The sequence below is a fragment of the Ursus arctos genome, unplaced genomic scaffold, assembly GCF_023065955.2.
Source record: "Ursus arctos isolate Adak ecotype North America unplaced genomic scaffold, UrsArc2.0 scaffold_18, whole genome shotgun sequence".
In the NCBI taxonomy this organism is placed as follows: Eukaryota; Metazoa; Chordata; class Mammalia; order Carnivora; family Ursidae; genus Ursus; species Ursus arctos.
In genome coordinates, this window is record NW_026622852.1 from 21,134,196 (window position 1) to 21,422,553 (window position 288,358).

The window sequence follows — 288,358 nt, forward strand, 5'->3', positions numbered from 1 at the left end:
ATTTCCACTCAGGTCATGATCTCAGGATCGTGATCTCTGGGTCATAGAATCAAGCCCCGAGTCAGGCTCTGTGCTCAGCAAGGAGCGGGCTTGTCCCTCTCCTTCTACCCCTCCCCCTGCTTGAGTTAGTTCTCTCTCTCACTCAAATAAATACATAAAATCTTTAAAATAAATAAATAAATAGATGCCCCAAAAGCTTAGACTGCAGACTGAAGTGATGGAATTTTATAAGTCTACCAGATGATGGCACTGTCCAGTTCTAACATTAAATCATATGTACATAAAATAAGTCACACTCTACAAACATTGCAAAAAAACATCTGGTGCTCAGAAATGTATAGTTTAAATTGCCAGCATTCTCTTGAAAACAGAAACTTAAAACTGTATAATTATCAGCCATACAATAACCCAGCCTTGACTAGAGTATGAAAATGTTCCTTTCTTAATCTACCCCAAATCTCACTACTCAAACTCATCAGCTGTTAATTAGATCATCTCCAAAGAGAAGAGACAACAGTCCAAAAATATTTTGTATTAAAATTTCTACTTCTCTTCCATCAATTTGGGTTAGATCTTTAAAGTGTGATAATATATTTGTCACATAAAAGACTGTCAATCAGAAGATAACGAGAATAATAATAATAGATAAAATAACACTTATAAAGTTATAATGGTACTTATACACTAGAATTGTTGCTTATTTGAGGTCTGCTAACTAAAATAATTAATGTTTCATTTCAGGGTAGCAAAATGCAGCATCTCCTTTCATGGTTTCGTTAAGTTTAAAATTTTATAGTGAGCACTGGATGTTATTAATGTATAATATGCATTATGCATTTGTAGAGTCCCACAGTCTCTCCCTCCTCAAACTCAAGAGTGTTTCATATTACTTATAACATAAGTAATCAGTCTGAAAGATTGATTCACTAACTGTTCTAGCCAGAACAATCTTTTGGAATAAATGGGGAGTGACTGACAGCAGAAGTTTTAGTACAGGCACTCCTAAAATGGCAAGAATAAATACATTTTGCTTAAGTCTCTTCAGTAAACTCCACTTAGCAACACTTTCAGAAACACCAATAGCTTTAATGACCAGTGAGTGAACTTACACTATTTATGCATAGCATCATATCGATTTTAACAACAAAAAAATAACTTGCCAGAGCTTCCCATAAATCATTTTGTGATTCAGGGATGCCATGACTCTGCAGCTGTAGGCAAATGTATTTTTAATTCAGTTTATGAATGGTTTAAAAATACTGAATAACACATATCATATTCTAACAATCCTCTGGAATATACCCTGTGGGTTTCAGTCAAGACCCAAAAGCCAAAATACAAATAATAGCTGACAAGTACCTCCATGTTTTTAATGGAAGTGTTAGGTCATCTATGTTAAACTTGTAAAGGAAACTCTCAAAAGCCAATTTTGTGGGTCAATGTCCTTTGAAGTTTAAGTGGTCAAAAAGCTTGGAAACCAAGTAGAAGATTTTTTTTTTTTTAGTTGTTGATGTGCTATAAATACCACCACCATCTCCTCACCTCACACCTTGAGGAAGCTTTAAGGAAACAACTTCAAAAGCTTGAAATATATACATTGATGCATGAGGGACACAATAGTTAATGTCTGATACGTATCTTAGAATACTGTTCTAAGACCACTGTTGTGAGGTATGTTCCAGAGGATTATTAGAGCATAATTTGTGTCATCTCATATTTTTTAAGCCATTCATAAATTGAATGAAAAATGAAAGGCCATGCTCCCAAACTGGCAAACTACAGAGAGGTGCTAGCTATACTTTCCAAGGAGATACAAGATTATGTAAATGCTTCCAGAAGACCAGAGGTGGGCAACTTTGAAGAAAAAGCTTCTGCAGAGACATTCCAAATCCAGTCCAAGAAGACTGCACAGGTGGATGGAGTCATCCCAACAGACAAAATGGGTTTCCAGATTTCCAGGAACTAGGAGAGAAATATTATGCATCTGGACAGGAGGAAATGCATTTCTTGTGTCATAGAAAATGTAGCCAAATAGTCCCATTCCCTCTGAGAAAGCCACTTATCTTTCTGTCTTCATAATCTATGCTATGGTGACAAACAACCCAGTAATTTTAGTAGTTTAAAATCACAAAAATTAGTTTCTTGCTCACACACAATGGTTGTCGTGTGTCAGTGGTAGGCAGACACTGGTTCTTTTCATTGAAGTCTTAGTAGTTCAGGCTGACAGAACAGCCACCATCTCTAAAGTTCTTGACTGCAGTGTCAGAAGGAAAAACTCTCTGGAGACTCTCACACCGGCTCAGCCTATCAATGACACTTGTCACTTCTGCTCACAACTCCTTGGTCAGACGGTGTCACCCAACCACAGAAAGCCAGGAAGTTCAATCCTACCATGTGCTCAGGAGGTGCAGGAATTTTTGAGGAGTAAATTAATGTCTACCACACCATCCCAAGGTAAAACAAGGATCCACCAACCCCTGAGGAAACTTACTAAAAGTTACATTGACATCAAATAAATCAGACCTCACGTTCACCTCTTCTACTTTTCGGAAATTCAACCCTATAGGACCCAGAGTCAGCCCACTTAAACAGGACAGAAAATGTGGGAGTCAGCTAGGGAAACACTCCCCTTTTCCCCATGACAAATGCCCAGCAGAAAGCTAGCTGCAGCTGAAGTAGGGAAAAACTTTATCTCTAAAAGAATTAAGAACTTCCTTTTTTTTTTTAAACCAACTTTTTTTTCAGCTTTATTGAGGTGTGATTGACAAATATTATATATATTTACATTGTACAACATGCTTATTTTATGGTGTGCATTGTGATGATTTTTGAAGTATAATTAGCATACAATGTTATATTAGTTTCAGGTGTATAACATATTGATTTGGCCAATTTTTACATTACTCAATGCTGACCATAATAAGTGTAGTCACCATCTGTCACCATACAATGTTATTATAATAATATTGATTATATTCCCTATGCTGTACTTTTCTTCTCTGAGACTTATTTCTTTTATAACTGTAAGTCTGTACCTCTTATTCCCCTTTTTCTATTTTGCCCATCCCCCTATTCACATCTCCTCTGACAACCAGTACTTTGTTCTCTGTATTTAAGAGTCTGGGTTTTCAACCCTTCAGAGTGTAGGAATAGAAGGTACATTTCTCAATCTCATAAAAGCCATCTATGAAAAGCCTACTGCAAATATTATTCTCAATGGGGAAAAGCTGGAAGCCTTTCCCTTAAGATCAGGAACACGACAAGGATGCCCACTCTCGCCACTATTATTCAACATAGTACTAGAAGTCCTTGCAACAGCAGACAACAAAAAGGGATCAAAGGTATTCAAATCGGCAAAGAAGAAGTCAAAATGTCTCTCTTCGCAGATGACATGATACTCTATATGGAAAACCCAAAAGAAGCCACTCCCAAACTATTAGAAGTTATAGAGCAATTCAGTAACGTGGCGGGATACAAAATCAATGCTCAGAAATCAGTTGCATTTCTGTACACGAATAACGAGAACGAAGAAAGAGAAATTAGGGAATCCATCCCATTTACAATAGCACCAAAAACCATACGTTACCTTGGAATTAACTTAACCAGAGACGTAAAGGACCTTTATTCTAGAAACTATAAAGCACTCTTAAAAGACATTGAGGAAGACATAAAAAGATGGAAAGATATTCCATGCTCATGGATCGGAAGAATTAACATAGTTAAAATGTCCATGCTACCCAGAGCAATCTACACTTTCAATGCTATCCCGATCAAAATACTGAGGACATTTTTCAAAGAACTGGAACAAATAGTCCTTAAATTTGTATGGGACCAGAAAAGACCCCGAATCTCCAAGGAACTGTTGAAAAGGAAAAACAAAGCTGGGGGCATCACAATGCCGGATTTCGAGCTGTACTACAAAGCTGTGATCACAAAGACAGCATGGTACTGGCACAAAAACAGACACATAGACCAATGGAACAGAATAGAGAGCCCAGAAATGGACCCTCAGCTCTTTGGGCAACTAATATTTGATAAAGCAGGAAAAAACATCCGGTGGGAAAAAGACAGTCTCTTCAATAAATGGTGCTGGGAAAATTGGACAGCTACATGCAAAAGAATGAAACTTGACCACTATCTCACACCATACACAAAAATAAACTCCAAATGGATGAAAGACCTCGATGTGAGACAGGAATCCATCAAAATTCTAGAGGAGAACATAGGCAGCAACCTCTACGACATCGGCCAAAGCAACCTTTTTCATGATACATACCCAAAGGCAAGAGAAACAAAAGATAAAATGAATTTATGGGACTTCATCAAGATTAAAAGTTTCTGCACAGCCAAGGAAACAGTCAGAAAAACTAAGAGGCAGCCCACGGAATGGGAGAATATATTTGCAAATGACACTACAGATAAAGGACTGGTATCCAAGATCTACAAAGAACTTCTCAAACTCAATACGTGAGAAACAAATAAACAAATCAAAAAATGGGCAGAAGATATGAACAGACACTTTTCCAATGAAGACATACAAATGGCTAACAGACACATGAAAAAATGTTCAAAATCACTAGCCATCAAGGAAATTCAAATCAAAACCACACTGAGATACCACCTTACGCCAGTTAGAATGGCAAAAACAGACAAGGCAAGAAACAACAATTGTTGGAGAGGATGTGGAGAAAGGGGATCCCTCCTACATTGTTGGTGGGAATGCAAGTTGGTACAGCCACTCTGGAAAACAGTGTGGAGGTCCCTTAAAAAGTTAAAAATTGAGCTACCCTATGATCCAGCCATTGCACTACTGGGTGTTTACCCCAAAGATACAGACGTAGTGAAGAGAAGGGCCATATGCACCCCAATGTTCATAGCAGCAATGTCCACAATAGCTAAATCGTGGAAGGAGCCGAGATGCCCTTCAACAGATGACTGGATTAAGAAACTGTGGTCCATATATACAATGGAATATTACTCAGCTATCAGAAAGAACGAGTTCTCAACATTTGCTACAACATGGACGGCACTGGAGGAGATAATGCTAAGTGAAATAAGTCAAGCAGAGAAAGACAACTATCATATGATTTCTCTCATCTATGGAACATAAGAACTAGAATGATCAGTAGGGGAAGAAAGGGATAAAGAAAGGGGGGGTAATCAGAAGGGGGAATGAAACATGAGAGACTATGAACTATGAGAAACAAACTGAGGGCTACAGAGGGGAGGGGGGTGGGGGAATGGGATAGGCTGGTGATGGGTAGTAAGGAGGGCACATATTGCATGGTGCACTGGGTGTTATACACAACTAATGAATCATCGAGCCTTACATCGAAAACCGGGGATGTACTGTATAGTGACTAACATAATATAATAAAAAATCATTATAAAAAAAAAAAAAGAGTCTGGGTTTTCAGAAATGGACCCTAGGCTCTTTGGGCAACTAATCTTTGACAAAGCAGGAAAAAACATCCGGTGGAAAAAAAGACAGTCTCTTCAATAAATGGTGCTGGGAAAATTGGACAGCTACATGCAAAAGAATGAAACTTGACCACTCTCTCACACCATACACAAAGATAAACTCCAAATGGATGAAAGACCTCGATGTGAGACAGGAATCCATCAAAATCCTGGAGGAGAACATAGGCAGCAACCTCTATGACATCGGCCAAAGCAACCTTTTTCATGACACATCTCCAAAGGCAGAGAAACAAAAGATAAAATGAACTTGTGGGACTTCATCAAGATAAAAAGCTTCTGCACAGCCAAGGAAACAGTCAAAAAAACTAAGAGGCAGCCCACGGAATGGGAGAATATATTTGCAAATGATGCTACAGATAAAAGACTGGTATCCAAGATCTACAAAGAACTTCTCAAACTCAATACGCGAGAAACAAACAAATCATAAAATGGGCAGAAGATATGAACAGACACTTTTCCAATGATGACATACAAATGGCTAACAGACACATGAGAAAATGTTCAAAATCATTAGCCATCAGGGAAATTCAAATCAAAACCACACTAAGATACCACCTTACGCCAGTTAGAATGGCAAAAATTGACAAGGCAAGAAACAACAATTGCTGGAGAGGATATGGAGAAAGGGGATCCCTCCTACATTGTTGGTGGGAATGCAAGTTGGTACAGCCACTCTGGAAAACAGTGTGGAGGTCCCTTAAAAAGTGAAAAATTGAGCTACCTTATGACCCAGCCATTGTACTACTGGGTATTTACCCCAAAGATACAGACGTAGTGAAGAGAAGGGCCATATGTACCCCAATGTTCATAGCAGCATTGTCCACAATAGCTAAATCGTGGAAGGAACCGAGATGCCCTTCAACAGATGACTGGATTAAGAAATTGTGGTCCATATATACAATGGAATATTACTCAGCTATCAGAAAGAACGAGTTCTCAACATTTGCTACAACATGGACAGCACTGGAGGAGATAATGCTAAGTGAAATAAGTCAAGCAGAGAAAGACAATTATCATATGATTTCTCTCATCTATGGAACATAAGAACTAGGAAAATCAGTAGGGGAAGAAAGGTATAAAGAAAGGGGGGGTAATCAGAAGGGGGAATGAAGCATGAGAGACTATGGACTCTGAGAAACAAACTGAGGGCTTCAGAGGGGAGGGGCGTGGGGGAATGGGATAGACTGGTAATGGGTAGTAAGGAGGGCACGTATTGCATGGTGCACTGGGTGTTATACGCAACTAATGAATCATCGAACTTTACATCAGAAACCAGGGATGTACTGTATGGTAACTAACATAATATAATTAAAAAAATTAAAATTTAAAAAAAAGACAACTCTTGATAAAAAAAAGAGTCTGGGTTTTTTTGCTTGTTTGTTTGTTTGTTCAGGATTTCCTTATTAAATGAATAGGTTATAATAGAAATGACACCATTCACATAATTAGAAGTTATCACAGAACATTTTACTTTCTAATAGTAAATAAATATGAGACCTGAGATTTTATTCATGAGCAAGAAAGGATTAGCCCCATTGAGCAGGTTTAAATGGAGAGTAGTTTAGGCAAAAGGGATAAACACTCATTTGCTTAAATAAGGAACATGCATTAAAAAAACAAACAACGTTTGTGCTAGGTGAATGCATTTTCAGTGAATGGTAAGGTCAAAAAGAATACAAGTGAGAAAAAAAGAAACACTTCAAAGTGAATCCAAATAAAAACAGAACTTATCAAAATACCTTTAGAAAATCAGAGAGAGAGAAAAAAAAACACATATAGCTAAGACAATCTCAGAAGCATTAAGATAAAAAGCTATTACAGAAATAGGAAAAAAGTTTAGAAATCACACTAATCTACCCTAGAGTTGTTCTCAGAAACATGAAACCAAAATTAAAGCTAAAAATGCTATGAGAATCTGAGTTAAGTCAAAAATACCTAGGAAAATGCTCCATCACAGCAAAATGAATGGCAGAAAATCTGATTAGACTCTGTATCATTGGCCAAATAGGAATGCTGGGCACAGACGAAACACATAATTTATTTCCAACAAACTAGATTTAGGCATAGAGCGATAACCCCTTATACTATCAGAACACATTAATAGTGGATCTCCCAGAAGCAAACTGCTATTAAATCAGTAACTATTTGCTCTTTGAATTTTTCTGTCAGTGATCCAGAAAGTATCAAATAAGAAAATAGGAGAAGATAGGATACAAGTGTTTGAAAAAGTCAAATGTTCAAAATTAAAAAGTAAAATACAGATTATTTTATGTAAATTGGTTGTGATTTGAAGAGAAGGTAAACACTCGTGCTTACTCGGTGCCAAAAGAGTTTTTCAAGTCTTCCATCCAAGTGTAAATGACTACATGAAAGTTATCAAGTGATCCATCTATATAACCAGTGTCTAAACTGCAATTGTCTGATCTGTATTGGTACCTCTGCTTCATAATCTATTAGATAAAACTGATATGATATGAAAAATTGATAAAAATTTGAAAATACAAAAAATGAAAATGAAAATATGAAAAACTGCCTATGTTACAAAAGGGCAATAAAAATCCAGTAGAAAGAAATGCATTTCACGTTGATTCACTTTGGTTTTGTTTTTCTGTATAAATCCTCCATTTTGTTTCTAAAAGTGATAAACATTATTGCATTTGAGATTATTTTACCAGTGGCTTTTATATATATATTTAATTCAAGAACAATTTCATTTGTATAGGTACTGAGTATACAAGTTTATTTTCACTCATTATTTATTCTATTACCATAACTTCCACATAAGGTGTATAGGGCAGAAAAGTGTTATTACACCTATTTTACATTAGCAAATTAATACTTGGTGAGATTAAGAGATTTCTTGAGGTCTAACAATTAGCAGGCAATGGCAGAATCAGGATTTGAAACCAAATCTTTAAACTTTTAATCACTATACACTATCTCCTTTACCAATTGGGAATAGTATTATGATGGTTTGGGATATAATTTAAAACTGTCTATAATGTTCTAAAAATCACATTTCAATTCATTCTAAAAATTTTTTAATAAAAAAATGACTGTATTCTAAATTATTTTAAAAAAACAGCAACAGAGGCGCCTGGGTGGCGCAGTCCTTAAGCGTCTGCCTTCGGCTCACGGCGTGATCCCAGCGTTCTAGGATTGAGCCCCACATCAGGCTCCTCCGCTAGGAGCCTGCTTCTTCCTCTCCCACTCCCCCTGCTTGTGTTCCCTCTCTCGCTGGCTGTCTCTGTCAAATAAATAAAATCTTTTAAAAAATTAAAATTAAAAAAAATTTAAAAAACAGCAACAAATAAGATATAATTTTTACCTTCAAGGACCACATGGTTTGGAAAGATACACAGAACAGCGAAAAAAGAAATAATGTATGTTTAAAAACACATAAAATAACAAAAGCTTGTAAAAGTAGAAAGACTGAATTTGGTCTGGGGCTTCTGGAATAGTTTATTGAGAATATGACATTAGGCTAATTTTCCAAGGATGAATAGGAGCCTGCCTGGATATTCCAGAAAAGGCTATCTCAGGTGGGAGGTTCCCAACGTGCAAAGCCATGCATATATGAAAAACTGAACAGTTTTATCAGTAAGTACTAGATTATTTTACATTTAAATACTGTTTCCAACATCTCAAAACTTAGTATGAATTATTAATTAAATTCATTAGCACTTTATTCTTATAAAGCAATTAGTTCACTTGATATCTCTATATTCTTTCTTCTCCCACAAAGACCGCTAAATGGTAAGATGGGTGAATATCCCCCCCAAATGCAAATAACTTCTCCATGTTTTTCTACCTCTACTAGTGATAAAACATCTGATTATCATCCATATTCTAAAGCTATAATTTTAAATCATTAATTTCTATTGAATCAAACTGCACACCCTCCCTTGAACTTTACAGTAACATAATCATTGAACCTTCTTTCCTGAGCTTTGTTCCCCGCATCCCTCTCTCTATAAAATCCACAGGAGGTGCTCCTATAGATGGACAAACAGAAGAAGCACCAGGTCCAACAGTACAGTTGTCCAATGTACCTCTACTCAATTGTCACTCAGACCAAAGTATTTTGCTAAGCTACACATGCACCTATAATAACATGCAGAATTCATTTCATTTCATATTTCACATTAATTTTATCAGCCTCATTCACACATATTTTCAAGTATAATGAATGACAAAATAATTCATTTTTATGTTGATTTTAGTTTCTCTGCCAAAGACATACTACATTTTTGTTGATAGTTTATGTAGTACCCTGCAAGATTCCTGAACAGTGAACCAACCATAAATGCTTTCTTCATAACTTTGCCATCTACAAAATAAGATCATTACTATACGAATATGTTCTAGAATGCTCTTATGTAATCTCAGTCAAAAGTTCTTTAGCAAAAAAAGGACAGAAAGAGTGCCATTAATCTAGGTTAGTTATGTACAATGAGTTTTTATGGAAAACAATAAAAAAAATGTCAATTCAAGCCATCTACAGAAACACAAAACAATATGCTACAGGCTCTACTGTTTAAAGATATATTAGACAATTACTTGGAGGAGATATGTTGGAAAGCAGGTTTCCAAGACACGGGTAAATGGATTTGATCATTAAGTCCCCTCACAGGAAAAATGCAAGGGAGGAGCATCTGTGATGTGTATATTTGCTAGTACCCTTTTAACCCACACAGGCTGGCTCTTGGACGTTCACTGCTGTCCCAACTCTGATGCAAAAATAAGCTTTGTTATTCCCCTGTACTAGGGATCCAACTGCATCAATGTTACTAAGACTTGCGTGACTTTGCTGAAGATTTTGAGATCACAGGAAGCAGTGCCATTGCACGAGGTGTAACACTGTCTTTTTAAAATTCCCATTTGATATCTATCTTTGCAAATCTTTTCTGGTCCCTCACTACTTAATCCTCTTGCCTCTTAACCCACACAGTACTGAGTCTCACTCTTCTCTCATTTCTTGGGCAACATAGTTTCCTACTTTGTGAAAGGGAACCCCAGGAAGCATTTTCATTTTGTAAATTACGTTATTTCTGCAACACTGAATCTTCTTATGATGTGAATATTTTACTTTACTAATCAGAAAAAAAATATTTAAAATTACATATGAAGAAAGAGGCATCAATCAGATTAACTAAAAGAATAGCATATGCTTTAAGGAACTGTGAATCCCTAGCATTTAAGATGACGCATTTATTTACGGTAGGTGCTCAATGAATATTGATGATGATATGAAAATTATTCCAAGTGAGAGATTCATGTAACAACACAGGGGAGGAAGTTCGTGTGACAGGAAAATAGAGTATTTATGCTCTTTCTTAAACAGTGGATCTGCAAGTTACTGGATATAAAATGAAATAAAGTGAGGTAGGAAAGAAGAACGGTTTGAATTAGTTCATTACAAAGTTCTCTACTGAGTATCTGAGGTACCAGATACCCTTAGAAAAATCTTCCCATCCCTCCCCTAACCCTCATAGGTAAATCCATGCCATTCTAGTTTCTTTTATGGATATAACACAATTTCTCATTACATATTCCATTTGTTTCATTTCATATTAGTTCTTTCCCATATTAGCCTGTAAATTTCTCAAAGAGAAGGATTATAATCTGCCCCTTCCCACAGATAATATCCCAGTGCTTAATACATAGGAGGTATATAATAAATACCTGTTGAATCTATCAATCAATCTACTACAGACTAAGTATTGTTCTACAACTACGTTGTTCTTCTTAATCTCTACTGGAGATTTTACGATGATGGTATTTAAAGAACCACAATACTCCATTTACCTTCTTACAAAATCAGCAACATAGAATTCATTGTATGAATATTCCAAAGTTTATTTACTGATATTCCCATGGAATGTCTCCAGTTTTTTTTTTTTTTCAGTTCTTCAGTAAATAAGCGTTTAAGCATGGCTTGCTTCTTCCTTTGCAATCTGTCTGCCTTTTTGAGTCTTTTCTTGCCTTGATTGGTTAGAAATTCCAGTATAACATTGAGTAGAAGTGATGAGAACAGACATTCTTGCCTTGCTTCTCAGATCAGAAGAAAAGCAGTTGGTCTTTCACCATTTTTTTAAAAATATTTATTATAGAAGGGGGAGATCAGAGGGAGAGGGGAGAGAGAATCCTAAGCAGACCTCAAACTGAGCACAGAGCCCCAGGCAGGGCTCTATCCCCTCACCCTGAGATCAGGACCTGAGCCAAAACCAAGAGTCAGACACTTAACCAACTGTGCCACCAGGTGCCCAGGTCTTTCACCATTAAATATCGTATCGCTGTAGTTCATTGCAGATGTTCTAGATCAAGCTGAGGAAGCTCTCTTATATACCTAGAATATTTGCTAACAATTTTTATCAAGAATAAATGTTGAATTTTCTCAAATACTTTCATTGCATCTAATGAGATGATCATATAATTTTTCTTTTTTACTCTGTTAATATGGTGAACTATACAGATTGATTTTCTAATGTTTAACCACCATTGCATTTTTGGGATGAACCCAACTTGGTCATGACATATTACCTTTTTATGTATTGTGGATTTATATTTGCTAAACTTTTATTAATACTGTTTACATTATGTTCATGAAGAATATTGGTCTGTATTTTCATTTTTTTATAATGCCTTTTCATGGTATTGGTATCAGGGCAATGCTGGTGTCATAGGATAAGATGGGAAGTGTTCCCTACTCTACAATTTCCTGGAAGAGATTGTGTAGATTTAGTATTATTTCTTCCTTCCTTCAGAGATTTTATTAGTGAGGTCATCTCACTAATAAATCCCAGTGTACCTGGGGTTTACTTTGTGGGAAGACTTTGGGGTAATGTTTTGAATTGTGGGTATTTGTACAGCTATATTGAGATATAATTTATTTATCATAAAATGTACTCATTTTATATAAACAATGACGTTTAGTAAATATACAAATTTGTGCAACCATAACCACAATTCAATTATGGAACAGTTGGCTCACCCCAAAAGATTTCTTGTGCCTATTTGCAGTCACTTATCATCCCCACTCTCAGTGCCTGACAAACACTAATCTATTTTTAATTGTATAAATTTGCTTTTCTGGACATTTTGTATCAATGGAAGCACACAATATGTCGTCTTTTGTGTATGGCTTCTTTCATTTAGCATAATGTTTTTGAGTTTTTACTCATGTTACAGCATACATAAGTATTTTATCCCATTTTACTGAATATTATTCTGTGGTATGGATATACCTTATTTTTGTTTATCCACTCATCAGCTGATTTGGTATAGGACAGTCTTAACTACAAATACAATTCTTTAAAAGATATAGCTATTTAGGTTATATATTTTTCTTGTGTATACATAATAGATCTTTATAGATTTGTGAGAGCGTTCTCCTGAAGATAAATTCCTAGAAGAGGACCCATGAAGTCAATTATTATGAACATCTGCAATATAATAGGTATTAAATAATAATTACTTAATTTCACTCCAAAGGGGTTGAACCAGTTTACAATATCTCCAATGATACACATGAGTGTCTATTCTCTCAGTCCATTTCCAACATAGGAAATCTATCATAATTTACATCTTTGTCCCAACTCATCACCAAGACTATCTCACTATTGCGTAAATTTGCACTGCGTCGATTATTACTTGTTATATATTTATTGCTCATTTAAATTCTACTGACACTCAGATCAAGTTCCTCCCCTCTTTATGAGTTCTCCCCAGGCCACTCTCACTGTACCCTATCCTGAATTGCTTTGGTATACAACTCTTGTTTGTTATTCTGTGTATTCTTGTGAACAACAGACACTTAACAAGAATTTTCTGAATCAGTTGATAGACTATTCTTTGTTAGCTCATCAGCCACTTTTTGCCTTCTCTCTTTAACAAGATCACAAGATTCTTAAGAACAAAGGACAATTTACATACATCATTAAACCCTGAATATCATACAGAAAATCACTTTAATATCAATGAATATTTGAGTGTTAATGAATGTGAATTTAACTAACTGAGGCCAAAGGTAGGGTTTTTCATTACCTGCAGTGAAATTAAAGGCAAACCATAAAGAAAAACCATTTGCAATCCATAATCACAGGCTTAACCAATGACTGACAGTCAAGGACATACCTACACAAGAACCAAGAACTGCTTTTAGCAAGAGATCTATCTATAATACATATATATAATACATATCAGAATAGATATAATATAGACTATATAATCTAATATATCTAAAATACTGGCCGCTTGGGTGACTCAATAGGTTAAGCGTCTGCCTTTGGCTCAGGTCATGATTCCAGCGTCCTGACCACACATGCCAAGAGCTTTCACAATGTTCTTGAACAGTCAGGCGAGGCAGGGGAGCAAAGCTGGAGGCAAAAATGTGTCAGGTGGCCCCACCACCAGCAGAACCTGCTCTCCCTGCCTTCTGAACCCAGAGAAGAACAAAGGAACTGTTCTCCTTGGGGATTTAAGTTAGAGGTCTGGAGAGCACTTTCCATGAAGAGCACTGAACACTGGGACTGGGGCCTTACTGGTTCTTCTGCTTTGGACATTTGGAGGGGTAAAGAGTGCTCAGGTACATGGACAGGATGACAGGAGGAGCCTTGGCCTTAGCATATTGACTTGAAGTACATGGCAGTACCACTGGGGAAAGTGCCAGCAAGATGAGGTGGTTGGGGGCACCTGGGTGGCTAAGTGGGTTGGGCATCTGCCTTGGGCTCTGGTCATGTTCCTGGGGTCCTGGGATTGAGCCCTGCGTTGAGCTCCCTGCTCAGAGAGGAGCCTGCTTCTCCTTCTCTCTCTGCCTGCTGTTCTCCCCGCTTGTGCTCTCTCTCTCTCTCTAATAAATAAATAAAGTCTTAAAAAAATAAAATAAAACACTAATACAGAATATATTAAAATATATAGCCGAGATGCCCTTCAACAGATGACTGGATTAAGAAGTTGTGGTCCATATATACAATGGAATATTACTCAGCTATCAGAAAGAACGAGTTCTCAACATTTGCTGCAACATGGACGGCACTGGAGGAGATAATGCTAAGTGAAATAAGTCAAGCAGAGAAAGACAATTATCATATGATTTCTCTCATCTATGGAACATAAGAACTAGGATGATCAGTAGGGGAAGAAAGGGATAAAGAAACGGGGGGTAATCAGAAGGGGGAATGAAACATGAGAGACTATGGACTATGAGAAACAAACTGAGGGCCTCAGAGGGGAGGGGGGTGGGGGAATGGGATAGAACGGTGATGGGTAGTAAGGAGGGCACGTATTGCATGGTGCACTGGGTGTTATACGCAACTAATGAATCATCGAACTTTACATCGGAAACCGGGGATGTACTGTATGGTGACTAACATAATAAAAAAACAGTAAAAAATAATAATAAATTAAAATAAATAAATAAATAAATAAAATATATATACTCTGCATATGCTATATTACATATAATAAACTATATAAAAGCAGAGTATATGTGTAGTATATAAAGTATATTTATAGAGAGAGACAGAAAGAGAGAGGGGAAAAAGAGAAAATATGGAAAGCCCAATAAAAAATAGTTGCGAAGATAAAGGCTCCTTACCTTTGACAAATGAAGCCCACCGTTTCAAAATCAACATTTATCACAAGGCACTGTTGTTGGCTCCCCTGGTACACCAGGAGCAATACAGTTTTTATGCTAATTATTTCCCTTCATGCTGGCTACTAGATAGATATCTTGCAGCTAACCATAGTTACATTATAATAGAATGAGATTGTATGAAGACACAAAATCCTCTTATGCAGTCCAATTTAGAATCCATTTCAAAAACTCTCTAGTGCTATACCTAGAAACTGAAATGTGCTGGGAATCTTAGATTCTTGCATGTATTTCTGTTACACTGAAATTTGGTTAAGAGCTTGTAAAAACAATAATTCTTTTTTATTGATATTTTGATATTATGTTCTATTATATCTGCAACAAAAATATATTTTTTTAGGCTAGCTTCCCAGGTTTTCATTTAGTTTTACTAATATTATTTGAGAAAATATACTTGTATTTTTCATTAACAATGAAACTAAAATTCTAGAGAAGGAAATGGTATCTGTCTTATCCTTGAAACCAGTAAAGATAGGCTGTTCTTAATATTAACCAGTGAATACATTCAAAAAAGCAACAAAATTTACTCAAGTCTCAAATCCTAGCAGGCCTCATATTTTATCAAAAGAGCACATAATTATTTCAATGGGGCTTTTAAAATTTTATTTGAATCAATGAGTCATTTAATATCTATCATTTTCTTTCTTACTAATTCACCTGTTGAAAATAACCTATAAATAATATAATTAGCTTTTAATAAAATAGGACAAATGGACTACAGCATTCCTGAGAAAATTCCATTGTGAAAACTAAGATATTGTATTGGTTTTGTGTCCAACTTCACAAATTAAGCCACTGAATCAACATTTCAAAGCCAAATATTATTAAAGTGTTCATACAAAATGGGTAACTGACCTGACAATAATGAAATCAATGACAATTGCTACTTGTATTCCATTTAGTATACACAAAAAGAAAAATGTAGAATGCTTTTAAAGGGGGGATAAGGGGGGAAGTCCCTTTAAGCTTTATTATTCAAAAATAGTTTATTCTTCTTTTTTCTTTTTTTTTTTTTTTAAGATTTTATTTATTTATTCGACAGAGAGCGATAGCCAGTGAGAGAGGGAACACAAGCAGGGGGAGTGGGAGAGGAAGAAGCAAGCTCATAGCAGAGGAGCCTGATGTGGGGCTCGATCCCAGAATGCCGGGATCACGCCCTGAGCTGAAGGCAGACGATTAACCGCTGTGCCACCCAGGCGCCCCTCTTTTTTCTTTTTTCATTGTCATAGTGCTTTAAAAGCAGCTCAAATGCTCAGATCGACTTTAATGTCTCTAACAGTAAGCACCACATAATTTCTGCCATATTAATAACTTTGAGAAAATCATCTCATATACATATTAATTTAAATTTCTCATTCATTACACTTGTTATAGCCACCCCCCCCAACCTGGGGAAAAACAACAACTCTCATCAAAGGCATTTCAAAATCCATGCTTCATTATGGAAGTTTTACAGATATTCTTTAAATGTATTTCATGTACTTTTCTATCAAGTGTTTCAATGCCTGATATTTACTTGGCACCTGAAAGGTTTTTTTGTTCTTTTTTATTTTTTCAAAGCTTAAAGCTAGGTGTGGTCAAGTTTTAAATACAAGAAGAAAGTGTGTAGATATTAATTTTCCCCATTTTACAGAATTCCACACTGAGCCTTAGAAAAGGAAGAGAGCTTTTCAAAAGTGACACCATTAGTGGTAAGAGAGAAGTAGAATTCAGTCTTCTAAAACCAAATCCAGTGACTTTTCTACTTCTTCATGCTGCCTCCTGGTGGTACTGAATTAGTTTCTCCTGGGAGATTTTTGGACAATTTTCTCTTTGAGGACATTTAAAAATCAGTTAGCAACTTTAAAAAATAGTTACTTTTACTAAAGACTTAGATGGAGTTAAGGGTTTCCTAAAATGGATTACTAATTTCTTAACATGTATACTTTGACAAGTGTAACTCAACTATTTGCTTCATATGAACATTTCAGATTTGATTACATTGGCCATTATGCACATAAAGTATTAACTATGTGGAAATAAGTCACTCAAAGCACAATGCACCGTCTTGCAAGGCAGTTCATCTCCCTCCAGTGACTACTATCCATGCTTGTGGAGAAACAAGGAGCTGCAACCAGACACAAGAAGCCCCCACAAGTAAGAGATAACCATCAGCTGATGACTTGTATTCCCTAAAGAATCAACCCCCACATTCTAGCAGGCTTCTTCTCTATAAAAATTGAACAGTCAATATTTAAAATTACCTCCCATTTAAAAATAAATTATGGACTGATAACTGTAATATTACTATAAATTGGCATGGATGTCTTTCTGAAGGAAATATTTAACCAAAAGAGAGAGAAAATGACAAATGAAAGAAAGAAGGGAGGGAGGGAGGGAGGGAGGGAGGGAGGAAAATACATAATAGAAAAAGATTTTTTTTTTTAATTTTTAAAAGGTTGCTGAAAGAAAAAAGAGATAAATGTAGTTAGATTGAGTAAACCTTTTGCCTCCTATTTAATCTGTCTCTCCTATCTTCCTTTCATTTCCTCATAAAACTTCTTTTAAGCTCAATTGATTTTCTTTCAGGAAATATGATCTTTTATGATTAGAAACTTCTTAAAGTTTTTTACACTGAAGTAGCCCCTTAACCATAAAGGGAAAGGGATTGGTGACACAGTTCCTCATCAAAATTATAAATGGTGTACCCATAGGTTGAGGGTTATGACAAAGACAGAAACAGTCATGTAAATTCAGAAAACTCTTTTTTAAGCTTGCATCCTGCCTTTTAGATAAAATACAACCAAATTGGAGAAACAGTAACTAGCAAGCCTTTTTTTTTTTTTTTTTTTTTTGCCTATAGTGACCTCCTCTCTTTGTACTACAGGAAAACATTTCCACCTAGAGTCCTTTCACAGAATATCTAGAAACCAAATGAAATCAACCATAATGACTACCAGTGCCAGATAGTAATGTTTTTAATTGAAGCATCAAGCCAATTAATTTGTGACAACATCCTATCACTTCCTATTCTTGACATGAAGTTTCAGAGGACTCAAAACGGTTGTCAGGTCCATGGCATCCAGGAAACATTTCAATGTTTGGTCTCTTTAAATCACATTTATCAAGAGAGAGAGAGAAAAAAAATCTTTAGGGTCCTAAACCTGAATTTGAGGTTACGAACCAGCCTCACTAGTTTGATTCAATTGTCAAGAGATACAACATTTTTTACGCATCTTACACGCAGATTCCTAATACAAGTTGATCTTCCTGTGGCTTCAGAGGTGTCTTTCAGAATGAAAACTGAGCCCTTACTATGTATTTGTCTTGGTTAATTCAATTCAACAAATAAATAATTTGTGTCTCTGCATACAGATAACTATATTTAGATTAGTAACTATTATGTTGTCACAAAATAAAATTTCTACAACAGTTTATTTTAAGACCATAAGCCATCCTTTTTGAGATTTCAACAAGATATTAATCTTGTCTCCTACACAGAGCTCTAGCCAACGTAATACATTTAATGACAAACTTTATATAAATCTTCCTTGAGATCGTGCTATGTGTTATTCTGGAATGAAAACATCAGTAAATTGGCTTGCTTCCATTTCCACTAAATTACACTTATTATATAAGATTAACTCACATATTTACTTTTATCAAAAATAATAGATGTCCTACACATAGATGATAGTCAAACCACTTCAGTCGTCATCAATAGGCAACCCATTCCATTTAAATTCTGAGGGTGAAATACCTGACAGTATCTCACAAAACATTTTAGTTTTCAGCAGGAAGTGCTTCATTTTTTTCCTGCCTCACACTCCAACTGTATTGGAAGTAATGCAAGCTACAGGATGATGATGGTAGTAACTAAAGAACATCCCCTTCTTTTAAAATGCTAACCACTGCTTCACCTCTGAAAAAAAATATTTTGCACTTTCAGTGTGTGGCCCAGTATTTCACAAATGCTGGATCTCAGCTTTTATTCAGTATTCCTAGGATATACCATGCTCCATCATATTTTCTGCCTTTCTTCACTATTATTCTGCAGGAGGTTTAATATCACAAGTCATGTTTGTTAAGAGCCACCTTTAGAAGACTGAAATTGCATTACCGAGTGTAAAATGACCACATATGGTATGCACAAACACAGCACAGCACAATGAAAATTACATACATTTCCTGCTGCCTGACAGACACGGTGTAATCACGCCAAGTACACACAATACCCACTTTTTTTTCTTGTGGCCTAGACACAATCTTCAAACATTTTCTGTGCCCACCGTGCCCAAGGCAGTATCTAGCAGAAATGATTTTTGTTGGTGGCCTGAGCAAGGATTATGTCAAAGACAGTGTGAAATGTGAAATGAATCAGACTTCATCAAAAAATCTTGAACTCCAAGGCTATTTCCCAGCAACCCCCCCCCCCCACACAGAAGCTTAACTTCACCCTCCTTTCTCCCCTGATGTTCTGGCCACGACTTCCCTCTCATTCTTCTCTCTCTCCCTCCAAGTCTTTCAGCAGGTTTGCTCTGTTCTCAGAGCCAATCCCCTGGGGAAAGAAATCAGTAAAATGCTAGATGGTGAGACCTCATCATCAGGTGAAAAGGACAGGGGAGTAAAAGAAGAGGGTGTGGTACTCTCTTCTTCACCACACTCCACCCCTAGAGTCGCGCACTCTAGTCCACTGCGGCTCAGGGGAGCACAGCGGGTCCCCTCGCTCACCTCGGAGCAGCCCGGCCCCAAAACCAGCCACCCGGCACTCTCTGCAGAAAACTTCCCTTAAAGCAGGCAAATATTCAGGGGAGGAGGCTGAAATTAGAGATTAGTTCGAATACACATTACACGGAGCTCCACGAAACAAGACTGAAAGGCACCTTTACATATGGACCCTACAGACCCGCACCCTCCATTCCCTCCCACCTTGGGTGTTTGGCTGAGGAGGTACGGAGAACCACGGGCCGAGAGTGGAGAAAGAGGACATTACCTCCCGGGACTGCCCTCAGGGTGCGGGCCAGGATCGCATTCCCGAAGTGGCTCCGACTCTGGGCACAGCTTTACCGAGCTCAGTCCGGATTCGGACCCGCGTCCCCTGCAGCTCTGCGCTCAGCCAGGAGGCGCACCGGACTCCGGCTCACATCCCCCGCCCTAGCCGAGCTCGCCTCCCACTGCCGCGCCCGCTCCACCACCCCGCGGGCACGCTCGCTCCCCGCGCTCGCCCCTCCGCCTCCCGGCGCCCCCACACCCACCCGCTTCGCGGCGCCCGCTGGGAGCCTCTAGCGGAGGCGAAGGGAACCGCAGCAGACCCGCGGCGCCCGGGGTTCCGACGCCCGCTGCACGAAGCCAGCCGGGCGGCGGCGTGGGCTTCGCGTGCCCGGCAATCCGCCGGCCGGATGCCGCCGCCCCCATGCCTACCTGCGCCAGGCTCACCTGCCACGCGTCCTAGCGGCGTTCGCAGATGCCCACAGCGCTCTATGGCAACGAGGGGAAGGGTCTGCGGTGCTAGCGAGGTTAAAAAAAAAAAAAATCTCCCCAGAAACACACACACGAATCTACGCTATAAATCAGCCCGGACAGACGACCCAGCTCGATACCTATTTCCAATAGGTTCCAAAAAGTGTTAGGTCAGGATATCAGAACACTCCCTTTGGTTGCTGCCTCCCACCTGGGCACCGTGGCACCGGCTACTCCCTGACTTGTCCTCTCCAAGCCATTCGCGCGGACTGAGCAATCTCGTGGTGACGCCCGGAGAGATCATCCTAACTTAGCTTAACCCCATACCCCAGCCCCAACATCTTTTTTAAGTTATTCTTCTTCCTGGCAGCGGTTTTACTGCCTCTTACCTTGAGACGCTGTTAATTCTCGTCCATGTCCTTAAAATCCAAAGCCAAGGATGCGTTACACACAAGTCCAAGCTTTTCCTTGACACCCCCTGCCTCAGCTCCGCCGGCTTTTCCTTCCAAGGGGATCAGGAGGTGATGGCGGTTTAAAAGCCCTCGCACTGGAGGTGCCTCTAAATGTTCATGCCCGTGCAAACGGAGACGGGGACAACCTTCCAGGCATCCGGAAGCTTCCCTGCCCCTCCTCGGTCAACTTGGCTTTCTATTTAATTTTCTTCTTTAAGCCTACAGGCCCATCAGTCAGTCAGCGCCCGGCATGAGGCAGGGAAAAAGGTCCTATTCTCAGTTGTGGCCGCTCCTCTCTTCCTCTTGATAAAAACCCCTCCCCCTCCCCTCCCCAGAATTTGGAAAATCTTCTACCTTCTGCTCGTATTTAGGTAGTGACAAGCCTGAGAGGTCCTGGAAGAAGAGCCACTTCAAGGCACAGCTTCAGAAATCCATCTCCCTGGGCAGCCCTTGGCGAAGGTGTCTGCTCTGAGGAAACTTTGAGGGGAGGCAGTGGCGGCCGAGCAGGGCTGGACGGGCGGCAAGCGGCCGGCGGCGAGCGCCAGGTGAGGAGGCTGCGAGGAGGCGGCTGCAAGGAGGAGGGACGCCAGGCAGGCGGCGGGCGGCTGGGTCCCGGCGGCCGGGCTCGGCGCGCGGGCTGCGCACACACACCCCCGCGCGCGCGCACAGCAACACGCGCACGCCCAGCCCCGCGCCGGCAGCCCCAGGCCACTGGCGAGCGAGAAGTCCAGAGGTGCGAAGAGGGGCCCGGGCTCCCAGGATGCAGAAGACGGGAAGATTCAATCACTCCTCACTAGTTAGCAGATTGCTGCTGGCAGGCAGTTCCTCACTGCTAGCCCTCAAGTCCTTTCGGCCGCCTCTCGGGTCCCTGCCCTTCCTGGCATCTCGGCCCCCTGCCTCTTTCCTGGAGGCCACTTACTCTCCAGGGACGCTGCGTGAGGTCGCCCGACTAAAGATTAACCCAGTCCCCATCTCCACCCTCCAGAGTCACCTCCGCCCCTACTACGGTAGAGCTTTGAAGTGGCTGCAGCAGCAAGCTAGGGAGCTGAGGGGCTCCCCGAGGTCCTTCGAATAGAGGAGCCTATACATCTTTTCCTGGAATACACAATCCCTTCTCATCCCCCTTTTCCTGCCCACTCGCTCACGTAACATTTCGCCCTGAAACTCAAGTAGGTTTTTTAAAAAGGAACTGCCTAGGGATTTGTGACGCCAAGTTTTTGGAACTGGACCAATTTACTATTTACGCTTATATTGTAAACTGGACGGTAGCAGGTGAACTGCCTGAGAAAGGGGAGGGATTAGGAGTCTGGAGACTCTGCCCCTTTAGCAGCCATTTCCAAGGTTTTGTACCTTGAGTAGCTGTTCAGGTCTGTGTCTAGCTCCTGTCCCAACTTCTTCCTCTCCCATGAGAACCAGGAGGGATCCCTGGGTGCTGCCCAGCTGGGTAGCCCCAAGCCGGAGAGAATCCTCTCTCCGAAGCGCCTCAGGCTCATTCGCTCCTCCAGGCGAAGGAGACTCCTAGCGGGAGTTTGTCTTACCCGGACTGGGCTTCTGGAATTGCTCACCGAAAGTAAACTTTTACCCTCTGGTTTTTTAAACCACGGTTCGCCTTTGTGCTCTAGAAGGTCGCTACACCAGCAGAGCGTAACTCTGCCTTCCCAAGGGCTGGCGAGGCTGAGAACTGCTGTGGGTTTTTTCATTCCGGGCTTCGAGAATCTCTGCAGCTTGGGACCAGCCGGAAGAAAACGCAAAGTTGCGCAGCGTGAAGACCGTTTGAGGTTCTTTTGCTCCCGCACCGGGCCGGTGGCTCAGCCAAGGACTCCATTCAGATAGCTCTGTGGAACCAGGGCTCTTGACTGGCTCTGGGAGTCCAACTCAAGTTGAAAGGCGGCGGACTTTGCTGGGAAGACAGTGCGTGAACGCCGAACGTGCAGTTGCGGAGCCGCAAAAGTGGAACAAGTGGATGATGCTGTACAAAAAAAAAAGAAAGAAAAGAAAAGAAATTTGTGTTGATAGGAGCCCTAGCAGCGCTACTCAAAGCTCGGAAATCGATCCAGAGCATTCAAAGGTGAGCCTTGCCGCGCCCACGATCTGTGGACCAATAGCTACCAATTTCAGGAATGAACCTGCTTTGGATTCGGTGTGAGCCGACTGTGGAGGAAGCAGGCACCAAGAGGGATTGTCAGTTTTGGAGGGTGATGGATCGAGGCTGTCCCTTGGAACCAGGGAACCGCCGGCAACACCCTCCCGCTAACTTGAGACTGTGCAAATACTCACAGATCCACGCTTGGGAAATCTGAGCGCGCGGGTCCGATGCGCCGGCTTTTCTTCTGATGCAGTTAAGAGAAGAGCTTGAAGCTAAACCCGGGAGCCTGCATGAAGGAGAAGTGAATAATGAATTTGGTGGTGAGATACCAAAGGATAAAGAGGCATTTCATTTCTGCGTGAATTAGTTTGCCAGGAACGACTTTTTAGGTTTAATATTTCAAGACATATCATGGACACCGACTTTTTGCAGAATTTCAAGCAGAGGTTGTTCCCAGTGTTTTTGAATCTGGTATAAATCTATAAATTGTTTGCTTGCCACAAGGTTTGATGCTTCTTTGAATTTTGATTCTTATTCCTAATTAAGTAATAAATGACTGTTCCTGGTAACGAAGTGAAGTGGCAATAATAGTTACAATAAACTATTAACAACAAAAGGCTATCTAACTTATGGTTTCTGTTTACATAAGCCTATGGATTAATAATAAAATATTGTGGCCGACTATTCGATAAGAATTACAGAACTGTAATGCAGAGACTCACTTGGTGAAGGAGAATTCAGAATTCAGAGTTGACTTCTCTTCAAAAAGATACTGTCTCGTAATTTCTTTTTCCTGGTTGGTGTTGATGTGCAGACCACTATCAGCTACTCATGGCTCTCTTAATAAGTAAACGTAGACCATTCACACATTTAATACTGAAAAGGTGTCTTATAGTTCTGGAAAATGTTGTGGAAAGTCATGTGCCAGCCACAGAGAAGTCTTTTTCACTCACCTTGAGCCTTTGCCTTACAAGATGTGTAGGCAGCAGTGTAGTCATGGGGATTATATTCTTGACATTTAAGCACCTTCATTGAAGTAAAAAAGCCTGGGAATTTATGGACCCTCTTCAAGAAGCATTTACTTCTCCTCAAAAAAATGCAGTTTCTTCAATGACTTGATTGTTGAAAACCAAAGTCACATTTGTTATTTGTTATTCAAAAATAAGGGAGTGCTGGGATATGATTCATTCTTCCTCTCCCACTTTTCACACTTTGCTTTTATGAGGAAAAATAGTTGACCATCAACAGAAGAAGCAAATTTTCGGGTCAGAGGATTCACTCAATTCCCTATATCCATTTTATTTTATTTTATTTATTTATTTGACCGAAAGAGACAGCCAGTGAGAGAGGGGAAAAAAAAAAAAAAAAAAAACCTCCTCTCTGTACAACTTTTTTTTGCTTATTTTCCTAAATTGTCTCGCAGTCTGTCAGTCAGTGGATTCATAAAGCCATCACAAAATTTCAAAATGGCATTCTCCATTGCACATCAGAAAAAGGAAATGACGAATAGAAAGCTTTGATTTCTACCCTAATTCAAATTTGTCTTTTCCCTAAATCCTATACATAAAGCAGGGCTTAGAATGGGAGTTGACAGACAAGCCAGAGTTGCTATCTAGGGGCCGGCTATTGGTGGGGCTCTTGGACGAGGAGTTTGAAATTCACCTCGACAGTAATGGCCATCTCATAAACAATTTGTCTCTCAGTTCATGCATTTCTATGTAATGGTTAAATCTACACAGTCTGGAGGTAGACCCCTTGGATTTGAATTCTGGCTCTGAGACTTGCTAGTTGTTCGAATTCTTCCAAGGATAATCAAAGGTGCCACGGGGGCACATAGAAGGACCCTGCAAATCACTTTAGGGGACACAAGAACAGGAGAAAGGGGCAGGAAGGGAAATTCTGGGACTGCTACAGAGAGAAATATCTCCTAAGCAGAATCACAAAGGACAAGTTGGCAGTAGCCTAAATATAAACTGAGAGGCACAAACCTATGCAAAGTTTTCAAAAATTGGTTGGGGGCTGGAAGACGGTGGGAACAGAGAGAGGAAGGAGAGAGGGAGAAATAGTTTGTTACCTTTGGGGTTACTGCAGACAGACATTTAAACTTAAGTTTAAGCAAGAACTCCCCCCCCCCCCCCCCGTACCTCAGAATGTTACTATATTTGAAGATAAGAGTAATTAAGTTAACATGAAGCTGTTAGGGCAGAACCAAATCCAATCTGACTGATACCCATATGAGAAGAAGAGACTATGAAGCAGAGAGAGACATCAGGGGCTCATACGTATGAAATCACAAATTTGCAACCATCTGCAAGCCAAGGAACAAGGTCTCAGAAAAAAATTTGGTCTTGGATTTTTAGCCTGAAGAAGAAGGAGAAAATATATTTCTACAGTTTAAGATACCCAGTCTGTGGTATTTTGTTATGGAAGCCCTAGCAAGCTAACACAGAAGAGATCAGCAAAGAGATAGGACTGGAAAAGTCAGCCTGAAGCCGGCTATTGATAAAGACTTGCCAGCTACAAAATTTGGTTACAAAAGCAAAAATTTTGGATAAATTATTTTCAAAATCTTGGGATAACATTAATAACTCATTCTCATAAAATCACTTCAGAGAAAGAAGAAGGGAAGGGGACAGACTGGACCAGTTAGCAATTAAAGATGCTAAAGCCTAACTAAGGCAATGAAAATAGATACGGAAAAGAGTGTAGAGATTCCAGAGGGATGAAGGGGAAAATGATAGGATTTACAGATTGATGTCATGTGTGGCAGTGGGGAGGGAGAAATACAGAATCAAATGATAGTTTGTCAACATAATAAACAAGGAAGCAATGTGTTTGTTCCTTTGTTTGTTTTTGCTACTAGATAAGTTACAAATGATGATTCAAGCATAGATAGGGTGACAAATACAAATGAATACACAAAAAGGTCAAAAACAAACATTAAATAGTCATTTAACAAAACAATGTGAGATGTGCTTTAAGATAGTGTGCAATTAAGTACAAATGTTTATTTAAAAAAAATAGGTGCTATGAATATGGAGAAGTGAGATTCCAGAAATGGATTCCTAAAGATTGGAACTGGTTTCTCAAGGACGTAGAATTCGAGAGTATAAAGGTGAATGGAGAGCTAGAGAAAATGAGCAAAAATTAGATGAACCAAGGTATGTATGGTAAGACTGTGAAAGGGATACTCATACACAGGAAGTAAAATGGAGGTTGGACAAAACAATTAGTGAAAGAATATAATTGGAAGTGGTTTTGGAACTAACTTTGAATGATATTGTAAGGAGTTTTGAATACTGAGGTGAATATGGGGATTACATTATCCTGATTATATTGGGGATGCATAAGTTACTGTCTTTAGTAATGACTGAAGTTCAGTTATGAATAACATTGTCACTTAAACAATATAATATTTTATTTCTCTTGTAGGAAAGAAGTCTGTGTGCAGTCATGGTTGGCGTGGTGGTTCCATCATGTGCCCTATGGTGGTTGTTCTGCTACATGTAGCTTCCACCCTCGAGGTCATTTTGTGATCCAAGAGGTCAGCCGAAACCCCAGTTATCAAATAGAGTAGGATGGAGGAAGGCAAAAAGGCAACTTCAAGGATGTCCCCACACAGTTCTTTGGCTAATGAATCTTCACGGGGACTTAGCCACTTGGTCACCAAAACGATAAGGCAGAGTAGGGGAAATGTTCTCTTGCAACCATGTGGCAATATGTCATGCTGATAATTGAAGATCACTTACCGAAAAACTAAAGAGAAAAGGAATTTTCAAGTTAGAGGCTGTCCATTCTGGGCCACTGGTTATTTTGGGCTTAAGTTCATTTTCACAGAATGATTAAAGAGGTGTCTTCCTGTGATTGTCTTTAAATTTCTCTAGATTTTATTTTTTTTTACTTTTTATGTTGTTCTGTCTCAAATTATAAACATTTTTTTGTCCTTCCTAAATTTTACCTCATCTAACTGGTATCAAATATTAATATATTAGAATATTTTGGTTTTGCATACATGTAACTGCAAAAAATAGATTTTGAAATGTTTTCATTAATAAAGTATGATTGTATGAATAATATAATCCGAAGTCTAAAATAATGAAATCTTCATGTGACAATGCCACATAGAGCAGTTGATATTACAAAGTGGCGCAAAAGTGAGTTTTTGTTACCTTGAAAATGGGCAGCTTCTAAAATATTCTAATTTCTTTTTTCATATTCCTGTGTCCACAGAATTATGTCTCTTAACAGAATATAATTCTGAAGAAATTGTTGCTAAAATTTTATCCTAAAGTTGTTGCTGACATTTTATCCTCAAGCTAGTAACTTAGTATAAAGTATCAATAAAAAATTTCACCATTAAATTGAATGTTGTGTAACATACCTCAACCCTCTGCCAGTGGACGTTGGGTTTTCTAAAGCTTTGCAAACATCAAGAAGACAAAGTATAGCGTCTATTCCAAGAAATGTACTGACAGTAAGATGAATGTGAGTCTTTCTGAAGGAGTGCCAACTTGCAGGTGTTCTTAGTGGGGAGATAAAGCAACATAGTAATAGACTCAGTTGCTGACTGTGTTGACAAATATCAAGAAAGCAATGACCCACTTGCCCAATACAGCGATTTGTTGGAAGAAAAAAGAACATATGGTAAAATTTTAGTAAATGTTTTTTATTTGTTTTTCTGGAATACAAGTTCCTTTTTTTTTTTTCTTTAAAGCGTTTCAAATGAATGCTGAGTAGGTTTCTATTGTATAAACAATAGATATAGAGAGGGTAGGTCTTGTTTTAGCTTCATGGTCAAGTTGATCAACAGTATCTTAGAGACCATTTATTTTCCTTTGTTTCTCACTATACTTTAAACTGTTGAATGACAACATAATCCACAAAGTTTTAAGTGGTAGGTGACCTTATTACTAAAGACATTAAGATTTGCTCTTTTGACCTTATTACCAAAGACATTATGATTTGCTCCATCGAAATAATAATAATAAGACAACCTGATCTCTCTAACAGTACTCAGATAATTTTCATCAAGAATTGATTATGAGAGGGATGCCTGGGTGGCTCAGTTCCTAAAGCAACAGACTTGATTTCAGCTCAGGCCATGATCTCAGGGTCATGAAATCAAGCCCGATTTTCTCTCTGCCTCCGCCCCCCACTGGCTCATGCTCTTTCTCTCTAAAAAAAGAAAAAAACAAACAAACCTGGTTATGAGATGTGAGAGAGAGGTTAACGGTTGGCTATGTGAAACACAGAACAATCTAAGTTATCCAGAAATGAGTTAACTGTAATTCTTAACCAAAAGTATACTGTACTCTCCCTATCCAAAGGGATTATCAAAAGAGAAAAATCAGGCAGACAGCAGAAATTTAGCAGATAAATTTATTTGCTTGGTCTAGGATATTCAGCACAGTTTCACATATTTTCATTATTGTATATTTGTACCTACACAAGACCACAGTTTCATATAATTTTTAAAATATTATTAATATTTTTAATTTTATTAATATTAATCCTTGGCTCATGACATACCCTTATCATTGTTCTAAAAAAGGCCTACTTTTAAAACAATGTAATTACATAGTTTTTCCCTTAAGAATATAATGGACAACTGTAAATTCATTACCTGAAAAATGTTGGGATCTTAAAAATAATTTACCTCTAACCTGTAACTAACCTATCCTCCTACCTTCCATCCTGTAACTAACCTATCCTCCTACCTTCCCCAAATATCATATTAAATCTTATATTCATCATTCACTTTCCTTCTTGTTTTCCTATATCCATATTTATTCTAAACATAATTTAATCTATGTGTCTAATTTTACAGAAAGCATACAATGCTGTGTTTAAACTTTGGGGACTTATATTTTTCGTGTATTGTTATATTGTATATAATTGCAGTCTGGCTGTATGTAGTTCATTTCTTTTGATTGCTGTTTTAGACGAATGTGCCACAATTTATGTACTTTCCCATGATAGGCATTTAGGTGATTTCTACATTTTTGCTATTGTGAATAATTCCACTATGAACGCTCTTGTATGTATCCCCTGCTGTACTTATACAAGTGGGTTGCTGAATCATAGAGGATAGGCTTGTTCAACAATAGAAGGGGATACTGAATTCCTTTCTAAAATGTTTACACAAATTTACGCTTGTAACAGCAATATACAAGATATCATGTGGATATACAGCATCTCTAACATGAGGTATTGTCAGACTTACGTTTTTGTCAATCAAAATGATATATAATGATACTTTTGTATGGAATTTATTTCATTTCTTTGATCAGTTATGATTCTCATCATCTCTGTATGTTTGTTAGCATTAGTATTGCCTTTTCCGTGAGATGCCTGCTTGTCTGTTGCTCATTTTTTAGTGGGTTATTTGTACTTTTCTTACTGGTTTGTAGTTCTTTATATATTCTTAGATCTGTTTTGTTGTTGTTGTTGTTTTGTCAGCTCCCCAAAAATCTCCTCCTTTGTAGGTTTCACCCGTGACTTTACTCTTCTTCACCTTCAATCTTTTGTTACCCTGAAATGTCCTTGATAAAAGCATGAAAGCTTTGTTTAAAGGGAACTAAACCACTAAATTCATTGTACCTCTTATGTAAGGAACAGCAACACTTCCTAATCTGTTTTATCGGTCTTTAAAAAAAAAAAGCCACATCAAATATTGTGAACTGCATGTTTTATTTATCTGAGAGATGATCAAAGGAAGATCAGTGCTATAATAAACAGAAACCAATCCTTGCCAGCTGCCAACTCAAGCAGGAAACATGTATAAATGCTAAAAATTTCTACGATCGGACCCATAGTTTAAGAATGTTACTACTGTTACATTAACCTGTACAAAGATAATTTTGCCCCAAATAAAACATCTTTGGAGAGGATACATGTTTATCACTTCTATGATAGAACATTGCTTCCATTACTGCTTTTTATGGATAATTATGTCCCCTGAGAGATAGCAGCTGCATACAGTAATATTTGAAAACAGCATTGATGATTTTGTGCCATTTGCCTTAGCCATAGCATTAGAAAGGAAATCTTTCGGATTTACATTTGGACTTGGAAATGTAACTTCTATTTAAAATATTTCTCCCTGGGCCATTAAATCTTTAGGTTTTTTGAGAACTAATTTGAAAAATAGCATACCAGAATTCTACTCAAAAAATTTTCAGTCCTTTGTACATTTCAGGACAATTTCCTTCCTGTCACCCACATCTCCACTTTCTTCCAAGCCTAAGATTTCTTTCCCCATCTTCACATCTTCACTGCTGGTTTCCTACTTACCTAGATAATCAGAAAGCCCAACTTCTCATAAAATTTCTAGCTTCCTCATCCAGACAGTATTATGATTTGTATTCATTTTCTTTATTTGATATCTTAAATTTTCATGAAAAGAATTTATAATAGATATCAATAAGAGCAAATATTTTAAAAAACATTAAGTAGGAAAGAGAAATCTGTAACAATTTCAATGTTTTTACATGAAAATTCATGATTAGCAAACATTAATTTATCTGGCTTTATGACTTGTGGTTCATTTATCTTAAGGATCACTTCCTAATTTGTTAAGGAATTAATTTTTGCCCATTCTCCTTTTATTTTAACTATAATCAATAGTTATATTGTAATATCATTTTTCTATTTTAAAAACCACCCAGCAAAAAGGAAGTTCTTGCTTCATTTTGTTTGAAAGAATATACATTCCTATAGAAATGCAAATACAGCATATTCTTTCTTACAATATTCCTGCCTTTCTTGATAGAGTTCATCATGTTCCATCAATGCTGCCTCTATATCTTTTACATGCATCTCTTGCTATCCTTACTATTTACGATTATAATGTACTTGCTTAGGTTTCTGAATCCTAGACAAGATTGCCTGTTGAATTCTGTGAGGGTGGAGATAAAACTACATTTGTATTTGTCCGTTTCCCAGAAAAATCCTTGGGACTTAGTAGGTTCTTGGTGAATATTTAAATAACTCCCTGACTTACCAAATGGATGTTTACCTGGTATTTTTTATTAGATTTGTCTTCAGCATTCTAGCATTCTAATATATAAATTGCTGACATCTTTTTATTTATTCATATTAATGGAAATACTTTCTCATGATCAAAACTCTCTCTATTGTATCTAATCATATCACTAACCATACCACTAATAGGAAGGATCAAAGTCCCACATGATTAGAAGAGCCTTATATGCCATGATTTGGGTCACTAACGTTCATTTATATACAGTGATATATGAATTGGTAAATCTTCTAATGGTTTCTAATACCATTCAGACTGGGAAGACCTTTTGAATGCCATACTTTATAACTTCTTACTCTTTCATTATTTATTGTGCATGTATTAGATCAAGAAAATGGCAGGGCCTAAAAAGAATATAGTTAATGCGCTGCTCGTGATCTTACAGCTTAGGTGAGACAGAAAAATATTTTGTATGCAGAGTTTTCTCAAACCTTAGTGGGGTTTGTATGAGATATGCCTATTTTGCTCATAATTGATGCTGTGAAAATCTGAACAGTGAATCAGTTTCTTCTTTCTTTTAAAGTGTCCGTCTTTTGTTCTCATCTTGCAATCATTTAATTATGACTCACTTCTAATTGCCTTTTCACTTCTGCTTAGCTACACATATTCCTTCCATCACCAGTACAGCAACATGCAGAATACCAGCTTCAGTTGTAAAGGGATTTCAATTGTAAGTTCATAGAATTACATTATCAAAGCACTTTTTAATGTGACTTCAGGGCTATCCTTGGAAAACTCTGAGAAATCATAGAGGACCTGAGACAGATTAAAAAGGAAAATTGGCCAGTGTTTTGCTTTGCTAAAAGGCAGCAAGGGTAAATCCTAAAAAGTACTAGTTGGTTAAGAGAGGTCACAGTCATAAAAAAAAAAAAAAAGGAACATTTTTTTAACCTAACGATTTATAAGAAAATTTAGAAAAGTATAGGAAACATTAAAATCCACGTATGTTGTCTCTTGAGCATTTTAAATAAGAGAGAGGCTGATAAATCAGGTTACAACATAATAAAGTTATATTTTATTTTGAAAAAAGCAATCCCAATTACCTCATTTGGGATAAAATAGCTAAATTCTGTCTGGATTCAAACCTGGTAGTGTAACCATGCTCCGTGTTTTTGTTAATAATCTAGTATCAGGCTCGGGAGAGGGCTGTCGTGAACTGACTTACATTTCTGTGTTTAGGTTTTTTTTTGTTTGTTTGTTTGTTTTAGCTCAAATTCCTTTCATTTCCTGGGATCAAAATATATACAGCACGTAGATGACATAAAACGTGTAAAGGAGATAGATGGCACAAAGACATTGCCAATAAAAGCTAGAATCAAGAATGAGAGAGATTTGGTCACATCTGCATTTCTGTTGAAATCCAACAAGAATTCTAGGTCCAGCCCGTATGCTAAAAACATTGGCTACATAGGGAAGAAATGCTTTGGCAACTTTTCGCTGGAGGAGACATCTGTGTTTATCCTGACTGATGATGCGATGTGGTTACAACACATTTAACAAAGTCTTCAGTTGCTTCAAAAGGAACACGGTTTCAGGTTTCAGGTTTACAGGAAGTAAAAGCCACAGAGAGAAAGTTACTAGGGGCTCCAGGGTGGCGCAGTCAGTTAAGCCTAGGACTCTTGATTTGGCTCAGGTCATGACAGGGATCCAGCCCTGCAACACGTGGGGAAATCCCTACTCAGCAGGGAGTCCACTTTTCCCTCTGTCCCTTTCCCTCCCCCGCGTGTGCTCTCTCTCTCTCAAATAAATAAATAAAAATATTTTTGAAAAAAAAGCTGCTACGGAGACTACATCAGAATTGTTTTGTTAAATAGTCTGCCATATTCTTAGATGTGTATTGTCAATTACAAAGAATATGACACATACACTAATTTCCTGAAATATGAATGAGTCTCATGTTAAAAAAAAAAAAAAAGAAAAAGAAGAAGAACCTAAGTGTTCCATGGTAGAAAACGTTTTAGGAGGCAGTGTTAATCAAAACAGAAAAGGTTTCTTTATCGAAGGACATCTCAAATTTTTGCTAAGGTGACTGGTGACTTTTTTAGGAGAAGTTTATAAAATGCAGCATCTTCCCAAATTTTATGACCATAGTATTCCACAGAATACCTTTTTAAAAACCCCGGCCAAAAGATGTAACACTGTAAGAAGAAATAATGGTTTTAAAGAAGTGGTGAATTTGTTCCATTCCCTATTTCCAAGGGAGAACCAGGTAGCCAATTTTAGGCTTAATGTAAGAAAAATAAAAGATATCCTTACAATTGTATTCAAAAAGACTGAATAACTACCTGCGGGTAGGATGCTGAGAAAACGGGCTATATGACATTTGAAGTCAATGTCAACAATCAAATTGATATTTGCTCCTGGAAGCACTACCCACTGCCATTTGTAAAGGAGACCAAAGATCCCATGCTCCTAGATTTAAGGACAGTCTCAAGACCTATGAACTCTTCTTCCAAAATATACCTTGAAAAAGGCCGATGAGTATAACTTTTGTTATGACCTTGGATTATGTTGCCAACATTTTTCTTTAGATTCCCGAGGTTTCTTCCAAAATGCTCTCAAGTGTTCACACTTGCCTTTCCTTCCTTCACTGCTCCCACCCCGCTTCACCCTTTCTGCACACAATTAGAGCAAATTTTGGAAACTACAACAGTTTATGGCATATCTAGTCAGCTTATACGAGCCTCTAGTTACCCTGCCTTCATTCTGTTCCTGATCTTGTAAGGTTTTTATTCTCTTTCTGGGGTAATTTCCCCCAGGATGTTCTCATGACTTGTTCACCTCGCTCAAACCTAGCTCAAATATTACCTCTACAGAGAGGCCTTTCCAATCCACTCTCTAAATAAACCTCCTGTTTTCCCCTTGTAAATCTTCTTGTAAACTTTCCTGTATACCCCACTTCCAAACCCAGGCCATTCTCTGTAATTTTATCTTGCTTTATTTTTTTAATATGTATTTGGCATATTTTTGATTTATATCCCCCAATGGAATCTAAGCTCAAGAAGACAAGGATTTGTTACCACTTTGTTCATTTTTCTTGGGCAGTGCCTTTGCAGAGCAGAATGCTAAGCATTATTTTTTCAACAAATGAATATATAATAGTTTACTTTTAAAAAGTAATTGAGTTAGGAACATTATTTTTAGATAAGGTAACTATAGAATTACCATAATTACAGAATGTTACAGCTAAATTAATATTGCTGTAATGAAGCTAAAATACCCAAACATGGGCTCTTCAAGTCATTTTAAAGCAGCCTATATGGCATGATCATTTTTTAAAAATTTATTCAGAATATGAAAGAGGCAGTTATTTACAACCCACATTGCAACAAGTTGCTAAGGTAACTACAGTACGGCTAAAGTATTTCATCACTTTAATAATTGTATAGATTTTCAGTAAGCAGCGCATAAGACATATTAAGTAAGATGTATCATTGTGTAAATTACTTTAGTCTAGAAACCAAGCTTCCTAGCACATATTTACAGGAGGTACTTTTCAAGGACATTACCTCGTAAGGAGAAAAAACTAAACATGCCTAAATATTAATAAATATGCCATTCATAGTACAAAGTAATTTTCTAAACCTTGTCTTCACAATTTCATAAATTGAAAAATGTACAAATTAACAATTTGATCTGAAATTTTGCCTAGTATGCTATGTCAAATCTAAAGGCTTCAAAATGACATTGTAGAGCATTGTTTAGATGTTCTTACTTTATAATAAGAGCTTTGCATGCATTATTACCTAATGTGATAGGAACTATTCTTAACCATACTTTACACATGAGGAAACCAACACAAGGCGAGGTTAAATCACCACTTTTCTCAGAGACCCCCTTCCGCACCAGCTACCTCAAAGTAGAGTAGCAAAGTTTAAGGGGTCTTTTTTTTTTTTTTTTTAAGATTCTATTTATTTATTTGAGAGTGAGAGAGAGAGTGTGGGTGCATGCTCTCACACATGAGCTGGGGGGAGGCGCAGAGAGAGGGGGCGGGGCATAGGAAGAGGGAGAAGTAGGCTCCCCAAGGGGCTAAATCCCAGGACCCAGGGATCATGACCTGAGCCTGAGTGGAAGGCAGGTGCTTAACCAACTAAGTCACCCAGGCAACCCAGGTTAAGGGGTCTTAACTCCCAGGTCTGTGCTCTTAATCCTTGTGCTATCCTGTCTTTTCTTTAAATATTGTCTTTTTCTAGATACTAAGGATACAAACTGCATTCTCCTTAGAAAATTAGTTGCTACAGAAACCAGAACTTTGCCGGATATATATGCAATGTAACAATACAGTGAAATAAATCAGCATGTGAACAAAAGAGGAATGGGAGAGGTCACCTTGAATAATTGACAAAGGGTGTGTTATGATCTTAGCATCCATTGGAAGACACGGTATTTGCATGGCCTGAGAGCTGGCCCTCCTTGCCTTTTGCCTTTTGCCTTGCCACACGAGAGTTAGCTGGTTGGGCTCTTCAGGATCCGTGCACCAGCGATGTCAGAACTCAGTCAGATGGAAATATTGAAAGCATATGTCCCTGACAGGTCTCACATCATCAAACAGGAACGGAAAGAAAACAGTGCTGCATGTGTCTCTGACCAAGAAATCCTAGGCCCCAGTGTGAGTTATTCAAATTCTAAATAGAATAGGAACAATCACCGGGGAAGCTCCAATTGGGGACCTAGATTATCCATATCTTCCTTTACAAGTTTCTCTCAAAAAATTGATTAAAACAGCAGCAGCAGGGGCAGCATTTATTGTATAAATGTTAACTAAATGCAGGATTTAGATCAACGTGATATTTGGGTATCTATATACTAGAGACAAAAGTTCTAAAATAAATTACTGGTTAGTCTCCTGCTCATCAGCTCATCTGGACTGATATTTGATTTCCCAATAATAATTCATTGCTTGTCTAAAAATCAAAAAGGAGAGTAAAGTACATGCTTCCCACTCCTAATGAAAAGCTTCTAGAGCCCACTTCTAGCAAGCATTTTTGTAGGGTTAATGTTTATTCAATCTCTAACATTTTAAAGTAATCATATCAGCAATAATACTTTGTCTAGGTAACACTTAACAGTTTTCCAACATAATATCCATTTTCTTATTGGATTTTCACAATCCTCAAAGCTAGTATTGTTCAAAGGACGCAGAGCCTAGCTTATGAGTAGGAAGCCTAAGACCAAATTCAGATTTTCTGATTAGCAGGCCTATGTGTCTCTAAAATTTCATTATAGTTCAAAAAAATATATTCACTTGAGCAGTCTCCTCTTAACTAGAGAAATTATCTGACTTAAATGACAACTGAGTAATCAATTTATCTGTATTTCTTATATCAGATACATGAATATGACAGACCTGTCACATTTGGTAATGAAGAAGGAGCACTGAATTAAGGAAGAATGGAGCCCCACTTAAGTAACTAAGCTTTGTGACTTTCAGCCACCCCTGACCTCAGTATTCTTACCTGTAAATGTGGATGAAGGACTAAGTGATTTCTAAAGTCGTTAATGGTCTAGTTTTAAATTAGGGTGTAAATCATCATAATAGATCATTGGGAATATTATACATATTAAAATATCCTAATGTCTTTTACTGTCAGATATGTTGAAAATTTTCTGAATGCTGGAGGTTTTTATTTTCCCAAGGATTCTTTTTCATGTTCTAAGAATTTCCAGGGTCATAATACTGGTTTAAATTGTTTTGCATAACTGTACAGTGGCAAGAATTATTCTCTATTATAGAGACTATAGATTCACAGCTGTTTTTATTGTGAGAAATTTTATATTTTTCTTAAATTTAATAACATTATTTGATTCACCTTTCTCTCTTTTCTTTCTTTCTTTCTTTCTTTCTTTCTTTCTTTCTTTCTTCTTTCTTTCTTTCTTTCTTCTCTCTCTCTTTTTTTTTTTTTTGTGAATTCCCAAGGAATGCAAACCTTCGATCACATAAGTTAGTCTGTGAAAAAACATATAAGAGTCAGTTACAAGAAGGAGTATAAGAGGCATATATCTTTCATATTATGCCTTATGACAGAACACAGAGGGTCAGTTGAGTTTTGAAATTTGTCTCAAAACGGATTAAAAATCTGAAATATTTTACCAGTTGAGAAATGAAGAAAAAACTGAGTCCTATTTCTAACATGTCCAAGTAACGCCTATATGCCAGTCCCTACACACACACACACACACACACACACACACACACACACGTTTCAGCTATGCTCTGACAATGCCAATACTTTATGAAAATTAAGGAACAGCAAATTTTACTCTGCTGCAGACTCTTGGGGAAGGTCTGCTTATTTTATGTATTTTGTTTTACTCTGGCACAATATTATTGATTGGGAAAGATAATGCCAGTGACTAGTAAGCATTTGACTCACCTTTTTGTATATCCAGAATAACATAGTTTACATCATGTATGTAATCAGTGCTTGGGTTGTATTGGAAAAACACTGGACATGGAGATAGAAATTCTGAATTTGCTGGGGCACCTGGGTGACTCAGTCAGTTGAGCTTCTGGCTCTTGATTTTGGCTTGGGTCATGATCTCAGAGTCCTGGGATCAAGCCCCACATCAGTCTCCATGCTCATTGGGGAGCCTGCTTGAGGACCCTTTCTCTCTCCCTCTCTCTCTGCCCCTATCCCTCAATCTCAAACAAATAATTACATCTTTAAAAAAATGAATTATGAATTTGATGTTGTATATCATTCTATGATTCTCTGTATATTCATATATGAAATGGGAACAGTACTATCTGGCTCACAAGGCTGCTCTGAGTATTAAACAGGGAAAGTTTATCTTATATATTGTAGAGAACAAAGCTGCTTAAAAATATTGGGTATTATTCTTATTATGGATATAACAGGTATAAATAGGACTTATGAACCTCCTTAAAAATCTCTTCTTTAAATAAAAGAAAAGCAAAATTCAAACTCTCTTTTATCCTCCTCAGTCATCCTTTTATTCCCAGCATGGATGACTACAGAAGGTGGAGTAAGAATCTTGGTACTGTTTGCTAAGTCTCAGAGCAAAGTCACCACAACTCTGGTTTCTATCATAGCATTATAAATAGATGAAACATTTCATTTTTACGTATTTAACACACAGGTTGTGTTAAGTGACAGAATTCTGAGCCCATTATCAAGTTGAGACAGAATATGTGCAGTATTGTACCAGGTACTATGGATTGGGGGCAGTGGTGTGCTGGTAAACCAGCTCTCCAAAAATTTAAAATAATAATAATAATAATAATAATAATAATAATAATAATAATAATACAATCCTGATTTGTAGCAACTACAGATGTCCATCGTCTAAGTACTCCCACTACAGCCAATCTCAAGCTGCCACTGTGCCATCAGCAAAAGCACAGTTGGGAAGAGAGGTGTTGGGAGGAGATGATAAACAATCAACTCTTCAAAGCCAGTGAGAGTCACTGGTTCCTGCAAACTCCTGATGGGCCACTGATATTTGTTCTGACATCTGGTAAGCTTAAGCAATTTAAAATATATAAATAATAGAAGTGCTTACGCCCTGCTTTAATTTCCATAAGCTTGTATAATATTTGATTTAAATCATGAATTTCACCTATTTTTTTTCATTTATATTTGGCAGGAAAAATGAAAAATTGGATGTTGCCCGGTTAAAATGGTTTTGAGTTCAAAATGTAAATGTCTCTACCTCTTTCCTTTGTCTCCAAAGGGAAAAGAGATGAGTTGACTATAATTCTAGCTTCAGAATTGCTCAAGAAAGAAGGCCATAAATGACAGAAGACTGCCTCAGTGGATTCTTTATTGGGAACACTAATTCCCAATGGGTTGTGTCAACAACTGTAGGAACTACATAAAGCATAGCTTGATTTTATTCCCATGATAGGTGAAAACATGAAGCAGCATATTTTGTTAGTTCCCAATGCCTATAAATATGACCCATATTAATGTCAGTGTTACCAGTAGAGAAAACCCAATATCTCCCTTTATAAGAGAGATGTAGAATCCTCTGATAATGACGTTAAAAGAAATAATGAAATCAACATCATAATGATTATATTTGGTTTTTAAAACATTCAAGCCGCAGATGAAATGATGTTGAAAGAGTATTTAAAACAAATATTTTAGGTAGTCTTTGAAATGCTTGATTAGCAGGAAATAGCAATTTCATATCAAAATACCCATATTTCACCTAGAGCTTCATGACATGTGCTGGCCAGAATGCTGGACTAGGAGAAAAGGAATTCTGGTTCTAGGGCTGGTTCTAATGCTGCCATCGACTATGTGATTAGACCATGACCTAATGTCTCTGTGCTTCCCTTCCTCCTCTGGTAAAATGGTAGACAATACTAATTTAAATGAACACATCCAATCGTCCTTTCCAATTCAAAATGCCTGAAATTTATGAATCATGGCATTTACTCACAAATTCTTTCTTTGCAGCGACCTTAAAAATTTTTCGAATTTGTAAGGAAGCATTTTAAGATCTCATTCTTTGCAATGTCCCAATTGTACAAGATGATAAGTTGTATAATTTTTCACTTAACATAATTGAACTCATGCAAGTGAATAAACTGTGTGGACAAAATATTAAGTTACATAACTCAAATTTGATTCCAGGATGAAGTTTCCATCCAATCGCACTCTCTTTCCCTAAATATTAACTACTAAAAAAAAACTTTAAGTTTAAAAAGGTAATTCAGCCAACCCTTCTGCTTTGGACTGAATTGTGTCTCCACAAAATTTATATGTTGAAGCCCTAAATTCTAATGTCACTGTTTTTGGGAAAAGGGCCTGTGAGGAGGTGATAAAAGTTAGATGAGGTCATAAAGTGGGTCTCTAACCTGATGGGGCTGGTGCTCTTACAAGAAGAGACACCAGAGCTCCCTCTCTCTCTGCCAAGTGAGAACACACTGAGACAGCAGCCAGCCATCAGCCAGGAGTGCTCTCAGCAGAAACCAAATTGGCCAGAACTTTGATCTTGGACTTTTCAGCCTCCAGAACTGTGAGTAAATAAGTTTCTGTTGTTAGGAAACTTGGCGGTGGTATTCTGTTACAGCAGCCTGTGCAGACTAATATGCCTTCTTTTAAATATTTTTTTTGAAGCTTTATGAGTCAGAGTTCCATCCTTTCTCATTATTATATCAATAATTAAAATTTCATCCCATTGTTTATAGTCCTAATTTTCTACTTATACCTTTAAAATAAATGTAGGCAGAAAATAAATATGTATTTCCTATATTCTTCTTTTTTCTTTACCTGTAATTCTGAAGAGTCATCATGTTTAGTTTATTCCACCTACAAAATCTCCTTTTACCTTCCTTAATTTTTCATCATTACTCCCTTACTTCAGACCCTTGTGCTATCACAACAGATTCCAAATTGGTCTCTCTGCCTGAAATCTTAACATCCCCCAATTTTTGCTTCAAAATGGTCCCAGGATAAGCTTCTTAACATGCCAGAAAATTGTTCAGTGATTCCTGGACACCTATACCCTTAGGATAAAATCCTTAAACTACTCCATGAATTAAAGATCCTTCATGGATTAAGAAGCCTCTTAACTCCTTACCTTTGTTGGTACTGTTGACTTTGTTTGGGGTATTCTCCCCATGTTTATCCCCACAACAAGCTAGTCCTCATCCTTCGAATATTATTATTAAGTACTTAAATAACACTATGTGTCAATCACGGTCCTAAGTATTTTATGTGTTTAGATGCATTTAATCCTACAAAACCCATGAGAAAGGTGCTATTACTATCATCTGAGTTCCCGAGTGACAGAAAGATTGTTACTTGTTACTTGGCTACTTACAGCTTGTAAGTAACAAAGCTGGGAATCTAACCTAGGTGGCCAAGAGCCATAATCCAGGCTTATAACCATAAAGTATACTACCTTTCTAAACAGAAATGCTATTCATTTCCTTTCTGAAGCATTCTCTTAATTTACCAGAAAATCTCTAATGGTTCTTGCTTCTCTATGTCATTGTTTATAATTTTCTTTCATTCATTAACTTGTTTCATTTTAAGTCTATCTTATTCTTTTTTACTAAACTGAAAACTCCTTGAAAGTAGAGACCATGAATTTTATCCCTGTATCAGTCCTTGGTACATCATCAATATTTAATACATGGCTGTTAAGTATGATTTTTTAAAGATTTTGCAAAGATATGGAAATATTTTACATGTTTCTCAGAAAGAAATAGAATCACAATCCTTCAAACAATTGTATGATTTATTTATCATCTTTAACTATTTGGTTTTAATAATTTCCAAGGAAATAAATAACACAATGATAGGGAATAATATATGTCAATGATACCTGCTTCTATCAATCATAACTTGCCCTTAGAATTAAATAAAATATATACATCTATTTATAAAATTATAGTCTTTTCAGAAGGATGATACATTTGTTATCTCAAAAATATTTAAATAGTTCCTAAAATAACAAAGTTATGAGCTACATTATAGAGTCATCAGATTCACAATTAGTTATTTTGGGCATTACATATGGCTTGAAAATTAACATTCTAAATAGTAGTTTAGAATTTTAGACAAATTTAAAAAAAGAAGTACTTTCTTTCTTTGAACAAGCTCATAATGTTCCATTTTATTAACTGTGAGTCTGAAAGATAGACATTATTGAATAGTATTGATAGATATTATGTCATATTCAATATGATACTATTGAAGTTCCTCTAAATAAACTGGACCCATTACGTAAAGGAGCATCATCGCAGCTGGGCTTATTGAAAGAATAACAATGTGACCAACTAGTAGCAGGTCAACGTCTGGTTTGACTCCATCAGACTCCCATTTTCCTTGATATAAACAATTGTTCAATAATCTGTATAGGATCCTATCTAAAAAGTTATTGTGTTTTCAAGTTTGTGGTGAGAATTCTGCTTATTATACTTGCAAATTCCAGGAGAAGTAAACTACTTGAGGGGTCTTTCATGCACTTGGGAGATTTCCTAAATCTACTTCTATAAGCACCCATTGGAGACAAGAGGTAATAAAAAGTCTTTGTCACATTACCTTATATAACAACACATCAAAAATGAAATTAAGCAAAATTAAACTAGTTTCCAAATTTGGAGAGTAGATTTTTCCACCCTTGGTGAAATTCAGAGTAGACTGATTGCATGCCATGAGGTAATAATGTCTCACTACCTCCTGCCCAGCCCAGAGATCTTATTCCTTGAACCCATTCTAAAAAAGGGACAATTCATGTTTTTCTGCATTGTGCTTATGAACAGTCATGATGAACATAAAAATATATTTTCACTGAACCAATAAGCTGAAGCATCAAAATATTTCCCAAAGCAACTAGAACTAAGTTGACATTTTAAATTACTTCCTCATACTTCTCATAGTTTAATCCTGTTTCTTCTTGAGTAAAGCCTATAGAGTAGCACATCATAATCTGTCAGAAATTTATACAGGAACTAAATTTAGAATTTAATTCAATTAAATAAACCCTGGCTCCTTCAAACCAGCCTCTGAAAGACAAAATAAAGTAGCAAAATAAGGTAACAACTCCAGCATTGTTTAGACTTGTACTTAATACCTAAAGAGTTGGATACAGTAAAGATTAAAAGTCACACCCTTGTGTTTATGCACTTTGTTGGGAGACACTGAGGTTTTCACAAACTTTCTGAAATGTGAAAAAAGACTTATTTTTGTCAATTAATATTTTATCAAATATTTACTTTTGTTTTGTAAACTACTCCATGACACCCTATCATCACTCCTGCAAATCCTAAGTTACGGATCTTTATAATGTGGATGTGGGCATATTCAACTATTACAGGATATCATATTCACTATACAAATGGAGTATGTAATCACAAATTACTTTTAAGCAAGAGCAAGAATCCTGCTGATGGTTAAGACATAAAAACTTGCTAAATGTCACAAGTAGTGAAATTGTTCTCATTTATATAGCAGGTTGTTCAGAGGGTTTGTCTCTTTGCTACCTGATTAGAGCCTTCAAATGTCATAGAATGTCTGGGTCTTCCAATCCTGGCAAAGGCTTAGGAATGATGGAAACAAAATTATATGTAGTCAAGCTCTGAATTGTACCAATACATTGGTACCAAGGCCCTTTTGTCTGGTAGCAAGCATATCTTAGTGATTTCGGTGGATTTCTTAGAGTGGAATGAGAACCTGTGCTTTCCCGCAGGGGAAGTGGTTTTCAGCTTTGAAAGTTCTGCGACCAAATATATATGAATTAAAATGGAGATTAACTGGTGCTATGCTCTTTTCTAAATGTTTGTCCCGAGGAAAGTTTATAGTAAGTTGCGAAAAGTTAAAACTACCAAACAACCAAACAGAAACACATGAATGTTGCAGGGTTTTACCCTTTTGTTTTATAGGTTTCGATAATTTCCCCATGCTCCATATGAGCCCAGGTCATATTTCTGCTGCTTGGTGCCTCTCCTTAACATAAGGCAGTAATTTCTAAGAGTTCTTGCCATGTGAGGAGTGGGAGATTTGCTATCGTAGCCACCACATTCTGGGAGTGGACACGGAGCCTCAGGTAGTCATGTAAGAAGGAAAAAGGAATAGTGAGCTGCCTTTTGAGGTTTCTAAACTCATGTTGCACTTACTATACGTGATACTGACAACCAAGAAAATAATGGAAAATGGTTCTGGTCTTCTGGATACATACACAACGTGCGTGCATGCACACACACACACGTTTTGCCCTCTATTTTATATCTAGATTTTTTTTAAATGAAGAGAATCGACATAAGGCAACACTTTACAAGAAGAAGCTATGAGGTCCAGTTTCTGGTATAAACCAACTTTATATAGTGGTTCCCAGTCTGAATCTCAGAGAGACTTGGAGAAATCATAAGAGTCAGTCCTTCCGAAATACGTTTACACAAGCAATGAGGGACTCCTGTGAAAACACAACCTGGATGAAAAAGAGAGAGTCCAAAAAGCACAACCCAGGAAGGAAGCCTGAGTTGTTAGAGGAAAGAAGAATTTTGAGAACAGTACCGTGACTTTTCTATGTTCTCGCGTTGATTGAGCTCCGAGTTTGAGGAAAAGGGAGCTGACATTCATTTCTGCAAGAACAGTTTCAATAAACTCTGCGAAATGTGGAGTCACCTAGAACAGCACTTTGTGATCCTTCTAACAGGGTTAACACAAATGGGAGAGAGGCTTTCACTCCTATCTCTCCTTCCCATACTTTTCTTTAAGCTTCACATCCCTTAGCAACTACGGATGCTTCAGTGCACTGGTGCTGATGCCCGCTGAGCAAGAGTCACAGAAGCAATTCCAGGAAGAATTGTGAAGCTAAAGAAACGTTGGCTATTACTGTTAATGTGACTTCATGTGTACAAAGAGCCCACGTACGCTCCATGAATTGAAGTGGCACATTTTTTTCCAGGTCCCAATCCTGCTTTCCATTATGTGTACGTACGTACATATGCAAAAGGACGTTGTTTTAAAGTCTCATAGGTCTAATGCAGCCTAGATTATTTTTTAGGTCCAGTTCCTTAGAGGTAGAGCCTGAGATAGGGCTTCTTATGCAAATGAATCATTGAGAAAGTGCTCTCAGGAGAAAACAAGAGAGTAAGTGAAGCAGGTTAGAGACAACGGAAGGAAGTAGATAAAGATATGGGTCCAGCTCAGCGGTTTTCAAAATGTGGTTCCCAGATCGACAGCATCAGCGTTTGTGTGAGAACCTGCTAAAATGCAGATTCTCAGGCCCAGAGCTACTGAATCGGAAACTCTGGGTGTGGGATCCAGTACTCAGTGCTTTCACAAGCCCTGCAGGGGCTTCTGTTACACACGACAACGTGACCATCACTGGTCCAACTGAAGTCTAGCTTGTGCCTGATCTTACAGAGAACCCTGGAGCCTGAAAGGCACTGCAGACTCATCCCTCTTTCAGGTGGTGGGGGCAGTGTTTGCGCTCTCTGTGAGCTAGTATTGATTGCAGACCTCCCTGTGGGAGAAACACAAAGCTTCCCAGGCCCTTCTCCAGGAGGTGACTATGCACCGACCATTCTCAAGGGAAGTATGTGGTTGCAGAAATTTGGCAGCCAACATTTTTAGCAACTGGAGATGGACACATCAGTGTGGTGAAGAGCATTTAACTGGACACCAACAGCATCTACTACAATCATATGTTTTACCAAATGGGGTTTTGTGTGGATAGAAGAGGTTTTGTCACAATTCGAGGTCCAGAGTTCTAAGAGGTCCTCCAGGCATCAAAAACTCTAACTTTGGTGCCCATTACTTCTTCATTTCATCCTTCTTTCCAACCAGCATTCTTATCCCTAATTCAAAGTAACATTTTTTTTTAAAGATTTTATTTATTTGACAGAGATAGAGACAGCCAGCGAGAGAGGGAACACAAGCAGGGGGAGTGGGAGAAGAAGAAGCAGGCTCATAGCGGAGAAGCCTGATGTGGGGCTCGGTCCCAGAATGCCAGGATCACGCCCTGAGCCAGAGGCAGGTGCTTAACGACTGCACCACCCAGGCACCGCTCAAAGTAACATTTTTAAGCCTAGACCATGGTGGACCCCCAAGGGAAGATCATAGAGTAAAAACTTCATTAGAATAATAGAGACTCATCACTCCTTTAAAACACCTTATTCAGTAAATATTTATTAGGCCCCATTTGAGTGCCGGGGGTGGGTGGGGGAATTCTTTATTTAGAGTTTTTGAGGAGAAGACAGAGAAGAGGGATTGAAAATAGACAATAACAATTCCTGGCAATCCGAAGGAGGCCTTCTGAGGAAGTATACGGTTAGAAGAACTTCCAGGGATTGGTCCCATGCCTGAAGGGAAAAGACTGGTGATCTAAGAGGACACGAATCCAGCACAGCACTCAAAGTTGGGGGTGGTCGTGAAAAAAGAAAGCCATAGCAGTGAAAGTGACTATGCCCTGACCTCATGTTCTGTCCTGTTGCTGGGGCGTTCTCATGATTGCTTCCTCATCTGCTTTGCTCATGCTTGATACCAGTGGCATAGCAACTCCAAAAGGGAATTAACATGTGGATCTCAGTCATCCTTTATCTGACCTTGCAGCTGCTAGGTCAGGATATATTTCAAGGTCTGTGTCCTAATGGAAACCTCCCCTGAGAAAAGCATGTTTCTTCTCAGAACCATATATTTTGGTCTTTTATTGTTTTTAACTCTGCACTTTGATGTTTATTAACCTTGAATGTCTACCAAGTTCGTAGGCTTTTTGGGATCCAGGAAGATTCTTACACGTACACTGTGATTATATTCCCTTTAGAATCTATCACAGTGTTGGAAAAATGGTATATAACCTAAAAAACTTGCTAAATTGATTTCTTTGATTCTATCAGGAGTTTTTCCACTTCTCTGCTTATGGTTATTTCTATAACCACACTGAAGTAACACATAAATATAAATCAACTTCAACCAGTACATATAATAAAAATCTGAAGGATACTACCTGCTATCCTCCAAGAACACACAAAAATGTCTTAACACTTCCCTGAGTTTTGGGGCCTCTTATCTCTGACACCATCCTTACATTTTAACACAATGCGTTTTTCTTTCTCAGTTTCCCACTGCTGCTGTATTGTACAATGCTTAGGAAATTCATTGGTCACACATAAATTGTTACACTAGAAGTTTGTATTCAACACTCATTTGGTTCAGTTACCAGAAACATAAACGCACCAGAAATTATTATCTGTCCAAAGAATGAGAGTGTGCATCTAACGCTAAACTGTGCTGAAAATTTGCTGAGTAGAAGTGCTGAGCTTGGTCCGAGCACCAAGAGGTCTACAAGCCAGCTGAAGCTTTGCATCATCTCAGGCCTCATCAGGCAGAGCTGATAAATGGCTTTTCATGTTTAAGAGGAGGATGCTGGAGGATAGTGTTGGTTTCAGACAATTGAAATGCAATGACTGTCACAAATCACCAAAGGCCAGTGGTGTCACTTTGTTAACGCTGAGATCGAAGAGGCCAAGTCTTGATATGCTGCTCTGAGATAGAGCTATTTATACAGGAAACCATTTTTTTTTTTTTAATATTGAAGTCCTTCCATCTTTTTAAGGAAAAAGAAAATATTTTTTTAAAATACAGGGTCAAGTATATGGTGTTTTCACAAAGTTGGTTCCTCGCTTTTTTATTTCTAAGAGCAAACGAAACTAAGACTCTGTTCTGACATAGCATAAAACAGATGTCTTCTCTTCAGTGAAAATTACATCAGCTCGAAAGCAGAAAAGGGAATCATCCAGCTAGCAGACAAAGTGGGATCTTCAAGAAAGGAGTGCATTGTAAAGTGTATTTTATTGCTGCATTCAACTTATTACTTCCTATGTGGATTGGAGACAGTTTGAAGGCAGGAACTATGTCCAGGACTTTTGTAAATTCTCACACAATACCATGTATTAATAATTTCAGTGCTAAGTTAATAATTGAGTTGTTTGATTTATTAATTAATTCTGTGGGTTTGAACTTACTGGCTAATTTCTTGGGTTATTTTTTTCTCCTTTAGTAGGTAGATGCTTCAAAAATGACCTTAATCATAGTAATTTATTATATGTTATATCACATCTACAATTCCATTCAATGATAAGTCTAGCATTCAGCTGGTGCCCAGACCCCTTATGATGAATTTTTTGTGTAGAAGTTTTAACATCTTTACTTTCGGAACCGTTATAGACCACCAGATTACTTAAAATCCTGTGAAGATAAGCTTTACTAGTTTATTTATACATCTAGAAGCCCCTTTTTCTTTCAAGCTAATACCTGTGCTCTATAACTAGTGAAAAAGATAAAATTATTATTTTTTACGTTGGAAGAAACAGGCAGCATTTTCCCACAAGCATGTTCTAGTTTATATTCCTTTGGCATTCAGCATGTAAATACTAGAATCTCAAAACATGATCCAAACCAATGCAAGGTTCTGTTTTCTTAGCAAATGTTAGAAAAGGCAGATAGGCTATTTGATTTTGGATTTGAAACAAAGACAGAAAACTTCAGTGAAAATAAGATGGTTTAAGAGCTTAGACTCTTTGCTATTTATGCCATCATCCTCTGAGAGCAATTCTCTAGAGAAAAACAACAGGAATAGAAGGGAAGAACGGAGGGAGAGCACAATTCAGTTCCTGCCTGGATTCCTTCCTGCAGCTTCCCTGAACCCTGGACCCAGCTTGAATGTAGTTCTGTGGCAAAAGCTTCTTTTGCAGATCACCTGTGTTTTGGGGTTGGAGCTGGTGAGAGACAGACACAAGTGTCAGTTTGTCATCATGGGTTCTACTCTGTCTTTACTCTCCTTCCTACTTCCTGTCTAGGTTTGCTTCTGAGAACTGGTCCTCTAGACATTTAGTGATTTTAGGGCCACAACTGGGCACAGAAAGAAAAGCATTCTGTAGAATTCTTCATCAGTTTGCACAACTACGTAAAATCTAATCTCTATAATAAATGGTTTATTCCATACTATTCTAATGATTGTGCTTCCCCGATCAAAGTTTAGCCAGTACAGAAATTGGTAAGCAAAGTGGTTCCAGGAGAACAAAAATTTTGGGGTGGGTTATGTGAATTAATTCTGGGTTATCTGGAATGGATTTTTAAAAATCTGATTAGATTTAAAGGCATTAGTGGCCCTGTTGTCACTGAAAAAGGGGACACTAAGAATTTATGATATACAGTGACAAAAATTACTTAAATTGTAACCTGTAGATACCTTTAATCAAGTGCCTATATAAAGAAAGTCTTTGGGCGACCAAATATTTGTTGCCACAGTAAAAAACAGAACAATAATGGTATTGGTTGGTTACTTCTAAATGTGCTGGAGCACTTGGGGAAAGAAAATGGTCAGCTCAGTGCTTTTGATTCCCAGAACAAGGTCCAGGTAAAGGAGTAGAAACCTCCTACCACTGCCCTTAAGAAAAGCAAAACAAAACAAAACCAAACCAGAAATCAACCTCTTATCTCTTGTAGCTGCAGGGCCAAAATTTGAAATAAAATGAAAACCAAACTCAAAGTCTGGGAGTAAATGGATTTGAGTCAAGCAAATTGAATTCACAGCTTCCCGGTTGCTCTTGTGTTAGAATTAAGCACTGATTGAAAGGCGTTTCACCAAGAAAAGGGGTGTGTGTGACTTTGCTAGAAGAGAAACAAACAACCCCAGAATCTGCTATAATGACACAAGGAATTTAATTTCTTACTATGGAGAATCATATCTTTAATTGTACAAGAACGGTTGGGTCAAGCTGGGCAGAAGCAAGATTTTTGTTAATGTCACTCCTTGGAATTAAATATAGATAAAAGGTGTTTGCGTGGACGTCGATTTAATAAGATTGGGCTCCAGTTGTTTTACAGTGTATCAACCTGGCTAAGCCAAAACTGTTTCGCCAATCCCCTTCTCTGGATGGTCTCAGGTTAGGGTTGGCCAAAAGAAAAATTTACATGAGTTTGGAAGGTAGAAGTGATGACATACTGAACGTTTGATGTAGGACACCAGACAGCTCTGCAACACATGTGAATTGTCACGGAGGTACGGACTACCCTTTTTCAGGTGGGGCTCTGCTTCCCCCAGATCTCCTTTAGCATCTTTCTCCTCAGGGCCAGGTCCCAGTGTAGCTCCGGGGTGAGGCTTCCAACTTTTCTGCAGGTTACCGTGTCCTTGAGATTGAAGGTAGTTTCGGTTTGCCCCTGTGGCTGCCACTTTGCTATTACTTTCTGCTGCCTCGCGCTCATTGTCTCTTCCTAATTGCTTTTGCTCAGAATCTACAGGCACCTCACGTGTATCACCACATGCAGAGGCAAGCAACTTCCATGAATTGTGTAAGATCTGATTCCTGTAATAACTCCTTTATTTCATACCACTCGTGGTGGTTCTGCTTCTTTGATATCGAACTACTCCTAACTGAAAAGTCCACAAAAGATAATTTCTGTTAAGAATATGAAAGGAATTTCCCAAGTGTCATTGCTAATGTCCTCCATGTAGTCATATCATGCTGGGAGTTGACCAATTGCTGAACTTTCTCAATTTCTAATATTTAGAAGTATATATTTAACATGCCATATCAGCTGACAGAGCTGTTGCAGACTATAGAAGAGGTATGGGGTCAGGATTTTGTGCCTTCACCGAGACAACATTTGCTGACTTGGTAAGTCCGGAAATCCAGGATGTGTCTGGCAGAGAGCATATCCCTTCACATTTGCTGTTTTCTGCTTCAGAGAACCCCCTAGTCCCATGCTGTTTAGTTGGTTAAAAATATCTTACCTTGGAAAAATATGGTGACGAGGTGACTATTTTGTACTCTTTGACTGCTGTACCCCAAATAAATTGATTTCTATTTTAAGAGCCTAGGAATTGAGAGTGTACTTTGAATAGTTTATTGGTTGGTTTAGAGAATTATTCCCATAGGAGAAGCAGTGGGGCCCTTCTGGTGAGTGAAATAAAAACCTTGGGAGAAGTTATGTTTAGACAGGAAAACTCTGATCAAAATCAGATCACAAGGAAGATTCAATTTTCCTCAGGTGACAAATATTAATGCATAAAACTTGGTATCTCATCTATGACTCCATATTCTGTGTTGATGGTAGGGAAGAAAATATCATGAATATCTTCTGTGATTTTAGTATACTATTTTTGAATCTACTTTATAGCACCTCAAATTGGTTTGAAACTTATGGTCATTATGTTTAGGAATGCCGATCCATATCTTCAGTGACATAACTGAATTTTCATTCTAGAATACTTAAGTTGCAGTAAACACATATTTACTTCCATAATAAAAAAAAATGTCTTTTATCAAAGATACCTTCCAAATGTAGCGAGAGAGAGAGAAAGAGAGAGAGTAAAGGAAGGGAGGATGAAAGGAAGGAAAGACAAAAAAGAAAAAAGCTAAGAAGGGAGGAAGGAAAGAAAAATGAAGGAAGGGAGGAAAGAAGGAAAAGAAGAGGGGGCCTGGGTGGCTTAGCCCTTTCACTCTCCAACTCTTGAATTCAACTCAGGTCTTGATCTCAGGGTTGTGAGTTCAAGCCCCTGTTCAAAAAAAAAAAAAAAAAAAAGAAAGAAAGAGTCCACAATGCTTTGTTATACCTAGAAATAATCGAAGAAATTGCTGGTATTAATGTCCTCAATTTATTTACTTGTGTTTATTTTTTATTGTTTTAGAGAGAGAACGAGATAGAGCATGGGCAGGGGGAAGGGACAGAGGGAGAGGGAAGGAATCTTTTGGGTTTTTTTAGGATTTATTTATTTATTTGAGAGAGAGAGGGAGCGCGTGCGGGAGGAGGGTGGGGGCAGAAGTAAAGGGAGTGAGAGTCTCAAGCAGACTTGGTGCTAAACTCTTGGAGCCAGACTCATGGCCTCTATCTCAGACCCTGAGATCATGACCTGAGCCGAGATCATGACCTGAGCTGAAATCAAGAGTAGGCTGCTCAACAGACTGTGCCACCCAGGAGCCCCATTAATGGCCTCAATTTAGTAACTGTATTTCTTTTCTTTTTTTTTTTTTTTAAAGATTTTATTTATTTATGTGACAGAGACACAGCCAGCGAGAGAGGGAACACAGCAGGGGGAGTGGGAGAGGAAGAAGCAGGCTCCCAGCGGAGGAGCCTGATGTGGGACTCGATCCCAGATCGCCAGGATCATGCCCTGAGCCGAAGGCAGACGCTTTAACGACTGCGCCACCCAGGCGCCCCTAGTAACTGTATTTCATCCTGTGTCTTTGAACTTTGTGAATTGAACGCAGGAAGGGAGAAGGGACAGCTATCCTTTCCCCTTGCTTGTTTAACCACCCAAATTTATATTTCTAGAGTTAGTTGCCTATAGTACAAACTTCACTGCAGGTAGCATGACATCTCATCTGGACTCCACTGTATTGCCCTAGGAGGAGGGAACTGATGCATTAGGAACCGGAGGGTTTACCATTAGTAAATAATTACCTGCTGTGCTCCAGAAACTTTATGTTTGCATTCAAAATAATATTTAAAAATACAGATATTTATAATTTAACAAATACAATGAGGACTATTTTCCTACATTATTATAGAAATAAGGAAATATTTTTAAAATATCAAAACTAATAGAAATTCATTAACATTCCTTAGTCTTGAGTTTCTCTGAACCAGTCATTTTCCCAAAAGGCCTTGAAGGCTATATAACCCATTGCCCATGGAATTAACGAAACTAATCATAGTCCCTCCCTGGAAAATAATTCCAAGGCCCATGTAAGTCATAGAGATTTGTGCTATTTTCCTTACACTCCCCTTCTTTCCAGAGTCAAGAATCAGAGATATTGGTATTTGTAGAATTTGGTCAAGCTCATGAAGACAAACCTACTTAAACAGAGTACAAATTGAGTATATATATATTTATATATATATATATATATATATATACACACACATATATATATACACACAAAAATAACATGTAGTAAATGATGTCTTAAGTGTTAAACCTACAAAAATTATTTTTTCTCTCCCACATAATCTCAATTTTGTGGTTATTTGGTACATTAACAGAAATAAGCTGACTTAATGGAAATTCCCTTATATAGGATGATTTTCATATATTTCAAAGATTATTATCATTATTATGAGATATCGATGCAAGTACCATTCAAAAAACCTCTAACAGTTATGTTCAACTGAATGTATTTCCGTGGTACCCCTACACACACTCCCACATTAAAAGCCGTTTAGAATGAGAGGCATTTGTAACTAAGGTAACTCAATTCTCAATTGAAAATCTAAGTAAATAGAGCTTACATTGTAGAATGGTGAAAGATATATATAATAATTGTACTTAATTTCTAATGAAACTAGGTTTCTCTCTCTCTCTCTCTCTCTGGTTTACAAAGTAAAGCAAAGGCATCAATAATGCCAAATATTTAAAGCTGAGTTCTGAAATATATACTAATTTATGACCCATGGAAGAAAAGTTAGAATGTCTGGTCTTATCTGAGTTCAGTTTTAAGTTTCTCTATCAGCTGACTGTGTCCCCTTATGAAAGTTTATGAAATTTACAGTTTTTCACCATCTGTAATACAGAATAAAGTATTTGATACTTAAAGTTCAATGACCTGCGAAGCAAAACCAGGTCGTATTTGTGGCATGTCATCAAATCTTATGAGAAGAAAGCACTCTAAATTATAAGGTTTTATTGTATCTTTTCTTTCAAGATGAAGCAGCAAGATGAAGCAACATTCTCTAGGCTAAAACAATTAAGGTGTATCAAGCACAAAATGAAGCAACATTCTCTAGGCTAAAACAATTAAGGTGTATCTATAAAAGCTTGCCCTGTTGCCAAGATATACTTCTAGGCATTCATCCTCATGTCCCCGCAAGGACTGGTAGCATGTGGATTATATCCATCGACAGATATATTTTTCCAGGATAACACATGCAAATTGATTACCTTAGATAAAGTCTAAGATCATGATTTATCACTGGAGCCACTTCAGTAAAACCCTTTGCACTTCAGTCAGGAATATGGAAAAGAAAATTCACATTCTTTCCCCATTGGTAGGGACATAGTTCTTGGTACCTAGAAAGGCAAGAGAAAAATATGGCCATCTCATATCTAAGAATACAAAGAAAAAAAATAATTTTTTCTATGCTCTCTTAGTTAAAAAGAAGTAATATTAAAAAAATTATTTTGTTTTCACATGAAATGCTTTACAAAATATTGTGTAGGAGAACTCAGTAGAAGGAAATTGCTTTCAGATTCCATGAAAAGGCTTCTGCATTTTTGAAGTGTGGCTGGTAGTTGGAACTTCTTTTTTAAAAAAGATTTACTTATTTGTTTATTTGAGAGAGAGAGCACATGCATGAGAGCTGGGGAAGGGGCAGAGGGAGAGAGTCTTAAGCAGACTCACTGCTGAGCATGGAGCCTGACATGGGGCTCAATCCCAGGACCCTGACATCATGACCTGAGCTGAAACCAAGAGTCGGAAGCTTAACTGAAAGAGCCACCAAGGTGCCCCAGCCCATAGTTGGAATCTATAAATAAAAAGTACCTTCCTGTATTTCTATCTCTGATGACCACGTTGCCTTTAGTGTCATAGCATCGACACAGAGTCAGTATGACCAACATTCAGCTTGAAAAATGACATCTGCAATCCCGGCACATTTAATTTTATGCCCTCTTTTCACTTAAGCTATTTTGAAAATTTCACAAGTGATAAGCATCTGATCTATGCTGTTTTCTATCATGGAAGTACTGTTATAAAATCTTACTGTTCAATATTTGCATCACCACCTCTTTTGATAGTAAGCTCAAAAATTCAATGCTTCAGCTTGCTATCTCATATTGATGCTATGCCCATATAAACTCATTGCTGAGCTGTCTGTTGTTGCCAGGTAATTTAAGATAGTTCCATGTCTATGAAGGAGACCATGTTACTTATTGCCTCAAAAACAGATTCCTCAGTGGCACCTGGGTGGTTCAGTTAGTTAGGCAGCTGCCTTCAGCTTGGGTCGTTATTCCGGGGTCCTGGGATCGAGCCCCGAGTCTGGCTCCCTGCTCAACAGGGAGCCTGCTTCTCCCCCACCTGCTCCCCATACTTGTACTCTCTCTCTTTCTCTCTCTTTCTTTGGGACAACTAAATAAATAAAATCTTAAAAAAAAAAATAGATTGCTCAAAATCAGAGCAATGGTGTGACCACTGTGGCTGTCTCTGTGGATACATGGATTAAAGAGTAGCTGAGAGAAACACATGTTCATTGAACACCTCTCTTATGCAGAATACAGCTCTAGTCGATATAAATAATAATGAAAATGACACTGTCTTTTCCTTTATGGAAAACTGCTTTTTATAGAGGGACTTACATAATGAATTTCTTATCTGATTTTGTCCTCACAGTGACTCATTGGACTGTGTATCTATTCTTATGACCAAATTTTAGATAAACCAACTCATGTTTAGAGGTTATATAAACTCAGCAAGTTTACACATCCTAATGTGGCAGTGCTTAACCCTTAATCCAGTTCTGTTTGGCACTAGGGTCCACACCTCAGCTGATGTGTCAATACAAGCTAGGTACATCTATCTCCCTACTAAGATTACAGGTGGGCCCCAATTTACAAATAAGTAAATTTTCCAAAAGCTCCCCTTTGTTTATTGGTGAGATCTCAGATTGTTGGAAAAGTGGGACATGAAAGCTATTACACCAATTCCGTGGTCAAATTATTGTATTGATCAGATTAACTACAGTAGCCAAACATCATTTCAATATCATGTGCCAGACAGGATATGGCACGTAACTGGCCTTCTCTTCCCACATCAGACCCTCCCATTCACCCCTCAGTGGCTTAATCCTGGTAGTGGGACAACATATTCCAAGCAAAAGCCAAAACCTTGCCAAGCTACAATATGAATTCCTTTGGAAGAAACCATTCTATTTTTTGGAAAAATCAACCCTTCAAGAGAGAAATAATAAAAGATAATTTTAAAACAAATTTTAAAAATAAATATGAAAATATTATAAATTTTATTTAATAAATTTCCACTATTAAATAAAATAAATAAGTAAAATTTATTAATTTAAAAATAAGTTTTATTATCTAAGTAAGTAAAATTTATTAATTTAAAAATAAAGTAAATTTTATTATCTCCATACTTTTTGAGAATGTCATATAGTTGGAATCAAGTAGTACATAGCCTTTTCAGATTGGCTTCTTGCAGTTAGTGATATGTATTTAAGGTTCTTTACATAGCTTGATGGCTCATTACTTTTTAGTGCAAAATGATATTCCATTATCTGAAGGTACCACAGTTTACTTACCCATTTATCTACCGAAGGGCAACTTGGTTGCTTCCGAGTTTTGGCAATAATGCATAAAGCTGCTACGAACATCCTTGTGCAGGTTTTGTGTGGGCATAAGTTTTCAACTCCAATACCAAGAAGCATGATTGCTGGATTGTATGGTAAGAGTATGTTCCGTTTTGTAAGAAATTGCCAGGCCGTCTCTCAAAGTGGCTGCACCATTTTGCATTCCCCCCAGCAATGAATGAGAGTTTGTGTTTCTCCACATCCTCACTGGCATTTGGTGTTGTCAGTGTTCCAGATTGTGGCCCTTCTAGAAGCTGTGTAGTGGTATCTTGTTGCTTTAATTCGCATTTCCCTGATGACATATGTTGGGGAACATCTTTTCTATGAATATTCACTATGGATATATCTTCTTTGGTGAAGTGTCTGTTAAAGCCTTTGTCTCATTTTTTAACTAGGTCTTCTGTTTCCTTATTGTTGAGTTTTAAGATTTATTTGTATATTTTGGGTAACAGCTCTTCTTCAGATATGAGTTTTACAAATAATTTCTCCTAGTCTATGACTTGTCTTCAAATTCTCTCAATATTATCCTTTATAGAGCAGGAGTTTTTAATTTGAATGAAGGCCCAATCAATTATTTCTCTCATGGAACATGTCTTTGGTAGTATATCTAAAATTGCATCAACATACAAAAATTATCTAGTTTTTTTCCTGTGTTACTGTAGAGGAGGAAAACTTTTCCCTTTTTCTCATTCGTGTGCTTTGGCTGGTCTAATTATTAAGTTGATATAAGATAAATTAGCAAGAGAAAAATTTAATTTTATATGTACAGAAGCCCCCAAAATATGAGGCTCAAACAAGTGACCAAAGCAGGAAGCTTTTTTACTTTTTAGACAAAGAAACAATAAATTTATGAAGAATTGGCAAAACAAAGGAGTTTGGGTTTGGGGTGGCAAATCAATGAAGAAGTAACAAGGTTTGTTCATACAGCCTTCCTGACCTTGAATTCCCCATTTCCAGTGATAAGAATGCCCTTTACCCTCTTGGTACAGGCTGTATCTTTCACTTGACAGATTTACTTACTGCTTTCAGGGGAACCAAGAAAGGTCAGAGTGTCCTTCTTGCACCAGCTGTTTGTCAGGTAACTTTAAATTAAAATAATCAATATGCCAAAATGGCAGATTTTGTGACCGCATATTCTGCTCTCCATTATTATCTTCTAGGAGTCTTATAGTTTTTCATTTTATATATATTTTTAAAGATTTATTTATTTATTTGAGAGAGAGAGAGAGAGAGAGAGTACGAGTGGGGGAGGGGCAAAGAGAGAGGGAGAAGGAGAAGCAGACTCGCAGCTGAGCTTGGAGCCGGAGGTGGGGCTCTCCATCCCAGGATCCTCAGATCATGATCTGAATAGAAATCAGGAGTTGGGTGCTGAACCAACTGAGCTACCCGGAGCCCCTGCACTTTACGTTTAGATCCATGACCCATTTCAAGTTAATTTTGGGAAGAGTATAAGGTCTGTGCCTAGATTTTTTTTTTTTTTTTTTGCATATCAGTATCCAGTTTTTCTATCATCATTTGTTGAAGAAATGGGACCTTTCTCAGCTCAGACTCCATGCAGTAAGTGGCAGCATCTCTGATGATGGTGACTCATTCCAATGTTTCCTTCCTAACCATGTTGGTAAGATGAGATTGTATTAATTTTCATAGACTAAAGAACATACCCTCAATAACATGTGCAGTGAACAAAGTATCTGTTTTGACTTTCGCGGGACAATCTCCTAGTGTAAGGCTGACTAGCCCACAAGTAAAGTAGCACTGTGAATAACTTTCCAAAGGAGAAAGGGGAATCAAAAAACTTTGTATGATTTATATTACTATGATCACAAAACTACCAGCATCCCTTTCCATTTCCCCCCTCCCCTTTTTTTTTTTTTTTTTTGAAAATGTGAAACCATCACAGAGAAATACTTATAACCCCTTAAGGTACACAATAAATAGACGATCCCTGGAATTTATCTTAAGAGACTTATGACTTTTGGTTTTCTCTGTCACAGTGAGCTGCTTGAGTTATAAAACTCTCATAACAGAGATAAACTCAATTAACCCATTGTTTCAAAAGTAAGATCGCCTCTTCAGGGTCATAGAGGTGAGCCCTACAACTATCAATTCATTAAGTAGGCAAATAAAGCACTCTATCACTTCTTTAATATTCATTTTTGGGGGATCAATTTATTTTGTCTTCTAATTTATCATATTTATGAGCACAAAATTTCTGGATTCTACTTCCAGCACCATTTCTATTTGAAACAAATAAGTAGAACATTTTGTCATGTCCTTTGCTGGCTTTTTATAAGCTCCTCATCATACATTCAAAAAGGATGAGAAGAGCTGCTACCTAGGGGTTTTTCCTTTGGAAATGGCAGTTTCTTTAATTCAGTTTCAAAATGTAATAGGCTATTCTCTAATTTTATGGAAAGAATTGCATTATATTCTTCATTTTTTTCCTCAACAGTTTCTCCCTTAGCAGGGCACTTAATTTCAACAATTCATAGTTTATTATGAATTTCTACGTCAGGCAATTTCTTGGATTTACTGTTCTTAAAGTTCAGTCTAATGTCTTCCTAAGGATAACTATATGCCTATGGTTTCATATACTCCATCATAAAAAATATTATGGAAGAATTCAGATGATTAAAAGGACAGTAGAGTAACAGTTTTCTTTTGTCTCATCCATTTGGGCAACTTAGTTGTCCTTCGTTCGGCCCTGTCTCTTTTTTCTGAAAATGATGCCTTTTGGGGGGGATGGGGGGTGGGTAACCTCAAATGAAAAGGAAGAAAAGAATTAGAACAAGTGACATAGCAGACACAAACAAGATAATAATCCAAAAAACACTCATAACTCGACGGCATCAGAAAAGCAATGAAATTGTTTTCAGTCCACAAATTAATGGTCAGGCTTTTGTAGACCTGGCCCACGCATACTTTGCTCAAGAAAATAAGCTCAGTGGTATTGTGTAAAACTCCTCTTACTCTTCAGATAACGTTAGCTCCAAGAGGGATGATAGCATGCCTTCAGGTTCCAACCTTTTTAAACTAAGGAAAACTAATGATAAGAGAATATTTTTCCCATTCTAAAATATCCTAAATCACCTCACCTAAAATGACAACAAAACACCATCTTTAAACAAAAGAAGACATGTGTGTTGCACAGTACCTAAAAGCTTGTGGGACTTCACTGAATATTCCTTGAATTGATGAATAGATGACCCATGGCAGTTTTCTATAATAACTCTGTTCAACAAAAATATAGTGTGAGTCACGTATTTATTTTTTAATTTTCTAGTTGTCACTTTAAACATCAAAAAGATTCCGGTAAACTTAATTTTAATAATCCATTTTGTTTAATTCGATATATCCAAAATATTATCATTTGAGTAATCAATATAAAAATTTTGGTAAGATATTTGACATTTTTTGGTGCTAAGCCTTCATGTTTAACATCTTACACTTAGGGTGCATCTTCATTTGAATTAGCCACATCTGGAGAAAGTAAAAGCCATGTGTGGCTAGTGACTGACATAGGCGGTGAAGGCCTGTCACAGGTAACTGCTTATTGGAAATCTTATTAAATGAATGCATCAATGAAGAATAAATGTATTAGAATGATGAGGTAATAGTATTCAAAACTCATAAACTTGAGAAAGATAACTAAAATGATAAAGGAATTACCATAACGTCCATACCAGAAAGAGTATTAAACCAGGAAATAGGAGTTATAAGTTTCAGTGACACTTCTATCCCCAACTCATTGTATGACTGGTTAAATAAGCAAACTCTCTGGGTGTCTCCCCTCCAACTAGGCCAGGGTCAATGAGATCTTTGGCTTTTTCTGAAGTTAATACATTGATTCTATGGTCAGTCTCTGGAGTATAAATATTCTAACAAGAAAAGCAAGGAAGCCTCACAATTGGTCAATATCACAGCAAAGATCTGTACCATGAACAGGTCATCAGAATCTCTCTTCCAGGAGGCCTCAAAGGGAGCAATCCTGGTAAATTCTGATAAATCATTATCTAGAATCTATTCCTTAGCTTTTCACATCCAGCTATAATATTTTGTCAAAGTACAGCTAGGATGGATCTTTTAAAAGCACACATTTTGGGACACCTGGGTGGCTCAGTGGTTAAACGTCTGCCCTCGACTCAGGTCATGATTCCAGGGTCCTGGGATGGAGTCCCACATTGGGCTCCTTGCTCAGCAGGGAGCCTGCTTCTCCCTCTGCCTGTTGCTCTCCCTGCTTTTTTTTCTCTCTCTCTGACAAATAAATAAATAAAATATTTAAAAGCACACATTTTAACAAGCTCATATGACATATATAAAATCAGTTTAATTAATTAATGTTAATAATATAAGAAAAATCAGATTACTGAAGAATACATGGCTAACTCATTCTCTTCTTTTATATTAACTTAAGAATGCCAATATGTTGGGGCGCCTGGGTGACTTAGTCAGTTAAGCTTCTGTCTTTGGCTTGGGTCATGATCCCAGGATCCTGTGATCAGGCCCCGTGTCGGGCTCCCTGCTGGTGGGCAGCCTGCTTCTCCCACTCCTCTCATCCCAGTGTGTGTTCTCTCTCTCTAATAAATAAATAAAATCTTCAGAAAAAAAAGAATGCTAATATGTTTATTTAAATTGTAAATCAAACATCACATATATACTTAAAGTCCACATGTTTTGGCATGGTGGCCGTAAAATGTATCTTTGAGATCTCCTATTTAGGGGACTGTAATTGACTGATGACCCTAGCTGTAACAGTGATTGCCATCACCTTGTTTACACCAATCCACTCTGAGGAGTCATTGAATCAGTTTGATGGGTACCAGAGCAGGTCCCATGAGACGAAGAACTCCTCTGGCAGATTCTTCATTTGCCTGGACAAAAATTTCTTAGAACTATACGACCATTAAAATATTTTCCTATTAATTTGCCCTCTCTCTTGCATGGTCTAATCTTCATGTGATCATCACATTGTCTGCAAATATACTTAATCACGTTTCAGTTTACTACTACAGATATGTGTTAAGTGAATTTGCATATTTTTGTTCTAATCAAATATGAATTGTAGACCATAACATTTCCAAGTTCGTAAGAAGCACTTTACTAGATTCTCCATGTAGCAACAAAAAAAAAAGACACCAAAAGTTGTGATGTGAAATGACTAGAAGTTTTATTATTCTTTAAAATTAAAAATTCCCAAGAATCTTTGACTAAAATATTATATTATAAGTCTATTAAACAAATTTATTTAAATTATGAAAACTATTTCGCTTTCAGATTTAAATATGTATCCACATAAGTATATAACCTGCAATGCCACAACATTAAAATAAAATTGAAAATACACTGTCTTGATTCTGAGAGAAACGGTCTCTTTAATTATTAGAAATAATAATTAACAACCAGAAAAATTCTCCATATTACCTTTAATTCTGCTTAGAGTTTAAGAAGAATCCTGTGAAAATAGAATTTGTCCAAAGACAGCACATAAGATAGTGAAGTAATTGTGTATGTTTAGCCTTAAAAATAGATCAAGGACAAATGTGATAAATATTTTCAAAAAGTTGAAGAGTTGTCATGTAGAAAACTGCCAAGGTTTTTTCAATGTACCTTCAGAGGACAGAACAGGAAATAGTGGCTGACAGTTGTTAGTAGATAAGATTTTACTTAATATGAAGAAAAATACTCTCATAATAAATGTCAGTCTCTTTAGAGATTTAATTATCTGAATTTAATATGATATTTTAAGTGCAAGGGAATTCTAATTTGGGGAAAATAGAATATATATTTTTATTCCCTGTACTCTTTTAAACTGGAATATGAATATGCATTTTATTAGGTTGCTTGCAAAAATGAATGACACATTAGCGCAGAAATGTCCAGTGAAGGAAATCTTCACCCAGATGTTTCTTCAGATCTAATAATTTCTGCTGAAGTCTGTAGCTTGTTCTCCATGAATTTTCCAGAATTCTCCACTACTACATCAGCTAACGCCTTCACAGAGACTTAATGACTTCTGCCCCCACTCCTTTGTCAAGATCCCACCTTTCCTTCAGGGCCTAGGTCAACTATTTCTGTGTCTCACTAACCCCGTCTGCCTTTGAAATTTTGCAGCATACTTGTTCTGTGTGCCTGTCACCATCTCAGAAATGAAGAGTGAGGAAAGAATGTGAAATTACATCAATGCAGGAGAAAGATAAGGATATTTATTAGTAACTGGATGGCTGTACATATACTGGACATATAATAACTTTATGGAATACACACTGCTTCCTCAAATGATCTATATCCCATAGAGAACAAAGGAAACCCCTCATTAATTTATGCATCTGTAAAATACCTCTGTATGCTAGGGACAAGAGATACAAAGTTGATGGTGTTTACTTTCAAGGGACTCCCATTTTAGATGGAGTACACCGGTTAAGAAATACGATACTATGCCGTCCTGTACGTTTGCACAATGTACTCCTGCACATAGGTGGCCAATAAGTATTGGCTGATGAAAGCGTGGAGAATTTCTTCTTCATGGCTCTGCACACTTTCGACTGGATCTTTCCTGACTCTGAATATGGCTACCATTCTCTGCTTATTTTCAAAGGTGAAGTTGTGAAGAGATAAAAACAATACAAAAAACAAGAAACTAGATTCAGTACTGCTATTTCTAATGATAGTAATTAGCTGAACACACTATATAGTAATTCAAAAATTACTTACACATGAGGACACACACACACACACACACACGCACACACGTCCCTCCAGGTGTGATGCAACCAGAAGAACTTATTGGAGACCATGGGTTTAGATCAAGAGCCCTTCAAAGAATTGCTGATGGAGGGGAATCTTGATTTAGCTACAAAGTCTTCTTTATTAATGGTAACACAGCATGCTCTGATCATCGTAGAGATGCCACAGGCCACCTCAGAGTGTGTTTGAAGCATACAGACTCATAGAGAACATTTTTGTCTTACCACAATAGCTGGATGTGTAAGAATTATCTCCAAGGCCCCCGTGGACATCATGATGATTTTGGAGAGGTTTATTTTGAAGATCTCATTTGCTCCTTTACAAAGCTAATTGCAGTCATAGAACTACTGAAGTGATTCCAGTAGGGTTTTGTTTTTTGTTTTTTGTTTTAGTTTAGTTTAGTTTTTTTTTTATTTTTTTAAAGATTTTATTTATTTATTCAACAGAGATAGAGACAGCCAGCAAGAGAAGGAACACAAGCAGGGGGAGTGGGAGAGGAAGAAGCAGGCTCCCAGCGAGGAGCCTGATGTGGGGCTCGATCCCACAATGCTGGGATCACGCCCTGAGCCGAAGGCAGACGCTTAACCGCTGTGCCACCCAGGCGCCCCGTTGTTGTTGTTTTTAAACTCAGGCTTTTAGATTCATGTTGGACTCCATGATTGCTATGGTTCTGCAGTCTACCTACTCTTCAAGGAGCATTGCCAAATCATAACAGTAGAATCTATTTCCTGTATTTTTAGTGGGGATAAATTGAGACTATTTTCTCCTCAGTAAATTTTGGATTACTTCTGTATTAATGCATTACCTTGAACTAACTCTACTGTAATGTCTCTGGCTACCCATACAGTCTCTTGAGAGCTTTCACCAGGCAGTCTGACATTTCATTACTCAAAGAAGATACAGCCATTTACTAACTGAAGATTTCAACATCCACACTCTTCGTTCAGGTCCACTATAAAGAGGCTAGGTTAAATGTATTCTAGGGCAATGTTAAGTCACATTCTTCCATTTGGAGAAGTAAATTTTATACATACCCCTTTTTTCCCTCTTTTATCATGCCTTTTCCTTTCTAGAAAATGCTCTTGAATTAGAATGAAGAGCCGAAGTTCATAAATGGGATGCAGAATTGTGTTAGAAAGCCAGGGTCAAGTAGGGCTGGTGTAACTGACCACCTTGAAATCCCTATTCTGTTATCATCTTCAAGGAACAATCAGCAGGTTCCAATCATGCACAATTTGTCAAGACACTAGCTCAGAAGCTGGGCCAGTCATACCTTAACTCTTACAAATATAAATAGATATAAAGCAAAACAATAGCACACTTTAGGATCTTACCAGAGACTTCTTAAAATGATAAATATCCTAAATTTGTTCTCCTTATCTATCTCTATCTATCATCTATTATCTATCTATCTATCTATCTATCTATCAGCATCTCTTTTTTTTTGTAAGGGGAAGAACAACAAAAGTTCACTTATTTAAGTTGGTTGCTTATGAAAGCTGTACTTTTTAACCATTAATTTATGTAGTATGTTTATTTCATGGTTCAATATATCTTTTATAATGGAATATATCAGTTTTTATACTGGAAATAAACTGGTTTTTTATTATTATGATTTTTTTTCTAGAAGAATTAGAAACCTCCTATAAGCAAGGATGCTGCCCACTTCATGTAACTGAAAACCTCAATGCAAACAGTCTTAATAAGTTTCATCTCACATAAGAGGAAGTCTAGAGGCAAGATGGAATCAAGGTATGACGTATGGAGGCTGTGGCAGCTTCTTTTGGCTCTACCCATCATGTCTTGAATTTATACTCATACTAGTTAGTAGAAAGACAACTCCAGAACTTCCAGGCATTGCATATGCAGTTGGAAGTATCCACTGGAAGGAAGTGTCCATCTTCTCTTGTGAGTTCTAAGAAGCAAGGACCTATTTCACAGAAGTTTCACAGAAAACTTCTCTCATATCTCATCATCCTGCATTTGGTTGCATGTCCTTTTCTAAATGTAGAGTGGCAAGGGGGATGTGATTGGTTTAGACTAACCGTTTAGTCAACCCAAGACTATTTTGGTAGAAAAATGTATATAAAGAGCTACATTTTTTAAATGAAAACTTCTACCTGTAAGTTCTTCCAAAGCTACAGGAAAGATCAATTTCACTTAAGCAAAAAAATAATATACATGAATTATCTTATCTCCATAATTTTTAAAGAGTGTATGCAAAGTAATAATCTTCCACTGAAAAATTATTGTTACTTATATTCTCAAACAAGATGTGATTTTAAAAGCTTTGATTAAATTAGATTTGATGGAATATCTCACACATCTTTTATTTTATTTTATTTTTAAAGATTTTATTTATTTATTTGATAGAGATAGAGACAGCCAGCGAGAGAGGGAACACAAGCAGGGGGAGTGGGAGAGGAAGAAGCAGGCTCATAGCTGAAGAGCCTGATGTGGGGCTCGATCCCGTAATGCCAGGATCACGCCCTGAGCCGAAGGCAGACGCTTAACCGCTGTGCCACCCAGGCGCCCCTACACATCTTTTAAAAGAAATTATCTAATAATATTAATGACAATAGATGAGATTAAAAATTACTAAAAACTAAACATTTAAGTATCCTTCAAGCATCCTTTATGCTCATTGATTCTCTCTGTTCAGTTTCTAAAAGGTAAGAATCACAGCTGCCATAAAGTAGCCTTATAACTCTTGTTACAAATGGTGTTTTTAATTTTAAGTTTGATGATTTATGGTACTTATGAAGCCTTATTTCTGCTCCTGGAAAAATATATGAAAAAGGTCACCACATGACTACTTATTTTCCAGAGATTTTATTACTGGCAATGGGTAGGAGATTAATGTCTTTAAGATTCATAAGATGGAATTTTTTTTTTTTTTTTTTTTTTTGTGACAAGTTCCTTTGTAGGTTAAACAGTCTGGTCATGCAGTAAGAAAACATATAATTTAGTATTAGCCATTGATCATGGATTTTTACTATGATAGAATAAAAGTTAACATCTTGATAAGATGTTGTTTCCTAGGAATATATTTGGGAAATGCTGCTTTAAGAAACGGAAGAATGAAAATATTAGTAATCAGAAATGGGGGAATTGGGTTGGGAATTTTGAAGATTGAATCTTGGTAAGCAGAAGCTGAGACTGTTTAGGGTGCTAGATATGTATTAGGTTATCATTGCCTGTGAAAGAAGGGGGAGGAAGAAAGAATTGACAAAGGTGAGCAGTTGAATTGTGAACCAGGCCTGACAAAGCCCTGGTCAAACAGATGGAGAAATTTGAGCAGTGTGTTAGAATTGTACTACATTGAGTCAGAACTGCTGGGTCTTAATATAGTCACCTAGATTACTCACCAAAGGGCTACTCATGAAAATGGTGTGATCTCAAATGGGCTCTCTGTAGCAGAGACAGACCTTGAAGGAGATAACAGCTGGAGTCTGTCTACTGACTCCCTCCCTACTGCTGGGCAACAAGCCCTTCCTTGAAAGGGAATTTGGGGGTGGGGGGGAAGAAAGAAAAGAAAAGGAATTTGGGTCCTTCATCCCTGTATCTGTCATGCTCCTCTCTGGTGCTAAGTTCCACTTCTCCGTATACATCCGGAGAGCAGCTCCTCCAGGGTTTCTGTGAGCTTCTCTTCCTGAGGAGAAAGTGATGGTCCTTGGAAACAGAGTTCCGCGTGTATGCTTATTTTCAGACTGGGACAGAAACGAATGTATTGACAGAATTAAAGCACCTCGTTTATAATCAGTGGGGCTCTTGCTGTATTTGTTGGTGAAAGTGTACTCCCCTTTGTAGTACAGGATCTTTAACCCTTCAGAGTGCAAATTACAGTTAAAGGAACATGAAGTCCACCAGGGGGTTATCAGGAGTGAAGGTAAGTGAGACCACTCCTACTTCTAGCTCTTGATTTCTGAACTTACATATTCATTCTGTTTGGTGACACCATGCCATACACAGTTCTTTCTTTCAGTGCATTGTGGAGGAAGGTACTCTATCCTTACAAAATAATGCCTCCGAGCTGGTGCTTTATCTGTACCTTCATAGCCATTCTAATGCTCTGTCAGGCCAGCAGCTTCTGGGTGGTGGAGTAAGTGATGCATCCAGTGGATCACGTGGTTGTGAGCTACTCTCATACCTTGTTTGCTGTAATGTTTCCATGGTTTGATGAGATACTGTGGGATTCCATGCCAATAGGCAAACACTTTGTAAGACCTCATGCAGGTGTGCTAAGTTCTGGGACAAATGAGTGAAATCCAGAATACGTGTCAATTCCCTTGGGATCAAATATCTGGACCTTCTAGTATAGGAGTCCAAATGGTGTCCTTGAAAAATAGTGCCATAATGGGAGCTAAGAGTTGTTTTCTATTGCCAGTAGGTTGACCATTAGGCTGTTGCAATAGCTAGATAAGCCTTGATAAATGGAAGCCCATATTGTTGGGTCTATGCATACCTTTTGAATGTTTATGTCCCCTCAAAATCCGTATGTTAAAAATCTAACACCCAATGTGATAGTATTAGGAGGTGGGGGTCTTTGGAAGATGGTCAGATAATGAGGGTGGAGATCTCATGAATGGGATTAGTGCCCTTATCAAAGGGCTCCAGAGAGTTAGCTTGCCCTGTGAAAACACAGTAAGTCTGTGACCTGAAAGAGAGCTCTTAACTGTCAATGTTGGCACCCTGATCTCAGACTTCCAGTCTCTGGGACAGTGAGAAGTAAATTTCTGTTGTTTGTAAGTCACCCAATCTATGGTATTTTGTTATATCAGCCAGAATGGAGCCTCTATATGTGCCACTATGGCCGCTTCATTTATATGACCATCATATCTACTTTGAGGTGGCTGTTGAGAGAATCACTGACAATGTCAGGTGTTTAGTTTTTCCGTGGTGAATATTTTCTGGTGGCATCAATATGTAATATAAAGATTGTCATGCTTCATGCCCACTCCCCTATATTCAATCACATCCTTCTACACAAAATGTGTCCATCCCTAATGTTGCATTTTTCCCCTTTCTGGATGCTAATCAGCTGTCCAGGCCATTTACTATTACCCCACAGTCCTTATATATTCTAATTCAGGTCATTTATTTTCGACACAAACTAGATGACCAGCGGCACCGTCCAAAACTCTGCCCATTGGAAGGCTTTTTCCTCATTGCAGTCTTGCAAGGCCATCCCTAAGTGAGGCTATAATGCAGCTAATATACAATTTGGGCTTGGACCCATATATTGAGCCAACATACTCATAATCCAAGTTTGAGCTTTGTTCTCCTTCTTCAGCAGGTCATATGGGAAACCTGGTATGACCATAATTGTAAGTTTAGGGGTAGACACTAGTCCAACAGTGATGCATGCCACCGTGGTCTAGGTTTCCTATCTATGCAGCTTTCTTGTGCCCTGTGGTCCTTCTCATGATCAGTAGGAGGTATGTCAAATTGCTTCTGGGCCTACCTAAGCTTGTGATCTGTTGGCTGACAAATCGAGATCTGAATGGGCAATTCCGGATACATGGTCACTTAATGACTGTGGCTGGATGTTCTGTCTCTACTAAACCATAAGAATTCCCATGCTATTTTTTTTAAGGTATAGAATTATCTGCTTTATTTAACATGATCTTGCTCTAGAACCCTTGGGGTTTTTCTGAAATCATATGATTTTTTTCTGGTGAATGGCATGGCCCTGCTCCAGAATCCCAGGGTCCTGAATTGTGATTTCCCCACTGGGGTTTGCCACAAACTGTGCAATGCATTTTTTCTATCCATGATATCTCCAACACTGTAGGGTCTGCAAAATCATGTGGCTTAAGTATCAAGCTTCTTGTACCATAACTTGGATCAGCTGCAGAGCCCTTTCCTGTTCTGGGATCTTCAAAGCTGGAAGCATTTCTTTAATCAGTAGATGAGCCTGAGAAGTATTAGGTGTGGAATATGATGCTGCCAGAATCTGAAAAAATGAACTGTACTTTTTTTTAATGGTAGGATATGAAAAATGCAATTATTCATCTCCTGCTTGTGAAGGAGATAATCCAGCATGAACCTGACCACTGGGTCTTTAAAAGTTGCATAGGTATTGTTGGGCTTTCACTCTTTAGAGGATTATCTTCCACTCTTTAGAATATCAATGTGGGACTTGTACCAGTGGCCTTCTGGTGCTTAAGCGGCACCATTTGGCCTCTACTTTTTCAGGGTTCTAGCACTTTCATTGATATTAGTGAGACAAATTCTCTAACAGCCTTTTCCACCATCAACACTGGCCCAGAGAGGAAGCCACCACTAAAGCTTTTAGTAATGCTGATACCCCCCTCACCATTGTGTTCCTTATGGCTGAGTAGGTGGTGTGTTCTATGGGGGCTTTCCTGTGGAATATAATCATCTGAAGGATGGTTAGGGCACACATTGTTTACCCATTCCCAAATGCCCACTTCCCTAAACCTTTATCCCTTCCTTCACCATTTACCATGACAATTCTCTCCTTTCTTTCTACAATGCAAGTACCACTGTTTATAAGTTTCTGAGTACCGTCCCAGTAGCAAGTTTGCAGCCCTACTCTTTGCCAGAGTGTTAAGTCTGGTGTCATGTGAGTGCACTCCCAAATTCTTTCCTATCCAGTTATATATTCTAATAACTTTTATCAAGCACCTTCAGAATATGGCCATGTCTTTACTCTCTTGGCTCTTGCCATTATGTGCTAGCTAGGTCTTACAGCTACTTTGAGATACAATCTCCTTTCTTCATATCAGACCTAGCAATGTCCCAGGAAAATTACGTTATAACTTCATCCCAGTTATTGGCGTAGTGGCCAAGACAAGAGGTGAGGTCAAATTCTGAGGTGACCTATCATCTGTAAGATAGAAGCCTCAGCATTTTCTTCCACCATGGGAGTAGGAAATATTGTTTTGTGTGTCAATGTCTGTGGAGGGTCATGTATGATGATACAGGGCACTTCCTCAGGCTCAGAAGTTTGAGCGCAGGATGGCAAATCAATCAATATATAGGAATATCCGCCCAGATACAGGGCCATCTACCTAGATGTCAAAGTCTCAAATTTTCCCAGCTAAGGCCTTGACTCTGGCATAACAGACTTGCTTTGGCCTGGCATTTAATTTTCTTTGCAGGTATGTCACTCAGACAATTAAATCACGGGCCTGCTCCTCAACTTCCTCCACCCTTCTGCTCTAGAAGATGAGAGCTTTTTGATCGACCAAGTAAATCGTCTGGCTTTCACACTTGTTTTTCAATTGCCTGTACTCATCTTCAGCTGTTCTTTATCCTTCCATACTGCATCAGTGACCTTTAAAAATAATCATCCAATACTCAAACTCATTAGTGTGTCCCTTCTACCAGTATACCAGCCTACTTCATGTATTAACAACTGGACTTCCACCTTGTGTCGAGGGCAATTTGTGTCCTCTTGCCATCCCCACCACACCCACCCCCAACAGTGATGGAGTCCTCAGCTAACAGGATAGTAAGTAACCCACAACTCTATTTTATTGCCCACATCTTAGACCAGCCTTGATCTGTACTGCCTAAGTTTGGATTCCTCTGAAGTGGGTTCTAAGACAATGCAAGGTGTAAGTTTATTGCTGATTAATACCTGTGAAAGGAAGGAGGAAAGAAGTGTGTTGGACAGAGGGAAGAATTGTGATGGGGGTGCCCATAAAGTCTTGGCTAACCCAGTGAGGAGTTTGGGAGTGAGTAGAGCCCACGTTACCCCACATCAAGCTGAAGTGGCTCACTGCGGTTGAAGTAGACCTGCAGGAGTGGACAGCTGGAAGCCATCTGCTGACTGTAATTTGTGTCTGGACAATGTTACCTTGAAAGGAGATCTGGGTGGTGCAGTTTCATTTCTACCACAGGGATAGAAAAAATCTTTAAGGAAATATTACCTTTATTCTTTAATCTTTATGTAAAGCCAGACAGATGAGAAACTATCATAACTCTAAAGGACCTTAATAAAGGAAATTCTAAAGCCTCCCTTTTATTTCAAAACTGTGCTGGTTAAAATGATGCTAGGTGAAAGAAAGCAACTTTTTGAAAAGCTATTCCAGAAACACTTATTTTTCCTCTCTGGTGATGCAGAGAATTATATGGCTGAATACACCACGAACGTAATTCACAAGACTCTTATTATTAGGTTAACCATCTTGGCAAGCCAAGCACTAGGAATGCTTACATATAATCTTTCTTTTAAAAACACCATGAAGTTCTTGACTTAAAGATAGGTAACAGTCCTACCAAATGGAACACAGATTTTGCAGAGAAAATGTCATGGAACCAAAAATAAATTGATTTAAAATGGTGGACTCTATGAATTTCCATGTGGTTTCCTATCTTTCTATTTTAGACTTCAGTCTCAGATACTGTGTATTATTGTTTCACACCTGATATTTACTTCCAAGTATCTCAAAAGTCCTAACCCATCCTGCCCTTACGGAGGATACAGGCATTAAGAATTTTTAACATTGAGTTTTATAAATATAATTTCATTGATTGGATAGCATTTTGTAAAATAAAAATATTTGTGATTTTTAACTCTCCACAATTCAATAGCGAGTGAGACAGCCTCTGTTTTGTTCAGTTCAGCCCATATTTTAATGTCATTTCTGTGTGGCAGGCATTATATTAGGGGCTGAAGATACACAGATAAATAAGACATGTGGACAACACATTATTAGCTGCTCATGGGGATGTGATGTTTGAAATTAAACTGGGCTTTTAGCATCAAGTGAATGTAAATGAGAATGAGACTCTCTCTTTAGGACACTTATGTGGAAGCAACAACACCTCATTATCTGACTTCTTTATGTCCTATACTGATCTGGGTATGTTTTCTTTGTGTACGTAATCAAACACGAATTCCCGTTGTCATTAAGAGTGAAGACTGGTTCATGTAAGCCTCGAGCTATGATATATTAAAGAGTCTGACCAGAAGAGGACAGGGGAGTGTTTGTAGTCAAATCGCCTCCACTCCCCAATCTCCTTAGTCCTTCATAGAAAGAGCAGGTGTACGCAGTGTGCTCTGAACCAGAACCTCTCTCAAAACCAAACATAAATGTTAATAGTACCACACAAATTCAATTATGCCTTTTACTTTTTTTATGTATTATGACTTAAGCACATCGATTTGTAGGAGGTTTTGAGTCATTGATGATACTGTTTTCTATTTGGACATACCCACAGATATGAAGAAATGGAAAGGAAGTCATTCATGCACTTTTTTTCTGGGATCAATAATCTCAGAGTCTGACTGATTAGCGTCTTCAAATGCTGTCACAGTTGATTACAGGACCCTGAGAATAGAGGTGTAGGTGGTGCAGGAAAGATTATTGCTCTCACTCTGAACTCTGATTTTTTCTTTCTGGTTACAGAAGGAAGAGCCTAAAGGAAAATGTAGGTCAAGTGCTTTTATCCCCTGCAACTTTCAGAAGAGCAATCACAAAATTACAGTGACTGGTCCTGATTTCTAATGATGGCAAGAGAAGGGTAATAGGTGAAAAAGAACAGGGCAAGTGTTTTTAACTCATATTTTAAAATACAAAACAGTATAAATCAGGTTTTTAAAAAAAATCATGGATATATTTGGTTGATTTAGCCTGATTTGATTTCTGTTATCAGAGTCAGATTTTTTATGTGACTACTTCCAGTGATTATCATATTAACGTGACAAAGTGAGAAAAGGAGATTAAACATAAATTAAAATATATGTTTATAAGGCACCATGTTTAATGTGCTCTCTAATTCTCTCATTAATGCACAGCCCTTCACAAAACAATTATTTCCTAAACATGTGGATGTTTAAGAGGGTAGAGATGCTTTGTTCATTAGTGTAATTATTGTAAAATCAGATCCACTTAATTTCTTGTTTATAGATATCATATTAATTAAAAAAACAATTTATAAGCATTTGGAGTACTTTCTATTATCTCAAAATCAGACAGATTTGTTTTCTAAATGAACTTTCTCATATTTCGTGAATAATATTATTTTAATTGGGGCAGTATCAATTTAATTAATATAATTAAATATATAATGACACTTCCTATTTTATTGGAATTGGCTATGCTGAATCCGTGGTGCTAATGTATCCTGTTAGAAAAGTGAGTACAATTAGAAAACAAATGCAAAAATCTCTGCTTCAGTAAATATTTTTGCACTGCCTTAAATTTTGAGCCAGGCCTGGATACTTAATGTGAATTTTTAGGGTACAGGGTGTTGACAAAAGTATTCTAGTTCGAGGAAATGGTAATACAAGACCGAATTAATCCTAGGGTGAAGATTTGAAGGCAATCTGATGGGAAATGTCGTCAGAGGTTGAGGGCATAGGTCACTGGTAGAGAGGGACAAGTAGAGAGGGTAGAGAGGGAGCTTATGGAGTGGGAAGACTAGTCGTATTTACATTTTCTTTTATCTGTCTTGTTATTTTCTCTAACTGGCCCAGAGACATATCTGGACACACACACCTCTTAGGAAACTGGAATTCAGTAGAGGTGAGGATAGACAATAATCAATGAAGCAATCTTGGGAAAATCACTCCCTTTGAGGCTCCTAATTAACTCATTAGAAAATGAAGGTGTTGGATTTTAGTGATTTTCAGCAAGTTTTCTGCGTAGAGCATATCATAAGCTATTATGATATGTATCGCAAGAAATGTACTTCCTCGGTAGTGGAGTAACCTTTTGAAATATTGTAAGAGTTTTCCTGTATCAATACTTTTTTTCTGCCACGATGATGGGTCTTTGAACCTACGACTTATTGCCTCAGCAATGAGAAGACCAAATACTACCAAAATAACCTACGGAATTAGACTTAAGGGCAATTCGTACTGGATAAAAATGGGAAATAGAACTCTCTTTTTGTGCTGGGAGAAGAAATTGGAGGAGAGAGAATGAGAGAGAGACCCAAATGGTTAGATCCAGTGTCTTAGCCAATTGATCTTTCATCCTTCCTTGGGGTTAGATTTTGGGGAAAAAGGAAAGAAATAACCTGGTAAGTTTGGGGGTAATACCTTGCTTCTCAAGTATAGTCTGGTAACACTGCAGTGAGGCGCAGGATTCACCTGTGCCTGTTCCTACATCTTAAACGTTTGAATTTATTACAGGAGAAAAAAAGATGAGAAAAAGGGAGGTAGAAATCCAGAGTTAATTTACATTAAAATAAATTGCTGTAGATCAGGGTTTTTATATCAGTGGCTTTTCAGTTGCTGGTCATAATGTATTAGTGTATCTTGCAATCAGTTTGTGGATAAAATAGCATAAAATAGAAAAAATGCAAGTGTATCCCGAATCATGTTAAGTATTATTTGGTGATATCAAGTTTCAATTTTATTATCAATAGCTAAATCTCTCTATCTCTGAATACATCTCTATCCATCTGTATCTATATTATATCTGTATCTATCTATATATGCACCCACCCACGGACATATTCACGCTTCAGTTGTACTATATCACAATAAGAAAAAAAAAGGATTTCTTACTGTGGGTGGATTAAAGCGAAAACATGTTTAAATACAAGTGTGATGTGTTTTAAACTGGAAGAAGTTAAGTTAGCTCAAATGGAAATTTAAGTTCTGTTTTTCACGACCAAATGAGAAGGTGAGCTCCAGAATGCAGATGAAACCAGGTAGTGAAAATAAAAAATTTTTCTCACGTCTGAATTTCTGTGTGTAAATTATTACCCGATCACACTAAAAATAATTAAAGTGCTTGAGTTTGCGTGTGATTTACTCTTTAGGAATACAGTGGAGTCAAGATTATCTCTTAAATATCTTTATTTTTTCTTGTATTCTGATAAGCCTTGATTGAGAGGAAATAGGAGTGCTGCAGATAAGTTATTGGGGATTGTTCCTACTCCAGAAAGTCCCCATAATTTTGTGTATTGCACTCTACATCATTTGCCTTTAGAGACATAGTGAAAAATGTTTATTCCTCCTGCATTAAGAATCTCTTAAATGCCCGTCTGCTGTAGCCTATTTGTCTTTCAAACCTTGGGGAGGGAAGGAAGCATGGACAAGATAAAATAAGGAAAGGGTCCTTAGAATTCTGCTGGTGCTTCTCCCATTAGCTGTGTTGAGACAATCAATGCCTACTCCCTCACCTGGTGACACATTTGCTGGTTTAGAGGCCTTCAGGAGTAAACAAAGAGCTGAGAAAAATAGGTAGAGATTAATTAGCATCAGAAAGTCCCTTTCCTATTTTCCCCCAACTAAATCTCCCTGGCTGGTGAATTACAACCTAAGAAGTAATTCCTCCTAAGGCTGTTTCTCCAGGGTGGTGAGGGTAAAGCCTTGAACTGAATTTTTTGTTGTTGTTTGTTTGTTTTGTGGGAACTCTGGTGTTTCGGGCTCTTCAGCCTGGGGTACATCCATCTCTGTGATCCTTGAACTTATAAAGTTTTACACACACTAGGATCTGGCCCTATTAGCCAGATCATTTTTTCCTAACAAAGTAGTACGTCTCCCTGGGGGAATATGAGCGCTCAGGCTATGCAGGGCACATTACTTTTCCAAATTAAATGTTGGAATAAAAATTGTCAAGTTCTCTGAAAACAGATTTTTATTGAAGTTGCTTTGACTCTTACAAATCAATTTGTCTTCCTATAGTGAATATGGTGTAACTCCTTTTTGTAGGCTCTTTTTTGATATTTCTTAAGAAAGTTGTATATTTTTCACAGTAAAAAGGCTGCCTGGTTTTTCAAAAATTATCTCTAAGTTATTAGATATTTTTAATACTATTGTAAAAAGCCTTAATTATACCTCCCACCTATCCGTTGAAGGTGTATGGAAATGCAGTTGTCTTGTACATACTAACCATCATCCGGTTATCCTGACAAGACTTTCCTGCCTTCTAGTAATTGTAGATTATTTTGAGTTTTCTGTGTAACAGTAACATCATCTGTAAAGAAACAGAGTGTTATCCTCCTCTCTTATCCCACATCTCTAATTATTCATCTTATTGCACGGACTATGATGTAGAGTAAAAGTGAATAAAGGACGACAGCAGGCCATCCTTTTTTTTAAGAGTCCAGTCATAAAACTTTTATTCCACTTACATCATCTTAATATACATGATCCTAACAATTATGCCTGGACTGGTATTGAAAGTTTCATGAAAAATTAAACAAACCTATCCATCCTTTTAAGTTATTTCTCTGTTAACTAGTTTTACAGTCATGCATGTAGAGCACAAAAATGAAAAAACCTAAAATAACACATCGTTTGTCTGTTTTACTAGTGATTGACGTATATGAAATGATGGCTATTAGGAAATTTGATTTTACAGCATCTTTTCTTATACATTTGCTCTTGGGTTGACTTAAACATTTAGATAAAAATAAGTGTAACAAAAATAATGAAAATACACAGCAGGGAACTTTACAAGGTATGAAATATGAACCATTTCTGCCCTTATCCAGAGCGAAGTGGGTCACAACTTTCCGTAGAGGAATACTTGTGTAGCTGTAGTCAGAAGTGTGCACATTAGAAAAAGGTACAGCATGGTGAATATAGTCAATGATATCGTGATAGAGTTGTATGGTGACAGATGGTAGCGATGTTTGTGATTAACACAGCATAATGTCTAGAGCCGTCCGATCACTATGTTGCATACCTGACACAGATGTAATATTGCGTGTCAACTATACTCAAAAAAAGTGTGCACATTGAGATTGTGTATCTGACAATTACACTTCATTTAACATCGAGATATCCATTGAGATATAGCCACAATATACCAAAAGTACTGTGCCAAACGTTTATAAGCTGTATAAAAATTCCATATTCTTATATTGGGCACCTCGAAAACAGACACCTCTCAAGGAGTGTTCTTGTCATGATGAGAACAGGGTGATGTATGGAAATTTTGAATCAGTGTATGGTACACCTGAAGCTAATATAACACTCTAATACGTGAACTATACTGGAATTAAAATAAAAATTTAATTAACAATGAATAAATAAATGAATGCCAAAAAAGAAAGACAACTCCCTACTGTTAAGCAGCTCTACTCCTCTAATATTAAGCATAAAAACCACTTAAGAAAGATAAAAATTCAAATAGAAGTAACATAAACCTATCACAAATCATAAACAAAAGCCTATCTGTGGGATATCTTAGATAACAAATGGTCTACTGTGTAAATCTTAGAATGAGGCAGACAAAATTTGGAAGGCTAATTAATTTTCCCTTCTTTTTCCTGCTTCAGCTTTGTTTCATTGGGTATCCAACGTCTGCAAGGTCAAGTTGCCTCTCAGTCCTTTCATTTTTGCCGGCTATATAGGACTCCTCACTCAGTGTATCAAGTTCAGCAATGGTCTCATCAAAAGTTGTCTATGCAAGAGAGCAGGTTTGCTCAGAGGAGTTCAACCCTCATAATAGAACACAGAAAAGTTAAGGAGGAGACCCAGTCTGATAGGATGTGTCCGCTGGCACTTCTTTTCTGCTGACCTCAAAGTTTGTTGGTATGCTTGTGGTGACTGATCCACAACCCCTTTCCTTCAGCACCAGAAGCAACCCCACACACGTAACAGAGTCTCCTCTCACTTTCAAATAGAAGATTTCACTCTCTGCTCGTGAAGCATTGTGATCAAGGACTTCTCCAAAAGAGATAGTATATCACTGCAGATGTACTCAAAGCGTCGTCACAATTTTCTCTCTGTACTCATGAATAATCTTTTTCCTCAGCATCTTCTGTCTTTAGCTCAGTACTTGAGAAGACTCTCCAAAGTGACCAATGGATTTTTACAATTTTTTTTTTACAAGTAACTGAGAAAAAGATACTTTCCTCATTGGAGTTAATTCACCTTGCTTGGTGATGCAGGCTGCCGTGTCATCATATGGCTTAGCCGACTTGGTCAGTTTTACTTCTATTCCAGCTTAACTTTTCCTTTTGTGTCTGAAGTGGTTGGTAGAAGATGGATGGGACTCAGTAATCTCTGCCTTTTTGTTTTCAAAGATATTTTTATCAGATTAATGGTGTTCTCATCTATTTCTGAATTACTAAGAGGTTTTTTTTTTTTTAATTATGAATTTAGGTTGAATTTTATCAAATGCTTTCCCTGAACCTATTTGAAATAGTCCTATTGCTCTTCTCTTTTGATACCTTAATGTGGTGAATTATGTTTACAGATTTTCTAATATAAGCCTGAAGAAGAGCAGTCTTACACATTTTCTTTTTGTATAATTTCTTTTCTTTTGTTTACCCATAAAAAGGCATATTTTTCAGTTGTTTTTAACTTTATTAAAAAGTATATGATGCTATATGTAATGATTTAGGGCTTTTTTCCTACAAATACTATATTGTTAATGTTCATATTTATTATTGTATTTAGCTCAAATTCATTTTGACTATTGTTTCATATTTCATTCTGAAAGTAAACAATTTATTATATGCTTATTCATATTAATTATGGGAATTTTTTATAAGCTGTAATAATAAAGACAGTATGTAACTGTCACAGGGATAGAAAGTTGGCCAATGGGATCGAACAGAGAACTAAGAACCAGACTCAGGCATCCACTGAAATTGAGATATGTCAGAGGAGGCCTGTCTCAACAGTAAGGAAAGGTGAGAGAATTCAGTAAATGAAACCGGATAACTGATTCCCCACAAAAATAAAATCATCACCAGATAAAGGATTTTAATATTTCAAAAACCTGTGAATGTCTTAGTAGAACATATTGGTGAACATATTTTAGGCACAAAAATTATTAGCAGTATTTGACAATATAAAAATTAAAAAATTTGGTTCATCAAAAAATAATCCTAAGTGAAAACATGAGTTATAAATGGGAAAACATCACTAGCAACAAACTCAGCCAAAAAGGAAATTTTATCAAGACGAGTTAACAAACCCCTATGAATTAGTATGTAAAGCACCAACAACTAAGAGAAAACAAGGGGCAAAGCACATGAAAAAGCATTTCACAACAGAACAAATACATATGGCTAGTAAATAGATGTTTGACTTCATTCATTGTCAGGGCAATGTGAAGCAAAACTGACAAAACTTTTAAAAAGTTTGATTGCACCCAGTGTGGGAAGTGATATATACCTTATATCTCTTAAACATTGTGTGTGTGGGGGGTAGGGATGTGAAACCTGGAAACACTGATACCTGCAACAGTCTGATTGGATCTCGAAAAAATTGGGGTGAAAGAAATAAGTAAGAAAAAACACCTTCTGTATGATTCCATTTACACGAAAGTCCTACAGAGTCTAAACTACAGCAAGAGAAGCAGAGAAGTGGGAGTCCAGGGTGGAGGTGAGGGAAACATATTAACTTGCGAAGGAGCTCTAAGGAACTTTTTGGGATTATGTTTGTGTTCTATTTCTAGATTGTACAGGTAGTTACCCAAGACCACGTATTTGTCAAAATTCATTGAACTGTATTTTTAGAATAGATATGCTTTTTTTTTTTTTAAATTATACCTCAATACAATTGACAAAAATTAAAAAAAAAGAATAAGGTTTTCATTTTGGCTGGTATATTCACAAATATATTACATTAAACATATGATCCAGTCACATAAATTTAGACAATACACAAAAGAAGGCCACCAGTGGAACAGTTGGATGATGAACAATTCAAGTCTGAGCCTTTGATATCATGTAAAATTTCAAAAGTAACATGCCTGCCCATGCTATTTCTCTATGCCTCCTAGAAAATCTAAATGAAAATTTATTGGCATGTCCTAATACTGGTATGTGTTTATAATATTTTCAATAGGGACACACATTATTGCCTTGATATTTGAAAGTTTATCAGACATATGTAGAGATTCGCATGACTCTTCATCTGCTATTTTTGTTAATATGTACTGAGAAAATAACAGATAATCTGGAATTTTCAGAGTGTCCATGGGATGCTTGCAGACAGGAATAATGTCTGATTCTAGTTCCCTGGGGTTCTAAGGCAGACTCAAGGATGGAGGAAGAGAGACGTGCAGGGTAGGAACAGACACTCTTGTAGGGGTCAAGGGCAGGCTACCCAAAATGAGACACTTTGGCTTGAAGATTATTTTGAGTTAAAAAGCAATAAAACTCCAGGACAATGAGAAAAAGCTCTTTACCTCCTCCACAACTGCCAAAAAAAGAGTTCAAATGAAGGATCTGCTCCAGAAAGAGAACGATCACCATAGATAACTACATTGTGGTATGAACTAGGCATAGTAGACAGAGAGGGACCTAGCAAGGCCTGTTTAATCAAAGTCCTCTGTCCCATTGTTTCTGAGCAGCCCAGCAAACATTTGTTTACCAAACAGTTACTCTTTTTCGTCTTCCTGAGAATTGCATTACCTCCCTTTGAAGTTCTAGACCTCTACCCCCTTCTTCTTAGTTCAGGATGCCATATATACCTCATTTTGCCTGTCTGTCTTTGGAATTTCCATGTCTGTGTGGATTCTCTTGTTACTCTGTCTCATGTCAATCTGATGCTTAGTCCAGATTAGAAGGACTTGGAAAGGATATTCTTGCTCCTGACCCCCACTTTGCTGGAATCCAGGGTACAAGCAAAAGCATGATATACCGAAGGACTAAAGCAGAAGAAAGTCAGAATGCCAACTAATGTAACCATCTTTCATTGCTTTAGATTCCATGATTTATCTAAAAATTTAGATAGATAATCCTTGATTCCAGCTTTGGCTACAACGTTTTATAATAGATAAATTTGTGTACATAAAACACCGAACATAGTTTTTACTCGAAATTACTCACTTCTCTGGGGCACCTGGCTGGCTCAGTTGGTAGAGTATGCGACTCTTGATTTCAGGGTTGTAGGTTCAAGCCCCACGTTGAGCGTAGAGATTACTTAAAAATAAAACCTTAAAAAAAATAGAAATCCCCTGCTTCTCTGAAAATGACTGAACTTTATATAACTATAGAGACATCATTTCCTAAAAATTCCACATAGCAATTGCTATAATTTTTTTGATAGAACTGATTAATAAAGATACCTGTACTACTGCTCCAACACATTAATTAGCTGTCAGATATCATCCAGACAATTTTCTTGTACTGAAATCCACTGCTTGAGAAGTAGTAGAAAGCGAACATTGAGGGTGTAAATTTAGGAATCAGGTAAGCCTGGGTTCACATTCTAACTCCGTAACTTAGTGGCTATTTGGTGTTGAATGAGCAACCTAAATTTTCCATATCCTGGCTTCCTCTTCTGTAATATCAAGATAATAACAATAACAGTACATATTTGATAGGCTTTAAAATGTTTGTAGTATTAAATGAAATAATATACACAAGGCACTTAGCACAGAGTAAGAACTCAACATAGGGCAATTTTAAAGAGTCTATTTAGAAATAATTTTGTCCCAATTAAGTGTTTCTATAATGACGTTTTTGTCCTGAGCTTTGGAAGATGAATTTTCTACCTAAGAGAGGCTGGATTCCAGATCCTTCTCACCCTAGAAAATAACCTGTAGAAACAGATTCTCAGGGGACTTGTATGTGTTTGGAAACCTATATATCACACAGAAAATGATTAACTGAGGAAAGAAGGAACAAGTTGATTTTTATTTCTTGAAGAGGTATCAACAACCCTGAGTGTAACTGTGTGATCCTTTTCACTAATACTCTGTCTATTCCTGTCAAAGCACAAGAAAATCTGCTAGGCTGCGTCTGTGGCGGTTGATTCCCTGGGGCGTTTCACACCTCCATTGACAGGCTCTTCTTACTATCTCTCTGTATTTTTTCCCCTAAGCTATTTTGGAATAACATCTATATATTTTCTTTCTCCTCAGTTGAAAACAACCAAAAGTAAACTAAGCTTACTAAAGAGAACAATACAAACACTCCTTTCTGAAACAATCCCTCCTTGGAATATATATACTTTGTATCATGATAGAACCAGAAGTTTTCCTCCATACCAGTATCTGTAATGCTAAAGAAAAATAGCATTGACCAAAAGTTAGGAAACATTATAAAATGTTATGAAGATGTTGGAACTTTCCAGGAAATGTTAATTTGTTCCCATCACTAAACTGGATTAATTTATTATCCAGATCTGAAGTGTCCTACCCTTCTAAACTGCCCACTTAGTAAATTATACTCTTTTTCAGCATTTTTTTTTTGCATGAGAACTAATTTATGAAAAATAAAGATATTTAGTGATGTTTAAATTTTTGACCTTTAGGAAAAAGTTTTAAAAATATATGTCTTTAAAAAGATAAGTGATCATTCTAAAACACCAAACAGTAAAATAACATAAAATATGACTAACATCCAAAAAAGAGTGTTGTTTAACAGGTAACAAAGCACATTTATTCTATTTTACTTTACTGAACCTCAAGGGGAGAGGGTATATTTATACTAATTAGACCACCTATTTATTGTACCAAATAATTCCAATGAGAAGATAATTTTGCTTTATTTTCCGTATTAGAGAAATAGTAAGATGAAGGCAACTTTCTAAAAAGCTCTTATCCTGGGGTGCTTGGGTGGCTTAGTTGGTTAAGGGTCCGACTCTTGATTTTGGCTTGGGTCATGGTCTCAGGGTGGTGAGATCAAGCCCCGCCTAGGGCTCTGTATTGAGCCTGCTTAAGGTTCTCTCTCTTCTTCTCCCTCTGCCCATCCCCCTCCTCTGCTTGCACTTCACTTCCGCCATAAAAAGTAGTAAACAGCTCTCATCCTGAAATTAAATTGGAGGCTACATTCTGAATCTGTATGATCTCTATTTGATCACGAGTTGTCACTGCAGCTACGTAGGTGTAGATTACAGCAATGCCCTTCTGAATCCTTGTTCTTACTTTTACCTGTTTGTTTAATTAGTTGAATCTCACTGCCAGTCAGGAGTAGAAGCCTCAAGGTTTATCCTGCTTTTTAGATCCTTTTAGATGTTATCTTCTTAGATCTTTACGTGTTCTTACCACACACACACACAAGGGTAACTAAGCAGGGGGATGAATATATTAATTAGCTTGATTGTGGTAGTCATTTCACAATGTACACATATTAAAATGTCACATTATACACCTTAAATAAATATGATTTTTATTTGTAATCATACCTCAATAAAGTTGGAAAAAATACGGGCCGCAAACCGTAGCTCACAATTATGGAAGGATCCAGCTATAGCCTTTACTCCAGAAGTTTCTGTTTAAAGGAGACTGCGTGAAGCCTTTAAATATTTAAGACGTCTCCAAAAGGAGGAAGTGGAGAGACACAAATCATAACTATAACACCCTCCAACTGATTAGGTCAGAGCTGAGGAAGCATTTTATTTTCTTTCTGAAGTCCTAATCTTTTTCTCTTAATTTTATTTTCTTACAGTGATGTCCCTTGGAAGCCGAATCACCTAAATTCTGGTTCACTGATCTTGTATGCCATGTTTCAATCTCTGTTTCTTCTCTCACACCTCGTCTGTGATATCCTGGCTGCCTACGCTGTCCTCCAGTCTTAGAATTGTGATAGAAACCCAGTATTCTACTACAGAAGGAGAGGCATACAGGTTAAACCAACCAAACATAGATATGATGTAGTTTGTACCGCTCTAAATATAGTGATTAACAAATATAATGTGTTATATGTTTAAAACAAAAAATTATGAACAAGGCTGCAGGTTTATTATGATCTGCCATCTACTGAATTCATAACTGAACAATTCTTTGACGTTTCTGAACTGGAGTTGCTATGTCAGTAAAATGAGAAAAAATAGAAATGTATCTACTCAGAAGGTTATGTATAGTCATTTTGCATGTAATATATGCAAAAACATCTCTACATGGTAGGTCTTCAAAAAGCCTCCACTTCCAGTATTTTCTATGATGAAACTAATTTATATTTTCATAAATTGCTATTTTAGCTTTTGACTAAAAATGATGGAATTCTAATTTCAGGGAAAGTATCTTGAATCCAATTCCGGCACCTTGATTACCAAAGCGAAAAGCGAGTGCTAAAACTGTCAAGCAACAGCAAGTGATTCAACTTTCTTTTTACTAGATTGTTTTCTGGTCAAGTTAACACACATTTCAAAACTCACCCAGAATTGTTGCCTTTGGCTTTGACTCTGAACTTAAAGTGATGATATTTCAAGGAAAACTGAAATGCAAAGGGATGTTATGTTGCATTTACTTTAAGGTTCATTCGCTATGACTTTTACATGACTTGTTAGACATTAGCCTCCCTGTTTTGAAAAGGCCAGGTCCATCAGGGTCTGCGCAGAGTGTGAACACCATTAGTTTGCACTTTATCGCTGCCATCCAGCTGCAGAATGGCCGCGTTTTACATTCCACAGGTAATGGAGGATGTCAGAGCTGTTTCAACTCTTACACAAGTCCAAACTTCACAAAGACTCAGGGTTTCTGATTTGAGGCAAGAAACACTTTCTCTGCCCAAGGTCTCCAAGTAGCCCCCACCTGCTCTGCAAGGAGACTAGTAATTATTGTCTGCGAGTGTGTTTTGTAACCTATTAATGAACTCGGGTAGAATTGGTTCAGAACTTATTATTTAAATATCTAAGTCATTAGAAGGCAGAGCCAAACTTTGCTTCAACTCATTTCTTCGAACTGGATTTTAACCAAGATTGAGTATCATAACAACACTGTGTCGCCATTCATTCTTCACATCAACTCATAGACGTGTGGGATTTCAGAGACTCAAATGACAGCATGTTCAGTCAACACAGTGCTGATCTCACATGTGCCCACCTGAGCACAGCCCAGCGGGCTGCAGCACCCCAACAGTGACAGTCTTCTTTGGGCATTGAGCAGAGATTCTATTTCACTTCATTACATCTTATCACACTTTTCATTTTTTATTCCATTATGGCAGGCTCATCTTCCCCTCACACTGCCAGAGGCTACCGACTGGTAATAAATCTCAGCTTCAAACCTACTCAAAAGGGGAGAAATCAAATGAGCAAAGAAGGAAGTAGACCATAGCTGCTGCTTCTTTTCATACTCACCGATTTGCTGCAACTTTAGGGGATTTGTTAAAATCCTCAGTGTAATATTCTGGGATGAACATAAATTGTATGTTAGGAGATTGGATTCTAATTCTAACTCTGGAATTCATTAACTGAAAATATGAGCATTTCTGGCATCAGTGTTTTCATATTTACAAATGGAGGATTGGACTAGATACTTTCTAGGTCACTTTCAGCTTGGAAAATATATACTTCAGACAATGAGAAGAAACATTTAATTTTTGTGTAAATAATTGTTTACATGCTCTTGACTCTCAATGAGAAGACTGGCATTAGACGTTTTAGTTTTCCGTCTTTTTGGTAGTAGTATCACTGTTAAAATGAATATGTGCTTTTTAGGATGGTTAATTTTATGTGTCATTTTGAATTATGAGGTGCTCAGATGTTTGGATAAACATTTCTAGATGTGTCTGCGATGGTATTTCTGGAAGTGATTAGCACTTGAATTTGTGAACAGAGTGAATTAGATTGTCCTCACCAATGTAGATGGGCATCATTTAATCTGTTGAGGAATGAATAGAACAAAGAGGTGGAGGAAGGGAGAATTCTCTCTGCCTGACTATTGAGGTGACATATTGATCTTTTCTTGCCCTGGAGTGGGGACTTACACCGTTGGTTCTCTTGGTTCTCAGGCCTTCAGACTTGGACTAGAATTACCGCACTGGCTTTCATGGGTATCCAGCTTGAAGAAGACAGATTGTGGGAATCCTCAGCCTCCCTAACCATGTGAGCCAATCACTTCTTTTATGTATTTATCTCATGGGTTCTGTTCTTCTGGAGAACCCTGAGTAATATACTTTTCTTTGCAAAAACTGGAGTTTTCAAAATTACTGACAAATTAATAATTCTTATTTTAATTGTACATGTTCACATGGCCTTCAAAACACTTTTGTACATATTACCTTCCCCCCCCCTTTTCCTTTTGTTAGAAAATGTGAATTGCTTCGTATAGCTAGACAGGTATTACCATCTCCATTTTAAGGACAATGGATTCAAGATGAGGAAAAATTAGGTGGTTTAGCAAAGAATTTGTGGTTAGTTAGCAGCAGGAGATATAGTACAATTTAAGTTAGCTAAATGCTAATCATATATATGCTTATTTGATTTTTAAAATCAACATCTTATTATGAAATATACAGAAGCGCGCACAATACTCAGTTTAACAATAGCTGTAATGAGAACACCTGTGTAATTATCACAGCCGTGAAGTATTAGAACATTACTGGCATCACAGAAGGCTCTCTATCTCCTCTGTGCCTGTTAACAGTTGATTGCCTCTCGCCTTGAAACCCACCTTTTTTTTTTAACCTGCTCCGCAATAAGAGAGCTTTAAGCGCTTTTTTTCTTTGCTGCCTATGCGATATTAAGCGTTATCGGTAGAGGGAGCTAGAGGGACTTTGCAAGCGGAAGGGGTTTCTCTTATTCCGGTGTGTGTTGCCTTTGGCGCGTATGGTCTCTTAAGCATGTGCTGCATTGCTGATACAGCATTCGCAACGAGGAGGTGTCCCAACTCCCTCTGTGTCTGTCAGCCGACCTTGGCCCGTCTGTACCCCAGAGGGATGTTTCCTGCTTGCCCAGTGATTGCGAACCACCTTCGGCCTGGATAACTCCGTGAACTTGGCCGTGCTGGGAGCTTCAACTACCACCCTTTCTTTACAAGGTATGAACCCCAATATTGAGGAAGGACACCCCTTCCAAGATTGTCCTTCCGTGTGTACCTCCCTCAGCCATAAGGTATTTTTCAGAATTGTAGTTACATGTTCGTAATTTCTCCTCTGTTAGTTGTTTGGGACCCTGACTGATACACCTTACAAATCACCGATCCCTCATTTCTCCCCAGAGGCAGCTACTCTCCTAACTCATTTTAAAAGATTTCCTTGAGTTCTTTTATAAGTTTGTTGCTCATGTATACATTTTTTTTTAATGATGAACAAGTTTAAAAAATTCCCTGCCAGTGCAAGTGGGTGCGAGGGGTGTGTATGTGCAATGCTGGCAATGAATGTGCGTATTACCCATGAGTAGATGCCCGCAGAACCAGAGGGCAGCTGAGCACGCCTGTTCTTGTACATTTAGGGGTGCACATGCACTGTGACCGTGGAGGTAAGAGTAGTACGTGTTTCCTTGTTGTACCTGTGCGTGCGCGCTCGCGTGTGTGTGTGCGCGCAGGTGTGTGACTGAGTGGAAACAAGGAGGGGCTCTCTGCCCAGGGAGCTCCAGCTCCTAACCTGTAAAGACCCCCACTTTTGACTCCAACTGAGATCTGATGAGGTGAGGAGTTTCCTTTCTCTTGGTGGGGAGGGCTGGGTGTTGGGTTTCATCACATTTTTAAACAGTTTCATTTTGTCTTTTTTAGAACTTCAGGTAAACACAGTGTCTATAATCTTTTGTTACTTGCTCTCTTTTGTTCAAAAAACTGTCTTTTGGAGACACTAATGTTGCTGTACCTGTGGTCTGCTTTATTTATGTATCCATAATGTGTTTCCCATTCTAAAGTGGTGTGGCATTTGGATTGCTTCCAATATTTGACAATTATGAACAACTGTGCTCTCAACATTCGTGTATCAATTGCAAATAAGTATGTTTATCTCTATGGACTATACACAGGGGTGAAATTTTTGAATGAAAGGGACTACCTCTTTAACATTTCTAGATTATGGTATATTGTTTACCAAAGAGGTAAACAAAGAGCTTTATCAAAGAGGTACCAATTTACAGTCCTTCCAGCCATGTAGGAGAATTCTGGTAGTTTATATACTTGTTAACATACGTTAACATGTATACATGTATAACATGAAGTAAAATATTATTTAGCATTTTCTTGACTTCTGAAGTTTAGTGCCTTTAGCGTATGTTTATTAGTAATTTGGTTTCCTCTTTGTGAAATGTTCTTTTAAGTCTCTCACCGGTTTTACTCTCTGGTTATCTGACTTTTTAGTTTTCTTCCTTATCATAAATAATCTGGATAAAATCCCTTTGTCAGCTATCTGTGTTGCAAATACCTTTTTCCATTCTGTGATGCTTCACTTTTTAAAAATGATATCTTTTGAAGAAGGCAAAATTATGATCGTAATTTTAACATAGTTGAATTTATTAATCTTTTTCTTCATGGCTACTGCTTTTTGGATTTTGTTTAAGATACCAAAGATATTAATATATTCTTCCATAGTATCTTCTAAAGGCTTTATGGCTTTGCCTTTCACATTTAGGTTTTTAATCTACCTGGAATTGATTTTTTTATATGGCATGAATGCTCTTGCTATTATGCCATAATTTCTAAAAACCAAATGTGCATGAGGTCACCGTGACTATTTAGTTAATGTATGTATAACTTTGGGAGAGGTAGCCTTGTAGAGAAGGCTGCTGAATTGGATGGGTGGGGGTGAGAGCGGAGAATTTTCTTTTTAAGAAACCTGTAATTAAGCTCTTACTGATGGGAAATACTTTACTTCCATAACTTCAAAAAAGTTAATTTTATAGATAAACCAGTTAAGGGTTAGAGATTTGAAAGAGGTTGGCCAAGATCACACAGTAGTATCAATTTGAGCAAGGATTCAAATGTTTACCATTGAACTCAAAAGCTTCCGCTATTCTGTCTCTCTAGGAAAGGGGTGTGTGTGTGTGTGTGTGTGTGTGTGTGTGTGTGTGTTTCTGTTCCCTTCTTATTTGCTTTGCTTTTCCATGCTTTTAATTTGACATTTGGATTTTCCAGGGTTAATAGACTATCTCTGATTCCCATTCTGAGTTTTGCCTATGTTCAAAGTTACCCCACTTTCCTAGTAAGTGTTTTCTTATGTTTTTAAAATAGTCCCGTATGCAGTTACGCTTCTCTTTCTCTGTTCATGTTACAATGTCTTTCAATACAAAAATTTTCATTCAATATTTATAGAAATTTGACTATTTCCTAAAGTTGAAATTCTTAATATATATGCAAGGCCCCCAGAACCTGCTCTGGTTTGCTAGCTACGTTCTGTGGAGCCCTTGGGGGCTCAGACAAACTCCCACATAATACACATTGGTGGTTGCTGGGCTAAGCCGGCCCGGTTTTGCTTCCCTCATCTCACACAAACTTCAGTTTGAGAAACTTCAGCCAGAGAAACTCTGATTTATCTGTTTATTTGTTTGGGCTACCAGTTAAAATTTCATTTGAATAAAGGGTTTTGCCACTGAAAATGTCTGAAAACAACTGGACAATCAGAGTGAGTAATTTTAGGATGCAACAGTGTGCTTTCAGTTATCCAGTTGTAAGATTATTAAAAAATAGATACTGGAGAAAATTAAATTTTCAAGGTTTTTAATTCTATAACTAATAAGTGAATTTAGTAAGGTCAATACAAAAAGTCAATTTTATTGATATGTTAATAACAAACAATTGAAAGATGAAAAAAATATTTATAAGAGCATCATAAAACCCAAAATACTTAGGAAGATATTTTTAAAAAGACGTGAAAGACTTCTGTATTGAAAACCACAAATAACTGCTGATAGAGATTTTAAAAAACATAAATAATTTAGAGCTGTATCACGTTCATAGGGTGAAAAACTCGGTATTATTAAGGTATATGTTCTCACCAAATTTGCTTCAACAGTATCATAATAAAAACCTTACCCTCTTTGGTTTTCCTTCTGCCACTGGATCTTACTCTAATAATTCCTTATTCCTTTGTTATTTCTTCAATGCCGTCAAGCTATGTCTATGTATAAGTATATGCATACTTACATCCTTTGGCTGAACTAAAACAAAGTACCTATTTATGGTTCCTCCACTTTGGTACCATTGACCCCGGAGGCTGGATAATTTTTGTTCTTGGAGGCTGTTCTGTGTGTTGAATATGTAGCAGCCTCCTTGTCCTCTACCCATACGGTAGCATCCTCCCTTTGTGACAAAGAGAATATCTAGTCATTGCTAGATGTCCCTTGGGAGGTAAAATTGCCCCGAGTTTAGAACCACTGACTTGACATATCATTTGCTGAGGCAAAAATCCCAACTTTTCAAATATTTTTTTTTCTTCCTGTCATTCCGTATATCGCTTTCCAACGTTGTTTCTTATCCCAGTTCTTGCCAACTGTTTTATTACATATTGAAGCATTTGCAATGAATACATCCCTTTAAATCATTCATTTATTTCCCATTAATTATAGAATTAATTCCAAGTTTCTTAGCATGGTATGAAAGCCCCATCTACTTCTCCAGTTTCTTGTCTCACCATACCTGGTTTTAGAGGACTATTCTTGCTGCATTACTTTTTTTTTTTTTAAATCATTCTTGGCTCACACCACTGTATTGTTTTTCATTATGTCTTTGCTACCTTTCTTCCCTTGATCTGTGAATCAGATATTTTTAATGTGTCTCTTCAAACCCTCTGGAGCCCACTGCTGACTTGAGACACTATGTGTCAATAGTTTTGTGGTGGCTTCAAGGAGTTTGTTGCAAGTGTGGACCTGTATGTGTACATTTCATATCCTGCCAAGGATTTCTCTGATGTTGCCACGTGAGATGATAAATGGAAATCTGCCTAATAGTCATGAATGGGTGCAGGAGAAATCAATGCCTGTGGGGCCATTCCTTTTTTTTTTCTTTCTTTCACTTTTTAAGTTTTTATTTTAATTCCAGTTAGTTAACATACAGTTAGCTTCAGGGGTAACATAGGGTGATTCATCAATTCCATATATCACTCGGTTCTCATCAAGACAAGTGCACTCATTAATCCCCATCATCTGTTTAATACATATTCTCACATCCTCCCCTCTGGTAACCATCAGTTCTCTATAATTAAGAGTCCGTTTCTTGGTTTTGTCTTTCTGTTTCTCTCTCTCACTCTTTTTTTTCTCGTTTGTCTTGCATCTTAAATTCCACATATGACTGAAATCATATGGTATTTGTTTTTCTCTGACTGACTTACTTCGCTTAGCATTATGCTCTCTAGCTCCATCCATATCATTGCAAATGGCAAGATTTCATTCTTCTTTATGGCTGAATAATATTCCATTATATATATATATATATATATATATATATATATATATATATATATAAACACATACACACTATATATATATATATATATGTATATACACTATTTACACACACACACACACACACACACACGCTACATCTTCTTTATCCACTCATCAATTGTTGGATGCTTGGGTGGCTTGCATATCTTGGCTCTTGTAAATAATGCTGCTATAAACATAGGGGTGCATGTATCCCTTTAAATAAGCATTTTTGTATTCTTTGGATAAATACCTTTCTTGACCAATAGAAGATATAAATAAATGTTTCCTCCTTCACCCTCTGGGTGGATAGTTTTGAGAATATTATAAAAAGTTCTTGAGAAAGTTCCACATAATCAAGCACCAGTCACTCATCTTGGTATCCAACCCCATAACGTATGGTTACACTGGTTTGCCCACCTTCTCTGTTTTGCTCCTGCTGTCCCTCACTTGTGCTGCTTAGGATCAGTTCCCAAACAAACTACCCGCATATAAGCCTTAGTCTCAGGCTCTGCTTTTCGTGAGTCTAAAACTAAGGCAACCTGGCTAACGTTTGCTCATCCTTTAAGGTAACTTCTTCATCTTCATCCTGTTAATTCTCTATTTGTTTTCTCAATCATCTTTTTTGTTCAGTCTAAGGCTGAGAACTAATTCACGCGAGGATATATGTTTAAAGAAAACACATTTCCTCTGGGGCTAGAGAAAGCCCTGAAAAATACATGGAATCACGTGTCAGAATTTGTACAAATTAAATTTCAATATCATATTAAATAGCCTTATTCTCTGTGAGTCAGTAAGCAAGATAGGACTTGAGAAGACTAAGGCTTGAAGAGAAAGGAGAAGCTGAGTAGATCTTCCATGAGGAATGATACAGAATTCATTAGAATTGAATGAAATAATCATAAGATAGTGGAAGGCATCCACAGAGGAACAGATGTATATATATATATATACATATACATATATGTATATATATATACATATACATATATGTATATATATGTATATATATGTATGTACATATATATATATAAATTAGTAAACATGAGGTCCCCTCAATGCCCATCTTGGGTTCTAAGTTTAAAAAGTTTTGTTTCCTGGATCAGCCATCTACAGTCACTTTTTCTTTTTTTTTTTTAAAGATTTATTTATTTATTTATTCGACAGCGATAGAGACAGCCAGCGAGAGAGGGAACACAAGCAGGGGGAGTGGGAGAGGAAGAAGCAGGCTCATAGCAGAGGAGCCTGATGTGGGGCTCGATCCCATAACGCCGGGATCACGCCCTGAGCCAAAGGCAGACGCTTAACCGCTGTGCCACCCAGGCGCCCCTACAGTCACTTTTGTTACATAGAATCAAGGTTATTTGTGGAGAGAAAACTAAATGGACAACAAAGGAGAATGTGTTGATATTTGTCACAAACAGCTGGTAAGAAAGGAAAGGAGAACCTGGGATGATATTGTCTCCAATTTGAGGGAGCAGCTGCCATTCATGAAAATCTTGCAGAGATCACTGGGAAGAAATTTTTTTTCATTAAAAGAAAATACCCCAACAGCTATGCAGCTGAAACTCAGAGCAGATAGAGAGAAAATGGAAGAGGAAATTCTACCGGCCTGGGAACTGGTACTGCAGACAAGAGAAAGAGGTACAATGATGTGGGAGTCTAAGAGAGAATCCTTGAGAATGCCAAGTATGCCATAGAGTTGGCAAAAACACTGCTCTGGTTAGCAGTTTAGATGGGCGCTGCTAAGGCGTTGTTAAGGTTAGGTCCATGAGTAAGGCAACTTTTAAGTAAACAATACCATATCATTAGCCTCAGGCATTCTGCTGTGTAAAATTCTCCAGATTATTGTAACAGTGTACCCTCTGATCATTATCTCCCTTACCTCCCCACCTCGCCCAAGCCTTGAGAGCCACGTTTTACTGTTTCTTTTGGTTTGACTATTTCAGATTCACAAAGAAGTGAGATCGTATAGTATGTGTCTTTCTATGTCCGGCTTATTTCATTTAGCATAATGTCTTTCGGGTCCATCCATGTTGCCACAAATGGCAGGATTTCCTGAGCTTTTAGTGTCATAGCCCCCAAATTAGATATATGCATTATACTTTTTAAACTGAATTTCAATGAGAAGAGTTAAATTGAGTATTAAAATGTGGCAAGATTTGTGCTAAATGCTTTATCAACATTGTCTAAACAAATATTTAGAATAACCACTTAGAGACTGTTATTACGGATAGAGAATGTAAATCGAGACAGGGTAAGTAACTTATCTATGGGCACAATACATATGACAACTCTAGGAATAGATACTCCCAGTATGCCTGACACAAAGTCCATGGTTGTAACTAGTATAAAATATACAAAAGTCACCAAATGGCCAACTATGATCTAAAATAAGAAAGTCTAGGGAAAGTGAAGGAATACTGTCAAGATAGGTGCTTTTATATAATTTGACATTATTAATGACAGCATTTAGAAAGCAAACAGATCATCTGCATTAAAGGGCAGTGGGAGAGTATCAGGTGACAGGTCTCTAAATAGTGATATGTGCCTACTGGTTGAAATGGACAGCTGAGTCCCTGGTTATACTTCTATTTTTGTTTATAAGATATCATCTCAGAAAGGCTTGTTGAATGGCAGTTGTTGTCATGATCAATGCTAATAACAAATGAAATAAGTTAATATCATTTCTGGTTGAAAAATACCATTCATTTGGATTGAAATAAACATTTAAAACCATGAAAAGTGTAGAAAGAAACTGAGCATCATTGCAACATTTATCAGTAAGATCTGAATCTGTGTCTAGGGGCTGTCATTATACCCTTGAAAAGAGTATGAAGGGCAAAAGTTAATTACTTCTGTAATTCATTCAAAAAACTTTCATGGAAGATATTCTGAATAAAAAATACTTTATTACTTTAATTAATCTTCACAGACATGCTCTATGGTAGATATTAGTATCCTCTTCTTATAAATAAAGAAACAAAGGTTTGAAGACTTTAGCCAACACACCTGTGGTCATACAGCTGGTGAGTGGCAGATTTGGCTTTATCGCTGGGCTTGTCTGGTCCCAAAGTCTGTGCCGTATTTCCTAATAAGGCAGATTTCACATAGTCTTGCAAAAATAGGCAAAACAATCCCTGGGTGCAATCAGCACATTATCCTTCCTCCTCCTCCTAACAAGAACCTATGGGGGAAACCTCACGGATCATAGGCTTGGGCAGAATGTCACACTGTCTGGCAGAACATTGGCTTAAAAGGTCAACAAGCTTCACAGTAAAGCATTCTAATCATCCACGGAAAATAAGCTGCTCATATTTCTGCTTACTAAACAAAGTGAAGGCTAACTCATTATGTTCATATTTTGGGTAAATTTTCTCGGGGCCAAAAAGTTACTAGTGTGTAAATCATAGTCCGACCAGCTATTACGTTTCCTAAAAAGTTATTTTTAATTATCTTCACCACGAATGAAAACTTTAAGCACGATGGAAAACCACATACACTTGAACCCAACTGGAAGACATACAGAGAAGTCACACTAAGGTGATGAGGGCACGAATGAGTTCGACTACAGAGGAAATATCTGAGAATACAGGTTGCTGCCATAAACACCTACAGGATGAGTCAGGCTGCAGAAGTTAGAAACAATCAATAATTACTAAGATGCAAGGAAGACTGAGCAGGAGGAAATTGAAGGAGAACCTTTAGAATGGATTCTCAGGAAAGAGTCCTCTGACTATAAACACTGTGAGTTTTTCGAATAATCTATCTACCACAGGAAGTGGTGAAAGTGCCATCATTTAGGACACCCAGGGATTAGACAGACTCCCAGAACCACTAAAAGCAAGTGTTAGCAGATACATTAGTGGGAAATGAAGACAGTAGCTTTTCCATTGTTTACTCCCGTCAGTACAACTTAGAGGAAGTCTTCTTTGTCCTTGAGTAACATTTCGGATGTCTATTAAAAGATGCAGATTTTCACCCCATTGACTGAGTTATGGCTTTTTTGACCTTCATGTTTCTGTCGGATTTGTTCAGTTCTTATGTATCACGAAGAGTCACATGTGTGGAGCTTGTGATTGTGACAAAGAGATCGTTTGTTTTAACATACTCACCATGGAAAAATTAGAACATACAGACATGCAATTAAATATCACCGATATCCTAATACTCAGGATGAACATGTTAACATTTCTATGAAGAAACCTCACAATATCTCAGGTGTGTGTATGTGTGTGTATGTATGTGTTTAGGTAGATTTGTGTTCATAGAGATTATAATTATACTATATAGACTTTTCTGCAGTTTCCTTACTAATTAAACATAATATAATCATCCTCCATGAAATTAAATAATCTTCTAAGTATTATAACATAGATTGCATCCACAGTATTGATTTATAACTATTAAATATTCTCAATTGCTGGACCCTGGGTTGTTTCTCATTTCTTACTATTATATAAAATGTGACACTGTCTATTCTCATACATCAATTTTTATCAAAGCTTTAATCATTTCTTTAAGAGAAATTCTTGCATCTCTGAGGTAAAGGGTTTGTACATTTAACTAATTATTTAGGTACCCTTCAGTTAGAATGGAGTTTTCGCGAGAGTAGAATGCGGGTGCGGGCTCTGGAGTCAATCTGCTTGTGTGACCACAGACTGATTCCATGTGGATGAGTTTCCTTATCTGTACAAGGGGGTTCATAGAACTACTCCACAAGATGACTGTGGAGATGGAATAGATAAAATAAGTAAAATAATCATTAGAGAACCTGCCAGAGAGGAAACTCTTAGAAGTGTTTAGTATTATTGTCATGATTATTTCCAGTTAACATTTCCACCAAAAGCTGTTTTTCCTTACCCTAGATGACAATATTATCACAAATATATTTGCAAATTTAGTCAATAGTGTTATTGTTTTAGTTCTCCTTTCTTTGATTAATAATAGGTAGGGTGTTCACCATATGCCTATTGGTTATTTGTGTTCTTTCTTTTATGCCTTGCTTGGTCAGAGGACTTTTTTGGCCTATTTTGCTGCTGCAGTTTTTAATTTACTTACTGATTTGTGTAAGAGCTGCTTCTTTCCTGTCTAATAGGACAACAACCTCTTGCATGCTTTTAGGCAAAATGTGTATAACATTAAACAATTTCCCAAACAAAAACAGCCATACATTTCCTCCCACATTTTCCGGAGTGCTATTCTCAGGATGTGAGTCTAGCACGACATTTTTTACACCTTTATGCACCATTCCCCAAAGATGTGGTTTTCACCCTTTTAAATTCTCATTTCAATTCTAATGTCTTACATTTCTTTGACTTAATGAGTTCTTTTTAATAACTTATCTGTTTTGACTTCAATCTAACTCCAAAATATTGATATTTTTTTGCCTTCTATAAAAAAAAGCAATTTTCCAATTTCCATATATAAGAAAGCTTCATGCTATTAACATGCCTTTACTTCTCTGGTTTAAATAATGCCAGATGTTTTGCTTTTTCCTCATTAAACTCATTTTCCAAATCTATTGTAGTTTATAAAATTTCCAAATTTACGTATGATACATAATATAGCATATCATTTACAGACATAATCTTTAAAATCAGACATGTACTCAAATTCTTAGTTCGGTAAATTTGGACAAGTCAGTAGGTCTGAGCCTCACTTTTCTTACATGTAAAATGTAAAAAAATGACATCCATCTCAAAGAAGCAGTATGAAGGTTAAATAAGATAAAGCATGTGGCAGTTTAGGTGCTTAATAAATGGCAGTTATGTTTTAACACTTAATTATTATCATTGTTTTCCAATAAACCTTCATCCAGTTATATGGTCATATAAATTATTCCTTATCTTAGTGAATATCACGGCAGTCATTCACCTAGTTTTAAAATTAGAAATCTTGGAGCCACCTTCAGGTCCTTCTGCTCTTGCACTCCTTACACCTAATCTCTTGTCAAGTCCTACCAAGAAAGCGCCTAAATTGGCTTCACCTCCATCTACTTTGTTCCATCTCCAATGCCAGTGCCTCCATCCAGAACCCTCATCATGTCTTGTCTGGACCTCTATGAGGATAGGCACCCTCAAAGGCTAACTTTAAACTCTTGTCCACGGACTGTTTCTAAATCATAAATAAAAGTTTGGCACTGGTCAACTACAATACTTTCCCATTTCTTAGAAGGAAAAGTTGAAATTATTGAGTAAGTAATTTGAAGTCTTTAATAGCATGGTCTCACTCTATTCATGTTGTTTTGTCCTCAGCCTATTTCCCTACATCAATGACCCTTTTAAGTTATTTTGCACTGTAATCACAAACGTTTTTGCTATTTCCAGTATATTCTGTGCACACTAATAGATTAAGGCCTTTGCTCAAAAAAAAAAAAAAAAAAAAATCCTACCTAAAATAGCAAATATTCTTTAATTCATTCAAGATTAATGGAAGGGAAATTAACATTTACAGAGCATTAAACAAATGCCAAGCACATTTAAAAGTTAAAATAATCCTGTGAAGCAACTATTATTACTACCGTGTTACAAGGGATACAATTAAGTATTTTGCCCAATTTCACACATGTAAACAGCAGAGCTGGGATTCCATATTCTTTTCACTTTTCCAAAATACTAATTAGGTACCTACTCTGCGTCCTGTAATGGAATATTGTGGACATAAGGATGAATTAAAAGCAGATTCTTACTCAAGGAGATCACGGTCTAGTGGAACAACAGCTCAGAAATCTCTTATTTATGAGGACATCCATGTTTCCACCAGCTGTGTTGGGGGCATAGCCACATTCTGCAGTTTGGTAATCCATGGCTGCTGCATTTGCTGCCATGACTTTTCTCTCTAGTTCCTTATCTGGTTGTGAACTTTCAAAAAAGGTAAAAACCTTAATTTACATAATAAATTAGCATCTTTACTGCTTTGAGCAGCTTAAGAAAGGCTTGAAAAAAAAGTAGAGGATTGAAATGAATGGCCAAATAGGACTTGGGGCTTGCTCTAATTTTCTTTTATATATGTATGTATCATCATGGAGAATTCCTTGAGTGGCTGCTATTTTCTGTTCTACACATGGGAAATTTGATGTAGATAAAAGGCAGACTATCTAAGTAGGAGGAAGAACAGAGATAGGAATTCAAATTGCTTGGATGCTTGGTCTGTTCTTTTCTTTCAAACTACAGTGTGTCACCTGTCATAAATTATAAAGCCAATGTCAGTGGTAGGTATATAGATGAATAGATAGGTAGGTCTTTCTTATGATTGAAAAAAGCCAAAGTGTTAAAACAAATTCCTATATGCACAACTGCAAAGATTGATCCTACTAAGGCTTATAAAATGTAAAATTTAGAGTCCTGAGACTTCCAAGGGGTCCCGAGCCCACTGGTCGGAGACTCCTAGCATAGCAGAAGGAAAGCAGAAGACCTAATTTTAACTAGCTATCGGATGTGCCTGTATCATTTGGGTATTATCATTGGTTTTCTCATCTTAAAAGATCATAGTAACAACTTGCTCATCTCACAAAGCCATTAGAATAAAATAGATAGAGCATATAAAATTTTTAAAATCAATGAAGCACTGTCAGAGTTTCTGGTATCATTATTACAGTACTACTTTTATAACCAGAGTTCTATAGATTATGGAATTAAAGATCAGAATGAGAATTTAGAACTGAAAAGAACTCCACTACTACTTTCTCATTCTATAAATTAGGACACTGAAGTTCAGAATAGCTAAATGACTTGCCTAATGTCATAGGTATTGCTTAAAATGCCACATAAGCACACGTTCTATTTAGTTGTGAACACTGCCGGTTATTTAACCCAGCCATTCTTATTAATGTCTGCACCTTAATCAAGAAAAGTAGACAATGTTGAGGGCGGACATGGATATAATCATACATGGGTACTGGTATGCATTTTATAAGGTTCCTCGAATCAACTGTATGTACGTTATCTACATATCAGAATCTCTGCCTTTAAATAAAATGCATTGATCAAAGATATATTACAGCAGTAAATGGGTTTGTAGAGCTAGAGACATAAATTTAGGTATCTAGATTAAGATATATAACTAGACCCATTAAGCCTTTTTCATATACCAAGAAAGAGAAGTACAGACAGCTTAAGTAATTTTCCTAGAATAAATCACACAGATAATAGATGACAGAGTCAGGAGTTGACACTGAATTTTACTAACTCCAAAGACCTTCTTTTTGTCCCCGTAATACATAGTACTGTATGTTAAGGTAATATTACATATTAGTTTCTGTATAATATCAAATAATTTAGTTAATTAACAGGCAGTTTGGAGAACATTGTACTGGAACTTAAGTAGGAGAAATTACTTATAACTTGAAGAAAGATGCTGCAATTTCAGTTACCCTAAGGATGAGTAGGACACTGTGAGATGGCCGGAGGACACAAGGACAATACGTGAAAATTTCAGGGGCAAAGGCATGATGTCCGAAAGATCAAGACATTCTTAGAGGTAGAACAGTCCATGTGGGTACAGTGGAAGTGGGTAAGTTTAGAAGATCCATGGGGGAAAGCACTGTGTGTATTATTTCTGACCTCATAATCTTAGTGCCTAATAGATTTACAGATATAACTAAACTGATGAATGAATAAGTGAATGGATGCAACTGAGAGAAGGAAAAGGAGAGCTTCATTATGAAAAGTCTTGAATTCCATGCGAAAGATTTCAGAAATCATTATATTTTGATGACCAACTGAAATATTTTAAGCAGATGTGTGACAAGGTTAGATTTGTATTCTAGAAAAATCCCTCAGGTTGCAGAGAATAATGTTGTCTGGGAGGATTAGAGATACAGACAACATGTAAAAATTTTTTGGTAATGAACTAGAAAAAGAGGTAAGGAAAACCTGCTGGATGCTTGATAATGTCTTTAAACAATACTCAGAAAGAAGGGCTGCTGAGAAGGACAAATAATGTGGCAAGTTGGGGTTCTATTGAGTTACAAGTGCCTATAATATATTCAGGTAGTATATTCTAAAAAATGTGTTCCTATAACTTAAAATTGCCAGCATTTATTATTTAAGGCCTAAAGCAGAAAAACAGAGAAAATATAATTCAATAGGGATATCGGGAAGAAGATGATAATAGAGGAAACTGAGAAAGAACATTCAAAGAAGAAAAAGGAATAGAAGAGAGTAACATCCTGGAAGCTAAAAGAGTTTACAGAAAGAAGGGGTGATCAAAAGTTCCAGAGCCTTCAGAGAGGCTAAGAAAGGAAATCAATAAGAAGTCACTAGATTTAGCCACTAAAATATTGTTCTCAATTTTGAGAAGGCAGTTACTTTGAAAACATTTATTACTTTTTTAAAATTCCAGTTAGTTAACATACAATGTTATATTAGTTCAGGTGTACACTTGAGTGATTCAGCATTTCCATACATCTCCTGATGCTCAACACAAGTGCACTCCTTAATCCCCATCACCTATTTAACCCTCCCCTCCCCATCTCCTCTGGTAACCATCAGCTTGTTCTCTATAGTTTAGAGTCTGTTTCTTGGTTTGCCTCTCTCTTTTTCCTTTGCTTGTTTGTTTTGTTTCTTAAATTCCACATGAGTGAAATCATACGGTATTTGTCTTTCTCTGATGACTTATTTCACTTAGCATAATACTCTCTAGCTCCACCCATGTCATTGCAAATGGCAAGATTTCATTCTTTTTTATGGCTGAGTAATATTCTATTGTATATATATACCACATCTGTTTTTAAAGATTAATTTGTTTATTTTAGAGAGAGAGGGAAGGGGAGCACAACCAAGGGGCAGGGCACATGGAAAGGGAGAGAGAGAATCTCCAGCAGACTCCCTGCTGAGCTCAGAGCCCAGTGTGGGGCTCGATCCCAGGACCCTGAGATCATGACCTGAGCTGAAATCAGTAGTCAGCTGCTTAACCAATTGAGCCACACAGGTGCCTCTACACCACATCTTCTTTATCCATTTATCTACCGATGGACACTTTGGCTGCTTTCCAAAATTTGGCTATTTTAAATAATGCTGCTACAAAGCAATCTTGAAAGAAGAATGAAACAAACGAACAAACAAAGGACAATTCCAGAGTTCAAGTTATACTACAAAGCTGCAGTAATCAAAACAGTATGGTACTGATAAAAAAATAGACACATAGATCAGTGGAACAGAATAGAAAATTCAGAGAAGGCAGATACATTTGAGAGATGAAATTTGTGTTTTAAAACATGGACAAAACTTAGTAAGCTCTTAGATTCTCAGAACTGTGGGAGGGTGTGGTTTGTGATCATGTGTCTGGTGTTAAGTGCCGTAAATATTTCTGTATGGGGATTGAATTCCAAGATTATGTTATAAATTATACAGCCTACAATGTCCACCTTCATTAATAATTACTGGTGATATACTATACTTACAGGCATCAAAGTTGGCTGGTTCAAATGCCTACATCATCAAGAATGGATATTTAACCTATTTATGGCTAAAATTTCCTTGACTTTGGAAAAGACTTACTTTAGCACCAAGCAATCTTCTAGTCCTCAAGGAGCGTTGCTCCCTCAATTGTACTTCAAGATACCGTAGTCGGAAGAGACAAAGATCAGTAGGACTAAATGGAAGGACAATTTTAGTATTGTTTGGAACTAGATAGAGAACATACCTAAAATTTTGGGAAAAATATAATGATCCAAGGGCAAGATCAATTTTATATTAAGACCATAGAAGAACATTTAAAAACTCAGCATTTAAATACCTATTCTCCTGGGTAGAAGGTACTTCTCCTCCTTCCTTTCCATAACCTCATTAGGGGCAGTCCTAGCCTCACATGATGTGAGCCTTTGCTACTGTGGATCTGAATTTTTAAAAAAATCTAACAATTCTGCTGGGAATGGCCAGCAATCCCTGTACTGACGGATGAAAGATTACTCCAGACTTTGCTGTGAAAGAGAGGAGAAGGCAAGGGGATCAACGCTCAGAGGCGAAAATCTTTTGCTCTTCTTTGCTCTCACCTTTATTCATGCTTCAGGATAATCATAAATCTTTATTACTCTGTTTCTCAAGCAAGTGATGTGTGGCAAGGGGTCTTACAGAAGATAGAAGACTCTGATTATGGGAAAGATACAATGTGCTGATCAGCGTTTTCTGCTAAACATAGCTTTAGGGGACAATGCTTACATCTCTTAGCTCACAGGGCAGCTGTTTGGGCTATGAAAGCTTCGGGGAAGGCAACCCCCTATGGCATTCCAAGGGCAGAGTGGTCACACAGGCCTCCGCATTCCAAAGGCCTATGCCCTCCTCCGAGACCTTCCCTGCCCCCAGCGGCCAACCTGTTACCTTTTAACAAGCCAGGTATTATGGCTGATTTCATGCTCTACGTTAACCCCAAGACAATTCAAATGCTCAAGAATTTGAGATTTGCTTATAAGATAATTTTTCATAGATATACTTATTCATATCCACATCCTTACCCATACGTTTATAATATGTTTAAATATTCCATTTAAAAGGGAAATTTAGGTAAAAGAGGACTATTGAGTTCAGTACTATTCAGAACTATTGAGTTCGTAGACTAACAGTTCATCTCCCTGGAAAATGGAACATACAACAGTGAGTATAGTCCATGAACTGGGTAATTATAAATTCAGTTGAATTAATGAAGTTATGAATAAGCTTTATTCATTTTCCACTAAAAACTGCTGCTTATACTTTATTGTGTTTACTTCTCCACTAGAAAAAGTAGGGCATTCAAGAGCTTTTTCATAACAGAATTTAAGATTTCCAGCTGTACGCTTTGAAGAATAGACTATAGCAATCAAAACACATATTATTGCTTCTACAATGCTCAATATTTTAAAGGAATTTTTATTTAGTATGTTTACAGTATTTTATTACTACAAGCTAATGAATAAACAATGGCTTTTGAGTCCATAATTATGTAGAAGGTAAAATATTTTTTTTGTAGCTTTTTAAAAAAATGAAATTTGAAGTGGAATACACTAGGAAGGCTCACAGCTTACTCTGGGTCTTTAGCTGTTTGTCCAGATATGGCTTATCATATCTTATCACTGTACCTAATAATAATACCTACCTTTATCCTTTAAAAAATGTCTTTGCACCACAAATTTGTGCTCTTTTTAAAGATTTGAGTGTTTATATTTTAGTCATGGCACATTTTGTGGAAAATCTTTGATGGGAACTGTGAAAACTTGGTGAAAGTCACAGTTTAATATTAACATAAGCACCTACAAAAATACAATTCATAGTGGTTCCTGTATTTGTTCCTATAAAATAAAAGTGATATTAAGACATACTATACTCTTTTTTTGACAAGTGAGGTTTACTTTTAATTATCTCTGATATCATTTAGATAAGTACATGTCACAAATAACTTGGTAAAAGTAATGAGGTCTTGGTTGCATGAGACCTCATTCTAGCTATGTGTAAATGAAATCTTCCTACTGGATTATTATATTGCTACATTACCGTAACTTATCTGAAAAATTTCACATCAAATACGAATGCTAATATTAATATCTAAGTTTATTCTAAGAAGTATCATATTTATGGCTTTATAGAAACAAAACCCAGTCAAACCTTATAATTCATTTTTTTTCCTTTTTCTTTTTTTTTTCTTGACAACTCGACAACTATCAGTTACTAGAAAAAACAAGTTTCATGCAAGTTAGGGGTTTTATTCTCATGGATAATGCCAGAGAAGTTCTGGCATTAAAGTAAAAATATATAAAGTATATATATAAAGTATAAATATATAAAGTATATATATAAAATATAAATATATAAATATAAATATATTTATACTTTACAGAGTCATTGCCATGTAGCATGTGCCTATATGACAGTAAACATGCAAAAAGTGAAATCTGGCTTTTGTTCAATTCCTAAGATTTCTCACTCCTAGAATAATCAATTTTTGGAAACCTGAAAAATGTAAGTAAATATTTCCATTTTTTTTCTGGAATATTTTATATTGTTACTCTGTGCTTTTCTAAAAGCTTCAAGTAATTATCAGCACACTTGAGGAAGGATATGTAAGAATATACCCAGCATAATAGCTGCTAGAAAGCTGATCAGAAAGAGCGATGTAATCTGTGGGTTGTCCAAACCCTTGGGACACACAGAAAACTTTATGTGGCTATCTTTTAATGATAGGTAACCATTTTATGCAAGGACAGTTTATTTCTATTCTTAAACCATGGCAAAAACGCAATGGCTCATTCCACATGGACTTCAATCTTTTTTCCAAGTATATAAACCCAGAATTTTATTTATTTACTTTTTTCAAAAATATTTTATTTATTTTTTTGTTTGAGAGAGAGAGAGAGCACAAGGCACAAGCAGGTTAGGGTTAGAGGGGGAAGCAGACTCCCTGCTGAGCATGGAGCCCGATGTGGGACTTGATCCCAGGACTCTGGGATCATGACCTGAGCAGAAGGCAGACGCTTAACTACTGAGCCACCCAGGGGCCCTTAAACGCAGGACTTTAGAGAGTAAAAGGGATCATAGATTTTACGTAGACTAGTGGTTCTCAGACATTTGGGTTATAAAGACTAAAATTACAAAACAAAATAGCAAAAACGTTGAGGTGGAAGAGAACAAAGACTGGTCTGTTTTTCATGGAATCCAGCACTTTAAACAGAGAAGAATGAATAAAGAAAATGTGGTGTATACATGCAACGGAAGACTATTTAGCCTTTAAGAAGACAAAAATATTCTGCAATATGTCCCAAGATGGATTAACCTTGAGGATGCTATGCCAAGTGAAATAAGTCAGCAACAGGAAGGCAAATACTGTATGATTCCACTTATACGAGTATTGAAAGTGGTCAAATTCGTAGAATCAAAGAGTGGAATAGTGGTGGCCAGGGGCTGAAGGAAGTGGGAAATAGGGAGTTACTAATCAATGTGCATCGAGTTTCAGTTAAGGAAGATGAATAGGGTCTAGAGAGCTGCTGTACAACTTTACACGTGCAGTCGGCAATAATGTGCTGTACGCGTAAACATTTGTTAACATGTTAACAGGTGGACCTCATGTTATGCGTGCTTACCCCACTAAAATAAAATTAAAAAGAAGGTACCATTATTATAACTGACCCCAAAAATTTAACCCCAAATGCTAATATTAATACTAATAATACAAACAGGATAAAGGACAACCGGGTAGATACATTTTAATTTTCTAAAAATTTCATGAAACGCAGTAGTAGATTGTCACTCCTGTTGTTCGTGAGGTCATCCTTGCCGTGCCCCACCAGGGCACACGCTGCCCTGCCGCCCTGCCTTCTTAACCAGCAACGTCTCTCAGTCCTTTGCCTTTGCCCTCCAACTTCCCAGACTTTCTTTGGGTTCCTCCAGAGCAGTGGTCTACAAAGTGAGATAAAGAAAGACACTGGAGATCACAAGATAATATTACATTGAGGTGATGGTGAAAATATTAGGATTTATTTTGACATTTATCTGCAAAACTGTTAAAGTAGACTTCACTGACATTTTCGGTGAGGATTAACGCCTTCATACCTCGGTTGGGGGGCATCCCATCACTGAGTGGAGAAGCTCCCTGGGGACAAGGGGTTGCTTGCAAACCTGCTAGATGACTTCACTCTTACTCTTCTGTCCATTTCCAGAATATTTTAAATCACTGAAGCTCATGCAACACAAGCTTTCTTTAAAAAAAATAGGTTTACCCTTTTAGTAAGGTTTTACTGAGGTTGGTTTTTGAAAACATTGCTTTTTAGAGTAGAGTGTTTATAGATCTTTGGAAATAAGACAGGCAGTGACTATCAAAATCTTCTGTGATGTCCAAAGTTTGCTAGTTAACTTGGCAAAATTCTTAGAAGAATTAATTCTACATAAAGATGAATCCCTAAGCTCTCTGTTTCAAAAAAATGTGCTCATTTCTGTCAAATGGTTCTCTTCAATTTCAAACCTACTAATCATTTTTTAAAGCTAAAATTGCGTAGCCTATTTGAAGTAACTTTGATGTTTTAATGAGTGAAACGGCTAATAATACTCTCTTTTAAGGAAACTCTTGTTATGGATAGAGCTCTTTTGAAGACAGGTGTTTGGAAGTGTTTCCATCATTATTATATAGATGCTGGAAGTTCCACGATTGCACCACCTATAAATGTTCTCATCTCTGCACACTTTATGTCTCTGGAGGCAAAGTGTTCTAATCTCTTAGAATTTTTTAAATACAGAATTTCTGTGGATTTTAGATTTGTTTGTTAACAATAGAATATTCAACACGCTCTGATTAGTTTTCTGGACAACTGTCTGATGCCGGGAAATCACAAATTGCTAGGCAATTTTTAATAAAATCTTTTGCTTACTGGGCAAATGAATTGTAAAATCAAAGTCATAATTTTGTAAGTTTAGCTAATCATGTAATTTTCCTATTTAGATGTGCTCCTTTGTGGACTATTATGTTTTAAAGCTATAATGGCCATTACAATTAGTCATCAAAATAAACTGGCCATAGAAAGACTTTTAATCACTGTATCACAAAGTGCTAAACCAAGATCTTAAAAAATAAAAATGTATAATTTGTTCACAACAGTGCTCTTTTTTTTTTTTTGTTAGAATGGAAAGGTTTCTGTACCCTTCATGTAATATTGAAACACTTATATTTTTGTTATTTTTGTATTATATGCACCATATACATACAATAGTTTGTGTATCCTACTTACGGATAAAGAAACAAGCAAACTAATAGTGTGGTCAGTTTTTTTAACCACCTGTTGTACATAAGCGAAATAAAATTGGGAGACCGCTGCTTTCCTAAGCTGTGCTCCCTGTCACCTCAGACGTTACTCGTGCTTTGCCACTTGCCTGAAAGGCTCTCAGCCTTTACCTCCTGTTCATCCATATCTCAGCTTAAATGACACTTTCTTAGAGAAGCTTTATCTGATCTCCTTCAGAAAAGTTAATTATTGTACTCTCCTGTGGCTGTTTCTACTCTATCTTCCTTGTACTTACACACAGTAGGTAATTTTGTATGCATTTCTGTGGTTATTTGTTTAATGTTTCTGCCCCCACCCCGCTCCCCAAAACACTAGGCTCTCAGCAGCAGGAAAACAGAGTCCCTGCATCCCTAGGCCCGAGCAGCCTCAGACATATAGTAGATATTCAGTGAACATTCCAGTTGTGTGTGAATGAGTGAATTGTCCTTAAAAACCCTGTTAGAAGATCAGTTCATGGACCAGTGTTGGGCAGTCATAAGTTGGATTAACCTTTTCATTTGTACAGATAAGACAACTGAAGCCCAAAGAGATGAAGTTATGCCTATTATATTAAATTATTATGCCTACACTTCTGAGACAAGAAATCAGGTCTCTTCATTCCCAACCCAGAGATATTAATACTCTCATGTTGTATCAGTTTTTATACCACATTGATTTCTTGGGATCTGTTCTTTCCCTCTAAGTCACTTATCAACTTCTCCATTTCAGAAATTATGTTTCATCCAGGGTTTTGTGGGTCATGAAGTTTATACAATTCTGAGGATCCTCGTTAAGTAAAATAAAATAAAAACAAAATTGGACACAAAACTGAGTTGGTACAATAGGCGGTTGAATATACTGGCTGTAATTGGATTTTTAAAAATTATTACACCATGGTGGCTAGAAATAAATTAACTAATTACAAAGAAGTTACTGAGAACAATGGGCACTATGCTTCTAAAATAAAACATCTGCAGCTAAACCTCCCTCTAGTTAGGTCCCAATAATGAGGCTACTCCAAAGCTGATTGACTTGACAGGAAGGAACCCTGTGACAGTGAAAGTTGGAGAGGAAAGAGACAGTGATATTAACTAACTTTGGTTACAATGACTTAATTTTGCATATTTTTTGAGACATAAAATTAGAGCCCATCCCAGAGCCCTGGAAGGGGACAGTAGAAATGAAGCACCTTTAAATCTAAGCTCCATTAGCTTTAGGGGCGTCTGGGTGGCTTAGTCTGTTAAGCATCTGCTTTCGGCTCAGGTCGTGCAGGGTCCTGGGATTGAGTCCCACATATGGGGGGGGGGTTTACTCAGCAGGGAGCCTGCTTCTCCCTCTTCCTCTGCCTGCCTCTCCCCCTGCTTGTGCTCTGTCTCTGTCAAATAAATAAAATCTTTAAAAAATAAATAAAATAAAGCTCCATTAACTTTATAATAATCACTCCTCTGCTGATATCTTTTGTGTAAGAGCTGTTGAAGTTTGCTCTCCTTGACCTGCTCCATTTCTTCCTAGTCTGTATTGTGTATGCTCAACAAATTGAATTTATCAAATTGCCAAGTTCCTAACACCATCCTACTAGCTGGTCCACTATTTTTCCCACCCTTCTATTGATTTATTTATTTTTGTTTCTCTCCTTTGGGATTTTATTCACTTCTGGAGATAGAAAAACCATGTCCTGAATTTGAACATTTAAAAGCTTCTCTGGAGAGCCTTTTCACCTCTGAGTCAAGTTCAAAACATTTATTGCTCTAACAGCATAAAATGGCACACTAGGGTATAATTCCTAGTCCTCAAATGCTACATATATGTATACTCAAGGTGTAACATTTAATCTTCTAAATTGTGTACATTCTCTGTCATGGGGAAGGAAGTTGTAAGTTAGCAACAGGCAAAAGATCAACCAGATTGCCCTGCAGTCAGCAGGTGTCCCTTCATTCTCTAATGTTCTTCGGGTTCCTCCCTTGGTTTCTTCACTCAGCCTATTTCTCTCCCACCTCTGTGTCCTGCATCTCTGCCTAGTGCATTTGGATCATTTTCCGTGAATCTTTGACTTCCCTATGTTCACCTCAATAAAGTAGACAGAGAACATCAGATTTGGAAGTAAATATACGTTTAGTATTTGTTAATTCCTCTTTTTAAAAAATATATATTTGTATATTCAGCTCTCTGACTCTGACTGTAGACTCCATACACACAAAAGCTATTTCCTTTCCTCTTTCTGTTCTTCATATAGTCTAGCACAATGGCTCGGATGTATGCAGCATTAAATAGATTTATGTAAATTCAAGCTAATTTGGACTGTCATGTTGATTACTTACCAGAATTTGAAAGGATAATGTTTTAATACTAAAAGAAGTTATTAAAGCTCCTTATTAAAGAACTGTTCTTTGCCTGGTAAATCCTCCCTTGGTGTCCATGTCCACCATTCAACTTAATGATCAAATATCTGTATTTTATCTTTTGGAGATTTAACTGCTAAAGTATATCCTTATATATATGCATTCTGTTTCTGAAAAAAAATCCCACAGGTTATCTTTGGCAGGATGGGTAAATTTCATACAATTTAGGAATCTACCACAGAGGGTCTTCTCTGTGAAGTATTGTCATTTTGCTTGCCAACTCCGAAAGACTTCTCTTTCAAGGGCTGAGAATAATTGAAATTACAACTATACTCCTCAATGAAGAAACCAGACAGATATATGTCACCTAAATTAGAATATACTGGGTGTCATATGCAAATGATGTATCACTAAATTCTACTCCTGAGATCAATATTACATACTATGTCAACTAACAAGAATTTATTTAAAATATTTTATTTATTTATTTAAGGGAGAGACAGAGAGAGGGAAAGAGAGAGACCACACGAGCACAGAGAGGAGCAGAGGGAGAGGGACCAGCAGACTCCATGTTGAGCAGGGAGCACAATGAATGTGGGGCTCAACCCCATGACCCTGAGATCATGACTTGAGCCAAAATCAAGTGTCAGAGGCCCAACCAACTGAGCCGCCCAGGTGCCCCCAACTAACTAGAATTTAATAAAAATTTGAAAAAAATAAAAAAATAGAAAAAAGAATATAAATTGAGATTTTAGGTCACCGTGATAGAGTAATATCACCCAATTATCTCCCTCCTTCATCCCAAATTTCCACAAAAATTAAAGAAAATAAAGGCAAAAAGCAATAAATCTACAAAAGTGGTAAGTACTAGCAAAGAATGCCAAGGGTGGATTAGAAATTCTAAGGAAATTATATAAACCATAATAGAAATTAAACTGTTTTAATGAAGAAAAATCATTCAAAGATCTAATAATACAAGCATATGAAAATTCAAGCACCAGTTTCTCAAGTTCAGACACTAAATTTCTTTCCCTCCTTAGACATTCATGTAGAGAGCATTTACTATTTACAATGTTTTGAGCTAAGTGTCAGAAGAAACGAGAGCAGTTGACCCTGTGAGTGTTATCAGATTAATTGAAAGACTTTATTTTATCTTTACAGCATCCTTATGGATTTGATGTTGCGTTCCCATTTTAGAACTGAAAAAAAAAAAAAGGTTTAGAGTTTACCCAACATTATACTTTAAGTTAATGGTAAAGCTTTCATTTGAATTCAGGTTTACTTGACTTCAAAGTACTTAGAGTACTTGAAGGAACTGATGGGACTGATTCTTCGGCAGACAGAGCAGGCTGTGTCTTATACTCTGAGACTGTTCCAGTGCTCATTCAGGATAGCTTCATTATGCATTCTGAATTCATGTTGAGAGTTTTAAAAATCTTAACGAAAGAATGAGACTCCAAAACAAACAGAAAACCACTTCTTTTCTTTAACTCAAGAATGATGATTGTTAACTTCTGCAATGTGAAAGTTAACTACTAACCCCGCCCCCCCCCCAAATATTATAACCTTTGTCAAGTAGGGTTTTTTTCCCTTCTCCATTCAGAAAATGTCAATGGATTATATGTGAAGTAATCAGAACATTAATCCAACAATTTCATAAGGAGCTGATGGACTAGTAATGGGCAAAAAATGGGTTCTAAGGTAAAGGAAGAACAAAAGTATAGAATTTGATGTGCCATTTGGAGCTGGCCAAATGGGATCATTGAAAATGTCCTGAACTAGAAAATGAGAGGTTTATCCACTATCTCAATCCCCAGATGTTTCACTAGGTTTTAGTTTAGATCCTGGATGGAGACTTTTCTGAGGAATACGCAATGGGACTTCCGTCACATATTTAGGGGTGAAAATAAAGGCTGTGCAAAGTCTCAAGCCAATGGATTTAGGAGAGAATGGATATGCATAATTCATGTGAAATGAATTAACAATAGTTGATGGCATCCTGTCCCTCTTCACACACACACACACACACACACACGCAGGCATGCACACATGCACACACCACACATTGGTCCCAGAGTCCCAGCAAGAGCAACCTCGAGCTGCTTTTGTAGGGACAGAAAGAGAAAGAAGAAATTATGCTTCCAATCATAGGTAATCTTATAATGTGAGTGTTCTTAATGTATCTGTCACACACAGATTCTAGGAAAATATATTATCCTATTTTGTTATTCAGTATTCATTGACTATTCACTATTTCAGTTTCCAATTGCTTTGTGCAGTTTAAGAAGAGTCCACTTTGGGTAGAAAATGGAGAATTTGTGTTATTTCTCACCCCAGTTGTTCCTTAGTGGGCCTGACAGATTTACATTCACCACTGTTGCGGCCGCCCCTCAAATCACCCTCTTTTCAATTCCTTCTTTCTTCCCAGACTGCCCTAGCCATCTTGGTCTGGAATCTACCTCCTACCCTCTAAGGCTTTTGAGACTGTCAGGCATTTATGTTATGTTAGGTGCTTGTTTTGTTTCATTTCTTATTTTTGAATGTTTCTCAGTAGAGTTTAGAACCTCCATTAATGGAGGAGGATGATAAAAGACCAGTGTGGTTATAAGGTTAAATATCCCCAAACAATGAGATTTTCATACTGTTTGATGACATTTGTTGGCATGGCTTATGCATTCTTATGCTAAAAAAAAGTATCACTTTACCCTGCCTACTTTTAATTTATTACAAAAACTCACATCTATTATTACAACATGGGTGAACCTGGATTATGGAAAAAAAAGCTGTCTTCATTTTCAAGCTTCATAGACAGTACTCCTATCCCCATGCAAATCCCCTGCAAATGCAGAAAAAAGAGAAAGCAAGTGAGGGAGTCTTTTTTCTTCCATATATATGATCATTTGATTTTTGACTTTCTGTCTTAATGAGGACATTTTCAGGAATAGTTACTGTTCAAGAAGACTACTATATAATGTTAAGGAGAAATTGATTCCACACGTGTTGGAGGGCTCATATTGTTACATGTGGAGGGCTGCTTTATTATTTAACATTAACCAAGAGGGATGCTTTTTCTTCTGATGTTATGATGTATGATCACTACAGTACAACTTCATAGTTTGTGTAGAGTTTTATGCTAACACAAGTCTTGTAGAGTAATCCTTTATTATACAATTGAGTATAAGTCCAAGTCATGTATAATGATATCTTTTTGCCAGCTCCATTTTCCAGTTATTATTGATTGCCCACATCTTGTACATATTGCTCATAACAAAGAATGCTTGGTCAGATAATTATTGTGCTGGATGCTGGTAAATGTGGCAACACAATTAGCTTCAAAGAAAGTTAGTGTAATATCCCACCTCAATTCATCACGAGCCCTATTGGGTTCCCTATGGAAACATAAAGGGTCAGACTCAGCAGGTGTAAGAATAATTCTAACACTGTAATTGCTTTTCTGTTAGTTGTCATCACTATAGAAAGGTGGTTAAGAATTAAGACTGTTCTTTGTCAAAGTGATTAGGCTATTAACTGTACAATCTCCTTTTGGAGCTTGTTTTTATGATTATCTGATAATTCAACTCTTTTTTTCTATTTCTGGGGACACTTAATTCCACACACTGAGCAAGTGAAGTAATTTCAAACTTCAGTGTAATTAATTAAAAATAAAAAGCTTTGTTGATTTTTTTTTCTTTGCTTCTCAGATGCATTGGGGAATAATGAATTTCTCCATAAAAAGAAAGCATGTTTTTCAGCAATCATTATATTTTTAATTTTCTTAAACATTGTAGTATTAATCATATTGTTTTTCTTGTCATAAGTCAATGATCTTAAAAAATAATTGAATATTAAAATCTCTGACTGCACTATTCCCAGGAGACACACACTATTTTAAAAGCAGCTAATATCTAAAAAGCATATCTAGTTTGAAAAATTGAAGATGACTTAATTTCTATTTTAATTGTCAGTTTCTTATTAATGATTTGTTAAATTTCATTTAGTTTCTCTATTCAGACAAAATACAACATATATATATGTGTATATATATATATATACACATATATATATATTTACATTATTTCAACATTGGAATGAGCTCCACTTAAGAGAAAGTCTATTTTATCTGTATAAATGGAAAACAATTTTGCATTGGTTTTATCTGTGCATATAATCAAAATGGAATTACATATAATCTGTGAGTTTCAGTGCTGCTAGTATTGAGTGGATAAGCTCAAATTCAGTTGCTGTATTTGATAAGAGTGCACATTTGCTTTCAATGTCTTCTATCTGATGTGGATTTAAAACAAAGCTTATTAAATCGTGGTTTCCACCTGTTCAATAGCTCTCATTAAAGATAAAATCCATGGGTATCTGTCTAACGTACTACATCTGTAGGAGTGCTTTTTCTCCTTTCCTTTCTTTTGTGTGCGTGCATGTGTGCGTGTGTGTGTGTGTGTGTGCGTGTGTGTGTAGGATTATTTCTGCTTTGCGCAGTATTAAATACAGGCTCTTGATTTATTTCCTGTGATGAAAAAGTTTTTGAGTTTTTAGAATCTCGCTAAGCACAGGCTTAAATATTAAAATAAGAATATAATTCTATATTCTTCAGAAAGACCTATTTTTAGATAAAAGGGACTCGCACGTGCTCTACAGTGCCATCACAGAGTGTGGTTAACCTTTCATAAACCAGGAGTCTTGGATCTCAGGAGGTAGGATAATAGAAGCAGTTATATATTTAGTACCCCATTCCTTTTAGTCCTTCTCTCTCCTCTGTCCACAGTTTTTTCTCTGCCAATAGAAAAATGGGCATAATAGGAAAAAGAGTGTTAAGCGCTCTGGCTTGGCTGCTGCGGTGCTAAGTGAGCAACAGAATGAATCAGAAAAAAGGGATTGCTAATTTCACTGTTACGTCGTAATGTCCTGTCGTTTCAGAGCTTAGCCTGAAACTCTTAGGCTGAGAGTGTAGCATGAATGCCTACTTTTCTAAAAAAAGATTTTATTTATTTATTTAAGAGAGAGAGAGACTGAGAGAGTGGAGGAGGAGCAGAAGGAGAGGGATAGGCAGACGCCTTGCTAAGCGCAGAGCCCGATGCTGGGCTCGATCTCATGACCCTGAGATCATCACTTGAGCCAAAATCAAGACTCAGTGCCCCAAATGTCTGCATTCTCAACTTCTACAACCAGTTTAGGCATTATCACTACTTAATTCCAAACAAAATTTGGGGTAGACTGGAGAGTCACTGAGAAAAATTTCTACGGAAGAAACTCATAAGTTTAAGAAGTTGTGGGATTTTTCCCTTCCTTCAAGGTAGGGAAGGGGAAATCTCCTCTCTCTCTTCCCCCATCTAAAGCTGAGTGAAGGGAACCCAAGAGAATCACTTCACAAACTTGGGCTGTCTTCAAGAAGAGGGCAAGCATCCTATTTCTGGACTGGAGGCTATTGATCAGCAAATCCTAGTCCTTACCATGGTGCTACTGGAGAGTAACGCAAGAGTTCTTAATCCCTAGCAACTTGAGTTTTAAGCTATCTAAGAAGTTGGTGGCTATCTCTTGCATGCAAAATTTTGAAGGCAGAAGATTGGCTGGAATTGTCTGATTTGGCCAGCATAAGGCAGGAAAAGTTAGCAAGGACTAAGTATTATCCGGAGCCCCAGAAATCTTAAAAGTAACTCACCCAAGATGACTGGCCAATGAGGTGAGAGCTTTAGCAGAAAGATGCTGGAAGTATTCTACTAAGGACAAGATATGGAAGAAGGGATGCATCAAAAGAGGACAGTGTGAATGTCCTTGCAGGGGAGCAGAGAAAGAGGACATTCCAAAGAACACACAAGTGGGCTTTGAAATAGAAAGTCAACTTTTGGATGGTGTCCATGTTGGAGGGTACCAGGAGCCACCTTAAAAACAAACAGACAAAAAAACAAACAAACAGTCTCTATAATGTTTTCTAGAGTGACTGCACCAGTTTGCATTCCCATCAGTGGTGAACAAGGGCTCCTTTTTCTCCACATCCTTCCAACATTTGTTGTGTCTTGTGTTTTTAAGTTTAGCCATTCTGGACAGGTGTGAGGTGATATTGCATTGTTGTTTTGATTTGCATTTCTTGGAATTTAAGAAACAAAACAAATGAACAAAGACAAAAGGAGACCAACCCCCCCCCCCCCCCCGACTCTTAAATATAGAGAACAATGTGGTGGTTACCAGAAGGGTGGGGGGTGGGGGATGGGTGAAATAGGTGATGGGGATTAAGAGTACACTAATCATGATGAGAAATGAGTAATATATAGAATTGTTAAATCACTACACTGTACACCTGAAACTAATATAACACAATATATTAATTATACTGGAATTAAAAACAAACTAAAAAAAAACCCCACAAACAAACAAATAAAACCACTTGACACATAAAGAACTTTGCCCTTATTCCTCCAAGTCCTTCTTCCCATGCTCCCAGCACTGAACGTGTCAGAAGCAGAAGAGGGGTGAAGGAAGGAGTAGAAAAGTTCATTGAGTAAAAAAGAAAATCAAGTTAATGCCTCTCTCCCATGCAAGTCTGTAAACTCTCAGGGAGGCCTGAACAGATTGAGAGGGGAAGAATACAAAATCAGATTGAGGTGGAATTTTAGACTATGAGTGTCCTGGATTCGGTGACAAAGTAGCAGGAGATCCGATGGAGATGCTCCCCAGAGGTCAGTAAACTAGGTAGTACAGGGGGTGTTTGCAGGCAATGGTGGTAGAAAAATAAAACTTTTGATTATACCCGACATGATTACGCTCAGTCATAAACCAGTTCCCCAGATAATCTGAGAACACCATCAGCTCAACTTTATAGAGCTAGCTTATTAAGTTGTCAGGAATTGCTTGGGGTTTTTTTGTTTTGTTTTGTTTTATAGATTTATTTATTCGAGAGAGAAAGAGAGAGAGAGGATGCAAGTGGGGGGAGGGATAGATGGGGGGAGAGAGAGAGAAAGATTCTCAAGCATACTCCCCGCAGAGTGTGGAGCCCAGAGTGGGGCTTGATCTCATGACCCTGAGTCTGTGACCTGAGCCTGATCAAGCGTCTGAGCTTAACCGATCAAGCCAAACAGGCGCCCCAAGAATTGCTTGCTTTTTAAGGATGAAAATGGTGAAGATGCAAACATTGTACATGTTTTTTTACAGTCAAGGTGGTAAGATCTAGAAGAGACACAAGAAAATAACCACAGCTCAGAGTGTGACTAAATAAAAGGAGAGCTTCAGGAAGACCCTGCAACCAGCCAGAATGTTCAGTACTTTTTGGATTATTTGTTGGATTTCATTTAGAATGTTACTCGATTTGCTACTTTATTGTCTGGTGGCAAAAGCAAAATAATTCCAGCTCTTCAAAATGAAGAGGTTTTAATCCAGATTGCAAGATAGATGAAATTATGGAAGTGATTTTGAAACTGCTATTACATTACCTCTCCTGAAATAGAACTTGAGCCAAATGTAAGATCACCAGAGCACCTAATACAAAAGGTTTATGTATTACCCATCTGTGTCACAGGGGGTCTGAACTTTTCAGGAATGCATGAAACTCTATGCTAACAACAGATAGTTTACCCTTCCTTTCAAGTTCATGTCATGACACTTACGAGCGATTGTGGAAATGCTGTTTCTCTGAGGAAAATTCAATCTATAGCTACAGGTATTTAACCACACCCTGGCCTCCAGTGGTGATATCTGGAAAAGCACTCTGGCTGATTTGGGTTATAGATGGCCTGTATAACATCTTGTACACTATTTCAAGGAGAACGAAAGCTATATCTCCTTGAATGTTATGGGACAGTTATATTCACCTATATAAGACTTCCCGGTGTATAACACAGCTGCCTGGAAGCGTGACAGCAGTAACCCTGGGGCTCGTGATAGGGGTGGGCCAGGAAAACAGCCAAAACGCATAAAAAAGTATTCTGCAGTGGATGCAGATATCTAGGACACTGGAAACACCAAATGTGGTTTTTGTATTACAAGTTTGGAAGGAGTGGTGTTCATTCTTGGCACCAAATATTTTATATCTCATCTTAATACTTAATTACTCTGGGTAAGCATAGACTGTAAAATCGATCTGTGCTTCATCCTTAAAAACTGTAGTGATACTTACTTTACTCTTACATTTTTGCACTTAATTTAACTTAGTTTTCAACAGTAGTGGTTTTAAGGTTTTTGTCCAATTAATGGTAAACTCCAGAGGCAAAGAAATCTTTGAATTTCTACAGGAAACTGCAGCTTATTTTATGCTTTTCGTTTAGGTCTGTTAGAAATACTTCCTCAATAATGCTGATTAGCTACTTCGCGACCTTTTTGTTACTTAAAGATCTTCCATATTTTATTTAGTAATGACAGCTGTTACCAGCCAGTCTCTGTTTACCAGTGAATGACTACAAATACTGCAGAAAACAATTGCCTCATGAGGGTACAACCACTCACTTTTCAGCATCAACTGGCATTGTCTTAGCTCTTCTGTTTATATAATATTTTAAAATTTTCTTGCAAAAGATTGTGACATCCAGTTCTCTGTAGAAAGGAATTTTCTCTGAATGTACTTGTGATTCATGTCAGAGGAAAATTTTATATTTGTTGTAAAACATAAGAAGCAGCTGCTAAAATTGAGGGCAAAGTAATAGTTCCCAATATAGCTGATTTCAGAATTACCGGGGGAATTTTGAGAAACAGCTTTCCTGTATTCTGCCCCAGACTGTATTGAACCAGAATCTCTAGGGCTGGAGATTAGGGATCTCAAGCAAAAACACAAACCAAACCAAACCAAACCAAACCAAACCAAACCAAAAACAAAAACAAAAACAAAGTGGTTTAGGGAACCACTGTTTTAAAGTGAACAGTGATAGCAAATTAGCTAAAGTAACAGAGAGAGCTGTAGGTTTTCATTTTCATGTGTTAAAAGGTCAAACTTTGAAACTCTGGGAGAAACTAAGTATTAGGCCCTATGCAATTAGATGATAAAGCAGAAAGTTAGAAATGAAACAAAATGACTGCAGAATTGTCAGTTAATTAATGGTTTTGAACCATAAAGCGACACATCCTCTAAAATAAGACATATTTTGTGTACTATCCAAGTATTTTCATTAGAAAAAAGTAAAAATTGTTCCTCACAAAAAATAATTGTTTTCATTAGATATACTTTATACATGGTATATGTATCCATATGTATGTGCATATACAAAATATCTGTATATACTTTGTTACATGGTATTCCTTTTGGTGTTCAAAACAGTGAGAGAGAAAGGGAAGGTTCACGTGTCCTCATTCCGAAACTCTGACTTCTTCCCATGGTTGCAGAGAATGGGAGCCAAGGCCCAGAATTCTGTGCTGATCCAGTCCAACAGGTGGCAAGTTTGAGAGGCAGGACTAAGTTAGGAGATTGTGTTAGCAGTCATTGCTCATATATTTTTTTTTAATTTTATTTATTTATTTGACAGAGATAGTGACAGCCAGCGAGAGAGGGAACACAAGCAGGGGGAGTGGGAGAGGAAGAAGCAGGCTTGAGGAGCCTGATGTGAGGCTCGATCCCAGAACGCCGGGATCACGCCCTGAGCCGAAGGCAGACGCTCAACGACTGAGCCACCCAGGCGCCCCTGCTCATATTTTTTTTTAGGGTGATAGGGAAACAATGCATTTATTGTAAATACTCAAAGTAAAGCTTTGCAGCTTAAAGGGGAGCTTTACATATCTAGAAGACACTTTGAGGTTAACCCCTCATTCCTTAAATGATTACTAAAGATAACAACACTATATAAATTTGTAGGTTGGGAGAGATGTTTGAGTACATTTAGTTTACTTCTCTCATTTTATAGATGAAGACCCTACGTCTCAGGGAGTTGTATGACTTGCCTAGTGATTCAAAGCTACTCTGACCAATGTGAGGGAAAAGGACATCTTTCCCAACCCATTTTTCTGTAATTATGAATTTGTTAAAAAGAGTAAAGTACATTGATGAGTGATTTATGTTAGTTCAATTTGCTAATATTTTTAACTTTAATTTTACTTTTTGTGTAACAATGAAATATTTTGTAATACTTTTTTCTTTTTTTAAAGATTTTATTTATTTATTTGAGAGAGAGAGAGCACATGAGCATGAATAGGAGGAGGGGCAGAGGGAAAAGGAGAAGCAGACTCCATGCTGAATAGGGAGCCTGATGTGGGACTCGATCCCAGGACTCCGGGATCATGACCTGAGCTGAAGGCAGACACTTAACCAACTGAGCTACCCAGGTGTCCCTATAATACTTTCAATCAAAGTAATGTTTTTCTTTCTTCAATTATTTATTGTAAATTGAGATAAAGTTGATTTTTGCTTAAAAAGGATTCCACCCTTGCCCCCCAGATTAAAATTTTGCCCTTTTTAACTGATCACTAATAATGGTATTTTCAAGGGAACAGTGGGAGTGAAACATTTTCCTTTAGTTTCTTTATAAAGTTGAACTATTTTTACTTTGCCATTATGGTAATGGGCAGAAAATTACCTAAAACAATATTTTGAGGGAGTTTTTCCTGGTTGATTTTAAATCATTGCGCTGCCTGAAAAGTTTTAATCTTTAAATTCTCCAGAAATTATTACATTCATCAGTATCTGATTACTGCATTGTGGATATAAAAATGTATTGAAGGATAAGAAATGGATTCTATGTGCTCTTTATAACCCAGGAAGTTAATGAATGTGGCAACATTTTAAAGGTGATAACAAAAATGTTCTGTCCTATAGTCAAAATATGGTCTTCATACTTAAAGGTCATCATTTTCTGGCACTGTGAAATTCTTACATGAAGATGTTAAAATGGAAATATACCACAATAGTTTATAAAATATTTTCAGTATGACAATAATCTGAAAATATGAAAAAAAAAAAACCACCATGTCATCCTGACTCAATTAATTTTAAGAAGTCTGGGTAAAAGTTTTGTTATGGTCAGGAAATATGTTTCTTCTGTCTGTCTCATCAGGAATTTTTCTGAGTCTCTCTCCTTCCACTGATGAAAAAGAAGTGTATATAGCCCTTGAAATTGTCCCCGATAGGAGTGGCAGTTTTGGGATGAAGTTAACACTGCTGAAAGTAAAGTAGAAGAATGGAGAAAAGTTGTCTTGTTGACATTGTGTTGCCCTGAATCAAATTAAGTCTAAAGCTTGGTCTCTTTTTGTTTCTACTTATTACAGCCAATTAGTGCCCTTTATTTTTTAAGCCACTTTGAGGTGAGTTTTCTGTTGCTTATAAATGAACCTCTTAATTTATAGATTATTTCAAAATATCAAATTGTTCTATATGTTGCTGTCATTGGTGCCACATTTTTCTATGGATTTTTGTCCAATTATGTAATGTTATGAAGGCTGAGCTATGTAAGCGTATCCATTTAGGAGTCAAACAAATAAATAAACTCTAGGTATCAAAACAACAATTATTACAAAATTTCCCTAGGAGTGTCATGGGGAATAAATATTAATGCCTTTTAATTGTTTTATGGTTTATACCAATGACATGCAGCCTCATGACCAGTTTTAAAGATGAGAGCAGATAAATATGACTCAAGAGAATAAATTCACATCCATATCTACTCCAAAGTGATTTTCTAAAAATTATGTTTGCATGTAAATTTTAGTTGCTTTCTCCAGGAATGGATCTTTTATTTGGAGACGTAGTAGTACGGAAAGATTTGTCTAACTTTACTTCTTTGTGGAAAGCTTGCCTACCCATATATGACCTTCATGAGATAGTTGGAAAAGTTAGTGGAGATGGACAGTCTAGGTCACTGGCACAAAGCCATCTTTTGAGGGGTCATTTACATTTGTCTTTTAGAGAGTGACAGGTTTGGTTAACAGTTGGTGTAGGGAATTTATGGGTCAAGATGCAGCTTAGAACACATAGTCTTCCTGAGATTTCAATGTGATCTCACCACTTGGGTGATAACCACTCTTTTCCCTGAAATGCTAGTGATTTGTGTGTTATGAACATCGGGTCTATTCTCAGGACAGAATAGTGAGTAGTACCAGCCATCCATGGAAAACAGATCCTTATTATTTTCTCACTTCTCTTGATGTTATAGGCTCTGATATGACTCCTAAAAGTTTCTAACAAGCACTTGTGAGTTCTTCCGGGCTTCTTCCTCCTCTCTCCACTTTTTTCAGTCCCTGGCCCCCTTCAGCTACTCTGTGGCACTGACTTATCCTGTTTTGATCCATTATTGAGACTAATCTGAGCCTACGCTAGAGTTTCGGTACATTTTACTACACCTGGAGAACTGGTGATAGTTGTGGGGTCTTCGAAGTGGTTATTTACATGAGTTATTGGGCAGAGCTCTGGGAAGTGTGGAGATAGGGGAACACTTCCTAAGGGAAGAAAGGATTGAAGCATAAATTTGATTTAAGATCAGTGGATGATATCCCACCAATGGGACAGCTATAAGCATAGAATGATGTCCTGTTCTCAAAAGTCCTCTGATCCTGAAGCATGCATTTGTGTTTGAACTCTAAGATGAAGGACTAGAAGGGAGAACAAGAACATCAAATGTCTTATATTTGTATTTTCTTGGGAGAAAACAAATGTAATATAATAAAAGCATTAATGCTTATGGCTTCTGTGAAAGGGAGCTATGCTAGACCTTTGTCCAATGAGTAGGAGAATGTTTAGGCTTCATAAAAAAAGGTCATTAGCACCCTTACTCTTGGCATAAGCAGACACCAGGCATTGGCAATCTTGGTGCACACGTTAACAGTCATGTGTGGTATTTCTTTAGACACCACCAAAGGCATTAGGGAAGTAATGAAATCCTAAACAGTAATTTAAGCTAGGTATACAAAAGGAATGGAGGAAAGGGTAGAGTTCATTTTGCATTTGTGAGAATCGTGTTTTTTGCAAACATGTGAAACAACATGTAGGGGTTCTATAGAGGGTAAACTGAAATAATACTTATAGATAATACATATGGAATACCTAACGTGTACGGGGCACTGGGTTAAATTCTTAACATTTCATCTTGCAATAATCCTGTGAAGCAGGTGCTAAAATTATTTTTCCATTTTACAAATGAGAATGACAGATACATGTTTAGTACCTTGTACAAGATCATTTAATATGTGACAGAGCTGGGATTAGAAACAACACAGTTCGACTGTATTTTTTAGACTTGTGCTTTTTATGACTACTAGAATTCCTGTACTTTGTGAGAGTATTACTGGGATGCTAGTTTTTCCCCTTAGGCAAAGATGGATTTTGAAGTTTAGGCTTATTTAATGGGTATACAATACAAGCTTGGGGAAATAAAAGAATTAATATACCTTTGGCCTGTGAGTGAGATTTAACTTGTTCCATCTGGCGGTACTACTGTAGCCCTATCATAGAGACCTGAGTGCAACTTCCTTCCTTCCCAGCAGGTCGAAGGGCACATTTATTCATTTATCAGTTCAAAACAGTTGTTTTAAATGTCTGCTTGCATTGCAGTGGGCACAAGGATGCAGTGACAAACAAAAGAAGGTTGGGATCTCTTCTGGAAAAATTACTGTTTAGCAGGAAACTAGCAGCTAAAGCTCGTGGGTCAACTGGTGGTCATATTCTCTTGATAACTTCCTTCGGCAGTTATAACATTAAGTTGTGTTTAAGTTTCTAAAGTACTTTCAGTTTTTCAAAGTAGTTGGACATTTTATGTACTCACTCACAATGTATGAGAGTTCCAGTTGCTTCACATCTCCACATTTTGTGTTCTCAGTCATTTGAAGTTTAGCGTTTTTTGTGGATGTGGAGTCATAGCTCATTGTGATATGATCATTTTCCTGTTGACTAATGCTGAGCTTTTTTTTTTTTTTTTTGCTGAGCCTTTTCATGTGCCTGTTGGACATGTGTATATTGTCCTTTACAAAGTGTCTACGTCTTTTATTTATTTTTCCTATTGGGTTGTTTGATTTTTATTATTTATTTATTGATTTGTTTATTAAGATTTTATTTGAGAGAGAGAGAGAATAAGAGAGAGCACGACGGGGGGAGGGAGGAGAAGAGGGAGAGGGAGAGGGAGAAGCAGGCTCCCCGCAAAACAGGAAGCCCAATGCAATGTGGGGCTCAATCCCAGGACGCCAGGATCATGACCTGAGCCGAAGACAGACGCTCAATTGACTGAGCCACCCAGGCGCCCCAGAGTTTTAATATTTCTTTTTATCAGATTTTTATATGATCTGAACACAAGTCCTTGTCATGTATATGTATTGTTAATATTTCATCCCCTTCTGTGGTTGCCTCATCATTTTTCTAATTATATCTTTTAAACCACAGAAGTTCAATATTTTGAAGTAGTTCAAGTTGCCAGTTTTTTTCTTTTAGTGACTTTTATGACCTCTCTCTGCCGAATAAAATCTTTGCCTGCTCAAATCTGTGAATCCGTTCTTCCATGTTTTCTTGTACGTACTTTTAGATTTCACATTTCATTGTACATCCCAGTTTGAATTGTATTTATTTATTTTATTCTGAAAACAAAGCGTCAGGATTCATTCCTGCCCGTATATTTATCTAGCAATGCCAGGAACATTTGTGATAGACTGTCCTTTCCATCTTGGCACCTTTGAGTTTTTAAAACTGAATGGTACATATTTGGCTCAGCTCTTGGGCTTCTGTTTTGTTCCATGGCTATATACATCTATCTACAAGAACAAATGTGTTAGCTATGATTTAAGACAGCTTTACTTCTACATTCCAAACTTTGGGCATATTATTCTTTTTCTTGCTTTATTCAAAGTTTGGGCCCTCCAGTCTGGCATTGACTAGAATTGCTGAAAGCAAACATCCTTGCCTTTTTTGCAATCTTTGGGGAAAATGTCCATTTTTTACCATAAGGAGCGAATGCTGTTAGCTGTAGGCTTTATATAAATGCCCAGTAACATTGTTTTCTTCTATTCTGAATTTTCTGGAAATTATTATCATGAATGGGCATTGTCATGAATTTTTTTCCTGTTTTTTCTCCTTTACTTTCTCATTTAATATGTTAAGAGTGCAGATTGCTTTGGGTGATTTTCAAATGTTAAATCATCCTTTTACTCCTGGGGTAGCCCCACTTTATTATGACACATTACTTGATTTATAAATTATGAGATTCTATTGCTAATATTTATTAAAAATATCTGTGTTTCTGGTCTTGGGGTTATCTACTTGTAAATTTTTATATGATTTCTTTTTATGTTTTGTTTTCAGTGCTCTGTTGGCCCCATAAAATGAGTTGTGTGATCCTTCCTTTTATATTTTCTGAAAGAATTTATATACGGTTGGGATTATTTCTTCCGTGAAACAGTTTTGTACTGTGATTTTCTTTATGAGAAATTTGTTGATTATGTATTTAATTTCTTTAAATATTTTCTATTTCTCTGGGTATCCATTTTGGTAAATTGTTACTTCCAAGGAATTTGTCCATTTTATCTAATTTGTTGGATTGGTTGGCCATAAATTATTTAAATTATACCTCATTATTCTTCTTAAATTCCACAGGATCTGCAATATCTCTTTTATTCCTGATACTTATTTGTATCTTCCTCAGACTTGCTAAGGATTTATCAATTTTCACTCTTTTTATAGAATCAATTTTTTTCCTTTTTGATTTTTTCTGTTGTTTTCCTCTTTGCTGCTTGATTTCTTTTTTATTTTATTTTCTTCCTTATACTTTGAGTTTATTTTGCTCTTCTTTTTTTATCTTCTTGAGGTGGAAATGCGGATAATTAACACTTTCATTTTACCTAAGCATTTAATGCTAAAAATCTCTTTTTAACCAGTGTTTAAGCTGCATCCTACAAATTTTGACGTGCTGTATTTTCATTATCATTCATTTTCAACTATGCTATATAATCTCTTGTGATTTGACCTACGCATAGGATTTTATGGATTTCTCATTTAATTCTGCTATGTTCAGAAAATGTACACTGTGGAATTTAAGAATTTCAAAGGTTTTTGAGAATGATTGCCCCTCACTATGGTCCGTGTTGTTAGAATCCTATGTGCCCTTGAAGAGAATGTGTTGCCACTGTCGAGTATAGTGTTCTATAAAGAGCAATTAGGTCAATGTAATTGGTAGTTTAAATTATCTAAATACTCCCCGATTTTTTAAAATCCTATCTTAAGTAATAGGTAAACCAAATTTTGCTTACAATTTCAAGAGTCTGGAGTGCACCTGGGTGGTTTAGTCAGTTGGGGGTCTGCCTTCGGCTCAGATCATGATCCCGGGGTCCTGGGATCGAGTCCTGCATCGGGCTTCCTGCTCAGCAGGGAGTCTGCTTTTCCCTCTGATCCTTCCCCCTCTTGTACTCTCTCTTCTCTCTCTCCCTCTCTCTCTCAAATGAATAAATAAAATCTTTAAAATAATTAATAATAATAATAATAAAAATTTCAAGAGTCTGGTCTCGTGAAAACACACACCTGAGTGGTGATTAGGAGATGACGTGCCAACTAATCCACTGCTGTACAGGTGAGTTGCTGGCTGCTAGCTGTTGTATGCACCTAGCTGCGACGAGAGAAGTCCTGACTCTGTCAAGGTTGCTTTCCCTGAGAAGGCAGGTGGTTCATCTGTGGTGCTCGGTAGCGCTGTGACTACCCGTTCATCATTGAATGGACTCCGGAGAGATGATTTTCATAATAGCCTCAGAAGGTAGTTTCAGGAGGATCCCCTGCTGAGAAAACAAGTCACTGGGAGCAGAACAAGTTTTAATTTGCTCTCAGTGAGTGGCAAGGTAGAACAGTGAAGCAGTTTCGCGAAGGTGAGGAGCCAGTCAGCAAACCTGTATGACTGCTGTGTTGCCTGTATCATCACTTGTGCTGGAAACAGATTTGTTTACTCTTTAACCCTTGAATAATGAGGGAAAATGTACCATATTTTGCCTCGTGGTCTGTCATTTTATTAATTTGATTTAGAAGTTTTCTTTACTTCTGTGAGTACATATGGGGAGGACAGCTGGGGGTAGAGAAAGGCAGACGAATGTTCAGTCTTCCATTGAAAACCAGATGCTGCCTGACTGGAAGTAAAAAATATATAAACTGTTTGGCTAGTCCTTGCCAACAACCTAATGTCCACTAGTGAGAAGCAAATTGTTACTTTGTGTCAGTACTGACACTTTTGTTTCCAGCTTTACATTTTGTATATCCATCTCAGGGATTTTTCAATATGTTTTTCAACAGGAAAAAATGTCCTGGCAAACCCGAGCAGCTTCACAAAATTCCCTGCAAGAAAGTGTGGTAATTCGTTACCGGTCAAGCCTGTGTGCTTGAGGGTCTCTGAGAGATCTCTAGATGTTGAAGACGTTGATGGAATAGGATTCTTCCCGTAACTTAGCCACTTTCAAGAGAAGTCATTCAGATATACTGTGCAACTCCCTGTGACCTTAATCAAAATATATTGAATATAATGAAATAGAATAAGGGAGGGAAGAACGTAATTAATAGCTACTGACAAATTAATACACTTTTTAACATCAAGGCAGAGAGCAGAGTCTGTGCCGAGCAGTGTGTCCCAAGCTCAAGTTAGCCCAGTTTAGAGAAAATGAAAGTGAATTTCGTATAAAGTCAATACCCCCTTGACGAATCTCAGCTCATAAATGCAAAATCAAAGATTCCAATCAAACTTTACAGTTCCAAAGACTGTAAGAACTCTTCCTCTGTAACATTTTACGTCCTGACTTTGCCTTCATAGATCCAGGGACATTATTGGGCATTGTACTGTGTTAGGCAGTGTTAACATTTAATTTATTTAATTGTAATGCAACAAAAATCTAGAGTGAAACTTTTGAAACTCAAATAACTTCTCTGAAAGAAATATTCTTCCTAAGAGTGTCTATAATGTTAAAATATAATAAAAACTATTAACGTAACAGTGACATACTTTGTTTTAAATTGAAATAAAGCTGACACACAAGGTTACGTTAGTGTCAGGTCTACAACATAGTGATTTGGCAAACTCTATATGTTATGCTATGCTCACCGCAAGTGTAGCTACCACCTGCTAATGACATATTTTTAAACTGCATGATGGAATTTTAATCAGGGACAATGATAAATTATCTCTTTCCTGTGAAAGATGGTGGCCTTAACCTTTTAAACCCCTTATTGCCTACTTATTACTTCCAAATTTTGTTTTTCATATTTTCACATTATGTCAGTTAATAATCTGGGATCACAGATCTCATAGTTATTTAATGTGTTCTACTTTTAATGGATTCGGTACTCATCACTGGTCATTTATATAATTCCTAAACATTTATTTTAATTGGCTGAATTCCATTTTTAATTGAATTTTAAATTTTGAGATAGTTGTGGGTTCACATGCAGTTTTAAGATAGAATTCAGAGTGATCCCATGTACCCTTTACCCAGTTTCCCTCAATGGTAACATCTTAGAGGACTATGCATTGATATCATAACCAGGGTATTGATGTTAATGTAGTCAAGATACAGAAAATTTCCGTCACCACAAGAATGCCTTATGCTGCCTTTCTAGAGCCACGACCACTTCCCTCCTGCCCCCTCCTCTCTCTAACCTCTGGTGACAGAATCTACTCTCCATTTCTATCATAATGTCATTTCAAGAATATAAGAAACATCAAGTACTCCCCCTCCCAACTTCCTTATAGGTTCTTTAGACTGCAAGATAATAACAGAAGAGAGCACAGCTAACCTGAGAATGGATTGCAAAAACCATTTTTAGTTACAATTTCTATTGAGATGTTTGTAACCTCACATACAGTTGTAAAGACAATACAGAGAAATATCTTGTATGCTTTTCCTAGTTCCTCAGCGGGGACATTTTACAGAACTATAGTATAATATAATAACCAGGATATTCACACTAACACAATCCACCAATATTCTGCCGATTCCCCAAATTTACATTGTACTCACTTGTGTGCATGTGTGCATGCGTGTGTGTGTGTCTGTGTGAATGTGTCAAGTTCTGTACAATTTTACCCCAGTGTTTGGGGCTTGTTCAGCTTTTTGAATAAGTAGGTGTATGTTTTTTGCAAATTTGGGAAGTTTTCAGCAATTATTTCTTTGAATACTTTCTAAGCTCTATTCTCTTTCTCTTCCCTCTGAGCCTCTGATAACATGAATTTTCAGTCTTTTGTTATTGTCACAGAGGTCCCTGAGGCTCTGTTATTTCTTGTTAATCAGTCCATTTTGCCTGTTATTCAAATTGGGTATTTTTTATTGTTCTTTGTTCTAGTTAATTGATTTGTTTTTGTTCCCTCCATTCTGGTGTTTAGTCCACCAATTGAGGGCTTCCCCCCCCCCCCCCCGCCCCCCAGCTTCTGTATTTAAAGGCCTACAATTTCCATTTGTTTCTTCTTTATGCCCATATTTCCTTCCTGAAACTTCGTATTTCTTTATTGAGACTGTCTAGTTTTTCATTTGTTCCAAGCATGTTCATAACTGTTTATTTAAGCATTTTATGTTTCCTGCTTTAAAGTGTTTGTCAGATAATTTTAACATTTCTGCCATCTTGGTGATGGTGTCTGTTGATTCCTTATTCATTCCATTTACGATTTTTCCAGGTCTTGGTATGGTAACTAATTTTTTATCAAAGCATGAGCATTTGCATATTATATTATGAAGCTCTGGGTCTTACTTCAAATCTTGTATTTTAGCTGGCTTCCTCCAAAGTTGCTCTTGCAAGGGAAGGGCAGGCTTTTACCGCTGGAGGGAGGTAGAAGTTCAGATTTCCCGCTTGGCCGCCATTGTTGCAGAAGGAGGGTGACCCTTGTTGCCGATCCTTGTGGGAGGACTTCCGGCTTCCATTAGGCCTCCACTAATACTTCTGTTGCTGGGAGTGCTAGGGGTCCCTCATTACTGTTCCCCCATGTTCTCTTCTTACCTGGGGGCCAGTGAGAGGTGATAAGAATCGTGAATCTCCCCCCGGCCTCCTCTGACACTATCACCATGTCCCGGGCCATGACTGCCCTGTTACTGCCCTCTAATTGTTTTCAAGTGTAAAGTTTTAAGGCCCCAAAGAACTTTTTTTCATCTAAAAGTTTAATAGAACAAATCTCTGGGTGACTCATTCTAAGAGATTTTCCCCAGGCACATAAATTGAAATGTCAATATGTAGTTTTTAGGAGTATTTTGGGCAGGAGTGGAATGCCATGGTTTTTATTATTATTTTTTTGTTCCGTTGCTCATTTCCACCCCCCACTAGTCCTTTGTGCTACTCTTATCTGTCTGCCTTCTGTGTCTACCACTTTGTTTAATAGCCTTTGGATCAGTTTCTTCATTTCTTTCTTTCTTTTTTTGAAAGACATTTTTTTTTAAAGATTTTATTTATTTATTCGACAGAGATAGAGACAGCCATCGAGAGAGGGAACACAAGCAGGGGGAGTGGGAGAGGAAGAAGCAGGCTCCTAGTGGAGGAGCCTGATGTGGGGCTCGATCCCAGACTGCCGGGATCACGCCCTGAGCCGAAGGCAGACGCTTAACCGCTGTGCCACCCAGGCGCCCCTGAAAGACATTTTTTATTTTTAAGAGCACTTTTAGCTTCATAGCACAACTGAGAGGAAGATACGGAGATTTCCCCCATCCATATATAGCCTCCCCCTGATCAATGTCCCCCACCAAGTAGTACATTTGTGATGACTGATGAAACTACAATGACACATTATAATCACCCAAACTCTATAGTAGGGTTACTCTGGTGTTGTGCATTCTTCTTCTTCTTCTTCTTCTTTTTTTTTTTTAAAGATTTATATATTTATTCCGGGGGGGGGCTGGGATAGGGGTGCGGAGGTGGGCAGAGGGAGAGGGAGAGGGGAAGCAGATTCCTTGCTGAGTGCAGAGCTGCCATGGGGCTCAATCCCAGGACCCTGAGAGTGTGACCTGAGCAGAAACCTAGAGTTGGTATCTCAACCAACTGAGCCACCCAGGAGCCTCAGGTGTTGTGCATTCCACATGTTTGGACACATGTATAATGACTGGAACCTATTGTACAGTATCACACAGAGTGGTTTCACTGCCCTAAAAATCACTGTGCCTTGCCTGTTCATCCCTCCCCAGATACCCCAGCAACTACTTAACTTTTTACTGTCTCCATAGTTCTGCATTGTTCAGAATGCCATGTAGTGGGAATCATACCGTATATATAGCATATTCAGATTAGCTTCCTTTGTTTACTAATATGCATTTAAGGCTTCTCCATGTCTTTTCATGCTTTGATATCTCATTTCTTCTTCAGCATTGAATAATAGTCCATTGTTTGAAAGCACCACATTGTATTTGTACATTCATGTACCTAAGGACATCTTGGGTCCCCCACATTTTGGCAGTTATGAATAGAGCTGCCATAAACATCCATGTGCAGGTTTTTGTGTGGACATAAGTTTCCAACTCGTTTGGGCACATACCAAGGGGGACTATTGCTGAATCATATGGTAGGAGTGGATTTCGTTTTGTAAGAAATCTCCATTTCCAATTTTGTATTCCCATTGTCCATGAATGAAAGTTCTTGTTGTTCCATAACCTCACCAGTATTTGGTGTTGCCAATGTTCTGGATTTTGGCCATTTTAATAGGTGTGTAATGGTATTTTGTTGTTGTCTTCATTGCTTTTTGGCTTTTAACATTTTCTTCCCTATATCTCCTATTTCCTTTATGGTCTATTCATTTTAGTTCTTGTGTTCTGTGTTGTTTAATCCTCATGATGAAACGATTTTTATGTTTTTAAATAAACTTAGTATTCTAGAATAGTTTTAGACTTATAGAAAAATTGAGAAGGGAGTAACGAGAGTTACGCATGTTCCAAATTAGTTTTCCCTATTATTAGTGTCTTGCCTTAGTGTGGTGCATTTGTTACACTTAATGGACCAATATTGATACATTATTATTGTTATTAACTAAAGTCTGTGCTTTGTTCTAATGTCCTTTTTTCTGTTTCGGGATCTCTTCTGGGACAACATTTAATCATCGTGTTTCTCAGACTTGCCTTTTTTTGGAGGTGACCTTGATGGTTTACATGGGTACTGGTCAGGTCTTTTGTAGAATATCTCTTCTTTAGGGTTTGTCTTATATTTTTCTTCTTATTAGACAGGATTATAAATTTTAGGAGAGGGGAAGACTGCAAAGGTTTAGTGCCATTTTCTTCATAACAAATCAAGAGTACATACACTAAGCATGACATTATTATAGATGTCAACCTGGATCACCTAGCTGAGATAGTGTTTTCCCATTTTCTCAAATAATGTTAGTTACTCTTTCCCTGCCTCTCTGCCCTCTCCTTACTATACTCTTTGGAAGGAAATTACTATGCACAGCTCACACTTAAAGAGTGGGGAGTTATGCTTAACCCCTATTAGAGCTGATTATCTACTTAAATCATTTGACATTCTGCTTAGGAGATTTGTTTACTTGCCTTATTTATTTATTAAATCATTCATTTATATCAGTATGAACTCATGGATATTTAGTTAATACTTTGGGTTCTAAAAGTATTATACTTTCGGGGCGCCTGGGTGGCTCAGTCGTTAAGCGTCTGCCTTCGGCTCAGGGCGTGATCCTGGAGTTCTGGGATCGAGCCCCACGTCGGGCTCTTCCATTGGGAGCCTGCTTCTTCCTCTCCCACTCCCCCTGCTTGTGTTGCCCCTCTCACTGGCTGTCTCTCTCTGTCAAATAAATAAACACAATCTTAAAAAAAAAAAAATAAAAGTATTATACTTTCAAATATTATTCTTCACCAATTATTGTATTTTTTTAAAAGATTTTATTTATTTATTGGACAGAGAGAGACAGCCAGCAAGAGAGGGAACACAAGCAGAGGGAGTAAGAGAGGAAGAAGCAGGCTCCCAGTGGAGCAGGGAGCCCGATGTGGGGCTCGATCCCAGGACCCTAGGATCACACCCTGAGCCAAAGGCAGACGCTTAACGACTGAGCCACCCAGGCGCCCCAATTATTGTATTTTTAAAAATTATTTTTCTCTTTCTGATTTGTCATTATTTTAAATTTCTATCACTTAAATTTTTTCTTTTACTTTGCTGGTGTATTTTATTAGTATTATTTTATTTTTTTAAACTTCTATTTTTTATGTTTCAACTTATTTTGAAATACTGTTACAATTTTTATCTGCTCTGTGGTTAAGTGTTAATGACATGCTTTCATTATATATAGGGATGTTCTTTTCCCTATTTTCTTTTTTATCATAACGACATTGCACTAGAGTGTGCCGCAGACCTTTTCTGTTACACATTTATAGGTAAAATAACCATATTGTACTTTAGGAATGAGGGATGAGCAAGGGTATTTATTACAGATTCACCACCGTAGATCCCCCTCCTCCATCGTTTCACCGACAAATTACAAGTATGGTCTCCACTTTCTGAGAACTTCCTCCACAATTCCCCACCCAGCTCAGTTCCCTCTAGCCCTTATCCAAATCTTCACTTTCCCTTGCACCAGTTCACCCTGACCTGCTTAAGTTGGATTCCATCCAAACAATATCTCCTCAGTGCTGAACACTGACCTGAAAAGGCACTTTATTTGTTGGTTTCTAGATTTCATAGAGCCCAGACTCCCAGAGAACTTTACCACTTGCAGACATTCCCAAAGTTCCTTCAACTCTCACCCAAATTGGTGGTTACCATGTGCCCTTCCAGCTTTTGCTGCTGTTTCGGAGAATGGACTGAGAAGCTTTGCAGTGAATACATTATAATGATTTGGAATTTTCTGTGTCTAAGCTCATTTACAAGACCCTTTGCTTTTCCTCTGCTTTCTCTAGTATGGTTTCTGATGAGCAGGTAGTTTAGTTGCTACTAGTTTGTCTTTACCTATTTTTATTTTCCTTTTTTTAAAAATTGAAATATAATTGACATATAATACTGTGTAAGTTTAAGGCATATAACCTGTTGATTTGATATATTTATAATTTGCAGTATTATTACTTCACTATAGCATTAACTAAAACCTCTATGACATTACATAATTGTCATTTCTTTTTTATGGTGGGAACAAGTAGATCTAGTCTCTTAGCAACTTTGAAGTTTATAACACAATATCGTTGATGACAATCTCTATGCTGTCTATTAGCTCCCCAGGACACATTTATCTACTAATTCCAAGTTCGTACCTTTAAAAAATATATTTTGGGTTTTTTTTTTAAAGGTTTTATTTATTTCACAGAGAAAGAGACAGCGAGAGAGGGAACACAAGCAAGGGGAGTGTGAGAGCGAGAAGTGGGCTTCCCACCGAGCAGGGAGCTGGATGTGGGGCTTGATCCCAGGACCCTGGGATCATGACCTGAGCCAAAGGCAGACGCTTAACGGCTGAGCCACCCAGGCACCCCTACTTTGGGGGTTTTTGAAGATGTCTTCTCACTTCAGTTATGTTTCTGAAAGAATTTCAAAAGGTTCAAGTACCATTGTGTCAGCAACCCTGCTTGTTCAGATTTGACTCCAGTCTTTCTCACTCTCTTCTGCTTATCTCTAGGTAGCCCTACGGTGAGCAGAGTTTTATATGGTATTTTAGCTATAATTATAACCCTTGTCATCTTTCTGTCTATCTCATTATTGTCATTTTTAATAAAACAGAATACCAGGATCTAGCCCAATATGATTTAAAAAAAAAATACCTGGGGGCGCCTGGGTGGCTCAGTCAGTTAAGGGTCTAACTCTTGATTTCAAATCAGGTCATGATCTCAGGGTTGTAAGAACAAGCCCCACGTCGGGCTCCACACTGGGTATGGAGCCTGCTTAAGATACTGTCTCCCCCACCCTGTTCCCTACCCTCCAGTCGCATGTGCTCTCTCTAAGAAAATAAAATAAAAATAAATGAATAAATAAATAATATTTAAACTATCAAACTTTAGACTAAAGTGCAGAAAAATCTTTGTGACCTAGGGCTAGGTGAAAAGTTCTTGGAATTGAAACTAGAAGCACAGTCCCTAAAAGTAAAAGTTGACAAATTGAACCCCATCAAAATTGAAAACTTTGGGGGTGCCTGGGTGGCTCAGTTGGTTAAGCATCCAACTCTTGATATCAACTCAGGTCTTGATCTCAGGGTTGTGAGTTCAAGCCCTGCATTGGGTTCCATGCTGGCTGTGGAGACTACTTAAAAAAAAAAAAAAAAAGAGAAGAAAAGAAGAAAAAAGAAAAAAAAAACCATTTATAGAAACTGTTGCTTCCTTCAAGTATGCATGCGTGTGCGAGGATAATTAATAAGATGTGTGATAAGCACCTTTAGCAATTTGAGGAAGTAAGCAAAGTAAATACAGAGGCAACAGCATACTTATGTATTTGTTTATTTATACTCATAGCTCCCTCCAAAATGAATGTGAGGAGGCAGGATTATAATTGTTCTAATTAGATTGCACCTTTCTCCTTTTGAAGTTTGCTAAATCTCATGAATTTGGGTTACATAAAAAAAGGATGAATTATATAGTCCCCTTATGCTTAACATGCTAGCTATTTTGGTTTCTTCTACTTTTTCTTTTTTTCTCCTTTCCCCTTACTTGCCTTTGCTCTTTCTATGTTCTTCTCTTTTTCCTCCGTTTTTATATCTCCTTTTGTTATTAGGAATTTGACTGATATATGATTAGAGATGCTTCCAATATAGTGTAACATAAAGTTTGGGAGAATAAAAAACGCACTGGATGACAAAATAGGGCTCCAAATCTATCCTGGCGGATTGTATCTGCTAAAAATGAAATTCAACAGTATTGAATGTGAGAAAGCAAACTAGAGCATGCAGCCAACTGCATAAAATTAAAGAAGAGGGTAAAAGGTTCTCTGCAGCAGTGTTTTAGTAAGCAGTGACTATAATTTTGGTCAATAATCTGAAATGACCACTAAAGTAATAAACACCCTGAGCCTGCAATGATTAAGGAAAAATTAAGGTCAGAATGTCACACTTTCATCAAGAGTGAGACTGTGATTTTTTTTTTAGCTGATGCGATGTTCAAGTATTGTGTTTATATTTAAGACTCTACTTAAACGGGGTTATTCCTGCTAGATGTGCTCGACTTGGTGACAGTAGAATGAGGTTGGTACTCAGACACTTTTGATATAAGTTAATGCCCTGCTTGAGGAAGACAAGCGTGTTTCCCTCAAATATTTTTTTTAAAGATTTTATTTATTTATTCGACAGAGATAGAGACAGCCAGAGAGAGAGGGAACACAAGCAGGGGGAGTGGGAAAGGAAGAAGCAGGCTCCCAGCGGAGGAGCCTGATGTGGGGCTCGATCCCATAACGCCAGGATCACGCCCTGAGCCGAAGGCAGATGCTTAACCGCTGTGCCACCCAGGCGCCCCTCCCTCAGATACTGATAGTGTTATCATATAAAGCCCCTAGTGGAGGAATTACAAAGCTTGGGTTGGTATGAGAAAGAGTTCAGATGAATATATAAGACTTACACAAAAATCAGACAAAAAACAGTATGGTCTGCCCCAGGTGGTGATGAGGTATCTAAACCACATTCAGATGGCCATTTGGTAAAAATTCTAGAATATTCTATATTCTCAAAGATGACTGGATTGTATGCCTTTTAGAATCTCCTCAGATTATGAATGCTGATAATTTTATGAAAGATCCATCTCACCCCGGGTCTCGATCCCAGGAGCTTGAGATCATGACCTGAGCCAAAATCAAGATTCGGAAGCTTAATGGGCTGAGCCACCCAGGAGCCCCCAAAATGGCCAGAATAACTTAAAAAACAGTAGCGATCATTAAAAATACTCCAAAACAACAAGAAGTGTGGCAACACATGGTAAATAGCATAATCCAATGTAATAAACTATAAAAACTGTTGCTCTTGCATTAAAGCAAAAATTAAGAAAAATCTGAAACAGGGGGAAGGTGCTGAAGGGATTGATTCCTGCTCCTCCTTCCCCATAGTAGCTGTAATGAAAAGTCAATAAAACCCTGCAAGTTGTCACTGAGAGAGAAAAACTGAGTAGATCTCTTTTATTGTTTTCTTTCCTGGAGGAGTAGTAAAGACGATGGCTGCTGGGAGAAAAGTGTGAAAGGGGGAAATGAACCTGGAGCCGAGGTTCCGCGGTGGAAATAAAGCTTCCAAAAACAGACAGTAAATTAGGAACCAGGAGCGTACCTCATTTTGAGAATGGGGTTTCTCCCGTTAACGTAATGAGCGCTGGTAAGGACATTTAGCAAAATAGCAGGACCCCTGATTTTCAAACTGTCAGCTTGGTTTACTGCTATATCTTCCCTCACAATTCCCTGTGTTATAGAATTGTGGATAGAGCAGAAATCATCTAGCTTTCTCAAACTGTGTCTGTGAACAAAACCCCCCAAAATCCAGGTAAAAAGAGAGCAGGCAAATAGTATGTGGACAGAAGGCTATGCTTTCAAAAAAATAAAGCAACAGTATCATCCAGAGGGAAAAAAGGACAACACTATGCAATGACCAATATTGTCATACGGAAAAAAAATCACTCAATTTAGAGAGGAAACTTCCCCAGTCACTTAATGATATGCAAATGAGTAAAAATGTGAAATCTGTTAAAGAAGAGCTCAAAAATAAAGAGATAAAACAGTTACATGCTGTGCAAGACAGAATAATGGCCCCTGAATGCTGTCCATGTCCTAATGGCTGGATTTTGTGAATATGTTACCTTGCATGCCCAGAGAGATTTTGTAGGTGTGCTGGAAGTTAAGGAGTTTGAGGAAGGGAAGTTATCCTGGATTATTTGAGTGGGTCCTATGTCATCACAAATGCCATTACAAGGGAAGGAGGGAGGAAGGGGAATCAGAGTTGAAGGAATAGAAGGATTTAGAGACGTTATGCCTCCAGCTTTGAGGATGGAGGAAGGTACCACAAGCAAAGGGATGTGGGTGGTCTCTAGAAGTGGAAAAATGTAAGCAAACATTGCCCGCTATTGCCTCCAGAAGGAAGACAACCCTGCTGACCATTTAAACAAACGGACTGAACTGTAAGACATTTGCATTTTTTGAAGCCACTAAGCTTGTCGGAATTTGTTAGAGCAGAAAGGGAAAACTAATGCAAAGAACATGAGGGAAAAATTGTGCACCTTAAAACAAAATTGAGGACCAAGTAAACATTGTTAAAATTTTTTAAAATGTCAGGGAAATGAACAGATACTACTGAAAGTTGATTTACTAAAAAGAAGGTGAGGTAAGTGATAATTATCAATACATATGAGCACAGACCAAAAGATTGAACAGATTAAGAAAGAAACAAGGCAAAGAGAAACCAGCATAGGGATAACAGGGTTCCTGGAAGAAAACATCCTATAAATACATACAAAATTTTGAAATTATGACATAATTTTCTTTCAAAGTCCATGGGCGTTGGTAAGCATTCTCAAACACAGAACATAAACTCATTTGAAAAATAATGAAGTTTAAGTGAATTTTATGGTTCAGTTTTCAGGAAGATGGAAATATACTTCTCCATATTCTTTCTGTTAAGTACAACTAAAACCCCTGGATATTATATAGAAAGAACTAAGAAGATTTTGAAAGGTAGAGAAAAAAAGGCAGACTGGCTGGGACCTTAGGATCAAAAGAATAACATGGTGGTGGGTTCTCAGAGTTTTCTTCTTGCTGCAAATATCCTTGACTTGGAGCTAAAGAAACCAGTAACCTAGAAATGACAACAGATGTGTAGATGTGTACAAGAAAGCCCCAACAAATGCCTTCTCTCCTTAGTGAACAGATTAGGAAAAGGACAGCCTAGCAAGATCAAAAACTTTGAATATCTACTCTATCCAGTAATATGCTGTAGAAAATTATATGCCCCCACCTCCCCATACTAATACCAGCCAAGAAAATTATATGACCCCACCTCTCCATACTAATACCAGCCACGATCAAGTGTGATTTCGCCTCATCATGTGGGAACTAGCCATCCAAGCTCCAAAACTTACGAGTTGGTATCATGGACAGTTAAGTAGGGAGCAGGATTTCATCTCTGTCAGCACTGAAGGGTATCCCTCTCAACCCCCCAAAACAGTGGAAACCCTGTGATTAACCTCTAACTCCAGGAAAAAAAAAAGTGAGTCCTATCTAAGATATTCAAGGAAAGAGAATGCACTGAAAGATTTCATATCCAGCACATTTAATTTTCAGATATAAGGGCCACAGACAAACTATCATGAACACACAAGACCTCAGGGTATACTTTTCCCATTAGCATTTTCTGATTGTATTAAATAGAGAATGCTCTTGAGATGACAATAAAAATTAGCAAAAATATATATATATATATATGTATATATTGCCATAAAGTCATAGAACCTCTAGAAGTGGCCATTAAATGTGTTTTCACCCATAAAACTAAAATTTAATGGTAATGATAAAAGAGACAATATAGGACATGATGCCAGTAGTAAGGTGGTAAATGTTGATAGCTGGTTTCTGGGAAGAAAAGCTGATTTGTGTTTGCTGATTTCTCTGGTGTAAATGCTCTCATTATAACCAATTTCAGGCTACCAACTTCAAGAATCTCCTGCTGGTAAGAGATGGGACAATTTGAGCATCTATAGAAATAATAACAGCAATAAAACCAAAGCACATCAAATGTGTTAATTCCATGAATTCATTATGATACTAAAAAATGAAACTCCTCTCCCCCCAACTTAATTGACCACGATTAGAAGATTATTATAAAGAATGAACTCATTTTGAAAACTTGTTTAAAAGAAGAAACAAGCATTTATTCTGCCTTTCTTATAAAGTCAGTACCTTGGGGAAAACAAAATAGCAGATGAGGAGAGGTGGATCTTTATAAAAAACATCCCATCTTATACATGAAAAAGGAATAATTTAAAATGTTAACCTTTTGTGATCCCTGAAAAATAGGGATCTAATACTGACCACTAATCACCGCCGACGTTACAAGGGGAGGCAACATTGATATCAGGTATCTCCTAAAGGAAGTACAGCATACCTCCTGTGAAATAGTCCTGCAAATGCTAGATCTAACTCCGAACTTAGAATAAATTTAGGAGAGAGGGGAATATGTTGACTGATGCCGTGGGAGTGCAAACAGCATGTCCAGACTACAGGGAACATATGGGACACAAAAAGACAAAAGAACAAAATAAAACAAATTTATGTCTTCAGAATAAATTGTAAGAAGGAAAAAAAAAACAGAGTGATAACTGTAAATCACAGGAAAACTTAAGAGACAAATTAACCAATCAAGATGTATACCTCTTGTTTGGATTTCAATTTGATCAAATTTACTATAAAAATAAAAAGAAGCATTGTAGGACAATCAATTAAATGTGTATATATTGTCTACATATTTGGCGATATTAGAAAATATTTTTTTAAATTTTGGGGGAGGGTGTGAAGATATTTCAGTTGTAAAGGTAGTGTTTTACACATATAAACTAAGATGGTATAGGTGAAGTAATGTTGTCTGAGATTTCTTTCAAAATAATTGGATGGTGTGTGAATTGTGTGAGATGAAGGAGAAAGTAAGAACTGGTCATGCTTTGATAATTGTTACACTTGGGTGATGTGTAGATGTGGATTCAAAATGCTATTTCCTTCACTATTGTGCGAGTTTGAAATTTTCTATAATAAAAAATTTTAAAAGATGACCTTCTGGCTATAAACTATAAAATTCTAGAACATCAAATTAGATAAGGTATTGTCTATATCTAATAATTCAGAAGAAACTGAAGCTAAGTGTTTTGGTGGCATTAGGCTATATGCTTGTTTGACCTCTCAAACTTTTTTCCAGTCTTGGCTGTACTTCATTTCTTTAGAAAGCAACATTATTTTTGTCTACAGTTCTACAATGCTTTTAAGATTGTAGTGCCAAGGAGCATTTTATTATGGTAACTCTAAGTGTGTCTTTGTTTTCAATATATCACTGCACTAGAGATAACTACACTTAAGACTACCCATTTTAGGTCACTTAATATACTACTTTCCCTCATTTAATGGCTAGAGATCAATATTATTATAGTAGACAAAAATCATAGATAACTCTGGCTTCTAGGTATTATTAAGGAGAATTACTGAACTCAAAATATTTTTTGGTAGTTGCTTTTGCTTTTTTTGTGGGAAACAAACTTGTTATCATATTGAAAAGAAATAATTCTTTTTTTTTATTATGATATGTTAGTCACCATACAGTACATCATTAGTTTTTGAAAACAAATAATTCTTGACCTCAAGGCTGTATGCTGCCATATCATTGATTTCAAAGCACTTAAAATTATTCTAAAATGTATGTTTTTAAAGGTAAGACAAATTTATTCCTTATATTTAATGAAGGAAGAAATACTGCCATTACCTTGGCTATATTTTTTAATGTTTTAATAAATACTGAAATAAAAATAACATTCATAACATACAAGTAAGGTAACAGAAAACAAAGGAACATTGGCATACCAGTTTTAAGAAACAGACTCTTACTACTTCCATTGAAGCCCGTTGAGATAATCTTTGCCCATCACAGTCCCCATCTTTGTAGAAGTGACCACTATCCTGAATTTTGCATTTATTCACTTTCTAAAAATTGTTTATTATGATATACCTTCATCAATATACTGTTTAGTTTTTTTAGGTTTTTAAGCATATATTAATGGAACCACATTTATATATTCTTCTAGACATTCTTTTTTATAAAAATTGTATTTCTGAAATTTACCCATGTTGATTAATTTTGCTGAAGTTGATTCATTGACATATCATAAAGTATTTCAATTTATAAATACACTACATTTTATTGATCTACTATTCAATAAATTTTGAATTTATTCAAAATAGGTGTGAATTTGATGTTTTTAAATTCTCCTAATATAAGTGTTTGTGTGAGCATTCTTTTTTTTTAAAGTTTTTATTTAAATTCCAGTTAGTTAACATACAGCATAATATTAGTTTCAGGTATATAATATAATGATTTAACACTTCCATACAAAACCAGGTATTCATCATGACAAGTGCACTCCTTAATCCCCATCACCTATTTCACCCAACCCTCCACCTCCCCTCTGGTAACCATCAGTTTGTTCTCTAATAGTTAAGAGTCTGTTTCTTGGTTTGCTTCTCTCTCTCTCTCTTTTTTCCCCTTTGTTAATTTTTTTTTTGTTTTGTAAATTCCACATATGAGTGAAATCCTATGGTGTTTGTCTTATTTCGCCTAGCATAATACTCTCTAGCTCCATCAATTTCTTTACAAATGGCAAGATTTCATTCATTTTTATGGCTGAATAATATTCCATTGTGTATATATGTATATATCTCTTCTTTCTCCATTAATCAGTTAATGGACATTTGGGCCATAATTTGGCTATTTTGATAATGCTGCTATAAACATCAAGGTATATGTAGCCCTTTGAATTAGTATTTTTGTATTCCTTGGGTAAATTTGTGCGATTACTGGATCTTAGGGTAGTTCTATTTTTTTTTTTTTTTAACTTTTTGAGGAATCTCCATACTGTTTTCCACAGTGGCTGCACCACTTTGCATTCCCACTAACACTGCAAGAGCATTCCCCTTTCTCCACATCCTCACTAGCACCTGTTGTTTCTTGTACTGTTGATTTTAGCCATTCTGACAGGTGTGAGATGATCTCTCACTGTCATTTTGATTTGTACTTTCCTGATTATCAGTGATGTTGAGCATCTTTTCATGTGTTTGTTGGCCACCTGTATGTCTTCTTTGGAAAAATGTCCATTCATGTCTTCCACCATTTTTGGTTTGGATTATTCACTTTTTGCGTGTTGAATTGTGTAAATTCTTTATAGATTTTCGATACTAATCCTTTATCAGCTATGTCATTTGCAAATATCTTCTTCCATTCTATAGGTTGCCTTTTAGTTTTGTTGATTGTTTCTTTTGCTGTGCAAGAGCTTTTTATTTTGATGAAGTACCAATAGTTTATGTTTGCTTGTGTTTTTCTTGCCTCAGGAGACCTATCTAGAAAGAAGTTGCTACAGCTGATGTCAAAGGAGTAACTGTGTTCTCCTGTAGGGTTTTCATTGTTTCATGTCTCACATTTGGGTCTTTAATACATTTTTGAATTTATTTTTGTGTATGATATAAGAAAGTCGTCTAGTTTCATTCTTTTGCATGTTGCCATCCAGTGTTCCCATCGCCATTTGTTGAAGAGACTTTTTCCCATTGGACGTTCTTTCCTGCTTTGTCAAAGATTAATTGACCGTGTAGTTGTGCATTCATTTCTGGGTTTCTATTCTGTTCCATTGATCTGTGTGTCTATTTTTGTGCCAGTACCATACTGTTTTGGTTCAAAGTTCGCCTTACTTTTCTTTTTCAAGATTGCTTTAGCTCTTTGGAGTCTTTTGTGGTTCCATACAAATTTTAGGATTTTTGTTCTAGTTATGTGAAAAATGCTGGTGGTAATTTGATAAAGATTGCACTAAGTGTGTAGATTGCTTTGGGTAGTATAAACATTTTAACAATATTTTTCTTCCAATCCATGAGCATGAAGTACAATTATAAGAGAATATTATGAAAAACTATATGCCAATGAATTGGACAACCTAGAAGAAATGTATAAATTCCTAGAAACATATGAAGTACGAAAACTGGAACAAGAAGAAATGGAAAACTTGAACAGACCAATAACCAGCAAAGAAACTGAATCAGTAATCAAAAACAACCAACAAACAAAAGTCCAGGGCCAGATGGCTCCACAGGTGAATTCTACCAAAAACTTAAGGAAGAATTAATACCTATTTTTCTCAAACTATTCCAAAAAATAGAAGAAGAAGGAAAACTTCCACATTTATTTTATGAGGCTAGCATTACCCTGATACCAAAACCAGATAAAGATTCCACTGAAAAAGCAAACTATGAACCGATATCCTTGATGAACATGGAAGCAAATTTTCTCAATAAAATACTAGTAAACAGAATGCAACAGTACATTTAAAAAATCATTCACCATGATCAGTGGATTTATCTTGGATTGCAGGGTGGTTCAATATTTGTAAATTAATCAACATGATACACCACGTTAATAAAAGAAAGGATAGGAACCATGTGATCATTTCAGTAGATGCAGAAAAATCATTTGACAATGTACAACATTCAACATCCATAGAAACCCTCAACAAAGTAGGTTTGGAGGGAACATACCTCAACATAATAAGGCCATCTGTGAAAAACCTAGAGCTAAGAACTTTTCCTGTATGATCAGGAACAGGATAAGGACGTCCAGTCTCACCACTGGTATTTACCATAGTCCTGGAAGTCCTGGCTACAGCAATCATACAACAACAACAACAACAAAAATAAAAGGCATCCAAATTGGCAAGGAAGAAGTGAAACTTACAGTATTTGCAGACGACATGATTGTCTATATAGAAAACCTGAAAAATGCCACCAAAAAGCTGCTAGAACTGATAAATGAATTCAGTAAAGTCACATGACACAAAATCAATGTACAGAAATCTGTTGCATTTCTATACACCAATAATGAAGCGGCAGAAAGAGAAATTAAAGAATCAATCCCATTTACAGTTGCACCCAAAACAATAAGATACCTAGCAATAAACCTAACCAAAGAGGTGAAAGACCTGTATTCTGAAAATTATAAAGATGAAAGAAATTGAAGAAGCACAAGAAATGGAAAGACATTACATGCTCATGAGCATTCTTGGTGCACCTGTAAAAGAATATATTTATCCAGAAATATGTCTGATTTATATGTACAATAGTTTATCTAGGATATAGGTCCAGATGTAGAATGACTGGAACACAAGGTAAGCACATTTTCAGCTTTATTAGAAAGTACAAAACTTTTTAACCAAGTGGTGGTAACTGATTTACACTTCCATCACAATACAAAGTTATTCCAAATCTGTACACCGACTTTAGCAACTGATATAGTCCAATCCATGCCAATTTAGTAGGTGTAAAATAGTTGCCATTGTGATTTTCATTTGTATTTCCCCAATTATTAGTGTCACTGAGTATCCCTTAATGTTATTTGTGTAGTTGTGTTCATATGGACTTGTTTATATTTTCCCCAGTTTTCTAACCTGGTTGTTTATCTTTTTCTTATTTATTTCTTAATTTTTAAAAATATTCTGTGTACTATTTTAATCTCAGTTAATGAGTTGTGAGTATTTTATTTTAGTCCATGACCTGTATGTAGGGGAGTTCACTATCCCAATTTAAACAATGGATCAATCATTCAGACAGATAATCAATGAGAAACACTGGACTCGAATACACATTAGATCAGATGAACCTAACAGACATATACAGAACTTTCCAACCAACAGCAGTAGAAAACACATGGAACATTCTCCAGACTAGATAATATCTTATGCTGTAAACCAAGTGATAAGAAATTTAAGATTGGGGCGCCTGGGTAGCGCAGTCGTTAGGCGGCTGCCTTCGGCTCAGGGCGTGATCCTGGCGTTCCGGATCGAGTCTCACATCGGGCTCCTCCACTGGGAGCCTGCTTCTTCCTCTCCCACTCCCCCTGCTGTGTTCCCTCTCTCGCTGGCTGTCTCTCTGTCACATAAATAAATAAAATCTTTAAAAAAGAAAAAAAAAAAAGAAATTTAAGATTGAAGTCGTATGAAGCATGTTTCCCAACAACAATGGTACAGAGCCAGAAATCAATTACAAGAGGAAAATTAGAAAATCCACAAATATATGGAGGCTAATTAACACACTGTAAAACAACTAATGGGTTAAAGAAGAAATAAAAAAGGAAACAAACAAAAAAAAATCTCGAAGAAAATGAAAACGAAAACACAAAGAGCAAAACTTTTGAGATGCCACAAAAACAGTTATTAGAGGGAAATTTATACTGAAAAATAGCTACATTATGAAAAAAAAAAGGTATCAAGTAAACAACCAAATTTTTTACATCAAGAAAATACAAAAAGAAAAAAGAAAGATCAAAATTAGTAGAAGAAAGAAAACAATAAAGATCAGAGCAGAAACAAATGGAATAGAAACTAGAAAGACAATAAAAAAGATCAAAGAAACTAAAAGCTATTTTCTGAAAAGATAAAACTGACAAACCTTGAGCTAGATTAACCAAGAAAAAAGAAGACTCAAATAAGTAAAATCAGAAATAAGGAGGACTTTTACAATCGAAAACCCAGAAATACAATCATAAAAAATAGTACTATGAACTATTATATACCAACAAATTAGATAAACTAGAAGAAATGGATAAATTTCTAGCAACATACAACCTAGCAAAAGCAAATCATGAAGAAATAGAGAATCTGAACAGATCAATAATGAGTAGAGAATCAATAATCAAAAGTTTCCTAACAAAGAGAAGTCCACAACTAGATGGCTTCACTGGTAAATTCTACCATATTTTCAAAGAATTAATACCAATCCTTTCCCAAACTCTCCCAAAATATTGAGGAAGAGGGAACATTTCCAAGCTCATTTTATGAGGCAAGCATTACCCTGATACCGATGTTAGACGAAGACACTATAAGAAAAAGAAATTACAAGTCAGTATCCCTGATGAACATAGATGCTTAGCAAAATATTCACAAACCAAGTTTAACAGCATATTAAAATGATCGTACGTCATGATCAAATAGGATTTACTCTGAAATGCAAGGATGGTTAAATATGTGCAAATGACAAATGTGAAATACCACATTAATTGAATAGAGGATAAAAATTATATGATCATCTTAATAAATGCTAAGAAGGTATTTGACAAAATTCAACATCCTTCCATGCTAAAACTCTCAACATATTGGCTATAGAAGGAATGTGCCTCAACATAATAAAGGCCACATGCAACAAGCCCACAGCTAACATGATACTCAACAGTGAAAAGCTAAAGATTTTCCTTTAAGATCAGAAACAAGACAAGGATGATCACTCTTACCACTTTTATTCAACACAATACTGGAAGTCCTAGCCAGAGAAATTAGGAAAGAAAGAGAAATAAAAAGCATCCAAATTGGAAAGGAAGATGTGAAATTGCAGATGACATAATTTTTCATGGAGAGAAAAAACTAAAAATTCAACCAAAAAATGCTAGAATTAGTAAATAAATTCAGTAAGTTGCAGGATACAAAATCATCATACTTTCTATACACTAAGAACAAACTATCAGAAAAAATATGAAAATAATCTCATTTACAACAGCTTCAAAAAAATAAGATATTTAGGAATAAATTTTACTGAGGAGTGAAGGACCATACACTTAAACCTATAAATATTGATGAAAGGAATTGTGGAAGTCACAACTAAACGAATAGATATTCCATTGACATGGATTAGAAAAATTAATATTGGTAACATGCCCATGCCACCCAAAACAATCTACAGATTTAATGTAATCCATACCAAAATTCCAATGGAATTTTTTACAGAAATAGAACAAACAATCCTAAAATTTGTGTTGAGCTGCAAAAGACCTCAAAAAGCCAAAGAAATCTTGAGAAAAAATAAAGTTGGGAGCATCACACTCCTGATTTCAAACTATATTACAAAACTATAGTAATCAAAACAGTGTGGTATTAGCATAAAAACAGACACACAGATCAGTGGAACACAACAGAAAACACAGAGATAAATCCACACATATATGGTCAATTAATTTTTGACAAGGCACAAAAAGTATTTAATGGAGAAAGGATGTTCTTTTCAAAAATGGTGTTGGGAAAATTGTACAGCTGCATGCAAAGTGGAATTAAACTGGACCTTTACCTAACAACATATACAAAAATCAAGCCACAACAAATTAATATGTAAATGAATTCAATAGTACACTGAATATATGACCTGAAGTTATAAAACTCCTAGAAGAAGATGAAAGTTCCTGGACATTGGTCTTGGCAATGATTTTTTGTATTTGGCACCAAAGCAAAGGCAATATATGGGACTAAATCAAACAAAAAAGCTGCACAGCAAAGGAAACCATCCACAAATGAAAAGCAACCTATGGAACGAGAGAAAATATGTACAAACCACATATCTAATAAGGGGATGATATCCAAAACATAAAAGAAACTACTACAACTCACAGGAAACAAACAGTCTGATTAAAAAAATTCACAAAAAGACTTGCATAGGCATTTTTCCAAAGGAAGATAAATGGCCAACAGGTACATGAAAACGTGCTAAACATTACTAATCATCGGGGAAATGCGAATCAAAACCATATTGAGATGTCCCCTCACATGTGTTAGGATGTCTATTATTCAATAGACAAGAGCTAATAAATGCTGGCAAGGATGTGGAAAAAAGAAATTCCTTATGTACCGTTGGCAGGAAAGTGAGAGGGTACAGCCATTATGAAATACAGTATGGAGGTTCCTCAAAAAATTAAGAATAGGACTACCGTATGATCCAGTAATGGCACTTCTGGGTATATATCCAGTGAAAATAGAGTCATAATCTCGAAGAGATATGTGTACTTCTCATTGTTTATTGCAGCATTATTCGCAGCCCAGGTATGAAAACAACCTTTGTGTCTCTCATTGGCTGGTTGATAAAGAAAATATGGCGATGGAATATTGATCAGCTTTAAAAAAGAAGACAATCCTGTCATTTGTGGCATAGATAAACGTGGAAGGCATTAGGCAAAGTGAAAAAAGCCAGACAGTGAAATACAAATACTGTATGGAATCACATATGTGGAATCCCCTCCACCCTGAAAAAAAAGTCAAGCTCATAGAAACAGAGTTGAATGGTAGTTGTCAGATTCTAGGGACTGGGGGAAATGGGAGGTTAATAAAGGATAGAAATTTTAGTTATAAATGATTAAGGTCTGAGGAGCTAATGTGTAACATGATGATTATAGTTGATATTACTGTAATGTATAATTGAGATTTGTTAAGAGGACATAACTCAAGTGTTCTAACTGAAAAAAAGAAAGTAAATATGTAGGTGTTAGGTGTTTTAATGAAATATTTGTGGAATCCTTTCACAATGTATGTGTGTGTGTATATATATTACCTATCATATATCTATCAAATTATCATGTTGTACACTTTAAATATATTATAATTTTTTTGTCAATTATACTTCATCAAGCTGAAAAAATTTCCTTATCTGAAGGTCATACAGATATTCTCCTATTTTGTCTTCTAAAAAATTTGTAAACATTTCTTATCATATTTTGCTTTTCAAATTTTTGGAATTAACTTTCGTTAAGGTGTCAAGTTTCCATACATAGTTTTGCTGTTTTATTTTTCTATCTCCACTTTTCCTATGTCCCATTGTATTACTTACAATAGCTTTAAAATAAGACTTTTTAACCTCATCGGAAGTAGTGTTTTTCTTAATTTATTTTTTATTCTTCAGACATGTTCTGGCTCTTCCTTTGTCTTAGTCTTTCACATGAAAACTAAAACAAAGCAAAACACCAAGTCTAAAACAAACATAACTGTGCTGGCATTTTGATCAGAATTTTATTGTACTTATTGAATAATATGCAGAGTATTGGTATCTAAACAATATTAACATTTTTATGAGCATGGTATATTTTCCATATATTTAAGTGTTTTTAAAGTGTCTTTCAATATAGTTTTATTTTTTCCACAAATTTTATGCATTTCTTCAGTTATATTTATTCCTGTGTACTTAAAATTTTGTTGTGATTTTAGATGGCTTCTTGCATTTTAATAACATGTAGTATATATATTCATTGCTGGTGCATCGAAATGGAATAATTCAAAATATTTTTTGAAAATAAAAACTTGGTAAATTATCTTATAAGTCCTAATCCTTATCTATAGATCCTTTTCAATTTTCTACGTAGACCATAGTTTTCTCTGCAAATACTGTTTTTTTTCCCTCTTATTTCTAGTCCTTCTACGTTTCATTTTCTTTCCTTATTTTTATTCCCTAACCAGAACTTTCAGCACAGTGTTTAAAAGTATCAGTGAAAGTATCTTTGTCTTACTTCTTTTCTTAAAGGGAATATAAACTTTTCACGTTGAGTAAGATGACTGCTGTGGGTTTTATATCCATTCCCTTTTTCAGATTAAAATATTCCCTTCCATTGCTAGTTTGTTGAGAATGATGCCTAAATGCCATATTTTAGCTAAATATTATCTGGCATCTTTTGGGATAATTTTATGATATATGTTGTTTTCTAATATCTTGTTTAGAGTTTTTTTCATCCTCAGTCATAGGGTACATTTTGCAGATACACTGGGCTATTTTTTCCTTATCTTTCTCCATCTGCTTCTGCCTTTTTAAGGTTAGGATGGCAGCATCATAAAATACGTTGGAGTGTTTTTCCGCCTTTTAAATATTCTGGAAAATTGTGTGTAAGTCTGAATATTTTTGTTCTTAGATCACATAAATAAAATTAACTGATTTTAGCATTTTGTTTGTAGGAAGATTTTAATTACTTTTTCAATTATTTTAGTGATTAAAACATTCAGCTTACCTATTGCTTCTTAATACATAGCGTACTTGTTTTAAATGTGGTCTGGAGACCAGAGACAATGTTTGACTCATATACAGTACCAGTGTTCGCATAGTTTTCTTGCTAATGAAGTTCCCGCATTTCATATTCCTTCACATTTAACTTGCTAACGAAGTGCTCTAATTGCAACGTATGCCTCTTTCTATATATTTCTTTTTGTCTCTCCCACGAGACATCATGTAATCAAAATTCACGCTAGATTCCGTGAAACACTTCATAGAAGAGTATAATGAAAAATAAAAACATATTTTCTATAAAACCTATGTATGTCAGTGAGCAGGATGCTGACTGTGCTGCTGCTGAATTTATGATTCAGGATATTAAGTCACACTACTATTTAAGATGAAGTTTAGAGGGTTTAGGGTATGTAACTCTGGGTAAGGAAATCTAGAAATTGAGACAGCTGAAGGGAAAACCTGCCGGGAGATAACTTGGAAGCTATAGCACGCTAGAGCAGGTTTTACTGGTGCCCTTTCTGTATGAGTGCACAGAAGCCTGATTTCCAACTGCTAGCACCTGCTTTTTTTTTTTTTTTCTCTTCCCCTCTTTTTCCTAAAGAGTTTGTCTGGCTGTTGGAGCCTTCTTAGCCCACCTGGCCTTTGGCTGTATCAGCAGATTCATGCCACTTCTCCTTCCTGGGGTCCTCAGCTAATGGGAATTGGTATATAAAAATATCTGAATTTTCTCTCCTTCTCGATGACATAATTCTGAAGTGAATGCTGTATAGTGGTTCCCAGAATTCCCCAGTTGTTGGAGGAGGTGATGGAGAGGACATGTTGACTCACAAGTGGGCAATAGGAGCCTCCTCACTTTCTTTCCTATCCTTGGAATGTGCATTCTCCTCACCCCTCCCACAGTGGGAGCCATTTTCAAGGATGTAGCCTTGAGAGAACAATGTGTTTCTGAGATCATACGGATGGTATATGTGAGTGAACCCGGTTAAGACCTCTGTATAAACTTTTTAAGACTTGGGTGACCTGGCGCAGAGATCTGCTCGTCTTGTGGCTGCCCACGACATGCCTTGTAAGTAAGTTCCCTATCCTATTACCATGTCCACCTACTAATCTGGAGTGGTCCACCTCTCTTCCATCTGTCCTTGCCCTCAGTGTTTTGGGGCCCAGTTAGTAAATCAACACCAGTGAGATTAAGCTACTGTTTCCCTAAGTGGTAACTTGATTTATACACTTTTTTTTTTCTTTTTGGCTGTCTTCTCCTTCATCTCATTTCCCTCATTCCCATCCATTTCCTATCTATGTTCCCTGGAATTATATTCCAAATAAACTAATTGTACTTGAATACCTTTCTCAGGACCAGCTTATCTGGAAACCCCACAAAGGCAGAAGTTTTCCTAGAAAACGGGTCCTCAGGATGGTTTTGTGTAATTGGACAACTTGCTAGACAAATGATCACAGAACTTCCATTTTTGATCCTGGGTGATGATAATCTCTGGCATGTTTTGTTTTTGTTTTTGTTTTTTTAAAAGCTTTATTTTTTAAAGACGGGGGTGGGGAGGGACAAATGAAGAGAAAGAGAATCTCAAGCAGACTCCCCCCTGAGAGTGAACCCTGACAAGGGGCTTCATCCCAGGACCCTGAGATCACAACCTGAGCTGAAACCGAGAGTCTGATGCTTAACTGACTGAGCCACCCAGATGCTCCTCTGGTCCTTTTTTACATCGCAGTTACTAAGAATTTTCTCTGGAGTGAATCGAAGTGGGATGCGGGTTTAAGAGGGTAGACTATGCCATATTTCTAGCATCTGAGTGTTATCGAAACAATGTTTATTAGAAGGCCCATGGAATTGGTTTGTTTTGGTCAAGTGTCATCAATAACCAAGAAAGCAAATATGCAACTCATGTCACCCAGTTCCCAACTCAGGATGTGGTGAGAGAGCTAGAAGTCCTCTGGGACTATTGACAGAGGTCCTCATCTACTGCAGGCAAGAAAAAATAAAAAATAGAGGTGGATGGCAGACGTTAATTCCCAGGATCTTTAGGTCTATTATCACTCTCTTTGATGTTCTTATATGTTTTTCACTTCTGTTAAAGAAACGAAATTATTTTTAAGACATGGAAAGTCAGGTACTTTGTAGTCCCACATAGAAAGCCATTTACTTTGATTATGTAGTTCTTGTGATGGCTAAATATATTTCTTCAGAAGCCTTCATATCAGATGTAATCAGGACTAATAGATGACTGGTTAATCAAAACGTCTGTTGAAATTTCCCCTAGGAAATTGGTGAAGTAAGAGACAATTATTTCTTTCAGTTTAACTTAAACCATGTGAATATTCCTGCCCATATCGGTATATTTGGAGGGCCAGGGCCGATGTTCAGAGGATGAGGCCATCCATATTTTATCAGTTTACGTAGCTTTTAACTTGATAAAGATGCCACTACCTGAAAGTGGCTTATTTGCCTCATGCACATTCAGCGTATTAAGGGTCAGTACTGTCAATTTTGCTGGTCAATTGCTTACGTAGAGGTCAATGAAAAGATCTTTTATTGTTTCACAGATGAATTTCATGGGCTTCTGAAAAGGAGTGTCTAGTACAGTTATGGTATAATAATCTAGCAAATGTGTTAGAGTGACAGGGTTTCTAAATACACCAAGATGTGAAAATGCTATAAATAATTGTTATTGCCAAATGAACATAATGATATAGAAGAATGATAAAAAATTAAGATTCCTATGGGTTGTCCTCTTTTCTTTCCTCTTTCCACAGTTTTTATTTAAGTTTTTGCCATTTCTTACTGGGATATTTGGGGTGGGGAATGCATTTTTTGCATTTGATACGGGTCTTGGTTGTATCCTAGTTTTGGGAACATGTGGGCAAATTACCAATCTGACCCTAAAATAGATATTATGATAGTTCCTAAATATTAGAAATGTTATAAGGACTATTAAGTGAGAGTCTATGTGTAAGTGGTAAGAATGGGGATAGGATTATTGAAAACACTCTGTAAAAATTAATTTTTATAATAATATTAATGGCGATATTACTTGCAAAGGTTACTCGTCTTAATAGTGCTATGATCCTGGATTATTTTTCTGAAGTTTTTATTTTTTTCCAATGAGACAATGAGGAGGCTACATTTTTTAGTATATGTTTTCTTCTATTTTGGTAGATTTTTAGAAAAGTAGATAAATTTTGTTTTTTTGTCTACCATTTAATATAAATATTTCTAAAATAAAGAGCAAGTTTAGAAAGGGAAAAAAAAAAACCAACTCCATGACACATTGTTAATACTGTTAGGTGTCGAGTAGGAAAAAAAAGAGTGTATATTAATAGATAGTATAATCTGATCTTTGTAAAAGCAAACAACACATCAGCCCACCCACCCAATCTCTATCCAGAATAAACACACAGATTTATATGTGCATGGATTTATACCAAGTTTTTATAACTGTTTTCCTCCAGAATTTAGACATGGAAGGGGTTGGAAGAGAAATTATTAATAATTAATTATTAATATGATAATATTATTAATATATATTTTTGAATTTGTCCACTGGTCAGAAGGACTCTTACTTTGATAATTTTAAATATATTTAGATTTTTCAGGTTATGAAAAGATAAAGTCATTTTGGAACATTCACAGGTAAAAGAGTGAGCAAATCATGCTATTTTAAAAACATTTATATTAAGAGAGTTAAGAAAACTTTTTAAAAAATTAAGAGGATAGGCCCTATTCCCCGATATTCTTTCCCATGACCCTTTTTTTTCTGTCTCAGCAGTTAAAATAGATGCCGTTTAGATATTTAAACAGTTTCACATCGTGAATGTTACTTTAAATACTTTCCTGTAATCATTTCAGAAAATTAAATTGACTGCTAGCAAATATCAGTTTTCTTCTGGATATAAGCATTTGACAGAATAAAAAATATTAGCTTTGCTCAGCATTTGCTTCAGAACTTCTTGGACTGGTGGTATCTACTCAAAGTAAGTGAAATCGGCAAAGGGCAAGTCTCTTATCTGTCAGTTGCTAACTTCTATGATTGGTATAAAGTAATGAGCCACATCCTTTGGGGAGCACATTTCTTCCAAGAAATGAGTCACTGTACATTCCATTAATATTTTCAGGTCCCTACAAAGATGGGGGTCTATCACCAAATATAATTTTATGAAGAAAGTTGATAAAATTGATTAAAATGGCATTTCAAAATAAAAAGACAATGGAAGTATTTTTTTTCATATTGTTTTAATATGCTAACTTAAAGACTAATACAAAAATTCAAAGGACTTTAGTAGTGTATTTTGTGACATCCTCAGTCTCCAAATATAAAATATAATCTATTTTGATAGTTCAGTTTGATTTCTAAAAAAGTTTTCAGAGAAAAGTCATACCGCATCTCTGACTGAATTAATTCGTTGCTGTGGTTCATCAGTCTGAAGTAGTCAAACTGGGGTGTACACATGGGTACGATCAGATTGCTCCAGAATTTGCTGGTGAGGGACCAGCCTCACAGAAATAATTTGCTTTATTTCCTTTTCCAGTTTTTTTCCAACGGTTACACTTTGGTTTACTTAATCTCCAAATAACAGTCTCTGCTCCAATCCCAGGCCTGGGAGTGAAGCCTGTCTCTACTGCCAAGGGCTGGAGGTCCGGTTGGGGGAGTGGTTTCAACACCTTACTTTGTCTCATGTGCTGTAGATACCTTGTCAGTTGTCCGGCAAAGATCTTGTGCTCCTGTGTTGGAATTGGCCTTGGCCTAGCTTGTGGCATCGTGGTCTGGCATTCTGGTTCAGAAATTCAGTCCTACTATGCTATACTCTGTTTTACCTTGAGAGTCTGCCCCACACTTGTGTTTCTCAAGGAACTAGGGCATTTTTATGTGTTTACCATCACTCCAAAAATGTCAAAGTCATCTCCCTTCCATTGTCTGTCTATGTGCAGTGGTGCCTTTCGGACAGGTTCTTTCTGCTTCCATGTCTTCCATATTGCTTGGCTCTTGATATTCTTTAATGGAACTCACTTACTGCTAAGAACTTCTTTTCACACCCTCTTGCTGGGTTCCCTTCTCAGTGACTTGTTGGACACCATTCCTTCTCAACAACTTCAGAGACCCTCTCACTATTTCCATAGCTTTTGTCACTTTAGAAAATTTTATTTTCTACATTTTATTTTATGGTTTCTGGTAACTATTCAGAATCAATCAAGGGTTATCAGCACTAATACCAAGAAATACTAAGAATGACAGTAAGAGCTTGTCCTCCTTTATGACTAAAATGTAAACAGTGTTCAGACAATGGGATTATGGGTGTTTATACTTTTAAAACAGTCTTTAATATCATTTTATTATTAGATGTGCTTCATACTTCTTTACTCACTCATCTCCATGGCACTAACGAGACCATATTGTTTGGATAGACCCTTATCTATTTTGTGCTTCTGTTTTAAAGTTCAAAGTTTATCTTACTTCATTGAACAATGACTGAATCTGAATTCCTGTTATAAAGATACTTGAGTTTCTTAGTGACTTTCAAAATAGAGAAGACTGATAATGAAACTAACTGAAAAAAATCCGTCCTTCTTTTATTTATATATTCCCTCGTGATATGTAATAAGTAATCAGCTAAGCCCTGAGGATATATATTTGAAGAATATCTTTAGTCTTGATATTCTCACAGTATAAAAGGGAAAGGCCAATTTGTAAACAGATAATTAGGATACAGTGTGCTTGGTAGTAAGGGAGAAAGTTATGATATTGCTAATGGAAAGACATTGCCCCAATCAGAAGCACTCTATCAATTACAGAGGTTGGAAATGGAATATCATTTGTTTTTTCAGATATTGATTCTTTCCAAACTTCAGGGTTTCTAGGATGTTTCCTTCATTGTATATCTCTTTTGTTCTATAGCAGGTTCTCTTCCAGAATCCTGACTCAACCACTGGTCAATAAGCACATGTTTACACAAAAAGCTGAGAGAAACTTGGTTCATTCAAAGTATATTTAACATCATGTCTTGTGAATTGCTTCCAGGACATATATATCTCTTCTTTTCTTTCCTTCATGTTTATTCTTCTCCATCAGATGCTTCTGCACCTGGTCTGCATTTCATGGGTGCTGAATACACAAGTGTAGTGGTTTTTAGAATCCTGACCATTTGCTAGTTGTATAACTTCGGGTGAATTACTAATTATTCTCAGCATCTTTTCATTCATGTGTAAAATGAGTTAATGTCAAATTTTCAGCATTCATATGCAATTAAATAAGGATGCGGAGTACTGTTTTATCTTGAAAACAGTAGAAACTAAGGAAGTTATCTTGATCTCCTTTCTCTCCTATTCAAATGACTTACCAAAATAACTTTGAAATGTATATTGGGACAAGTAGATGCAATATTCAGTGCACACATTGGCTTAAAATTCAGTTCAACTACTTTAAGAATAATGATAACTGTAATCTATAGTAAAAATCAAACTGCCTTCAAAAGGTCAGAAAACAATTCTAATAGCTTTTCCACATAGACGTTTTCAACATAGAAATGCATAGAAGTTAAAACAACAAAAATGCAATAATAATCAAAGTCTGATTGAGCTTTGGAAATCAACAATATGTATGTTTCTCCTTCTTTCTGGAAAGTTCAAGTACATAATACAGTTTGAACATTCACTGTAGACTAGCGACATGCTACATGCTATTCCTAAATGAGTTAGGTTAAGTCATCCTCTTATACAAGTTAAATTTGGTATTTATGCAGGCACATAGAGTAGAGGCTCTGGAGAAATCTGAACAGATAGCAGTATAAACATTTGCCTTTGGAGAAATCCAGGGATGATTCAAAGAATTGCTGTAGGAACTGAACCTTTGGAAGTCATTTGAAAATGGAGGAGGTAAGAGAAGCAGGAGAAGAATTAAAACACAAATGGGGTTCCTGGGTGGCTTAGTTGGTTAAGTGCCTGATTCTTGATTTTGGCTTAGGTCATGATCTCAAGGTAGTGAGATTGAGTCCTATGTAGGGCTCTGTGCTTAGCAGGGAGTCTGCTTGAAATTCTCTCTCTCCCTCTGCACCGTCCCCAATACTCTCTTTCTCTCAAATTAAAACACACACACACACACACACACACACACACACACACACACACACAGCCAAAAACCAAAAAACATAGCCAGGAATAAAAAAACAAAAACAAAAAACAAAAAAGTGAGGAAGAGGGAAGGAAGAGATGAAGAGGTGAGAAAAAAAAAAGACATATTAATGGGTCAAATGGTGAATCAATTCTGTTTGCTTGAGCTAACAAGTGGAAAAAATTTGCCTTGAATTTTTGAAACAGTCTCGGCACACACAACCTTCTAATCCTGATAGAGTTTTACTATGGTAAAGAAAAGGTAAATATGAGATGTCAGAATTCTCTTTTTCTATAGAAACTGTAAAAAACAGTTGGAATTTGGACAAATCAAAGGATCCCAGTCAGCTCAAGAGGTTGACAAATATTTTGTCCCTATCCATATTGTCATTATCCTCATCAACGTCATCATCATCATCATCATTTCAGGTGATAGACTGTAACATGACTAAGAACTACTGATCCTGTTTTCAAGGGGATCAGCATTCTTGTGAGGCAGATACTCAGGTAAGACACACTTAAAATCACATTGTATGTTCTTACTAGAAATAGGAACAGTAAGACATAGGAAACAGAGAAGAAGATTTATTCCAATTTGAGGACTTTGGGAAATTTTCCTGGAGATACAAAAAAAGGGAAATTTCATTTTGATAGAATTTATGGAGTTAACCAAGTATAGAAGGTTGGTAAGTTTCTAGGGAGTGGTGGCAGCAGGAGAAAAGTAACAACTGAATGAACCAGCATGGTGTGTATAAAGAAGTTAAAGAAGTTGGTTATTGTGAGAGCCAGGATTCAGAGACAGGAATTAAAGTTGGTAGATGTTAGGATATAGAAGACTTCATATGCGAAGATAAGGAGATTTGACAGGAAGGAGATTCTGTAGATTGAAGTCAAAAAACCAAGTTCTACAGACAGTCTCTTTTTGGAGGTCCACATTAAATAAATATTTAAAATTTGAGATTTTGTTTTAGAGTCAGATGCCAGTGCTTTGATGGCAGCACCTGTTCTTCATTTCCTCATGGCAGTAATCTCCGGGGGTGAGAAGGCTTCTCCTCAAGGCCTGTGTTCTCTGTTGTGCCACTGTGGCCATTCCTCACACAGAGTTTACACGTGCACTTCATAGCTTTATTCTTATCCTGCCCCAACTACACATTTGTCTTTGTTAGTTCTACTCTTAATGTTGGTTATCTACGTGAGCAAAAACTATTAATGTATCTTAATTTCTGGCATGATATGTTTAATTGGGGAGTTTGTGGAAAGGCCAGAAGGAGAGCAAAAAAGGACAGAACATTTAGAAGTTTGTAATCATTAATGTGATGCTTAACTAGAAATTGCTTAAATTTAGCACATTGCAGGCATTTGCTGAGTGTGAGGGAAAGAGAGGAAGCTATGATGACAATTAGTTTTATGGATTGGATGACTAGATTGATGATAAGACTCATAACTAAGATAGAAAACACAAGAGTAGATTTGAAGGAGAGAGAGAGATGTATTCAATTTTGGATAAGCTGGGTTTGAAGTTCCTGGGGCTCAGGTGAGCAGTGAGTTGTACTTATAAGACAGAAGCTCAGTGGAAGGGCCAATACTAAGATTATAATTCTAGGAGTTACTTTAAATGAGTGGTATTTGAAACCATGAAAATAGGTCAAGTCTTGAAAGTGACAATAGAGGAAGAGAAAATCCTGTAAAGTGGGAAATGGGAAACAGAAAGAGAGACATAGATTAATACATGAAAAAAATGAAGGCGTCAGAGAATTATAGATAAAATCAGAAAAAAGTATCCTTCATCATCTGAGACTATGTGGTTCCTGAGTTCAGCTAGCAGGAGTTTGGATGGTAAGGAGTATCTTTAGCTCAGAGCATTCAAGGGCGTATGGAATTTTAGGCAGTTAGTGGTTAGTAGTTCCAAAGTCGTAAGAGCTGAAATGCAATCATATAGAAATTATGGTGATCTTTACTTGAGTAATTTCAATGTAGTGATGGAGACAGAAGCCAGAAGCCAGAATCCAGGAGGGTGAGAAGTAAATGGAAGATGCCTAGAGTGAGTGAGAATAAACTACTTTCAAGAAACTTGACTGACAAGAGAAAGTAAAAATAAATAAAAAACCAGAGCAATATTAAGATTTGGATGAAAGATTTAGGATAAGGGGCTTACATTATGTGAAAGAGACTGGGACATGCTAATTATATACTTACAGAAATCTTTTGCATGGATTCAAAACCTAGAAACCCAGAGTAATTCTAAATATGATAAAGGGTAACCCTTTATTATTGAGGTTTTTGCTATTTATCATTTTTAAAATTATTATTTATTTATTTATTTATTTATTTATTTATTGCCATCTACCATTTTTTAAATTCTGTTCTACCATTTTAAAAAATCTGAGAGGGTGCCTGGGTGGCTCAGTCAGTTAAGTGTCCAACTCTTGATTTCAGCTTAGGTCATGATCTCAGGTTGTGAGATGGAGCCTGGCATTGGGCATGGTGCCTGCTTAAGATTCTCCCTCTCCCTTTCCTTCTGATCCTCCCCACCCCCCTGGCATGTGCGACCTCTCTCTCTCTCTCACTCTCTGTCTCTTTCTGTCAAATAAATAATCCAAGAAATTTTGTTTGATTATTCGTACCTGCATGAACATACCACATACATTGTTTCTGCTGCTAATAGCTTTAGTGATGGACAGAGAGGCCCTGGTCTTTAAGGGCAACACATTCTATTCTTATGCAGCTCTAACTTTCCTCTTATTCTTCTTATGTTAATTCCAAGTCTGCTTCTTCTGTTTCCACTTCTGGCTCTAGTTCTGTTTTTAGAAGCCAGATAGAGTAAGACTAATCTATCTTTTATAAAAAGTCCTTTAGATATTTGAAAAATAACTCGCATGCTTCCTCTTTTATTCAGCTCCTTTCTAAGCTACATGGAAATTTCTACACTTAGCTCCTATTTGAGATATTTTCAGGTCTCTCACTAGCTTTAGCTCTTATTTCTTCTTCTTCCTCTTAATTTGCTCTGGCTTATCAATATGTTTAAATAACGTTGAATTGTACATAATACTCCAAGTTTGGTTTGTGTAGCACAAAGTTGGTCTACCTGTTTCATTGTAGGGAGATTATTCCTTTATTTAAACTTTTAAGATTTGCTAGCTATTGTAAGCAACCATCTCACACCTTAGCTCATTAGGAGATTTGCAGCCACAGATAATTTTCACATTAACTCATGCCAAGTACTTTTTCTTCCTCCATAGACTTATGTTACGTTAGTTATTTTTGAGCTTAAAAGTATAAATGTACATTTTCTTATCTTCACATTAGCCCGGGACTTCAGTTTCTCGTTGTCGTATTGGATCTTGATTTTGTCACTATATTATTTGCTCTCTACCTACTTTGTTGTCTCCTGAAAATATGATAAATTTCCTTTTGTGTTCTCATCTAATGCATGGAACAAAAATGATAGATGGGCGAGGACAAGGCCACAACTTTGTGGTGTTTCCCTGGAGATTTATCCTAAGGTTGACGTGGATGTCTTACTTAACCCTATTATGTTTACTAAGGCATTTGTGAATTCACCTAACAATATTTCCCAACTCACATTTCAAAAACAACCTATTAACATATGTGAACACTTTATTCAAGTGTCCAACTGTTTTGTCAAACTAGTGAAAAATTATCAAACAGGAAATTATGATTGTGTAAGATTCATTTTGGGTAAATATTCATGGGTTTCTTAGGATTCATGGTTCTTTTCAAGTAATAGTAGTTTATATTTATATGGTGCTTGGCTTTTCTAAAGTGATTTGACATGCAATTTTCCAGAATGGACACATTGTACTAAGTTCACAGGCTTTCGAGTCTAGCAAATGAATTAAAATATCTGGCTTTGGTATATATTAGCTCCATGTCCAAGAAATATCTAAACTTACACTATATAAGAGGGAACAATAAATGGTTCACAAGATTATTATTAAGATTTAATGAGAATTTATATAAAGTATCTAGTCCAGGACCTAGCCCACAGTGTGTATGGCACTTTAAATTTCTTAATTTTTTTTATGTCAGTATAATTGACACACAATTTACATTAGGTTTAGGTGTACAACATAGTGATTCACCTTCTCTATATGTTATGCTATGGTGTAGTTACCATCTGTCACACAATGCTATTATAATATCTCTGACCATATTTCCTATGCTATGCCTTTTATTCCCATTACTTACTCATTCCATAGCTGGACGCCTGTATCTTCCACTCCCCTTCACCCATTTTGCTCATCCACCCACCCCTTTCCTTCTGGCAACCATCAGTTTGTTCTCTGTTTTTAAAGATCTGATTCTACTTTTTGTTTATTTGTTTATTCACTTGTTAATTTAAGATTCCACATATGAGTGAAATCATATGGTATCTGTCTTTCTCAGTCTGACTTAATTCACTTAGTACAATAACCTCTAGGTCCATCCATGTTGTCACAAATGGCACAATCTCACCCTTTTCCTAACTGCATAATATTCCATTATATATTTAATACACATGCACACAAACAGCACATCTTCCTTATCCTTTTATCTACCAGTGAACATTTCAGTTGCTTCTAGATCTTGATTATTGTAAATAATGCTTCAATAGACATAGGAGTGCACATATCTTTTCAAATTAATGTTTTCATCTTCTCTGGATAATTACCTAGCCATGCAATTATTGGATCATATGGCATATTAGAACTGATGGTTATAATAGATTTATACAGAACATTCCACCCCCAAACAGCAGAATACACATCCTTTCCAAGTGCACATGGAACATTCTCCATAATAGACTACATGTTAAGCCACAAAACAAGCCTCAATAAATTTAAGAAGACTGAAGCCACACCGCGCATCTTTTCTAACTACAGTGGTATGAAACTAGAAATCAGTCAGAAGAAAAAAATTGGAAAAAAAACACAAGTATGTGGAGGCTAAACAATGTGATACTAAACAAGCAATAGGTCAATGAAGCAATCAAAGAAGAAGTTAAAAAAAATACATGGAGAAAAATGAAAGTGAAAACACAATGGTCCCAAATCTTTGGGGTGCAGTGAAAGCAGTTCTAAGAGGGAAGTATATGGTGGTATAGGAAATATATGGTGATACAGGCCTACACCAAGAAACAAGAAAAAGCTCAATTGAACAATCTAACCTTAACCTAAAGGAACTAGAAAAAGAATAAACAGGCCCCAAGGTGAGTAGAAAGGACACATTAAATTTTTTACTTTCAACACCAAGATACTCAGAGTAACTGCACTGAGTATTCAGACTGAGTTTGTGTACATTTTGAAGGTGAATAAAAAAGTTTAGATTGTTTTATTATTCTTTCAACATTTGTTGAATGCTTTCTAGGTGTTTGGTACCCTTATGCATTGGATATAATGAATTATGAGATGCAGGCTTAGGTACCCTGGGAAAATAGAGAATGTATAGCCTTAACTAGATTTTGAACACCAATTGGCTAAGAGTTGACATAGTGTTTTGACAGTTCAGTGATTGTCTCTATTATAGACATTTTGTAAATATTCACAATGAATGTCCTAAGTCCTTTTTTATGTAGGTATACTCTATAATAAAAACTTCTTGTGTTGAGCTCCAAAGAGTAATATGTTGGGGCAACAACGTGTGGCACATTAAATGCCTAAAGACCAGCTTTAATGAGTCATTAAAGATTATTTATAATCAGCATATGAAGTCTATGTAATTAGATACTTTTAATGTATTTATGGGGCTCAAATAATTTTTTTAACCGAGTAAAATATTTTCCTCCTGATTAAAAATACTCTTTGTTGATTACCCATTTTTATAGCTACATAGCCTTAGCTTGGTCATAAACACAGAACTAGTGCAATTACAATTCATGATGTTTGAATGTAATTCAAAATTGTCAAATTATGACCTTTTTCAAAAGAATAAATTTATCCCATTCAAATCCTATTGTCTGAGAAAATGAATAATATTGTACAACTATGGAAAACTGTCAGGATAGATAATAATTTAGTAGTTATATTTAATAGCACTGACTAGAAAGATAACTGAAAATATGGTTTAACATGACAAATCTGTTTTGTTTTTTGCTAACTTAATCAAAACATACAGTATTTTTCCCTTGGAAAAATTTTAACTCCCTTGAAGTGAGATATGAAAAAAAATGCTAACACAGAACTTCCCGCTTTGAGAGGAAATGCACTCAGTGCTTTATATGAAGATACTATGTGGAACTTTCAGGTGCACTTTTAAAATAATAAACCCTGAGGTAAGACTTCCATCTATGCAGAGCGAATAGGTTGGTGAACCTCTATATACACACACACAGACACACACACACACAGACATACACACACACACACACACACACACACGCACACAAATGTTACATCAGACAGAATTCTGAAAAAAAAATGTGAACTCTGGGAGAATGATCAAAGGCAGAAGAGAAATTGAGAATAATTAGTTCTTGAAAACTGCTACAGCTTCAGGTAAGAAAAATGGGAGTCTTTAGCCTTTTTGCCTGGTGTTGCTCTATCCTCTATCTACTCCCACCTTTAGTTGGTGAGACTGGTTAATTTCTCAGCTTGGGGCTGGTTGCACAGACTTGCAGCTGTGCTGCCAGAGAGAGTGGACCCAATTTTGTGTAGAATGTGAGAACACAAGACTTTGCAGATAGAAGTGGTGAATATAGTGAGAAACCAATGAAAGAAAGCAGCATTTCTGACAGCATGAGGTGGTGATCCCAGTTGGAGTGAATGGTGGACCAGCTGGAATTTTATCAAGAGATTCTGAAAACAGGAGAGACACAGAATAGTCTCTAGATAAACTCTCTATGAATCCCTGACTTTCTAGGAAACTATACACATGACAGAGTCAAGTGGGAAGTGAATATAAGAGTTTTGAGAACTGCCTGATCTTTAAATGTGCTCACCAAACCACACAGATTGATTATCAGAGAGAAGTTCAAGATTTTTGAGCCAAAAATCATTGGTTAACTGTTAAGCCATGGAGATATAGCAGTGACCCCTAAATAACAAGACTTAAAATAATAAATAAAAAACCCTGTAGAATCCTATAGAGAAGAAGAAACAGGAGATATTGACATCCTATCTCTTGAGATTTACTATCTACGTGACTTGTGCTCGGTAAGAGGAAGATAATCGTGCCAACTACCTTGAGGGGTGTAGACTAAATTTATGAGTTAATACAGTTAAAACAATTAGAGTAATATCTGACACATAGTAGTTTTTCTATCATTTCTGTAGAAAGCAATGTGCTTTTGTGAAAACAAACAAAAACAAAACTCGAGAGCAGTTGCTTTCATTCAGATTAAGAGACAACAACAACAACAACAAAAACAGGAGAAGCAAATTTACACAATACAAAGTTTCTAGATTTAACTTGCTAGTTTTAGATCTTGTGAGTTTTACTACTCGTGAATGTAGGGTACTATCATTCATTCATTCAACAACAATGTGCTACTGTGTGTCAGAGACCATACAAGATGCTGGAAGTGTAGAATGATGACTCATGTGGGACTTATCAAAATAATGACACTGTGAAGTCAGATATTTCAAACATACTATAACTGTTTGATGTGAAGCAGGGTCTCACTTTTAGTCATCTGGCAAGATAGCTTAAAGGTAAAAGTAATCTTTCCTGTTAATATGTACTATCACTCTGGTAGTTGGTGACTAAATCCAATAGTTAAATATTGACCTGAGAATTAGGCTTATATTAAATTTAGTATTGCATGTGCCTTCAAATTATTTTTAAGTCAATGAACTAATAAATAGAAATGTTTACCAGAGTTGTTCTAATTTCTTTGAATTTCTATGACTTATTTTCTTCCATGGATTCAAGTGTTACTTCAGAGAGCATTGAATTATTAGGATTTGACTTTTAACTTGAGCACTTATTGAGAACATAATACCAGAGGGGAATCCATTGTGGTTTTCTCGGGGAGTGGTACTCATAATTCCTTCTGACTTTTCTTCAATCACCGGATGAATAATTAATACATTTCCAGTTTGACTTTTGAAGTCTTATCTATAAGGAATGGTCAGAACAGAGGTTGCAGTTTCTGTTGATAATAATAACCCATAATATCTTTGTTTCTGTCCAGTTTTCCCTTGACCTTTAGACTCACATAGTTACTGGACTACTTGACATTTCCAAATGGATGCTTCATAGAAATATCAAACAATATTTTCCAAAAGGAACTCCTGATCTCATCCAACAAACCTGATCCTCTTCTGGGATTTCCTCATTTCAGTAATTGTTAAAGCCACCCACCAAGATGCTCAAACTGGAAACTTTAGTGACTTCCTTAATCTCCCAAGTGAATCAAGCTACAGCTCCTATTGTTTCTGTCTTCTAAATATATCTCTTGCACAATCATTTTTCTCTATTTACTCTATGACTGTTTGAATTCAAACTACTTAAATTATATATTAGAACTTTCCCCCTAACTGGTCTATCTTTAAATGTCACCCTCATCTAAATCCTTTTTAAAACATAGCAATCAGAGTCATCATTTTAGATTATGAATTAGACAGTGTTATTCTCCTTTTTAAAAAAACAAACAAAAAACTTCAACACCTTCCAATTCCATGTGGTCACCCAATTGCAAATACAAATTCCTTACCATGGCTTATTAGATTGCACGCAATCTGGCCCCTGTATCCTTTTTTTTTTTTTAAGATTTATTTATTTATTTGAGGGAGAGAGAGATAGAATGCAGAGGGGAAGGGTAGAGGGAGAGGGAGTGGGAGAGAGAGAATCTCAAGAAGACCTCCCCGCTGAGTGTGGAGCCTGACACAGGCTCGATCTCACAACCCCAAGGTCACAAACTGAGCCAAAATCAAGAGTAGGACACCCAACTGAGGCACCTAGGCACCAACCCCTGCCCCCGTACACCTTTAAAATATTCTTTCTCCTCTTTCTTCCATGTGTATTCTGGTCACCTTGGCCTTCTTTCAGTGTCTCATTTTTTCAGTTCCTTTCTCACCTCAATGCTTGTCTTATAGTTTTGTTTTTTTCTGAAAAAACCTTTTTTCTGTGAGTCTCAGTTTAAAATTTATTTTACAAAAATCTTTCCCAAACCATGGTAAGTGGCCTAATCCCTCTTTATTATCTTATATTACTCTCCCCTCAGTTATCTTTTTAGTAATTCAGGTTTTAATATGCATTGTATATACTCATCTATATTGATATATTACTAAGTTGCAACATAATTGCTCTTAGGAGAAGGGCCAAAACAGCATATTTAGCATCTATTTCTTCATAATTTCTAGGGATTATGCCTCTCTAATAAACAAAGCAACCCCACAAAACAAAAATGTACTCACTAAGCAATATATATTCATAATGCATAATGAACACAAATAATTTGATTAAACACTGTTTAAGTCATGCCCCGTAGATAGTAGCTGTAAGCTAGGCACTCAGAAAAGTGGCAGTTGTACGTTCCCAAGCCTGTGTCTGGGTATCGCCTAAAATCCAGGGCCCTGCACTGATCAACACAATACATGGGTTAGTCAGCCTCTCCAAATACAAGGCTCACTTCAGAATGGAACCTCCGGTGCAGGATATTTCAGAAAAAAGATCAACACATGAATAATTGACACATTTCAGATTTGACTTTTGAAGTCTTATCTACAAGGAATGGTCAGGAAAGAGGTTGCAGTTTCTGTTGGTCGTAATATCTCATAATATTTTTGTTTTTGTACAGTTCTCCTTTGACCTTTGTTTGAAAATATTTGAAAATTCTGAATTTGTGGAGAGATTACATTTTTAAATAATGGCATAGAAATGGAAAAAAGTAATATATCTTAATTTAATTTACTTTATATATCTAGTCATTTTATTAGATTCAAAGTATAAAAATTATATCTAGTGTATTTGATTTACTCATGAAATTAAAATGGTTAGCATATTAAATTTATTTATTTATTTTAAAGATTTTATTTATTTATTTGACACAGAGAGAGACAGCCAGCAAGAGAGGGAACACGAGCAGGGGGAGTGGGAGAGGAAGAAGCAGGCTCCCAGCAGAGCAGGGAGCCTGACACAGGGCTCGATCCCAGAACTCCGGGATCACACCCTGAGCCAAAGGCAGACGCTTAAGGACTGAGCCACCCAGGCACCCCGGCATATTAAATTTAAAAGGATAGTTTGTTTAGACTCTAATTCCAAATTTGCTAGTGGAATTTATTTCTAGATGTGTTTAATTGTTACAAATGGCACTGCAAGCTGCTGATCTTAGGAAATTGAACATCTTTTAGTTTTTACCTATTTATCTGAAGTAAACAACCAAGATTAAGAAACCATCAGTATTGTAACTAACCAAATAAAGTCATTATGTTTTGTGGACATAGTATTTCCCATGTTGTTAAACAGATGTAGAGATATACAATTTCATTAAGAGAGCTAAGATATAAAAGAATATGTAAATATATATTTATCCATCGGTCTGGCCAGAAGAATCTAGAATGAAACATGGAGTTGTAACATGGGCATGAAGTAGGAGGAAAGTATCCTCAGATGGTGAGAGGAATTCTGGAGGCAGGAAGGGCAGAGCCCAGCTGGGAGATCAGAACAGACAGTTCATTGTAGAGGTAAAAGATGATGGGGAAGGTGATGCGATTTTACTGATTACATACCATAAGCCCAGAACTGAGCTAGATAGTTTAAGGGTAAGTTACTTTACTTTACTGTTTGCAACAATTCTTTTATGTTAATATTATTTTCCTTAACCTGTAAGAGACCTGAAGCTCGGTAAGTTAAACTTGTTTGCTCAAGTTCACACACACACACACACACACACACACACACACACACACACACACACACGGGTGGGCCCCAAACCAAGCCCTTTCCATCAGCTAAGCCAACACCTTGGCTATTTCCAGAAAAGGGAGCCAAGAAATAAGACTACGTCAAACCAAGATGTAGAGAGGTAGCCACTACCGCTATGTATGAGGCACACCTGGCAAATAAGAGAAGCAAAGTCTTATCCCCACAGATTGTACAATCTAGTACGAGATATAAAAAATGAAAAGCAAAGATAGCAATTAATATATTACATAGATAGTATGTAGTTATAGGGGCTTTGAAGAAAACTATAACTGTCGAAGAAGATAGAGTGTGACAGGTGGTACAAAATGGCCATTTAAAATAAAGCAGCTAGGAATGGCTCTCTGAAAAGCAAATATTTGACCAGAGAAGTCAGGAAGTAAGGAAGGGAAGGGAAGAGCTGGGACAGTGGTGTTCTGGGCAGTCAAGCTGCTAGTGCCATGAGAGACATTTGAAGGAATGTGTTTGAGGTATATCTGAGGGACGTTAGGAATAGTGTGGTTAGAAGTGAATGAGGGAGGCAGACAGGCCTGAAGATAAGTTTAGAGAAAAAGGAAGCAGCTGGTTTATCGAAGTCTCCACAGGCTGTGGTGAGGAGTTTGTGTTTTATTTTATGTGGTACGAAGCTTTCGGATTTTGAGCAGGAGGTGTCAGGAGCCGACTTAAATCAAGCACCACTTTTGCTGCTTTGTGAAGAACGGAAGAAGGGTCAGAGCAGGAAGAGCAGTTAGGTCCAAGAGAGACGGTAGTGGCTTGGAATGGGGTGGTAGGTGTGCATATAGCGGCAAGTAGTCATATCTGAGATGCATTTTGATGTTATAGACATCCTATGGCTGTAATAGCAGCAAAGAGAGAGACTATAACAGGCTTTCTCAGAATTCCATTGTCTATATTGTTGCCGCTCTAGTTGACTGTGATTTCACCTCTATCACCCTCAAAGGTTCAAAAGATACTGTAAAGGAATCATGCAATCTTGGATATCCCCATTTTCCAAGCTCCAGTGTTCTCATTGAAAATACCCTTTGCCGTGATGCTAATTACCTTCAGTATATGAATGGTCACTCTTAGGGGCTTCTGCTTTGCAGTTCTCTCGTTTTGATCTCAGTAGAAGTTTCACAAAACTAAAGGATTTTGCACAGTTCTTCTCTTGTCTTTAAAATTATTTAGTTTATTTCTTGGAGAGGTGGAATTTCCACACAGCTGAATGAGTTTTGTCATTGCTTTTACACTTTTTTTGCTTTCATTTTCTCGGGAGGAATCCAATGCTCTCTCTCGTGCGGTTCTTGGGGGTGTTGTGGGAAAAAGATATTAACTAGTATTCTTGGGACTTTCCCAAATGCTAAGTTTGGGACAAAGCATCTTTTTTTTTTTTTTTTTTTAAGATTTTATTTATTTATTTGACAGAGATAGAGACAGCCAGTGAGAGAGGAAACACAAGCAGGGGAGTGGGAGAGGAAGAAGCAGGCTCATAGTGGAGGAGCCTGACGTGGGGCTCAATCCCGTAACGCCGGGATCACGCCCTGAGCCGAAGGCAGACGCTTAACCGCTGTGCCACCCAGGCGCCCCTGGGACAAAGCATCTTGTTCACATTACTTCACATTAACTTGAATAACCCTCATAAGTTTGTACTGTTTTCATTCATAGAGGAGAACATTGAGGCTGAGATTTTAAATATCCTGATCAGCTTCACACCAGAAAGCGGTGGAGTCAGGATTTGAAATTTTCCCTATAATACCCCTCCAACTGCAAAGCACAAATTCTTTTTGTTGCAGTTGCTTGGCAGATCCCAGACTAAATTCCTGGAGCAACCCCTAAAGGAATGCCTTTTTTCCTCCAGCACTTTAAAGTTCCTTTCTGACATCCAGGCTAACTGTGCTGCTGATTTCGTAATCCAGTCAAATGCAGCAGCAGTTTTATACTTCTGCCTTTGAATCACAGATCCAAGAAACTGGCAGCAGCATGAATTCCTCAGTGTAAAAGAATTGTAATGATCTGACTTTGTCGATGGGTTGACACCAAATTCTTTTAGTCACAGAAGACTTTTTTATTTTTTTGTTAGAAATAAAAATAGCGGCAGAGGAGTGAATCGAGGAGTAATATAAGAAAAAATTTAACTGAGAAAATTATTACTTTTTGAGAAAATTATTTTTATAAAAGATTTATAATAAAAATGTAACTTTCCATTCCTAGATCCAACTACCAAAAACAAAACAAAACAAAAAAAACCTCCTTCAATATTTACTATTCCTATCACTTCCCTTTTCTCTCCTCAAGTCTGCTCTAAAATAGCATTCATAACCTGCTCCAAATTGTGTTGTTTTGAACCTCCTCTTCTAAGAAAGGAAGAAGCAAGAATTTTCTCAGTTAGTGACAACTTGACCATACTCAAGGATAAACCAATTAAGGAGAAATGGTTTTATTAACCTATTTTTATCCTACGTCTTAGTTTTTCTAATTCATATAAACCCATGAATATTTTACTACGACTATAAAAAGAAATATCAAATTTTACATAATGGTTACAACCTAAGAAAACCACTCAGTTCAGTTCAATAGTGAGCACTTAATAGGGGCTTTGGCTGAGGAACAACTCTTGAGGAATTTATGGTCTATTGAAGAACAAACATATAAAGAGAAAAAAAAATTATGTCTTGTGGTACAAATGCTATGAGACTCCCAAGTTGCTAATTTTCTCAGCTTGAAAATTCAAAACAAGACTTATTGGTGGGAATAACTAAAGATCAGATTTCTGACCTAGCAAACTGCTTGAAATAAGCAATCTAGGGCATGAGGTATTGTTAGTATTCTGCTTCCTGCATTCTCCTCCCAACCTCTAAGTGAGTGGGGCCCACTGAGCATATCTTCTTGCTACCAATGATGTAAGACAATGTGGTAAAGTGAGGTTAGTTGACACTCTGCTTTTCTCTCTTAACCATGGTGTATGTGTATGTGTATGAGAATGGGGAACCATCCAGAAACTGAGTTTCCAGTCCCCTTGTGCAGCAACAAAGCAGTATGAGTCAGTCCTCTGCCTACTTCCTCCTTGGTGGCCAAAGGACCCAGAGTTGGAGTTGAGTTTACATGCAATGAGACAATTGGAGTCAATGACCTAGAGGACAGAATTAGTGGACTGATGGACCAATAGAACTTATCCATTCTGAAAAAAAGAGAGAGAGAGAATAGATTGAAGAAAAAAAAAAGAAAGAGAGAGAGTGAGTGAGCATCAGAGACCTGTGGAACAATAATCAAAGACCCAGAATTAATTTCACCGGAGCCTCAGGAGGAGAGGAGAAATTGGGAGTGAAAATGTATTAAAAAAAATAATGGCTCCCCAAATGTGATAAAAAACAACATAACACAGATTCAAGAAGGTAGGTGAATCTTAGGATCAATCCAAAGAAATCCACACCAAGAAACAACACAATTAAACATCAGAAAACTAAAAGCAAAGAAAAAAATCATAAAAGCAACCAGAGAGAAACAACATTGTAATGAAGAGTCTGACTTAAGTTTTGTTTTTTGTTTCTTGTTTTTTGGGGGGTGGGAGGGGCAGAGAGAGAATATTAAGCAGGCTCCATGCCAGTGAGGAGCCCAACATAGGGCACAATCTCATGACCCTGAGGTCATAACCTCAGCTGAAATCCAGCGTTGGATGCTTAACCAACTGAGCCACCCATGTGTCCCTAGTCTGACTCAAGTTTTGATGTTTCACTGCTGACAACTTTCAACCTCACCACTCCTCTTGCCCTTCTGCCCCATATACATACGAGCCATGTGTTAAGAAAGCCTGATGTTCCCTGCTTTGGTACAAGTGGGAAGTTGAAATCAGCCAATATCTGGCCCGTGTGCAAGAACCAGCACCTCGGTTGACGCCCCTAGCTCCAATAAAATCCATTTCCTGCTACCCCAAGAGATATTTGGACTTGCTTGGGAATCTGCTATGATCTTCCCAGGAAATATCATCATGAGAGAAGTAAAACTTCTCTTACTTTCTTAGTGCATGTTTGGCACCATCAGTCTTCAAATCTAAACTAAATTTTGGGTGGGGTTTCCATCTTATTTCTGTCATGGCTACAATAGATGTACTACATATAGGGGGGGCAACCTTTGGATTGACTGACTCAGATTTCTCATAAAGTGGTCAGAAGAAATTGGCACATTTTTCACGTACTAAAAGACACGTCAACCATGAATTCTATTATGGTGAACTTAGATGTAAAAACCCTCAACAAAATATTAGCAAATCTAATTTAGCAATGAATAAAAATAATCATGGACCCTACTCAAATGAAATTTATTCTGCATATACAAGTCTGGTTCAACATTGAAATATCAGTTAATGCAATCCACTATACCAACAGATTAAGTAAGAAAAGTTATAACATGATCCTATCAACTAATTCAGAAATAATATTTGACAATATACAACACTCATTCGCAAGAAAAACAGCCAACTAGAAATGGGGTGGAGGGAGGGACTTCCCCTGCTTGATACAAAGCATCTACCAAAAACTTATAGCTAATAAAACCCTTAATTGAGAAAGGCCGAATACTTTTCACCTAAGGTTAGGAACAGGACAAATATGCCACTCTCAGCACTCTTATCCAACAACTGCTGGAAGCTGTTGTCAGTACAATAAGGCAAGGCAAGGAAATAACAGGTATACTGATTAGAAATAAATAGAATTTTACCTATTTGTAGAAAAAAATTATTATCTAATAGAAAACCTCAAAAAGACCTACAAAAATCCTGTAACTAATAAGCAAGTTGAGTATGATTGCTAGATACAAGGTCGCCATGGAGAAATCAATAGCATATTGACAGGTAGAAGTGAAAATGGAAAAAAAAAAAGTACAATTGCTCAAAATAAAATGAAATACTTAGGTATAAATGGAACAACACATGTACAGAATCTGCATGCTTAAAACTACAAAATACTGATGAAATAAGTCAAAGATAACATAAATGGAGAGAGATACCATGCTCATGGATTGAAAAGCTCGACATAGTAAAGATGTCAGTTCTCCCAAACTGATATGTAGGTTTAATAAAATTTCTACCAAAGTCCTGTCAAGATTTGTTGTTAATATAGGCAAGATTACTGCACAGTTTTTATGAAAAAGGAAAGGAAATATAGTAGATAAATGTATTTTTAAAAAGAAGGATAAATTTGTAATCAATTTTAAGGCTTTTTATATAACTACTTTCACCAAGACTGTGTGATACTAGTGGAGAAATTGCACATCAGTGACACAGAACAGAAACCCACAAATAAATTCCATAATTTTTGAAAAAGGTGGAAGAGCAATTCATTGGAGAAAAGATAGACTTTTATCATGTTGTGCTGAAGCAAGAGGACATCTGTAACAACAAGAAAAAAATGAATCTTGATCTGTGTGTTATATGTTATACAAAAATTAATTGAAATGATTCATGGACTTAGTATAGACACTAACAATATTTGTTCTTCCAATCTGTGAGTGTGAAATGTCTTCCTATTTCCTTGTGTCCTCTTCAGTTTCTTTCATCAGTGTTTTATATTTTTCAGAGTACAGGTCTTTCACCACTTTGGTTTATTTCAAGTATTTTATTCTTTCTGGTGCAATTATAAATGGGGTTGATTCCTTAATTTCCCTTTTTGCTGCTTCATTATCGGTGTATAGAAATGCAACATATTTCTGTACATTGATTTTGTTTCCTGCGACTTTACTGGATTTGTGTATCAGTTTTAGCACATTTGGGTGGAGTTTTTCACGGTTTCTATGTAGACCATAATGTTATCTGCAATTAGTAAAAGTTTTACTTCTTCCTTCCTGATTTGGTTGCCTTTTATTTCTTTTTGTTTTCTGATTGCTCTGGCTAGGACTTCTAGTACTATGTTAAATAACAGTGGTGAGAATCCACATTCCTGTCTTGTTCCTGAATATAGAGGAAAAGCTCTCAGTTTTTCCCCATTGAAGATCATATTAGCTGTGTTTTTTTTTTTTTTTATAGATGGCCTTTAGTATGTTGAGGTATGTTCCCTCTAAATCTACTTTGTTGAGGGTTTTTATTATGAGTGTGTGTTGTCCTTTGTCAAATGCTTTTTCTGCTTCTTTTGAAATGATCACATTATCCTTTCTTTAATTAATATGGTGTATCATGTTGATTGATTTGTGAATATTGAACCACACTTGCAACCTAGGAACAAATCCCACTTAATCTTGTTGAATGATTTTTTTTCATGTATTGTTGGATTTGGTTTGCTAGGATTTTATTGAGAATTTTCGTACCCATGTTCATTGGGAATATTTTTTGGCCTATAGTTCCCTTCAATAGTGGAGTCTTCATCTGATTTTGGTATCAGGGTAATGCTAGCCTTATAGAATGAATTTGGAAGTTTTCCTTCCTCTTCTATTTTTTGGAATATTTTGAGAAGAATCACTCTTCTTTAAATGTTTAGTAGTTAGTCTGTGATGACATCTGGCCCTGGACTTTGTTGGAAATTTTTTGATTACTGATTCAGTTTCTTTGCTGGTTATCAATCTGTTCAGGTTTTCTATTTCTTCCTGTTCCAGTTTTGGTAGTTTATATGTTCCTAGGAATTTATCCATTTCTTCTAGGTTGTCCAATTTGTTATCATATAGTTTTTCATAATTTTCTCTTACAATTGTTGTACTTCTGTGGTGTTAGTTGTTATTTCTTCTCTATCATGTGGGACTTTATTTATCTGGGTCCTTTCTCTTTTCTATTTTTCTTTTTCTCTTTTCTTTTTGCTAAGTCTGGCTAGAGGTTTATCAATTTTATTAATTTTTCAAAGAACCAGCTCCTGGTTTCATTGATATGTTCTATTTTTTTGTTTTGTTTTTTATCCTTTATTTCTGCTCTAATCTTCAGTATTTCCTTCCTTCTGCTAGCTTAAGATTCCATTTGTTTTTCTTTTTCTAGCTCCTTTAGGTATAAGTTCAGGCTGTTGATTTGAGATTTTTCTTGATTCTTGAGGCCTGTATTGCTATATACTTCCCTCTTAGGACTGCTTTTGCTGCATCCCAAAGGCTTTGGATCATTGTGTTTTTATCTTCATTTGTTTCCATGTATTTTTTAATTTCTTCTTTGATTTCCTAGTTGACCCATTCCTTGTTTAGTAGCACGTTCTTTAACTTCCATGTATTATTGTTCTTTCTAAATTTTTCCTTGTGGTTGATTTCTAGTTTCATAGCTTTGTGGTCAGAAAAGGTGTATGGTGTGATTTCGATCTTTTTGTACTTGTTAAGGCCTGTTTTGTGACCTGATAGTGATCGATTCTGGTGAATGTTCCATGTGCACTTGAAAAGAATGTGTATTCTGCCGTTTTAGTATGGGATGTCTGAATATATGGTGTATCCATCTGATCCAATGTGTCATTCAAAACCATTATTTCCTTGTTGCTTTTCTGTTTACATGATCTGTCCATTGATGTAAGTGGGTTGTTAAAGTCCCCTATTATCATTTTGTTATCAATTATTTACTTTATGTTTGTTATTAATTGTTTTATATATTTGGGTGCTACCATGTTCAATGCATAAATATTTACAATTATTAGATCTTCTTGTTGGATTGCCCACTTTATTATTATATAGTACCCTTCTTCATCTCTTTGTTTTAAAGTCTAGTTTGTCTGATAGAAGTATTGCTATGCAAGCTTTCTTTTGATGTCAATTTACATGATAAATATTTGGGCATCCCCTCACTTTCAATCTACAGGACTGTTCAGGTCTAAAATGAGTCTCTTGTAGGCAGCATATAGATATGTCTTATTTTTTAATCCATTCTGACACCCTATGTCTTTTGAATGGAGCACTTAGTCCACTTACATTCAGAGTCATTATTGATAGATATGTATTTAGTGTCATTTTATTGCTTGTTTTGTCACTGTTTCTGGAGATTTTCTCTGATCCTTACTTGTCTTTGTCACTTTTGGTCTTTTCTTTCCACTCAAAGTGTCCCCTTTAATATTTCTTGCAGGGCCGGTTAAGTTGTCATAAACTGTTAGTTTTCGTTTGTCTGGGAAACTCTTTATCTCGCCTTCTGTTCTGAATGATAGTCTTACTTGAGAGAGTATTCTTAGCTACAAAGTTTTCCCATTTAGCACTTTGAATATATCATGCCACTTTCTTCTGGCTTGCCCAGTTTCTGTTGAGAAATCTCCATTGAGCCTTATGGGACTTGCTTTGTAAGTTAAGGACTTCTTTTGTTTTGCTGCTTTTAAGATTTTTTCTTTATCACTATCTTTTGCAAATTTAATTATACTATTTCTTGGTGTTGTCCTGCTTTTGTTGATTTTTACGGGTATTCTCTGTGCCCCCCGGATCTGGATGTCTGTTTCCTTCCCCAGATTATAAAATTTTTCTAGCTATTATTTCCTCAAATAAATTTTCAGCCCCCTTTTTTCTCTCTTTTTCTGGGACTTCTATGATACAAATGCTGATACATTTGATGGAGTCACTGAGTTCCCTAAGTCTATTCTCATGTTCCATAATTCTTTCTTTCTTTTGTTCAGCTTCATTATTTTCCATTATTTTGTCTTCCATACCACGAATTTGTTCCTTTTCTTCTTCCCACCTCCTGTTCATTGATTCAAACCTTTTCCCAATCTCATTAATTGCATTCTCATTTCTGATGGAATCTTTTTTAACTCTTTTATCTCTATGGTAAGGGTCTCACTGATGTCTTCTCTGCTTTTCTCAAGCCCATTGAGTATCCTTATGATTGTTGCATTAAATTCTCCATCAGGCTATATGGTGCTTTGGAGAGTGTTTCTGGTGTGTGCTGTGTGCACTCTGTTATGTTTTGGCTGCTGTGTCATTAAGGTCAGTCATCTGCAGAGGCTCTCCTTGCCTACTTTGGGCAGTGTTTGGTCCCTTGCCTGAATCTGGTGAATTTTAACTAAGTGTGTTTGCGAAATGAGACCTGACACCACTTCTACTAGAACTGAGGCTCTGCAGAACTTTGGTTGGGAGAAGGGGTGTGGGCAGGGGTTTGTATAGTCTTCTGGGGCAGGGGCCTGCCATGCTGGGACTGAGGCAAGCTTGACTGAGAAGGGCAGTTCCGCCAGATGATAGGGAGGTGGGGCTTGTGTAAGCAAGTTAGCCAGCCAGTGTCAGTGCTGAACTGCTTCCTGCAGATGGCTCTGTGTTTATGCTGAAAGACAGGTGAGGGAAATGGCACCTGTCAGCTTCTTTGTACTCTGTCTCTCAGGGATGCTCCTGAGAGGAGTGAATAATCTCCTCACTGTTGTTCTCCAGGTATTCTTCAGATTGCTGCTTCCACACTGTCTACCCCCAGGTTGTTTGCCTGCCTTCTCTCCAGAAGCACTGTAGTACCCTCCAGGTTCTATCCCAGCCAAACCCACTGAGCTTTAAAATTCCAGGCTTTAAGCCCCTTGGTTGCAAGAACTCATGAAATTCAGCCCCTCTTTTTTTTTTCCCCAAGCCAATGGCATTGGGGAAATGTTCTTTTTGTGCATTCCCTGTGTGTTCCTCTATCTCTCACTTTTCTCCATGACCATATCTCCCTCCCCTCCAGAGCACCTGGGATCTATTTCCCTAAACCTTTATTTATTTATTTATTTTTAAATTTTTTTTATTAAAGATTTTATTTATTTATTCATTCAACAGAGATAGAGACAGCCAGCGAGAGAGGGAACACAAGCAGGGGGAGTGGGAGAGGAAGAAGCAGGCTCACAGTGGAAGAGCCTGATATGGGGCTCAATCCCACAACGCCGGAATCACGCCCTGAGCCGAAGGCAGACGCTTAACCGCTGTGCCACCCAGGCGCCCCTTCCCTAAACCTTTAAACGTACCTTTTTTGATGTGGCCTCATTGCTCCCTTTAGTTGTAGAATTTGTTCTGTCGGTTATCAGGTTGACTTCTGGGATATTTAGGATGGTTTGATAGTTATTTATTTGTATTTGTGGGATGAGATGAGCCTAGGGTCCTCCTACTCCACTGCCATCTTCCCCAACTAACAGGTTGGCTTTTTTTTTCTAGATGTACCAAAGTTTAATTATCCATTCACCTATTGAAGGACATTGTAGTTCCTCAAGTTTTGACAATTATGAATAAAGCTTCTGTAAACATCCTTGTGCAGGTTTGTGAGTGTGTGTGTGGATATAATTTCTTAACTTTAGGTGAATACCAAGGAGTATTGCTGCTGGATTGTATGGTAAGAGTATAATTTTGTAAGAAACCACCAAACTGTCTTCCAAAGTCACTCTACCATTTTTTTTAGTCCCACCAATAATGTCTGAGATTTACTGTTGCCACACATACTTGTTAGCATTTAGTGTTGTCAGTATTCCAGATATTGGCCATTCTGTTGTATAATCTCATTGCCACTTTAATTTGTATTTACCTAATGACATATTATTGTAGAGAATATTTTCCTATGCTTATTTGCCATCTGTAAATCTTCTTTGGTGAGGTGTCTGAAAGTCTTAGGCCCACTTTTTAATCAGGTTGTTTGTTTTCTTACTACTGAGTTTTAAGCTTATTGTATATTTTGGGTAAAAGTCCTTTATCAGATGTGTCTTTTGCAAATATGTTCTCCCAGTCTGTGGCTTATCTTTTCATTCTCTTGACATTGTCTTTCACAGAGCAGGAGTTTTTAATTTTAATTAAGTCCAGCCCAGCAATTCTTTCTTTTATGGATTGTGCCTTTGGTGTTATATCTAAAAAGTCATCACCAAACCCAAGGTCATTTATATTTTCTTATGTTACTTAGGAGTTGTATAGTTTTGAATTTTGCATTTAAGTCTGTGATTGACTTTAAGTAAATGTTAGTCATGTGTGTAAAGTCACTGACTACATTCTTTTGTTTTTGTTTTTGTTTTTTTGCATGTGGATGGCCAGTTGTTCTAATAGCATTTGTTAAAGAGGCCATTTTTGTTTCATCATATTACCTTTAGTTCCTTCGTCGAAGATCAGTTGGCTATATTTAGGTGGATGTTTCATTGTTATACTACACCATCTTGGTTACTATTATTTTATTGGTAGTCTTGAAATCAAGTAGTGTCAGTTCTCCAACTTTATTCTTCTTCAATATTGTATTGGCAATTCTGGATCTTTTGCTGCTCCATATAAACTTTAGAATCAGTTTGTCAATATCCATGAAATAACTTGCTGGGATCTTCATTGGGATTGCATTGAATTCATAGATCAAGTTGGGAAGAAGTGACTACTTACCAATACAAATCTTGTCCCTAAACATAGAATATCTCTCTATTTAGTTCTTTGGATTTGTTCCTCTGAGTTTTGTAGTTTTCTTCATAAAGATATTATACAGATTTTGTTGGATTTATACCTAAGTATTTCATTTTCTTGGGTGCTGTGCAAATTGTATTTCGTTTTTAATTTCAAATTTCATTCATTGCTGATATATAAGAGTGGAGTTGACTTTTGTATATTTACCTGTATCCTACAAATTTATAATCAGTTTTTAGTTTCAAGAGGCTTATGGTGATTATTTCAGGTATTCTACCCAAAGACAGTTCTATTTCTTTCTTCCCAATCTGTATACCTTTTTATTTTCTTATTTTATTGCATTTTTAAAGCTTCCTGTACAATGTGGACAAGTGGTGGTGAGAAAGGACATTCTGGCTTTGTTCCTAATCTTAGTGGGAAAGCTTGAGTTTCTAATCATTAAATATGAATTAAAATGTAATTTTTTCATGCATAGTCTTTATTAAGTTGAAAAAGTTCCCTTTTATTTCTAGGTTCCTGAGAGATTTTATCATGAAAAATGTTGAATTTTATCAAGTACTTTCTCTGCTTCTACTGATATGATCATCTGTTTATTCCTCTTTAGTTTGTTGCTATGATGGGTATGTTTTGATTTTTCGAATTTTGAATCAACCTTACACATATGGAATAAATCCCACTTGGTTGTGATATAGAATTCTTTTTATACATGTTGGATTCTTTTGCCTAATATTTTGTTGAATTTTCATTTATGTTCATGAAAGATATTGATCTGTAGTTTTCTTCCCTGTAATATCTTCATCTGGTTGTATTAAGGGTAATGCTGACCTTATAGAATGAGTTAGGAAGTATTCCTTCTGCTTCAGTCTTCTGAAAGAGATTATAAGAATTAATATAATTTCTTTCATAAATATTTCATAAAATTCACCAGTGAACTCATCTGTGCCTAGTGATGTTTTAGAATGCTATTAATTATTGATTCAATATCTTTAATAGACATAGGTCTCTTCAGGTTGGCTCTTCTTGAAGATTGCATCTTTCAAGGATTTAGTCCAATTCATCTAGGTTATACAGTTTTTCATAGTATTTCCTTATTATGCTTTAAATATCCATAGGCTCTATAATGATGTACTTGCTTTTATTTCTAATGTTAATAATTGGTGTCCTCTCTTTTTTTTCTTAGTCTGGCTCAATGATTTTTGATTTTATTCATCTTTTTACATAATCAAATAATTTTGGTTTTGGTGAATTTCCATATTGATTTCCTGTTCTCACTTTCATTGATTTTTGGCTCTAATTCCTATTATTTATTTTCTTCTGTTTACTTGAATTTAACTTGCTGTTCTTTATCTGGTTTCCTTAGGTGAAAACTTAGATGACTGAATTTAGATCTTTCTTCCTTTCTAACTTATGCATTCAATGCTCTAGATATTCCTCTAAGCTCTGCTTATACTGAATTCCACGTATTTTGATAAGTTGTGTTTTCATTTTATTTAACTCAAAATATTTTTAAATTTCTCTTGAGATTTCTTCTTTGACCCCTGTACCAGTAGAGGTAGGATATTTGATTTACAAGTGTTTTGAGATTTTCCAGCTACCTCTTTGTTATTTTGTTCTGGTTTAATTCCATTGTGGTATGAGAATAGACAGTATATGATTTCTATTCCTTAAATTTCTTAAAGTGTGCTTGATAGTCCAGAATGTGACCCATCTTGATAAATGTTCCATGTGATCTTGAGAAGAATGTATATTCTGCTGTTGTTGGGTGAAGCAGTATTAGATATCCGGTATACCCAATTGATTGATAGTGTTATTGATTTTCTGCCTACTGGTACTGTCCATTTCTGATAGAGAGATATTGAAGTCTCCAACTGTAATAGTGGATTCATCTATTTTCCTTGCAGTTCTAGAAGTTTTGGTGTTATGTAGTTAGTGCTACCTTGCTAGGTGCATACTTTAACTATTTTTATGTCTTCTTGAAAAATTAATTTTTTTATCCTTATGTAATGATCCTCTTTATCTCTGATAACTTTCCTCAATCTGAAGTCTGCTCTGTATGAAATTAATATAGCTACTACTACTTCCTTTTGACTAACATTAGTATATCTTTTGCCATCCTTGTTGCTTTAAATCCATATGTGTCTCCATAGCTAAAGTGTATTTCTGGGGTGCCCAGGTGACTCAGTCAGTTAAGTCCCTGACTCTTAATTTCAGTTCAGGTCATGGTCTCAGGGTGTGAGATCAAGCCCTGCATTGGGCTCTGCACAGTGGGTGTAGAACATGGTTAAGTTTCTCTCTCTCCTTCTGCCCTTCTTACTCTCTCTCTCTTTCTCTCTAAAGAACAAAGAAAACTTTAAAAAATGTGCTTCTTGTAGACAACATAAAATTGTCTCTTATTTTCTTTATCTTTTCTCACAATCTCTGTCTTTTAATTGGTAGATTTAGACCATTAATCAAAGTGATTATTGATATAATTGGATTAATATCTATCATATTTGTTATGCTTTTCTATTAGTTGCCATTGTTCTTTGTTTTTATTTTTGTCTCTAACATGTGTTCTACTTATTTTGGTTTTACTTGAGCATTTAATAATTGCATTTTCTTTTTTCTTAGCATATCATTTATACTTCTTTTTTTTAACTGTGTGTGTGTGTGTGTGTGCGCGTGTGTGTGTGTGTGTGTGTGTATTTTCCCTAGAGTTTGCAATACTTTAGGGGATAAAAAGAAAAATAAATGTTTTGTTTTACCTTACTTATTCCTTTTTTTGTGCTTTTACTTTTTTTATGTAGAACTGGAATTCTGACCTATATCATTTTTTTCTTATCTCTGAAGGACTTCTTATCTCTGAAGGATTTCTTGGGAGGTAAGTCTAGTGGTAACAAATTCCTTAAATTTTTGTTTGTCTAAGAAACTATTGCTTCACTTTTGAAGGATATTTTCGCAGGGTACAGAATTCTAGGTTGATTTTTTTTTTCTTTCAATATTTCTCTAGTTTTCCTGGTTTTGTGATTTGGTGTCTGACATTAATTTGGGAGAAATTCTTAGTTCTAATTGTTTCAGATATTGCTTCTGTTCCCTTTTCTCTTTCTTCTGGTATTTCCCTTATGCATACATTATATCTTTGTAGTTGTCCCACAATTCTTTGATATTCTGGGTTTTTTTAGTCATTTTTTTTCTGTTTACTTTTAACTTTTGGAGGTTTTTATTGAGATTTTGTCAAGCTCAGCAATTCTGTCTTCAGCTGTGTCCCATCTGATAACCCCAAATAAGGCATTCCTTATTTCTGTGATAGTATTTCTGACCTCTTGCATTTCCTATTGGTATTTTCTCAGAATTTTGACCTCTGCGCTCACATTGCCCATCTATTCTTGCATGCTGTCTACTTTATCCATTAGAGCCCTAGCATATTATTCATAGTTATTTTGAATTCCCAGTCTTAAAATCTAACATTCTTGTCATATCTGAATCTGGTTCTGATGTTTGCTCTGTGTCTTCAAACTGTGTTTTTTGCCTTTTAGTATGTTTTTTAACTTTTTCTTGATAGTTGAGCATGCCATGCTGAGTAAAAGAAACTGTTGTAAATAGGCCTTTAGTAATGCGGTGGTAAGATGTCAGGGGAGGTGAGCATTCAGTAGCCCTATGACTAGGTCTCAGTCTTTCAGTAAACCTGTCCCTTGGGCTGTAAACTTCACCAGTGCTTTTCAGTCCCCCACCAGTACCTTGGGGGGGGGCAGGCTGGCTATATTGGACTGGAGTAGGTATTTTCCTTCTCCCCTGTGTAAGGCTAAACGGCACGGCTCTGGAGTGGAGTATTTCCCTTTTTCCACGTGGAAGGCGAGAGCCAGCTGAAGTTGCTTATTTCCCTTGCCCTGGGTCAGTTAAGCTCTGATAAGACACCTGCAGGTTAGTTTCTGATTTAAATAGTTTCTCCTGGGGGCAGACCTTCTTAAGAACAGAATGGTCTGAGGTATTTCAAAATGGTTTCCTCCCTTGCCTTGTAGTATGCCGGAGGGTGTTTTTTCTACAGCGTTTACCGTGAGAACCTAGTTCGAGTCTAGAAGGTAAACCCCGCAAAAGTGTGGGTTCCCTCCACTGTGAGTGATTCCCCTGGTTTTTCACTCTCAGAGTTGTACATGCTGAGCCTCCTGCAATTCATCAAATACAATTCTGGTTTTGCTACCCTGACGCTGGTTCCTGCCCAGGTTTCAGTGCTCGAGTTTCTGCTCTGGTAAGTTACGATTCTCTGTTTTCACTTGTTGGTCTTTCTAATTTTGGGGGCAATAGTTTGTCCTGTGATCTCACTTCTATTATGGATTTGAGAGGAATTCTTAATTTTCCAGTTTGTTCAGAATTTTACTTGTTGTTAGGATGAAGTGGTGGCTTCCAAAATTCAGTAATGCTGAGATCTCTGACAAGCATTTCTAAACAGCACCGTTTTTACAAAATATCATTTTTCTCTTACCTATTGGCACTAGAGCAATAGGTTAAAGGAGTGCTATAACTTGAAGCAATTAGGGTGTTTTGGTTGCAAAGAACAGAAAACTCAAAATTCAAAAGGGGCTTTAATAATAAGGACATTTATTACCTCATTCCAGAAGCAACCTAGAAGTAAGATGGTAGTTCCAGGGTAGTTTAGTTCAGAAGCTTACGAGCTTACAACTGCCCAAGTTCTATCTTTCTGCTCTACTATCTTCAAAAAGGAGTTTTTGTCCTCAGACTGTATTAATGTCAATATCTTATTTTTATATTATAGTAATTATGCAAGATGTTACATTTTGAGGAAATTGATTATAAGGAATTATAAGGAACCACTTTGTATTATTTATAACCCTACATGAACCCACAATTCAAAATATAAAGTTTAATTTAAAAAACTGAGAAGTTCAAGTAGCTTAATATTAGAGAGTAAATAAATGCTTATTTGAGGGTATTTGGAGATGTGAATAAAGAAATTGGTAGGATAGGGGCCTAGAAGGACTTAAAGTTTGTATTTTATCTTGCCAGTGATGTCATACCATTATATTAAGTTTTAAATGGCTAGTGTAACAAATGATCATAAACTTAATGGCTTAAAATAACATAAATTTCTTATAATTGTGGAAGTCAGAAGTCTGAAATGGGTTTCACTGATTTTTTTTTTTTCCCCATGATTAAGATATCTGCAGGGCTATATGTATGTGATTTTTGTGGTAACTCTAAGGAAAAATCTGTCCCCTTGTTTTTTCCAACTTCTAGAGATGGCTTGCATTCCTTGGCAAGTAATTTTTCCATCCATTTTGAAAGATAGTGGCATTTTCAGATGTCTCAGTGACTTCGACCCCTCATCCCTCTTTTACTTAAAAAGACCAGGATAATCTCATCATCTCAGGATTGTTAACTTAATCACACCTGCAAAACCCCTTTTGTCATAGAAGGTAATCTAACTGCGGGTTCCAGGAATTAGGGCTTGGACAGCTCTTGTAGAAGCATTATTCATAGACATTTATTGCAGGTGACTTCTAAGACAGATAAAAGAATTGAAGGTTGAAATTGAATACATGTAACATTAGGTGTTTAAGTAAAACCTGTCTCACAGTTGTACATAGTAGCATAATTTGCCTATTCCCCAAAGTCTTCCTATCCTGGGCCCAAGGCTGGACTCAACATAGAAAATCTTGATAATAGAATTATTTTTGCTCTAGATTGATGTGCAAAATCATGGATGTTATTTTAGTAATACTCCTGTGGACTTTGATGCTTTGCTAGGTACCAATTTTTGTTGCTGCTTCAGAATTAGAATTACTTCGAAGATTCCAAACATGCAGATGTGCACGACCATGTGTTAAATGGTGTGTAATTTTTACTGCCTCTTTTCAAACAAGCAAAATCCAGTGGTGGTCTGTCTTGTATGAGACTGTTGTATTGAAAAGCCTGGGGTTCCTTAATTCTCACTGGCTTGTTTACTCTGAAGATTCATTTAGAAAAGTAGGTGCTGATTGCATGGGATTCATCTGGTCTGCTTTGCCTGGAGTAGATATTAATATCAAAATTTAAAACATTCTTGTGCAGCACAAAATTTACTATAATTGTTCAAAGTGAAAAACAATTCAGTATGACTTTTACATTTCTTTTGTCTTTAGCCAGAGAAAAATAATTTTGCTAAAATTTTCCATATACAGGTTGTCATCTATTCTTTTTCATCTCTGAAGGTGAAATATCCATAGACATGACTCTCAACCTTGTTCTGTAGACATTTGTACAAAGGCCTTCTGTAACAAGATTTATAGTTAAAGAAATACTTTAACTGCAGTGTAAAGGATGTGTGATTTGTGGAATAGGAATGCTTTGTATTAATCTTTGTCAGCTTTTCATAGTATTTTCCCATTTCAGTGAGATGAGAGCTCATATGAAATTGTCCTTGGATATTGCTGAACAGGACAGATATTATTAGTTAAAGCAACATAAGCATGTATTGTATTTACTTATTGAGTCTGGTTAGCACAAAGAATTTCCACAGATATTTCACGTGATCAGAAAAAGTGAAACTCCACCAAACTAATTTGCTCCATGGCTTAACCAACTATAGTGTCATTTCATGAAATTTTAACAAAGTTAACAATAAATTGTAAATGAGTGCAGTGTTATTACTTGCCATGGAGTAGCAAAAAGAGGTAGAAATGTGAAACGCAGAGCCAGTGAAATTAACATTTAAAGCAGCAATCAATGAAAGTATCATTCAGAATCTCAATATATGCTAGGCTCCTAGACATGGAATTCATAAAGCAGAGCTTCTAAAACTTTGGCTACAATTTCTGTAGTACTTGAAAGGAGCACTGATACCTACTTGCTCACACCGTTTTTAAATTCTCTTTTCAAAAGCTGAATAGTAATCATTACCTTACTACCATTACTTTGTAACTGTTTGACATGATTTATCCCTGAATGTCAAAAAGATTTACTGTAATACCTTATCATAAATTTAGTAATTCCTTAGCATCCTTGGGATAATGTGGAGTTTTCCTACAGTCAAATGTAATGTGAATGGCAGAGACAAAATGAGAATTCACTTCTTTTTGTTTTTAGGCTCCAAATATCTGCACTAAGATGCGTATTCTCTTTGGACAGTGCAAGACTTAGCTGCCCACTAGCCTGTGAAATGTTTTTGTACCTGCAGGGGGCTGTATTTTGTAACGGTCACTAAAGAGAGCTTGTTTAGAGGAAAATAGAAACCATAGTGAAGGAAGACCGGAAAGTACCCATCTAGAGTTGCTGAAAGAATCGGAGGAGAAAACAGATGTGGAAAACTGATAGCTGCTTTTTGGCATTTGAATGGTTATTACGTCCAGCTCCTGAAGTTTTAACATAGGGAATTAACGTGAAACATGCTTCAGTCTAACATCAAGGCAAATTAGAAGTATCCATTCATGGACTCCATTGCCTTGTTAGGTGTGAGCTCCCCATCACTCAAGTGTTATCTGAAAGCTGGATTGCCATTTTCCCGATGTGTTGTTGAAAGAATCGCCTATGTTGTGCAAAAGAATAGATTACAGGAATATGATCCTATTTCTCTTTATATTTCTATGATTACTCAGCCTAACAAAGGGAGAGGCTAGGGTATCCAGCTGCTCAGGGAGCGGTAGAATAGTCTGGTGGCCCATGAAAGGAGACTATCGAGATTCACACCAAGCAAATCCAGTTGAAGTCCATGAAAAGTGCCCCTAATTATTCATGGCACTTTATTCTCTGTTTGTTTGCAAATATCAGAAATAAACGTTCTAGGCCATAAATACAACTCATTAGGTTGATCTTTCTTCTGTAATGTATACTCCTAAACAATTTAGTGTTTGATATCTTTCTCTTCGACAAACAACATAGCAGTTCTTTAAGAATCTTACTCTTCTGAGCTTTAGATGTACTTTAGTAACTTGTAGCTAAATCAGAATAAAGATGGAAATAGTTTAGCGCTATTATTTTTGTTCTGGGAGAATATCCTGGATTTGCTCCATAGGCACCATCCATAGGAAACTCTCTCTGATTATTTTGACTGGTCCTTGAATTCTAGTGAAATGTATACATTGGTGGTACTCTCTCCAACATGGCGCATCTACCATGTTCATAAATTTCCTAATTCCTCTGAGGTTTCAAGGAGGGATATAGACAGTGGAAAGACTTCTTAATAGTGCTACGTAGTCGTGATATTAGTAACATAGGCCTAAGGACGGGAAAACAAAGTGCAAATTCTTGAGATACTAACTGGTGTTTCTTCAATGAGATATATCACTTTTATTTATTCTATTCTACAGTTTCCTACTGAATTTCTTCCTTTTCCCACTGATTGATTTCCCCTTAGTATCTGGCCAAAATGAGCAATTATCTCATATGACCCAGTCCAGATTAAGATTAAATCTTAAACTGGACGAGGTCAAAGAAACATCTGAATTTAGAGTACATATCCTCTGGATTTATATTATGGACTTTATTTGAAAGATTGAGAAGCATTCTTCAGTTTAATGAATTGAATATGATTGGGCTCTGGATTAAATCACTATGTGTCATTCAACCAGAAGTTCAACTTATTACTGCACCTGATTCCATTTAAATTTTTTATGAGACACACAACTGGGGAAATTTGAAGCTACTACAATGAGAGCAGAAGCCAAACACCTCCAGAGATGATTTTATGCAGCACCGTTCCACCCTGTACAACGAAAAGTACGATCAGGAACTATAAAAATATTTTAATATAGATAATAATTTAAAATAGAAAAAAAATCAAAGTGGACATTGACATATTCCCTTTAGCTGTGTGAATATACTTGAACATATATAAATCTAAAGACAAAAGCGGGTTGAATAGTTTTAGCTATACTTCCACATGAATACCTGTTAGTATCTTGAGGTCCTCAAGCAATGAATTTTGATATTTAAAAATTTTAGAAGTTTTGTTGTTGCAGGTTTAAAAAAAACCCTGAAAACATAGTATAAATCGTATAATAGGACCCTCAATTACCAATATCAAACATCAACAATTAGAAATCAAATCACCATTTGCCAGAGGGGCCTGCATCCCTGTACCAACTGATGAAAGATTACTCCAAACTCTGCCGTGAAGGAGAGGAGAACGCAAGGGGGTCAATGCTTAGAGGCGAAGACTCTTTGCTCCTCTTTGCTCCTGCTTTTATTGGTCCTTCAAGATAATCACAAATCCTTATCACCGTTCAGCAAGCCTGTGATGTGTGACAAGGGGTCTTACTGAAACTGGGAGGATCCGTTTATGGGAAAGATACAATATGCTAATTTGGGCGTGTTAAACATAGCCTAAGGGACAATGCCTAAGACCCTTAGATCACAGGGTGACTGTTTGGGCTAGGAAAGTTTCAGGAAGGCAACTCCCTGCGGCATTCCAACGGCAGAGTGGTCACGTAGGCCTCGCTTTCCAAAGGCCTACGCCCTTCTCCGAAACCTCCCCTGCCCTCAGCGGCCTGTGTTACATTGTAGCAAGCCAGGAATTATGGCTGATTTCATGCTCTTACGTTAACCCCAACAACCATTCTTTTCTGTATTTCTCCTTTGTTTGATTCTCTTGACAACTTATTTCTGGTTCAGTTGATCTTGACATGACCAAAGGAATCGCTAGAAGTACATGCTTGATGGATGGCCTCATGGTGCAAAATTAGTTTAACTTTCTTTCTAAATCCTCACATGCAGAGCATTTTTCTTTCCGACCTTCGTGAGTACCATGCAATACAATAAAGTGGCCCTGTTATAGGAATGATAATGTTTGAAGTATATATTGGCATAAAGTTTGTTTCAAAGTGCTGTGGATTTTGTTATTTGTAAATCTAAGTTTTGCAACTTTAACTGTTCTCTCCTGCCCAAAATAAAGTGTGACTTTGCTGAGAAAAAGAGTGAAACCCTTATCCCAAGAGTTAATGCACGAGAGTTTCACTTCTAGCCAAGGTACATCTATCTACAAAACTGGGCCCTCTGTTTTTCTTCAGTCATTGCTAAGTTCTGGATTGGTAAGGTGATTAAGAACCCTCTTTGTATGAAAAATGGCCTTTAACATAAGTCAAATGTTCCTACTGATGACAGGTTGATGACAGTTTGGCATTCCTGACTTCGCGGATTTGTGAAATCCAAGGGAGTTCCTCCACTCTTAGGGAAAGGTGTCTGTCTTCTGAGGGCCAACTTACCTGTTAAACACAGCACAACTAGTGCCTCAGTCTGACCACAATTTTAGGGGCTCACTAAAATGTTTTAAACGTAATTTTATTAAGAAAAATAACCTTTAGTGAAAGAAAATGTCTTATGTATTAACATATTTGTTTTATGCCAACGTGCTTTAAAAACCTAATTTTAATATTTTTATGGAGGAAGGAGCCTACAAATGCAGAAGTGCCAGGGACCCGTGAAAGTCCTAATGGTTCCCTGCTCACTTTGATCTAGAAACCTACTGGAAAAAATGTTTCGTGTAATGGTATAATGTTACATTTTTTTAGATTCTGGACATTCCAAAATTATATTTCAGCCAATTTATCAATCATTCACTGAATGGGTACTAATTACTTTCAAGATGAAGTGAGAGCTATAATGTGAATATATTCCAGCGTGTTTCAATTGGAGGTCAAAACGTTGTTTGCTGCATTCAAGGGAAAATTGCCATTGCACAGGACCTTGCTTCGTCACCCTGTCAGTCACTCATTCAAAGACAGCACTAGCTCTCTACCTCATTGCCTTCCAGGTTGGATGATCTGTGATGATATTCTGCTGCAGTGTATTGCCCAAATCTTTCATCTGAATGCAGCACCTGGTCCCTCTTCAATATTTTATGGAACAGAATACTCATGAATAAAGCCAGAACAACTACCATTAGCAGATGCCAAATTCTTCCTAAGGTGGTTATGTATACATACGTGTGGATTTCTCCATGGTGTTTCCTGGCACTGCCTTCTTGAGGGCAGAACTTTGAATTGCGTATAAAAAAACCTGATTCTTGCCTCCTGTCTCTGCTGTCCCTTAAGTTTCTGGACCTTGAACTGGAGGCACATTCCATCTTAGATTTCATGTGTTTAATTAAAAAAAAAAGTAACTTATTTCTGGAATCTTTTCTACCTCTAAATGTCAGTAATGACATAAAACTATTATATTGTTTTCTATCATGTCTTTAAGATATGATAAGTGCTTTACAAATCAGCAATTGCTAGGATCTCCTACTGACAATGAGCCCTTGAAATTATCCACAGAATATATATGTTAGAAATTCAGGCTGTAGCATTACTGCCCACATTTTTGGAGGCTCCTTTATAATTGCTGTATGTCAAAGTTGCATAGCTCGTGTCCATGGGAAGGTAGATATTACCCTTATGTAAGAATTTCACTCTGAGTTAACTTGCCTTTAATCTGTGAAACCTCATGGAGGTGAAGCTGCCTTTTTTGATTGGCTTTTTGACCATTTGATTTACTAGGGAGGCTAGAAGAAATCAGGAGGGTGGTTTAAGCTTCTAATAATGAGGCAGGTTGTTAACTATTTAGAGTCTTTCCTTGGTGCTGGCTAGTATGTGGCCTCAATTTCTTAAAAAACTAATGATGTGTATCCAGATCTAGGCATCTGGCAATGTGACATAAGGTCTTACATATCGTAAATGTGGATTGTATTTTTATACTGCTTTAATGTACACTAATTATATTAAGTGTGGTTTTGTTTAATTTTAAAAGTTGCACAGCGTAAGCTGATATATTTGTATATGAGTGCATCTACAATAAACTAAATAGTGATATTATCTTCCTTTTATTAAAAAAAGAAGTGGCTGAATCCTAAAGAAAAAAAATACACCCTAATGTACTAGCTAGGTCTTCCAGTACGATGATGAATAGAGAAAATGGTAATGGATCATCCCTAACTTGTTCCCAACCTCAGGAAAAAACAGACTCATTAAGTAGATTGTTACAATCAATACGCTATAGATCTGTTTGTTAAAAATGAGGTAGTTAAGCCAGTTCCCTTATATTTCTAGTTAATCATGAAAGATCATTCAATTTTATAAAATTATATTCTGCATTAATAAGATAATTATGAGATTTTTTCATTGTTTTGTCATGTTTTAAATTGCACTGATGACTTTTTATGCCCTGTTTCACACCTAGCATCATATGTAAACTGCTATCATCTAAAGCCAGTCTTTGAAACACTCCTTTCTCACCTACTCAAGACCTCTCTGTGGCAAAATCCCTTCCAGGTGTCTGTATTCATGGTCTCTAATTTTTGCCTTCCTATTTTTCAACATTTTCTTAAGAAAGTCCTTAGCACAAAGAGAATTTGAAAGAATTGCACAGTGAGATCAAGTGCACCCACAATCTAGATTCTACAATTAGTCTTTTATTGTTATTTTCATTAGCTATCTCTTTTAATCTCTCAATTCATGTTTAATTTGAGGTGTTTGGAATTAAGTTGGAATCTTCAGTACACTTCACCAATAAATACTTTGGCATGCATATCATCAAAGGTTTCCTTTTTTATCTGGAGGAGAAGATCTAAAATTGGTGTTCTTTGTTTCTTGAGTGGCTCGGAAAATTGTCTGAAGTCATCCAGGTTTTGAGCTTTCTTTGTGGAAAGGTTTTCACTTACTGACTCAGTATTTTCAAATAGACATAGGATTCTATTCCCATTTTCTATTTCTATATATTTTAAAAAATTATTTCATTTTGAAGTAAGTGTAGATTAACAAGGGGTTGGAAGGAATAATACAGAAAGATCCCCTTTACCCTTCACCCAATTTCCCCCAATGATAATTTATAACTGTATTCCAGTATTATAGCCAAGAAATTAACATTGATAAAATCTATCAATCTTATTTAGATTTCATTAGTTTTCACATTCATTCGTGTGTGTGTGTGTGTGTGTGTGTGTATGTAGCTCTACACAGTTTTATCACATGTGTATATTCATGTCACAGCCACAGTGAAGCACAGAACTATTCCATCATCCCTTATGCTATCTTTTATGGAAACACCGGTCTGCTTTCCTTCATCCCTAACCCCTGAAAAACACTAATCTACCTTCCCTTTCTATTATTTTGTCATGACAGAATGTTATATAAATTGAATCATATAATACATTATTTTTTGGGATTGGCTTTTTTTCCAGTGACCAAAATTCCCTCGATACAAGTTGTTGCATATATCTGTTACCTTTCTTGCTAAGTAATATTCCAAGGTACAGGTATAACACAGTTTGTTTAACCATTCACTCATTGAAGACCTTTAGGTTGCTTCCAGTTTGAGGTTATTATGAATAAAGCTGCTGTAAATATTTGTGTGTAGATTTATGTATGGCATAAGTTTTTCTCTCTGACTTGCATCATAATTTACCCCCTTAATGGGTCACTACCAACAATAAATAATTCTATATTATCTCTCCTCTTAAAATCCTCTTTAAAATGCCCACATCCCTTTGGCTGTTGCCTTATTTCTCTGTTATTCTATCATAAGGAAAATAACCTTGAGGCAATGGTAGCTTCCAAGTACACTACTAGGCAAGCTATCTTACACGTCCTAGAACAGAAATGCTCAAAGACCAAATTAAAATGCTTTAAATATTTGGTTTATTAAGTCAATACAAAATACACAGAGAATGGGAAGAAAGACTTAGGGTAAGCTTACAAATTTAGGATAAGGTGCAAACAGAGCATGTGGAAGACCCACCCACTCTGCTCTTGGGTAGCACAATAGCCATATCTCCTCTTTCTCTTAACGGTCTCATTAAAATACAACAATCTTGAAGCTACCCTTTATCTCACTGTTTCACCACCCATACACAAGTCTTGTAGTATCTACATACAAAATGAGTCCTAACTATAAATATTCCTTATCATCTCGATCTCTACCATTTCCGTCATCACCTCAGTCAACTTTTTCTTTCAAGACTAGCACAATATAAGCTTAAAACATTGCACTGGACTCAGTTTCTCCATAAAACTGCCAGAGTTATCTTTGAACAGTGAAAGTTCTTTTTCAAAATCTTTTACTTTCCAAGCATACTTTAGGTCTTCACAATCTGGCCTCTACTTCTCAGACTTTTTTATTTTTATTTTTTTCCCCCTGAGTCGATCTTTTATCTGCCCATTCCTCAACCACTGCCAGTGAATCCTAGGGATAGTTTCTTTGCTGTTGTAATCCTCTGACTGGGAAGCTCTCAGAGCAGTTAGTCACAGGGAATTTCACCTCATTTAGGTGTGTGCTTACATATCTCTTCCTCAGAGCCATTTTCTTAGCTGTGTTATTGAAAAGAGTCAGACTCATCCTTACCACCTGTCATTCTCTATACTTTTTCTATTTTTTCTTCAGAAAACTCAAAACTTCCTAAACTTTCAGAAGAACACAGACATGTCTATATATATAACATGTGTGTTTTATATGTGCATATTATACATGTTTTCTTTATCTACATGTGTGTCTCTTGCTTTTCTCTCTGCAACTCTGACTTCATCCTCTAACAATTAAATTCTAGGAACACCTAGGTTAGTGACTGAAATGTATCGGATGTTGACTAAAAATGGGTAAAATACATGAATAAACATGAAGAGCAAACCTAAGATAATCTTGGTTTTCATAATTCGGTCTTGTCTTGCAGATTTATCCCATGTTTTTGTCTCCTTTAAGTATACCTGTAACAGAGTGCGTATTAAGATCTTTATATGTCTGACGTTTTTCAAACATTGTGAAACACAGGTGAAAGGTGGCAAAGCAATGGAAACATTTATGCTCTGGAATCAGACACGCATTATGTAGTTTCTGAATCTCTCCTCTATTACTGTTAGCTATATTAAATTGCATTGCAGTTTATAAGGTGTTTTTTTGGTTCATTATCTTAATTTAATCTCCAAAATAATCCTGTGAGTTACAGAAGTAAGTTTTTTTTATATCCTTTTCAATAAACAAACAGATTTAGGGAGATTAAGTGCACTATTCAGTAATACCTAATTAGTGGCAGAACTAGGTTTTGAATTCCAAATCATATACTCTTTCTAATTTACTACATTGTCTTTTCAAGTTATGCTAGCATTATAAAGGAAATATAAATTTATTTATTGGTGAATTTTAGTTCATTGATGCTATACTTTTTTTTTCTAATAATTGTGCTTAGCCGGGCTATTTTGAATTCCTGTTTCTCACTGAATAAACAGATGTTTAATAATTTATCCATTTGGTCCCATGATTTTGCATTAATTAATTAGTTCTTAATGATTACCAATCCTGTTCTTGTGAAACTTCAACGGTATATTTTGATTTAAAGCTCTTCTCTTGCCATCTTGCCAGAATTGCTTGACTTAATTGTAGCTTCATGAAAGAAATCTTCCCGGAGTTGTGACAGCCAAGATTGCAGGGAGGAAATGCTATCTCTGTATCTGAAAGGGAAATGTTGTGTTCGCCTGTTACATTAACTATTAAAGCCCCTTTGCTCATTCCTACTCAGTGTACAGGAAACGTTGCCTCTTTCATTGAGCACATCGGTGTGTGCCGCTGAGAACCCTCTTTTTTGGTGCATTTTCCAAGAATGGGAGCTGTAGCCTGGTTATGTTACCTTCTTGATTTATCTCCACCTCTGTCATAGAGGTTCCATTCTGCCAGACCTGGGCTTTGAAGGCCCTGTAGCCTCTTGGTGGACACTTGCCCCATCACTTTCTTGTAAACTGGGACAAATCATAGAGATGTAGGATGAATCACCTTATTCTAGGTCCATCTTACTCTACACCCCAGCAGAGTCAGGTGCTCTGATGGTCAAGAGATGCAAAATATTTTCAACCTAGTAAAAACAGGGTGGTTCACATATCTCAATAAAGCTATTTTTGAACATTTATGTATCTTTGACATACAAACATTGTATGTAAGGTGTACAACTTGATATTATGATACGTGTATACATTGTGAAAGGATCACCACAATCAAGCCAATTAACATTTCTATCATCTCTACATAGTTACCATTTTGTGTGTATGTTAAAATTTAAGATCTTCACAAATTTCAGATATACAATACAGTAATTTTAAACTATCACCATCATGTACATTAGATCTCTAGAAGTTACTCATCTTGCGTAACTGAAAATTTGTATTCCTTGACCAATATCACCCCATTTCCACCCCCCTCCCTAAACTCTGGCAACCACCATTCTACTCTGGTTCTATCAGTTTGACTGTTAGAGATTCCACATATAAGAGATCATGCACTATTTGCCTTTCTGCATCTTGCTTATTTCGCTTCGCATAATGTTCTCCAGTTCTATCCATATTGTTGCAAATGGCAGAATTTTCTTCTCTTTGGATGTGTCTGTAAGTGTATCTGTTGCAAGATTTTTTCCTAATGATCCTTCAGAGTGCCCCTGGCTTGCCTATGGGGATGAAAACCAGCCATACCTCTTCCAGTGAAGTATGCTCATGTATAAGGTATTCTGGACTCCCCTATGGGAAAATGGCTTGTTCGCACAACTGGAAGCCCTTAGAATGCAGAGGTTTCTTTTGACCCATTATTCACAGGCATGATTCTGGGCTGCAATGCCCTGGTTAGGGAAAAATACCATGAACAATAAATATGCTGTTACAGAAACAATGACAGTTTTAAATACTGTGTTTTGACTTGAAACGCAGATGATAAACTTCCTTTCCAAATCACATGGAATTCAGCTTGCTGAGATTTATGCTAAGAATTGAAAGATAAAGATATAAAGTCAGACTAATTGTATTTGATGATAAAGAAGATGTACCTTGCTTTAGCGGCAACTGATACAGTGTAAAATGTCAGAGATGAAAGAGCTGGCTGCATTGTGTTTATCTGTTTAACAAAGATGACATTGAATACAAAGTCATACACTGAATCAGCTACTTTGGGAAAGAAAGATAACTTTAGGGAGTTTTGATACCTCAGAATCATAGTAAAAATGTATTTTTTTAAGTAAAAGTTGTGAAATTACAATCCTGTTTCTTACAGTCATAAATGGAGTTCATTTTATTTAGTGCTTTGTTGCCATAATTATTTTAAGGGTTCAGCGGTTCACTCACACATCCGTAATATAAATAAAACAAAATCATACATGTACATTAAATGAAAAAAAAATTGGCACCTTTTATTTATAATTTAAAAATATTTGATAAATTGGTACACAAACAGTGGTTTTTAGGACAATCTAGAAAACATGTTGCTCATATATGTGACAGTTTATTTCTGAGCTATTGATTCTCTTCCATTTGCCGGTCTTCTTTTTTTTTTTTAATTAAAGATTTTATTTTATTTATTTATTTGACAGAGAGAGAGACAGCCAGCGAGAGAGGGAACACAAGCAGGGGGAGTGGGAGAGGAAGAAGCAGGCTCCCGGTGGAGGAGCCTGATGTGGGGCTCGATCCCAGAACTCCAGGATCACGCCCTGAGCCGAAGGCAGATGCTTAACCGCTGTGCCACCCAGGCGCCCCACCGGTCTTCTTTTTATGCCAGTACCATATTATTTTGTACGGTACTGGCATAACTCTGTAGTATAGCTTGAAATTAGGGAGTGTGATACCTCCACCATTGTTTCTCCTTATGATTGCTTTGGCTAACCAGGGTCTTTGCAGTTACATACCAGTTTTAGGGTTTTTTTGTTTTTTTGTTTTTTCTAATTCTGTGAAAAATGCCACTGGAATGCCACTACATTGAATCTGTGGGTCACTTTGGGTACTAAAGCCCATTTGAAAAAGATTAATTCTTCTTATCCATGAACATGGAAATCTTGGAATTTATTTATGTCATCTTCAATTTCTTTCATCAAAGTTATGTAGTTTTCATTGTACAGATGTTTCATCTCCTTGGTTAAGTTTATTTCTAACTATTATTTTTGATGCCATTGTAAATGGGGATGTTTTCTTTATTTCTTTTTCAGATGTGTGTCACTGTATAGAAACACAAGTAATTTTGTCTATTTTGTATCCTGCAAGTTTACTGAATTAGTTTATTAATTCTTACATTTTTAGTGAAATCTTTAATAATTTCTATGTATAAGTTTATATATTCTTTAAAAAGACAATTTTACTTCTTCCAATGTAGATGCCTTTTATTTCTTTTTCTTGCTTGATGGTGATATCTATAACTCCCAGTATTATGTTGGATAAGAATGGTAAGAGTGGGCACACCTGTCATTTTCCTAATTTTAAAGGAAAAGCTTTCAACTTTTTACCATTGAATATGATGTTAGCTATGGGCTAGTCATTTATGGCCTTTATTATGTTGATATCGATTCCTTCTATACCTAATTTGTTGAGAATTCTTATGAAAGATGTTGAATTTTGTTAAATGCTTTTTCTGCATTTATTGAGTTTATCACATGATTTTTGCCTTTGGTTATATAATGCCATGTCATATTCAATTGGCATGTGTTGAACCATCCTTGCATCCTAGGAAAAAATTCCAAAAATATAATCTTATCAGTAGGTTATTGAATTCAGTTTGCTATTATTTTGTTGAGAGTTTTTACCATTTATAGTCATAAGGGATATTGAACCATAGTTTTCTTTTATTGTGGTGTCTAGTGGTGCAGGGTGCCAAGTGCATGGACATGTGGTGGCAACAGGTCCAGGGAAGCATTATTTGCTTCAGGTTCCTGGAGTTCATAGCATCGGCCACTGTGTGTTCCTCAGAGAGCGCTGTGGGTGTCCACATTGGATGCAAGAGATGCTGGGTTCCTCGGCAGGGGCACTGGCTAGGGACAAGGGCAGGAAACATTAGTTGCCAGAGTCATTCATGTGCGCATGCTCAGCTGTGGAAGCCAGGGGCCAATTACAGACACACACATTGTGGTGGGGTCAGGCAGATGACAAGGGCTAGAGCCAACTACAAGTACGCTGGCAGCCACAGAAGCATGCAGGTGCACAGCTAGAGGAGCTAGCTGCGTGTGAGTGCAGTGGTACAGGCCAGTGACAGGAGACAGGGCCTGATTTGATCCCACAAGCAGCTGTGGGGGCCCTGACTGTCAGCATGCGCTCTGATGGCTGCACAGTCTCCTCCAGGCATATACACACCATCGGAGGCCAGTGAGAGGCATCAGACTGGTGATGGGCAGTTACACACCTGGAGGGGCTAGCCTCAAGCAGATGCACTGAGTTGGGGTTGACCTAAGGGGATCAGTTGTGTCATCTTGCACTGTGCAGCTGTGAAGACCTAGGCTGGCTACAAGTGCATTTCAGGGGCTCTGGTAGTTCGTGGGGGTAAGGAGCTGGGAGGACTCAGTGGTTGGCATCAGTGAACCTGAATACCTGTGGGGTGAGAGCTGATGAAATCTGCAGAATTCGTACAAGTTGTGCTGACCTTTGGTTTATTCAGTAGTGTGCTGCGGCACCGTCCGCAGCGCCGCAGCACAGCACTGTTGATTCGTGGACTGGGGAGAAGGATGAGGCACGGACAGGTTAGCTTGCGAAGAAGAGCGTGGGTGCAGGGGATGATCGCCATGAGTGATCGCCCCAAACAGCTGCAACCTCGCGTATTTATTGGCAACAATCAAAAGCAATCACAATCACAATCAATCAAGGGAGTGATCCTATTACATTCTAGTGAATAGTAGTGCATCACCATCACGGGGAAGGTCAGGGGATCAGGTGATGTAATGTTTAGCAAGTGGGGCCTATTCTCAAACATGTTTGTAGGGACCCTGCGGGCTATTGTCAAGAGCAATCAGGTTTCAGCAGTGTTCTGCCCCAAAACAGTTGGGCGTTCCCAACTGGTGGGCAGGCCGGGCAATCCCGGCCGCTTGACTCTTGACATTTACACTGAAGCCCGCAAGGTCACAAACATGTTTTCCTATTATATCCTTAAGTTTTCGGCCAGTGGCTGCTGCAGTAGCGAAAGTTTCTGTATTTGTCTGCAGAGCAGGTTACTGTGAATTGCGGTGGCTCCTGCTGCATGGATGCCATGGGTAGCCCGTGCTTTTCCCTGGCATCTGTATGTCTTGGTTTTGCTGGTCAAGGTAAAACTGAAGTGGGACTCTTGCGTGATCCCCCAAAAGGCTGGGGAAGCTGGTTGCTCACTCTGCTCTTTCCCAGCAAAGGGACGTCTTTCTAGTTGGGGAGTTCCCTTTGGCACAGTGCAATGCTGGCTTGGGGGATGGAATGATAGGTAAAATGAAGCTGTTTCCCTTTTTTACAGTTATTCTCAGATTTTTTGTTCCATTTGTTGACATTTCTTCTGTACTTCGGAACTCTCCCAGAGCTGTTTTTGTTTGTGGATAGCTATCTAATTGTTGATCTCTGGGGGAGACAGACTGGGGTCTTCTATACCTCTGTTCTGGTGATGTCACTATCCTGTCATGATCTTTCCTTTTTCATTCCAGCTCCTATACTGTGTCTAGGGAGAGTCATCATAACTTTAAAAAATGTTTATTAAAATTGAGGCCTCTTTATCTGTAATTCTTCCTAATTTCTTTCTCTCTCTCCTCCCTCCCTCCTCCCCCTTTCCTTCCTTCCTTCCTTCCTGTTCAATGAGAGCAGGAATCTTGTCTGCATTCTTCACTGCTGTATTCCACACAAATAGCACATAGTGAGGTACTTAATAATGGTCAACATAATAGGTAAATATGTATCATTTATGGATATATGGAACTATATCCCATAAGTATATACCTTTCAGATCTCTCCTGATGCTCATAATAAATTCTTAACTCACTGAGGATGATTTAACCTCAGTATTCTAAATATATTGCCTTATGTCTTCTGGAAATGTTAGAGTCCAGATTTAATGTTTAGGTCTGTGATCTATCCCAACTTAACATTTGTGTATAGTGACTGGTTGACGTTCTTTTTCTTCCCCACGTAAATATCTGTTTTTTGTACTGCCAAAATGGTTTCTTTTACCCACAGAATTAACTTGTCACATTACTTAAAAATCAGTTACACATGTGTATGTGACTATCTGACCACTCATGAGTTGAATTTATCTGTTTTTAGACTAATAACACACTGTTTCGATTACTGTAGTTTTATAGTAGGTCTTGAAATCAGGTGGTTGAAGTTTTCTATCATAGCTCTTGTTTATCAAGTTACTTTGGCTACTTGGGATTTTTGTATTCCTATATAAAATTGAATATCAGCTTGTCAATTTCTGTAAAATATTCTGATGTGATTTTGACTGGAACTACATTGAATCTAGTGTAACCAAATTTGGGGAGGATGGATATTTTGATAATCTCTGATCTTCCAACACATGAAATGTTTGATCTTTTTCTAAAGTTTTTAAAATTTCTCTCATTAAGATTTTGTATTTATTCCTAGCTATTTGATGTTATTTGATAATTTTATAGATGATATTGCTTCTATTTCATTTCTACTAGTTTCAGCTAATATATAGAAAGAAAAACCACTGATTTTTTTTTTTGCATGTCGACCTAATTATTTCTAGTAAATTTTTATAGATTGAATAGCATTTCTTTTACATAACAATGTCTTCTGCAAATAGACACAGTTTACTTTTTCCTTTCTAATCTCTATGCCTTTAATTACCTTCTAGTACAAAGTTAAGTAGAATTAAGTAACTGATACCTTGACTTGTTTTTGACCTTTGGGAAATAGTCAGTGTTTCAGCACTAAGTGCATATTACTTGGTGGTGTTTCGTTGCTGACACTTACCCGATTGAGGAGGTTGTCTTATATCTTAGTGTGCTGAGAATATTTCTTTAAAACCATGAATGAGCATTGCATTTATCAAGTGCTTTTTATGTATCTGTTGAAGTGAGTATGTATTTTATTTTTTTTTACTCAGCTAATGCCATCAATTATTCCGTTTGCTTTTCATATGTTAAACTAACTTTGTATTCCTGAGATGAGATACAACTGGTCATGATGTAATATATTTTATATATTATTTGGTTAAATTCGTTAATGTCTTATTAATTATTTTTATGATTATACTCAAAAGGGATATTAGTCTCTAATTTTTTCTTCTAATGTCTTTATAATATTTTGGTTAGAGTCTTATACTGGCCTGATAGAACAGGTTGAAAAGCGTCCTCTATTTCCTGAAAACATTTAAAACTGGTATTTTTAAGTTTAATGTTTGAATTTACTACAAACTTTCTATGTAATAGCATCTAACCTATCCTTTTATCATCTCCTACCTCAAATAGAATTCTTTGTCTGGGACCCTGTGGAAATGTTTTTGACGTATGCACTTCTCTTCTTCACTTTATTTGGGAAATAGCACTATAGGATGTATCTTTACTACAAACTAATCTCAATTTTGGGTTTCATAAACCCTAATAACCTTGGTATCCCCTTCCATTGTCGGGTACAAGGGGATATCCTGTGCATTTCCTTTCCTCCCTCTTTCATTTAGCACCTGGTGCGTGATCCAAATATGGTAAATGAGATGCATATATCCTGTTCTTTGATTCTGGAGGAGGAGGAACAAAGGGCCAGGATCAGATTGTGATTTTAACTGTGGCTGTTGCTGAGTAGAGAATCCACGTGTGCAATTAAGAGTACTGGGAATCTGTAGTATCTGGTGTTGTCAGGAGCTGACCGGTGGGATGGTGACCGCAGTGGCGGCACCGTGGGAGTGCTCCTTGCCAGCAGACTGATTGTGACTAACTCTGTTGGGATCCTGACACAACCTGATTGTCTAGATTTTCTCTGAATTCTTTATTCTACGAGGGTCTTTTCAATACATTTCCACTGGCAGAATCAATTTCTGTTCTTTGTAACCAAAATCATCTGCTAGTATTCTTACCCATAGCATGTAGAATGCTGCCCTTAATATAGCAGACATCATGTATTTACTATGCTTCCAGAGAAGACCAAGTAACCAGGCTGTTCCAGTTACACATACGTATTACACATTTGTTTGTGGCCTAATGTTACTCTTCAATTCTAATATATTTCTTTTTGCCTGAAATAAGAATTATATATATGAAATATATCAGCTAAGGGAGAACTGCCATGTAGCTCTTTATGTTAAGAAATCTATAGATGTGTATGGTTTTACCCAAAAGAAAAAAGAAAGAAAAAGGAGCTATCATGAAATTCTTATAGATTTCAAGGGTATTTGGAGTGAGGTATTTTTCCTCTGAAAGAAAATGATAAACGGAGTTGCATACAACTCTTATGAAAGTGAAAGACTTCAATGAGATTTTACATTGATAGAGTGCCTCAGGGTGTCAGCTTCCAAAGGTAAAGTCTGGGGTCAGGAATTGATCCTTGGGGAGGCCAATCTTTAAAGTTTTATAAAGGTCAAAGCTTTTCACCTCAAAGTTGTTTCTTAATGGCTATTCTGGATCGTTGTATAGTTGATTTGATTGATTGTGCCATTTGAGGCACCTAAAAGAAAAAAAAAAAAAAACTGCCAAAAATTGGTCAATATGTTGGCTATTGTAGAAATAACCTAGGAAAAAAATGTCCTTTTTTATGTTGAACTTCATGTAAAATTTTGTCTTATCATGGAAAATAGTCTTTAGCAATCACCTAAAAATATTTTAAATGGCAACACAGTTAACACATAGATGTGCAGACACACACTCACACACAAGTTTTCTGTCTTTCTAATGCCTATTTTTGCACGTCTATCTTCTTGTCCTCCAAAATTGGTATTTTGTAATGTTGGACAGGTTAAGGATATTATTGTATAAGAGCCCATGAAATACTAGGTTTAAGGTAATGATAACAGTAACATCAGTAGATATTTCTCCCTTTGGTTCCCTAGTTTTGGAATAACATAAAATCAACTAGTATCCCCCTAATTGCTTTAAGGTTAACTACAACTAAGTTACAATAGCATAAACTAATGCTATCTGAAAGCCAGTCAATGATTGCTTTCTTACTTCAACATTTCTTATTAACTATTTGAGAAAATTAATTATATGCTTGTTAAGAGCTGACTACTTAGTTAAATAAACTTGAACTAGTTGTTTAATATCTCTGAACCTCAGATTCTTCAGTTTCTAGCTGGTAACTTTATCTGTAAGATTGGGTAATACTAGCACCTCCTAGGATGGCTGTGAAATTTAAATGGGATAATGTAAGTAAAGCACTTAGCATCGTGGCTATCATAGAGTGATGCGCAAAGAATTTAGCAGTAATGATCCTACTACTTGCAGTGGCCCTCTTGACCTTACGATATCTGACTCACATCAGTTAGGGTTCTTACCTAAGTAGAAGAGGAGAGTGCCACTTTCAGTAAATCTAGGACAGACAGGTTTTTGTCCAGTGTTGGAGAAGATTCCTGTTTTATTTCAGAAGCACCAAAAGAAGCAGTTGACTTGGATTTAAGAACCATGAAGTATGAAAAATACACGCAAGACATTAAAATCACACTCAGAGGAGCTAAGTACCCACAGTGAAATTGAAGTAAGGACACTGAGACCCAGTGGAAAGAAAAATGGATTCATAGCTCCCATCTCACACTGATTCCAAGTCCTAGCTCCTGAAAGGAAATGGCTGGCAGATTTCTTCAGTTTTGTTTTTTTTTAAGTATTTCACTCCCACCTCCCATATTTCTTTCTGTCTTTACTTTTTCTCTTGAGAAAGTCCCTCTCCCTCCCCATGCTTGCTCGCTCTCTTTCTTTCTCTCTGTCTCTCACACATACATACATAAAAATAAATAAACATAAATAAATCAGCTCTACCTTCAGATTTCAGCTCTGATATTTACATTTTTAAAAGCCGTACACAAATTTGTTCTGTGTTTGGCTCATTTCACTTAGCATCATGTTCTCCAGGTCCATCCGTGTTGTCACATATGGCAGGATTTCCTTCTTTTTAAAGGCTGAATAATAGTTACTTATATATGTATACCAAATTTCTTTATCCATTCATTGGACACTTGGATAGTCTCCACATCTTGACTATTATAATTCTGCAATAAACATGGAAGTACGCATATGTCTTCAAGATTCTGATTTCAGTTCCTTTGGCTTTATACCCAGAAATGGAGTTGTTGGTTCATACAGCATTTCTATTTTTAGTTTTTTAAGGAACTGCCATACTGTTTTCCCTAGTAGCTGCACCAATGATACCACTTATATGAGCAATCTAAAATAGTCACACTTACAGAAGCAGGGAGTATAATGGTGGTTGCCCGGAGCAGGGGGAAGAGGAAAATGAGGAGTTACTAGTCGGGAGGTACAAAGTTTCAGTTCTACAAGATGAAGAAGTCTTAAAGATCTACTGTACAGCATCATGCCTATAGTTAACAATATTGTATATTTAAAAATTTGGTTAGAGTAGACTTTAATGTTTTCGCAGAACAAATAGAGCAATAAATAGAGAAGGTGGGAGGATACTTTGGGAGATGATCAATATGTTTATGGCCTACGCTGTCATGGTTTCATGAATGTATACTTCCTCCAAACTCAAATTGTATATATTAAATATGCATAGCTTTTTGTATGTCAGTCATACTTTAATAAAGTAGTTTTAAAAAACCCAAAAACTATTTAACCTTTCCTGGGCTCAGTGATATATTTATAATCACTTTAGTCAGAAACAGGTTGTTAATTTTGTTGAGTCTACTACATAAATACTTTTCTAATCTTTTGCGCATCTCTGTCACTTAGCAACTCATAATCTAGTCTCTTACTTCCTTTCCAGCTGTATATTCAAGCATTTGTCTAAAGCAATACTCACGGGCTGGCTTTATCTGTGGTTACTCAAATTTGTCTTTTTATATTTTACATGCCCTTTGTTTTGAATGCCTTTCTTCCTCAATTACCTACCTAACATTGTCTTTCAGGATTTAACCAAAGTGATTATTTTCTCTAAGAATATCTTCTACAACCATCTCTCTGACCTATGACAGAATGAGATGTTTTATCCTTTGATTGCTTACAGCATCGTGTATTATCCTATTTTTTTAAGACCTTGTTCACTAGAAACCTGTTTGTTGTGCTAGGACTATCCTCTTTTCCTTCCTGGATCTGTTTTCTAAAACCAATTGTTTGCACTCGATCAAATGGTACCATCAATTTTTTTAGCTTACTTGTGTTGTGGGAGGGATATATTTAACAGGAAAGACAGTGAAGGTAAAGAATCCCAATGTTTACAAATATCTGTGGTCTTTGACCTCAGATGTGAAGAAATATAAATAAATCCGTTCCTAAACCCTAGGATTCCATAGAAAACATATGGGTAGCATAAAAGAGTTTCACTACAAGGGATAGCAGATATGAATTTTCATGCCTATATCAAGATTAACAGCCGATTTTGTACACTGATAGGGCACTGGAAAGCGACCCACTCTGCTGCTGGTGAGAGAATCTGTGTCCTTGACATCCATGTCCCCTGTAGAGCATACCTGGTGTTCATGCAGAACTTGCTAAAAAAACAAAGAGCAAATTTATAACAAAGGCCTATTTTCTGTTGAAAATATTTTTAAAAGGGCAGTGGTTCCTCCCAGAATGTTTAGACTTTACTTTTGAAGGAAATAAATAAAAAATGTACAGAAGTGGGAGAAAAACCTATGATAGGTAAATCATAAATTAGTGAATAAGGGACGCCTGGGTGGCACAGCGGTTAAGCATCTGCCTTCAGCTTAGGGCGTGATCCCGGTGTTATGGGATCGAGTCCCACATCAGGCTCCTCCGCTGTGAGCCTGCTTCTTCCTCTCCCACTCCCTGCTGTGTTCCCTCTCTCGCTGGCTGTCTCTCTCTGTCAAATAAATAAATAAAATCTTAAAAAAAAAAATAAATAAATTAGTGAATAAGCCCAGTGATTGCAAATGGAAGTGAGGAAAGGTTTTAGCCTTTTTGGCCAAATTTATAGGCTTTGAAGATTTAACAAAGCCAAGAATATCAAGATAGCATAGGTGCAATCAGAGAAAGAAATTGGTAACTTCTCTAGCTTAACTGATGATGGAAAAACAAAAGAAAATAAAATATTGGGTGATGGTGCATATAAAATTCTACATTCTAGTGTTTAGGGGTGCAGTATAACAAAAGGATGTAGTTAGAGAGCCTGTGTCTCTCTGGCCAGAAGTTTTGTTAGGGCCCTGGATTTTCTGGGGATGGACAGAAAGCATATCATCAAAATGAGCCAGGAACTAGGGCAGGACCTCCAGGTCAGTACCAGAGGTGCAGAATTGCGCCATTTCCCAGGGCAGCCTCAAATATATGGGAACACAGTCCTCGGATCAAGAGTAGAAGGACGTAAAGCATGGGGAAGGCAGGCAGGAAGTAGAGATGGACAGAGACAAATGGCTCAGAAGATAGGTCCTTACTGAGGCAGGGAAAGCATAAGGCAAATTTGTATAAAAATTCAACGAGCATGGGCACTGGGGAGATAAAATGGACTTCTTCAAATCTTTGAAGAAAATGAAAGGAGTAATTTAAAGAATATTAGAGACTGTACATTTAGATACAGATAATAAAGTTAGAAGTTTATGGGGAGAAAGGAAGATGTCATAGGGGACGTTTTCAGGCTGCGAAGCAAGAATAGCTTTGGGGGATTTGGCAGAGGAGGATTGGCCGTAAGGCACCTGACCTAAACCCCATTTTCATAGCTGTATCCGTTGGGCTGAAGCAGAAAGACAAGGACTTGCAAGAATAAGTTACCTTTGGACAGCGTCGTTGTTACGTGGAAATGATGATTAGGATACACAGAACTGAGGCCTTTGGTTCACTCTGTGACTTATTTGACCATTCTTTATTTCAGGTTCAGAATCTTCTGTTTCTCTCTCTCCTCCTCCTTTCCCCCACCTCCCAGCCCCTTACCACTTTTCATTTTCTTTCTTTTATATGTTCACCTTTATTTTCACAAAGTATGAAGATATTATGAAATCACAAATGTTGGTCACTAGTGGTCACTGGTGGGATGGGTCCTACTGTTGAGGAAGTGGAGGTGGGGCCGGAAGAGCTGGAGACAGTTCCTCAGCCCCCCCGTGGGAGGCACTTTACACATTTGATTCTCCAGTACTAGCATGTTCTTCACAATGGGCCATTTGTCCAGTCTATGATCCTGCCATAGACTGGGTATCTTTCTCTCAAATTGAATTCTAAGATCTGATGGAAGAAGAATGAATTTGCAAGTCTTGGTGAATTTGAGAAGATCACAGATTTGAGGAATAATTGATACAGGTTGGAAGGATAATATTTTTAAATGAACTCTGAATTTAGGAAGGAATACTTTTGAGAAATTCCCGTTCAGAAGCTGTCTGAGGATAGTATGCAGTTGAAGGTGGTTTAGAGTCCAGGGAACATATGTAAGAACTCTGTGGGAAATAATGAATCCAACCCACAAAAAAGCTTTTATGGTCCAGTCTGAGTCAAGGGTTAGCTTGTGTGGATGATGATACTGAGATAGGACGAGAGTTCTGGGATGACTGAAGAAGTGCCTGTGGAGGAAAATAAAGCGATTGGAAAATAGATCATAGAAGAAAAGTGGGAGATGCCATGTGGATTGTTTGAAGGGAATCGATTTCCAGATTCTCCACTTTCATTATACTGTTCTATAAAACCCCCTTAGAACTTGCCTGAATTCACACTACTTCTTTTTGTACTTTAAACCATAAGGGCTCACCCCTCGCTCTACCTCACGGAACCCAAATCTTATAATATTGCTTTGCCTGAGTTGTTAAATCCTCCTGGTGACAAGAGGATAAGGGGCAAACAGCAGCACTGACTTGGAGGAAGCTTCCCTTAATGATTTTTCAAGCCATTCTAAATCATCGAGCTTACTGATTATGCTTCTTTATACATTTTTCTTTCAGGCTAAAACTTGTCCCTTATTGTGATGTACCGAATTCTGAACAAGGTAAGTTGTAGAGGCTATTGGCCCTCGTGCATCTAAACCAGCAGTTCTTAATGGGAGGTGATCTTGCTCCCCAGGTAAGATTCGGCAATATCTGGAGACATGTTTTGTTGTCATAAATGCATGTGTGTGTTGGTGCTGCTGGCACCTAATAGCAGGGATGCTGCTGAACGTAGTACAAAGACACAGAATTTCTCTCGCCCACAATGTCAGTAGTTCAGCGGTTGTTGAGAAACATTATTTTAAATGTAAGTGGAATACTTTTTGGCATACAGTATTTTTCAAAGTGCAGAAGATAAAACCTCCAGGTAATTAAGTTTATTGTTCCAGTGATAGTCATGTCTCTTTTTATTATGTATTATAGAATATTTAATATATTCTATTTAGTGTTTTGTTTTTATTAAAGATTTTACTTATTAGAGACAGAATTAGAAAGAGAGCATAAGTGGGGGAGGGAGGGCCCCAGGGAGAGGGAGAGGCAGACTCCCCACTGAGCAGGGAGCCCAGTGTGGGGCTCGAACCCAGGACTCTGAGATCATGACCTGAGCTGAAGGCAGATGCTTAACCAACTGAGCCACCCAGGTGCCTCTATTTAGTATTTTAAAAACAAACTTCTTTAAACTTAAGATTAAAAAGTATAGATAGTAATTTAAAGGTCTGAGGAGAATGAAGTTGTCTTTCTCTCTGCCCAGAATAATTATTTTTCCTTAGATAGCCCATGGCTCATTCTGTCATCTTCAGCAGCATTTTGTTAAAATCTTTCCTTTTTTAATGAGACCTCATTTTCCCCAACCATCCTATTTAAAATTATAATCTATCCCCACATCCATACCCTCCTATTGCCCTTCTTTGCTTTAGTTTCCCACGTCACTTACCACCATATAATGTATGTTTTACTTTATTATTTTGAAGTGATAAAATAACACTCCCTCCTCCTAACTGAACATCAGTTCTGTTAGGGTAGGGATATCCTGTTTCTTTCAAGGCTATATTCCCCACACTAAAGAATATATGGCAAAAAGTAGGTACTTAGTAAACATTTGTAAAATGAATGAAAAATCCCACTGTGATGGGGAGAAAGCTTTGAAAAGATTCGAGAGATCAGTTGGAATGTAGTTTAAGAAATGGTCATGGGAAGCATACAAAGGAAATCCATGACCTTTTTCCCACAGGATACCCAGGGAATGTGATTGAGCTTAGTAGCTAAGAGATGCCCGTCAGAATTCTAGACTATCCAGAGAAACTGGAACTGCCCAGATCTGAATAGTGAGCAACTAATAACGTAGCAAAGGGAACAGAAAGAAGGGCTGACTCTGACATGAAGAACAATATTGAAAATAATACCAGGGAGAGCTCTGATGAGAAGTATTGAGCTTTTTACTTTAGCTCGTAGGTCAGTTGGCTTGGATTGACACTTAAAATATATCCATATTTTAGCATTTATCATGTAGTATTTGGCATGGTAAACAAAAAGACAGTCTCTGGCTTGACAAGTTTGTGACCAGTAGCTGGGAACATATAGTAAGAGGCTTTGGGTAACCGGGCTACCAGAGGGAAAGCGCTTGACAAGAGAAGAAGGTGCAGGACATGCCAAGTGTTGAGGACAGGCCATCAGTAATGGAGTAAGGGCTTTTCAAAATTAGAAATACTTACCAGTGTGCAGTGGCCCAGTAGGAATATTTTTGTGCAATCTGTTTTGCAGGGGGGAAAAAAACTTCTGTTTGCATACAGCTTCCTGCTGTGAAAGTTTCATACAACCACGCTGGTTAAGAGACATTCGTTGTTGTGGAGCCACTGAAGTGACTGGAGAGGCTGGTAAGGTCACTTTTCTGGGAGACACCCATTGTTTGAATGATTGTTAAATGGAACCATTCATTCGGTCAACAGGCATTAATTGGTAACCTGCTCAGTGCCTATCAGTAAGTAGCGTGTCATGCTTAAGACCCCTGATGCTGAAGTCACACAAATCACAGCTCTTACATGTTACAAAGCTGAGGTTTTTGGGGGTTAATTCTTGCATCTCACTTTCAACATCTGTAAAAGGAATATATCATCACTCCCACATATCATGCTGGACGCTATTGCATGTCAATTGAGAAAGGCTTCCAGCAAAAAGTGAGTTCAGTAAAAGTATCCATACCTTTTTGCCACTTCACTAAGGGAATAGAGATGCTGGGGAGAATTTGGAGGATCCCTCTGTGTGTGACCTGTAGATGGGGCTCAAAAATATTTCCAAGAACTTAAATGTCCCCACTAGAAGTTAAGCTTAAATCTTGAAGTTGAATGTGACCTAGAAAAAACTATGCAAGGTGGTATATAGATCACCTGTTCAATTTGTCATGTAGAACTATGCCAACATGCAGAAGAAAAAGTAGGCATTGTTGAAGCCTGTGCAACAGGGAAAGCTTCACGGGGTAAGCTATGTGGCTTCACTGGATAATGTGAAGTGACACCCTTCTCTTTAGGGTTACCTGCAGGAAAGGGTGAAAGCCTTGTTAGCTCCTCATCGCTGTGAGATTCGGAATCATAAAGCAACAGCAATGCTGCTCCCATTCCGGGCTCTGTATTCTCAAGGGCTGTCTGCCTGCCTCTAGCTCACGCATTCTCTCTCTCTCTCCCTGTCTCTCTTTTTCATTGTTACTAATTTGATGGCCTATTCTGCAAACAGATGAATTTTGAAACATTAAGTGAGTCAAGGGTAAATATGTAGAAAAAAAGGTTACTGATAGATGGAATTAGAGGTATTAAAGATTAGATTGACCCCTAGACACCAAAACCCAAAGGGTCAAAACTCTAAAGTCTCAGAGTTCTGTCATCTTGCCAGTGGATATCTCTAAGGAGATTAACTGAAGGAGTTGAAGCCTTTGATTGGCCCTCAGACTCTAACACAGCTATACTGAGTTCCCTTCAGGGAAGTGTTGGAGGAGAGGCTGCCCATCATACCTTGATTAGAATATGGTTCGCTTTCCAGTGTTAAATTATGGAAACTCCCTAACAATTGGACTGTCAGGGAATAATTTACGTATTGCTATGGGCTATTTTTGCTGCGTATTTTAGAAACAAGCTTAAGGAAAAGCCCAAAGAACAAGGAAGAGGTCAATAGTAATTAAATAAAACCTATTCCCACAATGGAAATGTGTACCAAGCCGTGTGGTTTCTAGGGTGACCCAGAATAGACAAATCACAGGTTTATAAACCTCATGTTTGTGAATATCCTAATGCATCCCAAGAGTAAAAGATTTTGGATAACAAATTACTGTCGTACAAAGTTAAAAATAACAGCAGTAGTATTGACTTTATGGCTATGAAATTGTCTTTTGTCTCACTGTAACTTGGTTTATTTATCTTTAATTATTTCTTGTTTACCTAAATTTTGGAAGTTGCTATTTATGTGTCTGGAATGTATTTTTACTCTAATGGTCTGCAGCTACTTTCTGGAATTTTTCAATTGGTGTCAAGAGAACTTGGCCAGGAATTGATAGTCATATTTCTAGATTATCCATACTTGAGTATATGAATATGGATAGGGCCACTATTAGAAATTGACTGTGCCAAGTACTGACATACCTATAGTTACCTTTTTTGTTTTCACTGGTTCTTCTCTTTCTCCTCTGGATCTTATGTTCTTGTAAGTTTGCTGCTCATGTTTGGTATGTAATGAGGGATTGCTCTAGAAGTTCCTAAAATAGAAATGAGTCAAATATGAGACAGCTAGGTGGTTGAGAGTGTTATTCTCAATTTGTCCGTGTGCTTCATAATCCTGAAATAATAGGTCTTCTTCAGCATAAGACTCTGAGAAACACCAGTGATCAGGGCATCTTCAAAACAAAACATTGACAAGTATGCTTTTAACAACCCAGCTGACATATGAGAAGGACTGTTGGTATCACAGAGAAGTGAGTAGCGTGAGCAGAGGCATCACTGCCCACATGTGCCAGTCACGCTGAACATTCTGGGTTGCATGACATGCCACAGAACAAAGGCAAGAGGCATGAGAAGTGAGTTAAAAGCACTCTTGAGACTTAGGAATAGTCAACATCCCAGCTGGAATTATCTAAAAATTTTTCTCTGCTAATAAAAAAAACCCAAGGAGTGTTCTTATATTTTTGAATGAAGTGCTCAAAGCAGAAAAACTGCAGGTCAGGAGGAAAAGCCTGTGGTCTGTAAATGCCCATAGAGTATCTGTGAGGCATTTCATAAAATCCTAATTTCATAAAATTAGGATTATCAAGATTTAACTTGAGACTATATTGCTGTTGTTTTCCTTTCTATCACATTCTTCTTCTTGTTTCCCCCCCACACTTTTCTTTTTCCCCGACAGTCATGTATAGTTCAGACACATTTTCTACTCCACTGTTAGCATATATATGGTGAATCTGAGCATGGATATCACAAGTGAGACTTGATCAGTAAGAACATTCATAGAATATGATTGAGGGCAGAAAGGTGGGGTCTGTGGGTGGTTAGAAAGATTTTCCTTGTGGCCTTAGTATCTGGAGTCCTGTCTTCAGTGAATAGGGACCGCCTGAATACCTTTACCAGACAAAGATACAGCAGGATTTTCTGTACCATCAGTGTTTTTAGACTAACACCTTTTCCTGTGTGTGGAATACTCTGACCATAGATTGGGAGGCTAGTCCCTGGAAAACTGCATTCCAGAAAGAATATCCAGGAAAACAAAACAAAACTATCAAGATTTGATTGCCCATTAAATTCTAGCTAAAATTTCTTAGTACATGTGAATTGAAGTTGAGGGCATTATTAACTCAAAGAAACCCAGGGAATTTTAGAAATGGCTGAGAATGGTTAAAGTATATGAAATAACATAAAAATAGGTTTTAAAATAATGATAAAATATGAGAAATTCTTTTTTTTTTCCAAAGATTTTATTTATTCATTTGACAGACAGCAGAAGAGCACAGGCAGGGGGAGCAGCAGGGGAAGAGAGAGAAGCAGGCTCCCTGCTGAGCAGGTAGCCTGATATGGGACTCGATCCCAGGACTCTGAGATCATGACCTGAGCCGAAGGCAGTCGCCCAACCAACTGAGCCACCCAGGCGCCCCAAAATATGAGAAATTCTTATTCAGAGCTTGAAACATTGTCATTAAATCTGTTTATTGGGATTATATATTAGTTCCATGGCATGTATTTTTAGATATCAGAAAACTTTGGTAGTAAAACTGATGAGGAAGCTAAAATTACAGAAAAACTATAGAAGAGTGAGAAATGCTTCAAATAAATTTTCAAAGGCTGTGGACAGACAGCTTTTGCTTTAGTTTAGGTTAAAGGCTCACAGTATTCTGATTCCCTTGGTAAAAACAAAAACTGGAACAAAATGAAACATTTTTCTATGTGTCTAACAAAGAACAGTGACTCAAGGAAGCTTTGATGAACTGAATTCCAGAGAAAGCAAAACCCTTCGTAGGATGGCAGAGAGTTGCAGTGCTGTTTCTGGAAATGAGCAGAGCAAGGAATGGGTTGCCACAGAAGCAGAGAATAGAAAGGGAAAAGATGATATAGTTGAGTATTGAGTGACTTAAGTTAGATGAAGAGTATATAACCCTGAAGAACTCCAAATGCAAAAGTAAATCACTAGGACTAAAAATTCTCATACGTGTTCATTTCTGACTTGTGCAAGACAGCAGGAGTGGAGAAGGGGGTTGGAGAATGGAGAGAAATGTGTTCTTAAACTTCCTTATGGTACTTGGATTCTGGGACTGTACCTGAGTTAAATCAAAGCATGTTATCAAAACATGTCAAGTTAAGATTACCTAAAATTACAGCCTCAATTGCTCCCAGTTCAAATAATGGCAAGACCAACACAAGGCACAAGAAGTTTTGGGTTGAGCTAATTACAGATGAACTCAGCCTAATTAATGCTGGTTCGAACCTCACTCAATTTGATGAAAGGAAGAAACTGAATGATCAGCCTCTCACCCTGTCTCACAAAGGAGGGGACATGGCATGTCCTGTAATAAACAAAATAACACTATTATTATACTTCTGTCTCTACCATTTTCAACAATGTGTAATCTTAAAAAAAAATAAACAGGAAACTATGACCCAAAGTCAAGAGAAAACCCAATCATTAGAAGAGTATGTAGATGATCAGTCATTGGAGCTAGCATACAAGTACCTTTAGAAGAAATATTTTAACTTTGTTTAAAAAATTAGGGAAAGATTTAAGTAAAAAATCAGGCCTATCATGTAGAGAAATGAAAACTAAGATAGAATGAAGTACAGATTCTATAACTAAGACAATATTTGATAACAAAAATGCATTGGATGGGTTTAAGAACAATTCGGCGACTAAAGAAGGAAAGATAATTGAACTTGAAGGCCAGTCAATAGAAATTATCAAAACTTCAGAGGAGAGAAAAAAGTATGTGGGGGGAAAAAGAAATAAAAGAAAAAGGAAAAAAGAAAAGAAAAAGAAAAAAGGGAATAAAGAAAAAGAAAAAGAAGAATATGAAAAAAAAATTCAATGATGTGTCAGTGGTTTAGGGGATAATTGCAAGCAGCCTAACACAAATGCAAATGGAGGCTCAGAATTAGAGGTGTGAGAGAGAATAAAGCATAATTATTTGTTTATTTTAAAAGATTTTATTTGTTTGAAACAGAGAGAGGGAGAGAGAGAAAAGGGGTACAGGGTGAGGGAGAGGGACAAGCAGACTTCCTGTTGAGCACAGAGCCTGATGCAGGGCTCGATCCCAGGACCCTGAGATCATGACCTGAGCTGAAATCAAGAGTCAGATGCTTAATCAACTGAGCCACCCGGGTGCCCCAGCACAATTTTTTAAAAAGATTTTCTTCTTGAATTTTGAGGAAAATCATCAGCCCGCTAATTCAAGAACTTGGCACAGACCAAACAGGTTAAACAACTACTATAATCAAACTGTTGAAAACCAAGAGGCAAGATAAAATACTAAAAACAAACAAAAATGCCAATGCTAGCAAGAGACATACAGGTGAATAATAGTAAGGAATAGAAGTTACTTCTCATCAGAAACAAGGCAAGGCAGGAAACAAGAAAAGGACATCTTAAAATGCTGAAAGGAAAAAAAAAAAAGTCAACTTAAAAAGTCTTTATCCAGTAAAAATACATTTCACAAATGAAAGCAAGATATTTTAGGTAAATGAAGCCTAAGAGAATTTGTATCTAGCAGACTTACACTACATGAAATGCTTAAAGAAATTATCAAGACTAAAGCAAAAAAGTAACAGAAACTAGGATCTTAAAAGCAAGAATATGGAGAATGGGAAATTATAAAAGTTGTACAATTATAAAGAATTATTTTTCCCTTTGAATAATTCTTTTAAAAATGACTTAAAAGTAAAAATAATACCTTGTAAAGTTTATAAAAACTGTAGAAGACTATGACCACAGCACAAACGATAGCCCAGAGATCAACTGAAATACATTTATGGTTTTATTACATTTATGTAAAGTGGTATAATGTTATTTCAGAATAGACTGTCATAAGTTCAAAAGGAATGTTTTAATTCCTGTGGTGACCACTAAATATTTACAAACAGGTAGAACTCATTCAGTGCAAAAGAAAGCAGGCAAGGAGGGAGAAAGAAACAAAGAAGAGAGTGGACAAATAGAAATCAATTAGGAAGATGGCTGACTTAAGTCTGATAGTGTTAATAATTTAATTATAAGAAAATCATCTAATCAATCATGTTAAAAAGCAGATTGTCAGACAGGATACAAAAACGAGATTGGATACACAGCCACTGGGGAATTCCTTTTAAATGTAAAAGGACATACAGGCTGGAAGTAGAAAGATAAAGTATAAACCATGAAAATAATACTCATAATAATATAACTATGTTAATATTAGGCAGAGGACTTCCAGTAATGGAATGTCAGGAAAAAAGACATTCCATAATAATAAAAGGGATTTTTTGTTAAGAAAACACAGGAATCATAAATGTGTATATGCCTTGTAATAACAGAAATTTAAGTACATGAAGCAAAATTTAACAGGTATAAGAAAAGAAATAGACACAATTACAAGTATATTTGGAGACTTTAACATTCCTTCCCAATAATTGGAAGATTATACCAAAAAAAGTAAGAATATGAGAAGTTCAGCTACTAATGTCCACCTACGTGTTCCAGTAGATATTTTGGGACTCTAAGCCCAGCAAAATCAGAATACATATTTTTTTCAAATGCAAACAGAATATTCTTTAAGATGGATAATATGCTGGGTCATAGGATGTCTCAGAATGGCAAAGGACTGAAATCATAGGGTATGCTTTCTGACCATAATGAATTAATTTAAAAATCTGTGCCATTACGATATCCAGAAAAGTCCCCAAATGTTTGGAAGGGAGACCACATATTTTTAAAAAAACCACTGTGCCGAAGAAATAACAAGGAAATACAGAAAGTATTTCAAATTAAGTGATACATTTCTGAAAAAACGACACTTGTGGGATGCTGGTAAGTGATTCTTCAGAGAGAAATGCATGGCCTAAAATGTATATGTTAGAAGAGAAGGCAGATTTCAAAATCAGTGATCCAAGTGTCCATCTCAAGAATCTGGAAAATAGCAAGTCACAGAATGTGCGGAGAGGTTTTGATACTAGCAAGTAGCTGAGGGAAGAGACTTCGTAATTAATTTTGCACATGCTGAGCAGAGAAGGCTTGAGTTGACACCCATCCAACATAATCTATGTGTGTATGTCTCACTGCTCTCCCCACTGCCACACCACACATAGGCACTCAGGTCCACACACACACACACACTTTCTCTCCAGAGAACCCAAATGGGTAAGGCAGATAGGAAGTCTTCAAGCCCCATGTCAGTCTGAGTGTGTCTTAATAACATGGCACACAGAAAATCTGGTTCATTCATTCATTTTAGCTGCCGTGACTAAAGTCAGCTGTGGTGACTTTGTTGTGTAAGTTCCAGAAATATTAGATATAACGGCCTGGCATGAACTTCCAGTACTTTCAAAATGATGCAAAATCTTCATGAAATAGCTATAAATGGATTATGTTCCAGTAGGAATACTCTGTGGAATCTACTTTTCAAAGCAAGAGATCCCAAGGAGGGACTATGGTAGCAATACTATTCTGTTATCTCCCCGTATATTATTTTCTAATCATGTTCACTTCGAAATAGTTATGTTTTATTTTAGTTTTTTTAATTTAAGATTTTATTTATTTGACAGACAGCACAAGCAGGGAGAGCAAGAGGGAGAGGGAGAAGCAGGCTCCCCACTGAGCAGAGAGCCCCAGGCAGGGCTTGATCCCAGGACACTGGGATCATGACCTGAGCCTAAGGCAGATACTTCATTGACTGAGCCACCCAGGAACCCCTGAAATAGTCTGTTTTAATATCCTGTCTTCCTGCTCAAATTTTGCATTGTCTAATAGTCACCAGTAATTAAAAACATAATAATTGTGGATTTGGAGGCAGGAAGGAGGCTGGTATCTGGAGGAGTTAGCGAAGTGGTATTTCCTAGAGACGCATGAGCAGGAACTTCCCTGTGACGTACAGAATGTAGCCTCTCCTTTGCCTCCCTGAGATGTTTCCTTCCAGTCCGTTGTTTTCTGTGTAAGACTGTTGGACCCACTTTTTGGCCTTAAGATCTACATTCTGAACAGTATGTTTTAGCATTAAGAGGTATTTTATTAAGTATTTATTCCAGATAAAAATTCCAAATAAATTCGTCCCACTTTTGTTGGAGAAAAAAGTATGTTTCTGAGCATTCAACCTTCAAACTCTTCAGGCAAATATTAATAGCAGTTATGAACCCTATGCATTTGAGAAACATTGCTGAAAGAGGAAAAACACCTGTAAGTATGGGAACCAGGAAAACCCACCCACAGTGAGATGCAGATCCATTTAACAAGGCAGAGGAAGGTGGGTCTGCTTCCTGCTAGAACTGTGTGTCCCAGACTTGAGAGATAATGTTAACTTTGCAATGCAGGCCAGAAAGGAAAGCCTATGTGTGACTACATTTTTCAGCCCACTCCAGAGTGTCGCATTATATTGAATGATAAATGTACACTTTTCCATTGTGTTATAAAATATTAACTCACTTATAGTAATGGACTTCCCTAATAGACATCCTCTAAGAGAACATATACCTAATAAGAAATAGCAAGATGAAGGAGAATCTTAGCTGTGTAGAAACCTTAGCGGGGGTGGGGAAAAGTCAATAGGAATACATTTTCTGATAGTAAATAGAAGGTTGCTTATTTCTGGTGCAACCACACTGTAATCTGCCCCCACCCCCTCCAAATAACAGAGGAAGTATTTCAGAAATAAGATTTAAGAATTAAGACTTCAGGGGCGCCTGGGTGGCACAGCGGTTAAGCGTCTGCCTTCGGCTCAGGGCGTGATCCCGGCGTTCTGGGATCGAGCCCCACATCAGGCTCCTCCGCTATGAGCCTGCTTCTTCCTCTCCCACTCCCCCTGCTTGTGTTCCCTCTCTCGCTGGCTGTCTCTATCTCTGTCAAATAAATAAATAAAATCTTTAAAAAAAAAAAAGACTTCAGAACTAATATATTTCTGGGTTTTTTCCTTTTAACAAAGCTGTTCTCTATCAGTATCTTTTGTGTATCTATGCCTCTCTCTTGCCCTTATATTTTCCCAGATTCATGATGACTTTCCTTGTTCAGTTAATGATAGTTAATATGGTAACAGACTGGCTGTATAATCATGGTAAAAATGTGTGTATGTTGTTATCAAGTGGGATTAACCAGGAATTTCAGGGTTTGAAGTGCCATGAGAAGAGAAAGAAAGGGCAGGGCAGATAGCCAGATTCCAGTTCCTCTGTGGTCTAGGTGACCAGAGACTTCCCTGTACAGGAAAGGAAGACTCCTCTTTGTCCTCTTCTCTATTTGTCCCCTCGACAGGTGGCCCTGTTCATTGTCTATACTAGTGCCTGGTGCTGTGTGCTATGGCTATTAGGGGTTTTGAGGTCTGAAGATGAGGACATTGATTTAGGGAACAAGGTTTCAAGTGAAATCACCAAGATACGGACATGATAGGGTATATATGCTTTTCACTAGACTTTATAGAACTTCTTAGCTAACATACAAACAAAAGTAGACTAACAGATGTAGACTAGAGAATTTTGAGAAATATGTTTAAGGTTACCTGAACTTTTCAAAGTCTTCTAAAGAAAAGAAAGAAATTCAGGGAATAAGGAGTATTCAGGGAATTCAGGAGTAAGTTTATGTACTAAAAAGAAAAGAAAAGAAAAAAACCCAGGGATAATTAGGGAGAAAAAACATGGGAAAAATTTCCAAACTCTAAAAAAATTACAGTTTTATAACAATTTTTTTTATAACCTTTGGGCCTTAGACTTGCAGTGTGTAAAATAGAGTATTACCTCCTTCATAAAGTCACTTTGCAGAGTAAATGAGATGATGCTTGTCACCTGCTAACAATGACTGGCAGTCAGCATGGACTCAGTAGATGTAGCTACAGTCATTTTTCATTATCCTTTGTAAAGAGAACAGAGACCCTGGGGAGAGTAAAGAGGAGTCCCTCATGAGTGATTGAAATGTGAAACTCATAAACGATTTCCAAGAGTAAGATGCTCTCCATTGAAAATTAAGTTCTCTTGTCAGAAACAAAATATTAAGAAGATTGTACTGCACCCTATTGAGTACACATGATTCCTAAAATGTGTTAGAGAAGATACAATAAATGCTATGTTTGAAGTTGAGCTAATCAGGCAAATAGAAATTGTAGTCGGTATATTTGAAGTCTGTGGAAAATGGCAAACTTCCTCATAGTAAACTAGTGGCATATATCTTATTCTGGGAATATTGAGCTGATACTCTCCCCCCCACACACACACCCAGCACACAGAAGTATGGTGGTTGACAGGAAGAGAGAGTGATGAAACTCAAAAGTTAATTGCAGAGGTACAGTCACCAACAGGAGACTCGTGGACTAGAAGCACTATGATGTATTACCCACTGACTCTGGAGCATGGAAGGGGAGGGTGTTTTTCTGCTCATATGGGGAGTGGGCATTTCTGCTCATATGGGGAGTGGCTGCAGGGCTCTTCATCAGTGTGACTGTTAGCGTTTCTGTGTCCTTTATCTTTCACTTAGCTCTCTCTCTCCTCCCCCGTCTTCCTTTGCTAAATCTTTTGTGTTTGTTTTTAAAGATAATTTTATGTTTTTAAGTTCATCCCTCTCTGGCATTTTTTTAAATGATGAAAATTGAGTTTTGGGAGTATATAAATGACAGAGAATTGAATAAAGTCTCCACAATGCTGTTGGAGAGAAATGGACATGCCGGTGGCTAAGGAATACTACAGCTCTAAAGTTGACTCCTAGTCCTTTACCTGGAATGTGGCTGGAAGGAACATGTCAGGTCTGGGATGAGCTGTGTCACAGGGGCAAAGAGGTGGGGCAGCCGACGGGGCCTCACAACACCTGTCAGAGAATGAGTAAAAAGAACACAACCTGTGGTAAAAATCTTTGCTCAGCTGGAAATTTCTATTAGTAAGCTGTGTCTCAGTGGAAATTTTAGAATCTACCATGAATAAGATTCCAAATACTACCTGTCAAGATTGAATGAGAAAGAAAACGATCAGTTGAGGAGTAAATCTGGTAACTGAAAATTATCCTAAGATTTCTATTGAGAAAAAGTTTTGGAGTAAGGGACAAACCTTTCTATTTTAAAATGTTCATAAAACAAGAAGCATCACTATTGAATCTGCAGCTGTAAAATCTCTTCTTTCGAGCTGTGGATATTGCTGTCTTTCTACTTGCGAACATTTCACTCCATTAGCTTCATATCTAAGTTGAGCTTATGTGGGAGTGCTTACTTAAAGGTTCAGTTGGGAGAAAATGCCATGAAGTGTGACGGATGACAGAAATACAGTGACTGGTAAGTAGCAAGAGTGGTACTCCCTAACAGTAGTGCACAGGCTGTCTCCTCGTTTCTTCTTGAAGACTTGCAACTTTCCTGTAATATTTTATATACAGGTTAGGAATCCATGTCTGACAAAGTAAAAGTGAATTTGTAAGTTTTTGGATTCTGGTATTTTGAAATACTCCTACAAAAGGGAAATGATTACTGATTTGAGGATGACCAGAAATATGGGGAATATATTGGAGACCAGATGGAGTGTAAAGGAAATCAGTAATCCTTGGGAACCTAGATGGTGGATCTTGACAAGCAGTAAGGTGCAGCGAAGCCTGATGCCTCATCTGTTGTGTGAGAGTTGGGCCCTTGCAGCAAACATTCCAGATACAGCAGACACAGTGATCTTTTGGGACATGCTGATAATAGAGAAATAAAGCTTAAGAAAGTAGGAGTGATGCCCACTTTACCCTTAAAATTATGTTTCTCAATAGACTTCCTTTTCACAAAATAATTCCGAATTAGTAGCCGGGGCACGCAGCATAACTCAGAACAGAAAAACCATTAGTTATACTACTGGAACTGATGCTTTTAACTATCTTACAGGTGTCATAAGGCTAAGATATCTGAATTTGGAAATCATTCTGTCAAATTTAATAAAATGCAAGACAAATAAGATGGATTGAAGATGAGGTATAATAATCATTCAAATCTCTTTCAAAAAAACCAATGAAAGGAGTGTGTTTATGCAAGCAAGTGTCTGTTTTCTCCATCCATTTCTTGGGTTAAACCAGAAGAGTGGCAGATCCCAAAAAACACAGCATCAAAGAGGACGCAGGTGAACTGCATCTAGGCATAATTAAAAGCCAGAGATAGTGTTAAGTGTTAGCAGTATGAAAAGAGAATATCAAAGAGGGCTGAATCTGGGGGCAAATTAATATCATAGAATATTTCCTGAAACTTAGATGATTTATGGGACTTTAAACTGATGACAAAGAGGTTTCAAATACTCACCATATTCTAAAGAAAGCCCCAAATAATTGAGGTCTGACATCTTCCCAGGACTTAGTCATGGTCAGATAAGCTCTGCTACTCAAACTGTCCATCCTCTTTCCTCTATTCTGTGTATATAAAACCACCATGGGGAGGTTAAATATTTCATAGCACTCCTTTGAAATCCTATAGAAGAGCCTAGAAATGAGTGATGTGGCTTGTGCTACCCTTTCCTGTTGAAGAGAGGGTATGTGCCTGCCACCCACAAGCAAAGTGAATGTGGTTTTGAGAGAATAATTTGTAGAGATGAGGGGAGTCTGAGAGAAGAGAATACTGGCATTTCATTTCTCTTTTTGGAAGTTTTCTTATGAAGTGATTAGCTGATCGGAAATCTGTGCCTCTTTGAATAGAGCAATAAGGTAATTGGATAAAAAAAGGACAAGGTGAATAAAGGGGCTGGGGGGGCAAGGGAGGGCAGCCAGGTAACAGTCAGCCTCCCATCCCGTTTAACGGACGCTTGAAGAAGGTGACCTTGAGCTGTCCTGGAAGCACCCCACCGAAGAAGGTTGTTTTCTGTGTGAATGATTCTCCCAGCAGAGATTGGAGCTGCATTAGAGAGTAGAATGGAATGAAGCTAGAATCAGATCTCCCTTATTAGAAGGTTGCGCAGCAGGGTGGAAGATGTCTCTGGCGAAGTCCCTCAAGAAACTCGCATGTAACTAATGCACATTTCCAACAAGCCGAGAGTTGAGCTGCATACAGTCACTACTTAATGAAAGAGCAGCAGCCAAAGGGGCTCTGAGAGCAGGCTTAGAATAAAGAGCTATAACCCTTCACTCCCCAGGCTTCTTGGCAGAAGTCTAGGGGAAGAAGAGAGATAACATTAAGTGCCATACGAGACTGAACATTAAAACAAGTCTAAAGAACTTGAAAGTGATTGGAAGTTAGGGAATCTGCCTCATATGTAAGCATGCTATTAGCAGACCTCCAAGAAGCTGGGGCCCAGGGAGTCATACAAGGAGGGGTTTTTATTACGGGAAGCATCTGTGAGAGAAGGTGGGGAGAAAGCCTAGAAGATCTGGGAGAGCTAATCATCAGGTGACCGTGCAGGATGACTCCAGGTGAAGAAAAGAGGGCAGGAAGTTTGGGGGAAATGTCATGATCAGCTCAGCAGTCTAGGGAAGCTTCAGCTAGGTGTTGGGGAAGTTGTCAGGCAAGGTTGCTTATCAGAGGAATTCTGTGTCTCCCCAAGATGGACTTGCTTTAGTGTCCTTGCTGCACTCACTTATTTGTTGGTAGCGGCCTGTGCAGAGTGTGGTCTCAGAATAAAGATAATGGATTTCAGAGCACAGTACTTAGTCTATTACATTCCCTGTAGCTAACGGTCTATAAGAAATACTCTCATGGCCACCTCGATAGTGGAAAGAAAGTAAAGGGGAGTTTAGAGAGCATGGGTAAAGGAAGTGTTGGGAAAAAATTGAAGCTTTGAGCCCCGCGAGTTCAGACTGATCGATAAAGTGATTACATCAGACAGATTGATGAACAGCTTGTAAGAACAGGAGAGAAGTATTATTCGGGGTCTAGGACATGACTGTGGCAGGATTGCACTGATCAAATAGCCCAGTAGCAGCCAGGGCCTGGACAGGGAGAAGAGTGAAAACTGGAACCTTTAAAACAACATGGAATGCTAGGATCACCAATTAAAACATTTTTCAAATAATTTAGTGGGTAATGCTGTTGGGTTTTTTTTTTTTGGGTATTTTTTGTTTATTTGTTTTTTTATAATAATTTTTTATTATGTTTAGTTACCATACAGTACATCCTTAGTTTTTAATGTAATGTTCCATGATTCATTATTTGCGGTAATGCTGTTGTTTATGTATTTACTTAGCATCTTATTGTATCTTCTTTCCCCCCCAGGGTTACTAATTCTGTAAAAGAGACATTATTTAACAAAATGTATTTGAGATAAAAACTTTCAAAACTGCTGCTTAAAAAAAAAAAAAAAAAAAAAAAAACAAACTTTTGCTATGGACATGATTTTCCAAAGCAGATAAAATAGTATAATGAACCCAATGTAACAATCCCTGTCTTCAACAATTTTCAACAACTTGTTTGATCAGATTCCTTCCTTTTTGTCATCTCCATGGACTGTCTGGAAGCACATCCAAGACATGATATAGTTTTACTATGGTTAAGCCTTTTAGTTCTCTTATAGAAGGGTAGGTGGGCTTCTTTCGGTCTCTAGCTGTATGAAGGTTGTGGACGTAGAATTTCTGTTTCGTGGTCACTCAGCTTAAAAAGGTAATACAGATTGTTACCGCTGCTGACACTTGATTTAATTTTGATGAGTTAGCTGATTCCAAAGACATTTGTTAATTGGATACTTCATGGGAGGGAAGTTTAAATACTGATTAAGAGCTTAAATTTAAGAGTTAGATCCGTTTACATTCCAAATTTCATCTCTAAAATTTTCTTCTTAAACATACAAAGCTGTTATCAGCTGGCCCTTTATACGTTCATCCGTATAATAAAACTAACATTATTTACTTGTTAAGTTGGTTGTAAGCATTAAATATATTATAAACACTGTCTTTTGAACAATGAGTGGTATGCATATGTTTGCTAATGCTATTATTTGTACTTCAGTGTAGTGAAGTAACACTGAGAGATGCTAGGGAAGAGAGAAGGGGAACTCCTCATGAGAAATTGATTAGGTTGAAATGAGATTTTCCTAGAATAATGAAGTGTGCCAGCGGTAGATCCCCTCGCAGTCTAGGTGGTGATAAACTTTGTGGTGCTCAGAGGTCTTGGCATTTCCCTTCCTAGACATTCTTTCCAAAATTAATATTTTCTACCTACTGTGGCTGACCCCAATTCGTTATACACTCTAACATATTTATGATATTAGCAGGTTATCTTAGTTTCACAGAGAACGTGTAAAATGGTATTTAGCAGTACATACCTAATCCAACCTAGCTCTTTTGCCTAAATTGACAAGATGGCCCAAAAATTCATGTGAAAATGCAAGGAGTGCACAATAGCCAAAACAATATTAGGAGGGGAAAAAAAAAAACACACAACAAAGTTGGAGGATTCACAACTCATACTGTGGATCAATGGAATAGAACCGAATGTCCAGAAATAAACTTTCACATTTCTTGCCAATTACTTTGAACAAGGATGCCAAGATAATTCAGTTGGAAAGGAATAGTCTTAACAAATGGCACTAACACAAATTAATATCCACAATTAACTAGAATGAAGTTGGAACTTTATTTAATTCCTACTATACACAAAAATGACTCCCAAATAGATCAAAGCCCTAAATACAAGAGTTAAAACTATTTTTTTTTAATAATGATTTTTTATTATATTATGTTAGTCACCATACAGTACATCCCCGGTTTTCGATGTAAGGCTTGATGATTCATTAGTTGTGTATAACACCCAGTGCACCATGCAATACGTGCCCTCCTTACTACCCATCACCGGTCTATCCCATTCCCCCACCCCCCTCCCCTCTGAGGCCCTCAGTTTGTTTCTCATAGTCCATAGTCTCTCATGTTTCATTCCCCCTTCTGATTACCCCCCCTTTCTTTATCCCTTTCTTCCCCTACTGATCATTCTAGTTCTTATGTTCCATAGATGAGAGAAATCATATGATAGTTGTCTTTCTCTGCTTGACTTATTTCACTAAGCATTATCTCCTCCAGTGCCGTCCATGTTGTAGCAAATATTGAGAACTCATTCTTTCTGATTGCTGAGTAATATTCCATTGTATATATGGACCACAACTTCTTAATCCAGTCATCTGTTGCAGGGCATCTCGGCTCCTTCCACGATTTAGCTATTGTGGACATTGCTGCTATGAACATTGGGGTGCATATGGCCCTTCTCTTCACTACGTCTGTATCTTTGGGGTAAACACCCAGTAGTGCAATGGCTGGATCATAGGGTAGCTCAATTTTTAACTTTTTAAGGGACCTCCACACTGTTTTCCAGAGTGGCTGTACCAACTTGCATTCCCACCAACAATGTAGGAGGGATCCCCTTTCTCCACATCCTCTCCAACAATTGTTGTTTCTTGCCTTGTCTATTTTTGCCATTCTAACTGGCGTAAGGTGGTATCTCAGTGTGGTTTTGATTTGAATTTCCTTGATGGCTAATGATTTTGAACATTTTTTCATGTGTCTGTTAGCCATTTGTATGTCTTCATTGGAAAAGTGTCTGTTCATATCTTCTGCCCATTTTTTGATTTGTTTATTTGTTTCTCGTGTATTGAGTTTGAGAAGTTCTTTGTAGATCTTGGATACCAGTCCTTTATCTGTAGTGTCATTTGCAAACATATTCTCCCATTCCGTGGGCTGCCTCTTAGTTTTTCTGACTGTTTCCTTGGCTGTGCAGAAACTTTTAATCTTGATGAAGTCCCGTAAATTCATTTTATCTTTTGTTTCTCTTGCCTTTGGGTATGTATCATGAAAAAGGTTGCTTTGGCCGATGTCGTAGAGGTTGCTGCCTATGTTCTCCTCTAGAATTTTGATGGATTCCTGTCTCACATCGAGGTCTTTCATCCATTTGGAGTTTATTTTTGTGTATGGTGTGAGAGAGTGGTCAAGTTTCATTCTTTTGCATGTAGCTGTCCAATTTTCCCAGCACCATTTATTGAAGAGACTGTCTTTTTCCCACCGGATGTTTTTTCCTGCTTTATCAAAGATTAGTTGCCCAAAGAGCCGAGGGTCCATTTCTGGGTTCTCTATTCTGTTCCATTGGTCTATGTGTCTGTTTTTGTGCCAGTACCATGCTGTCTTTGTGATCACAGCTTTGTAGTACAGCTCGAAATCCGGCATTGTGATGCCCCCAGCTTTGTTTTTCCTTTTCAACAGTTCCTTGGAGATTCGGGGTCTTTTCTGGTTCCATACAAATTTAAGGACTATTTGTTCCAGTTCTTTGAAAAACGTTCTTGGTATTTTGATCAGGATAGCATTGAAAGTGTAGATTGCTCTGGGTAGCATGGACATTTTAACTATGTTAATTCTTCCGATCCATGAGCATGGAATATCTTTCCATCTTTTTATGTCTTCCTCAATGTCTTTTAAGAGTGATTTATAGTTTCTAGAATAAAGGTCCTTTACGTCTCTGGTTAAGTTAATTCCAAGGTAACGTATGGTTTTTGGTGCTATTGTAAATGGGATGGATTCCCTAATTTCTCTTTCTTTGTTCTCGTTATTCGTGTACAGAAATACAACTGATTTCTGAGCATTGATTTTGTATCCCGCCACGTTACTGAATTGCTCTATAACTTCTAATAGTTTGGGAGTGGCTTCTTTTGGGTTTTCCATATAGAGTATCATGTCATCTGCGAAGAGAGACATTTTGACTTCTTCTTTGCCGATTTGAGTACCTTTGATCCCTTTTTGTTGTCTGATTGCTGTTGCAAGGACTTCTAGTACTATGTTGAATAATAGTGGCGAGAGTGGGCATCCTTGTCGTGTTCCTGATCTTAAGGGAAAGGCTTCCAGCTTTTCCCCATTGAGAATAATATTTGCAGTAGGCTTTTCATAGATGGCTTTTATGAGATTGAGAAATGTACCCTCTATTCCTACACTCTGAAGGGTTTTAATCAGGAAAGGATGCTGTATTTTGTCAAATGCTTTTTCGGCATCGATTGAGAGGATCATATGGTTCTTGAGTCTTTTCTTGTTGATATGATGTATCACGCTGATTGATTTGCGAATATTGAACCACGCTTGCATCCCAGGTATGAATCCCACTTGATCGTGGTGGATAATCCTTTTAATGAACTGTTGGATTCTATTAGCAAGTATCTTGTTGAGGATTTTGGCGTCCATATTCATTAGGGAAATCGGTCTGTAATTCTCCTTTTTGAGGGGGTCTTTGCCTGGTTTGGGGATCAAGGTAATATTGGCCTCATAGAATGAGTTTGGTAGCTTTCCTTCTGTTTCTATTTTTTGAAATAGCTTTAGGAGAATAGGTATTATTTCTTCTTTGAATGTTTGGTAGAATTCCCCAGGAAAACCATCCGGGCCTGGAGTTTTGTTATTTGGAAGGTTGTTTATCACTGACTCAATTTCTTCATAATTAATTGGCCTGTTTAAGAAATCAGTTTCTTCCTGTTTCAATCTTGGTAGTTTATAGGTTTCCAGGAAGGATTCCATCTCTTCCAGATTGCTTAGTTTATTGGCATATAGCTGTTGATAAAAATTTCTAATAATCCTTCCAATTTCAATGGTGTTCGTCGTGACCTCTCCTTTTTCATTCATAATTTTAATAATCTGGGTCCTTTCTCTTTTCTTTTGGATAAGTCTTGCCAGTGGTCTGTCAATTTTATTGATTCTCTCCAAGAACCAGCTTCTAGTCCTGTTGATCTGCTCTACTGTACTTCTGGTTTCTGCTTGATTGATTTCAGCTTTAATTTTGGTCAACTGCTTCCTCGTGCGTGGATTAGGCCTGTCCCTCTGTTGCTGTTCCAGCTTCTTGAGGTGAGAATATAAAAACTGCATTTTAGATTTTTCTATTCTTTTGAGTGAGGCTTGGATGGCTATGTATTTCCCCCTTAGGACTGCCTTTGCAGTATCCCATAGGTTTTGGACCATTGTGTTTTCATTCTCGTTGGTCTCCATAAATTGTTTAATTTGATTTTTGATTTCCTGGTTTATCGAGTCATTCCTGAGCAGGATGGTTCTTAGTCTCCAAGTGTTTGAGTTTCTTCCAAATTTTTCCTTGTGGTTGAGTTCCAATTTCAGAGTGTTGTGGTCTGAGAATATGCAGGGGATAATTTCAATCTTTTGGTATCGGCTGAGACCTGTTTTGTGTCCCAGAACATGGTCTATTCTTGAGAATGTTCCATGGGCATTAGAATAGAATGAGTATTCTTTGGTTCTGGGGTGTAGTGTTCTATATATATCTAAGAGGTCCAACTCGTCGAGTATGGCATTCAAAGCCTTTGATTCTTTGCTTAGTTTTTGCCAGGGTGTTCTGTCTATTTCTGAGAGTGGAGTGTTGAGGTCCCCTACTATTAATGTATTTTTATCTATATGTCTCTTTATTCTGGTTAAGAGTTGGCTTGTGTATCTTGCTGCTCCCCTGTTGGGGGCATATATATTTATAATTGTCATATCCACTTGTTGAATACTTCCTTTAAGAATAATATAGTGCCCTTCTGCATCTCTAACTATAGTCTGTAGTTTAAAATCCAGTTTATCTGATATGAGAATTGCTACCCCAGCTTTCTTTTGAGGTCCATTTGCGTGAAAGATGGTACTCCATCCCCTTACTCTCAGTCTGAATGCATCTTTGGGTTCGAAATGAGTCTCTTGTAGACAGCAAATGGATGGGTCATTTCTTTTTATCCAATCTGCAACCCTGTGGCATTTAAAGCAAGAATTTAAGCCATTAATGTTAAGACTGAGTACTGAGAGATATGCTTTTAATTCTGCCATGTTGTCAGTAAAGTCTTTGTTTGTATTGGCTGTGACTTTCTGTTTTGTATCACTCTTGGGGCCTTTTTACTTTTATAGAACCCCCCGTAATACCTCCTGTAGGGCTGGTTTCGTGGTTACGAAATTGGCTAGTGACTGTCGATTCTGAAATGTCTTTATTTCTCCATCAATTCTGAATGACAGCCTTGCTGGATAAAGGATCCTTCGCTGCATGTTTTTCTCTGAAAGAGCTTTAAAAATGCTCCCCCAACCCTTTCTCTCATTCCAGGTCTGTGTAGACAGGTCTGACGTAATTCTGATGCCTTTGCCTTGGTACGTGAGAAATTTCTTTGCCCTGGCCGCTTTCAATACTGTATCCTTGGGATCTCATATTTGCGAATTGCACTATGACGTGACGTGGTGTAGGTCTGTCATGGTTGAGCTTGGGAGGGGTCCTCTCTGCCTCTTGGACACGAATTTTTGTTTCCCTTGCTAGATTAGGGAAGTTTTCAGCTACAATTTGTTCAAATATCTCTTCTAGACCTCTGTTTTTCTCCACCCCCTCGGGGATGCCGATGATTCTAACATTGGATCGTTTCGTTGAGTCAGTAATCTCCCGTAGCCAACATTCCTGGGCATGGATTTTTTTAAGACCATCTTCTATTTTTATTTTTTCCTCTATTAACCCATCCTCCAATTCACTAACCCTTTCCTCCGCTTTGGTGACCCTGGCCGTCAGAGCCTCTAGTTTTGCCTGCATTTGGCTCATAGAATTTTTAATTTCTGTCAAATTCGCTCTCATTTCTGCCCTTAGGGATTCTATATTCTCAGTAACATTTTCCTGAATACTTTTTTCAAGTCTGCTCATTATCTTGACCATTGTTACTCTGAATTCCATTTCTGATAATTTGGTTACATCCATATCCGTTACTTCTGTGTCAGAGGCCACTGACTCACTGTCTTTTCCTTGCTGGGGGGGGCTTCTCCTTCTTGTCATTCTAATGAGGGGAGGTTGCGGGGTTGTCCAGAGCCCAAAATTATTGACTGGGTCCCAGGCCGTGCCCCTTGTTTTATAGGGATCTTAGAGATGTGGGCTTCTTCTTTAAAGATTTTATTTATTTACTTATCTGAGAGAGGGAGACAGACAGTCAGCAAGAACGAAACAGAAGCAGGGGAGTGGGAGAGGAAGAAGCAGGCTCCCAGCGGAGGAGCCCGATGAGGGACTCCTTTCCGGAACGCTGGGATCACGCCCTAAGCCGAAGACAGGCGCTCAATGACTGCGCCACCCAGGCGCCTCGGGTTGTGGGCTTCTTGATTTTTCAGCCTGCCTTCTGTGTTCTGGGGGAGGGGCCTGCCGCGCCGATACTCAGGCAGCCCTGTTTGAGTAGAGTCTCTGTGTCCCCTGGAGGGAGGATGGGGATGGGCACGCTCTGAGCCGGTATTTCCAGGCTTTTGTTCTCTGGCGGCTTTCCCTGGCGGCCGGCTATGCCTCTTCTGAGAGTCAGAGCAGCAGAGGCTGCATTGTCGCAGAACAGAGGGATTGCGGCCCATTCTCCACTGATGTTCTGGCCACTTTAACTCTATTACTGTTGGTGCTGCTCAACCCTGCAGCTTCTCGGGATGTGCGCACCAACTCGGCGTCCCTGCCCTCACTTCCAGGGCCTGCGCGTCTCTGTCCTTTGTGTTTCTAATGCCGCCAGCCACCAGCAGCCCCGCGCGCTCCCGGGTCTCCCGGTCTCAGTCTATGCCCGGTGAGCACACCTCGATTCCAGAGTTTCCTGAGAAGCCTGGTGGTGCGCGCACCCGGTTCAGGGTCTCAGTCTGCTGTTTCGAGGGTGCCGACCGCGAGTCCGCCCGCTCCCCCGTGCAGGTGGCCCGCCAGCCGCCAGCCGCCCCGTGCGCGCTCCGGGAGTTCCCGGTCTCAGTCTGGATCCCGTGAGCGCACCGGGATTCCGGTGTTCCGCGAGATGCCTGGTGGCGCGCGTTTACGGCTCACCGGTCTCAGTCCGCTCTCTCGCGGGTGCCCTCTGTGAGTCTGCCCGCTCCCCCGTGCAGGTGGCTGCTGCTTCCCGGCGCCCAAACGCGGCGGCTCCCTCCCCCTTCCATTTATCTTCCGATATCTGTGCACGGTTTACAGCTCCCCTCTTTGTACCTCAATACTCAGCGCTGGAGATGTTCATTTGTAGAGATCCAGATGCATCATCCTGCGTCTCAGGCTGATTCCGTGGTTATTTAGGCTGGTCTAGTACCTATCCAGCTCCACTCAGGGGACCAGCTGAAAAAGGGGTCCCCTACTCCTCCGCCATCTTAACTCCCTCCAAGAGTTAAAACTATTAAACTCCTAGAAGAAACCTAGAAGTCAATCTTCACACCTTGGGTTAGGCAGTGATTCCTTAGATATGATACTAAAGTAAGAGCAACCAAAGAAAAAGAGATCAATTGACTTTATCAAAATTGAAAACTTTTGTATTTGACACCATCAAGAAAGGGGAAAAACAACTCACTGAATGAGAGAAAATATTTGCAAATTATATGTCTGATAATGGACTTATATACTTAACATAAAAAGAACTCCTATAACTGTATAATAAAAGGAAGTCACCCTATTAAAAAAAGAAGACATGATTTAATAGTTATTGACAATTTTTGTTTCTTTAGAGAAGTAAGTACAGGAAAAATGGGCAACACTATTTGTCATTAAGAACATACAAATCAAAACCACAATGAGATGCCACTTTACACTCACTAAAATGACTATAGTGGAAAAGACAGTAAGTGTTGGTGAGGATGTGAAGAAGTTGGAACCTTTCTGCACTGTGTGATGGGGATAGAAAAGGGTGCAGTGACTTTGGAACACAGTTTGACAGTTCCTCAAAATGTTAGATACAGGGTTACTACATGACCTAGCAATTCTCCTTCTGGTTATTTACTCAAGAAAAATAAAAATATATGTTCACATAAAAGTTTGTGCATGAATATTCATAGCCTCCATTATTCATAAGAAGAAACAACTCATATGTCCGCCATCAGATGAATGGATTTAAAAATGTGGTATATCCTTACAATGGAACATTACTCAGTCAAACATAAAAAGGAATCAAGTACAGTTACATGCAACAACATGGATGAACTTTGAAAAATACTATGCTAAGTGAACAAAGCTAGTCACAAAGACTCTTAATTGTGTGATTGCATTTATATGGAAGGTCCACAATAGGCAATCTATAGAGCAGAAAATAGATTAGTGTTTGTCTAAGGCTTAGGGTGCCCTGAGGTATTTGGGAGCAACGGCTAATGGGTGCAGGATTTGATTTTGTAATGATGAAAATGTAAAATTAGTTTGTGATGATAGTTGCACAAATCTGGGAATATGTTGAACACCATAAAATTGTCAGTTTTAAGTGGGTGAATTTTTTGGTATGTGAATTATACCTCAACAAACCTATTTTGAAAAGCGTACTATTCAAAGTATGCCAGAGAAATCTGAATGAAGACCTCAACTCTTAATATTTCTAAGCAGACACTTGGGGAATATGAGGAAACCAGAGATTTAAGAGCTTTGAGGAAAATGTTGTAGATGGATTGAGGTAATTATTTGAGATTCCTTTAATAACACTGTTCTATTAGAACATGAGAAGTCCCTGTTCACAGTGACTGGTTGGATTCCAGAGGTCAAAAAAATACAAGTTGGCTGGAGTTTTAGAGGAATCTCATGAACGGAGGAAGTTTTGTTAGCTTGGGCAGTGAGAAGTACTACACTGTCAGGGAGTCAATGTGATGAGGAAAAAGATTTAAAACTCTTCAGAAAGCCTCCAGAGCAGGGATCAATCAACATTTTCTTTCAAGGGCCAAATAGTAAGTATTCTAGGTTTACAGACCATTTGGTCTTTGTCATGACTATTCAGCTCTGTTCTTGTATTGAGAAAGCCATCAACAATGTGTATGTGAATGAGTATGGCTGTGTTCCCATCAAATTTTATTTGTAAAACAGCATGATGGCTGGATTTGGCCTGTAGACCTAGTTTGCCATCCCTGCTTTAGAGGAAAGGCAGTGCTACAGAGGAGATCTGGAAGGGACTATTGTCTCGATCCAGTTCCTGGATCTTCTACTTTGGGGTGAAGAAAAAAAGGTGAAAAGTTCATAAGATTGCTAACGTAACATATTTGACTCCTTATGAAGATACCGGTTCATCTGGAGACTGGGAGTTCTTGGGCCAGTCCCGTGCATGAGAAGAGGGCTGAAGGAGCAACTTAACCTTTCGCTTTATGTATACTCTGAGGAGAGGTGAGACCTTGAAAAAAAGGCAGTTATGGCTTTTACCATTTTAATTATTATGCTTCAGTAAGAAGAAAGAAAAGAGGCCTTGGTAAAAGTTTATAGAATTTCATCAAGATCGACTTCTCCCCTGACAACAGATGTTCCAGTATAGTGAATGCCACTAAGGAAAGTGGAGACCAAAGTTTCATGTGGGCTATGAAATATTAAAATCCTTACCCTGTGGGATTTTTGCATGTCCTCTGGGAGAGAATCCAAGTAATCAAGTAATAGTAAGACACTATGGAGACATCGAGACTACTTAGAAATTGTCAGCCAGCTAAAAATCTTAATGGGAATTTAAAGCAAAAATAATGGCAACAGAGCTTAGATGTCCTCTTAAAAGTGCTTCTCCTAAGGCCCAGTGGCAGAAGACAGAACATTTAGGAACCAGGGTCTCTGAGTCCTACTAGTGGGGATTCATCCTCTTGACTCTAGAGAATTAATTCTGATTTGCCACCTCTCCATCCCACCCCTTAGATTTTTTTCCTGTTGATTGTGAATGAACTCCCCACACTAACATCAGTATAAACAAAGTACTCTATTCAAGGAAACCTATGGTGTGCGAGATCTTTGTTAGTCTTCAGTCAGGAAGACCAATCCATGAGGTGAGTGAGAGCAGGGTGAGGTGTCTGGGGCCATGTTTGATATTTTTGATGGCCTTGGTGACAGAAATCTGTGTGAATTGGTGGGGGGCCCCCTGTGTTTCCCATCCCATATCTGCTTTTAATTTTTCCATTCAGATAATTTGGCCCTGTTACTTACTGAATCTAACATTTTAATTGTGTGAGACACAAAAGCTGTAAAGCTGAGGTGATGCATTTAAGTTGGATGACTGGCTTTAGAATCAAGTTATTGAGAGTGGAAAAATGTGAATCTGTCCTTGATTCCAAGACTTACTAAGTAAAGATATAAATAACAACGAGGGACTTTATGAAAGATAAAGGGTTGAAGAGAAGCTGCAGTTGATACCCAGAATACCCCATATCCACAATCTAAGTCCCAATGGGAAATACCTATGGCTTTGGTAATAGATAGATAGATAGATAGATAGATAGATAGATAGATAGATAAATAAATAAAATGTCACTAGTCTTTGTGGGTGACATCCTTTCTTTGTTCAGTTAGTGCTTCTGTTAATATGTTTAGTGACGGGTCCATGTTCAAGGTGAACCAGGTAACTGGAGACCATGGCATTTGCTGGGGAGAATGGTTGAGAAAACTAATACCTGGAATCCTCACGACAAGAGTAGGAGAAATGATGAGGTGAACATCCTCAAACTCTGAGAAAAGAGGAATATTAGAAGAAACCTTGTAGTCTTGAGGAAGGCTAGGGCTTTTAGGATTTTAACTGAAATTGGGTGGAATTTCTAAATTTTCTTAGAGTTGGAAAGAGCAAAATAAAAAATATATTCATAAATTGGTCTAAGCACTTTAAATCTGTTAGGAAGCTCTCACCAGCTGGCTCCATCACTTTTATCTTTCCTGCCTATAAACCTGAGTGTCCTCACTAAGAAAATTGGGCTAATACTGTATTCCTTATATAGCTGTAGAACAGGTAAAGGAGTAGCCGGTAGAGACTTATGAAATAGTTGCTATTTGTATTAACTTTTAATTTTATTATGATTAAAGAATATACTATCAGAGCCCATAGGGAAAACACAGAATAAAAAATAAACTTTCTTTTGCTCTTATTTACCTGTTATTTATTCTTCTTCTGCCCAGGGATATGTCTTTTTTTTCTCTGTTAGTTTTGGTGTAAATTTGAAATTACCACTACACTGATTGCGCATTTAGAATAAATTTGCATGTGGCTTCCAGGAAAGCAGATCAGTTAAGCCAGTTCATGAACTCAAGGTGAGGGTGGCTTGTGCTAAAGTTGGGGAATGCCATCGCTTTTCTTCAAATCCCTTAGTGTCTTACTATTGCTGTTAAAATACCATTGAATGAACCATGAGAGACTGTGGACTCTGGGAAACAAACTGAGGGCTTCAGAGGGGAGGGGGGGGTGGGGGATTGGGATAGGCCAGTGATGGATATTAAGGAGGGCACGTATTGCATGGTGCACTGGGTGTTATATGCAATTAATGAATCATGGAACGTTACATCAAAAACTAAGGATATACTGTATGGTGACTAACATAACATAATAAAAATTATTAGAAAAAATACATGAATAAATTCAGTATGAAATATATATGTGTATATTTAACAAAACACAATGCTATTGGTTCATCTAATATACTAAGTTAAACTTATTTTTTTCCTTTAAAAAAAAAAAACCATTGCATTTGGAATCCAATGTGGTTTTTTTGGTTTGTTTTGTTTGTTTTGTTTTGTTTTAGTAAAACATTTAGAAACCTTCAAAAGGCCTTAGAAGGTTGAGGATGACCTGGCTTCTGCCTTCTCCCCTAAAGGCCTGTTATACTGCTGTTGTTTATTATGTGCTAAAATCATGAGCCTTCTTTGGGTTCCTCAAATGCTTTAGGATCTCTTACATACTATTCCCTTTAGAATGTTCTTTCTCCAAGCTCTGCATCTGCTTAATTTTCAACTTAAATTATAATTTCTCAAGGATACAATTTCTTACTCTCCCCCCCCCCCCATGAAATTAGTTTCTTCCTGTTATTCGCTTATGGCACTCTGTTCTTTTTCTCAAATTTAAGATTCTGGGGGGTGTGTGTGTGTATGTGTGTGTGTGTGTGTGTGTGTGTGTGTGTGTGTTAGATGTTTTCTCTCCCTAGGCAGACTGTAAACTTCATAGAATAGGATCCACATCTTTTTATTCTCCACTGCCTACCTAGTAAAAGGTTTAGCACGTGTTATGCATTCAATAAATATTACTAGAGTATGCAGACGACAGAAGTGTGACTAGAATGGCATTCCTAAAATGACAGGGGATCTATGCTTAGTTTACTAAGCAGCATTACTGGTAGGAAGAATGTATCAGAGAGGCAGAGTGGGATCATAAAAAGTTTTTTAAACTGCCTCTGATATTGGAAAGTTATGGGTGTGGGCTATTGCAGCCCAGAAGAATTGACCTTACAGTGAAAGAGACAATGAGTGATACACAGTAGTCTTCTTTATCCATAAGAGGATACGTTCCAAGACCTCCAGGTGATGCCTGAAACCACCAATAGTACTGAATCCTCTATACACTTTTTCCTATACATGCATACCTGTGATAATTTATAAACTAGGCATAGTAAGAGACTAACAATAACCAATAATGAAATACAACAATTACAACAATTTATTATAATACAAGTTAAATGAATATGGTCTCTCAAAATATGTTCTTGTACCGTACTCCCCTTTCTTGTAATGATGTGAGATATAAAATGCCCGTGTTGAGAAGTGAGGAGAATAACAGAGGTATTGAGATATAGCACTAGGCTGCTGTTTGACCTTCAGACGAAAGATTATCTGCTTGTGGATCACAGTTGACCACGGGTGGCTGAAGCCATGGAAAGCAAAACTGCAGATAGGGGGATTACCACATGCCAGAAGAAATTCGGTTAAGAGCATAAGCCTTTGTTAGTTTAGGGATGAACCTAAAAGCTGTTTTCTACAGCGGTCAATGACCAATTAAAATGAAATCTTAATTTGCAGCGCCCCCTTGTATTAGAGTTCTCCAGAGAAACAAAACCAACAGGACACACACACTCGCACATGGGCGCACATACACACACACACATATACATACATACATACTTACATATATACACATACATATGTAACACATGCATATGCACACACACACGTATATACTAAAAATATGCATGCACATATGTATATACATGCATACATGTATATGTGTATGTGTATATATGTATATATGTATGTTTATATGTGACTTTTATTTTAGGAATTGGCTCATACAGTGATGGCAACCAAGAAGTCCCAAGATCTGCCATCTGCAAGCCGAAGAACCAGGAAATTTAGTGGTGTAATACTCAATTGCATACTCAAGTGTGAGGGCCTAAGAATCAGGGGGCTTTGGATATTGGGGAGATTTGGTGGTACAAATCCTGATTTGAATTCAAAAGCCCCAAACCCAGGAGTGATGATGTCTGAGGGCAAGAGAAATGGATGTCTCAGGTTAAGCAGAGAGAGAGACAGAGCAAATTCATACTTCTTCCTCCTTTTGGTTCTATTCAGGCCTTTAGTGTATTAGATTATCGCCCATCCACATTGGGGAAGACGATCTCTTTTACTCAATTCACCAATTCAAATGCTAATCTCTTCCAGAAACACGCACACAGACACACCCATAAATAATGTATTACCAACTATCTGGGCATCTCTTCAACTTGACACATAAAATTAACCATCACACCTTTGCATAAAACATTCAGACTTCCCAGTTTGGTTGGAATAAAATCCAGACTTCTCAGTACAAGATCTTGGACATCTCCACTTTTCCTGCCCCCTTTTCCCACTGTGTCTAGTACCATCATCCCCTCCCCCATCACAGTTTACTAAACTCTAACCCCAGAGCCTTATTTCTCTGTTCAGCTGATGACTAACGCTCTTTACTGTCTCAGTGTCTTTGGACTAACCCACTTTTCCCCTGTCCCTTTACGTGGCAGAATCCTCTAGCTCTCACTCTCACCTCAAGTATCACTTCCTCAGAACAGCTTCTCATGACTCCTTCACCTATTTCATCCATACCCCCAAACCCCTCCCCTCTGGCAACCTCTGTATTTATGAGTCTGTTTCTGTTTTTGTTTGTTTGTTTGTTAGTTTTTTTTTTAGACTTCACATTTGAATGAAATCATATGGTATTTGTCTTTCTCTGTCTGACCAACTTCACTTACCCTCTGAGTCCATCCATGTTGTCACAACTGGTAATATCTCATTCTTTTTTACAGCTGAATAATAATCCGTTATGTATACATACCACGTGTTTATCCACACATCTAAGCTCCACTACTGGACATTTACCCAGAGCAAATGAAAACACCTAATTTGAAAAGGTATATGCACCCCTATGCTTACTGAAGCATTATTTACAATAGCCAAGATGTGGAAGAAACCCAATTATCTATCCGTAGGTGAATGATAGAAAATAAATATTTTTAAATGCACTAAAATACTGAGTGGATAGCACTGATTGACAGAACATTATTTTAATGTTCACCTTCTCTCTTTCCCAAATATTTCAAAGTTCTAAAATACCTACTTTTCTCAGTATTTAAGTAAAAGCTACTATTTATAATTGTCTGATTTCATGGTAGGACTGAGAAAAAGTCATGTTCTGAAGGCCCCTTAAGAAGAAAACTAGGTCTAATGGAAGAAAGCCTTTTACAAACTCAATTGCCTTAGTATTGCAGAGTTTTTCTTAAAAACTAGAGCTGGAATGGCTAAAATTCTCCACAACGGGAAGGCTTTAGTAATGGATGAATTGTCGTTGGGTGGTCTGTGATTATATTTTATATACATGATGCAGGCCTTCAGCTGAGAATTAGATTAACACAACTTCTAGCCTTGAGATACCTTGATTTTTAATTAGCAGGCATGTTTAGTTTTTCTGTGTTTGTAATCCAAATTAAAAGCTTAAACCTTTAAAGTAAAAGTTGAGTTTTTAAATTATTTTTCATTGATATTTGAAAATGGGATTTATATATGGATATTTTTGATGTCGCAGAAGAAAACTGATGAATCCAAATATACCATTGCTGTTGAAGCATTTCCAAGTTAGGTGAGATTGGGGAATACTGAAAATGTCAAAGAGATACATTACTTGATTGTATGGCTAATTTCCTAGTGCAGCCAAATAACCTGAAAACATACTATGGGCCAGACACTTACTTTAAATGATACTGCAAAAGCTGGAAGAGACCATAGAAAAGAAGTATCCGTTTCTTGACTATTTATTGGCATTTAAAAAAGTATTTTTTTCTACCAGAAAAAACTATCATGGTAACTTGAATTACAAGGTATTGCAACGTGAGAAGTGTGACAGTGCATTCACTTTGGAATAGTGATTTTATTTCTCTTAATTCTTCAAAGAGATTCTTTTTTCTAAAGCCTAGTGGATGCTAGCACTCATTCTAAATGTCAATCTAATATCCCTAAAAAAATTAAAAGGCTCTGTTCACATTTACTTAGAATATGATTGTTCATATGGAAAATCCTAAGCGATCTACAAAAATAAAACTTTAGAACAAATAAATGGATTAATCTAAGCTGTAGGAGTCCTGGTCAATATCAACAACAATACACCAGTTACATATCCCTTTTTACCTACAGAACCTGTCTTATCACTTCTTTTAATGCAGATTAATGACATACACTTTTTTTTTTTTACTTTTTGCCTGTCCATAAATGTACTTACTTTCGTAACTTAATATTTTCTTTTGTCAGCATTTACAATATGGCATTACTTATATATAGTAAAATTCACCCTATTTATTACACAGTTCTGTGAATTTTGACAAACGCTTACAGTTCTCTAACCACCACTACATTCAAGATCCAGAACAATTCCATCAGCCCCTAAATTACCCTGTGCCCATTTGCAGTCACCTGTTCTGCCACCCATTATTCTTGGCAATCACTGATTTCTTTCTATTCTATAGCTTTGCCTTTTTGAGAATGTCCTATGAATTGGGTCATGCATATGTGGCTTCTTAAGTTGGGTTTTTTCCACTTAGCATAAAGCATTTTGGATGTATTCGTGTTGTTGCTGTATCAATACCTTGTTTCTTTTTATTGCTGAGAAGTAGGTCACTGAATTCCTGTACCACAGTTTATCCATTACCAAGTTGAGGGACAGAATGTAGTTTCCAGGGTTTGTGGGTCTTCATTTGTACCCTAGGGAAACTTTTTTTTTTTTTTTTAACTCTTCCCCCAGGAGCTTCAGCCTTTTATTCTCTGGAGAGATAGGACAGCCGGATTCAGGGGAAGTTTGGTGTTTTTTCAGCAGTAGTTACTCTTCCCCTCTTCTACCCTGTAGTACAGGAGGGTTTTCCTAGATCTGTCGTCCTGCCCTTGATCTTTCCTTGGGTCATGTTTGTGAAGAAGATCCTGCAAGTGCTTGAGAATGCCCACTGTGTCTGTGTCTCTGTAAGGGGTATGTATTTTCTCCCTAGGTCACAGTCAAATCTTCGGGAATTTGTTAAAACATTTACCTGAATTTTTATTAGCAGTTTTTATAGAATCTGGAATCTTGCCCCAGGGAAGGAAGCACTTGGGTGTTGCCTTTTCTTAGCTGTTCTTTTTATTTGTTCTCTTTGGGATTCTCTGGGCTTCTGAGATGTGTGGATTTTTCTTGGTGTGTGTGTGTATGTGTGTGTAATATTTGTAAACTATATATATAGATATACAGATATAAATTCTGGCCTTTGTTAATTAAATACATTTGTTATCCACTCTTTTCTTCATCAGAAATTCAATTTCCATGGATATTATGTTGTTTCATGTTGTCCCACAGATTTCAGATGTTTTACCAAAATTTTTCGCTATTTTTGCTTTTTGTATTTCAGTTTGGTGAATTTCTACAGGACTTCATTCTATTTAGCTGGTCCTTTCCTGTGTTGAGTCGGTTAAGCTAAGTCTTTTAATGGAATTAACTCCTATATCATGTTGTTTATTTCTTTCATTTCTTTTGGGCTCTTTTTTATAGTTTCATCTATCCGTTGAAATTCTCCATGTGTATGTTGCCCATACTTAGTTTAACATAGTAGCCATGTAATGTCTGTATTTGATAATTTTAAAGTTCCCATCTGATAATTCTGGTATCCGTGCCACATCTGAATTTTTCCCTGATAACTATTTTATTTATTGGGAATGTATGATACTGCTTGATGTTTTCTGAGCTTTATAATTTTTATTGAATGCCAATTTTTTTTGTAACAAAGCTCTAGAAACTAAAGAAAATATTATTTATGCCGAGAGATGTGAAAGCCCCTTCTTTCGGGGTGTTGTTAGAGAGGGTTGAGTCTATCTGATTTGTGTGAGAATTTGTTGTTGCTTTATTTAGCTTTGTTGCATCACAATTTTCAGTTCTGTTTTTCTAAGTGATGTTCTGCAGCTGCCTTGTGTTTAGTGTGAGGACCATAATGCTAAAGAGTTTTTCTCAATATTCCAACTCCTCCATTGGATTTTGGTATGTCCTGCATTTCTGCACCACAGAAAGGTTTCCTTATGTGTCCCTGTCCCCTATCCCGTTGGTCGACTGCTATTATTAATTATCACTCTGTATTCACAAAGCTCATGTGGGGGGATTCCTTACTTCTCCTGCGTCATTATTAGGCAGGCTTTCTATACCTGGTCCTTAGGAGTAGGGCTCCCTCAGCATCCCCGTTCTTCCTCTGTCAAACATTCTGCACGCGACGTAATATAGGAGCACAAGTAGGTTTCGTGTTTCTTCCCTCGTGGCAGTAGCAGGAGAGCTCCACCTACACTGGGTCCCCAGCATGAGTGAGTTTCCAGTAGAACCTTGCTACATACCTGTGCAGGATCCAGGATGGGTGGATTTCCTGTCCCTCCCCCAGCAGTAGATAATTTCTGCTTCGTGTCAGTGCACAGTTTGGGGCAGATTGGTTTTCTGTTCCATGCCCATCAATAGGCCTCTTCTTCCTTGTGCCTGACAAGTGTCCAGGACACAGCCAGCGTTTGTGCCCGTCTTCCAGCAGGAGCCAACCTATACCTGTATTCTGAATAGTCTATAGAGTGGAGATGCTGCACCACCTTTAAATTAGGTAAGCCTTCATGTCTGGACCACAGAGAGGCTCTCCCAGGTGTGTTTCAATCCTTAGTCTGTCATATCACTAATTAGTGGGGGCTCAGGGAAAAAGTTTGATGTGTGGCATGGACCCACATTGTATCTAGGGTTCTCTGGGATTCTTAACTGTTAGGGTAGCACATATTTGCCTTTTAAGAATTCATTTAGGTTTCAGCTGTTTTCTTCTTTCTTGCTTTTCTTCTTTCCTCTTTCTTATACTATTGTACAAAAAGTGAAAACTTGTACTTTTTTCTTTCTTAGAGGTTCTGAACTCTTTGGATTTCACTTAGACTACATGGTTTGTCCGCATTTTTATGGTAGAATTGATGTGTTTTTGAAATTCTCTATTTTAAGCAGAAGTGGAAGTATAATTAATTGTGTTCCTAAATAGTAGCTAACCACTGAAAAGTAAAAATCAAAAACACCACTATTAATAGTTCCAAAACATGATTTATGGAGACATAGATTTAACAAAATGTTAAAGAGCTTTACACTCAAAACAACAGAACATTGTGGAGGGAAATTAAAGAATACGTAAGTAAATGGAGAGATGTACCAACTGTATTTTTGGAAAGCTCAGTATTTGTAAAATTTCACTCCCAAAGCAATCTGAATGCAATCTCAATCCAAATTCCAAAAGTCATTATTCATGGTAAGAATGGAAAATCTTAGCTTATGTAGAAATGTAAAATCCAAAAATCATTTAGACATTCTGAAAGAACAAAGTTGGGGACTTTTTATTACTTGATATCAAGATTTACTTCAAAGCTCAGTAACTGAGTGAGTGTGATATTGGTGAAAAGATGATCAAACAGAATGTGTCAGAATAAAGGATCCATAAATAGACTAGGTTTTATTTTATTTATCAAATCTCCAACTAATGTCACTTTCTCACAAAAATCTGTGTCTTCTGAAACTATAGCAGGTTCCTTTACTAAACTCTCACTGTCCTGTCTTTTTATTTTCATAGTATTTATGGTGATGATATTAAATAATTATTTCTATAATAGTTTATTGTTATTGTTCCCCATGAGACTATACAGTTAGAGTGTAAAGTATGACTCTTTTGTTCATGGATATTTTAAGACCAAATGCAATGATTGGTACATATAAGGTGTATAATAAATACCAAATGAATGAAGGCATTTCAGAGTTATGTGAAGGGTAATAAACAATTTGAGATTATACTGGCTTTTATAACTGATAGCTATTTATGGACATTGTCTAAACTGCAAAAAGAGGACATGTACAGGAGACCATAATTTGCTGTTTTGTTATTGCTGGTAGTTTTTCTTCATTGCTTTTCTCTTTCTAGTCTCATCTGGTCTTTAACTGTTCTCTCTAGATTGCTGTATCAGTTGGTGTACTTAATTTCAAGCAATCAGAAACAAATGCTCTTCTTTGTTAGTGATAATGTCAGCAAATTATCTTTCTCTTAAGAGTGAACTTTTTAGAATGAACATTGGATTCCTCAACTTTTCACAAGAAAAGATTGCAATCCAACTGACTTTTCTTTTCCTTTGGATTTTGAAATGATTGCAAAAAATTGCAAATGTAGGACAATAAATTTCCCTGAACTTTTACCCAATTCCCCAAATGTTAACATTTTTCACATAAAATCTTCTATTCTCCCTCCCTCTTTTTTTCTCTCAAATGCATATAGACACACACACACACACACACACACACACACACACACACACACGTATATACATTATGAGACCACATGAGTACATATTATGTATACATAGTTTTTTCTTTCAAAGTTTGCAGATATGCCTCTAAATACTTAAGGAGTGTATTACCTAAAAACATGATCTTTTCTTACATAATCAGAAGAAGATTATCAAAAATCAGGGAATTCATGCTGATTGTTATCAAAACTAAAGACTATGTAGAAATTTCTGCAATTGTCCCATTAATCATCTTTTTTAGGAAAAAAACCCATATTTTTTCAGAATCCGATCCAGGGTCACATGATAAATTTAATTCTGTAATCTCTTGGTTTTTCTCATGACTTAAATATATTTTGGAAAAGTTCTGGCTGTTTATTTTCTAGACTATTACTTAATTTATGTTTGATTTTCATCTTGATTAGAATTTAGTGTGCATTTTTTGTAGAAATTATCATAGGAGGCACTTGATGTCAGCTTTTCCTATTAATTGTGATATTAATTTGATTACTTGATTGAAGTATTATTGGCCAGGCTTCTCTACTATATTTTCCATGGTGGTTAATAAGTATCTTACAGACAGAGCTTATAAATATTTGTTCTCATTTTTTAGCCCACTACTTTTAGGTTATGGTGATTCTTGCCTGAAAAAACTAATAACTTGAGTGCCAAATGGTAATTTTCTAGTTCCATCATTTCTTCTATATTTATTAGTTTGGAATCTACTGTAAGGAAGAAGTGTTTGTTCTCCACCATTTATTTCTATCCATTTGGATTCATAGATTCTTATTTTGTTCTATGACAATAATATATTCTTATTTCTTTTGTTGCTCAAATGTCTCATGGATACTTGAAGGCTTTATCTCCCTATATTCAGCTTACAAATGTCTTGCAAAGGCCTGTAATAGTATTTAGCTTTTAGGTTCTTTTATCATTAAGTTGTCAATATAGAAGACCAGTGTAATGTTCTCTGGATGATAAGACAGTTAAGGCTCCTGCAGTCTACAATATGGCACAAAGATATAGAGCGTGACATACCCTAGGAGCAAGATGGTAAATATCTTGTAATTCCTGCCAAGATAAACAAGACAGCTTCTGGTGTTTTCTGTTTTTTAGGATGGAGGGAAAAACATTCTCCAGGTCAATAGTTACACAACCGTATGTTTTGGGTATCAGCTAAGTTGGTGAGCAAAATGGGAAATCACAGATAACATTACTTTCCTCTGTACATTCAGGTCTTTGATAGTGGCATTAATTTCTAAAGTTCTCTCCTAGTCACATTTTAGCTTTTGATGTACCAGGGAAGAATTAGGAAAGAGAAGTACGGGGGAGGGGGAGAGTTAAGATGGCAGAGGAGTAGGGGACCCCCTTTTCAGCCGGTCCCCTGAGTCAAGTTGGATAGGTACCAGACCAGCGTGAATATCCACGGAATCAGCCTGAGATGCAGGAAGATATATCTGGATCTCTACAAACGAACATCTCCAGCTCTGAGTATTGAGGTCCGAAGCAGGGAGCCATGAAACAGTGCACAGATATCGGAAGATAAACGGAAGGGGGAGGGAGCTGCCGCATTCGGGCGCCGGGAAGTGGTAGCCACCTGCACGGGGGAGCGGGCGAAATCGGGGACCGGCACCCGCGAGAGAGCAGACTGAGACCGTGAGCCGGGAAACACGCGACCAGACTGAAACAGAGCTCTGGTGCGCTCACTGGAACCAGACTGAGACCGGGAGTTCCGGAGTGCGCGCGGGGCGGCTGGCGGTGTTAGAAACCCAAAGGACAGAGACATGCCGGCCCTGGAAGTGAGGGCTGGGACGCCGGGTGTGGGGCGCACATCCCGGGACGCTGCAGGGTTGAGCAGCACCAACAGAAACAGAGTTAAAGTGGCCAGAACATCAGTGGAGAACGGTCCTCGATCCCTCTGTTCTGTGACAGAGGCTGAAATTTGGCTGCTGCTGCTCTGACTCTCAGAAGAGGCACAGCAAACCACCAGGGAAAGCTGCTAGAGAACAAAAGCCTGGAAAGACCGGCTCACAGTGTGCCCATCCCCATCCCCCCTCGCAGGGGACACGGAGACTCTACCCAAACAGGGTTGCCTGAGTATCGGCACGGCAGGCCCCTCGCCAGACGGCAGGCCCCTCGCCAGAAGGCAGGCTGAAAAAATCAAGAAGCCCACATCCCTAAGATCCCTATAAAACAAGGGCGCACAGCCTGGGTCCTGGTCAATAATTTGGGCTCTGGACAACCCTGCAACCTCTCCTCATCAGAATGACGAGAAGGAGAAATCCCCCCCAGCAAAGAAAAGACAATGAGTCTGTGGCCTCTGCCACAGAACTAACGGATATGGATATAACCAAATTATCAGAAATGGAATTCAGAGTAACAATGGTCAAGATGATGTGTACAATTGAAAAAAGTATTAATGAAAATGTTAATGAGAATATAGAATCTCTAAGGGTAGAAATGAGAGCGAATCTGGCAGAAATTAAAAATTCTATGAGCCAAATGCAGTCAAAACTAGAGGCTCTGACGGCCAGGGTGAATGAGGCAGAAGAACGTATCAGCAAATTGGAGGATGGGTTAGTAGAAGAGAAAGCTAAAATAGAATCTGGACTCAAAAAAATCCACACTCAAGAATGTAGGTTACGGGAGATTACTGACTCAATGAAACGTTCCAATGTCAGAATCATCGGCATCCCCGAGGGGGTGGAGAAAAACAGAGGTCTAGAAGAGATATTTGAACAAATTGTAGCTGAAAACTTCCCTAATCTAGCAAGGGAAACAAACATTTGTGTCCAAGAGGCAGAGAGGACCCCTCCCAGGCTCAACCACGACAAACCTACACCACGTCACGTCATAGTGCAATTCACAAATATTAGATCCAAGGATACAGTATTGAAAGCGGCCAGGGCAAAGAAATTTCTCACGTACTAAGGCAAAGGTATCAGAATTACGTCAGACCTGTCTACACAGACCTGGAATGAGTGAAAGGGTTGGGGGAGCATATTTAAATCTCTTTCAGAGAAAAACATGCAGCCAAGGATCCTCTATCCAGCAAGGCTATTATTCGGAATTGATGAAGAAATAAAGACCTTCCAGAATCGCCAGCCATTGACCAATTTTGTAACCACGAAACCAGTCCTACAGGAGATATTAAGGGGGGTTCTATAAAAGTAAAAAGGCCCTAAGAGTGATACAGAACAGAAAGCCACAATCTATAGAAACAAAGACTTTACTGGCAACATGGCATCATTAAAATCCTATCTCTCAATAATCAGTCTCAATGTAAATGGCCTAAATGCTCCCATAATGCCACAGGGTTGCAGATTGGATAAAAAGACATGACCCATCCATTTGCTGTCTACAAGAGACTCATTTTGAACGTAAAGATACATTCAGACTGAAAGTAAAGGGATGGAATACCATCTTTCACGCAAATGGACCTCAAAAGAAAGCTGGGGTACCAATTATCATATCAGACAGATTGGATTTTAAACTAAAGACTATAGTTAGAGACGCAGAAGGGCACTATATTATTCTTAAAGGATGTACCCAACAAGTGGATATGACAATTATAAATATATATGCCCCCAACAGGGGAGCAGCAAGATACACAAGCCAACTCTTAACCACAATAAAGAGACATATAGATAAAAATACACTAATAGTAGGAGACCTCAACACTCCACTATCATCAATAGACAGATCACCGAAGCAAGAAATCAGCAAAGAAACAAGAGCTTTGAATGCCATACTCCACGTGTTGGACCTCATAGATATATATAGAACACTACACCCCAGAACCAAAGAATACTCATTCTATTCTAAAGCCCATGGAACATTCTCAAGAATAGACCATGTTCTGGGTCACAAAACAGGTCTCAACCGATACCAAAAGACTGAAATTATTCCCTGCATATTCTCAGACCACAGCACTTTGAAATTGGAACTCAACCACAAGGAAAAATTTGGAAGAAACTCAAACATTTGGAGACTAAGAACCATCCTGCTCAGGAATGATTCGATAAACGAGGAAATCAAAAATCAAATTAAACAATTTATGGAGACCAACGAGAATGAAAACACAATGGTCCAAAACCTATGGGATACTGCAAAGGCAGTCCTAAGGGGAAAATACATAGCCATCCAAGCGTCACTCAAAAGAATAGAAAAATCTAAAATGCAGTTTTTATATTCTCACATCAAGAAGCTGGAACAGCACAGAGTGTCAGGCCTAATCCACTCACGAGGAAGCAGTTGACCAAGATTAGAGCAGAAATCAATTAATTAGAAACCAGGAGTACAGTAGAGCAGATCAACAGAACTAGAAGCTGGTTCTTTGAGAGAATCAATAAAATTGACAGACCACTGGCAAGACTTATCGAAAAGAATAGAGAAAGGACCCAAATTAATAAAATTATGAATGAAAAAGGAGAGGTCACAACCAACACCAATGAAATTGGAAGGATTATTAGAAACTTTTATCAACAGCTTTATGCCAATAAATTAAGCAATCTGGAAGAGATGGAGGACTTCCTGGAAACCTATAAACTACCAAGACTGAAACAGAAAGAAATTGATTTTTTAAACAGGCCAATTAATTATGAAGAGATTGAAACAGTGATAAACAACCTTCCAAAAAACAAAACTCCAGGCCTGGATGGTTTTCCTGGGGAATTCCACCAAACATTCAAAGAAGAAATAATACCTATTCTCCTAAAGCTATTTCAAAAAATAGAAACAGAAGGAAAGCTACCAAACTCATCCTATGAGGCCAATATTACCTTGATCCCTAAACCAGGCAAAGACCCAATCAAAAAGGAGAATTACAGACCGATTTCCCTAATGAATATGGACACCAAAATCCTCAACAAGATCCTGGCTAATAGAGTCCAACAGTACATTAAAAGGATTATCCATCCAGACCAAGTGGGATTCATCCCTGGGATGCAAGGGTGGTTCAACATTCGCAAATCGATCAGTGTCTTAGATTTTATCCAGAAGGAAAAATCAAAAATCATATGATTCTCTCAATAGATGCAGAAAAAGCATTTGACAAAATACAGCATCCTTTCCTGATGAAAACACTTCAGAGTGTAGGGATAGAGGGTACATTCCTCAATCTCATAAAAACCATATGTGAAAAGCCTACAGCAAATATCATTCTCAATGGGGAAAAGCTGGAAGCCTTTCCCTTAAGATCAGGAACACGACAAGGATGCCCACTCTTGCCACTATTATTCAACATAGTACTAGAAGTCCTTGCAACAGCAATCAGACGACAAAAAGGGATCAAAGGTATTCAAATAGGCAAAGAAGAAGTCAAAATGTCTGTCTTCGCAGATGACATGATACTCTATATGGAAAACCCAAAAGAATCCACTCCCAAACTATTAGAAGTTATAGAGCAATTCAGTAATGTGGTGGGATACAAAATCAATGCTCAGAAATCAGCTGCATTTCTATACACAAATAATGAGACTGAAGAAAGAGAAATTAGGGAATCCATCCCATTTACAATAGCTCCAAAAACCACACGTTACCTTGGAATTAACTTAACCAGAGACGTAAAGGACCTATATTCTAGAAACTATAAATCACTCTTGAAAGACATTGAAGAAGACACAAAAAGATGGAAAGATATTCCATGCTCATGGATCGGAAGAATTAGCATAGTTAAAATGTCCATGCTACCCAGAGCAATCTACACTTTCAGTGCTATCCTGATCAAAATACTGATGACATTTTTCAAAGAACTGGAACAAATAGTCCTTAAATTTGTATGGAAACAGAAAAGGCCCCGAATCGCCAAGAACTGTTGAAAAGGAAAAACAAAGCTGGGGGCCTCACAATGCCGGATTTCGAGCTGTACTACAAAGCTGTGATCACAAAGACAGCATGGTATTGGCACAAAAACAGACACATAGACCAATGGAACAGAATAGAGAACCCAGAAATGGACCCTCGGCTCTTTGGGCAACTAATCTTTGATAAAGCAGGAAAAAACATCTGGTGGGAAAAAGACAGTCTCTTCAATAAATGGTGCTGGGAAAATTGGACAGCTACATGCAAAAGAATGAAACTTGACCACTCTCTCACACCATACACAAAGATAAACTCCAAATAGATGAAAGACCTCAATGTGAGACAGGAATCCATCAAAATCCTAGAGGAGAACATAGGCAGCAACCTCTACGACATCGGCCAAAGCAACCTTTTTCATGACACATCCCCAAAGGCAAGAGAAACAAAAGATAAAATGAACTTGTGGGACTTCATCAAGATAAAAAGCTTCTGCACAGCCAAGGAAACAGTCAAAAAAACTAAGAGGCAGCCCACGGAATGGGAGAAGATATTTGCAAATGATGCTACAGATAAAAGACTGGTGTCCAAGATCTACAAAGAAGTTCTCAAACTCAATACCCGAGAAACAAATAAACAAATCAAAAAATGGGCAGAAGATATGAACAGACACTTTTCCAATGATGACATATAAATGGCTAACAGACACATGAAAAAATGTTCAAAATCATTAGCCATCAGGGAAATTAAAATCAAAACCACACTAAGACACCACCTTACGCCAGTTAGAATGGCAAAAATAGACAAGGCAAGAAACAACAATTGCTGCAGAGGATGTGGAGAAAGGGGATCCCTCCTACATTATTGGTGGGAATGCAAGTTGGTACAGCCACTCTGGAAAACAGTGTGGAGGTCCCTTAAAAAGTTAAAAATAGAGCTACCCTATGACCCAGCCATTGCACTACTGGTATTTACCCCAAAGATAGAGATGTAGTGAAGAGGAGGGCCATATGCACCCCAATATTCATAGCAGCATTGTCCACAATAGCTAAATCGTGTAAGGAACCGAGATGCCCTTCAACAGATGAGTGGATTAAGAAGTTGTGGTCCATATATACAATGGAATATTACTCAGCTGTCAGAAAGAACGAGTTCTCAACATTTGCTGCAACGTGGACGGCACTGGAGGAGATAATGCTAAGTGAAATAAATCAAGCAGAGAAAGACAATTATATGATTTATCTCATCTATGGAACATAAGAACTAGGAAGATCAGTAGGGGAAGAAAGGGATAAAAAAAGGGGGGGTAATCAGAAGGGCGAATGAAGCATGAGAGACTATGAACTCTGAGAAACAAACTGAGGGCTTCAGAGGGGAGGGGGGTGGGGGAATGGGATAGACTGGTGATGGGTAGTAAGGAGGGCACGTATTGCATGGTGCACTGGGTGTTATACACAACTAATGAATCATGGAACTTTACATCAGAAACCAGGGATGTACTGTATGGTGACTAACATAATATAATAAAAAAGCATTAAAAAAAAAAAAAGGAAAGAGAAGTTCCAAAGATTGCTATATGGCCCTTTGTTATAGAGAACCCATGCAATGATGGATGTGTCCAGGTGCTAACTATTGCTACTATAGTAGATACTGAAAAACTCAATAAAGGATAATTTGGATGTTCCACTGAGTTACGGTGAGATGGATTCATGTTAGGGCTCTAACATTAATTGATTACCCCTAGTCTACATAAACTCCCATACACACTGGCAAACAATAGAGAAACAATATAGGTCTCCAGACTAGAGTGTTGATTTTGGCAAGCATCCAATAATCTAAATCCATAAGTAGTTTTAGAAATGGTTCCACATGCTTTTGGTAAAGACTAGGATAAAAATTCACAGAACATATGGATGCTGCAGTGGTTTTCCTCTAGCATACCCAACTTCTGTTTTGTTCAAGGGCCTATAGAACTAAGAATTGATTCAGTTCTGGGAAATGGGGGATAGAACATCAATGGGATGCATCTGTATACAGTTCTAGGTATCCCATGATCAAGTAATATCTAATAAAGAAGTTATTTCTCATGGATCAAAAAATTTTGATTGTTGTACTGCCCTGCACCCTGTTGTGTTAACTAAGCCTATCTTGTTCTTATTTCTGTGACTTAAAATACATTACTTGGCAGGCGGGGGGGGGTCACCTAACACACACTTATCCTGATTTCTTCTGTAGTATCTCTCAGGAAGATGATTACCCTAACGTGAACAGTCTCAGAAGCACTTTTCAGAGATGCTAGTGCTCCTGTCCTGTATGTGCACCTTAAAGACATGGGGAAAGGAAAATATTCTTGGATATCTTGTTGTCCTTAGTCACAGCCATGTCTGAATTTCCATCTTTCGAAATAAAGTATTTATAGGAGATTTTGACATTTTCATTTCAAAGAGAAAACCCACCAGCAAATCTAGTGGTTTTCTTAAAAAACAAATATAAAAGTAAAGCATTAGAACTGACCCGAGCTGTTCAAAGTGGCACATTGTATCTAGAATATGTGGATCTGTATTAACGTACTGACTGTTGGCATATTCAGCTTGACTTAATGTTTCCCTTCTTCAGAAAATCACTTTTATTACCCGTTTTCTTACATGTTCTACATATTTATGCTTATTATGTTGATATGATTTTCAAAGCTGTGCCTTTTTTTAAAGCCTTTCTTTCCAGGCTTTACTTTCTGTTTTATCTGTGGTACAAGGAAGAATATTCCTCTAATTACAATTCCATTACTAAGGAGTTGAGTGTGTAAGAATTGGCTTTATCTTGAAAAGCAAGTGCCTCATTTGAGCATGCTATAAAGCATTAAAAAGAGAAAAAAATTTTATCAAACAGTCAAGAAGAGTCTGCTTGAGCTGACAGAGGAGGTTCAGGGAGGGCTGAGGCTTTGGGGGAACCATGAGTTTTTAATTTCCTGTGTGCCTATATTTCTATGCATAGAGCCCAAGTTTCTAAAATCCATGCACTGATTTTTCACAAAAGAGATCTGGAGAGTCAGTGAATTCAATTGTCATTGCAACTTGGCAACCTATAAAATAATACCTTGAGTTAATTATTAGCCACTGTATTGCTGGTGCTGGTAGAGAGAAGAGATATTTAAATTTAGGCAGTATCCCATTTTAGCCTATGTAAAAACAAATTTTAGGGATTTGAACTTGTGATTCTTTTCCTTTAAATTAATTAATTCCCTTACAAACAGTCACCATATGCAGTGTTTCTTGAGTTATTTTTGCTCATCATGCAATTCTATCATGAGAACAGCAAGGACCCCCCAAACTTTCAATCAGCTTTTTAATCATGATCATCATAGAGAGTAGTTTAATTTGTTCTTACTAACAGAAAGTCATGGACAACCAGCTGTCTATCCATAAATGATAATGGGATTTTCATTGTGTTTAGCAGTGAAAGCAGATAATAGGCTCACAGTTCTTCCTTTTTAATCCAGATCTCTCAGCTACAATGTATTCTTGGTTCCAAAGTCTCACAGGTTCTCATTTGAAATCAATAGAAATCTTCACAGTTGCAAACGACAGAGAAATTGTGGAGGGTACCCAGACAATAAAGCTTGGAAAATGGGCAGAAACCAGTAGTAAATCAAAGGTGGAAAGTAAATGCCCAGAATACCACCAACAGCATTGTTTTGTCTGAACACACACTAAAATTAGGAAGGATGAGAGATTTGAACAACACATGTAACAGGTATGATATGAGTAGCACATCTAGAACATGGAACCTAATAGAAAATACCTGTTCATCACAAAGAGACAGACAACATTTTCAGAGCTGCAACCTGACTTTCCTGAGGACACAGATTAGGAATAATACTCAAAGTCAATTCCAGGCCTTCCTTTCATACTGAATACCAAGCTGAGAATGAAGGTTGTTAAAAAGTTCCTTGTACTCCATGTGGATACACTATATCAGGCTGAGAGTTATGTAAGTATCAGTAGTAGATAGGTAGATATAATTGTGCTTTATATCTAACTAGTGTATATTGTGGTAGTTACCATGTTTCTGAGGAAAAATGAGGGCATGGACACTGTCTCAATGGTTAGTGAATTTCAATGACCAATATCTGGGATAAATAAGTTATTATATAGAAGCAAGTTACTTTTTTTGGAGCTAAGGTTCAGTTGAAATACAAATTTACTAGCGTAGTATTTTATACAATCTTTATAGATCAATAATAACTGGTAATTTTACTCTTTCCCCAAATAACTAATAAAAAATTAAAGTGATAAGAGTATTAAAAATTTTCCATTTTTGAACAAGTCCTTTATTTTTCACCCAGTTTCCATATAAAATATTTTGATTGTTATTATGTCACAATCATAATTATTCTCTATGACATTTTATGGCAGCCAGGGTACCAATTTAAATATAATGAGGAAGGCCCTTATTCTTTCTTTTTAAAATCACCTCCTTTAGTTTCAAGCATGGCCAAAGTTCTACTTTGCAGTCTCCTTGTGCAGAAAGTAATTACATTCCACTTAACTTTTTGAACATCAACTAATATTTAATGAGCACCCAGTGGCCACATGGCAGTGTAATAAGCATTCTTCTTTTTAAATGCCTATTTGTTCCCAGATTGCAGTGTCTTAAGATGCTGAGAATCTTAGCAGTTTGACAATATGAAAAAACATAATAGTCCCATTATGAAGAATTAACACTCTTTAAAATATCCCAGAAAGCAAAGAAAAAGAAACATCATCTTTGAATATTAATAATTCCCATAGTTGTAAGGTTTTAGAGAACTATTTTTTCAGATGTTTAACAGCATTCAGAATAATTCCGGCATTTCAAGAAGAAAAGTAATAAAAAGACAAAGGTTACACCTAATATTGACAAAATTTGTTAAGTACTTAAAGGAGGGAAAGGAGAGTTGATCACAATGATATAAACAAGTCCATAAGAAAATGAAGTAGAAATTGGAGTCTTACCCTAAAACATGCATCTTAAATCTGCAAATGTTCCTAATGATAAAGGGCAGACAAAGGGTTTACAGTAAGGGCTACAAGTTCATTCCTTATTGGTAGACAGATGGGGCAGGTATTGAGACCAGGGCCTATCAGCAAATCGAGGAGCTCTTGATACAAACTGAAGGGCTTGCCATAGCCTCAATGAAAGATGAATATAGGAGTTGGTTAAGAATATAAATTGTTCTAAGTTACCATGATCTCCCTGTTAGCAGGAAGGGGTACAGAATATCATCCACTTCACAGCTGGGTAGGACTGAGCCTAGGGGTGACCATTAGGAACAGCTGGAGTATAGCTGGATCAGGCAAAGAATTTAAAATTTTCGATGGTATTCTAGATCTGACACTTTCTGTTGACATATTTAGCTGGTGGACAGATCTATATGATGTCGATTCATTTGCCAGGCATCCTGTCTGGCTTATTTTTGGTAGAAAAGATATAAAAAGCTTTTAGTATTGGGTAGAAACAAATAGAAAACCACATGTATTCCAACAGATAGTATGCTATCTGGAGGGCAAGAAGAGAAATTTGCTGAGACAAAAAATGGCCATCAGATGAAAGCTATCATTATTTGGCATTGTTGCTTTCCACTGAGAAAGGGTGGAAAGTACCTCTTTAATATGAGTGGAATGGTAGCCCTGGTCTCCGGGAGAATGAAGACTTTTGTATTAGATACAGGTTGTAAAGAGTTTATGCTACTTTCAAATACTGAGCAAAGAGTGCATCACTTAATCTGCATGCTAGAAATAATTTGAGACAAGTGCAGAAAGAATAGACATCAGATAACAAAAAGCAAAGATGCTTTTTGTGCCTTTCATTTTTTGAAAAAAAATTGAAGATCCTAAGTGAGTTTAGATAAATGACCTGAGCCAAATCTCAGTATTCTTCTATATATGGAACACATGTAGTTCCATCATCATAAATCTAGGTGTGGGTCTAAAAAAGACTGAATTTATGAATTTGTCATAGCTGTAACTGTAATAAAAATATCTGTGATCATTGAATGCTGTTTGTCAGCCATTTTTCTCAGAACTTTACATAATTTACCTCATTTAGTCTTTTCAATAACCTTACAAACAAGGGACAGTCATTATCTCTGTTCTTGCAGATGAATTTGAAGTTAAGGATGGTCATCTTACCTAAATAATCAGTGGAAAAGCTAGGACTGGAACCTGGGTCCGTGGACTCTAGATCCTTGTTGTTACTTAGTGTTTTCTGCTACCAAGGCGATTTGTACTGTACTCTCTTGACAAGGAAAGAGGGACAGGCTCTTTTAAAGGAAAGTACACTTATTAATTCACTTATTTATGTATTGGTAAACATTATTTTTCCCTTGTGATGAGAACTTTTAGGATTTACTCTCTTGGCACATTTCAAATATAACTATGTTAGTGTTAACTATGGCCGTCACGTTGTACCTTATACCTGAGTACTTACTCATCTTAATACTGGGGTTTGTAACTTTTGATCTCACCTTTATTCAGTTCCCTCACATCCTATCCCTACCTCTGGTAACCACAAATCTAATCTTTGCATTCTTTTAATGATTTCGTTGTTTTTAGATTCTACATATAAGTGAGATCATATGATGTTTGTCTTTCACTGTCTGATTTATTTCACTTAACATAATGCCTTTAATGTCCATCCATGTTATTGCAAATGGCAAGATTTCCTTACTTTTTATGAATGAACAGTATTGGATTTTGTGCGTGCGTGCGTGTGTGTTTACACACACGCACAACACACTATTCATCCATCTGTCAGTGGCCACTTAGGTTGTTTCTTTGTCTAGGCTATTATAAATAATGCTGCAATGAGCATGGGGATGCAGTTATCTCTTTGATACAGTACTTTGATTTCCTTCAAATATATATCCAGAAGTGGAATTGCTGGATCATATAGTAGTTATGCTTTTCATTGAAACTAAAATCTAAACACAGATCTTTCTGATTATAAATCCTATGTGCTCTAAGATTATGAAACATACTTCCACCTTTTGAAGATTCATAGTGCATTTTGGCCCACTGAGAAGTTCAGCAATCTGGCCCCCTCAGTAGTACGTCTTGACCATGGGGAACAGGCATGATATCATTTTAGAGAGTACTGGATTCAGTGTGAGCTAGAAGTTGATAGTAGGTACCAGCTACAAAAGATTTCCTGTGGGAACACAATCCCAAAGATATTGTGGAAATAAGTTGAAAAGACAATTTAGTTCATAGACATTTGTTCAATATATACCTAACCTGGAGTATCTCAAGTGAAGATAGAACAAGTGAATTACTCAGCAAAATAAAGCCTGAGTATACTGAGTGTGCTACTTACTGCATTCTGAGCAGACAGTTAAGTAGACAATTGAAAATCAGAAAGACACACCTGCTAAGAGAGTTTTTCAAATGTAAAATAGCTGCACTGTGGGTATGTAATTTTATCAAGACCCAAATACATTAAACTTGGGAAAAGGTGAGTCATTTCTAAAGACATTTTAAAATTAAAGTTTGCAAGTATTTTTGTGCTAGAAATTGGCAGAATTTCAGAGTAGCCAGCATAACAAATCCATGGAGAACTCCGTGTGGATTGTCGGCCCTAGCAAATTACTCATAACTACTGCCATTATCACTTGGTGTGGATGTATGGAATTTGGAGAACAGAAGAATGGGCAGGTAATTTTCAGTGAAATATGACAGAGCTTGATGCCTTCAGCTGATTCTCCACATCTTCCCTTATTGTACATTTCACAGCCTGTTTGAATCTACTTGAATAGTATTTAACAATTTTATATTGCAGTATAATTCACATACTGTACATTCACATCCACCCATTGCTACTGGACAATTCAGTAGTTTACAATATATTCACAGTTATTCAGCTATCACTACTCTAGTTCCAAAACCTTTTCATCACCCCTAAAAGTAACCCCATACTTAATAGTGGGCAGCATTTGTTGTTTCCACACAACCAACTCAAAAGTGCCCCAGGCTTAAGCAACACAAATCTACTTTCTGACCCTATAGTTTCACCTCTTCTGGATATTTCATACAAAAGAAATCAAATGATAGCCAGTTTTTTTCTGCCTGACTTTTTCCATTCAGCATAATACTTCCAAACTTTATCTACGCTGTATGAGTGCCTCTTAACGTTTTTATGTGTGGCTGACCAAATAACATTGCATTGTACGGACATACTACATTTTGTTCATCCGTTCATCATTTAATGAATAATTGAGTTGTTTCCACTTTGGGCTATTAAGAATAAAGCTGCTATGAAAATTTGTGTTCATGTTTCTATACAGACATATATTTTCATTTATATTGGGTATATATTTAGAAGTGGAAATGTCGGGTCTTATGGTAACTTATGTTAACATTTTAAGGAACTACCAGATTATTTTCCAAAGCAGCTGTATCATTTTATGCTCCCACCAGCAGGGACTAAGTGTTCCAACTTCTCCACATCTTCCCCAAAACTTGATACTATCCCATCTTTTTTGACTCTAACCATCCAAGTAGACTTGAAGTGCTTTCTCCGTTGGGTTTGCTTTACATTTCCCTGATGGATAATGACAAAGGATATCTTTTCATGTGCCTTTTCTGGCACATGATGTGTATGTGCTCTTCAGGGCACTATCTTATCTTTGCCCGATTTCTTTTTTTTTTTTTTTCCTTGGCTCTGAAATAAAATTTACAAAATTTTTTAAATAAAAAAATTTTTAATTCCAGTATAATTAACAGTGTCATAATACAGTGTAATATAGTGATTCAACAATACTACACATTACTTGGTGCTCATCCTGACAGATGTGCTCTTTAATTCCCATCTCCTGTTTCTCCATCCCCCAACCACCTCCCCTCTGGTAACCGTCAGTTTGTTCTCTGTAGTTAAGAGTCTGTTTCTTGCTTTGTATCTGTCTCTCTTTTTTATCCCTCTTATTTTGTTTGTTTTGTTTCTTAAATTCCACATGAATGATATTGTATGGTATTTGTCTTTCTCTGACTGACTTATTTCACTTAGCATGATACTCTCTAGCTCCATCCACGTCGTGGCAAATGCAAGATTTCATCCTTTTTTATGGATGAATAATATTCCTGTGTGTGTGTGTGTGTGTGTGTGTACATATATATACACACACACCTCTTCTTTATCCATTCATCTATTAACAGACACTTGGGTTGCTTTCATAATAGTTTGTCCCAATTTGTTGACGTATAATTTTTCATAGTATTCTCTTATGATTGTTTGACAATTGTTTATATTTCTGTGGTGTTATTCTCCTCTTTCATTTGTGATTTTGTTTGAGTCCTCTCTCTCCTGTCTTTGTGATGTGTCTGGCTAGAGATTTATCAATTTTGTTGATCTTTTCAAAGAACTAGCTCTTGGTTTCATTGATCTGTTCTATTGTGTTTTTAGTTTCTATATTTATTTCTGCTCCTATCTTTATTATTTCCTTCTTTCTTCCAGTTTTGGGTTCTGTTTGTTCTTTTTCTAGCTCCTTTAGGCTTAGGGTTAGGTTATTTGAGAGTTTCCTTATTTCCTGAGGTAGGCCTGTATTACTGAAAACTTCCCTCTCAGAACTGCTTTTGGTGCATTCCCACAGATTTTGGGCCATTATGCTTTCATTTTCAACTGTATCTATGTAATTTTTTTATTTCTTGACTGATTGGTTGGTTGGCCCACTCATTGTTTAGTAGCATGTTATTTAACCTCCATGAATTTGTTCTCTTTCTAGATTTTTTCTTGTGGTTAATTTCTGGTCTCATAGCATTGTGGTCAGAAAAAACACATGGTAGGACTAAATATTTTTGAATTTGTTGGGACTTGTCTCATGGCCTGATGTGTGATCTATTCTGGAGCATGTCCATGTGCACTTGAAAAAAAAAATGTGTATTCTGCTCTTTTAATGTGGAATGTTCTGAATATATCCATTAAATCTATCATGTCCAGTGTGTCATTCAAAAATCACTATTTCCTTGTTGATTTTCTGTTTGCACAATCTGTCCACTGATGTAAGTGGGGTGTTAAAGTCCCCTACTATTACTGTATTACCATCGATTAGTTCCTTTATGTTTGTTATTAACTGTTTTATGTATTTGGGTGCTCCCATATTGGGTGCATACATTTTTGCAATTGTTATATCCTTCTTGTTGGAGTGTCCCTTTATTATTATATAGTGCCCTTCTTTGTCTCTTGTTACAGTCTTTGTTTTAAGACTGTTTAATTTTGTCTAATAAGTTTTGCTACCCCAGCTTTCTTTTGACCACCATTTGCATGATAAATGCTTCTCCATCCCCTCACTTTCAATCAGCAGGTGTCTTTAGGTGTGAAATGAGTCTCTTGTAGGGAGCCTTATCAGTGGGTCTTTTTTTTTTTTTTGTCTTTTGATTGGAGCATTTAGTCCATTTACTGTCAAAGTAATTATTGATAGGTATGTACTTACTGCCATTTTGTTGCTTGTTTTGTAGTTTTTCTCTGATCATTTCTTCTCCTGCTCTCTTTGTTGCCTTTTTTTAGTGATACACTTGAATTCCTTTTTCTTTATTCTTCGTATCTCTATTACTGGTTTGATTTGTGATTACCATTAGGGTTGTATAGAACATCTTATGCATATAGCAGTCTATAAAAAGTTGATGGTTACTTAAGTTTGAACCTATTGTTTATTCCTCCCTATGCCCTGCACATTTTAGTTACATGGTGTCATATTTACATCATTTTATTTTGTGAATCCCTTGACTGATTTTTACAGATACACTGATTTTTACTGCTTCTATGTTTCCTATTTCTCATATTCTCACTTATGGTCTTTCCTTTCCACTCGAAGAGTCTCCTTTAAAATTTCTTGGAGGGCTGGTTTAGTGGTCATGAATTCGTTTAGTTTTTGTTTGCTTGAGAAACTCTTTATCTCTTTTTTTATTCTGAATAATAAAGTATTATAATACTTTAATAAAAGAGTATTCTTGGCTGAAGATTTTTCCCCTCAGTACTTTGCATATATTATGCCCCTCCCTTCTGGCCTGTAAAGCTTTTGCTGAAAAATCAGCTGATATCCTCATGGGTTTCTCTTGTATATAACTGCCTTCTTTACTCAAAATTTAAATCATTAAATTTTTTTTCTTTATCACTACTTTCTGCCATTTTAATTACTATGTATCTTGGTATGGACCTCCTTGGGTTGATTTTGTTGCAGGATTTCTGTACCTCCTAGATCTGGATAAATGTTTCCTTCCTCAGATTAGGGAAGTTTTCAGCTATTATTTCTTCAAATAAATATTCTGCCCCCTTTTCTCTATCTTCTTTTGAGATGCCTATAATGTGAATGTTATTTTTCTTGATGGAGTAATTGAGTTCTCTGAGTCTATTCTCATTTTGCTTATTTTTTAAATCATTTGTTCAGCTTGATTACTTCCCATTACTCTGTCTTCCAGGTCATTAATTCATCCACCGCTTCCTCTAACCTATCTATTCCATCAAGTCTACTTTAAATTTCATTTATTGTGTTCTTCATCTCTAACTGGTTCTTTTATTATCTCTCTGTTAAGGTTCTCATGGATGTCTTTCACTCTTAAGTTCAGGGAGTATCTTTATAATCATTACTTTAAATGCTCTATTTATATCCATTTTGCTTAGGTCTCTTGCTGTGGTTTTATCCGATTTCATTTGGGACATACTCCTCTGTCTCCTCCTATTGTCTACCTCTCTGTATCTGTTTCTCTGTGTTAGGAAAGTTAGCTGTATCTCCTGCCCTTGAAGGTAACGGCCTTATACAGAAGAGGTCTTGGAGTGCCCTGCAGTGCATTGTCTCCTGTTCCCCACGACCTGGCACCTCAGGGAATGTCTCCTGTGTGTGTTGTGTGTGCCTTCCTATTGTGTCCTGGCCACTTTTTCCTTCAGTACAGTCATTTGCATAGACTCACTTTACCTGTTTTGGGTGGTGTTTCATTCTCAGCCAGATGGGGTGCATTTTAACAAGGTGTGCACTGGTTTGCTTGCAAAATGAGACCTGTTGGCACCACCACTAGGACAGAGGCCCGTGGTTGGGAGACGAGGTGTGTCAGGGTTTGGGCTGGTCTTCTGGTTGAGGGAAACTGTAGCCCCAGGACTGAGGCAAACCTGTCAAGAAAGGGAGGATCCACTGAAGGACAGAGGTTAGGGGGCTTGGTGTAAGGAAGTTAGGTAGCAAGTGTGGCAGACAAGCTAGTTCTCACAGGTGGCTTTGTGTTTATGCTGGAGGGGGGGAGGGGAGGCAGGGAGGAAGATGGCACCTGTAGCTCTTCTGTTCTTGGAGTCTTTCTGTGATCCCTGCCTCTCTGGGCCACCTCTGAGATGAGTAAATAACTCTCCCTCCTGTGTGCCCTAGGCATTTTTCAAACGACTGCTTCTAACCTGTATCTCTATTGGCTATTTTTTGTGTTGTTTCTGAGTGTGGACTCAGCTTCCTAATGCCCTCTGGGATCTCCTAGAGCCCAGCCCAGTGATTTTTAAAATTCTAGGCTCTAAGTCTGACTGGTTGTAAGAACTCACAAATTCATACCCCTCTTGCTTTCAAAGAAAAATGTTCAGGGAATTCATCTTCCGCATGCAGACTCCCTGATGCGATAGTCTGCATTCCCAGCTCACTCTCCACCATGGATGGCCATTGTCCCCTTCACTCCCAAACCACATCTCTGCCTTCCTATCTTCTTCTATGAGACCTATTCTCTACCTTGAGTTGTGGAGTTTGTTCTGCCAGTCTTCAGGTCATTTTCTGGGTTACTTATGCTGATGTGAGTGTTATCTAGTTGTGTCTGTGGCACTAGGCAGGCTTAGGGTCCTCCTACTCTGCTATCTTCCCAGCCTCCCCTCTCTGCCCTTTTTCTAATTGAGTTGTTTTTGTTTTTCTGCAGTGGAGTTTTGAAAGCCTTTTATATATCTAGATACAAAGATATCTACTATATTTATTTTGTGTTCTGCAACCTTGCTGAAGTGTGTATTCTAATTTTTTTTTTTTAAAGATTTTATTTATTTATTTGACAGAGATAGAGACAGCCAGCGAGAGAGGGAATACAAGCAGGGGGAGTGGGAGAGGAAGAAGCAGGCTCATAGCGGAGGAGCCTGATGTGGGGCTCGATCCCATAACGCCAGGATCACGCCCTGAGCCGAAGGCAGACGCTTAACCGCTGTGCCACCCAGGCGCCCCAAGAAGTGTGTATTCTAATTTTTATATGTGCATTCCTCAGGATTTTCTATACAAGATCGTGTAATTTACTAATAGGAATAGTTTACTTCTTTTTCCCCTAATCTAGATGCTTTTAATTTTCTTGCCAACTGCTTTGACTGGAAGCTCCAATAAAATGCTGTGTAGAGGCACCAGTAGCAGACGTCTTTGTCTTGCTCTTAATTTTAAGGAAAAAAGAATCCGTGTTTTGGCACTAAGTAGTGTGTTGGATGTGGGTTTTCGTAAATGTCCTTTATAAGGTTGAGGAAGTTCTCTTCTGCTTTGTTGGCATTTGGTTTCCTTTTTGGAGTCATAAAGAGGTTTTGAACTATCCCAAATGCCTTATTTTCACCTATTGAGATAATTACAGGTTTTTTTTTCTTTTTTATTCTATTGCTATAGTGTATTACATTTATTGAAATTCGGCTATTAAAGCAGGATTTCAGGAATACAAAGTTAGTTTATCAGGACTTATTTAATTCTTTTTGTATTTTTCTATATTTGAATTGCTATTATTTGTTACTGGAACTGCTCTCACCAAAATATTAGTGACATTCTAAGGGTCCAGTTGTCAAATCCAATAGCATCTGTTTATTGACATAACATTTGTTTTGGTTTGGGCTTTTTAGGTTTATTTTTTTATTTCATGGAGAGAGAGAGAGAGGGAGAGAGTGTGTGCAAGCTGATGGAGGGGCAGAGGGAGGGAAAAAGAGAAAATCCTCAAACAGACTCCCTGCTGAGCATGGAGCCCAACACAGGGCTCAGTCCCATGACCCCAAGGTCATGACCCCAGCCGAAATCAAGAGTAAGACACTCAACTGACTGAGCCACCCAGGTACCCCATTTTGACATAGCATTTGTTATCATTTTACACACTTTTCTAATTTTTTTCCCCTTTTTTCCTTTATCAAATGAAAAACCATCAATCTGCGAGGCTCTTCCTTTGGCTTTGTCATACCCTGGTGTCTGCCTCCACATCTAGTATAGACAGCACTTTTCTTTATCCCTTGGGTTTCATTCTTAAAGTTAGAGATTTATTTTTTCTTTATTTTTGATAGTCCTTGGTAGTTAGAGAACTTTAACATTCTTTCTGCTCTTTCTCCTCCTCTTCCTTTTCCTCTCTTCTCTTCCTTCTTCTTTTTGTCTTGTCTGCTCCTCCTCCTTTATCTTTCCTTTTTTTGACTAGATGAATGTATGGAGAAAACTTAAAGTAGATGGAAGTGAAGAAGACAATTTTCTGTGGAAACCCTAACTATAAACTATTAAATCAGTGTGTGCTGGGGAAGTAATAGAAAAGATAAGAGAAAAGGAAAGAGTTGCAGTAAATTTTGGGGGAAGTTTTTACCCATTGAAATGTCAAGCAGTAGAATTAGAGAGGACACAAGAAGAATCAGAGCAAGTTTCTTATAATGATTAAGCCCTGGTAGCTTGTTAGGTTAATGTTTCCCAGAGTGAGCTTTATGTGTTTTGGATTAATCAAGTGGTATGGTCATTTATGTTAATGAATTTATGGGTAAAACAGACCTAAATGATTCCTTAGAGGTTCTGATAGGATGGGCTATATTGTCAATATGAAACAGTCTTAAATAGCTAGCATTTCTCAATAATATTTAAAAAGAAGCCATTTGGAAAATAGTGCAGCAAGCACCTGAGGACTGATGCATGCTTTCGATGGTGGAAAACCTAGTATTGCCTCTCCATTCAGAGATGACATGGTGTTGGATAACTCCATATTCTGGACTTTTAAATGTTCTATATCTTTCAAGCCAATCCATTCATTTTTTAACTGTTTTAAAGTTAGGCCATTAGTATTTTTGATACATAAAAATGTGTAATATTTATCAGTGATCTTTTATCTGAAACTGGTTCTTTAGCATTTAAACTTGTTTCTTAGCCTCTATTTTATTATTGCAAAAAGAAGGAGTATGACATATTCTAAAGCATCAGCATAACAATATAAATTCAAAAAAAGAAAATGTAAGATTAGACTGAAACCTTACAAAGAAATTATATATTTATCCATGTCGTGGTCAAGTAGCAAATTCAGCTGACTAGTAGGGAAATAGCTAGTGATATAAAACATGTATGTAGATACTTAAAATCCTACAATGAAATCAATATTTAAATTTTTCTATTTATGTTTTGATACTACAAAAGGCACATTTATTTCAGTGTTAAATATGATTTATCTTAAAACTGAACTTTTGTCAGAAGAATAAAGACTAAAATATTTACTAAAAATTGCCTTTGTATTTTCAGGGAAACAATACATTAACTATAAATCTAAGATTTAATACATAGTTTATAAAAAGCAATATAAATTTGATAATGAAAGCATAAGTGAATAACATAAAATATGAAATATTTAAATATAAATAGTAACCTTTCATTTGTCTACACTAGTTAAGGAATGTGATTTTGATAAGGTAGTTTGGTCAACTGAAAGTTATAGCTGAAAAATTTTCCCAATATCTCTTCCTCTAACCAATGAGTTGAATCTGTTGATTTTAAGTCTTTACTATATCTTGAATCCTCCTTTGACTTCACTTCTGCTGATCGCTTCATTTTGGGCCTTATAACTTGACAAGACAACAATTAGGATGACTTCTTAATTTGTCTGCCTTCCTTCAGTTTCCTCTGATGATTATTTTTAATGTGTTTTAAGACTCTTGATCATGTCTCTAAAATTCATTAATAGATCCCTATTATTCACAGTATAAAGTACAATCACAGAATTATAGCAAGCATGGACTCTGCTGATTTGTCCTTTGTCCCTGATCTCTTTCAAATTCAGAAGTTAGTTTATATCCAAAGTTGTATCCTAAAGAACCTAAAGATTTTTAACCTGATGTTTTCTGGAAATGGTCTCTACTTTTACTTATATTTGGCTATTTGTAAATCTCTCTCTTTTTTAACTTTAAGTCAGTTTTAATGATTGCCTCATTCAGAGTGAAACAGTGACTACTTGGACTTAGTGATCATTTCCTCTGTTATATGACAAAATTTATACACCAATGACTACTTCTCTTATTGCATGAGAATTGTCTGTATGTCGTTCTCTTCCAACCGACTTTAGCATAGAACAATTTTATCACATCTTGGCGTCTTTGTTAGCAAATGCCTAAAATGTATTTTTAGGCATTTAATAATTTAGCAGAATCTGCTAGATTTTCCCTAAACCATTTTCTACTTTTTCCTGGGCTAAATTAATTTTTCCCAGTTTTTCAGACTTCCTTGCAGTTAGGTAGGGTCACATAACTTTATTCTACTCAAAGGAAGTTGAACTGAAGTGCTCTGATTCCAGGCATTCTGTGTTTAGTCACTTTGCTCTTTATTCATCCCAATAGCCTTAGAGGGTAGCAAAGCCTTAAGATGTAAGGATGCTATTTCCTTAGAAGAAAGTTACCTGCTGGTAGTGAGCACATAGAATTTATCTGAGCAAGAAATAAACTATTTCATTAAGCCTGCAGGTTTGGGAATTTATTTGTTCTATTAGCTAATGTATATTAGGTAGCATGTTTTGAATATATCTGCATGTATTTTAGCATATTTTTAATAGGTTTTCACTGTATTTGGTTTATCCATTAAAATTAGTATAAAATACGATGCAATATTAAATAAAGGAAAAATAATAGAATGTTCTGTGCCAAATATTTAACATGAATTGTCTCTAAATGTTAATCTGGTTTCATAAATGGAAAAATGAGATTTATGAGTATAAAGAGTTATTCCAGGATATATAGACAGTTGTGGAACCTCAACTCAAACACTGAATTAAAGGTTCATATTCATTCTATACCACAGCATCTTAAAATAATTCTCAGTTGCCATAATGATTCAGTAGAATCTTTGAGATCAAGTGTATTGATGTGAACATGGGTCATAACTTCAGATGTCAGTATCTTCAGATTAGGGTGGAAACTTTCCAAGAAATTATCTTTAGTAATATAGCCTTAACGTGTCTTATGGATCTACTATTAGATGCACTGTATATGCCAATACTTTAAATGGTTTGAATTTTCTGACTGCATGGATTTTGAATAATAGAGCCTTCACTCAAATTATTATGTATTACAAATTCACATATGGAAGGAAAGATAATAAATGCTACATCCAATTCAAATTTGTAGCAAACAGAATTTGGCTGGGTTTTGACAGAAGACAGAAATCGTTTATCTATCACTTAAACATTCAGTTGCTACTTTGTTGACCTTTGTAAGGTCAACTACTGTTTCATTGTGTCATTCAAAGTTTGAATTAGCTAAAAACTACCACCAACTTTGGTTGCCATAGATAAATAGGGTTCCATACTGGAATAATCCAGAACACAAATATAGATGGACAATTTATTTTGTATGGGTGAAATAATAAATTGTTAAAACTTCATAATTACCAACAATATTATAATATTATAGATATTTTTATAAATTAAATATCTCAATTTATTCAAAGAAATGAGTCATATTTGGTATTTTTCATAATTTATTATTTCAATTTTTTGAATCTAAGCCTGAAATTATAAGATAAATTGTTATGCTTTAGCATTTGAAATGTCCTCTCATATGTAGTAATTATTACCAAGTCATTTTCCACCTCTTATCTGAAGGCAAACCATTGCTTTTGCATGATTTTCTTAGCATTCATAACATTCATTCTGAGAACCTTTCCCATTTCTACCCTTCTCAAAACTTTTCTCCATTTACCCACTTACCTAAATACATTATGGCATTCCCAGATACATTTGATCTGGGAGGGAAAAGGGCATCACTCTTTCCCCTAGGCTCTCACAGCACCCCCTTCACACCTCCATTATAGCATTTACATGGTATTTCAGTGATTTACTTATTTTCTAAATAATTGCCTATCTTGTGTCACAGAATAATTGAGGTGAATTTTAACAGATTCGAAGAAGAGACAAAAAAATTGAAAATCACTAATATAGAGGGGGAAAAAACACTGATAAGGAGAAAAGTCCAGCATAATGGTAATTTTGACAGTTAAGTCTCTGAGGTCTGAGTCTCCTCTTACATTAAAAAAAAATAATAATAAAAAAGGAATGCAACCACTAAGAAAATGTTTTTTTTGTAGTACTTGATAATAAAATAAACTTTTGTGGTGTTGTTTACAGTGATTAGAGCATTTCAGTAATAGTTGGGAAACAAATATTTTGAAAGAAAGTACAATGATTATTTTAGTATGTCTTTCTCATAGATTCCATTCTTAATGCAAAACACAACCTCAGTGTATAATTTAACAAAAGAATTACACATCGATAAGCATGTAGATTCAGGACCATTTGTTTTTTTGTTTAAAAATAAAGAATATAATGTACACACAGATTGTTACAGTTTTCAATTAAAATGTTTCTTTTGTGTTACTGAAAGACTGTATTTTAAACGTCTTTGTGTCTGGTTACAGAAACAAGGGTAGTATCAGATCCATACTAAGTGCTAAACAAATTTTAGCATTTTCTGGTAGAAGAAATGAATGAGACATTTTATTCACCATTGCTCAGTACACATGGTAATGTTCTTATTTTATACTTTGTGAACATGAAATAAAAATTATAAGCTAGGTAGGAAAACAAGTCAATTTTAATTTGCACATACTACAATATGATTTTATACACATGGTTACACACACATGCACATTTTTTACTCTTTTCAACAATTGGTGCAGTTGATTAAATTTGTGATATTTTCCTTTTCTCCACTTGTGAATTCAGTTCTTTTTGGGGGCAGGACTGTTATTTGTATGCATTCAGTAAAGTGTTTCCCAGAGTTGCAGTCTGTCCACATATACTGCTATTCTTCCTTAAGCTATTCATTTCTTGTTAGTTTTTTGTTCAATCAACTTCACGATGCAGATTTTCTCATTAGGATTATCAGACTTGGGACACTGAAATTTTAACATCTCAATTTTGAGTAAGTTTTCCTTTGTTGAATGCCAGTAGAACTGAGCTTTGGTGAGGCGAGGTTAAATATGGGTTGGCTATAGCTTTGTCTGCTTTTGTACACTTTTCACAGATAAAAGGCACATTAGGTTGTACTTTTATACCACAGAATTAATGACAGACTATGTGGTGTGCAGTGCTGTGAAAGTCCCACAGCATAATTGGGGTCCTAAATACCACTTCTAGCCAAAAAGTTGGATGGAATTCAAAATTTCACTCTACCTATTCAAATTTTAGGAGATGGGAAAGAATAATGGAATAAAATAAGGACTTAAATATTCCTAACTACTTCATTAAGTTAATTAGGAAATGAATTATTGAGTTGATGTGCACTTTACTTGCATGCAGAACAATTTTCATTTAATATTTCCCAATGATTCAAAATGTTTGAAAAGGGCAGATTTTAATGTTAGCATTTTTACTAATGTATCCTATTTTTCAAGCATAGACTTTATCTAATTATAGTGAGGCTTTTCAATTTAAAATATTTCCTAGATCAAAAACTCAGGTGAAAACTCCTATAATTAGGTATTAAGGTTTGATTCCTCTGCCCTATTGGTCCCCGCTGCACTCACAAACTTCATCATGGTAATATATTCATTTGTTTTCATTTTCTTTTCTCATTAGGTCTTTAAATTCACTAACAAAATACTGGAGTATTGAGAGCTTATACACATGTTTATGTGCTAAAACTGTGTGACCTTTTCAGTATTCTCCAGTTCATTTTTCTGGCAGTTGTTTGTCATACAACTAAAATATAGTGGTTTTGAAAGAATCCAGTAGTTTCAGGGTTTGAGTTATATAAGTACAATTTTATTAAGGCAAGAAAGAAACTCAAAGTAAAAGTCCAGTTGCTAATGAGAGAGATAATAATTATTCAAGATAAGAAGGACAGAGGAAGATTAGACTATAAAAATAGACTAACCTTGTAAGTAGAATTATTGATCTTCATTTTAGACATTGAATCTTTGTTACTTTATTCATTCACTCAACCATAAAAAGATTTTTGAGACAAACTCAAAACAAGGATTTCTGGGAATTAACATGAATTCCTCCTACTCCAGACCTTCAGGAAGCTATAATCTAACAGGTGAGTAAAATGTACACATAAATGTCGGCAGTATTACACTGAGATGGGAATTAAGCACCATAGATTTTAGAAAATGAAAGAGTCCTTCCAATTAGGGAAACAAAAGCCTTTTAGAGAAGATAACATACAAGGCAAGCCTAAAAGACTAGGAGAATTTAGGTGAGTATGAGTAGAAGGCATTCTAGGCAGAAGGAATAGCTAGAGGTTAAATAGAATTGGAGAGTCACAGTATTATGTTTTGTTTTGCTTTTTTTTCTCATAAAATATATTTTTTTAAAACGTGAAACATTATGATTACTTAAATTAAGCTTCTTGCCAGAGAACACGGCACCTAATTCTTTGGGTGCATTTTCACACTTTGAAGTGTACCTAGAACATTTCCACAAGTGAACCATATTCTGGGATATAAAGCAGGTCTGAAGAAGTTTCAGAGGATAGAATGATAATAACACGTTCTCTGTGCCCAGTACAATAAAGCTGGAAACTAAATTTTAAGAAAGTAAGTAGAAAATCTCTATATGTTTAAAAAGTCAGAAAGTATAATTTTAAATAACTAATAGGTCAATAAGATCACATTATAACATTTAAAAAAATTTTGGACTGAATTTATAACTAAAATGTCACATATCAAAACTTTTGGAAGAAAGCTAAATTTATGCTTGGAGGAAAAGATACATATATATGTGAGTGAAAAGTAACCTGAAAATTACTAATACACCGAGCCCAAAAAGTAATTTTTAAAAGGCAACTAATAAGACTCAAAAAAAAAAAAAAAATTAGAAGAAATGTACTCTTATAAAGACCTACATGTAGAAATACATGAAATAGAGAAAATATAAAACAGAAAATTATGTATGCTTTGAAAAGACTAATAAGATATTGCTATGCAAATTTTTAAAAAGAAAAAATGCTATCACTGTACAACCTGGAGTCACTAAAAATAGTAAGTAATATTGTAAAAAGTACCAATACCTTAAACATTTGGAAGGAATAGACAAAATTGTGTTTTTATAGACCAGCAACAAATAGTTACAACCCCTTTTAAAAAAAATACAATTTAAAATAGCTTCAAAAATGTTTAAAACACAGGAATAAACCTAAAAAAACAATATGGTATATAAATAAAACACCACTGTAGTAACTTAAAGGTGTTTTAATTAAATTAAAAGATAAACCATGTTCATGGATTAGAAGATACAATAGTGTGATGAAGTCAATTTACCTCAAATTTATTGAGAGATCTGAAGTAATTTAAATAAAAACACAGTTTTGTTTTTGGAATTTGAAAAACTAATCCTTCACTTTATGGGAATCTGGAGGGACAAGAGTATCCAAGACAGAATTAAAAAGCAAGATGGAAAGATTTACAATATCAAAATTATTGTATCTGAAAATACACAATGATGTAAGAAAATATGATAATGGTGTAATGATAGACAAAGAGAACAAAGAAGAAGCAGACTGCCCAGAAAATGTGTCACAAATATACAGCTGCTTATTTTATGACTAAGGTGATACTTCAAACAAATGGAACAGTATTTTCAGTTGGATACTAGGCCTTTTATACATCCATATATTAACATTAGAAATTTGACTCCCACATTACACTATATACAAATCTATAAAAATCTAACTCCTGCTTGTACACAAAACAGAAGTATGTCTACATGTGCATCAAGAGACATAGAATGCTAGGACAGCTTTCTTTTCCTTTTCTTTCTTTCTTTCTTTCTTTCTTTCTTTCTTTCTTTCTTTCTTTCTTTCTTTCTTTCTCTCTCTCTCTCTCTCTCTCTCTCTCTTTCTTTCTTTCTTTCTTTCTTTCTCTTTCTCTTTCTTTTTCTTAAGCGGGGGGACAGAGGGAGAGGGAGAATCTTAAGCAGGCTCCATGCCCAGTGCCAAGCCCGATGTGAGATCAACCTTGAGATCAAAAACAGTATTATTCTTAATAGCCCAAACTTGAAACAACACTGAAGGCCTTCAGCTACAGATAGGATAAATTATAAATTTTTATAAAATATAAATTTGTGGCATAATCTTATCCATGTTATAATTATTTTAGCACCATACTTACATTTTGTACATTTTTCTGTAATGTGTTTCACCTCACAACTTAAAAAGTGAAAAAAAAAAAAAACTAATAATAATGTTACTTGTAAAATACCAGTGTATTTAGAACTTGTATTCTGTATTGAAAATCTGCAGATAGAGACAAATAGGAATTAGAAATAAATACATAATGTTAAATAGATTACATTAAAAAATCAAGGAAAAAAAGGAAATAAATTACTAAAACAGTAATGAGAGAGGGCCCATCACTACTGGTTCTATGAACATTAGACAATAATGAATATTATTAAAATTCTGTGCCCATATATTGATAACATGTAAAAAAAGACCAATTCCTTGAAAGTCACAATCCGCCTAATCTCACACACGGCCTACATCTATTATGTGAATTTAATCAATAATTAATAACCTGCCAAAGCAGAGAGCACCAGACCAAGATGGTTTCACTAATGTATTCTCCAGTAATTTAAGGATGATATACCAGTTCTCTATTATCTTTTCTGGAAAATAGATGCAGAGAAAATACTTGCCAATTCATTCTCTAAGGCCAGCATTCTGCTAATACCACAACCATACGAAGACATTACAAGAAAGGAAACTACCGGCCAGTATTGATCATAATAGACACAAAAATCCTCAACAAAATATTAAATCTAACAATGTCTAAAACATTTAAATACCACCACCAAGGCTGGTTCAGTGTTAAAAAATCAATTTATGTCATTCATGACATCAGTAGGCTGGAAAAGACAAATGATACCAATAAATGCATAAAGACCATTTGATAGAATTCAACACTGATTTATATTAAAAACTATCAAACTAAGAATAGAGGAAAACTTTCTCAACTTGATACAGCATATCTGTGAAACGCCTGTGTAAATCACACTTAATAGTAAGAAACTAAATACTTTCCTCCTAAGGTTGGAAACAAGGCAAAGATGTCTCTTCTCATCACTTCTTTTCAACAACATACTGGAAGTCCTAGTTAATGTAATAACACAAGAATACTAAGTAGAGATATATATGGTGTTTGTTAACAGGCAACATAGTTTTCCATGTAGAAAGTCCCAGAGAATCAACAACAAAAACACTTCTAGAACTAATCAGTGATTATAGTAAGGTTGCAGGATAGGCGATTATTATAAAAAGTCAATGCTTTCTTCTCTAACAGCAAAGAAGAATTGAAATTTTAAATTATAAACATAACACCATTTACGTTATCACCCATGGAAAAAAAAGTAGTTCAGTATAAATCTAACAAAATTGCATAACATTCTACATGAGGAATACTATAAAACTGGGGGGAGGAACAAATGATCTGAATATTTGGAGGACATATTCCATGTTTGTGGATAGGAAGTTTCAATAGAACTGATCTATAGATTCAGTGCAGTCTGATTCAAAATGTTTGTGGATGTCAAAAAAATAATTCTAAAATTTATATAGATAGGCAAAGAGCTACAATTGCTAACACAGTAATGAAGAAAAAGTTGGAGGACTGAATACTACCTGACTTTAAGACCTACTATAAAACTACACTAATCAGGACAGTGTGATATTGGCAAAAGAATTCACAGATCAGTAGAATAAAATAAGCCCAGAAACAGACCAGTACAAATATAGTCAACCGATTTTTGACGAAGGAGAAAAGGATGGTTTTTTCCAAGTTGTGGTGCAGAATTGGACTTCTACATGTGTGTAAGTAAATTGAGACATAGAACTTACACCTTTCAAAAAAATTAAAATGGATCAAGGACCTCAGTGTAAAATGTCAAAAAATTAAATTTCTAGAAAATAGCCTAGGAGAAAATCTCAGTGACCTGGGGTGTGGCAATACCTCTTTAGATGTAACATCAAAAGCACAATCCATTAAAATAATGATAGGTGGAATTCCATTAAAATTAAAAATATGTGCTCTGCAAAAAACACTGCTAAAAGAATAAAAAGACAAGCCATAGACTAGGAGAATATATTTTTAGAACATATAACTAATATAAGACTTACATCCCAAGTACCAATGAACTCTTAAAATTCAACAATAGGAAAACAAACAACCCAATTATTATGGTTTGTTACATAGCAAATGCCAAATGATGCCCTCTTTGATTCGGCAGTTGCACTTTTATACTCATAAAAATCAGATGTGCTTAAGGAGAGTGTTATAAAGAAGATCCATAACAGCATTGTTGTTATCTTGGAAAATTGAAATCAACCTAGATATATAACAGTAGAAAAACAAGTTGTGCCATGTCCGTACATTGAAATGTTATCATCAATGCAGGAACAAAAACTTCGACATCAACATGAATAAATTCCAAAGACAAAATAATAACAAACTGTTTCCGAATGAGCTTATTGCATGAGAACACATACATCAAGTATGTAAATAGGAAAAAGTTACATGTATACAGAATAATACATAAGTTGTGCATATACATACATAGATATTTAAATATCTATTGTATAATGGTAGAACAAAAGCCTGCATGGCCATTTAGGAAACAGATATGGAGAGTAGGAGTATGTGGAGGAGAATGAGATCGAGAAGAGCTACAAACGTGGTCTCAGTGGTAAATATGTTTTCCTTTCCAAAACAGATGAAGCACAAGTATTGCAAAAATACGAGGCTAACAGAGTTAATGCACACAATATTTAAGTTAATCACAGTATTAAAAAAAAGTTAGCTGAATTCTGTGTTTTAGCTGTGGGGAAAAAAAGACAGGAAAGTTCCTACGAACATGGAAAATTTTTAATGTATACTCTTCAGCCAAAAAAGCCAGTTATGGAGTGATAGGTAATTTATATCATCTATACAGAAAAACACACATAAACTATATAGTTCTATCATACATGCTTAAAAGCCTACAGACTACATAATAGCATTCCAATAGTGTTTCTTTCAGGGGAGAGGAATAAGACTGTGTCAAGAAATCTTTCATTTCATCTACCGTTTTTTCCCCATTGAGTATATTCATATTACTTGTTTAAGTAAAAATAAATGACGTTTTATTTAAACCAGGAAACACAGGTGATTTTGTGAGGGAAAAAAAAATTGAGGCAGACAGAGATCTCAGCCAAGTATCTTCAAAACTATTCTTCTGGGTCCCTGTAAGATCCCCAGACCTCAGATTTCATTTCATTTTATAGAGAAAATGCTAGATACACGATAAAGACTTTTTTACATCTCAGAAATTACTTCAAAGCAAACTGCTTCAGAAATGACTACTTTACATATTCCCCTATCCTGAAGATCCTTCTTTAATCTATTACTCAGAATCTCCATGGCACTCAAGGCTAGTGGTTTCCAGACATCACTTTCCTCCTCCCTAGCCATTTCCTTTCAAAAAGCTATGTGGCTGGGAACTCTGTCCTTGGCCCCCAGTTCTCATTCCATTTCTTTTTCCTGGGTCTCCTTAGATAACTTAGCTCCCACATAAAAATTGAGTGTACCTTAATCTCTTGCCCCCAACTGTATGGGGAGCACCAGTCTGAGTTAGATATCCAACAATCTGGAGAACTTTTCCATTTAGAGGTCATGCATTTCCATTTTCTTTAAATATCGCTGTCCAAGTTATAATTCTGTCTTCAATGCTACCTAATATAATGACCGCGCATTAAGTGTCCTAAGCAAATGATAATTTTCCTAGATGATACTCTCTGTTCTTTGGTATTGAATTTCTCATCCAGGACTGTTGCTGCTGCTTTCTCTTGAAGGTATCCACATTTTCCCCTTAATTGTGACTCATCATTTTTAACTTTGATTCCGCAATAATTTTCTCATTGGGTTTCATTGACTAAGCCTAGTGTGTTCTCCATATCACTGAGAGAGCTTTCTACAACACAGAACTGATTGTGTTCTTCACTGCCCTTTAGTTATTACCTATCTCCTATAGCTTTCAGTATTTTAGAAAGAAAATTACCTTGATGTTACAAATCTGTCTCTTGCCTCCTTCTCCAAACTCATATCCAACCACTTTGGTGCTCATTTCCTCCTAATAATAGTTTCTGGTATGAAATAGTACATAACACATTTTTAAATAGAAGATACCTTTAATGAGGTGTAACTTGCCTACGATAAAATTCAGCCAATGTAACTGTCCAATTTGCTAATTTTAGTAAGGTTGGACTTCAATCACCACATCCAGTTTTTAAAATATTACTGCTGCTCTAAATAATTCTTAAGAGCATATTTATAATTATTTTTTGATCCTACCCAAGCTCCAGACAACCCTGAACTGCTTTCCAGTCTTTATAAATAATATAAGGAATCAGCCTTTTCTGGACACTTCATATAATTGGAATCATATATGTAGTATTTTACATCCAGCATGTTTGATATTCATTCGTTTTGTAACATATGACTAAGTGTTTAATTATATTAATTGCTTAAGAGTATCCAGTTGTATATTATACAACACTTTGTTTCTGCGTTCAACAGCTGATAGACATTGGATTGTTTCCAGGTTTGGGCTGTCATGAAGGATGCCACTAAGAATATTTACATACAAGTGTTTGGGTGGACAGATGTTTTCACTTCTTTTCGATGGAATCCTATGAGTGGAATTGCTGCGTTGTTTAGTAGCTCTGTGATTAACCTTTCAAGAAGCTAGCCAGCAAAATGTTCTTCAAAGTAACTATACAATTTTACATTCCCCAGCAATGTGTGAAAGCTCCAGTTTCTTCCCGTTCTTGTCAGATTTGGTATTAACTGCCTTTTGATTATAAACATTCTATGAAGTATTATCTCATTGTAGTTTAATTTGCACTGAATGATGCAGGGCACCTTTTCATGTGCTTATCAGCTAATTATAGGTCTTGCTTGGTGAAATGTTTATTCAAGTCTTTTGTCCATTTTCTTATTCCAGTTGTTTATCTTATGGTGTAGTAAGTGTTCTTTAAGTATTTGGGTAGAAGAAAAACATTGTTTGCAAATCTATTCCCCCTGTGGACTGTTTTCATTTTATTTTTTTAAGATTTTATTTATTTATTTGACAGAGAAAGAGAGGAAGCGCCCAAGTAGAGGGAGCAACAGGCAGAGGGAGAGAGAGAAGCAGACTCCCCACTGAGCAGGGAGCCCGATGCTACGGGGCTCGATCCCAGGACTCTGGGATCTTGACCTGAGCCTTAGGCACACACTTAACCAACTGAGCCACCCAGGCTCCCCTGTTGTTCATTTTAAATGCTGTGTTTTGAAATAAAAGGTTTATAATTCTAAGGAGGTCCAAGATTTTGTCTTTAGAATGGCTAGCGTTTTAGAATTTCTACCTAGGAACGCTGCATAACTCAAGGTCATAAAGATTTTCACCTATTGTTTTTTTCTTCAAAAGTTGTATAGTTTTAATTCTTAGATTGATGTTTATGATCTATTTTGAGTTAATTTTTGTGTATGGTAGGAGAAAAGAGCGTGTGTGTGTGTGTTACTTTGGCTATTCAGAACTATTTAATGAAAGGACTCTGCATTACTAATTTAAAGTTTTGGTATCTTTGTTGGTCTTTACAGCAAGGTTTTCTTTCTCTTTCTCTCTCTTTCTCTCCCTTTCTTTCTTTCTTTCTTTCTTTCTTTCTTTCTTTCTTTCTTTCTCAAAGATTTTATTTATTTGACAGAGATAGAGACAGCCAGTGAGAGAGGGAACACAAGCAGGGGGAGTGGGAGAGGAAGAAGCAGGCTCATAGCGGAGGAGCCTGACGTGGGGCTTGATCCCATAATGCTGGGATCATGCCCTGAGCCGAAGGCAGACGCTTAAGGACTGCGCCACCTAGGTGCCCCTACAGCTAGGTTTTAAATCAGATACTGTTAAGTCTTCCAACTTTGTTCTTTTTCAAAGTTGGAGAAATTTGATTATACTTTGCTGGTGGAAATGTTGAATGATCGAATCACATGGGCAAATAGTTTGACAAAAGATCTAGCAATTTGCCCTTTAACATTTGTCCCAGAGAAATGAAAACTTATTTTCATGTAGAAACCGATACACAAAAGTTCAAAGCGGTTTTGTTTGCAATAGCCTTAAACTGCGACCTGCTCACCTGTCCTTCTGTGGTGAATGGCTAAACAAGCTCTAATGTATCCATACCATGCAATGTTACTCAGCACTGGAAAATAATAAAGTATTGATATGTGCAACAACTTGGATGAACATCAAGGAAATTGTAATTGAGTGAGAAATGCCAATCTCAAAAGGATATATAATGTGTGATTTTATTTATATGACTTTTGTGAAATAAAAGAATGGAGATGGATACTGATTAGTAAATGGTAAGTGGTAGGGGATGGGGATTGCGTGGTTATAAAAGGGTAACGTGAAGAACTGTAATGAATGATATAGTCCTGTATCTTGATAGTGGTTATAGTTATGCAAAGCTACATGTGATAAAACTGCATAGAATTACACACACACACACACACACACACAGATGATACATATATAGCTGATGAAATCTAAATAACCACTTTGTGGCTTGTGCTAATATCAGTTTTCTGGTTTTGATATTGTACTATAATTCTGAAAGATATTAATATTGGGAGAGCTTAAGAGAATGATTCAGGGGCCTCCCTGTACATTTATTTGCAACTTCCTATTAATCTATAATAATTTCAAAAGAAGATGTTGGAAAAATAAGAAAGAATAAAATTAAGGGTTTTTTGAGAACATACTTCAAATCTGAAAAATAATGTAAAAGAAAAAAATAAATATGGCTTATTAAAAACTTTAAAAAAGAAATGTAAGAGCATTGTGGGAGGATAAAAAGAAAATCCAGAAAGCAAAAGCTCAAAGGATATATAAAGTATGATTAATTTTCACATAGGGATAATTGCTATTAATAGTAAGGTATACACGTTTTCCTTTCTTTTCATGCATGTAGTAAATATTGTTTTATAATATGCTTTTTAAAATTCTCTATTGTGAGCATTTTACCATATCATTAAATATTCTTGCATAGCATCATTTTAAATGTTTATAATATAAATATGTGGAAACACCATCACTTCTAAAGAAGTTGTTGGATATTTAATTAGCTTTCTAGTTTTACTGTGGCAACAGAGGTGCAATAAATAGTCTTTCAGAATTTTCTTTATATAAACCCATATTAGACATAGAAATGTTAGCTCACAAATTGGGCATATTTCTAAGAATTTTTCAAAATATCCTGAAAATTGCTCTTAAGAGTTATGGTACTAACTCATAGCTCTGCCAGGAGTATATAAATTCTCCTACATATCCATATGTTGAAAACACTCAGTATTATCAGTAAAATATGTTTTTGCATAAAACATTCTATATATACATAATGCATTTATTTCGTTAACTTAATAAGTGATCTCACTATTTTAATTATCTTTTTTCACATACAAACTGGCTATTTGTATTTTTCTTTGGTGATTCATCCATTATATCATTTACCCATTTTCTGTTAGCATATTTAACTTTTTTTTCTAAACAACTTCCAACTCAGTTTACAATATTTTCAGATTTCAAAGAGATCAACAACATTTTTAGTAGAAATAATATATTACATATGTAGAGCATATTATGCTTTTGCAAAGTATAGGATTCTATTAAATTGCTCTTCTTACATTTACCTTTGGCCAGTGTTCAACAAACCAAACGTTGTATTTTACCAATTCAGAAAGTGCTATGGGAAACCAACGTAATTCTTTTCCTACTAGAACCAAAAGGTAGATAAATTGTTGCCATTTTTTCTGTAATATTTTTAGTTGTAATGAGTAGATACTATTTTTTTAAATTTTCCTTTTTAAAAAATTTTTATTTTAAAATTAAAAAAATTTTAATTCCAGTATGGTTAACATACAGTGTTATATTAGTTTCAGGTGTACAGTATAGTGATTCAACAATTCTGTACTCAGGGCTCATCATGATAAGTGTACTCTTTAATCCCTATCAACTATTTCACCAACTGAACAGATACATTTTAATATTTGTAAAGTATTAGTTTTACTGGATGTACTTTTTATGGTCAGTAGATGTGATATTGAACTTATTTCCTGATTTCTCTACTAGGCATAACAATAAAGATCTTAAGTTATTCCATGAAGAAATGGAAGAAAAGCAAATTCTTTTGGTCCAATATACCATTTTTCAGAGTATGAGATGTCTAGGGTTAGTTCAAACACACATCAAGATTTTTATATTCAACTTTTTCAATTACCGACTACTTTTGAGAATCACTTAACATTTCAGTAATAAGGCTTAACCATCTGTGAAATGTGTGGAGTGCAAATACTGGGTGACTTGAAGCTTAATTTGTTAAATGTCCTTTGAATGGTTGGATTAAAAAGTTACTATTATTGCAAAATTTGTGAAATTATGATTATTTTTATTTCAAATTAATTGAGCAGTGTTGACCCAGAAACCAAAAGTCAATAGGTAGATAGAGACCAAACACCAGTATTTGGAAGCTTGGTCACATTTTCCATCTGCGTATAATTGGGGGCAAATCTAACAAGCTTCAAAAAAAGACACAAAAGGAAAGGATACCTTCTAAAATGTGGCTCATATCTCCAACTCGTTTCTAACATGAAAATGCCATGTTTCATCATCACAGTTTTGGGATTTAGTTATGTACAGCATTTGTTGTAAATCTGTTTCATTGTTATCCTGTGAGAGTTTCTTCAGTCATCGTGTAAGGAATCATCTTAAGATTGATGCTTTCAGGCTTTGACTTGAGTTCCTTGGGATAAGTTTACCAAAGCTTTTCTGCTTGTCTTTTTTTGTGTAAGAGAGAGAATGAGAGAGAGAGAAAGTGTAAGGATGCTATGGAGAATAGGCATGGCCTTTCCTCGATGTGTCAGAAAAACTAGAGGTTTTCATGAGGTATCTTCATTACCATTTTTATTTTTGTACTATTTCTTCTGTCAAAATAGTTTATCTTTTCTCCTTAACTTCACCCTCTTTTAGCTCCTTTAAATGCTTGTTTTTTCCTAATTTGTAAAACTCCTGTTCCAGGTTTCTGTGCTTCTGAGTTAGCATGAGAGGATATTTTAATATTTTATTAGCCAAGAGACCTATTCTAAAGCTAGGGTGCGTCCTCCAGTCAGAAAAACGTGGATCTCTTTGGAAAATTGGTAATGTGGTCTACAGCTCCCCATAATCTGATCATACCACCTGCCTCTTCAGACTAGTCTCCTCATACTTTGCAGTTCCAGCTTTGCTAGAGAATGCCCTCCTCTCAGTTCTTAGTAAACCTGTGGTTTCTTTTTACTCTAGAGCTTTCCCCAGGCAGTTTCTGATGTCTAAAGACTGTCTCAAATTCCGTATTTCTTTCTCTTCAGAAGGCTAATGCTCTCCACTGTATAGCCTGCATTCTCTGAAATGTCATCATCAAAAGCTGGTTTAGTGTGTTACAGTCTTGTAATAATTTAAGAAATTTACAACCATGTAAGACATTTAGTTATTTATTTATAATGTAATGCAACATGAGACAGAACCAATCCATTTAGTTTATCATTTCACCCCCATCGTCTTGCTCAGTGCACCTGGCACCTAGGAGCCCCTCAACAAATATGTATTGATCTGACTGATGATGTAATGTGTTTTTAGATATAAATGCTTGTTAGGAACATAGCAGCGAAGAGCTCAAGAGTACTCTAGAGGTCATCTAGTGTCATTTGTTATTTCTCCATAAAATACCATTTGCAATCTGTTTTCTGGATTCTGCTTATCTATCATTACAAAGATCCTCTGGCATCATGAGCGGTGCATTTTACTTTCAGAAAGCACCAGGTGTTAAAATGTCAATTCCTTTTTGAATCAATTTTTTTCTCTTCAACATTTCTTTCAGAAAGAGTATACATTTAGACTATTAGCACTTGCTCTATTTCATTTCTTATGGCCATATGTATCTAAGGTGATATGTGTGAATGTAATAAAAATCAATAAATATCATTACGAGCAATCATCAGTTTGAACTATAGCTTAAATTACATTCTAACTGGGGCGAGCTTTTAAACTATAGCCTCCATTAATTTATTCCACAGTAATCTATTATATACAATAATAATATCCAGCATGTATTGAGCTTCTCCTCTTTAACAGGCATTATTTCAAGTGTTGTAAGTAGACTAACTCATTTACAATAATAACCCAGGAAATAGTTTAGTATTACATGCTATACATTATTATATAAACACAATTATTAAAAATTTTTAAGCTAGTGAGAGTGGTAATATGCTATCATTTATTACTAACTTAATGATAATTAGTTGAACTGAGTATTGAAGAAAAATGAGCATTTTGCCAATTAAGGCTTGATTTGGGGATTGGGGTGTACCAGCCAATGAATGACTAGGAGTAGTGCTCCTTGGAGTGGGGGACTGAATTGTATCTCTGATGGAGAAGGGCTTCCAAATGGAAGATAAAGGAAACAGAAATGATAAACAGATAGCAGGAGACAACAAATAGCACGTGCTTCCTGAGTCTAGAACCATTTCAACTGGCCCAACATTCTAATTTTAATTAGGAATTTAAATTCAAGCCCTCGTGTACCAAACGTGGACTTCAACCAACCCACGGTCACCTCATCCACTTTGATTTCACAGATCATTCTCACTCTCAGGTGCTATGCAGTTTTTCTCTTAGAGAAAATATTTTGGTTTCTCACTTATCAAAGGAAGATGAGATTTTCTACTTATTGTGGAAGCCATATAAGGAAGTGTCAAATTAAAAGCTAATTGAAAATTTCACTGTCTTCTCCAGAACTCACACTGTTATAAAAAACACAGTTCAATTCAAGGTGCAAATTGTAATGTGTGTTTTGAACTATAACCAAATCCTAGTATCTTGAGGTTTTAAATAATGGAATAAGTGGCTGTTGCTTGTTCACATCATAACAATATTAAAAATAAATTTAATTCTTATTTCTCTGAGAAAGGAGATGAAGAATTTGTTCTTAAATATAATAGTGATATAAAAATTTCACTCCCTAAATGCTGGGAGCCTCAGATATTTGTACCCCATTACAAATAATTTAATGCTGGCAAAGTCCCAGTGTTCGTGTTGCTTACTTTGGCTGGTGTTGGATGTTTTGAGGAATAGGGTTCATGTATTATTTTTGTCATGCCGAGCCCTGCTGTTCTTTTCCTCAGTAAAACTAAGTTCCAGAAATTTGGCAACTGAGAACTTTTGAGAGACATTTTTTAATAAATGACATCATTGCAAACTTTTCCATGTTATCTTATATTTATTGTTGCCCCCAAATAAATGTCTTAATACACAGGTGAAATATTTTCCACAATATTTCAAAACAGTTTAAGGAAAACATGTCCCTGTCCTTTTTATTCTTTTATAAGATGGTTTATACAAAATATTACTCCACCTTGCGGCTCATAACCTGCAATCCATAGATAGGCTTCAAAAGTTCACAAATGCTTAAGTTACATAAAAATTTAGCGTGAATTCAGTTATAAATATAATTCTTATTATTTTTCTTTTTCCTGGGGAAGGGTTCCTAAAACTCATCAAGTTAGGAGAGGGCATTCTATAACATACAAAAAAATTAAGAATCACTGCTTCTGTTTACAATCACCATTACTTTCCTCACAGTATGCTAGTCAGAGTTGTTGCTTATTTGGCAGTTAATTTGTACCAAGCATTGGTTTAAGTGCTTTATGTATAATAACTCATCTAATAGACTGAACAGTCTTATGAAGTCAACTCTAATTTTATTTCCAGTTTAGAGATGAGAGGATTGAGTTCTAGTGGCTTAGTAAGGCACCCGAGATCACCCAGCTAGTAAGCAACAGAGCAAGGATTTGAACTTAAGCAGTTTCCAGAATCTGTGCTTTAATGTATAATAGTAAATGACCTTTCTTTAAAAAGTTCATATAGGTTAAGTTATAAGGACCAGACATTGGTTTAATCAGTTTATACCATTATCTCATGATCATCATAATAATAGGAGTTAAATATAGTTTATTTTCTGTATTTTATGGTAGAGAAAACTAGGTTTTGAATAGTTTAAATAATCGGTGAATGAGATGATGTCTACAGCACTTGACAGCTTAGAGACTGTCCAATGGAAGAAAATTTCCCATTCTTTTTCTCTCTGAAGATATTAAATGCAAAGGAGATAAACTGATGTGAAAAGAAGAGAGTATGTTCTCTGACTCCAGTATTTATGTACCCTATAAGAAGGCTTAGGAAAGAAATGATGTCTAAGTAGAGGAGAAACTACAATGTGACCGTTTCTATTCAGGAAATACTCTCATGAAAAGGAATCCGTGTGCGTAGTCGGGAAGGAATGGATTAGATTCATTTGATACCTACTTCCATTTAGGTATCTAACCAACTATAATTTTTCTCCATTTGAGAAACAGTTCCGTTTCCGTTTTCTTGCTTGTCTCCTGGGTACCTGTGTTCATGGGTCCAAGATTCTTTAGATGGTCTTTTTTCTTAGAGCTTTTTCCTTCGGTTGATTGATTTTAATCTTGCGCAGAAACCATTCAGCTTGGTGGCATCCACGTAAAGCCAGCTTCCTTTTAAAGTGCTTCGGAACTTCTGAGAAGTTTAGATGTTTGTCAAAGTCACAAATCTTCGAGAAAATCTGCAGATGTTAACCTTGTTTGTGCTCATCGCTTGCTGTCTTCTGCCTTCTACCTCTGACTTCCTCGAGCAGACCACGTCTGCTTACTGGCTGGAGAGCTACCTGCTCTTGACTTTCAAGTGCTGTTTCTGATGAGAACTCCACTCCCATAACCCTGTTGTCTCCCACTTATCCATTCTCTGCAATCTTTGTATCTCTTTCCGACTCCTACATTCTCCCTCCAAATGTCTTTAGACCTGCCTCTTATTTGTCGTCTTCAAGCTGTCACCATTTTTCTTTTCTGGTTTCATAATTTCTGCTGGCAACCTATGTAAACATTGATGGAAACCTCATTGATCTCAGTAGTAAATACACGTCAGCCACCTACCAGGATCTCACTGAAACCTGGGAGTGGACTACTATAATGTAGTGGGAGGAACACAAGCATGAGAAGCAGTCTGGGTTATGTTATTTCCTAGGTAAAGATAGGTAAATATTATGAAAAATCTAGTTCTGTGTAGCCTAAGTCCATTTACAACAACTTAAAACTTGCCATGTTGTGGAAATGTTAATTCTCCTAATTAACTCTCCTCTCTCTCTAACGAGTGTTTACTCATTAGAGTTTTGTTTTTTTTTTTTTTAAGATTTTATTTATTTATTTGACGGAGACAGCCAGCAAGAGAGGTAACACAGACAGGGGGAGTGGGAGAGGAAGAAGCAGGCTCCTAGCGGAGGAGCCTCATGTGGGACTCGATCCCATAACGCCAGGATCACACCCTGAGCCGAAGGCAGACGCCTAATGACTGAGCCACCCAGGCGCCCCTCATTAGAAATTTTTTGTTGAGTACCTTCTACCTTTTGTTGAGTACCTGCTGGATGCTACTTAGAATTATGTTAGATTCAAAGTTTTGTAGAAACCTACCCCTGTTAGTGTTATAATATTTATAAGTACTACATGTCCATAAATGACATTTTATGAAGATAAAATTATATTATTTTAAAAATCATTATTAAATTAATGTTATTTTTAAATAAAAAACATAACAATTTCAATCTGTTTCTTACTCTCCTCCCACCTCAATTCAGCATTAAGACTTATTCATTCATGATGAAATGTGCTTAAAAAGTCAATGAAGAGATTAAGGGCAAGAAATTTCTAAACTAGCAGAAGAAAAATATATTCTTTTCCATTACCATATCTAAGAATATCCTGCCCTATCCCTTCCTGTCCCAGTGAGCCCTCAAAAATACTTGGCATATTGGATATGACCAATACATACATCAAACAATTACTCAAATAAGGAGGAAATCAGACACTCCCTTTTCATTTCTTTTGAGAAATCCATCATATCATATCAATTTACCTTTCCAGAATAACTTATATTAGCCCATTTATAATCTTATGGCTTTGATCTGATATTTGGTGACATATTTTAAATGTGCATGTCTTCTTTCCCCACCTAGATTATACATCTATTATAGTCATTATTAGGACCAAGGGATTATTACCTGTAAGGTGCTGGATCTGTTAGTCTTTAAGACCAGATACAAATTTTATTTCCTCTATATTTGGCCATTTCCTGTATGGATCATTGTTCTGTTTTATCTTTCTCAAGATTTGGTATAGCTTTCTACATGTTAACCTTTTCCTTGTTTATATTGGAATGTAAGTGGATATGCTAATTTCTTTTCCTAATAAGACCTTTATTGTAGCTTTCAAAAAATAAGATAACATTTTTTAAAGGTAATAAAGAGGAGGCAAAGGGAAAACAAATGAATAGCCGTGGGGCTGATAAACAAATACATATGATGAAATAATAAGTATAACCGGCAAGGATGAGCCATGAATTTGCAATCAATGGAAGTCATCACAAAGACAGTAAAATGGTCTTTTTTGTCATTTACTAACTTTAAATGATAAGAATTAAAGGTTTATTTCTAAGGAGTGAGGCTATTCATAATAAGACCAGACAGAATTATAACAGTTTTCATAGTAAGACTAGAAGGATTTCCCAGTTACCTTCAGGAATAAGATACCATTTTAATCAAGAAAGAAACCCCCCAATAACATTCCTATTATTTGACAATCATCCTTGTCATCTTCACGCACCACAGCCCAATTACATAAAGACAGTTCCACCAGGGACCAATGCTTCATGGTTCAGGCCTGTGTCTTTCTGTGATCTGGCTTAATTGGAGAAATTTAGACTGTGTTCCTTTAGGAAACTCTGGACTTTTGATGGACAGTTAAGTTGTAGTTTCCAGATTTGCTTCCTGGCCTATGCTTCCAGTGCTGATACACTCATATAATTGGATAAACTTCCCAGGAAACCAATTCCCTGGGGCAGAGGTGTGGTTTCTCCAGACATTCAGTCTGTACTTTGAATGAAAGTACATTTTAATCACTGGAGAGATCTTTGCAGGAAACCACAGGACACAGCTAAAGATTAAACTAAAAAAGATCAGTAATTAAGGGTTTACAAAGATAGGTGAAACTAGATTAAATATCCTACTCGTGGTTGTGTGAGTGAATCTGAATGTAGAGTTGGCCCATTTGGCATGGAGTTCTTATTACTATATAACAAAAAGCATTAATTTCTCCTTGAACACAATTTATGGCTGCGACCCGAGTCTACACAGTATCTGAGGTAGGAGGTAACACAGGAATAGGGAATTTGCCCCAGTAAATTAAATTCATACGTAGTCTTCAGAGAAAGTACAGTTTGTCTTTCATGCCTTAGGTAGTTCTCTTCCTTTCTAAACAGTATTATTCCAATTTGGCGATACCTTTTAAGGAACACAATACAAAGTGTGTATGAAAATAAATATTTTATGAGAATAAGAAAAGCAATTACAGTTTTAAAAATGATAACTAGCTATAAGCATCATAAAACCCAGAAACCTGTGCTAGTGAGCAACTGTGAAACTTAAGCATTGGTATCTTCATGAAAAATCCCCTGTTCTTCTTCATTACAGAGCTGCAGAGGGAATTAAAAGTCCATAACCAGGAACAGAACCCAGATCCTTCTGGTGATATAATACCCTTGACTTTATTATACTGGGTGGTGTGATAGTTCTCCCTCAAAGAATCCACTGTGAACTGGCTTTAGAGTTGCGGAAGTTGTCCCTCCAGACTTGGTTTGAAGCAGCTGCCACATTGGCTCCCTCCAACAGCAGCAGCTGTGGCATTTCCCAAGCCCAAATGGCATTCATCTGAGGCCCACTCTCATAATATTCTGGAATAAGTAGGACTACTCTTTCCAACCACCCCAATCCCCTTCCCTGTCTTCCTGCCCAGCTGGTGGGCCCACCTCTTCCTCCCCAGATACCCCTCCCCCAAGGCACACACAAGGGCACACACATCTTTGAGACCGCAAGAATTTCTAAATGTAATGGAATTAGAATGGACTTCCCGTTAATCTGGAAATGTGGGCGATTGAAGCATGTGCATTTTACCTACGACTAAATTCTAAATCTAGACATTGTTGTCAGTGAACTCCTATTTTTCAGTGTAACTCTAAGAACAAGTTTGTTGGGGCCATCCTCCAGAGACATCAAAGAGAGATGGACAATATACCTTTCGATTATTTCAATTCAATGTTTTTTTTTCTCTCTGGTTTACCAAATGCAATTTCATTAGTGAAAAAGTGTCAGCACAGATTAGCAACTCAAATTTCCCAAGTTTTAAATGTGAGCCTAGACAAAGAGTGTTGAGATAATTGAAAGCTGGGACCCATATTTCCTTTATTTCTTTGATACCCCTTTGTGCCACAATGTCAACTCAATCTAGTGCTTTGTACCTAACAATGAAGTGAAGACTTATGTACTCAAAGCAGTTTTCCATTTTTGAAAGGAAATCAGTCTAGAAAGTTGCTAAGAATTTATAGAACACATCTGCACAAAAGCAATCTGAATGGCATTTATTTTATATATGTCATATTAATAAAGATAATAAAAACATACATTTTGCAAAATACTCTGTAATTGAAAATGTGCTGTCATATTTTGTCAGTTTCTTATTTGTTCATCATAGTCCTTTCATTCATGAGGAGAAAGAAGCATCTATTTTTAATAACACCCTTTGATTAAATAACATACAAACATTTCTACTTGCAGTTACACAAGGATAGTAGGACTCATTTTTGTTTTCATAGGAGTTCCACTGTATATTTGGTTCTTTGCACATCAGGCTAAATGGCAACCGGCCCTTTATTTAGAGAATCTTCATTTTCAGCTGTTGGCACTGCAATCCTTTCAGCTGCTCTTAGCCTCTAGAGCCTGCACATAATAAATAATACAATCTGCTGGAAGCCTCTAACAGCTTTAAATGTTTCTGCTAATGTGCCTGTGGCATTTTAGACCAGACTTTTAAAACTTCCCTAAAATCTAGGAATTACAAAGCATTTATGGGTTTAAAAGGGCATAAATTAATGAACTGCTTGATTTTCTTTTCGATGAGACCTCCATTTTCCATCTCAATCACTGAGCACTATTGCTTCTGATATCCAAATGGCTGGGGCAGCTAATCGCCTATTATAAATGACCACACTCTTTACCATGTCTGCATTAAGATTGATCTACTGAATTGCACTATTAGTTTGGGAACCAGCATATTAGAGCTGCAAACCCCAAATGAAAAATCAGCTCTTGTTGAATTCTATTGGAAAAAAAAAAAAAAAGCCTTTTGCTGTTGATTCATATGTACTAGGGCTGCCTCTCACTTTTTCAAATTCTAATCCCTGTGACAGGTGCCTGATAGGTATTAGGGAAAAAGTTAA

General features: G+C 36.9%; 1 long non-coding RNA gene and 1 pseudogene across 1 annotated transcript; one reads left to right on the forward strand and one right to left on the reverse strand.

Moving 5' to 3' along the window:
- Positions 1-76,868: 76,868 nt before the first annotated feature.
- Positions 76,869-79,831, reverse strand: LOC113260658 (14-3-3 protein zeta/delta-like; annotated as a pseudogene).
- Positions 79,832-86,115: 6,284 nt separating this feature from the next.
- LOC123001433 (uncharacterized) lies at positions 86,116-210,173 on the forward strand. Its single transcript, XR_006410320.3, has 3 exons — positions 86,116-86,286; positions 206,870-206,987; positions 208,613-210,173. It is a non-coding gene; the product is annotated as an uncharacterized LOC123001433 (long non-coding RNA).
- Positions 210,174-288,358: the final 78,185 nt, after the last annotated feature.